Raw genomic sequence first — 227,835 nt, forward strand, 5'->3', positions numbered from 1 at the left:
GACCCAGTGCAACCAAATAAATAAATTAAAAAAAAATAGACTTTGTTTTTTGGAGCAGTTTTAGGTTCATAGCAAAACTGAGAGAAAGTTACCATGATTTCCCATATACCTCCTGTCCCCACACATGCGTAGCCTTCCTCATTATCAGTATCACCCAGCAGAGTGGTACATTTGTTACAACTGATTAACTACATTGACACATCATTATCATCCAAAGACCATAATTTACATTAGAGTTCCCACCTGGTGCTGTACAAATGTATAATAACATGCACCCACCATTATAGTACCATACAGAGTAATTTCACTGTCCTAAAAATCCTCTGTGCTTGACCTATTCATCCCCCTCTCTCTTCTCACTAACCTCTGGCAACCATTTATCTTTTTATTGTCTCCATAGTTTTGACTATTCCAGAGTGTCATATAGTTAGACTCCTACAGTATGTGACCTTTTTAGATTCATTTAGTAATGTGCATTTCAGGTTCCACCATGTCTTTTCATGGCTTGCTAGCTCATTTCTTTTTAGTGCTAAATAATATTCTATTGTATGGATGCACCACAGTTTTTATCTGTTCATCTGAAGGATATCTTGGTTACTTCTAAGTTTTGGCAATTATGATAAAAGGTACTATAAACATCCCTCTGCAGGTTTTTGTCTGGACATATGTTTACAGTTCCTTTGGATAAGTACCAAGGAGTGCAATTGCTGGATCATATGGTAAGAGTATATTTAGATCTGTACGAAACTGCCGAAGGGGTTGTACCATTTTGCATTCTCACCAGCAATGAATAAGAGTTCCTGTTGCTTCACATCCTTGCCAGTATTTGGTGTTATCAGTGTTCCGAATTTTCGCCGTTTTAATGGATGTGTAGTGTTATCTAATTGTTGTTTTAATTTGCATTTCCCTGATGACAAATGATGCATATCATCCTTTACTGTGTTTATTTCCCATCTTTATATCTTCTCTGGTGAGGTGTCTGTTAAAGTCTTTGGCCCTGCTGTAGACCGGATGTTTGCATACCCTCAAAATTCATATGTTGAAATCCTGCCCTCCAATGTGATGGCATTAGGAGGTGGGGGCCTTTGGATATGATTAGGTCATGAGGGCTCTGCCTTCATGAATGGTATTAGTGCCATTATAAAGAAGACCCGGAGAGCTCCCTCTCCCTTTCCACCATGTGAGGTTCCAGTGAGAAGATGGTTATCTACGAACCAGGAATCAGGTCCTTCCCAGAACCTGACCATAGTCGCATCCTGATCTTGGACTTCCAGCCGCCAGAACTGTGAGAAATAAATATCTGTTGTTTATAGACCACCCAATGTATGATCTGCTGTAGCAGCCAAAGTGGACTAAGACAGGACTGTATTTTAATCATGTTGTTTGTTTTCTTATTGTTGAGGGTTTTTAAAAATAAATTTATTATTTATTTTATTTTTGGCTGCATTGGGTATTTGTTGCTGCACGTGGGCTTTCTCTAGTTGCGGCGAGCGGGGGCTACTCTTCCTTGCGGTGCGTGGGCTTCTCATTGCGGTGGCTTCTCTTGCTGCGGAGCACGGGCTCTAGGCGCGCTGACTTCAGTAGTTGTGGCGTGCAGGCTCAGTAGTTGTGGCACATGGGCTTAGTTGCTCCACGGCATGTGGGATCTTCCCAGACCAAGGCTCGAACCCGCGTCCCCTGCATTGGCAGGCGGATTCTTAACCACTGCGCCTGGGAAGTCCCCAGGACTATATTTTAATCATGTTGTTTGTTTTCTTATTGTTGAGTTTTAAGAGTTCTTTGTATACATTGGATAACAGTCCTTTGTCGGATATGTACTTTGCAAATATTTTCTTCCAGTCTGTGTCTTGTCTTTTCATTCTCTTGGCAGTGTCTTTTACATAGAAGAAATTTTAAAATTTTAATTATGTCCAGCTTTTCAATTTTTTCTCTCATGGATTGTGCCTTTGGTGTCATATCTAAAGTCATTTAGAAACGTAAGACCATCTAGATTTTCTCCTATGTTATCTTCTTGGAGTTTTATACTTTTGCATTTTACATTGAGGTCAGTGATCCATTTTGAGTTAATTTTTGTGAAGGGTGTAAGGTTTGTGCCTTTTCCTTTCTTTCCTTTTTTTTTTTTTTTTGCACGTGGATGTCTAGTTCTATTTATTGAAGAGACTAGCTTCTATCCGTTGTTTTGCCTTTGTCCCTTTGTCAAAGATGAATTGACTACATTTATGTGGGTCTGTTTATGGGCTCTCTAGTCTGTTCCACTGATCTATTTGTCTATTCCTTCATCAATACCACACTGTCTTGTTTACTGTAGCTTTACAGTAAGTTGGGTAGTGTCAGTCCTCCAACTTTGTTTTTCTCCTTTAATAGTATGTTGGCTATTCTGATCTTTTCCTCTCCATAAAAACGTTAGAATCAGTTTGATGATATGCATTAAATAACTTGTTATTTATTTATTTATTTATTTTAAATTGTTTATTTATTTGGCTGCGTCGGGTCTTAGTTGCAGCATGCAGGATCTTCATTGCTGTGCGTGGGCTCTTGCTTGCAGTGCACGGGCTTCTCTCTAGTTGTGGCACGTGGGCTTAGTTGCCCTGTGGCACGTGGGATCTTAGTTCCCTGACCAAGGATTGGACTTGCGTCCCCTGCATTGGAAGGCGGATTCTTAACCACTGGACCACCAGGGAAGTCCCTAACTTGTTATTTAGTTGGAGAAATTTCTATTGGAGAAATATCTATTCAATTCCTTTGCCCATTTTTGAATTGGGTTGTTTAGTTTTTGTTGTTGTTGAGATTTAGGAGTTCTCTATATAGTCTGAATATTAATCCCTTATCAGATATATGATTTGCAAATGTTTTCTCCCATTCTGTGGGTTGCCTTTTTACTCTGTTGATAGTGGCTTTTGGTGCACAAAATGTTTAATTTTTGTAAAGTCCAATTTGTCTTTTTTTTCTTTTGTTGCCTGTGACTTTGGATATATCCAAGAAATCACTGCCAAATGCCATGTCATGAAAATTTTGCCCTATATTTTCTTCTAAGAGTTTTATAAAAAAAAAAAAAAAAAAAAAAAAGAGTTTTATAGTTTTAGGTCTTACACTTGTCTTTGATTCATTTTGTGTTAATTTTTAAAAATTGAAATGTTGTTGATGTACAATATTATGTTATCATTGTGTAATGCCCCTCTTTATCCCTGCTTTGTCTAAAATTAATACAGCTGCTACTACTTTCTTTTGATTAGTGTTAACATGGAATATCTTTCTCCATCCGCTTACTTTTAATCTATGTCTTCAGATTTAATGTGGGTTTCTTGTAGACAACATATAGTTGGGTCTTTTGTGAGCCACTCTGACAATGTCTGTCTTTTGATTGGTTCCTTTAGACCATATTTGTTACTGTTTTGTATTTATTGCCCTTCTTTTTTATTCCTGTTTTTATATTCCACTCTTTTTCTGCCTTTCATGGTTTTATTTTTTCAAATTAATTAATTAATTAATTAATTAATTTATGTTTGTCTACGTTGGGTCTCTGTTGCTGCACTTGGGCTTTCTCTAGTTGCGGCAAGCAGGGGCTACTCTTCATTGCGGTGCGCGGGCTTCTCATTGCGGTGGCTTCTCTTGTTGTGGAGCATGGGCTCTAGGTGTGTGGCTTCAGTAGTTGTGGCACTTGGGCTCAGTAGTTGTGGCTTGCAGGCTCTAGAGCACAGGCTCAGTAGTTGTGGTGCACGGGCTTCGTTGCTCCACGGCATGTGGGATCTTCCTGGACCAGAGCTCGAACCCACGTTCCCTGCAGTGGCAGGTGGATTCTTAACCACTGTGCCACCAGGGAAGTCCCTCATGGTTTTAACTGAGCATTTTATATGATTCCACTTTTTCTCCTTTCTTAGCATATCAGCTATACTTCTTTTTTTAGTTTTTTTAGTGGTTGCCCTAGAGTTTGTAATATACATTTACAACTAATCCAGGTCCACTTTCAAATAACAGTATACTACCTCATGGGTAATGAGTTTCTTACAATAGCAAAATAATCATAACTCTTCCCTCCTGTCCCTTTGCTGTCATTCATGTCACTTATATATAAATATACATTATATATGTATACATTGTTACTATTATTAATTTGAACAAACTGTTATCTACTAGATCAATTAAGAATAAGAAAACTGAAAGTTTTAATTTTACCTTCACTTATTCTTTCTTCGATATTCTTCCTTTCTTTATGTGGATCCAAGTTTCTGACCTATATTATTTTCCTTTTCTCTGAAGAACTTCTTTTAACATTTTTTAAAAGAAATGGCAGGTCTACTGGCAAAAAGTTCTCTCAGTTTTTGTCTGAGGAAGTCTTTATTTCTCTTACACTTTTGAAGGATAATTTTACAGAGTACAGAATTCTAGGTTGGTTTTTTTTTTTCTCTCAGCACTTTAAATATTTCACTCTACTTTCTTCTGTTGCTTGCATGGTTTCTGAGAAGTCAGATATAATTCTTATCTTTGTTTCTCTATAGGTAAGGTATTTTTTTCCTCTCTGGCTTAGGATCTCTAGTATTTTTCTTTATCTTTAATTTTCTGTAGTATGAAAATGATATGCCTGTGTATAGTTTTATTTTATTTATTATTTTTTTTTGGATTTATCCTGCTTGATGTTCTCTGAAATTCCTGAATCTGTGGTTTGGTATCTGACATTCATTTGGGAAAAGTCATTATTGTTTCAAATATTTCTTCTGTTCCTTTCTCTTTCTCCTTTTCCTGTTATTCCCATTATGTGTATGTTATAACTTTTATGGTTGTCCAACGGTCCTTGGGTAGTTTGTTTTGTTATTTTCCATCTTTGTTCTTTTTGCTTTTTCAGTTTTGGAGGTTTCCCTTGATGTCTCCTGAACCCCAGAGATTCTTTCCTCAGCTGTGTCATGTCTACTAATAAGCCTGTTCATTTACATTACAGTGTTTTTGAGCTCTAGCATTTCTTTTGGTTCTTTCTTAGGATTTCCTTCTCTCTGATTATTGCCCATCTGTTCTTGCATGCTGTCTACTTTATCCTTTAGAGCCCTTTTGGACATCATATTAGCATATTAATCATAGTTGTTTCAAATTCCTGGTCTGATCTTTCCAACATCCCTGCCAAGGTTGGTTCTGATGCTTGCTCTGTCTCTTCAAACTGTAGTGGGTTTTTTTTGTTTGTTTTGTTTTTGTTTTTTCCTTTTAGCATGTCTTGTCATTTTTTCTTGATAGCCAGGCATAATGTACTAGGTAAAAGGAACTGCTGTAAATCAGCCTTTAGTAATGTGATGATAAAGTGTGTGTGGGGGGGAAGCATTCTATAGTCCCATGATTAGGTCTCACTCTTTTAGTGAGCCTGTGCCTCTGGACTGTGAACTTCACATGTGTTTCTTTGTTTTTTTACCCCTCTAGGGTGGGACAGGATGGCTAGAATTGTCTGGAGTTGGGTACTTCCCTTCCTCAAGGTCAGTTAGGTTCTGATAAAACCCCAGCAGGTTAGGCTCTGGTTCAACATTTTCTCCTGAAGGCAGACCTTGTTAAGAACAGAATATTTGGCATATTTCAGAGTGGTTCCTTTTCCCCTCCCCTTACCAGAGCATGAGGGTTTTTTCTCTGATATTCACTGTGAGAACCAGGTAGAGCCCTTGGAAAATCTCCCATAAGTAGATCCTCCTATGACAGGGTCCCCCTAGAGATTTTAACTCGGAGTGTCCACTCTGAGCTGCAAGCAATTCATCAACTATAATTCAGGTTTCCCTACCCAGCACTGGTGCCCATGGACGTTTCAGCTTGTGGGTTTCTGCTTGGGTAGATCTGATTCTCTGTATTTGCCTGTCTTTCTCTCCAATTTGGGGCGTGGCAGTTTGCTGCCCTCACTTCTGTGACCTCACTGTCAAAGGTCCCTGGCCCTCTGTGACCTTCTGTCACTTGTGACCTCACTTCTCTTACACATCAAGAAGAGTTGCTGATTTTTCAGTTTGTTCACCTTTTTATTTGCTGTTAGGACAGACTAGCAACTTCCAAGCTTCTTATGTGCTGCACCCAAAGGACCATTATCATTTATCCAGATGACTTTAATCTTTCACCAGAGGATGTTCTACATTTACTGTTTGGGCTCCTGCACTAAGAAATTGATCACATGAAGTTAGGGATTGAGCTGGATTGGGGATAAGGTCCAGTTTTATGAATACTCTATCTACCTTTGTTTCATCCTCATTTCTCAGGCATGAGCCTTCTGGGCTTTTGAATGAGAGCCTAGACGTTCTCTGTCTCAACCTGTGGGCTGTGGGAGGTTTTATTCTGTCTTTTGGAGGTTTTGAGTTTAACTCTCCCACCTCCCGCCCCACATATCTTCAAAATCTGGCCCCTTTGTTTCAGGCAGGCCCTCTTTCTGTAATTGGACTTTGTCTCCTAAACAGCACGCAACTGCAGAAGATTTTGCTCCCTCCACCTTTTAGGGGCTTCCAGGGGCTTCCAGGAGCCTCCAGCTCCTCAAAAAAATCTTTGCTGGTTTCTCTTTCTCCCAGTAATGTTCCTTTGCCTGAGCTAAGCTTTTGTGTCCAGAATTGGCAAATGCCTCCAGAGAAAAATATTTGACCAGTGATCCTCAGCTTATTCAGGAATGAAAGCTCTTCTCTCTTTGGAATTTTAGTTCATCTCATTGAGTCATAGCTCTCTGCTGACTTTAAAAAAACAGTTCTTGCAATTTTTTGTTTTTCTTCTAATTTCTGCAGTGGGAGCATTGGTCTGCTGAAAACCTCTATATCCTGGTTAGAAACGGAAGTCTTTTGATCTTTTCTTAAATTCTGTATAATTTACTTTCATTATTTCTTCAAATATTTTCTCCTCTCCAACTTTGTTTCTCTTTCTGAAGTCTTATTATCTGGGTATTTTTACTTCTGCTTTAATACTCTGTAACTTATATTATTTCTTGTATATTTTCTGATTTTTTTTGAATCTTCCTTCTGGGAAAGTTATTCAATTTGGTCTTCCAGTTCACTAATATTTTCTTCAGCTGTATTCATTTTATTTATGCCATCTACCTGGACTGATCAGCACTTCTGGTTTTGAAGGGCTACTAAGAATTTATCAGACTGCTATATTCATTCATTCACGTATTCATCAAATATTCACTGAATGCCTATGTTATGCCAGGCTGGGTTCTAGGCATGGGAAATTCGATCACCAGCTCTACAAAGGAGGCTTACTAATTTAAACCTCTAGCTCAGATTCACACATGCAACAGCCTACTTGACATCAGAGGCATCTCAAACTCAACATGTCCAAAATTGAACCAGGGATCTTCCCCTAATCAGTATTCCCTTGGTGGCAAGTGGCAGAACTCCAAGTCAAACTGGTTTAAGCCGTAAAGCAAAATTATTGGCTTAGTTAACTGAAAAGTCCAGGGGTAGGATGACTTCAGGCCTGGCTGATTGATATTAGAGGCTCAATGATATTGACAAGACACAGTATCTGTTTTTCCATCTCTTGCTTCTGCTTTTTTTCTCTGCCGACTTACCTTGTGGGATCTTAGTTCCCCCGCCAGGGATTAAACCCAGGCCCTCGACAGTGAAAGCGCAGAGTCCTAACCACGGGACTGCCAGGGAATTCCCTCTGCTGACTTAACTTCTAGGCTTACCCTCCTCACATTAGGGTGAGATGGTCACCAGCACCAACAGGCTTACATGCTTCCAGCTCAGTGACTCCAGCAGACAGACAGAGATTCTGCTTTCCCAATAATTCCATCATCAACTCCAGGCTCGAGTCTTGCTGACTTTGCTTGGGTTTTGTGCCTTGCTATGAACCAGTCATTGTAATTTGGAGAAGGAATCTTTGGATGAGCCAGATCTAGGTCTTAGGCTGACTCCTGCAGCTGAGGTTATGTTCTGCTAGCTTTGCAACCCAGTGAAATAAAAAAGCCTCTTTCCTGAGCGCTCCATCAGATGTTTGAAGGGGGTTCTCATCTGCCTGGCTTAGGACTCATGGCCTTTTCCAAACCAATGTCTGTGTCCTATTGGTAGGCCTGGATCTGGAGTTGCCAGATTTAATGAATAAAAATATGAGACATTCAGTTACATTTGAATTTCAGATAAATAATAAATAAAATGTGAAGATCCATGTCCCAAGTAGGCATCCTGTACTTTATCTGGCAACATTACCTGGGTCATACACCAGTCCCACAATGTGGGGGATGAGATCAGCCACACCCAAACCACTTGGTTTAAGTTTGAGAAGCCCAATTCCAGAAGGAAAAATGGAGGTGCTGTTTCCAGAAAGAAGCATGGATGTGTACTGCACAAATGATAGTTGACCTTGATACTCTCTGTGCACACCCTGTTCATTGCGACCCATTAGCCCTTCCCCAGCTCCTTTATCCCTGCTGAGAGATATCCATTTGGTACAGGAAGTAGATAGCACTCCCTTGATTTTAGGAATATAGGCTCTGCCCTCACCCCCGGGGGATAAATTATGATTGCTCTAAACTACCAATGATAATCCTTTTCTTTTTTGCCAAATGACTGGTGTTAAAGAGAAAATTATTCATGACAATTGTTGACGATGATCAGGTAGACTTTATTCAAGGGGCTACTACAGTGAGGGTTTGTATTAGGGGAGGGAGATCTGGATCAACTTCGAACACAATAAGGAAAAGTGGGGATTTATAGCCAAGGAGCAGGGTGGGGGTCAGTGGATGGAAAATTACTAAATGGAAACCTCAGGGGTGAGGGCGGGATTGTGGCTAAACTGACCTAACAGAGTCTTGCTAAAACTGAACGATGCAGAGATGAATACAGAAGCCCAAAAGTCAGGGCATAGTTGAGAATAGAGTTCAAAGGAGCCTGACTGGAGTTTGTCAAGGAAGAATCTTTGTCACTGATACAAGTCTTCCTAGCTTCCTTTGTGTCCAGGTATGGTCATGCAGCCAGTTCTGGCCCATGAGAGGCAAGGGGAAATTTGCTGGGGAGTTTCTGGAGAGGATTTTGCTTCCCAGATAAAAAGACAGAGCCCCTGAAGGGAAGGACCTTGTGCCCCTGCACCCTACTTTTTACTTGGAACGCTGGTGTGAGCACATGATATATGGAGCTATGTCTGTCATGAGACAACAAACATAGGAGTAAAAAGCCAGCATGCAAAAAATGACGGGGCTGAAGAGTGGAAAGAATCTGAGAAAACTCTGGAAACTCCAACCTCTGGGCTTCATCTGTAAACAATAAACAGCCTTATCGTTTAGCCTCTGCCTTCTGGTACTTGCAGCCACATGCTCCCCAGTTCATCTGCTCCCTCCCCTGAGCCTGCTTTTCTCCCAATGTCCCACAGCTCAATAAATAACACCATCACCTTTCCTTTCATGCAAATCAAAACTTCAACGTCATCACTGGAGCCTCCCTCTCCTCCCCCTGTCCCTCCCCCATTTCTTTTGAACTTCCTCAGTGACTCTGGAATCTGCCTGCATTCTACATTTCCACGTCCACTGTCGTATTCCTAGCAGCTCCTCTTTTCTCTCCTGGTCCAGTTCAAAGGCTTTCTATCCATCTCCTGCCTCTACTCTTTGTTCCCCTGCAATATCTTTCCACAGTTATCTTTTCAAAATATAAATCTGATAATGTCAACCTCCCCCACAATGTTTAAACACCCTTCGGTTACCTCCTCTTACTCTTAGAAAAAAGACCAAAATCCTTAACAAAGCCTTTAAAACCCTGCATGCTTGGCCCTGCCTCAAGCCATATCTCATCCATGTCACTTTCCTCTTTATATGAGTCTGTTTCCTTCCACCACAGGACCTTTGCACATGCTGGAATGCCTAGAATGATCTTCCCCACCTCCACTCTCCTGACGCACTCCTGCTCTGCCTTCAGATCTTTCCTTTATCCTGGCTTTCTCAGGTGAGCCTTTTCCTGTCCACAGAGACCCTCTCCATTGCTCTCAAGACCTAGGAGATGTCCACAGGTATCTCTTCCCTGCCTCCCCTGGAATCCTGCCAGGATTCCCTTCAATTGCTGAGATCCTTCCCCCCTGGAACAATCCAGCTGCTTTGCTTCTGTGAACCCAGGCTTTCAAATCAATGACCTGCTAATTCTTCCATAGCAGTGAGAACAGAAGACAAATTAACATTTCAGTACATTATTTTGACATACAAATAAGAAGGTAATTACATTCTTGTGTTATCCTGACTGGGTTTTGCAGCAGACCACCATAGGTCCTTGAAATGCCTACAGGAAACCTAAAGTATGAGGACAATTGAACCAGGAGCAGGGGGAGAAATGCATTCCAGGTGCTGTATGTGTACAGCCTCCTCCTTGAGGGGTCCTGGAGTGCTAGTAGTTAGAGATGAGGATAAGGGGTAAGCTGGGCTGTGAAGGAATGGATTCTGATTCTGAGGGCAATGAGAAGCCAGAGTGCTTTAAGCGAGGGAGGTACTGCACCAGATTTGCTTTAGAAAGATCATTCTAGTGCTGTGTGGAGAATGGATTGCAGGGGACAAGACTGGGGCAGGGAGATAGAGGAGGAGGCTGATGCAGTGGTGCAGGAGAGATGATGGTGTGAAATTAATTAAGCAAGGAGGCCATTAGCCTGAGGGGGCTCTAATGCTACATCACCTATGGAAGCAAACCAAAATCTAAGCCTGTGAATATCTCAAGGTTATGAAAGCAAAATGTAAAGACAAACAACCACAAAGAGCCAACTAGGATTTAAGCTATAGCCAATCAATACATTCCTTCCAGTTTTTCCATATAAAAGTTTTCTTCAGCTCCCATCAACAGAGCACTTCTAACCACTTCCAGTTTGGCACTGCCTTATTTGAATTGATTTTTGCTCAAATAAATTCCCTAAAAATTTAGTATGCCTCAGTTTATCTTTTAACTGTTCTGGTGTCAGAAGTGGGATCCAAAGGAGATGCCAAATGGCCCACAGGAGCAACAAGCAACCAGGCAGAGGTACCCACGGGGCCCATTTAGCTCACTGCTTTCTTGCTACATCTGAAAGTTGGGTAAGTTCCTTTCATGTCTGAGGTTTGCAGGTTTTGTGTTTGAAAGAGCTCCCCGAATTTATTCGAGCATTCTTTCTCTGGACTGGGTCTGGGGGCCAGCTGACTTAAAAAAATCTGGACTGGGTCCAGGGTCAGATTAGGTCTGACTTAAGCTGGACTGGGTCTGTTAGGGGAAATACTGACTGAAATTGCCCTCCCTGGCCAGGCAACATAGTAACCACTTGCATGAGTTATTTTAAACAGGAGGTCCTGGTAAGGACCACAGAACTAACAAGCTGCCACCAACTGGAAGAATTCAGGAAAGGTCAAAAGGAGAGAGGAGACGCCAGTCCATTTCTCCTTCCAACCTCCCAGAATCCTTCTCACTGGAATCCATCTTGGCTGAGTGATATATGCACCACCAGGAAGGACCCTGAGTCAGAATGATTGGCCAGAGACAACCTGGAAACTAACCCCACTCCCATAAAACCCGAGACTGCAAGCCACGTGGCAAAGCAGTCCTCCTGGATTCCCTTACCCTCCTGCTCTCCACCCGGGTGCCCCTTCCCAATAATGTCTCCTGCTTTGTCAGCACGTGTGTCTCCTTGGACAATTCATTTCTGAATGTTAGACAAGAGCCCACTCTTGGGCCCTGGAAGGGGTCTCCCTTCCTGCAACAGGTCCAGTGTGAGGCCTCAGGTAATAAGGGGGAAAAAAAGAGAAAAATTGGTTCCCTGAGTCCAAAAAATCTGGGACTCCTCTGTCTGGGACCCTGGCTAACTATATGTGTAAAATTATGGGCCCAGAATCTGTGTTTTTCTGAACCAGTGGGTTAACCTTACCAAAGATAACCTTAAATTGCAGTGGTCACGGTAGGGAACTTTTAACCTAGACAAGCATATCTTTACAAGGTGCTCTAGAGAAAAAAAGGGTCCCAAATCTCCCCCAAACAATGGGGTGCTTTTTTTTTTTTTACTGGTATGCTGAAGCATCTTAGAAACTCAATGAATCGAAAATTGCTTCTTTAAAAGATTCTTTACAGAACACAAATGAAAAGTTTAAGCAACAAGTTGACAGTGAATCTAAAAAAATCTAAAAAGTGCACAATGACTAACTTGACTCCAACTGCTCCTTCCCTTAAACCTCCCCTCCCTAAATTTTCTGAACCTACCAATCCCTTTACACCTTTTATTTTATTTTAAAAATTTATTTATTTATTGGTTGTGCTGGGTCTTTGTTGCGGCAGGTGGGCTCCTTAGTTGCGGCTCATGGGCTCCTTAGTTGCGGCTCATGGGCTCCTTAGTTGAGGCATGTGAACTCTTAGTTGTGGCATGCAGGTAGGATCTAGTTCCCTGACCAGGGATCAAACCCAGGCCCCCTGCCTTGGGAGTGTGGAGTCTTCACCGCTGCTCTACCAGGGAAGTCCCACTCAATTGCCTTTTAAAGTGAGGCCCTCTGTTGAGCCTTGAATACTAAATGTAACCATCTTTTCTCATGGTCAAAGGCTGAATTAGGGCCATCATAAAAGGTTCTCCAAATCCTCAAGAGAATCCTCAAAATTTTTATGAGGAATTTAGAATTCTAATTGCAGCCTATGATATGGGCTCCCAGATTGCTGCCAGTTTATTCATATGACATTAGGACCTAGCAATGCCCAAAAATAAATGACTGAAGCCCAGTGGGAAGACCCCAAGAGTGATATTAAAGACCCCCATGCAGGGCTTCCCTGGTGGCGCAGTGGTTAAGAATCCGCCCGCCAACGCGAGGGACACAGGTTCAAGCCCTGGTCCGGGAAGATCCCACATGCCACGGAGCAACTAAGCCCGTGCGCCACAACTACTGAGCCTGCGCTCTAGAGCCCGCGAGCCACAACTACTGAGCCCGCGTGCCACAACTACCGAAGCCCGCGTGCCTAGAGCCCATGCTCCGCAACAAGAGAAGCCACCGCAATGAGAAGCCCACGCACCGCAACGAAGAGTAGCCCCCGCTCGACGCAACTAGAGAAAGCCCGCGCGCAGCAATGAAGACCCAGCACAGCCAAAAATAAAAATAAATAAAATAAATTAAAAAAAAAAAAGGACCCACATGCAAACTGCTCTGCCAGGGATGGCCCAAAAGGCTCTAGAAAAATAGCCCAAGACCTACGTGAAAAAATTTTTTTAAATTAATTAATTTATTTATGGCTGTGTTGGGTCTTTGCTGCTGCGCGCAGGCTTTCTCTAGTTGAGGCGACAGCGGGGGCTACTCTTTGTTGAGGTGCGCAGGCTTCTCATTGTGGTGGCGTCTCACATTGCAGAGCATGGGCTCTAGGCGTGCAGGCTCAGTAGTTGTGGCTCATGGGATCTAGAGCGCAGGCTCAGTAGTTGTGGCACACAGGCTTAGCTGCTCCACGGCATGTGGGATCTTTCCGGACCAGGGTTCGAACCTGTGTCCCCTGCATTGGCAGGTGGATTCTTAACCACTGAGCCACCAGGAAAGTACCTATTTGAAAGTATTGATAAGGTATTTCCTCAAAAGACTGACGGGTCTATCAGTCAATCTTGCAAACACCAAAAAAAGAATGAAGCAGTCTCAGATCATAAGACAAAATTGGAAGCCCTGTTTGTGAAATTCTGGGCTTGCTTTATTAAACGAAGGCTCAGAAAACACCTTCACTTCCTTATTCATTAGCAAGCTCTGGCTGAACTAAGTAGCCTAATAAAGAGACACAAGCTGTGCTGGGAAGCCACCTTTCTTGCTGAATTAATAGCCCTAGCTAAGCATTTTGAAAAAACCTTGGAGCAAGATGAAATTCAAAAAGCCAACCAATTTACGGCCCTGAAGTTACAATAGTTCCAAGGGCCAAGGGGACCTCCACGAACACATTTCAAGCCAGAACCCAGAGATTCTCCACTCAGGAATACTGTGCCCTGAAGTGTCTGCCTTTGCTGTAAACGAGTGGGGCACTGAAAAAAGCAATGCCCCCTGCTGAACCCATCGTTTAAGAGACCTCCACCTATTAGTCCAGACTGCCTTTCCACTGGGGGAAGTCAAAAAATTTGATTACTGAAATAATAAGCATTGATGGGGCTCTGAGGGATCCTTTGGTAAGTTGCTCCCCAGGATTCCTCTAAATGAGTAAAGGGAAACTAAGATAAACACTGCAGAATACGGCACAGTATTGGGGTTTACCATTGCCACTTTATCTATATTAAAACCGACTTTCACAAAACAGCAAATCCCTTGGAGTAAAGTATTTCCATACTGGGGGTTTCTAGCCAAAGGCAAAGGGTATTTGTGTCTAAACTAAACTAGCCCAGATGACACTAGGGCTATTTTTGGGAAACCATACTTTCCTTCTGTGTGACGTGGCCCCAGTAAGCCTGTTAGGATGAGAGTTGCATTCTAAAATAAAGAGTTACATAAAATTTAACTCAGAAGGAATTTCCTGACCCTCCTGAACCTGAGGTGTTCTGCTCTCTGCAAGCAGGAATTGATGAAATTGAGACTCTAAAGTATGAAAGCCCTTAACTCTCAGAAGTGCGTGAATGCCGGATTTCCCTGGTGGCCCAGTGGATGAGAATCCACCTGCCAGTGCAAGGGACACAGGTTCAAGCCCTGGTCCAGGAAGATCCCACATGCCGCAGAGCAGCTAAGCCCATGCGCCACAACTACTGAACCTGCATTCTAGAGCCCGCGAGCCACAACTACTGAAGCCCGCGTGCCTAGAGCCTGTGCTCCACAACAAGAGAAGCCATCGCAATGAGAAGCCTGTGCACCGCAACGAAGAGTAGGCCCCAACTCGCCGCAACTAGAGAAAGCCCACGCACAGCAACAAAGACCCAACACAGGCAAAAAAAAAAAAAAAAAAAAATTGCTTTGGCCATTCGGGGTCTTTTGTATTTCCATACAAATCGTAAAATTTTTTGTTCTAATTCTGTGAAAAATGCCATTGGTAACATGCTAGGGATTGCATTGAATCTGTAGATTGCTTTGGGTAGTATAGTCATTTTCACAATACTGATTCTTTTTTTTTTTTAATACTTATTTATTTATTTATTTGGTTGCACCGGGTCTTAGTTGCAGTAGGCAGGCTCCTTAGTTGCAGTAGGCGGGCTCCTTAGTTGCAGCATGTTTGCTCCTTAGTTGTGGCAGGTGGGCTCCTTTGTTGCGGCAGGCAGGCTCCTTAGTTGTGGCATGCAAACTCTTAGTTGCAGCATGCATGTGGGATCTAGTTCCCTCACCAGGGATGGAGCCTGGCCCCCCTGCATTGGGAGCGTGGAGTCTTATCCACTGGACCACCTGGGAAGTCCCACACAATATTGATTCTTCCAATCCAAGAACATGGTATATCTCTCCATCTGTTTGTATCATCGTTGATTTCTTTCATCAGTATCTTATAGTTTTCTGAGTACAGGTCTTTTGCCTCCTTAGGTAGGTTTATTCCTAGGTATTTTATTCTTTTTGTTGCAATGGTAAATGGGACTGTTTCCTTAATTTCTCCTTCTGATTTTTCATTTTTAGTGTATAGGAATGCAAGAGATTTCTGTGTATTAATCTTACATCCTGCAACTTTACCAAATTCACTGATTAGCTCTAGTAGTTTTCTGGTGGCATCTTTAGGATTTTCTATGTATAGTATCATGTCATCTGCAAGCAGTGACAGTTTTACTTCTTCTTTTCCAATTTGGGTTCCTTCTATTTCTTTTTGTTCTCTGATTGCCGTGGCTAGGACTTCCAAAACTATGCTGAATAATAGTGGCAAGAGTGGACATCCTTGTCTTGTTCCAATCTTAGAGGAAATGCTTTCAGTTTTTCACCATTGAGAATGATGTTTGCTGTGAGTTTGTTGTATATGGCCTTTATTATGTTGAGGTAGGTTCCCTCTATGCCCACTTTCTGCAGAGTTTTTTTTTTTTTATCATATATGGGTGTTGAATTTTGTCAAAAGCTTTTTCTGCATCTATTGAGATGATCGTATGGTTTTTTTTTTTTTTTTTTAATTTTTTTTTTTTTTTTAATTGTATAGCTACTTTATTTATTTATTTATTTATTTTTGGCTGTGTTGGGTCTTCGGTTCGTGCGAGGGCTTTCTCTAGTTGCGGCAAGTGGGGGCCACTCTTCATCGCGGTGCGGGGACCGCTCTTCATCGCGGTGCGCGGGCCTTTCACTATCGCGGCCCCTCCCGTTGCGGGGCACAGGCTCCAGACGCGCAGGCTCAGTAGTTGTGGCTCACGGGCCCAGCTGCTCCGTGGCATGTGGGATCTTCCCAGACCAGGGCTCGAACCCGTGTCCCCTGCATTAGCAGGCAGATTCTCAACCACTGCGCCACCAGGGAAGCCCGATCGTATGGTTTTTATTCTTTAATTTGTTAATATGTTGTATCACATTGATTGATTTGCTTATGTTGAAGAATCCTTGCATCCCTGAGATAAATCCCACTTGATCATGATGTATGATCCTTTTAATGTGTTGTTGGATTGTTTGCTAGTATTTCATTGAGGATGTTTGCTTCTATGTTCATCAGTGATATTGGTCTGTAATTTTCTTTTTTTGTGATATCTTTGTCTGGTTTTGGTATCCGGGTGATGGTGACCTCATAGACTGAGCTTGGGAGTGTTCCTCCCTTTGTAATTTTTTGGAACAGTTTGAGAAGGATGGGTGTTAGCTCTTGTCTAAATGTTTGCTAGAATTTGCCTGTGAAGCCGTCTGGTTCTGAACTTCTGTTTGTTGGAAGGTTTTTGTTTTTTTTTGGCTGCGTTGGGTCTTCATTGCTGTGCAAGGGCTTTCTCTAGTTGCGGTGAGTGGGGGCTATTCTTCTTTGTGATTCATGGGCTTCTCATTGTGGTGGCTTCTCTTGTTGCAAAGCACAGGCTCTAGGCACATGGGCTTCAGTAGTTGCAGCACGCGGGCTCAGTAGCTGTGGTGCATGGGCTTAGTTGCTCCGTGGCATGTGGGATCTTCCTGGATCAGGGTTCGAACCCCTGTTCCCTTCACTGGCAGGTGGATTCCTAACTGCTGTGCCACCAAGGAAGTCCCTGTTGGAAGATTTTTAATCACAGTTTCAATTGCATTACTTGTGATTGGTCTGTTCATATTTTCTATATCTTCCTGGTTCGGTCTTGGAAGGTTGTACTTTTCTAAGAATTTTTCCATTTCATATTAGGATATGACTTATACCTCATGCTGTTGAGAGTCTATTAAACTCCCATCAGACTCAACATTTTTCAGCAAGCTGACTAACATGAGATCCTTCTCCTTTCACTTTTTTTTTTTTTTTTTGGCCTAGCTGCGCGGCATGTGGGATTTTAGTTCCCTGACCAGGGATCAAACCCATCCCCCCTGAAGTGGAAGCGCAGAGTCTTAACCACTGGATCGCCAGGGAAGTCCCTCCTTTCACTTTCTAAACTCCATCTTTTTTTTTTTTTTCATTTTATAGTTTTATTTCATTCCCATATATGTGTGTGTATATATATACATATTTTTTTTACATCTTTATTGGAGTATAATTGCTTTACAATGTTGTGTTAGTTTCCACTGTACAACAAAGTGAATCAGCTATATGTATACATATATCCCCATATCTCCTCCCTCTTGAACCTCCCTCCCACCCTCCCTATCCCACCCCTCGATATCGTCACAAAGCATCAAGCTGTTCTCCCTGTGCTATACATCTAAGCTTCTTCTTGAGCGCTGCAACTTTCTCAACACTGCTGCCCTTGCAGACAATGGTACAGATCACTGTAACTGTGTAGACGTGGTGTCATGGTTATTGACCCCTTGCATTGACTTACAGGACACATCGTTAGAAAACCAAGATTTGATGCTCTTTGTCACTGGGTCCTATGCTAAGAATGCGGAAGGGAAAAATCAATCAGGATATGCTATGACAGCTCAATAGGAATTATTGGAAAGGTGAAGCCTTCCCCAGTTTAACTTTGCTCAACCAGCAGAACAATATGCTCTCACTCGGAGTTGTCAGCTATTCAAAGGAAAATCAGTAAACCTTTATACAGATAGTAAATATGCCTTTGGGGTGGTCCATGACTTTGGTATATTATGGAAACAGAGAGGTTCCTCACTGCTGGTGCAAGGCTGATCAAAAATGGGCCCCAGGGCTTTGCTGGTGGCGCAGTGGTTAAGAATCCGCCTGCCAATTCACAGGACACAGGTTCAAGCCCTGGTCCGGGAAGATCCCACATGCCGCGGAGCAACTAAGCCCATGTGCCACAACTACTGAGCCTGTGCTCTAGAGCCCGCGAGCCACAACTACTGAGCTTGTGTGCCACAACTACTGAAGCCTGCGCGCCTAGAGCCCGTGCTCCGCAACAAGAGAAGCCACGGCAGTAAGAAGCCTGTGCACTGCAACGAAGAGTAGCCCCTGCTCGCCGCAACTAGAGAAAGCCTGCACGCAGCAACAGAGACCCAACACAGCCAAAAATAAATAAATAAAATAAAAATCTTAAAAAAAAAAAAATGGGCCCCAAGTAGCACTCCCGCAGTGGTCCAGTAGTGAGGGCTCTGTGCTTCCACTGCAGGGGGTGCAGATTCTACCCCTGGTCGGGGAATTTCCACATGCTGCTCAGGGTGACCAAAAAAAAAACGAAAAAAACAAACCACGGCCCCAAGTAAATGAACAGCTCTCTGTCATTCTATTGTCTAACTGAATTGCAGTGATTAAAACTGAAGCTCATACTAGAAAGACAGAACCTGGGTATCCGGGAAATTCTCTAGCAGACTTCCATGCTAAATCAGCCAGCACTAAAACTGTACCAATACGCAACTTGAATGAACTCCATAAGATTGACTCTAACCAAATTATTTATGATAATTTATATAAAAGACAAAATCAGGCATCTGAGCTGGAGCAACAATGTTGGGACCAACAAGGGTGCAAATTTCCTATTAAACAATTCACTGGGGGCCAGGACAGTTGCCTGGTTCTTCCTGAATCCTTGAAAGTGCCATTACTAAAAGCTCTACATTCTGCAACTCATCGTGGCACAGATAAAATGATCCAAATTATGAAGAAGTATTGGTGGAATGACTACTCCAAGGTCACAAATTTAGTTTACCACCAATACCTGATTTGTCAAACCCATAACCCTGGAAAGACTATTAAGGTATTAGATGGAGCGTTCTCACCACCTACTGGGCAGGCCATGTGAACACTTACAGATGGATTTCATTCACTTGCCTCCCTCAATGGGTTACTGATATGTTCTTGTAATTGCTTGTATGTTCTCAGGATTGATTGAAGCCTTCCTATGCAGAAAGGCTGATGCCGCAACTGTGGCCGAGAAACTTTTAGAAAATATATTTCCTTCATGACGCTTCCCCAGAGAAATCTTCAATGATAGGGGAACTCATTTCACCAGACAAAAAATTAAACAAATAAAGCACTGTTGACTCAATGGCATTATCGTTGTCCTTAGTCAGCTGGTAAAGTTGAACAGACAAATGGTACCTTAAAACTAAAGCTAGCTAAATTAACAGAATCAACTGGACTGCCCTGGCCTAAAGTTCTACTATTCGTTTTAATGGTGATTAGATCAACACCTATGGGAAAGGATAAAGTAATACCTTATGAAATAGTGACAGGAAAACCTGTGCCCTTGGTGATAGAACCATATCTGTCTCCTGTACTCAAATTCTGATATGATTCAATATTGTAAAGCTTTAACATATTATGCCAAAGTGTATTTCCACCAGGTAAAAGAAGCTTTCCATGACCCTCCTACAGATTGTCGAGCCTTCTACAGCTTAGAACCCGGAGAGTGGGTCTTCTTCTCAGGAAACGACACCTGAGAAAGACTGCCCTTGAACCTCGTTAGAAGGGACCATTCAGGTTCTCCTCCCTACCCAGATGGCAGCCAAACTTCAGAGACTTGAACCTTGGGTCCACACCTCCCAGTTGTAAAGGGCTCCTCCAAACTCTTGGAACTGCATACTAGCCGGAAATCTAAAGTTAAAATTGGGAGATTCCTCCCCAGAAACAAATGACATCTTGAGGTGGACAGCTCTCTCAAGATCACAGATCAGGATCTTTATCTCCAGTATGAAATCTTTATCCCTTTCACCTACTTGCTATCTGCTTTTTCTCTTCATTAATGCATGGAAAGATAACACTATAATTAGGATTTCACAAACAATAGCTACTGCAGGAAACTTAACTAACTGCTGGATTTGTCATGCTAAACCAAAATCAGTACATGAAGGGAGAGACCCTTTAGTTTACCCTATAAGTAATTTCACTGAAATCCCAAATGCCACCGTGTGCCTGAATTGTTCGGCAGCTCCCTTTTATAAAGGTAAAAATACTAAATCTACATATCTCCATTCCTTGCTTCAATTTAATCCAACCCTGGGATGGGAAAATGAGATTCACTCAATATATATATATATAAAAAACACTGCAGAGCAGCCAATGTAAATCAGACCATTTATAGGCTTGCTGACAGGCCCATGTATTTAGGTGGTCTTTCAGCATGTTGGGTCTTGGTAGGATGGTGCTAACGCCTCTGTACCAGCCAATGAGCCCACAGATGCTAATACTCACGAGGGAGCCCTATGTGCACTTCCTGGCTATGGCTTTATATGTGGAAGTTTTGGTATTGGCCTCTATGCTTGAGCAACTCATTGTCTTGACAGCTGGAGGATGAAAGGGTACTGTGCTCTTTTTTTAAAAAAATATTTTATTTATTTTTATTTTTGGCTGCGTCAGGTCTTAGTTGCAGCATGCGGGATCTTCGTTGCGGTATGCGGGATCTTTCGTTGGGGCGCACGGGCTTCTCTCTAGCTGTGGTGCGCGGGCTTCTCTCTAGTTGTGGCATGTGGGTTTTCTAGTTGTGGCACGTGGGCTTAGTTGCCCCGCGGCATGTGGGATCTTAATTCCCTGACCAGGGATCAAACCTGCGTCCCCTGCATTAGAAGGCGGATTCTTTACCACTGGACCATCAGGGAAGTCCCAGGGCACTGTGCTCTTGATGCATTTAGTGTTCCATTGTCCCTTCATAATACCTCAGAAACTCAACGTTGGCCACTCCCTTGAATTTATACTATGGACCAAAAAGAAGTTTGTCAGCAGATGTTTACACCTCTGGATGGGCATCATTTGGATGGTCCCTTCTTCCTTGGCTTGGAGTTAGTACAAACAAACATATGTTTAGAAACTTATTAACTCTGGCAACCATAGCTGAGTCTACCGCTAAGGCCTTGGCTGCACAACAAAAGTACCTAGGCTCTCTAGCTAAGGTGGTTTTAGATAGTAAAATCGCTTTAGATTATTTGTTGGCTGAACAAGGGGTCTGTGCCATAGCTAACACCTCCTGCTGTACCTGAATCAACACCTCTGGTGTTGTAAAAACTCAAATACAAGAAATTAACAAACAAGCTACTTGGCTAAAACAGATCGGTACCACGTCAGGTACATTCCTTGATTTACTTGATACCAACTGGTTTGGTTCGTGGGGGCCCCGGCTAAGGAGTAGACTTCAGCCTTTTGGTATTATCCCCCAGTAGTCATCATCGCAGTCTCCCTGGTGGGCTGTGTTGCCTCAAAGATCTCAAATGCATGTGTGCAGCCATCAGCAGCAAATCAGATGGTCTCACTGTGCTTGGAGAAACAGAAACAAGATGTACAATGGAATAAACAGCAAAAGCAATTCTTCTATGGATCTGACATCATAACCTGATAAGAGCAATTTAACTCTCATAGTGACTGAGAATGGGGCTAACACTAAACTTTTGTTCATCCTCTGGATGATCAAAAGGGAGAATTGTTAAATTAAACAAAGAGACCATTAGACTGAGGTGGCTCTAGTGCCTTAGCACCTACGTAAGCAAACCAAAATGTTAACCTGTAAATACCTCGAGGTTATGAAAGCAAAACCTAACAACCAATCATTAACAGCCAAATAGCGTTTAAGCTATAGTCAATCAGTAATTTCCTTCCTTTGCTTCCACCTTTTCTCTATAAAAGTTTTTCCCCGGCTCCCATCTGTGGAGTGCTTCTAACCACTTCCCATTTGATGATGACCAATTTGGATGGATTTTTTCTCAAATAAATTCCTAAAATTTTAATGTGCCTCAGTATCTTTTTTTTTTTTAATTTTTATTCATTCATTTATTTATTTATTTTTGGCTTCATTGGGTGTTCGTTGCCACGCGTGGGCTTTCTCTAGTCGCGGCGAGCGGGGGCTACTCTTCGTTGCGGTGCGCGGGCTTCTCATTGCGGTGGCTTCTCTTGTTGCAGAGCACGGGCTCTAGGTGTGTGGCTTCAGTAGCTGTGGCACGTGGGCTCAGTAGTTGTGATTCGTGGGCTCTAGAGTGCAGGCTCAGTAGTTGTGGCGCATGGGCTTAGTTGCTCTGCGGCATGTGGGTTATTCCCGGACCAGGACTCGAACCCGCGTCACCTGCATTGGCAGGCGGACTCTTAACCGCTGCGCCACGAGGGAAGTCCCGCCTCAATACCTTTTAACAACAGGCTCTGAAAGTTCGGTCAGCAGGGGAGAGACGCTTAGGAGTTAGAATCTAAAGGCATTTGTGTGATTGGACATGGAATGTTGGGGACCATTCACATTCCCCAACATTATAAAACCGATAGGACCCCCCAAAGGATGTAAATGTCCCAATAGTTCAGGCGGCAGCTTCTATGTATCCCTGCCCTGCTGCCAGCTTTGCACACTGGGCGAGTCCTTGATTATAGAGAACATGACGTTTCAGGGCTGCTGTTTCATAGAACTTCCTGAAGGCCACATACAAGAAATAGTAATTGTGTATATATTGCATGAATAAGTGGGGAGATAATCAGAAAAGTGTTTGTCTTTCCCTAAGAATTGGGCAAATATAACCTAATGAAATACAATGACTGTTTTTAGTGAACAGTTAGGGGGAAGAAAGAAGACAGAGAAACAGGAAGGAGAAGACATGCCCAAGGGGCAGTGGGCACCGAGTGGCCAAGGGGGCAGAGGTGCCCACCCACTTGAAAGCCCCAGCAGCCTCCAAGTTGCTCCATCTCCCCCCAACTCTTCCTCTTTTTCTCATAACAGTATTTTATTGAATAACTTAAATCCTTCTGCATCTTACTTTTATCACTTTAATACACATAGCTCTACCTCATTCTTTCTTACTGCCATATAGTATTTATAGCATGAACATTCTCTGGCTTATTCAGCTCTTTCCCTGCTGAAGGACAGTGAGGTAATTCCTGGGTTGTCATTACCTGACATGCAAGGAACACCCTTTATCCATGTCTTCTTGTACATGTACGTTTCTCTAGTGTAGAATCTCTGGATCAGAGAGTACATGCATTTTGCAAATAAACTTTTTAAAATTTTGGAATAAATTTAGATTTATAGAAAAGTTGCAAAGAGTACTGAGAGTTCCCATATATCCCTCACCCAGTTTCCTCTAATGTTATCATCTTACATTATCACGGTACATTTGTCAAGACTAAGAAAACAACTTTTGCATATTACTGTGAACTAAACTCTAGACTTTATTTGGATTTCATTAGTTGTATTAGTCTGCTCAGGCTGCTATAATAGAATATCACAGACTGGGTGACTTAAACAACATAAATTTATTTTCTCACAGTTCTGAAGGCTGGAAGTTCAAGATCAAGGCGCCAACAGGGTTGTCTTATGAGGTCTCTCTCCTTGGCTTGCAGATGGTCACCTTCTCCCTGTGTCCTCACACGGCTTTTCTTCTGTGCACACCTGCATGGGGAGAGAGAGAGAGCTCTTTGGTATCTCTTCCTCTTAGAAGGACACTAGTGTTATGGAATTAGGACCCAATCCTTATGACCTCATTTAACCTTAATTACCACTCTAAAGGCCGTCTCCAAATACAGTCACATTGGGGCTTAAGTCTTCAACATATGAATTTAGGAGGGGAGACAATTCAGTCCATAACACTAGCTTTTCCACTAATGTCCTTTATCTGTTTCAGGATCCAGTCCAGGATACAACATTGCCTTTAGGAGTCTGTGCATTTTTAGATTTCAATAGATTTGGTTAAATTGCTTTCCGAAGTGGCCCTAGTGGGGCTTCCCTGGTGGCGCAGTGGTTAAGAATCCGCCTGCCAATGCAGGTGATGCGGGTTCGAGACCTGGTCCGGGAAGATTGCACATGCCGTGGAGCAACTAAGCCCGTGTGCCACAGCTACTGAGGCTGCCGTCTAGAGCCTGCGAGACACAACTACTGAGCCCGCGTGCCACAACTACTGAAGCCCCCACGCCTAGAGCCTGTGCTCTGCAACAGAGTAGCCCCCGCTTGCCACAACTAGAGAAATCCCACACCCGCACACAGCAGCGAAGACCCAGTGCAGCCAAAAATAAATAAATTAATTAATTAAAAAAACAAAAACAAATTGGCCCTAGTAGTTGACACATTCCCAGCTGTGTGTCCCCCTTTCCTCATACCCTCCCCATTCCTGATAGTATCAAACTTTAAAATCTTTGCCAATCAATTGGGTGACTGACAGTATCTTGCTGTTTAATCAGCAGTTTCCTGAATACAAGTAAAGCTGAGCTACGCTTTGCTGGCCACCTGTTGTTCCTGGACTATGAACTACTTATTCTTAGCCTTTGACCTTTTTTTTTTTTTTAAGTGTATGATGAGTTTTTCATATTGAATTGTAAGACCCTGTAACTTTGTGAGGGGAAGGGCTATGTCATAGTCACTGCTGGCACATAGTAGGTGCTTTCTGTTGCAAGAATCAGAGATTAATTTAAGGAAATGAAAAAGGGGATGTATCCCAGGGGACCCAAGTATGCGTGTAATGAGGCCTCTTCAGGGTTTGGAAGCAGGAAGGGCAGGCAGCATCTTTTCCCCTTTCCGCAGTCTGGGTCTCCTCACTCTGTTCCGCATAGTGGGAGAGGCCTGGTCCTGATCGATGCAGCTTCAGCCACCCACCCTCAGCCATCATCTAGCTGTCTATGAAATCCCAAAAAGTGTCAGGAGAGAGGATCTGATTGGCTTTGCATGGGTCAGGGTGACACTTCCACTGACAGTCACCTCTAGGCTCTTAAGCTGGAATGTATGGAGGAAAGGTGGCTGCTGGGGGCTCCCACTCTGGGTGGGGAGGGGTGAGCTGGGCAGAGAGCCAGAGGACAGCCAGCTCCTGCAGGACTGTGATGGATAGAATAGGAGCAATGACCCCCCAAATGTGCCTTGCCCCTGTATTACTGGTGTCTTGTTAGTAGCTGGAATGACTATATTCTCAACATGAGTGACTAGACATCTTGTTTCTGCCATTCAGCATCCCTTCTTTTGTTAACTTCATATGGTTTTTCCTTATAGCATCCACCCTTCTCAGTCCCCATGCTGACTCCTCCCGGAAAGGGCATCTGACCCCAGGTACAGGGAGGTGGCACGTCCCATGTGTTTGGCCACAGTGATGGGTTGAGGGATAAACATGTGATTAAGCATGTGATCCAATTCAGGCCAATGAGAGTTAGACATGGGATTTTGTTCACATTGCTGGAGAAAGGAAGATCTTTCTTTTCTGAGGGCCTCGAAGTGGCGAAGTAACAGGTCTGGAACTGCTAGGGGCCATCGTTTGAAAGACCTGTCCGAAAGGGAACCAGGGAAGCAGGGTAAGAACAAAGAGAGAGGGACTTCCCTGGTGGTCCAGTGGTTAAGACTCTGTGCTCCCAATGCAGGGGGCCCGGGTTAGATCCCTGGTCAGGGAACTAGATCCCACATGCCGCAACTAAGAACCCGCATGCCGCAACGAAGATCCTGCATGCTGCAACTAAAGATCCCGCATGGGCTTTCCTGGTGGCGCAGTGGTTGAGAATCTGCCTGCCAATGCAGGGGACACGGGTTCGAGCCCTGGTCTGGGAAGATCCCACATGCCATGGAGCAACTAGGCCCGTGAGCCACAATTACTGAGCCTGTGCGTCTGGAGCCTGTGCTCCGCAACAAGACAGGCCGCGATAGTGAGAGGCCTGCGCACCGCGATGAAGAGCGGCCCCCGCTTGCCGCAACTAGAGAAAGCCCTCGCACAGAAACGAAGACCCAACACAGCCAAAAATAAATAAATAAATTAATTAAAAAAAAAATGGACAAAGGATCTGAACAGAAGTTCCTCCAAAGATATCCAAATGGCCAATAAGCACAAGAAAAGATGCTCAACATCATCAGTCATTAGAGATGCAAGTCAAGCCGTAATGAGATACCATTTCACACCCACTAGGATGGCTATAATAAAAAAGATGGGCAATAGAAAATGTTGGTGAGGATGTGGAGAAATTGGAACATACATTGTTGTTGGAAATGTAAAATAGTGTAGCCACTTCCAAAAGCAGTTCAAAAACTTAAAACCCAGCAGCTCCGCTAAAAAATAAATAAATAAATAAATAAATAAATAAATAAAGATCCCGCATGCCGCAACTAAGACCCGGCGCAGCCAAATAAATAAATAAATGTTTTTTTTAAATAAAAAAATAAAAACAAAGAGGGGGAGAGACAGAGAGACACTAAGATCATGGTGACACTACTGAGCCTTGGGTCAAGTCACATCTGAAGACAGCTCTTCTGTGGTTTTCAGTCCCATGAACAAATACACCCTCTCCCCGCCTTAAAAAAAATACTGAACAAATTTAAGTTGTGTTTTCCATCATTTACCAATAAAAGTGTGCTGACTCATACTGAGACAGGATTAATGAAACATTAAGTAACCACTGGAATGTTCTGTGTTGGATGACAGGTTATAGAAAACGGACAAAGAAATCCCACATGTCTGATGTTGTTTTTTTTTTTTTTTTAAATCTTTTTTAAAAAAAATTTTATTTATTTATTTATTTATTTATTTATTTATTTATTTATGGCTGTGTTGGGTCTTCGTTTCTGTGCGAGGGCTTTCTCTAGTTGTGGCAAGTGGGGGCCACTCTTCAACGCGGTGCGCGGGCCTCTCACTATCGCGGCCCCTCTTGTTGTGGGGCACAGGCTCCAGACGCACAGGCTCAGTAATTGTGGCTCACGGGCCTAGTTGCTCCGCGGCATGTGGGATCTTCCCAGACCAGGGCTCGAACCCGTGTCCCCTGCATTGGCAGGCAGATTCTCAACCACTGCGCCACCAGGGAAGCCCTGTTTGTTTTTTATAAAGCAAGCATTTTATAAAGCAAATATTTATTTATTTTTGGCTGCATCGGGTCTTAGTTGCAGCACATGGGATCTTTCATTGTGGCGCAGGGGCTCTTCGTTGTAACGCGCAGGCTTCTCTCTAGTCGTGGCGTGTGGACTCAGTAGTTGTGGCGGGCTTAGTTGCCCTGTGGCACGTGGGATCTTAGTTCCCCGACCAGGGATCGAACCTGCATCACCTGTATTGGAAGGCGGATTCTTAGCCACTGGACCACCAGGGAAGTTTCCCACATGTCTGGTTTTGACACATTTAAAGAGGGACAGGGATGAAGGCCTTGCTGGTCAGTTACTTCTTATTTATTTATTTATTTATTTATTTATTTATTTAGTTTTTGGTTGCGTTCGGTCTTCGTTGCTGCATGCAGACTTTCTCTAGTTGCGGCGATCAGGGGCTACTGTTTGTGGCAGCATGTGGGCTTCTCATTGCGGTGGCTTCGCTTTGTTGTGGGGCACAGGCTCTAGGCACGTGGGCTGCAGTAGTTGTGGCTCGTGGGCTCTAGAGCTCAGGCTCAGTAGTTGTGGCGCTCAGGCTTAGTTGCTCTGCGGCATGTGGGATCTTCCCCGACCAGGGCTTGAACCCGTGTCCCCTGCATTGGCAGGCGGATTCTTAACCACTGTGCCACCAGGGAAGTCCCTCAGTTACTTCTTGTTCCCTGTTTCTGCTCATGGCCGGGTCAGGGAGTTGGACCGTTATGAGACTTGTCTCTCCTTAGTGGGGTGAAGTAGAGGGAAGACTAAAATCCTCAAATGTTTATAACAGATCAGGAGGGTAGGACACTGAGACCATCTTGAAGACATTCCCACAATGAGGAGCTGGGGACCCAGCAGCAGGCCAGCATCTGAGGCTGGTTCTGAGGACCTTTTGATGCATCTCTGGTTTTCTGCACTAGTGGGAACTCAAGCCACTTGAGCCATGGTCCTTAGAATTATTCTTCCTTTGGCACCAACAGGTAAGAACATGAATGCTATCCTGTATTTTCTGAGTGATCACGTCACCCCAATAAATAGTTATACAGCCTGGGCATGAAGAATGTTTCACTGGGGGTGGGGGGAGTGGGAGGTACAAACTATTGGGTGTAAGACAGGCTCAAGGAGGTATTGTATAACACAGGGAACATAGCCAATATTTTGTAATAACTATACATGGAAAGTAACCTTTAAACACTGTATAAAAACAAAAAAATTTTAAACTTAAAAACAAACAAATAAAAGAATGTTTCATTGGACCAGCTCCTCCAGAATCAGAATCAGAAATCAGAAGGTGAGACCTAGGGTTTTCATCTGTGAGTCAACCTCAGTGGTGATATCTGTAACAAACATTCAATAAACAAGAGTTGAATGAAAGAATGAATGAATAAATGAATGTGTTTGAGAATAAACTGTGTAGTGTGGGTAAGTACAAGAAACTTTGAAAGTTCCAGAATGATACGTATGGAGTAATTCCACTTAGTTAAAGCTTAAAAACATGTAAGTCATTGACTTATATTGTTTATGAATACGTGGGCAGTGAAAGTACTGGAACTTGTATGGGAAGGCTAAGCACCAGCTTCAGGAAGGGTGAACTTGGGGAGGGAGGGAAGGAGATGGAGCCGGAAGGCTTGCCTTGGAGCTTCAACTGTCTCTGTGATATTTTCTTTCTTAAAAAATGTTATGTAGCAGATACATCAAAATGTTTAGAGTTGTTAAAGCTGGGAGGTATGAGAATATGTACATAGGTACTTATATAATTTTTTTCTGTATGTTTGAAATATTTTATAATTAAAAAAAAGTGTTTTTAAGTGTCAGGGTTTTAGAGACCGGGAGGCTGGAGTTTAAGTCTTCTTTTCACCAATTACTAGCTGTGTTTTGGACAAGTTACTTCCTTTCCCACCTGTGACTCTCCCTCTTGGGATATGTCACATCCTCTTCACCTGCAATGAACACTCGGCTAAGTTAACATTGGGAAACAGCTTTTGCCAGTTTTCTCTTCTCTAAAAACAGAGACATCATTGGCTGTTTTATTTGCAAATTTGAGTGCCTGGGGTTGAAATTCCTCCCCTCTCTCTCCCCTCAACATGCACATATAAAGTTTGAAGTTTACCTTACACCTGGAGATAATCTTTTTTTTTTTTAAAGATTGATTGATTGATTGATTAATTGATTGATTGCTATGTTGGGTCTCCGTTTCTGTGCTAGGGCTTTCTCTAGTTGCGGCAAGCGGGGGCCACTCTTCATCGCGGTGCGCGGGCCTCTCACTGTCGCGGCCTCTCTTGTTGCGGAGCACAGGCTCCAGACGCGCAGGCTCAGTAGTTGTGGCTCACGGGCCTAGTTGCTCTGCGGCATGTGGGATCTTCCCAGACCAGGGCTTGAACCCGTGTCCCCTGCATTAGCAGGCAGATTCTCAACCACTGCGCCACCAGGGAAGCCCTGGAGATAATCTTTAGGTTTGAAATTCCTTTGGAGTTTTACAAGGGATGATTTAATGTACAGTCTACATGGAAAGTCCCTTTGACAGTCATAGGTTATATGACCCATTGACTTTTGTTCTTTGAAAGGGTTTAGGTCTGCCCTCTAGGGAACACTGAAAACCTACTTTTCTGAACCCGTTTTACAGTTCTGAGACATTTCGAAAAGTAGAATCTAGAATTTGTGGCAAATTTGGGTCTAGTAAGGTGGATGGTATTTACGGCCTGAAAAACTTCCTTTAGGAACGCTCTCCACAGTACCCCCTGCTAGTCACTAGGGAGGCCCTTCCTTCAACGGGACTCTAGAGGAGCCACTGAGGCCCTGGAAAGACACTCCGATTCTGCCCCGAGAGACTCTGGCTCTTGCAGGCTGGGACCAGCCACCCTAAGGAGCCTGTGGTGCTGCCGGCTGAGGACCACAGACGGTGGCCTAAGCATCTGTGTCAGAGAATGGAGGGGAAATGGCCTGGTGCAAAAACGAGGAGTTCTGGCTTCCATACAGGCTCCAAGGTCTCCACTTGTGACCTCATTCTGTCCCCGCCCGCAAATCTGTCTTTCTTTTTCTAACCCTGCCCTTCCAGTGCAGACACTGGGAGCTAGCCAGGCTTTTCTCTTGCCATCACATTCCATCAGTCACCACGTCCTGTAGGTTCTACCCTCTTAATATAGCTCAATCTAGGGCCACTGCTGGCATCTACAGGGCCTTTGTTAGAAATTAGTTAAAAGGGCCCTCTCTGGGGACTTCCCTGGTGGTCCAGTGGGTAAGACTTCACGCTCCCAATGCAGGGGGCTCGGGTTCCATCCCTGGTCGGGGAACTAGATCCCGCACGCATGCTGCAACTAAGAAGCCCACACGTCACAACTAAAGATCCCGCATGCCGCCACGAAGGATCCTTCATGCCACAAGGAAGATCCCGCGTGCCGCGACTAAGACCCAGCGCAGCCAAAATAAATAAATATTTTTAAAAATCACATTCATTTTAAAAAAGGTGCGGTGCTTCTCTGCGCTAGTGAAATAGGAAAAGACGCTCACTCTAGGTGGAGGCAGCTTTCAGGTACACGCTTGGCTAACAAATAGCTTGTGGGCGAGAAGAGGTGCACCTTCCTCCTGGCTCAGCTGGGGGCACAGGTGGCATTTCACACCCCCCACCAGTGTCTCTGTGTGCAATGAAGATGGCATCACAATGTGCTGGGACCCTGCTCAAATCTTTGGCTTCCTCTCCATCCACCCTGTAGCTGCTGCCTTACAGCCTTTCTGTGGCTGGCGTGGACGGCTCCAACTGCATCCAGTCTTTCTCTCTCTTCTCGCCCTCCTCCCTTGTGTTCTCAGGGCTGCCTGCTGACTGCCCTGCACATTGGCTCCAGGCACTCCCCAGGCCTCCGGGACAAACGCGGACTCTCAGCAAGGCACCCGAGACTCTTGTCCCTGCTCTTTCCATTTCCTTTTCTGCCTCTCCCACCGGAAATCTTCCTTCACCCCCGAGCTTCCCTGCCTCTATTTCTCATCCTGGCAATACCTCCTGGCCTTTCAAGACTTGGCTCAAGCCATACCTTCCCTAAGAAGTCTTCCCCAGTTGGTTGGGTAGCCTCTCCCCTGGCACTTGTCACCCTGTATTGCAATCAAGGCTGGCTAGACATTGGGCACCGGGAGCACAGTGCCTAGAGCCCTTGATAATCTTAGGGGCTCATGAAACTATTTTAACTTATTTAAAAATCAGAAGAAAAAAAGAACTTTAAGGGTCAAAGAAAATGTGTTATTTTTTCTCACACCAGAAAAAAAAATTGTAGGGCCCATAAAAATCCATTAAATCATTTTTCCTTTCCTTTTTCTTTTTTTTTTTTTAGAGGAAGATGCCCATGGAGGCAAAAGTACCTAGGATCCATGAAAAGTCTTAATGTGACCCTGACTGCCATTGTCCACCCAGTAGACTGAGAGTTCCTAGGAAGTGGGGAATGGAACCTCCCAGGGCTGTGCTATGTAATCTTTAAACCTCTGTATCCCCAGCCCAGTGCTACGTACTCAGGACTGGCTCAGTCAATGCTTTCTGAATAAGTGGATAAGTAAATGAATGAGTGGACTTGAGTGAGACTCTTGACTCTGAGTCTCTGTTTCTTCATCTGCAAAGCAAAGCTTCATCTTTGTAGGGTGGCTGTGAGGATCAGATGGTGAGTGGAAGATGCCTTGGACCTGTGGAGCTTGGAGCCGGTCCTGAAGCTACGCAGGATGTGAGCAAGGAGAGGAGCCAGAGGTTGTTAAAAATGGCTCTAGGTGGTGTCGATACCTTTCTGTTGGTAACAAGCAAAATTATCCTATTTATACACAGAGAAAAAGAACCGGAAGGACATTTATCAAAAGTGTCTCTCAGTGGCCAGCTCTGAACATGGGTTGTCTTTGTAATTGTTTAAAAAACATACTTAGGAGCATGTGAAGGCCAGGTCTGTGTCTTGTTTTCCTTTTGTGTCCCTGGCCGGGCGTAGGTGAAGGACATATGAATAAGGGAATCCCCCATCTCATGGTCCCATCTGGCACCACATCAGCACCAGGGCCCCTGGTGGGCACCCAAGTGGGTGGAGTGCAGCAAGGCCAGTAGTGGAGAGAGCAGAGCTGTAGAACGGAGACTCTGTTTACCCAGGGTGATGTCTCTCGCAGGCCATCATGGGGACTGAGGAAGAGATGGGACAACATCTCCAATGGGACAGTCACCTTTTAGACACTTCAAAAATTTTAGTTCCTGGTCCCTCTTCACGAACACTTAGGAAGCAGGCTTCCTGTGTTCCAAGTAATTTAATATTTCCCATGGCTCTCCAAAGACTGGAATCGTTTCCTTTTTATAAGCTGTGGGTGCTAAGTCAGAAACAGTATCAGACTCTAGCATCTTGCTCACTGCTGTCTGCCCAGCGCCTGGGAGCATGCTGGCACACAATAGGTGTAGAGTGAGCAAATGAATGTGTCAAGAGTGACTTCTTTAACGGGTTGCTGGGCACCTCCCCGAAAAAGAGAATAAAACCCACCTCTAAATAATGAGACCCTGTATGGCTTCCCGCACCCTGTAATTTGGATCTCTAGGAATCGCCTTTGTTGTGGGCGACCAACCACAGGTACAGAAAGCACCTGCTTCTCCAGCCGGTCCTCGAGGAAGGACCCCAGGCTGCCGTGCCCCTAGCTGCTTCTCCAGGTCCCTTCTCTCCGCTTCCTGGGACCTGGGGGTTCCGAGGCATCCCGGGGCTCGCAACCAGGGTCCGCCCCAGAGCTTCCCAGCCGTGGTGGCGCGGGTCCCCAGGTGCCCGACTCCCCGCCCAGGGTCAGCGTTCTTCCCCTCCTCGTGCGGGGCAGAGGGTCCGGGACCGCGTCTAGGGCCTCGTGTCGCACCCCCAGGCCTGCGGGGGCAGAAGCCTGAGTCACGGCGGCGCACGCCCTCCCCTCTCGGCTTCCATCCTGGGGCCACCTCCGCCCGGCAGCGTCGGGCCCCGGCGCAGCCCGCTCTCCGCGGTCTACTGCGCGCCCCCTCTCCTCCGCCTGAGTCTCCGCGGCCGCGGTCCCCGCCCCGGCCAGCTCCGGGGGAGCTTGGCCCGTCCGCCCTCCAGTGCTGAAGCCCGAGCTCCCAGCGCTCCCGGGCGGCTCCCGCGGGAGGGGGCGCGGCCGCCCCCGCGGCTCCACCCTCTCTGCGGGGACGCGGCCATCTGGGGCCCCTGCCAGTCGTGTCCGCTCTGGGGCCCGCGCCTAGCTCGCGCGGGAGGAGGCAGTCCCTGGCAGGGACCGGGGCCTCCCCACCGGGCGACCCCCTTGCCAGCGCCGGTGCGGGGAGCCGGGCGCTTAGATGCCCCGAGGGGGCAGTGGCTGTGAGCCGAGCTTGGGTGGAAACGCGTCGCAACGGACGCGGCGCCCCTGGCCGCCTCGGTGACCCTTCAGGAGCCGGGACCCGAGCCCCGGAGGCGGCGGCGCGGGCCCGCGAGGACGGCGAGGTCCGTGCTCCTAACGTCCGCGGCGGGCGAAGGCTGCGGAGCCTTGGTCGGGCTGGTCGCCTCCCGCCTCTCCCCCCAGCCCCCCGCGAGCTGGCAGGAGGAAATAGCGCGCGGCCCCTTTAAATTTACCCAGGAGCCCTTAAAGGAGCCCCAGGGGCCCCAGACAGGAATCCCCACCCCGGTCCAGCCCGCGCCGCCGAGCTAGCAGTCAGCCGTCCGTGCGGCCGGCCGCCCAGTGCATGCGCCCCGCGCTCCGGGGCCCCGCGCACCGAGCGCCGCGCGCGGGCCGCCGCCGGCCCCGCGGCCCCGCGCCCTGCCGCCCCGGGGCCCCGCTCCGCAGCGCAGCGCATGGAGCCTGGCGGGGACCACCGGAGCCGGAGCGGCGGCGGCAGGGGCGGCCCCGGGCCAGCAGCGGCCTCGGCACGGGGCCGACGGCTGCCGCCCGCCGGATCGAGCGGCGGCGCGGAGCCCGAGGAGGACGACGGCGGTAAGAGTTGGCTGGGGCCGGCGGCTCGGGCGGGGGCCCCGGCATGGGGGAGGGGAGGGCTGCGGCTCCGGGCTCCGGGCCCCTCTCCTCCGCCGAACAAAGGGGGGGACGCGGGCAGGGCGGCCGGGGGCGCCACCTGGCGGGCGCGGATGGCGACTGCAGGGCCAGCGGGGGAGCCCCCCGCCCAGCTCCCGGGGTTGGCCCGCGGGGCTCGGGCGGATCCCCTCCCCCTTAAAGGGCCCCGAGGCCCCCGCCTTGGAGGCCCAGCTGGAGGGGCCCCAGAGGGCCTGGCCTGGCGCCGCGGGGCTCGCGCTCTAGGCTCTTGGACTTGCGGCCCCCGCCCCTTTCTCTTTCAGACTCCCAGGTGGTCTCCCTTATCCGGCTGTCTCTTAAAAGTCTGCCCAGACCTTGGGTTCCTTTCCGGGCTTCCCACCAGAGGAACTGAGCTGGGACTTCGCTGTTTTAAGTTGGGCTGTCCTCTCCTCTGTGGCCTTGCTTAGAGAAAGGAACCCTTTTTCTTTTTTCCTACGTTCTCCCTGGGAAAGAGCACGGCTTGCGCCTCTTGGGGACCTACCAGTACCTTCCCCACGGCGGGCAGTTCTTAAAGGGATGGGCTCGCCCACAAAGGCATACACCCCCTCCTGTCCGCGCGTTACCCCCTCCCTTCTTTTCAGAAATTTTGCCACAATTTGTCAGCTATAGGGGGACCAGCCAGTCCTCTTAGTTTGCTCTCAAAGGAGACTGTTTTTCTTCATCCCTCTGCTTCAGGGTCAACGCCTTAAGACCCATGAAGCTTCTGTCCAGGCTAGGGAGACTCAGCCCTAATCCCCGAGCTCCCCTCCCAGAAATTCCCCATCCCCTTTTGTTTTTAAAGAATCCCAGCTCCTCCCCTTTTTTCGGCTCTTAAAGCGCCAGTCCACCTTAGACTAACAGATCCAGCGCTGGAAGGATGCTCAGAGACCAGCTAGCTATCCAGTGCCTTAGCAGACAAAGACGCTTAGGCCCAGAGAGCGGACATGACCTGTCAGAGGTCACAGAGCAAGTTACCAGTGAAGCCAGGAGTCGAACCCAGGTTTCTGACTCTGAAACTAGTGTTTTCTTTTTCTTTGGATCTACTTACACCAAAACCAAACAAAAACACAGTGATGACAGGAGCCCTCTCTGATCCTGCCTTTTGTTTCCCAGACCGGGGGATTCTTCACTGGGAGAATGACCACACCTGTCTATTCAGCCTATTTGTCCAGGAGACCCTTTTCTAAATAAAATAAGGTCCAAACTGTAGGGAAAGTGGGGGACTGCTCAGTGTCTCTATTTGGCAAAAGGGAACACCACTGGGTTGGTGGCCTCTCCACTGACTGCCCTCTGATTGCTGGGCAGTGGCCGGCTCCCGGCCAGAGCAAAAAATAAATCCCCAGAAAGACTTAATGGACTCCAGTGGGTGGTGGCCACTCCCTGCTGCAGAGTCTTCAGTAGCCACTCTGGTGGCCCTCCTGCTGTCATCCCCTTTCAGTCATCAGCTCTCCCAGACTCTAGGAAAGTCAGAGTCCTAAAAACTCCTTTCTCTGGAGGTGCTGACAGCTTTGTCATGGGGATCCCTCCTGTGGGTCTCTAAATTTGGGAAACTGACATTGCTTAGTGCCCCTTAAAATGGGATTCTCAGGAGGGTGTATTTGAGGCATTATTGGAAAAAGGGAGATCATCATCTTTGGGTGGGGCCCTCCTGGCTGGGGCCTTGGGCAGTGGGTCCTGTGTGCAGCCCTGGATGCAGACAGATGCCCCCTTTGTTCTTCTCACCCTGCTGCGGCTGTAACCGCCACGGCATACTGCTCTCCTGGCTGTACCCCTACAGCTCTCATCCAAAAAGGGTGCCTTGCAGAGCCTGCTGCCTCCTTGGCCTTCACCTTATTTTTTAAAAAGTCAGAGCTGTGCCCTGCATTCTTTTGTTCTTGATCCTCTCTTAAAGGGGTCTTGCTCTTTGTAAAGGACCAATGTTTTGACGCCCTGCTCTACCACCTCCCTTTTATTGCTGTTGCCATCCCTTTCCTGCCCCTGAATGACCTCTCTCCCACATCCCTTCTCTTGCAAAATCGAAGCCCTAGGTTCCTTCCCTGGAAATCGGAGATTGAAAAACTGTCTCCCTTTCCCCCTCTTCAGGGCAAGATCTTCAGCTGGAAGGGGGTGCCTTGGGGACCTGGGGGAGTGCCCCCCTGCCCTCCTCCAGGGCCAGGGGACCAGCATCCTCAGGCAGGAAATACTCAGACCACTGTGAGGCCCGGGCCTCGAGGCCTGGAAAGAGCCGCATCCCTGGCCGTGACCACCGGCGCTACTACCACGACCACTGGCGGCTGGAGTACCTGATGGACTTCAACCCTGCCCGTCACGGCATGGTGTGCATGGTGTGCGGCAGCTCCCTGGCCACTCTCAAGCTCAGCACCATCAAGCGACACATCCGCCAAAAGCACCCCTACTCCCTGCATTGGAGTCCCCGGGAGAAGGAAGTCATCAGCAACAGCTGGGATGCCCACTTGGGGCTGGGGGCCTGTGGAGAGGCTGAGGGCCTAGGGGCCCAGGGGGCTGAGGAGGAGGAGGAGGAGGAGGAGGAAGAGGAGGAGGAAGGGGCCGGCCTCCAGGCTTGCCCTCCCAAGGGCCCAGGTAATGTTGGACATGGGGAAGCAAGGGCCTGGGTGGTGGACGGGGCCAGGTGGGGACAGCCTGGGCTTCTTAGCCAACTAGCTGGTTTTCTGGAGCAAGTTATTGCTCCTTTTTGGAGTGAGGTCTGTTTATTGGACAATAGTGGGGGAGAGACAGTGGGATGAGGGGGTCTCCAGCGTCCCTGACAGCTTTGACGTTCTGTGGTTTTAGAAGGATCCAGGGAGTGGAGGCTGGGGAGAGAGGCAGGGGAAGGTCTGGGAGCAGAGGGTACTGGAAAGGTATGACTGACCGTGAAGTCTAGGGAAGGGGCTAGAATCTGGGTCTGGGAAGGAGTCGGGTGGGCTGAGGGTTTGTGTTCAGGAGGATTAGGAGGTGGCGGAGTTAAGACTTGAGGGGAGAGGAAGGGAAGGAAGGGTAAAGCTTAGGCAGAGGGCTCAGAGTCAGCGTGAGGGAGAGGCTTATGGATGGAGGACCTGGCTGCGGTGGCGGGGGCTCCCCCGGAGGGCCAGCATCTCAGTTCCTTCCCTTCCTCCAACCCTTTCAGGCAAAGCCCCAGCTGGTGGGGGCAGCCGGCGCCAGCGGCGAGGGGGCCCAGGGGCACCCCGGGCTCGGCGTCGGCGCCTGTCTGCCTCCCGGAGGGCTGGGGGCAGCAGGGGGCTGGGTGCCCGGCGCCTGGAGCGGAGGCTGAAGGAGTCCCTGCAGAACTGGTTCCGGGCAGAGTGTCTCATGGACTATGACCCGCGGGGGAACCGGCTGGTGTGCATGGCCTGTGGCCGGGCGCTACCCAGCTTGCACCTGGATGACATCCGTGCCCACGTGCTGGAGGTGCACCCCAGCTCCCTGGGGCTCAGCGGCCCCCAGCGCAGTGCCCTGCTGCAAGCCTGGGGTGGCCAGCCTGAGGCACTGTCTGAGCTCACCCAGCCCTCCCCACCAGGTGCGAGGCCCATCCTAGGGCCAGGACCCCTCCATATAAGGGCTGCAAAGTGAGGTCTGTGGCCAGAACCGGGAGGGACTCATTCCCCCCCCTACACACACACACACACACACACACACACACAACCGGGAGAACTCATTCCCCCCCCTACACACACACACACACACACACACAACCGGAGGACTCATTCCCCCCCCCCTACACACACACGCGCACACACACATTCTCCCTCTCTCTCCCTCTCTCTGGTTGGGGCCTCTAGCTTAGGGCTGGGGTGAGGAGCAAGGGACCCCCTCTGTGTGGGTAAGGGCAACCCAGCCAGCAGGCTGAGCCCCTCTCCCTCACCCATTCCCCAACAGACGATGACCTCGTCCCCCAGGACCTGACCAGAAAGAGCCGGGACTCGGCCCCCGCTGCTGGAGCCCCCTCCTCTCAGGATCTCAGGCCCCCAGACGTAAAGGAAGAGGCTGGCTGGGTCCCTGAGAGGCCCGGGCCGGCAGAGGAGGAGGAGCTGGAGGAGGGCGAGAGGGTGGGGATCCCGGGCCGGTCTCCGCGGGGCCGCGACCACCGCCGCCACTACCAGGAGCGCTGGCGGCTGGAGTACCTCATGGAGTTGGACGGCGGCCGGCGCGGCCTGGTGTGCATGGTGTGCGGGGGCGCGCTGGCCTCGCTCAAGATGAGCACCATCAAGCGGCACATCCGCCAGCGCCACCCGGGCTCCACGCGCCTCAGCGGGCCAGTCAGGGCCCTCATCGCCCAGGAGTGGAGCGAGAAGGCCGCCCACCTGCTGGCCTTGGGGCTGCCCTGCCCCGAGTCCCCCAGGGACCCTGCCGCCCCCAGCACAGCCGCAGCCTCCGAGGAGGGGGGAGGGGAAGAGGAGGAGGAGCCAGAGGAGGAGGAGGAGTGGTGGGGTGAGCTGGCGGAGGGCCAGAGCAGGTGGCGAGGGAGAGGGGCCAGGGTAGAAGGGGGTGGGGAGAGTGGAAGGTCGAAGGGGAGAGGGGAGGGTGGGACAGGGCAAAGGTGGGGGGTTACGAAGCCCAGACGCTCCAATGAGGTCCTTTGTTCCGTCCTAGGCGACGTCCCGCTTTCCCCTGGAGAACCGTCGGAGCGGCCCGCCGAGGAAGAGGAGGACGATGAGGACGGCCCAGAGCCCGGGGGACTCGCTTTCCCACCGCTGCCCCCGCCGCCACCTCCCCCGCCGCCGCCGCCCCCGCCCCGCAGCCGAGAACAGCGGCGGAACTACCAGCCGCGCTGGCGGGGCGAGTACCTGATGGACTACGACGGCAGCCGGCGCGGCCTGGTGTGCATGGTGTGCGGGGGCGCGCTGGCCACGCTCAAGGTCAGCACCATCAAGCGGCACATTCTGCAGGTGCACCCCTTCTCCATGGACTTCACGCCCGAGGAGCGCCAGACCATCCTGGAGGCCTACGAGGAGGCGGCACTACGCTGCTACGGCCACGAGGGCTTTGGACCGCCCGCCCCGGCGCCGCGCGACGGCGGCGCGGACCTCAAGGCGGGCGCCGTGTGTCGGGCGTAGAGGACTCGCACTCGAGGGGCCGTGCCCAGCTGGCTGTCCGGCTGGGAGCCCCAGCTTCCCGCGGCCCTGGCCGCTGCCTCTGCCCCCCGCTGGCCGGGCCGGGCGGAGATTCGGGATTGGGTGGGGGTCTCCGGCTTGCGCTGGGTTCCAGAGAGCTCCCCAGGCTAGTCGGGGCGCCGCAGGAATCGCGCTCTCTTCTCGGACCCGGAGCCCAGGCCCTCGCCGGTCAGGGCCCCACGTTTCTGAGAAGCCACAGCGTTTGCACGGAGAGCTTCCGGGCCCCGGCCGCACCCGCGAGGCGATCCTGTGCCAGGCCGGGACGGGGGCACCGACAGTCAGTATTAGGGCCCCAAGTAGGTGGGGGAGGCAGAAAGGACGCACCGACCCCTTTTCACGGCCGGGGGTCCAGCTCTCAGAGCTGCACGTCGGTAGGCACGGCTCCCGGGTCGGGGCGGCTGCTGCCCAGTCGTTACTGGCTTTCTCGACCGCTCCGGGGCCAGGACTGCGGACGAGGGCCTTCCTCGGGAGGAGAGGCAACGGGGCTGCGGAACCAGCCCGCGGTGAAGGCGCGTAGTACCGCGGGTGGTCGGGCGGGGCGGTGGCCCGGGGCGGGGGCGGAGCTGGGCCGGGCCCCGCCTTCTGTGCCTGCCTCCGGGGCGGGCTCTCCGGGGACCGCCCCACCCGCCTCCCCGGCCCCTACCACGGCCGCCCGCACCGAGATCTTGTAAAGGGATTAGCACTTTTTCCTTTGCTCCTCTCCTGCTCCGAGGGCCTCCGTTTACCCTGAGCTCAGTCAGGCGCTCGTGCTTCAGCGCCCGTCAGTCCGAGCCCGGGGCACTGGAGGTCCCGGCAGTTGGCGTTCTGTTCCTGTCCCCTTTTGTACGCGGTGGACGCACCACCCCCAGGGCCTGGGGCCGGGCCTCGGCCTTCGTTTCTCTTCCCCGCGGCAGCGCCAGGTCCTGAGGGGCCGGGAGTGGGCCCCAAGATCTCCCAGGCAGGTCCGAGAGGGATGTGTAGATTCATTCTCCTGTGGAGAACAGGTGGCCCCAAGATCAGGCCCTTTTTGCTCTTTGTATTTTATTTTGAAACTGTATTTAATGCTTTTATATGAGAGGGGGAGGGGCGGGAAGAGAGCTGTCCGTCACCCTTATGTGCAAATGTCTTATTTATTATGCGTGTATCAGAGATAAGCTGTGAGGTGGTGGAGGAAGGACCTAAAGGGAGGAGGTGCGAGGAGGCGCGGATGGGAGGACCTCAAACATCACAGACTAATGTGTGCCTCACCGGGCCCCTCCTCGGAGTCTCTGGTACCCACTGTCTGCTCTTCACATAGGCCAGTTCCTTTGGTCTTAAAGCCTGAGAGTGGGGAGGTCAGCGGGTTGGGACTTCAGGGCTGGGTCTGGAGGGGAAGGGGTCCTGGCACCTGGGGCCAGGAGCTGCCTCTGTGGGTGGGAAAGCAGACAGCAACGAAGCCCTTCCTCTCATCCGAGTGCCCCCAGGCCAGAGCCCAAGGTTCAAGTGCCTCAGGCCCAGTCCCTTTGACTCTTCCTGATTGGGAATTGAATTTTATACCACGGATTTTATAGCATTTTTATATAATTCAAGATTGTCTGAGTTGGAAGGACCTTGGAGATCTAGTACCTGCCCCCACCCCTTTCACAGATAGGTAAAATGAAGCCCTGAAACTGAAATTATCACACACCAGGCAGGAATAGTACTAGGACTAGAATAAAAATCTCAACTCCCAATTCGGTGTTCTTTGCACTACACTACACGGCCTCCCAATCTCTGGTAAGTTAAAATTTCTTTTACCGTTAGGCCTGCCGAAGGACGACCTGTGCTGGGTGCTGCAGGCCCCTCAGCGCAGTTGTGGCCTCCGGGGGATGGCAAAGAACAGCACACTTCCTTGTAACGAATGAGTATTCTACAGGGCAGGCTTGCCACCACTGGCTTCAGCTGGAGGGCACCAGCAGCAGCCTTCTCCATCAGAACTCCCGAAGCAGGGCTGACTGCCGCCCGGCCCAAAGCCTCTCTACTGGGCAAGGCTCTGGTGTTGTGTTGTTGATGCCACCAGGGGGGTTCAGGAGATACTGCATGGGCTGTCAGTTGACTGAAAAGTGAATTCCTAGAGTGTCTGAACCTCCAGGTTTGTTGAGACAGTATTAAAAGCTTCAGAACAGGGATTATGGATGGCACCAGGATGGATACTGCCATTCTTGTATTTTCCTTCATGCATGTTGTTTTCAGATCCAGAAGGAGTGTTTTGCCACTTGTGCTACTCTGCCTATTCAAAAACAGTAGGCAAACTGGGGCAATTATTATAGTCATCCAAGCCCTCTGCCGAAGTTCAGGTAAGCCAGGGCAGAGAGCAGGGTGGGAACGGTTTCTCCCCTTGATAGGGAGAGGACTTGGGAGGGCAGGAGTGGGTGTCTTTATTAAGCAGCAGCCCCAGGCACTCCACTGGTTCTCAGAAGTGGCCGCCAGAACAGCACCGTCCCATTAGGAAATTAGTAGAAAGGCAAATTCTTGGGCCCCACCTTGTAGATCAGAAACTGGGGTGGAGCCCAGCAGTCCGTTTTGAAAAGCCCTCCAGTGATCATGAGGCACGCTGAAGTTCTGAGCACCACTGATCTAGAAAGTGCCACTGTAGTGATGACTACTTTGCAGCTATAGCCTCATGAGTTAGGAGATGAGGTGGTCCCCATCTCTAGGTGCCTCCTCCTTGCCTTGGGAGTCTGACATGAACAGGTGAAGTTTCTTCATGAATTTTTTTGTTAATGGTATGCTTGCTATTACGGCCAATATGTAAATGTTACTCTGAATACATATTTATATACCATGTTAGTGATATTATTTGAACATTTGTATGCGTATTTGTGAAGTTGTTTGCATCAGTTATTTTTTAAAAATTTCAGCCTAAGTTTTCTAAGAGGTATGGTTGAATAAATTTTAAAAATCCAGCTTAAGGGTCATGGCAGCCTTAGTTTTGGGAAAGAGCTAATCCGACACAACAAGTTCTTTCAGCAAAAACCTGATGGAAAAGTTTCCATTTGCCATGGTGACTGACTCTCATTTTAAGTACATTGTGACTGAGTTATAGGCTGCTTCATGTTGCAGGTGGGGGAACCTTCCTAGGTTGGTGTAAACTGGGACAACAGACCCCTCTGGCCCCCTTCCACTCATCATCTTTCTCCTAAGGTCACCTCTTAGAGGGTCTCTTATTTTCTTTCAGAAACCAAATGCACAGTTTTGCTCTACTATGGAAATTCTACAGTCTTGGAAATCATTACCAGTATCAACTAGTCGCTTTTTAAAGCCTCAAAAGTGGAGTGGGGATGGGGGCCAGTGGAAGCCTTGTTTGGTTCTTACTTTACCCAAACTGTGTATAAAGAATAAAGTTAGCAGAATGACACCACAGTCACTGTGTTCTTTTTTTTATTATTATTTTTATTAATACCACATCAATTTGCAGTTTTACAGGAACCAAGATTCAAGCTCCTTAGGCGCTACTGTACTTTTATGTTGCACGCACATACACGCACACACAGTTTCATTAGTAATTTTTCACCTATAGATTTTTCTTAAAAAAACAAAAAATTCTTGTGTGGCACAAAGATCTGTCCAAATTAATCTAAACACAGCACTAACAAAACAAAGAGCTAGGTGTGGAGGCTTCCAGTGCAGAAAAAGGTCCTTTGGAGGGGAAGCCCAAAAAGATGATCAGTACACTTACTTCCTGGGAGGGCAAAGGATGGGGATGGAGAATGCATTCCCTACTATGACATGAAATCAGTTAAACATTTCAAAAGGAAAGGGGGCTAAGAAAATAAGAGAGTGGAGTAAGGCAAGGGTACCTTTTACCCATCTAAATTCCTAAGTAATTTCCTCAACAAAATAGAAGGAAAACTTCCTTCCACTACCTTCTACAGAGCTGCACTACTTTGGGACTGTCAAAGATTGTAGCCTTTAAAGTCACCAGTGCATATTCCCTCTGGATTATCACGACTATGAGTTACAACCTGAAGGAACTCACAGATGATTTTCTTTCAAATTTACTGAATTTTCATGTTGGAAAGGGAGGAAGACACTTATAAGTCTCCAATGGGAATCAAAGATTCCCAAACGCCCTCCATCTGATGTCAACCTGAACTGTTTTGTTGTCTTTTAATTGTGCACGGAGCCTGTCAACACAATCTGGCCCTGCCTGATCACCCTTACCTAAAGCTTCTTGGAAAACACTCTCAAAAGGAGCACCCTGTACCATGGTAGAGGTGCCAAGACATTTTATGTGCCTGAAAATGAAAGGAACCCTCAAACAACACACACCCAATAAGCTAGCCTCCAAGTTAAAACTCCATATGAATCACAAAATGCACTTCCTTACACTAATCTGTGATCTCTTAACCACAGACACAATCTCCTCTCAAGCCAGCTCAGCTTTGGTCCTTAGGGGAAAACGATGAGCACAGGTTAAAGATGTACCATGTGCAGGAGGAAAAGAGAAAACAGAAAAAAGGCCTTTGTGTTTCTGTAGTTCACCCCTTGAGAATGTCTCCCCACCACGGACTGAGACAGGATTACAATAACTCAATAACTGAGGAGCCCACATGCAGATTAGTTTTTTTCTCTAACAAGTTTACAGCAGTGTACAGCAGTTACAGACATTTATTTTATAATAAGAAAAGTACAACCATATTTATTAAACTTGAGGGGAGGAAAGAGGGAGGAAAGCCCATTCAGGAATAAGCTCTCAAACTAAAGCTCAGAACTGGTGTCCGAAAGAAATGACACAGACCCCACCGTCCCACATGGCGGAGCCTTTCTTTCCTCTCCTAAGGGTGCGCGGGAGTCGCAGCAGCACCCCTGTGCGCTCCTTCTCATCCTACTTTCCATTCTTGGTTATCGGATGGCATTCTGAGAATCAGGAATTATCACTATCAACTATAAGTTATTCATAGAGTTGAAAGTTATATCGTTAAATGAAGAAGAATAATATTAGGGGTAGCTGCTCACATTGTGGGGCAGGAAGATGGGATCACAGGGCTGCAAAAAACAAAATAAAACAAAACAAAACAACAACAACAACAAAAAAGAGGGAAAGAATCCCATTCTTGTCCCCAGATAATTTCTTCATAAGTTAATCATTATTTCTTAACTTAAAAATAAGGGCAAAACTATGATGGAAAGCTATGTAAGACTGACTAGTCCTTGAAATTTGAATAGAAGAACCCAAGAGATGTGTTTTATTTTCCATTTTCTCCTTTACCTCCAATCTTTCCCCTCCTTTCTAGCTACAGGTAAAGCTCCACCATCATTAAGGTATTGATTTATCCTATTAATTTGATTCTTTCTTTATTCTTTTGGGTTCTAAGATATCAGTTCTTTTTTAAGTCCAACAATTCTTGTTCTTGATACTGAGGGTAAAGGGAAAGGAGGGGAGAAAACACCAAATTTAAAAAAAAAAGCTTGGAATGCAGGCTCAAGCTGACACTGAGCACAGTTCCTTCATAGTACAAGTAACAACATTATAACTATTAAATGGTGTTTTAGTAACTGTTGCATTTCTGGTTTCCATGTACTTATTCTGCCTTTTTTTTTGCAACTCCAGGGAGTTTTGCTTGAATCCTATTGAGGAAAAGGAAAAAAAAAGGGTGAAAATATAGACATTAGTTCTACGTTTTTATTTTAACACTGATGCTAGAAGACACTCCTGGATTTACCGGAGCCATGTGAAAAACACTCCCATTTCCGCAGGGCTTCCTCCGGATGACAAGCGGCAGGGGCTGGGCCTGGCCTGGGATGAGCTGAGTGCACCGAGACCCGTCCCCCTGCCTGCTGCCGTGCCTGTTGCCTGTCCTCCTCTGCCTGAACCTCCCGGCTCCTCCACTGGGGCTTCCAGAGAAGAATGAGATGTATCTAGGCTTAATGCCTGCTGACTGTGCTCTACTTGATGGCAGTGCAAGAGCCCATTTCTCTTGGAATGCCAGGTTACCTACCCATTAGTGTCACAGAAGGAACCAGGAGTCAAGGGTCAAGGTCACATATAAAAAAACTACAGGAGCTGGCAATAGTTCCCCGCCCCTCACAGGACACTAAAGCTGTCCTTTATTTTGTGCACTGAGGTTACCCATCACTAAGGGTACCAAGGGACATTCACATCCCTCAGCTAATGTCAAAGCTACTCCCCACAAACGATACATCACACAGAGTGGGCCAAATCAGCTCACACTGCTAATCAAGACTTTAGGTTCAAAGCTAAGTTATGATCATCTTTTACAATAAGGAGTAAACAGCAACCATACACAAATTTGTCCTAACTGCCCTTGTCTGGCTTGAGCTCCAATGTCTACCTAAGAAAGCAAAAGAGTAGGTAAAGATCCTGGCATCAAGCCAGAGCTGTCTGGATATAGTCAAGATTTTCTCTTATCAAAGCTGGAAAAAGCACTAAAATTTGGGGTGTGAAAGGTGGGAGTGGGCACAAAGAGGATTTAAATGCTTGTGATGTTTTGTCTCTTAAAGAATATCTGAAGAAAATATGGAAAATATGGAAAAATATTAACATTTTAATTCAAAGTGCTGGGTTCCACAGTGTTTGTTACAAATAATTGAAAATAAAAAAGAGAAACAGTTCCGTGATATAGGGAGTCATAAAAATGTCTACCAACATTTTATTACTTGATTTAAATATTAAATTGGTTAAAACAGAAGGATTTGGTAGTCTTAGAAAAAAGAAGTAGCTTTGAACTTTAATACATTGATTTACTAAAATTTTTATTTCTGAAAAGGGAGGGAAGAGTTTGGCTTAAAATTGGTATTTGTGAAAATTGGGGACTTCCCTCTTGGTCCAGTGGCTAAGACTCCACGCTTCAACTGCAGCGGCTGTGGGTTTGATCCCTGGTCGGGGAACTAAGATCCCACATGCTGCGTGGCACGGCCAAAAAATAAACAAATAAAATAAAATAAAATTGATATTTGTGAAAATAAATGAAGGTGAGTATACAACCACAAACATTTAAAAACCGGTTCAAAAAGGCAGAGTGGTCCTAACTCCATTGATCCTTTTTAATCTAAGATACAAGGCATGATTTACAAAGAAGCAGATGAAATAATTTTTAGTAAAATCAAACTACTAACCAAGGTTTTCTCTTTCCCCAGGTTAAAAATTACTTTCTTTGGCATTAGCATTTTACACAGGAGACTAAAAAATAATTGGGGGAAGAAAAGCACATGTCATGATGAAATGTGGAATCTAAGCATACTCACTTTTCAACAATTGACTTGGTCTGATCACGGGCGATGCCAACATAGTGATCAATCTGGATCTTTAACGAAGAAAAGCGACTCAGTTGTGGCAACACACAGATTAACGATTTTCCTGAAGGTAATTTTTTTTGTCTAGTTTAACCATTTTAAAAAAACACTATGGAATATTCTGGAAAATGAAAATAGTGCCCAGTTTTAAAAAGTACTTGCTAAAAAGAAAAAAAAAAAAAGTACTTGCTAGGTATTTCCTTCAGAGACACTGGAGTATATAGCATTTTCTGAATACTAGAAACTGTGTGTCTAATCTATATTCTGTAATCAGAAATGTGTTTTGACTCCTGGGTGAGACTAATTCATTTAATATCAAAAAGCCATGGGCTTCCTTGGTGGCGCAGTGGTTGAGAATCTGCCTGCCAATGCAGGGGACACGGGTTCGAGCCCTGGTCTGGGAAGATCCCACATGCCGCGGAGCAGCTGGGCCCGTGAGCCACAATTACTGAGCCTGCGCGTCTGGAGCCTGTGCTCCGCAACAGGAGAGGCCGCGATGATGAGAGGCCCGTGCACCGCGATGAAGAGTGGTCCCCACTTGCCACAACTAGAGAAAGCCCTCGCACAGAAACGAAGACCCAACACAGTCATAAATAAATAAATAAAAGAACGTGAATTTCTTAAAAAAAAAAAAAAAAATCCATGAATAGGGCTTCCCTGGTGGCGCAGTGGTTAAGAATCCGCCTGCCAATGCAGGGGACATGGGTTCGAGCCCTGGTCCGGGAAGATCCCACATGCCGTGGAGCAACTAAGCCTGTGCGCCACAGCTACTGAGCCTGCCCTCTAGAGCCTGCGAGCTACAACTACTGAGCCCGTGTGCCCCAACTACTGAAGCTTGCGTGCCTGGAGCCTGTGCTCCGCAACAAGAGAAGACACCACAATGAGAAGCTCGTGCACCGCAACGAAGAGTAGCCCCCACTCGCCGCAACTAGAGAAAGCCCGGGCGCAGCAACAAAGACCCAACGCAGCCAAAACTAAATAAAATAAAGTAAATAAATTAAAAAAAAAAAGCCATGAATAAAAGTCTGCTGATGCATGACTTAATCTATCAAGAATAACCTCATAGCATCTAGTATACTCTGTATACACCACTCTACGATGCAAACATCTGTTCATACTGATGGATTCCCACAATAGCCTTAACAGTTCAAGCTTCTTTTTAGACACCAGCTTTTATTTAAGCATTTTTTCAGCTTATTTTTTTGAAACAGATCCATGTGATAAAAACTCAAAAGGTGGGGACTTCCCTGGTGGCGCAATGGATAAGACTCTGCGCTCCCAATGCAGGGGGCCTGGGTTCAATCCCTGGGTCCGGGAACTAGATCCCACGTGCATGCCGCAACTAAGAGTTCTCATGCCACAACTAAGGAGGCTGCCTGCTGCAACTGAGACCCAGCGCAACCAAATAAAAACAACAACAACAACAACAAAAAACTCAAAAGGGGGCTTCCCTGGTGGCGCAGTGGTTGAGAGTCTGCCTGCCAATGCAGGGCACACGGGTTCGAGCCCTGGTCTGGGAAGATCCCACATGCCGCAGAGCAACTAGGCCCGTGAGCCACAACTACTGAGCCTGCGCGTCTGGAGCCTGTGCTCCGCAACAAGAGAGGCCGCGATAGTGAGAGGCCCGCGCACCGCGATGAAGAGTGGCCCCCGCTTGCCACAACTGGAGAAAGCCCTCGCACAGAAACGAAGATCCAACACAGCCATACATACATACATAAAAAGAATGTAAGCAGACAAGAATAGCATTAAAAAATAAATAAAAAAAAAAAAAAAACAAAAAACTCAAAAGGCACACAGCAAGGTGTAAGTTCCCTTCCTGCTCTTATCTCTCCTAGACATTCAGCTTCTCTCCTTAAAGGAAACCACTATTACCAGTTTCTTACAGGTACCTGACTTATAAAATTAGACTGTAAAAATGGTTAGAAAAGGATTGCTCTGAACTTTCAATGCCTAAAAAATGAACTAAAATTAGTCGTACATCAACTGGCATATCTGATTAGAAACAGACAAATGCTTACCTTGTACTTCTCATAGACAACTGGAACACTGAAAATGAGCAGTTCAGCTGTAAGACAGAATCATGAGACATGGCAAGTGTAAATGTGAGATGGTCACAAAGTCTCAAGACACAAGTAACAGGAGCATTTTTCCTCATAAAATATAGGGAAACACAGATCTTCTTCAATATGAGAAATCCTGGCCAGAGCTCTCAATTAAGGACAGTTAGATAACAGGTACACAGGCTTCCTTCTTTGTACCACAAATAATTTCCAAATTATGAAAATGATTTCTACAAATAAGATCCCCATATTTAAACCAAATCTAGAAAACTCTCCTTTATTTCTAGCTGTCTGGATATTTCTTTATAGGTAGGACCATTTAATAAACCTGTGGCCATACACACAGATTCCTCTGAGGTCAAGGTCTCTATGGATGTTAAAGGCTGGGCCAATGTGGAAGGACTGGAGCCATGCTGAGAACTCTCTTTGCTCTTACTCTTACCAATTACTTCATAGAGCCTGGAGACGTTTTCCTTGCCATCTTACCAAGAATCAGAAGGGTGATCCCATTGAAAACGGCACCAACATAGGTCATCAGCCACATGAAGACAGCCAGCTGTGAAGGCCAACATCAGAGGGTTAAGCAGGAATAATCGTAATGCAAAATCCAGGTTAGTTGATGCCATTCTTCTCTAGCTAACTGAGTCTGCATAAATTTAGTGATGTATGCCATAAATAATTTCAAAATGAAGGTTACCTCATTTGTACTATACATTTGAGGGTGCATAAGAGAATTCTATAGTTCTCTCAGGCCCCCAAACAGACTGTAACTGCATTTCTGTCAATTATCAATACATTAGCCTTGTTCTGATGTTAGTTCTCCAGGCGCAGAGGTACCTCCTTTACTAACTCCTATCCCCATTTTTACAGGTTGATTGAGAAAAGCATACATTTGCTTTTGTCTGATAAAACCCTATTAACTGCTTTTCCTCTGAATTACAACCTAGTCCCTGGTTTTCCTCAGCCTCACCACCAAAAGCTGTAGAGGCAACTAACCTTCAAGGAGTCAACTAGATCTTCCACCAGAAAGAGACGAATAATGAGTTTCAGGGCCCTGTTGATGTGCACCATGGCAGCGTTCACGTAATTATGGAAAGCTTCTGAGGACAGAGTGATGTCTACATCCAGGTAGGCTCTTCCAGAAGAAGAAACAACAGTCACACATTTGACATGGCAGGAGAAGATCTCTTTCTGTTAGCACAGAAGTTCTTTAGAGTGTGAAATTCCCCCAGGGGTGTGTTTTAACAATCTGCAAAGGCATTTTTTGCTGCCATGGGGTGGGGTGGGGGCACCGCTGTCATTTAGTGGGCAGAGACAAAGCTGCCAGATGTCTGCAGTGTGGGAGTGTCATGCACAAAAAAGAACTGCCCTATGTCCTGCATAACTTTTACTGCCTCATAGGATATTCATGAAGGTGAACCTATTTATAATTATCAAGAGCCCAGAACATATAAAAGCAAAGTATTTTTTCCCACAGTTTTAACATATCCTGAATTGTCTAAAACTGTATTTTGTTTATGCTAAAACCTTACTAAGATTTTTTTCCATCATTTTAGAAAATCACACCTGTAAGGGAGATTATACATGTATGTGCAAGTCTTTATTATGGGGCTTTTTTTTGGTGTAGTTATGTCCAAGCAATTAAATATTGACTGGAATACATATTATTTTATTGTCAATGGCTCTCTATTTATCACTCTTTATAATAATGATCAATTTTTAAAATGTTGTTATAATGGTATATTATATGGTATATTATATAACATTATACTATATGGTATATTATCTATGAATTTCATTTCAAAATGATAAAGGAGGCGTTATAAAATATTTGTTAAAAAACCAAAAAGACCTGGGTTCTGTCCCCAGACGCATTACAGAATTGAGATATAACCATCTGCTCATAATCTGTTCATTCGCTCAGTACGTGCTGAGCGCCTACTGAGCACCAGACCCTCTGCTAGGTGTAGGGATATCAGGAAAGATAAAACTGCTTTTGCCTTAAAGAGCCGATAGTCTTGTGGGAAAAACAGAAGAGTAACAGACATGTTTTTCTTTCCTATTTATTAAGAAAATATTTACCAAATAGAAAAGTTATAAAAATTAGATGCTGTAATTAATACAACTTAGCAAAACACATTTTATAAATCCATAGCAGTGTCACGCAAAAGGGAAAAAAACCCCTGCTAACACATTGGAACTTGTGGCAAAACAGTAAAATTTATCCACCCAACCAACCAACAACTATTGATTTGTTAAAACTAATTTGCAAATAACTTTTTTAATGTCATATATAGTTTAAATTATTGCTTCTATTTTCACCAGGAGAAAATACAAGGACCAGAGCTGCAGCCAGACACCTATTCTGTCACAGTTCTGAGAGATCATAGAAGTGTTTCTTTATCCATGAGAAGGGGTTTTAAAAAACTGTCATTTTGAAAGTAAATTAAAAACAAACAAACAAAAAAAAACCTGTCATTTGCTGATGTTAAAGTTTTTATGGCCTAAGACTTTCAAGAGGAAAAGCGTGAGGAAAACATTTGTTAAAGTCATAGCACAGCAGGAAAGGTTAGCAACTGGATTCTAGAAATGCATGACCTACTGACTTAATCAAGACCTGCCCCTGGTATTAAGGAAACTAAAGGAGAGATAGGAAGGAAATCAGTAATAAAACCAAGAGTAAACACACTGAGTTCTGGTATCTCCAAGAATGCAGCCTCAACACCAAGATTTCAAGGCTGTTTTAAGAGTTAACTATGTGGCGGCTTAAACATGTACTTGGGACCCCATCTGAGTGCTGTCCTAGATGCTCTGCTTTCCCTACTGACCCTGCTCAGGAATTCAGACAGTCCTTTTTGGTGAGCCTCTAGTTGGTTAAAAGGTTCCTGGCTCCCAACTTGTTCACTTCATAAGGCGGTCTCAAGTTGATGTTTCATGCCACTGATCGGCTGCGTTAGGCCCTATAATTCTTAATTTTTAATCAGGTCTGATTTAGATCTGACCAGCCTCAGTGAATCCCTTCCCTAAATTGTAGAGTGTTACTTGTGATACTTCAACTCACTTGAACGGATGGCCTTCTTCTGACTTCTGTACAGCTTGGATGACAGACTTGTAGACCCTGAAGCTGATGGTGACAGACAGAAGAGCCAGGATGAGGTAAGAAACCACACTGATGACACTGAAAGCTGCCAGGGAGAGCAGCATGATCAGTGTGGTGCCAAAGACAAACCCAGTCTTCTTCACATCTCGCCAGAAAATTAAGTCGTGCACTGCCAAAAGAAAACGGAACATAAGTTATATGAACACCCATGAGCCACAAGGCCGGGACTGTTCTCCCTGGCTGCGTCCTGCACACTGGAGAAGCATTACACTAGCATGCAATCACAGGTGCACCCCCTCCTTAAGACAGTGATAAATGGAAATCAAATTACATCAGGGGTGATGATTCACACTGCCAAAGGTACCTCTGGTTTCTGGATAGGTTTACAGAAACTTAGAAACGGATTTTTTAGTCATGGCTACTGAAGTACGATGGGGTAAAATATCATTTACTTTAAATGTTTCAGTAGAGCAACTGTGGGAAAATCTTGCTAACTGTTGACTAAATTAAGCAAACCATGCTTATAAAAACATACCAAGTTCTGTTAGTGTTGGTTACAATGAAACACCAGTCTCTATGTTCATCTGAAGAGAACTCAAGGAAGGATTATGGGTAGGGGACCATATAATTACTAAACGATGATACTTTTGAAAATGAATGGGGACACTATTAATAACTGTTAGGAAATAGGTATAAACCAAGACTGTCTCAGGCAAGTGGGTCTTATGGTTGGGAAATCCAAACTGGAAAAAGCTAACTTCCTCTCCTTAAAGACACCTCAAAAACTCCGAGTGTGAGGGCTAGCAATTACCTCCAATCTAGCAACGACACAACATTTGAATTTCAATCCATGAAGTCTAACTTCAACACTAATAGCCCTATGCAAGTTTCTTCTGTGCTACTCTTTCCTTTTAAAGAAGAGTAAGGACTTTGGAATTGGAGAGACAGGAGTTTGAGTTCTGGTAATTTTTAGCCATGTTACCTTAATTAACCCTTCTAAACCTTTGTTTTCTCATTTATAAAATGAAGAAAGTGACATCTATTTCTTAGAGCTGTTTTAGGGAACATATAAAGCTAACGTATGCAGAACACTTATTAGCACCGTACACAACACATGGTAAACACTCAAATTTTAACTATAATCCATATATGTATGTCACAGTTCATACGACTACAAGAACCGTTTCAACACAGAATGCTTAGTAATGGACCAACAGATACCATGTGCCTCCTGATGTAATGCACTGAGAACAGCACATCACTTCAATGGTATTCTTGCCAAAGCATACCTGAATCTAATGAGAAAGCACCAGATAAAACCAGTTTGAGAAAAGTCTACAGAACAATTGACCAGTATTCTTCAAAAATATCAGTGGTATGAAAGACAAGAAAAAGCTGAAGAACTTTTTCATTTCAGATTAAAGGAGAGTAAAGAGACTTGACAACACATAAATGCAAAGTGTGATCACAGACTGGATAAGCGGGTGAAAACAGCTATAAAGATCATCGCTGGGACAAGTGAAAAAAATTGAATGTACACTATATAATTGATAAAAGTACTGTATCAATGTTGAATTTCCTAAATTCAATAAATATACTGTGGCTACGCAAAACAACTCCAAACAATTTCTGTTTGAAGGAAACATACTCCAAAATATTTAGGGGTAAAGGGGAAGGACGTTTGCAAGCACTTCTTAAATGGTTCAGGAAAAAACATGTTCTATAGAGAGAAGGAGGGAGTGATAAAGCAAAAGTGGTCAAATGTTAACAATTGGTGAACTAGAGCAAAGGTTATATGGGAGTTTTTTGTACTATGCTTACAATTCTTTAAGTTTGAAATATTTGAAAGAAGGACAGAAAGAGAAAAGCTTAGAGGATAAGGTTGGGCCTAGAGAGAAAAAGACCTTAACGTATTAGAGAAGGAAAAAGGCATAAAAACGTTAGCCTAAATGCAAATCTACCTTTGTGCAAATTAGAAAAAGCCACCCTTCCTCGTGAACTTTACTGCCATCTGCTGGAAAATTGTGACGAAACAGTCAAACCTACAATGATAACACATGTGACTGCTGCCCCCTATAGGTGTGCAGTATACAAACTGCGTAACAGTATGGAAGGCCCTGGGCTCAGCCTTAAAAACAACGGTAGAATTGTGGTCTGGGCTAGAAGCAGGAACACACTGATTAGAAGGGGGCTAACAGAGGGAAAGCTAGGAAAAGATGGTTCAGTACAACAAACCTCTGGGATGCTCTTTGTCCACAACTTCCCACAATTTGCTCCTTTACCCCATTCAGGTCCTGGTGCATGGGATACCGCCTCAGAGACTGCCCACCCTGTCTCACATCCTCTCCTTTCATCACTCTCTATCACCTCATTCTGCCTTATTTTTCTTCAGAGCACTTGTCACTTTATTTACTCATAGCAGGCTCTTCAGAGCTGTTGTTGAATACTTAAATATAAGCTAAACTAAGCTAATGACCAAGAGATGGCATAATCACAACTTTGTTTTCTGATAATCCCTCTCAATGTAGTCAAGTTTCTGCACCTAACTCCTACCAAGTACAGTGGACCAAGGATTCTGAGTACACAATATCAAAGAAAGGAAACAGGCATAGTCTGCAACCATTTTCCTCTCTGATCCTTGAGGGAGAGTTAGGAGGATGAAACACACGTAGGAAAAGCAAGAAAGGAGACAGATGCCAAAAGTTTAAAATGTGAAGCCACTAGACTTAGTGTTTATTTCATAACCAGGAAACCAGCAAGAGGTTGCAATGGTTCGATTCCATGAAATGTTCTTTTTCTCTTCTACTTTTATTCACCTGTTCTTACTACGTCAGTGTAAGACTTTTTAAAACAGGAAATTCCTTATTTTTAATGTGTTTTCTTTCCTTCCTTTCCCATCCTTCTCTCTTTCAGTAAGCTTTAATTTAGTGCCTACCACGTGCCAGGCAAGTGCTAGGAACTGGGAATACAACACAACAGTAAACAAAGCAAACAAGGTCCTTACTCACATTCCAGTGGGGAAGAGAAGCAATGAATAACAAACAAGATACATGTCACTTGTAACCGAGGCTGGTAAGAATATAAACCCATTGTGCTATGATGAGAGTAATGTGTGTGCACACATGCACTACTGTAGGTAGAGTGGTCAGGAAAAGCCTCTCTGCGGAGTTGACACTAAAGGTGAGACATGAAGGATAAGAAGCAGGCCATGCAAAAAGCCAGGGGAAGGGTATTCTAGGCTAGAAGATTCATGTGCACAGGCTCTTGGGGATGGTGGTGGTGGGCTTTGGCCTTCCTTAGGCGAGGGCAGAAGGCCAGTGTAGATGGTATGTAGTGAGTGAAGGGGAGAGCGGCGTGAAATAAGGCTGGAGAGACTGGCAGGGACTAGATCATGGAGTATTTTCACAGAGCAAAGTAAGGAGCTTGGACTTTTTACCTCAGGGGAAATGGGAAGTCACTAAAGAATGCCAAGCAGGGGAATAACATGATATATATATATATATTTTTAAAATTTATTTATTTTTGGCTGCACTGGGTCTTCGTTGCTGCACACGGACCTTCTCTAGTTGCGGCGAGCGGGGGCTACTCTTCCTTGTGGTGCGTGGGCTTCTCACTGTGGTGGCTTCTCTTGCTGTGGAGCACGGGCTCGGGCTCTAGGCGCGCGGGCTCAGCAGTTGTGGCTCGAGGGCTCTAGAGCACAGGCTCAGTAGTTGTGGCGCAGGGGCTTAGTTGCTCCACGGCATGTGGGATCTTCCCAGACCAGGGCTCGAACCCATGCCCCCTGCATTGGCAGGCGGATTCTTAACCACTGCGCCACCAGGGAAGTCCCAACATGATATATTTTAAAAAGAGGAACACTTTTACTGCTGTATAGAAAATGGATTGGGATGGGGCAGGAGTACAGACAGAGAGACTCCCTAGGAGGCTAACACAGGGCTTCAAATAAGAAATGATTGTCATTTAGATTAGGTCAGGATAGAGCAGAGTGGACAGGCTATATTTTGGAGGCAGAACAGACAGAACTTGGTGATGAACTGGATATGGGAGGTGATGGGGGAAAGAAATATGGATGAGACCTAGTTTTGGGGCCTGCGCAAATGGATGGATGTGGTGTCATTTACTGAGATGAGAAAGAGCAGAGTATAGGCCATGTTAGTTTTGGGATGGATGTCTAGAGACATCCATAAAGAAGGTGGTTAGATCTACCAGTGGGGAGCAAACAGGACAAGTCTGAGCTGGAGATACACATTTGGCAATCATCAGCACACAAATAATATTAAGAGTCATAGACTGCCGACTACGCCAAAAAAAAAAAAAAAAAAAAGGAAGTCACAGAAATGGAAGAGGAAGAGGTTATGTAGTACTGATAGGGAAGAAGGCTCAGTCTTAATTCTGAGGTACTCCAATATTTAGTAGCTGAATAAAAGTAGAAGAACTAGAGAAAGGAAACAGAGGAAATAACCAAGGAAGCAGGGGGTAACTAGGAGAGTATGGCATCATAGAAGCTGAGAAAGGAGTGCTTTGTGGAAACGGGCCAATTCTGCTGAGGTTGAATAAGGAAAAAAGTGATCATGGACTTAGCAATATGGAGATAGTTGGTGATCTGATCAAAGCTGTTCAGTGAACAGCTGGTGGGGGCTGAAGAGGAATCAGTGGTGAGACACGCAGGCGGTGTGAAAGAAAATGCCTAAGAAGTTTGGCTGTGAAGGGGAGTAGAGACATTCAGAGCCAAGGGATGGCTTAACAGATGGGAAACACTAAAGCACGCTTCTATGCAGTCACAAGCAAAGGGAGACTGAAGATAGGCAGTGAAGTCCCCGAGAAAGGAGGGATGGAGATCCAGAGCCCAGGTGAAGGGACTGATCCTTGTTAGGGTAACGTAGTGAAGAGGATGAAGAGACACAGACACAGGCCCATTCACGGATCTGAAGAATGGAAGAGGAGGGACTCCTGTCTGAATGTTTTTATTTTCTCAACAAAAGGGAGCTGAGGTCATCAGCTGGAAGAGGGCAGGGGGGTGAAGACGGTTTATGGAGAGAGAAAAAGATATGAAATGGTTGTTTCAGAAAATTGAGAAAGTGTCTTAAAACTCTTAGAAGAAAACACAGGAGCACATCTTTCTGATCTTGGATTAGGCAATGGTTCCTCAGATATGATACCAAAAGCACAAATGACAAAAGAAAAAATAAATTGGACTATATCAAAATTAAAAACCTTTGTGCTATAAGTAGTACCAAGAAAATGACAAGAAACCTCATAGAATGAGAGAATGTATTTGCAAATTACTTATCTGATAAGGTATTTGTGTCCAAAATATATATAAGAATAAAGAATTATAACTCAATAATAAAAAGAACAGTCTGAATGAAAAAAATAAAAAACATAATAAAAATGAGAAGACACAAGAGGGAGGGGATATGGGGATATAAGTATACATATAGCAGAAACAAACACAACAATGTAAAGCAATTATACTCCAATAAAGATGTTAAAAAAAAAGAGAGAAAGGATCCAAATAGACATTTCTCCAAAGATATACAAATGGCCAATAAGCACATAAAAAGAGGCTTAACATCATTAGTCATTAGGGAAATGCAAATCAAAACCACGGTGAACCCACTAGAATGGCTATAATAAAAAGTACAATAACAAATATTGGCAAGGATGTGGAGAAATTAGAAACCTCATGCATTCCTAGTGGGAATGAAAAATGGTGCAACCGCTTTGGAAAACAATTTAGCAGTTCCTCAAAAGTTAAACATAGAGTTATTATATGACCCAGGAGTTCCACTCTTAAGCAAATGGCCAAGAGAAATAAAAACATACAACACAAAAATCTGTGTACGCCCATGTTCACAGAAGCGTTATTCACAACAGGGAAAAAGTGGAAACAATCCAAACATCCATTAACTGATGAATGGACAAATAAAATGTAGTATATCCATACAATGCAATAGTTATTTGTCAATAAAAAGGAATAAAGTTCTGATGCTACATATTACAACACAGACAAAACGTGAAAGCATTAGGCCAAGTGTGAGACGCTGATTACAAAAGACCACATATTGTAAGATTCCATTTATATAAAACATCTAAAATATGCAAATCTGTAGAGGGCTCCCCTGGTGGTGCAGTGGTTGAGAATCTGCCTGCCAATGCAGGGGACACGGGTTCAAGCCCTGGTCTGGGAAGATCCCACATGCCGCGGAGCAACAAGGCCCGTGTGCCACAACTACTGAGCCTGCGCGTCTGGAGCCTGTTCTCCACAACAAGAGAGGCCGCGATAGTGAGAGGCCCGCGCACCGCGATGAAGAGTGGCCCCCACTTGCCGCAACTAGAGAAAGCCCTTGCACAGAAACGAAAACCCAACACAGCCATAAATAAAAAAGAAAAAAAAATCTGTAGAGAGAGAAAGTAGATGAGTGGTTGTTTAGGGCTGTGGTGGTGGTGATGGGAAATGGGGAGTGATTGCTAACAGGTATGGGGTTTCTTTTTTGTGGGGGGACTAAAATGTTCTAAAATTGGATAGTGGTGACGGCAGAAAACCATTTAGCTGTACACTTTAATGGATGAATTGTATAGTATGTGAATTATATCTCAATAAAGGTGTTAAGAAAACAAACAGACAAACCTGCAATTATAGCCAGGGATTTCAACACCTCTCTCAATAACTGGCAGAATAAGTAGACAGAAAATCAATAAGAATATAAGACTTGAACGCTATTAACCAATTTGACCTTCTTGACATTTGAAAGAACACTCCACACAATAACAGCAGAATATACATTCTTTTCAAATACATGTGGAACATTTACCAAGATAAACTAAATTCTGGGTCTTGAAAAGGATTCCAGATGCTTTCATGTTTTCTGACTATAATGTAATTACATTAGAAACAATAACAGAAAGATACTGGGAAAACCAATAATAAACTTTGTATAAACTAAATATGCTTCTAAACAACTCACAGACCAAAGAAAAAAATCAACAGGGAAATTACTGAGTATTCTGAACTGAATGAAAATCAAAATCAGTGGGATCCAGCCAAGTGCCTATATTAGAAAAGAAGATGAGAAATCAGTGATCTCAGTTTCAACCTTAAAAAACTAGAGAAAGAACAACTTGAACGCCAAGTAAACAGAAGGAAGGAAAGAGTAAAAACCAGAGCAGATCTCAATGAACGGATAACAGAAAAACAACAGAGAAAAATCAGTGAAACCAAAGTTGGTTCTTTGAGAATATCAATAAAATAGATAAAACTCTAGCTAGACTGATCAAAAAAAAGTGCATGAATACACAAATTGCCAATATCAGGAATCAGAGAGGTGACATCACTACAGATTCTAAAGACATTAAAAGGATAAGGAAATATTATGATCAATGTTATGCCAATAAACTAGACATGTTAGATGAAGAGGACACAGACTATCAAAGCTCACTCAAGAAATAGATAAACTGAATAGTCCCGTATCTATTACAGAAACAAAACTTATAGATAAAATACTTCCCATTCAGAAAACTCCAGGGGAATTCTACATCACTGGGGAATTCTGCCAAACACTGAACAAGAAATAATAGCAATTCTACACAATTCTTCCATGAAAATGAAGAGAAGGTAATGTTTACCAACACATTTTATAAGGCCAGCATTACCCTGATTCCAAAACTAGATGAAGACATTACAGGAAAAGAAAGCTATAGACCAATATTGCTCATGGACATAGATGCAAAAGTTCTTAACAAAAATTTAGCAAATGCAACCCAACAATATGTAAAAAGAGTATATCATGACCAAGTGTTTTTTTTGCAAAAATGCAAGACTGGTTTAGCATTCATAAATCAGTCAATATAATTCATCATATCAACAAACTAAAGAAGAAGAACCATATGATCATCTCAAAACATACGGAAAAACAAAATCCAATATCCCTTTCGATAAAACCTCTCCGCAAACTAGGTGATAGAAGGTAATCTCCTCAACTTGATAAAGGTATCTACAAGAAACGTAGAGCTAACATCATATTTAATAAAAGAAGGCAAGGATATTCTCTCTTACTACTTCTGTTGAACACTGTATTAGAGGTTTTAGCCAGTGCAGTAAATCAAGAAAAATAAATTAAAAGGCATCAAATTGGAAAGGAAGAAGTAAAACTGTCATTATTCACAGATGGCTTGACTGCCTATGTAGAAAATCTGACAGAATCTACAAAAAAGGTAATAAGTTTTAGCAAGGTTGCAGGACACAAAATTAACTATATTTCCATATATTAGTATTAACCAATAGGAAACTGAGCTAAAAACACCATTTAAAATAGCATGAAAATACGAAATACTTAGGCATAAATCTAACAAAAGATGTGTAAGACCTGTACACTGAAATCTATAAAATACTGCTAAGAGAAACAGATGAAGACCTAAATTAATGGAAAGCTATATTGTTTTCAGGGGTTAAAAGACTCAAAATTGCTAAGGTGTTAATTTATCTATAATTCTAAGTAATTCCAGTAGGCTTTTAAAAATAGAAATAGACAAACTGATTTTAAAATTCCTATGGAAATACGAAGGACCTAGAAGAGCCAAAACAACTGTGAAGAAGAACAAAGTTGAAGGACTAACACTGTCTGATTTCAAGGGTAATATAAAGCTACCATTATCAAGATGGTGTAGTATTGGCTTAAAGACAGGCAACAGAGCAATGACACTGTATACAAAGTCCACAAACAGGCCCACGCATATATGGACAAACTATTTTCTGACAAAGTTGCAAAGTCAATTCAGGGGAGAAATGAGAGTCTTCAACAAATGGTGCCAGAACAACAGAATATACATATGCAAAAATCCCCAAACTTTTATCAATACCTCACATGACATGTAAAAATTAACACACAAGAATCACAGACTTAAATGTAAACCTAGTACTATATAACTACTAGACGAAAACAAACAAAAATCTCTGTGACCTTGGAATTGGGAAAAATTTCTTATATACAACAATGAACATTTGATACATAACAGAAAAAACTGAAAAACTGTATTTCATCAAAATTAAAAACTTCTGCTCTTTTTGAAGGACATTGTTAAAAGAATAAAAAGATAAGCCACAGACTGGAGAAAGTATTTGCAAAGAATGTATCTGATAAACAACTTGTATCCAGAATGTGTATAAACATACACACACACCCGTTCTCAAAAACACAATAAAAACTAGTCAAAATTTGAACAGACTTTTCATCAAAGAAGATATATGGATAGCAAGTAAACACATGAATAGATGCTTACCACCATTAGTCATTAGGGAAATGCAAATTAAAACCACAATGAGCGCCTACTATGTACCTGGCACAATGTCTAGTGTTAAAAGACTGACCATACCAAATGTTGGTGAGGACATGGAAGAACCGCAACTCTCATACATGGCTGGCTGGAATATAAAATAATGCAAACCACTTTGGAAAAAAATTTGGCAGTTTCTTACAAAGTTAAATAAGACTATCCTATGATCCAGCCATTTCACTTGTATTTACCCGAGAAAAGAATACATTGTGTCCATATAAAGACATGAATGTTCATAGCAGCTTTATTTGTAAAATAAATAAGCAAAACTGAAAATTCAAAAATTCAGCAAAAACGGAAAATAACCCAAATGTCTGTCAACAAATGGTATATCCAATGGAAAACTACTCAGTAATACACTCATCAACATGGATGAATCTCAAAAAAAATTAGGTTGAGTTAAAGAAGCCAGATTAAAAAAACAGTACACATACTTTATGATTCCATATATATAAGATTCTAGAAAATGCAAACCAATCTAGTGACAGCAGGCAGATCAGCGGTTGTCTGACAGGAGGGAGAGATTAAAAAAGGGAGCAATGAAATTTTTGTGTGATGGAGATGTTCATCTTGATTGTGGTGATAGTTTCATGGGTGTATACATATGTCAAAACTTATCAAATTGTATATTTTAAATATATGCAATTTACTGCATAGCAATTATACCTCAATAAAGTTGTTTTTTAAAAAAAACGTAAATGACCACAAGGTAATATATATCATTTTTGGTCTTCAAGTGGTTATCCTAACAAATTAAAAACTTAACAATTATGCATGAGACAGAATCAGAGGAAAAGGAAGAATAATGTACAGTAAAACCTTTTTAATTTCAAGTCTTTTACTATGAATTCAGACTTCATGATAATCTAACCAGCCCAAGCTTAGCTCTGTATCGTCTATAAATGTCTGATAAATAACAGAACAGTTTCCCAACCCCTTAAACGACTCAGAAGTACTATTTATAAACAACAAACGTACACATACTTACAAAGATTAAATCTTACTTAAAAATTACTAACAAAGAAAACTTTACTCTAGAAATCTGGTTACTGTGTCAGAGATGAGCAACCTATGGTCCTGGATACTAAGGCAACATCAGAGATGATTATGAAAGGCATTAGTTAGATCCAGCTTTAGGTACAATTGTGAATTAAGCGATGTTTACTTTAGGGATTATTCCAGTTTTCTCTTTGGAGCCCCTTCATGCCTCCTGGCTTCCACTTGGCTCCAGATCCCGACTTGGTGACACGCTTTATCCCCAGCTTTAGAGTCAGTACGGCGAAGAACAAACTCTGCTCCAGACTGCCTGGGTTTGCATCCTCTTCCATTTACTAGCTGTGTGATTCTGAGCAAGACACTTAACCTCTCTGTGCCTTGGGTTCCTCATTTGCAAAATGGAATCATACAGTATCTGGTTTTTAGGGATGTTGCCTGCATTAAATGGGTTAATCTGTAGAAGTGCTCAGAACACTATTGATTAGGTAGTAATACAAATGTTAGCTATTATTATTATTCATTGACTGTCAATTCCTGCTACGATTAAAATGGAAAATTGAAGAACTAAAGTTAAAATCTGCTACAGAGAAGTAAAGTTTTTTTCCTTTCCTCTTTGTTGCTATGATACTAAGAAATTAAGATTGGAGGATTACTAGGGACCCTTTCAACCAAATCAGCTCCTTTCATCTATTTTACATACCAAGCTTCCACATAAAATTTCCAATGAAAAAGAAGTTGCACTGTCAGCACTATGATTAAATAAAGAGAAAGGCCTGTGAAAGGTCAAAGGGCGGCAGAGGGCCAGGAGGTAAATGCAATACGACAGGTGGGCCTACAGGGCAGGCTGGACCAGCACAGATTCAGGAGGTTTCAACATAGAGGTGGAAACCTAAAGCTAACACCTCAAACCCCATTTATTCTACCCTCCATGCAGTAACCCAAGACAGAGTTATGGAAACAGGGCTCACCACTCCTTCTCCCTCACCCTCCACATCCAAACACCGTGGCCTGACAAAGTCTACCTCCTTGAACCTATCCACAGGAAAAGAATATCTTAATTGAGAGCCAGTGGGCTAACAAACTGCCACTCTAGTACACTACCTGACAGACAGAATTAAGCTTTGGCTAGCCTCTTCCAAAGTCCTGAGTACTGACCCAAGCTAGTTCAATGGGTACTGGAAAAAAATGAAAGCCAAAAGTTCTCAGAAGTGCAAAGTCAGTGTTTTCCTTACTTTCCAGTTATAACTTGATCATTATTATCACATGACCTAAAATTTATTTTCATTTGAAAGACCCTTTTTTCTAGTTATGTTTCAATATGTTTAAAGTATTGTGCTGTACTAAGTATTTCTTAGAATCCATCAATATATAATACAGCTTTTTTGTATAAGTTTATATAAGTAAAGTCAATAATTTCTCAGTTACCTTAATTATTTTGCTAATGGCAGATAAAGCATCTGACAATGAATGTATGTATTCACCAAGAGTGTCTATATTGCTGGTAGAATTATGACTGATTCATTCCTTCCTTTTATTTTCCAAATCTTCTATAATGTGAGCATACTTTTTATTTTAAAAACTTTTAAGGATGTCTATCTCTTGCCCGTATTATTTAAAGATGCAGTACCATCCTTACACCAAAAGAGGGCACTAACACATCCAAAGGTAATCTCAAGGCAGAGGGGAAAAAATTGGTTCCTGCCAATTCAAAGAACAGCAGCACCATTGACTTTCATTCCTAAATTGGGGGAAATCTCTTGGTTTCATGACAACTTCAACCATTCCCAAAGCCATTCTCAAACTTTACTCTCCCAAGTATACACCTCAAAGGAAGAAAAGAAAGGCTGCTCAAATGCTTATTCTGAAAAGGAATAAATGTGCAAGAAATTTCAAGGTTTAGTAGTCTATCAGCTTTTTCATTTTCAAGAATAAATCACCAACTAAAGATCCATACAACATGTTCTATCTTCTGTGCACTAATTTTTCAAAATTTGTAAATATATATCTCTAAGATTTAAATGTAACTGAAAGAGCTAAAAGAAAAAAAAAAAAAAAAGGATTTATGACCACAAAAGGGAAACTGTTCAGTAATAAAAGGGCAAATGGAAATGGGCAGTTCAGTTTTTTATATGAATAATTACTGATGTAAAGAAAAGTATGCAGACATTTTCACATTGATTAATTCTTTTCTTTGGTCACTTTTGCATTAATAGCTCATAAGTGAAGCCACTTTTTGAGTTGCAAAAGACATTGTGGATAACGTGTTTATAAACTCAGATCCAAATTCTGTGGCTGCTGAAATGGGTTAATAGTCTGCTCTACTACAGATTTATGCTTACCAAAGACACTCCGCTCAAAATGGCACAGAAGGATCACTGACAGAATACAAAACTGTCACTGTCAAAGACAAACATACATGCTTTGGCCACGGATGCACCTGGCAGCAGGCCAAAGAAATTTGTAGGAACCCCTTTCAAGCTAGAATTCTTCTCAAAGACTGTCAAGAAAAAAGTTTTTCATTCATTAAAATAACCTAACAACCCCACTTGCTTTCAATTTCAGATTTTAAAAGCACAGGGCTTCCCTGGTGGCGCAGTGGTTGAGAGTCTGCATGCCAATGCAGGGGACACGGGTTCGAGCCCTGGTCTGGGAAGATCCCACATGCCGCGGAGCAACTAGGCCCGTGAGCCACAACTACTGAGCCTGCGCGTCTAGAGCCTGTGCTCTGCAACAACAGAGGCCACGATAGTGAGAGGCCCGCGCATCGCGATGAAGAGTGGCCCCCGCTTGCCACAACTAGAGAAAGCCCTCGCACAGAAACGAAGACCCACACAGCCAAAAATAAATAAATAAATAAATTTAAAAAAAAATCATTTCCCTATTTAAAAAAAAAAAGCACAGAAGACAAAATGGCCTTAACTACCCTTGCCCAACAGAATAACTAGGTGGATCTGAAAATGTGAACTTTAGAACTAAGTTATCTAAAGAATATGATTAAAGATAATAAATGCAGTGCTGAATCATGATGGAAAGGATAAAGGCACAAAACTCTGGCTTTAGTTTTCTATCCTTTTTTTTTCTTCTAGGTACAGTTGGTTATTTGCACATGTTTGACAACTACTTAATTCTCCAACTAAGAAAGTCTAGACTTAAGTCTGCAGAAGATAACCAGATCCAATCTAAAATTAAACAAAACACTAGTTAATTGCTAATAACTGTGAAAGCGCAAACTTAAAAAGTGATTTTATGCCCTTTGCACACATTTATTTCTAATTCAATCTTCCGATGCTAGTCTTGTTATTGGTAACATGACACTTCTATGGTTACAATACACTTGGACTTGTATGCTTCTTTGACAGTCTGTTAATGCAGATAAGTGACATGGTTTCAGACTATCATAATAAGTGATAAAATTATTTTCTTCTAAAAACAGCTCATAGTCTCTAAAATCTTTACCAATAATAAGCAAAAGAAAATTTAAAAATGAAGTATTAGGTAATATACAAACCCTTGACTTCTGAGATCTCATTCTATTTTCCTCGGAGCTCTACTGAGTGTTTCCCTCATGGAAAAAATGGGAATCTGGTCGGTAACTGGGACAGCTTTTCTCCACTCTGCCTTATTCCCCCCAACATTTAACTTCCTCCCAACATATAGCACATTGGAAATCGTTTAGAGTGAACACCCATATAATCACTACCTAGATTTTTATTCAATACTAGCAATGTCTTACTTTAATTTTTTTACTGTGGTAAATATACGTAACATAAAATTTACCATCTTAACCATTTTTAAGTATATAGTTCAGTGACGTTAAGTACATTCATTGTTGTGTAACCATCACCATGATCATTAATGTTTTACTATACTTATGTATCTGTTCCTCTCACCCACTAGCCCAATTTTTTAAAATATATTTCAAAGTAAATAACAAATATCAGGAAATCATCTTCAGCTTGCATATCATTAACAAAGTTCAATATTTACTGTTTTTCTTTTGATATAAGATTTACACACGATGAAATATATAATACATTCACTGAGTTTGGACACATGCACACACCTATGTAATGCTATCAAACTACAGAACATTATCATCACTCCAAAAAGTTTTCTCATGTTCTTTCCCAGCCAACACGCCAAGAAGTAGCCACTGCTCTGCTCTGGTTCTTTTCCCTACATAGAATAGTTTGCTTGTTCTACGATTTCATATAAATGGAATCATGCAGTATGAATCCTTTCTGTACTGCTGCTTCCACTATTCATAATTTCTGAGATTCATCCGTATTTGTTGCAAGTATCAAAAGATAACTAGCTATACCACAGGTTATCTACTCCTTTATCGATGAATAGCTTTGAGCTGTGATGAATAAAACTGCTATGGACATATACGAGTGTTTGTATGAATGTTTTCATTTCTCTGCAGTGGAGTTGCTAGGTCATGGGACACATGCATGTTTAGTTCTCTTAAGAAACTGGCCAACCTTTCTCCAAAATATCTGTACTATTTTGCATTCTTACCAATAGTTTGAGAGTTAGTTGTTGTCAGTCTTTAATTTTAGCCATTCAAGTGGATGTGTAGTGATAACATTTTTATTTTAATTACGTGAAGACTTGTGAAGTTGAACACATTTTCATTGGATTATTGGTTATTTGTATATCTTTTGTAAAGTGCCAGAATCTTTTCTGCCCAATTTCTTTTATTGTGTTGTCTGCACTTTTATTGTAGAAATGTAGTTTTAAATATTTCCTGGATACTAGTCCCTCATCAGACACATGTTTTGTAAATACTTTCTCCTAGTCAATGGCTTGCCTATTAGTGGTGTCTTTTAATGAGCAAGTTTTACTTCTGATGAAGTCTAACTCAGCGATCCTTTATTTTATGGCTAGTGCATTCTGTGACTTAAGAAACCTTTGTCTACCTCCAAGTCATGAAGATATTCTCCTACGCTTTCTTCTAAAAGTTTCATGATTTTAGTTTTTAATGTTCCATTTTAAGTTCATTTCTGCCTATCATATGCAGTAGGGATTGTGGTAGGCAGAATGCTAAGATGGCCCGAAGACTCTTACTCCTCAGTGTACATGCCTTATATAATACTTCCTCCTACCCCCAAATGTGAGCAGACCCTGTGAATATGATGGGATAGTCACTCTCGTGGTTAAGTTTCAGTTATATAAGATCCTGCAGCAGACTAGAGAGAAATTCTCCTGACAGCTTTGAAGAAGCAAGCTACCGTGTTGTGAGAGGGCCACAAGACCAGGATCTGAGTGCAGCCTCCTGGTGCTGAGCACGAGCCCCGCCCCACCGCCAGCAAGCTAGAAAAGAGGGATCCGGTCCTTCAACCTCCAGGAACTGAATTCTACCAACAATCAGTGAGCTTGGAAGAGAACCCTGAGCCTCAGATGAGATCCCAACCCTGGTTCACACCTGGTGATTTCAGAATCACACTTTATTTCAGTCTGGTGAGATCCTAAGCAGAGGATCCAGCTAACCTGTGCCTGGACTCCTGACCCTTGAAAACTGTGAGATAATAAAGTTGTGCTAAGTTGCCAAATTTTTGGCAATGTGTTATTTCTGGATTCTCTGTTTCTTTGATCTACTTCTTGCCTCTTTTGCAAGTTCCACAGTCTTTATTACTGGAGTTTTATAATGTCTTGGACTATTCCAAGCCCTCAATTTTGTCCTTTTTCAAGATTGCTTTGGATTTGCTAGGTCTGTGTACTTCCAAAGAAATTTTAGAATGAGCTTGTCAATTTCTATTGAAAAATTCTTCTAGGACTTTGAACTGTACTGAATCCATAGGTGAATTTGGGTAGGACTGACTTCTTTACGATATCGAGGTTTCCAATCCATGAACACAGCATGGTTCTCTTCTTAGACAATTCTTGAGCTTCTCTCTGCAGTTCTGTAATTTTCAGTATAGAGGTCTTACACATTTTTTCCTTTTGGTTAAATTTATTCCTATTTTATGCTTTGGTGCTACTGTAAATGGAACTTTAAAACTTTTTAATTTTCTGATTATTTGTTGCTAGTATATAACAAACGAAACTGAGTTTTGTGTATTAACCTAAAATCTTGTAAACTTGCTAAATTAAATTCACTTATTAGTCTTAGTAGTTGCTTTGTATCAATAGATTCCTTAGGATTTTCTATGTACACAATCACATAATTTGCAAATTAAGACAGCTTAACAACTTCTTTTCCAATAGTCATTCCTTTTATTTCTATTTTTTGTCTTAATTCAAAGGGGAGGACCTCCAGTATGATGTTGAATACAAATGGTGAGGGTGAGCATCTTTGCCTTGTATCCAATGTTACGGGAAAGTGTCCAATATTTTGGCATTAAGCATAATGTCAGCTATAGTTTTCAATAGATATCATTTATTAGACTGAGGAGATTACCTTCTATTCCTAGTTTGCTGAAAATTTTTGTCAGAAAAGGATGTTGAGCTTTTTCAAATACCTTTTCTGTATCTGACAGAGTGCTGGATTTGATTTGCTAACTTGTTTTTTTTGATTTGCTAATATTTTGTGAAGGATTTCTCATCTTATTATGTTCCATAGGGATACTAGTCTATAATTTTCTTTGTAGTGTCTTTCTCCAGTTTTGGTATTAATATACACATACTAGTCTATGAGTTGGAAAGTGTTCTCTCCTCCTTTTTCCTTAAATGCTTGAAAAAACTCCCCAGTAAAACCACTGGGCCTCGACTTTTTTTGGTGAGATTTTTAATAATGGATTTAATAGAAATTGTGTTAGCTTTGGTAAATTGTATTTTTCAAGGAATTTGTTTCATCTCAGTTGGCATAAAGTTGTTCATAATATTCTATTGTCCTTTTAATATCTGTAGGATCTGAAATAACCCCCTTTTCATGCTTAATATTGGTAATCTGCATTTGCTTTTTTTTTAATCAGTCAAGAAATCAATTTTGTTAATCTTTTTCAGGAACCAAATTTTGGCTTTGTTAATGTTTTTTATTCTTTTAATTTCTGCTCTTATCTTTATTCTTTCTTTCCTTCTACTTCCTTTGGATGTGCTTTGCTTTTTCCAGCTTAAGTTGAAACCTTAGATCACTGAATTTAGATATTTTTCTTTTCTAATACATGCACTTAGAACCATAAATTTCCCTTTCAGCACTACATTCCACAAGTTTGATATATTGTATTTTCACTGTCATTCAGTTTAAAACATTAAATTTTTTTTTCTCATGATTTCTTCTTTTGAGCTATAGCTTATATAAAAGTGACTTGCTTAATTTCCAAATATTTGGGAATTTTCCTAGATATCCTTATTTTCATTGTTTAAAGTTTTTATTTCATTATGGTCTGAGAACGTATTTTGTATGACCTTAATCTTTTAAATTTACTGAGTTGTTTTATGGCCTAGCATATTGTCTATACTGGTGAATGTATACCTTGTGCATCTGGAAAAGAATGTGTATTATGCCGCTGTAGGGCACAGTGTTCTGTAAGTATCATGCAGGCCAAAGTTGTTGATTGTGCTGTTCACATCTTTGTGTTTCTGTGTAGCTGGTTTATCAATTGCTGAGAAAGAGGTATTAAAACCAGTAATTATGATTAAAGAACTCCCTATTCCTCCCTTTAATTCTGTCAATTTTTGCTTCATTTATTTTTTTATTTTATTTATTTATTTATTTTTGGCTGCATTGGGTCTTCATTGCTGTGCACAGGCTTTCTCTAGTTGCGGCAAGCAGGGGCCACTCTTCGCTGTGGTGCATGGGCTTCACCCATGGAGGTGGCTTTTCCTTCACCTTCATGGAGGTGGCTTTTCCTATTGCAGAGCACAGGCTCTAGGTGCATGGGCTTCAATAGTTGTGGCACATGGGCTCAGTAGTTGTGGCTCACAGGCTCTAGAGCGCAGGCTCAGTAGTTGCGGCGCGTGGGCTTAGTTGCTCCGCGGCATGTGGGATCTTCCCGGACCAGGGCTCGAACCCGTGTCCCCTGCATTGGCAGGCAGATTCTTAACCACTGCGCCACCAGGGAAGTCCTGCCTCATTTATTTTGAAGCTGTTATTAGGCACATATACATTTATAACTGTCAAGACATCTTGATATCTTTTATCATGATAACACGTCACTTTTTACTTCTGGTAATACCCTTTGTCTTCTTATGCTTACTTTTGCATGGCATACATTTATATATTTCTTGGTATACCTTTTTCCATCCATTTCCTTTCAACTTGTGTCTTTACATTTAATACATATCTTTTATAGTTAGCATATAAGTAGGTCTTGCATTTTTATGCAGTCTGTCACTCTGATTGTAGTCTTCAGTCCACTAACATAGTGATTGCACCAAGTCTCCCACCTATTGGGAGACATACACCTTTGACTTTTCAATCTACTTAAAATATCGTACCACTTCATAAAAAATGTAGGAACCCTTGCTATAATATAGATTCACATACTCTTGTCTTTTGTTATAAACTGTCATATGAAATAAACATTATAATCTCTGCACACATTATAATTTCTCCTTTAAACAGTCTTACATATATTAAAGAAGAGGAAAAAAATAAGTCTTTTATATTTACTCAGCTATTTACCATTTTCAATGCTCTTCATTCTTTCCTGAAGGTCTAAGTTTCTATCTGGTATCAATTCCCTTCAATCTGAAGAACTTCTTTTACTGTTTCTCGTAGTACAGGTCTTCTAGTGATAGATTCTCTTAGTTTTCTTTTACCTAAAAATGTCTTTATTTTGCCTTCATTCTTGCAAGGCATTTTTGCTGAACAGAGATCCTGGTTGACTTTTTTCCCCATTTGGCACTTTGAAAGATGTTATTTCACTGTCTTCTGGCATCTGTGGTTAGTGGTAAGAAGTAAGCTCTAGTTATAACTGTCATTCCTTTATATGTGTCAGTTTTCTCCTTATCTTTCGTTTCAGCAATTTGACTAAGACATACTGGGAAGGAAAGGATTAACTTGGCAGTTCTGGAATGCTCAAACCCTGAACATGCCAAAGAAAGGTCTGTCTTCAGGACTGGCCTTTGCCTGGCTCCTGGGAGATGAACTCTGAGCCCTTGGCATATTCTGGCTGTAAGTGTTTTTGCATACCTGGGGCCTTGGGCCATGCTGTACCAGCATGACCACTTAAGTCTACCTGAACAATATGATTTATGGCAAACACCTGTTCTTGCTCTAGGTGGCTGGGGTCTGAGTAGCTGAGGTCAGTCATGGGGGTACTGCGTGCCACCCTGAACACCCAGGACTGGGTGAGCTTCCCTAGTTGGCAGCACTTTGCACATGCTGTCATGTGTCCTTGATGGGAGAATTAAGGACAGCTAGCTCTGTGCGACTCTACTGGACACCTGGAAGCTTGCACCTGGTTCCTCCTGGACTTTATCCCATGTGTCTTTCCCCTTTGTCAATTCTAATCTGTGTCCTTTTGCTGTATACAGTGAGTATAACAGCTTCTGAATCCTGGGAGTCCTTCTAGCAAATCATTGAGCCTGACAGTGGTCTTGGGAACCTCTGACACATGTACCAAGGTATGGTTTTCTTCATCCTTATCCTAGTAGGTGTTTGCTAAGCTTCTTTAATCAGTAAATATGTTTTTCATAAAATTTGAGGGGTTTTTTTCCTGCCATTTTATCTTCAAATATGTTCTTCTCCAGCCTCTCACTTTCCTCTCTTCTGGGATTCCAACTATACACGTTAGCTCTTATAATATTGTCCCAAAAGTCCCTGAAGCTTGGTAATATTTTTTTCTTTCTGTTCTTCAGGTTGGGTAGTTTTCTGTTCGTCTATCATCGAGTTCACTGACTCTTCTATCATCTCTGTTTTACTGTTAAGGCTACTCAGTGAATTTTAATTTTAGCTGCTGTATTACAGAATTCCACTTTGCTCTTTTTTGTTTCTATTTCTCAGTTGAGATTTCCTTTGTTTTCATTCAGTGCAAGAATATTTTTCTTTACTTCAACTGATCAGTTATAATAGCTGCCTTAAAACCTGTTTCTCAATTCTAACATATGAAGTTCGCTTCTGTTGGCTGTCTTTTTTCTTCAGACTAAGTTATATTTTCCTGGTTTTAAAAATGTTGTGTAGTTATAGATTATATCTTGGACATTGTGAATATTATGCTGTATAGCCTCTGGACTCTGTTATATTCCTCTGGAGAGTACCGATATTTCTGTTTCAGCATGCAATTAAATTTGGCTAGACCCAAACTGCAAACTCTCTGGGCAATCAATACCTCAAATTTTAGTTCAGTTCTTTTATCTTTGTGGTTCAGGGATTAAACAGAAGCTTATATAGAGAGCTTATACTCAGAATTTTAGGCTGTCACTCTCTAGATCTCTCCTTTCCAGGACTCCTCCTCCCCTCACTTTTCAGTGGTCGAATGGCTGTGGCTGACCTGAATTCTGTCCTCTGATAAGTTTTCTATTAAGTTTTAAACCAAGCTGCCAGGTGCCAACTTCAGCCTTCCCCTGGCTAAAAGCAGTAAAAATGGAAAATTAATTTCATGCTATCTCTTCCTGAAAGTGTCAGCCTTTTTTCAGACTCTGTCTGCGTTTGCTCATTTTCCAGTGTTTTCAGGTCTCCCTCACTGCCCCAACAATTTTATCTAGAGGACATAGTTACATGCAGAAAGATCAGGTCCAGTGAAATCCTACTTGGCCGTATTGCAAGAAAAGTCATCGTGACCTTGTTTTTAAAAATTTACTTCAGAATCACTGTGTGTAGGTATACAGATTCACTTTTAATGATACCAAAGTAGGTATTATTCTGAAAACCTTGTTTTCTAACTTGTTTTTTTCTACTTTAAGCATTCATCATGTAATAAAAACTCTGCTATATTCAATAATATTTTTATTAATAAATTATGAATATTTTCACATAACAGAAGAAACTTCAACTTTGACAGCAAATTGACAGTAACTAGAAAAATAATGCACATACCCAGAAGTGAAACTTGTAAGCAGTGGCACAACGACCTTAGAGAAATATGTGCATGTGTGTAAAAACAGGCAAGTACAAGGATGTTAACTTCAGCACTGTCTATAATAGTAAATAATGGAAAATAATCCAAATCTTAATTAAAAGGGAAATAACATAGTAATAAAATGGATTACTACACAGCTGTTAAATAGAATTATACATATCTCAACATGAAAAGTTACAAAAACCTAATGTTGAATGAAACAAGTTGCATAACAAAAATAATATAAGTAAAGCTTTAAAAGTACAAAACAATACCACACATGCACAAATTTAAAATGTAGTGGAAGGATGTTATCAGCTCCACTGACGGTAGTTACCCTCTGGGCAAGGGGAAGGAGTGGGTCATGTGGTAATCAAAGGGTCCTTTAGTTTGGAAGCAAATATTATCACTAACAATTAATAGAGTTAATTCTAAAATGTAGAAATATAAGTGTATGTCTTTTTGTACTTTTCTATATTTTTCCATTTCTTAAAAAAAAAAAAATGAAACACCAACCTATAACAATTCCAATGGCTATACAGTATTCGACTGCACAAATATAGTAAAAGATACTCAAACAATCTCTAATTGTTAAGATACTGAGATATCTGCCACTATCATAAACAGCCCTACAGAGAACATATTTGTAGTTGTTTTTGCACATAAATGCTTTTTTTTTTTAACTTAGAATACATACCTAGAAACAAAACTGCTAGGTCATTTCTAGTTCTTTGTTATATACTGTCATATATACCATAAAACAGCAAAAGAAAAATAAAATACCATTAATTTTTTCATTGTTTCTTTTGCCTATTTTCCCCAACAACTTTAGGCAGGACATAATTACAGAACTGGTTTTACTTTAGAAAGGAAGACTACTCAGATATACTACTTAGAACTAGACTCTGGTATATTTTTCTATAGTTTATATTTTAAAAGATTTATTCATGAAGACAATTTTAAAAGGTTTTCAATTCTGAAACCTTAAGGAAGACCTTTTAGCTTCTTGGTCTAATTATACTAGTCTTCGTTAATTATCATCTAAAAATATCTACTAATCACAGAATTTGGTCAGTGACAAATATCCTAAACTTCCATACCTTTTTACCTCCCACACTAGATGAAATAACTCAGTTGAGATTTACTGATAATTAGTACACAGTACTTTATTTACTACAGCACTATGAAGCAGGGCAAAATAACTACCACAATATTAACACAGGAAGATGCCAAACCAATCTGGCCAGTTGTCTAAGGTCACACTAAAGCAGGTATTTGCCAGAATTAGACTCTGGATTGTTGCCTAATTTCTATATGCCTCATCATTCAAAAGGATTACCTTTAAGAATTTTGACAACAACTCATGAAGAAAGCTAGACTATACCAGAGTCAGAGAATCATATTATTGAAATGATATTGATGATCACCTACTTCAACATCCTCACTTTACAACTGAGGTCCCAAAAGGTGATTAATGTAATTGTTTAAAGTCACACTTCTAGGCTCTGTAAAGCAACAATAATTCAGCTCTCTTTTATCCAAGTTCAACAATCTTCAATTACTAGAGTATAACAGCTATCCGTAACTGCCATTTCAAATTTTTGAGTTTATAAAAAAGCCTCGATGTTTTCACTGATAATTATTAACAATTCATTCACTAACAAATAATTATCCAGTACCTACTATATGCCAGGTCCTGTACTTGGTGCTAAATGAATATTCACTATATACTAGGCCCTGCATTACCTGCATTTTCACATGTAACCCTCTCACTATTATTATAATGTAAGCACCGTTATTATCTCTATTTTAAGGATTAAAATTTAGTAAAATTAAATAATCTGCCCATGGTCTTCAGTAAGGAAATGTCTTTATAAAAAGTAAACAGTGCCTTTCTGCTGCAGGCACTAAGGTTAGCAGCCATGGCTCTGCAGCAGCCCATGGCTATGGGCATCAAGGTGACCCAGAACGTGAGCAAGGAAGATGACCCACAGATGCCAGCAGGGCACCTTACCAACCAAAGCAAGTTAGTGAGGGACAAGCTCTGAGAGGCGTGGGGCTTCACTCCTTACAAGGAGTGGCCCTGCAGGAGGAGCTGGGCAGTGTTCTGGATACTATGAGGAGAGGAAAGTGGCTGCTAAGGACTGAGCCTCCCTCCTTACTCTGCATAATAAAACCTTTACAGAAAAAAAAAAAAGGTAAATGGTATAATCTCACTTATAAATTTATCCTAACAAAAATCTCATTTTTGTTTTAAATATTATAACTCTGCATATGATTTCATTTGAAAGAAGGGATCTATTGTTTAAAAAGTTTGGAAAATCAGAGTCCTACATAGCACCTAACACTGACCATACAGTAAATGCAGAACTTGGTATCAGATTAGAGGTTGGGGGTCACTTTTGGAGGGTTTTATATATCCTTTTTTTCATTACACTTTCTAAGACACCAGAACAGAGAGCATTTGAAATAATTTAACTGAAGGCCAACCGCTAGGAAAGTAATCACTCAAATAAATAGAAGACAAGGGGAAGGGCTTCTAGTACCATATACTGGGTTTTGGCCTAAAGCACGATAAACAAGGTCCAAAGTAGAAGAATGCATGAGTTCTCTTAAGTATTACTCACAAAGTTGTACTACGATACTGGTTACCTACTTTCAGAGCATAAAATCTCTGTGGTGTAAGATCAAATTAATTAAAAGTTTCATTTACTATCTTCCCAGCAGGGATTCCTTTATCTTTGATTGCTAAATAGATTTTCCAAGGCCCATAGCAAAAAACCCAAGTGCCAAGCAGTGCTACTATTACGGAGATTTAAAAATAAGCTTTGTAAATAAATAAGAGCCTAGCGATATTCTTAAAAGCAGCAATCTCCCCTAGGGCCAACGTATAAGGAAAGGAGAACCTTGAAAAAACTGGACCATAAAATTTTTTCTTTAGGAGAATATTAATTTTAACAAGTAGTCTACTGCTTTGGAAAATATTTGTATAAGAAAACCAAATCAAGCAACCATTAAAAAAAATCTACCTTTCCCCATTTTACTGTATATTTTTATTCTAGCTATAATTTTGGTGATATAAATCAGAGACTAAAAAAATAGCACTCTAAATAATCAATCATAGCAGAATTAACCACATGCAGTATTTCTAATGTAAACAGTTACCTGAGAATTCTGTCAGAAGTCTTGCTAGGACATCCTTGTTTACCAGTTCAGTCTTGCTAAGGCTGGAAGTGGTATCTACCCTAGTAGCTTCTTTGGTAATAGTGGGCTTCTTGGAAATCCCGAGATCAGATCCAGTCTTGACATCTTTGTGTTCTAGGACATCATAGGATCTCTGTGGCCAAGATTCTGGAGCAAATGTTAAAGTCTGCTTGAGTGTTTCTTCGGGATATTCTACTTTATCCTGTGCAGAAGCGGACTTCTCAACCTTCCTTTCACTCAATTCTCTCAGTGCTCTGATTGTGAGCTGTTCCTGCTCTAAGTCAAGAGATGCCACTGGGGTACCCTGGGTAGGGAAAACATCCAGAAGCTCACTCCTATCTGTTTCTTTGCTTTGTTCACTGTATTTGCCTTCTATGTTTTCAATTTCAGAACCACCTGACTCACTTTCATGTAAAACATCTACCGGAAGAGTTGTTTTAAAGTCCTTAGTTTTCTCTGATGTTGCTTCGAAGGTATTTCCTTCACCTTTACCTACTATTCCTTTCTCTCTGGTTTCTGTAAAGGCTGCTATCAGGTCCTCTGGGGAAGAATCATCTGTATCTTTAACACTTTTTTCATGCAATGACTCCAAATAGGCAGAGGTTGTCACATTTCGTGAGAATTCTGTCTTATCATTAAAAACCTTTGGAGATGCTTCTGAAGGAAGTTTGGGGTTCTCAGCTGCAACAAGCTTTTCAGGAGCAACTACACTCATACCATCTGACTGCTTCACATCTTCTGACGTGACGTTCATATTAGGTACTTGTGAACATTCTGCCTCACCAGCTGGACTCCTTCCAAGAACATCAGGCCAAACTTGTCGTGGCACAGAGTCACTGATGGACCCGTCAAAGTTTCCAGATGTTTTGTCTTCCCTACTACAATCAAGAATCTCTTCGATTGCTCTTTCATCTGTTTTTACAACAGCACTTGGGATGGAAACAGGTTTTTCGGCCTGAATTTTGTTGCTCTCAAATGAAGTATCTGCTGTGATGTCCTCTATCACCGTGTCATCAGACTCACCAGAACTACCAGCCTCTGTCACTTCTCCCAACACAGAGGTCTGCCAGTTCATTGCACCTTTCAGGTGGCCATCAGGTAAAACCACTTTCACTGTGGCCACTCCAGAACCAAGAGAGACACATTTCTCAAATGGAGATCCAGGTAACTCTGAAAGTGTGTCATCTCTTTTCTGCACATTGCCTCGCACACCTTTGATACTGATTTCCTGTGTAGAGTTGAGACGGTCTGGCATAGCATTTTCCTGTGGGAGAGATGTTTCTGCCCAATCACCTGTTGATTTAGGGATAGTAGTGCTCCCATTAATAGAACATACAGGAATTTTCTGATGAGTGTTACTTTTAAGACTTACAACTGGAATTTCTGAAATATATTCACCCATGTCAGGTCCTGCAGCTTTTGTGATGTAGTCAGATTTATCACTCTGCTGTTTTACTTGGGGAACCAAATCCCAAGTCAATATTTCATTAGTAAAGTTATGCATATCATTTACACATCTAGATACCTCCTCCAATGCTGCAGTTGTGTGTGAAAACTGCCTAGTGAGCAAGGCAGAAGCTGGGGAACGCCCTGTTTCTTTATTTCTCAGTGGAAATACTTTGTCATTAGACTCAGAAATGTCTGCAGGTGATTCTCTATCAGTGTGCACTGCCCAGCTACCAAAATCATTTATGTTTTCCTTATATGCGTCTTTAAATTCTCTGTCAAATGCTGCTTTGTCAATAATAACTTCAAATGGTGATTCAGGGGAATCCTTTTCCATAATACCACTTCCTGAAACTTCAGAGGGGGACAAGGAATACGTACAAATACCTTCTGCTTTATACTGCTCGGTGGGTGGCTTCTGGGCTGTTAGCAAAGTGAATTTGTCATCTGCATCCAAGGCAGTTCTATCTTCCCTACTTGGTACCTCATTTGGGTTCTTGGACTCTTGATCTTTATTTATCTGCTGTTGCATTTGACCAACTTCCTTTGAGAGAAAAGCAGGATGATCTGGGAAACTGTCTGGAATGGAAGGACGGTTACAGTGAACTCCTTCTGCAACAGAAACTGGGGAGTCTGCTATGTCTTTACTGGTCTCCTGAGGCTTTTCCATCTTTTTCACATCTAGAAGAGCCAAGCAGTCTTTTCTTTCTTTGGCTAAAATAGGCTGGCTGCCTAACACTTTGCTTGTTTCTCCATGTAGTATTGTAAGGTCAGTATTATATATTTCAGAAGATGAACAAAAGAAGGAAGTCATAATTTCTGAAGGTGGCTCATCAGAGCAAAGAGAGCTCAATCCCTCTATGGTCAGAATTTCAAAGAAAAAACAATTGTTTACCAGGTACAATTACACATTAGCTGGTCAGGCCAAGCAGCATGCTTTTTATTTTTAAATTCGTATATATACACACAGGATGTATATATACACACACATAGATATATAACAAAACAATGATCAACAGTTATCCTATAAGACATGCATAAAATTGTCAGCAGTGAAACAGAAAAGGCTTATCATGCCACAAATTGCAAAAGACAAAAAATTTTCAAGACAAAATACTTTTCAATTTACTTTTTCCCTTTAATGGTAAAGCATGAAGAAGGGTATAATAAGATGGATAATCTGGGGAAGTGTTTTTCCTTTGGTATTTGGTATAGCTATTCAACAGAAACAATGTAATCCATATAAAACAAACAACTTGATATTATGAAGTACTGATATGCTCTCATCTGTAGGGGGAACAATTCAGGACACACACCTTCTATAAAACCACTGTTAGAGTATGACAGTCTGAAAAGGAAAAAAAGAAGTGACCAGAGTTCCCCCCCACCCCCAGAGATATAGCAGACCCCTCCTAAGCCTAAAAATCAGACTAGAAGTAGTCTATTCCATCCACAGGGAAGATGGGCCTCAGGTACAGATGGCCTCAATGTCGTAAACTAAAGGGCACTGAAAAGGTTGGTCTGTTCCAAAATCTCTTGCACCACCTTGCCAATTCCAACAAAACTGAACTGTGTAAATTGGTTTCCTTTATGAAGAAGAGTAAACTTCAGAAATCCTTTTAAAGCAGAAAATATCTCCCTAAAAGCAATACAATAATTAAGTCTTAACAGTTTTTAATATCATAGTAGCCACTGATTCACCACACTGTTTTCCAACTAACCAATCTAGAAAGTTTTTACTGGGGAAAAGCTCAAAACAACTGTCCCAAGGGCAGGCACTATCTTTCTTACACACTGTTGTATCTCTGGAGTTGGAACAAAGTAGGTCCTAAATAAATAGTTCCAAATGAATGAATCAAAGATTCAGCTTGGTCAGATGAGACCTAAGTAGGCTCAGGACAGCAATGCCTTCCTTGAGTGTGAATGAGTATTTGGGAAGATGTGAAAGAGAAAAAGCTTTGGGATTATTTTTACTCAGCTTATGTTCTTTTTCAGTGAGAAGCTGAATAATAACCAGACAAAAGCAAAATTATGATTTATTCAAAACCATTTTATAAAGATGAAAAGAAATAATATCTTATTGCAAGAAATAAAATTCTACTATTATAAAAATGTTTCCAAATGCCAGATAAAGTTCCCCTATTTTAACACATCACTGAAATCTGATGTAATAGGATCTCTGACTTTTAGAACAGTGTAACTGTAATCATCGGAGGCGGGGGTGGCAGGGGAGGGAAAGTCTTTGTAAACTGAGGAAAAATAAAGTTTGGTGGTACAAACTGTACCAGTGAGACAGAAGTAAGCTGTAATTCATATTTAGTTCTAATGCAGTAAACGTGGCTTGCATCTATCACTGTATAGTATGGCTACTCAGCAAGATTGGATTAAGGATAAATGAAGCTCACCACTGTAGGTTAAAATGTTTTAAAAAACCTGAAATTTAAAGAACTATGGCCTACATTTAAATCAGAAATATTCCACAGGGCTTCCCTGGCGGCACAGGGGTTAAGAATCCGCCTGCCAATGCAGGGGACATGGGTTCAAGCCCTGGTCCAGGAAGGTCCCACATGCTGCGGAGCAACTAAGCCCGTGTGCCACAACTACTGAGCCTGCGCTCTAGAGCCCGCAAGCCACAACTACTGAACCCATGTGCCACAACTACTGAAGCCCGTGCACCTAGAGCCCATGCTCCACAACAAGAAGAAGCGACCGCAATGAGAAGCCTGTGGACCACAACTAAGAGTAGCCCCCGCTCACCGCAACTGGAGAAAGCCTGCGCACAGCAACAAAGACCCAACGCGGCCAAAATTTAAAAACAAACAAACAAATAGGAATGGAACCTTGACGTGAGCAAAACTGACTCCACTTCAGAGGGAAGGCTCAGCTTATGTTTTATAGAGACTGAGATTTCAGAAGATTTAGACCTGTCATTTTACAGAAACAACTGGACAAAATGAATTAGTAATAATGCATTAGTAATTACTGAGTGCCATTATCACGTGCCTGACACTGTTTTAGAAACTAGATTAAAAGCAGTGAACAACACAGAAAAAAATCCTTGCCTTTGTGGAGCTTACAATACAGAGCGGGAGACAGAAAATAAGCAAAATCAATAAGTAAAATGATGATGATGTGGAGGTGGATTCGATTAAATGAAAAAGACAGCAACCTACATTGAATGCTAGTGAAAGAATGCACACAGTACTACAAACCAAAAAAGCAAGGTAGGGAGTTCCCTGGCGGTCCAGTGGTTAGGACTTGGTGCTTTCACTGCCGTGGGCCCTGGTCAGGCAACTAAGATCCCGCAAGCCACACAGTGCGGCCAAAAAAAAAAAGCATGGTAGAAATGTTTTGCTTTGTCAGGACACAAACTTTTCCGTTTTCTAAGCCTTGTTTCTTTTCTAACTTCCTTGAACTCTTTTTTTTTTTTTTTAAGGATTTTTTTGATGTGGACCATTTAAAAAATCTTTATTGAATTTGTTACAATATTGCTTCTGTTTTATGTTTTGGTTTTTTGGCTGAGAGGTATGTGGGATCTTAGCTCCCCGACAAGGGATTGAACCCGCACCCCCTGCAATGAAAGGTGAAGTCTTAACCAATGGACCACCAGGGAAGTCCCTCCTTGAACTCTTAATACTCCAAAAGTTTCGAGTTAGGTATATAATAATCTGAGGTAAAGCTAGAAGATTAGGTTAGAAATCGTATTCTCAGAATAACAAGTTCTGTACTGAATGCCATGACTGCTTGACAGACTTCAAACATTTTACTGAAGATCTGTCAATATGATGTAACTATTATATATACAAAAGAACTTTAATCATGTTCCCTAACAATTTTGTGACCTAATACTTGCAGTGGATAGTGTTTTCAGGGCACAGGTTTAGGGGGTAAACAGAGTATGATGTCGCATTCATTCCTCAGTGATTGTTAGATGCAGATATTAGCTCTCATGATTGTCAATCAAGGTTTCCCACATGTAGCAAAATAAGTTAGCATCTTCATCTTTGTTTTAATTTTAATAATTATCTTGTTTAGAATTTCAGCAAATGGAAAGAAGTTTATTTGGCTAGTTGAAACCCTCACAAACTTGAACAGAGCTGACTTGTACAAAGACAATGGAAAAAACTGGTCTGGAAGTAAAGAACTTATAATGGCATGAAAACATTAAATAAAACAAAGACCAGAATCTAATAAGCCTTTAGAAACTAAGCTCCCATAAGTAAAGACTCTTCCAATTAGTCAGTATGACACTTTAATAGTCATTAGTGTTGTCAAAGTCAGTACCTGGCAAAACAGCAGAAAACTCCAGGGAGTTTGAAAGATGTTAGTTTTTAAAAATACTATACACTGCAAAACTGCCTGATGGAATAACTGGATTATCTTACATCTCAGAAAATGTCTACTACCTTTCCTTTTTCAAAACATCCAGTCCTTCACATGCACTGCAAGATATTTTCAACATTACTCAAAACAAATGTCTGTCAAAAATCTCATTATGAATATTTTCTAGATTAGTTATTTGCTATAATGCAATTTAATGTGCACATTCATTTTCAAAAAGTCTAATTACTTAAAAATATAGCATTATTCTAATTATACAAGCAAGAGTTACACATCTAATAGATTTGTCAAAAAGGGAATCAATATATGGTAAGAGATGAAAAATGTTATAACCCCGCAACGATCATGAGAATGTTCCCAAATGTATTCAGTACTGAGCTCCTTGCTTACTCAATTTCTTCTTAAACTCTAAATATTCAGAAGTCTCCATTTATGTATATTATCTTAAATAAGACTAGGAATTTAAGCTGGCAGTCATATTCTAAATTTCTAGACCACTCCCAAACCAAAAATTCCTATTAAAAGATGCAAAATCCAGTCTTCCCTGGTGGCGCAGTGGTTAAGAATCCGCCTGCCCACTATTTACAGTAGCCAGGTCATGGAAGCAACCTAAATGCCCATCAACAGATGAATGGATAAAGAAGCTGTGGTACATATATACAATGGAATATTACTCAGCCATAAAAAGGAACAAAATTGAGTCATTTGTTGAGACGTGGATGGATCTAGAGACTGTCATACAGAGTGAAGTAAGTCAGAAAGAGAAAAACAAATATCGTATATTAACACATGTATGTGGAACCTAGAAAAATGGTACAGATGAGCCGGTTTGCAGGGCAGAAGTTGAGACACAGATGTAGAGAACAGACATATGGACACCAAGGGGGGAAAACTGCGGTGGGGTGGGGATGGTGGTGTGCTGAATTGGGCGATTGGGATTGACATGTATACACTGATGTGTATAAAACTGATGACTAATAAGAACCTGCAGTATAAAAAAAAAACCAAACAAACAAAGCAACTTAAAAAAAAAAAAAAGAATCCGCCTGCCAATGCAGGGGACATGGGTTCAAGCGCTGGTCCGGGAAGATCCCACATGCCGCCGAGCAACTAAGCCCGTGCGCCACAACTACTGAGCCTGTGCTCTAGAGCCTGCGAGCCACAACTACTGAGCCTGTGTGCCACAACTACTGAAGCCCGCACGCCTAGAGCCCACGCTCTGCAACAAGAGAAGCCACTGCAATGAGAAGCCCACACACCACAACAAAGAGCACCCCCCGCCCCCCGCTCGCTGCAGCTAGAGAAAGCCCACACGCAGCAACGAAGACGCAATGCAGCCAAAAAAAAAAAAAAAACCAAACCAAAAAGATGCAAAATCCTTTCATCACACTTACTAATCGTGTGGCCTTAATCTCAGTTCCTTAATCTTAAAGTTGCTTAATCTCATCTGAAAATTGAAAATTGGGATACTAAAGCACCTAACTTGAGAACTGCTGTGAGGATTAAATGAGTTAATACATGTGAAGTGCTTAGAACAGGATCTGGCACTTAATAAATCTTCAAAGAATGTCCCCAAACACCATATTCTCCAAAAAGTATCTCCTAACATAGAGACTCCAGACCATATGCCTTTTTGTTTGGGGAGAGAAAAAAGGCATAGTGCCAAATCACAACCACCTTCACGTGGTATAAAATAAAGAAAATCCTCATTTAGCGTTTTAGACACTTCCCTCCAACCAGCCATAAATAAAAGGAAGTAATTTAAAGAGCTTTTATCTACTTCAAAATTTGGGGTGATGAAACTTCTGAATCATCTAGTACAAACCAAATGCCTATGACATTCCAAGAATTGTGCAAAGTACTATGTGGATAAAGACATTTAGTACAACCCAACATATAAAAAATTATAAGTCAATGCTGAAAGATAAAAGAACTTTTCCTTAACAAAATGTTTCAGCAAATGATCTTTACTATCATCAAAGTATATTTTAGTTCAACGTACAACTAGCTGAACAATTTAACAACCTCGTATAAAAATAGCCCTTGGCACCATCTTTTATAGTCCTTTTCAAACTTTAGAACAACTACTAGTACTTCATGGGCTCTATCTCTCTGACTGAGTAGGATGGAGCTCAGGAATCTGCATTACAAGTTTGCCAGTAATGAACCCTGCTTGGGAACCACAGCTTTACAGCGTTTTATTAGTTTTTGAGGGGTAGAAGAGCCAAGCTGTACTTCAGAACTTTAGCCCTGTAAAAATTCCACGGGCGGAGAGATTGACACTCTTCACTCTCACTCACCACAGATTCTCTTTGTCCAGGAGCACAACTTACAGGTTAGTAGGGCATGGGGCAGGGGTGATCCTTTTGTGCCTGCTTTAAATACTTCCATATACTAATTTTAAAGTACAGTAACTTGAGGGAATTCCCTGGCGGTCCAGTGGTTAAGACTCGGCACTTTCACTGCCGTGGGCCTGGGTTCCATCCCTGGTCGGGGAACTAAAATCCCACAAGCGTGGCAAAAAACAAACAAAACAAAACAAACAAAAAACACCCTTCTCTTTACTTTGTTTCTTATTCCCCAAACTGTCTTTTAGAAAAAGGTTTAGTACTTTTTTATTCAAGTGTTTTATAACTTAATAATGAAAACACAATGTGATCTAGAAACAAGTAAGCAATAATGAATGTTATATGAGACTTCTTCCTTAAAAGAGTGAATAACTTAGAATTATGCTATACTGGAGTTACCATTTGGTTACTACCCCCCCTCAGGAAATTCATTTCTTTTAACTCAAAGGATACCTGTAACAAGGAAAAAGCGTACACATCAGTGAAGAAAGGGTGCCAGCCTATAGTAAACCACTAAGTTACTTTTTCACGTACACACTATGCATATTCATACAAGGGAGGCTTGAAATAGTCAGGTATAGGTTTTTCTACACTTGAATTTTCTCATGTTCACAAAACAAGAGGGAAAGACAAATTATCGTGCAAAACAGTATCAGCAACTTTCAGCCAAAGCATCAAAATAGGAAGTTAGCCAGCAGACACTTTGCAGCCAAGCTAGATCCTAAACAAAAAGTCTCTTTTGTACAAAGAAAAATGTTTTGCTTTTGTTTAAAAAAAGGCTGTAACTGGCATATTTTTTCTCCTCAACGCTTGCCCCAAAGCTCAGTGCTTAACTTCCTATTCCAGATGCCTACTGCATTACTCAAACTGAACGCAAATATTCATTACTGCAAATGTACTTCCAATTCTACATGGTGGGTAGATCCTCTCTTTCTAATCTTATTTTCACCCACTTTTCTTCCAATGTTTTCTAAAGAAAACTGTAGTATTTTCCAGCCTCCACTTTTTATCAAAGATTTCAAAAGTAGAAACCAAATTTCAGTTTGATTTTGTGTCTGATGGAGTACATCCCCCAGATGATACTAAATTACATCACTAATAGCAATAATATGGTTAAAATAGTAATTTCTGCCTCTTCTGCTCTCATGATTTTAACATTAACCTCAAAATGACATCTCTAAAAATACCTGTAAACCCTAAAATACAACTAATATATCATCTTTACTGTAGGTAGTGGTTATGCGCATGGACGGTGGAGTCCTAGGTGTGTCACTTACTGCATGACCTTGAGCAAGTTATTTCACCATTTTAAACCCCAGTTTCCTCAATTAGTAAAAGAGGCAGTACCTTTCCTCCATAAAATTGGCTGTGAGGATTAAATGAGATGATTCACATAAAGTACTGAGCACAGTAAAAGCTCGGGAAAAAAAAAAATTGGCCACATACCACATCTATACCTCTGTTAATATCCTTATTTAACAGTACAGGAAAACATCATTAAAATTTACTCCCCTATTTTGAGATGCTTGGGCATTAAGCTGAAATTAAACTCTGCTTGATGAGAAAAAAGGACTCAATAAGCAAAAGACTGCAAAGCACCTACTCAGGAGTACAACTTATTTAAGAAGGAACTGATTATTCCATTGATATTCTCATCACAAATCTATTCGTTAGTTTTCAAAAAGCTTAATTTACTAGCTTAAGTAGCTATATACTTCAAGGTAGTACAATTTAATAAAGATTACATAATTTCCTTTTGAAAGATTTAACTGCCCTTTCTTCTCAGTCCAAATTAATGACAACTTTGGGAATTCCCTGGCAGTCCAGTGGTTAGGACTCAGCACTTTCACTGCGGTGGGCCTGGGTTCAATCCCTGGTTGGGGAATTTAAGATTCCACAAGCCGCAAGCTGTGGCCAAAAAAAAGACAACTTTTAGTACATGCATCTCCTTAAAGCCCAATAATGATAAGTATATATTTCAGGATTAAAAATGTCATTCTTAAATATGAAAATGTCCTATTTAATTACTGCTACATATTGCTTGATATGGTTTAGATATATAAAAGTAAGGCACAATCCTCCAAGGCTAAATGGCTAAGGGATATGGAAGCCAGAGACAGATTAGTTGGGTTAGTGCCAATGATGGACTCAAGGTACCTGCTGGTGACAGTCACTCTGAAAGGCCTGCGGTTGGGTGGAACTGGTCCTAGCTATTCTCTCCAGGGGTTTTAATCCAGTTAACCAAGTATACCAACAACTTCCTTTCCCTTAAGTTTTATTAAGGCAGACTAGAAGCTACCAGACTTGGCTACCTTAGAACACACCTAATCACCTGCCAAGGAGTGCCCTCAAAAAACTGAATAGGCTGATCTCTAGACCTGCCCATGAAGTAGAGCACCAACTGGGTTGCTTTTCCATTATGTTTTTTGCAGGAGAAAATGTTGGTAATAGTGGCTACACTGGAACACCTTCAGGGATATGACATTTTTAAATGCTTCTTTACCATGCAATACCCTTTTAACAATAACACTATCCTGAATCTGCACTGGTCAAAATAACTATAAGAAAAAGGAAGAATGACAAATCTATTTTAACAAACTCTCATACTCACTGAAACTGAAGACTACTTAAACATTTTTAATTACAAAAATCCTCTTTATTTACCTCCATTTTACCTGAGTGTATATGTAATTTCTCCTAACAGGGATTAAAGTAATTTTTTAAACTATGACACTTATCTTTCTCAACATTCTATACATTAGGTATGTTGTGCTTAGGTTGTACTGTTACACTATTTAGGATATTAATTATTCCCTTTCTGTATGAAAAAAGTGACTATGAAGAATGTATTTTAGAAGATCTGAAATACAACAGAGAAAATACAATTATTTGTTCTATTTACACTATGATATTTTTACTGATTTATCTTCCAGAGTAGAATAAATGTAATACCTATTTGCCTAAATTATTGAATTTCTCATGAGGAAAAAAAAGAACCCTTAGAAATATAAATCTGGTTGGGTTCCAGATGTCAAGGATCAATTTGTATGTTTGAGTTACTTTCTAACATTCACAAAATATCTTTTAATGTAAACAATTTTTTTTAATTTCAAAGGTCATGATTTGACCCAGAAGATATATATCCAAATTCACACAATGAGGCACATTATAAAAATGCTGGGGACTCTGAATGTTATCAGTCTGAATTAAAAGCAACAAATTATCTTATCTATCATGTTTCCTAAGAAGCAGAAACTCTGAAAAACATTTACTATGTTCATTTTATCCCATTTATGGTTTTATTCCTATAAAGTCAAAGTCTTCCCAACAAACCAGCACCCAGACTTTGCATTCCAGCTAGGACAATAAACTCTTTGCACAAGGCTTCTTAGACCTACCTAGTGAGTTTAATTACCTTTTTTCATATAATGCTTTTCCGCTGACCTATACTCGAGGAGGAGCACAACAGCACAAATGAAACAGCACTTTATTATTAGCGCAAATCAAAGAAGCACACTCTCTCTTCCAGGCTCTTGGCAGTGCTTCCCCTACAAACATAGAGTTAACGACTCTGATTCCCTTCCTCACTGGTTGACAGATTAAAAACAAACAACCCCCCCAAAACACCACAACTTAATCTCTAGGAAAACAAGCCCTGCTTGCCAAAAATTCAACCGACTTGTTCAATGTTCCTAGGCAATTTGGAATTGGCCTACCTCTTGGGATGAATCTCAGATAGGTTCACACTAAAGTATTCTAGCTAGGACACTGTATTAGTTCAGTGGAAGCACACTTTAAAAGTTTTTCCAAATCTACTACCTATCCAAACCAGTTACATAACCGCAAATCTATAGGTCAAATGCATTCTGGACGTGGTGTGTTTTCTTTTTTTTTTTTTTTTTTTAATGAGGATCTTGAATCAGATGCGTATGTTTGATTGATTGATTGATTGATTTTGGCTGTGTTGGGTCTTCGTTTCTGTGCGAGGGCTTTCTCCAGTTGTGGCAAGCGGGGGCCACTCTTCATCGCGATGCGCGGGCCTCTCTCGTTGCGGAGCACAGGCTCCAGACGCGCAGGCTCAGCAGTTGTGGCTCACGGGCCCAGCCGCTCTGCGGCATGTGGGATCTTCCCAGGCCAGGGCTCGAACCCGTGTCCCCTGCATTAGCAGGCAGATTCTCAACCACTGCGCCACCAGGGAAGCCCGTGGTGTGTTTTCTGAGCCACAATTCTATCTACTCCAAGTTCTGTGGGCAAGTTTTTAATTTTTAAGAAATACTCAAAACTACACCTAAAGCTTACGCTATGTTAAAGGGTCCACCTAGCCTCATTCTATTTTATTAAGCTTTACGGGAATTCCATTAGAAACTGCTAAATAGAAAGCACTGGCTTGGATTTGGTATTTATTTTTGGGGATTTGGGGGTAACAGAAAACCTGCGCCTCGTATCCCCAGTTACAGCCTCTTTCTCAACATTTTTCTTTTATTAATGCACACAAAAAATGACAGACTTGCCTTGTGAGGTCGAAAATAGAGATACAGGCTGAGAGGAAGAAACAAAGGAATCTGAAAGAAAATATACAGCGTGAGAATTTGACAACCTCACACAGGAATTTGAACTTTAACTTTCCTTTTTTTTTTTTTGGCCAAGCACCTTAATTTCACTGGGTTTAAGCAAGATGAGAAAACCCAAATCTATAATTCCAATTACTGTTTTCACTCACCTGGCAACAAAACCTTATTTCATTTTCAAGATGCATTTCTAAAAGGTAATCAATTCAAATTTTTTGGTCAAATATTCTCACCTGCAAAGGAAGAAAAGAGGAACCCCTAGCATTTTTAAACAAGTATAACCTCAAGAAAGATAATGCTTGCCTGCAACTTCATGTGGGAAAGGAAAAACAGGGATCTGTGTACTGATTTTGCTTGTAACCATTTTCAACTTCATTTTGAGGAGTCAGTCACAAATATGAGTACTAAACATTATAGTTGGCAAACATGTAAAATTGACCCTGAATACTTTTAATGATTAAATACTTTTAATCACAAGTAATCCACTGGGAAAATAGGACCAACATGGGAAATCTTCCATATCTTAAATTACACTTCTCTAAATTTGGCAACATATATCAAAATTTTAAATGCATAAACTTTCTCTGACACCTCCTGCACATATTCTTTAACTTAGCAGATATATTTGCATACATGTACAAAGACACGTATATAAGGATATTCATAAGAGCACTGGTTATAAATCTAGGAATAATCTAAACGGCCATCAATAGACGTCTACTTATATAGTTACATCCAAATAATGGAATACTTGCTGCTATGAAAAAGAATGAGGTACAGCTATATATGTTGATATATTAAATTAAAAACCAAAGTACTGGGTATTTCCCTGGTGGCTCAGTGGTTGAGAATCTGCCTGCCAATGCAGGGGACACGGGTTCGAGCCCTGGTCTGGGAGGATCCCGCATGCCGCGGAGCAGCTGGGCCCGTGAGCCACAACTACTGAGCCTGCGTGTCTGGAGTTTGCGTTCCGCAACAAGAGAGGCCACGATAGTGAGGCCCGCGCACCGCGATGAGGAGTGGCCCACGCTCGCCGCAACTAGAGAAAGCCCTCGCACAGAAACGAAGACCCAACACAGACAAAAATAAATAAATTAATTAAAAACAAAAAAACCCCAAAGTACTTTAGTGCATACCATGTGCCTCCATTTGTTAACTGGCAACAAAAGGGACTTTGAGGTCTGGGGCAGGAGGGAGATTTGCTTTTCACTACAACCTTTGGCCTTAAAAGAAAAATAATCAAACAGAATATAAATTGCCATTGGTAAAAATGGAAAAAAAATTAAAACAGCACGTGAAAAACAAAACCCTCCAAAAGTGCCCCTAAATATACTGATCTTCACTTAACGTCTTTTTTCTTGCAATTATAAAAATGTTTTCACAAATATTAGAAATACACTTAAAATGAGGAGATTGCTTTAAAGGACTGGGCCATCACTATATCTGTAAGTACTAATCTAAATACAACACAGGGAATATAGCCTATATTTTATAGTAACTATAAATGGAGTATAACCTGTAAAAATTGTGAACCACTGCATTGTGCATCTGTAATGTACATAATATTGAACATCAACTATACTTCAGTTAAAAAAAGCAAACTATTTAGTCAACAGACATGGAACATGTTAACACCAAGGCAGACTTTAGTGGACAAGAGGCAGTAATTCAGTAACTCAAGACCAGAATTTTAAAATTCACTACTTTTTAATTATCCTAAAATGAAGCATCACATTTACTCCTACAAATGAAAAACAGTTCGCCTTTCCTTGTTAAAGCAAGCATTTCTATCTATTTCTTTAATGTTTCCAGATGGGTTCATCTCTTTTCTTTTAAATTTATTTATTTATTTATGGCTGCATTGGGTCTTTGTTGCTGTGCGTGGGTTTTCTCTAGTTGCGGTGAGAGAGGGCTACTCTTTGTTGTGGCGCGCGGGCTTCTCACTGCAGTGGCTTCTCTTGTTGAGGAGCACGGGCTCTAGGCGGCCGGGCTTCAGTAGTTGTGGCACACCGGCTCTAGAGCGCAGGCTCCGTAGTTGTGGCGCACGGGGCTTAGTTGCTCCGCGGCATGTGGGATCTTCCTGGACCAGGGCTCGAACCCGTCTCCCCTGCATTGGCAGGCGGATTCTTAACCACTGCGCCACCAGGGAAGCCCCCCAGATGGGTTCACTTCTGTATGCAATTATCTGCAACATTAAATCTCTGCCAACTGAACAAATCTGAAAATCCAAATGCTAATAAATAAGCCTGATGACAAAAAAGATCCTATGAACTTTTCATCTCCACCTGACACCCCTCCTAATGGAAAATTTCGACATACAAAGTTTTATGCAATAGCATCTATTTTGATACAGAACACAGATAACCAGTAGTAGTTTGCAACAATATTGCATGAGGTCTTCTAACTTACAAAACCATGTTGTATTCATATGTCATATTTATGCTACAGGCAACTGAACCCAAAAAAGGCAACCTTAATGCTCAAATACTATTAATTAAATCAAACGTTATCTTCAAGTAGCTAGGTCTAGGCACTGTATTAGCACAGAGATGATGGTTGTGCACAAGCAACTGAAAAAGACAAACCAGTAAAACTGTATGCATTATGGGAATGCAGCAGAGGCAGAAGAGATGTTCATCAGGTGAACAAGACAGGGGAAGGCATTCTGGAGAGAAGGAACAACTGATCAGATTCCAAATGGCTTTAAATGTCATGTAATGAAATTTAGATTATATTATGTATAATGAGGCATCACTGAAGGTCAGGGATTCACAATATCACATGTATTTTAAAGAGAACTCTGGCAGCAGGGTAGAGTATGGACTTAAATGAAAAGCTACTACATAATCTTGGCAAGACATGAGGGCTTAACTAAGGCAGTGAGGATGGGAATAAGGGGATAGATACGACAGGACAGAATGGCCTGGACTTGGTCATTGGATGTTGGAGACTGGAGAAGCAAAAATCAAAGGACTGAAGGACTACATGAAATGCCACTTGGTTGGGGAATGTAACAGAGAAGAAATTCTTTATATTAATTTCCACTAAAAAATAAGTTGTCTAAGGCATATCAAAGAGGAAACTGTTTACCAATATAAATAGGCTCAGAGTTATAGATAAAGCAGCAAAAATCTCCACTCTGATGGAACTTATATTCTACCGTGGCAGACAGACAATATACAAAATAAATAAGTCAAATACCGTAAGATAGATTATGACAAGTGGTAAGAGAAATAAAGCAGGAAAGGCCTATAAGGTGTGTTTTCTCTTGTGCAAGTTAGATCAGGTGGCCAGGAAAAGACCTAAAGGAGGTGAGAGAGTGAAGAGCTGCAAGAATGTATGAGGGAAGAGCATTCTAGGTACAGTGAACAGCAAATAAGACTGCAGTAGAGAGGTATTCCTAGTGTGAAGAACAGCAAGATCAGTGTGGCTAAAGCTGGGTGAGCAAGGGGGAGGCTGGGACAAGATATTGTAGGGCTTCATAAGCCTTCTAAGGACTTCAGCATTTAATCTGAGTGGGATCAGAAGCTACTGGAGCATTTGCCAATGAGTGAAATAATCTGACTTATATTTTTCGCAGGCTTACACCGGCTGCTGTGCAGAGAAAAGACTGAAGAGAGCCAAGGGAGAAAGTCTGGAGACCACTTAGGAGACAACTGCCTCTACTGCTCTCCTGATCCAGGAGAGCTATGATAACAGCCTGGACCAGGGTGGTAGCACTGGAACTTGAGAAAACTAGTAGTCACTGAATATATTCTGAAGGCAGAATCAATAGGATTTGCTGATTGTTGTATGAAGGAAAGAGAGAAATCAAGGGCATTTAAAATGAGGAAGAGGGCTTCCCTGGTGGCGCAGTGGTTAAGAATCTGCCTGCCAATGCAGGGGACACGGGTTCGAGCCCTGGTCCAGGAAGATCCCACATGCCGTGGAGCAACTAAGTCCGTGCACCACAACTACTGAGCCTGCGCGCCACAACTACTGAGCCCGTATGCCACAACTACTGAAGCCCACGTGCCTAGAGCCTGTGCTCCACAATGAGAGAACCCACTGCAATGAGAAGCCCACGCACTGCAACGAAGAGTAGCCCCTGCTCGCCACAACTAGAGAAAGCCCGCACACAGCTACAAAGAAACCAATGCAGCCAAAAATAAATAAATTAATTAATTAAAAAAAATAAAATAAAATAAAATGAGGAAGAGAAGTAACCACTGGATTTAACAATGTGGAAAATAACTGGTGAACTTGACAAGAGATGTTTCTGTAGAACTTTGGAGCAAAAAGGCACCCGGCTTAGGAACCATGGGACCAGAAGTGACGGTTTCTAAGTTAACTGGACTCAGTTAACCAGTAACTGAATTGAAGAGGGTGACTGAACCATTTTTATCGCATGTTGTTTCAAATTTCAAAGAGAGGCAGTGTACATATTTGAAAGAACTGAGTTGGTCCTCAATCCCTGTTTTATCCTATCTTCAACTTCACAGACACAAACCTTTGGGCATATCACTTAATTTCTCTGATTCCTCATCTGTAAAGTGAGATTTATTTCACTACCCACCTCACAGATAAAAAATATAAGTCTTTCTCCTATTGAATACAGCCTCTTAGAGAGATGTTGTACGCACAGCACCTAACAAAGAGCTTTAATGTATGCTCAAACATTTGTTGAATTAAGTTAATGTATGGGCACAAATTAAACCATAAAGCAATACACAAAGGTAAGATATAAAAAATCAAATATTTCCACCTTTATGTAAAAAGAAGACAATGCTCACTGCTGAAATGCCTTCAGGTGGCTCTTTATTAATTTTGCTAAATATGTTTTTCAGAATACCCTTCAATATACCCTCAAGGGCAAACTGCCAGTGAGGAACAAGTCAAACAGCTCCTTTTGCCACTCCCCCACCCGCCTCCCCACTAGGTTATGATGATGTGCTTACAGGCAAAACTAAACCAGTAGATTGGAAAAAACAGATACGAATATTTCTTTTAAATTTAAAGAGACCATCACAAGAGGAGGCTAACTGGTAACAATTACCACCCCCACCCCACCAAAACGTAAAACAGAAATGCAAATCCTATACAGTATTTAAAGGGATTCTCTCTGGGAATTCCCTGGAGGTCCAGTGGTTAGGACTCGGCGCTTTCACTGCCGTGGCCCGGGTTCAGTCCCTTGTCGGGGAACTAAGATCCCACAAGCCGTGCAGTGCAGCCTCCCCCGCCGCCCCCACCAAAAAAAAAAGAAATAAAGGGATTCTCTCTGAAATTGCAGTATTACAGAGTAACATGTCATACTCTAATAACAGATGTTACTAGTCAGATATGCAGTAAAAGACTTCAATGATGTAATCACAAGCAATACTGATTACAGCTAAACTTATGTAGCATACGTACTTTTTCAAAACACCTATAACATGCCCAATGATCCAAATTAATTCTAGAATAGCTGTTATGAATAAACAGAATAAAAGCTGTCAGTCTCCTGCACAACTCCTGAATGTCTTAAATGATATGAACATAATATTGACTTGGTAGATTTTATTTTAAAAGTTTTACTATGAAATTTATATATTTTTCACAAGTCTGTACAGTTTAGGAGGCAGTTATAAATTCATCATTAACAATAAAGTTGAACACAAACTATAAGCTAGGTACACGCAACAAATATGCATAGCTAACCATTTATTTGGAGCTTTTGTAATTCTGCTCAGAATTACAAAAATGGTAAATTCTAGGTTTATGGCTAGTCTAAAGAGAAGTGCCCTCCTAAAGAACAAACAACCTCTTGGCTCACACAAAACTGGAAACCTTAACTTTCCCCTGGCCCTTCAGTGGCACGACACCAATTCCTTCACTGCCAAGCTTTGTTTACAAGTGCTTGTAACCTGCACAGGATTAAACAGGTGCCTCCTATATCAGGACCAGTATATAATTTCCTCACCACAGAATATAATAAAAGCAATAATATTAGTTTTATTTTGTTTTCAGACCATCACTAAAATAATAAAAATAAAAACACTGATGTTCTTACCAGCTACTACATAAACAATTCCCAAGAGATTTCAATTTAAGGAAGGTTTAAGTGTTAAATATATGTAGACTGGTTTGTTTGATCATAGTCGTTAAACTATTTGTGAATTGACTCTAAAAGAAAACAGCATTAAAAGAAATCTTCTATTCCTGGGGAATAAAAACCACCTTAGTCAGCAGGCATTTGTGAACCATACTGACATGACCATTCTTGCTGTCTCCTGTACTCTTGCTTCCACTGATAGGAGTTTCACAATGTATCATAACTATACTTATGGTCAGAATGCTGCAGAAAGTATTTAAGCATACTGATGCCAAGCGATCTATGAAACATCCTGGCTCCCTCCCAACGTCTTTAACAGATCAGGTGAGTGAAAGGAGTCGCAGCTCTTATTAATATGAGGGGTCAAAAGCTGAAACAACTGACTCGCTTTTAGAAAGCAGAAAAAGATATAAGAGCATTCTTTACTGGGAGGAAGATTAAATGATTTCTCACTTGTAATTCAACTGTTTTTTGTATCTATGTGTTTCAAACCTGCAAATAGATGTATCAAGTACTAGGTATCATTATTCAATCAAAGTTAGGATCTAAGGGCAGCAAAGCAAATTTGTCTAGGTCACACTCCTGAGGTTTAGGATGTGCACAAGGTCATACAATTAACGAGAGAGACAGAATTGAAATCTAGGTGTCTCTGGGGCTCAAGTCTGTGTGTTTATCACGATGTTATACTGTCACTGCTAATCTGACATGAATACAATACAGATGTCAGTGTTGAACAGGTGGTCAGAGTTCTTTTTTACTTAAGAGTTAAGACTGAAAATACAAGTTACATAATCATATGATTGATTGACGTGTTAGAACAAAGCGTAAAAATGATGCCTTAAAAAGTACACAGAACAACTCAGTTTCATGAGTGAAAAAGAAGTATTTAAAGCATTAAAATATTTTTTAGTTGTCCAAGCTGTTTTTGCTTTAAGCTAACTTCCACAAACAGACACAAGAAATGTAGCTTTATTTTGACACCATGATTTTCAGAGCAGTAATAAAGAACAGTCTCTAGCAAGTTATAGAATTTCAAAGGCTATAGACAACAAGCTATTAAAGCACTTTTAAACTTCAGACAATAGACAGGTATCTATACTTGATGTCTAATAAGGCAACCCTCATCCTGAAAAGAGCACTAATTATTTATGTATTTTCTACCTCAACCTCAAATTTCTGCCTTTGAAATCCTCGCTTTACTTCAAAGGCAGAAATCTGGGAAGCCAATCCTGGCCCCGACCTTCTCCAAGCGTACATCATTGCCAGCTGCACTAACACCCGATGCACTGGAAGAGAGAGTGCTATTGCTAATCACCTTTAGGTAGGAACTAAATCTCTAAAATTTGGACAGGTCAGTCAAGACACAATTGTCTCCTGCAGGCACCAAGTGACCACTTCCTCTTCTTTTTTTATTTTTTAAAGTCTCTAAAACCAAGAGGAGCTTGGTGAATGAAAGTGAAGCTAAAGGCTGACATCAACACTTACAGATTTTTAAAACAAGGTATATTTTTCAAGAATCCATTTTAAATGAGTCAAATTTTGGAATAACAGACTTCATCTCAATTTTCATGGTGCAAAAGCTTGAGACATTTCCTCTGAGAGATGGAGAAAGCATTCTGCAAGGAGGAAGAGCTTCTGCAATGAAATGATGACTATACACTGCAGTGTCTTAAGCTAAACTTTTCCAGTAGTGACCTGACAAATGAGGATCTTACACTGAACCCACTAAAACTGTATTAATGATTTTTACATAATATTAATACATATTTGCAGTGGGTAAGACTTTAAGGTGGAAAGAGTATCTAATTTATTTTTCAACTGTATCAAAAATTTAAAACAAAGAAAAATCAAAAGGTATGCACAAAAGGGCCAACGACCAAAGAGTAACCAATGACACATGATTAGAGCCAAAACACCAAGTTGTTAAATATATAAGGAAGCTGCTGTTCATCTGGACCTTTGCCCAGAACACAAAAATTTGGAGGAGAAACAGTGGTAGTTTAAAGGGGACAAGGGTTCTAAATTTGCTGCCTCATTCCTTTATCTGGACAGCTAATCTTGGCCTTGCAGAAGCTTCCTCTGATACTGTTTCGACTGAAATGGCCATAACCACACTGGAAAATCCAAATGAGTACCAAAGCTCTTACGTGGATATCCACTGTTCGAAAAACACGTAGAGAATATATTTAAGGCTAAGATCAATTTTGTTCTTTAGAACAATCAACCCAAGATTCTGGCAAAGGAGACGATGAAGCATTTTAAAACGTCTCAAAGTCCTTTAAGGTAACTAAATAAACAGCAAAATTATCTGTACTCTGCCAAGCTTATGGCCCTTCTTTTGACAAAAAGCTTTTTTTTGTCTTCTTCTTGGAAGACTGAGTTCCTTTAAGAACCACCACCTGCTCGTGGTGCTTTTTTTTTTTTTTCCCCTCAAGAAGGCATCTGCACTGCAGATCTCTGCACGAGGGGAGCTTGCCAGCCAGCTCCCACCACCAGGCAGACGCGTTATACAATGGAAACTGAAAGCGGCCTGCAGCTACCCTCCTAGTCTTTCACAGAGATGGGAGGAGAAGGGGGTTCAACCAGCCCCTGCTTTGTCTGACTTTTCTCCCCCTCCCCCTTGTCTGCGGGAAACACCCCCTTTTGTTATACTTCGATCAATAATAGCCGACAAAAAGCATGAAATTAAAATATGTTGATGGCTTGGCATGACTCTACCTATTATGTTCTAGAATATAAGCAGCTACCCTCGTGTCCCCACCCCCACGCCGCGCCAGTGAAGAGCAGGCTGTGTTGCAGATGCAGCCACGGATCCATCTTGGACCATCAGCAGCTCCCTCCCAAATCTTCCCTGAGCTATTCTCATCACGCCTCAGAAAAATCGGGCATTCGGTGTCTGACCACAAAAAATTAAAGGCAGATGAAAACAGTATAGAAAACGGCCTCAGTGTTTCCATTAAACTTCCTCATCTTTCCCACGGGCAACCAAAAAAAATCCATGCTTTTTGGAAGACTACGAATGGCTGATTATGTCAACACCTGTTTGCAAAACCTGCAATGCAACCCAACCCTTTCACCACCATCCCCTCAAAATCGTAAGGAGTCATTTCTCCTACCACCAACCTGCCCCAATCCGCTCAATCTCTCTAATCCTCCACTAAATCACCCCGGTTCAGAGGACGGCTCCCCCCGAACCCGTGTCTTTCCCCACCTGCCCAGTCTCGGCGTTAACGCCCACTCTCGAGAGTATCTCCCCTCCCCCAACCTGTTTTCCTCACACCCCGTTATTTCCTCACCGCCTGCAAGACCTGACGCTCCCCTCCCCCTTACCCCCTTTTCCAAACGCTCCTTCCCGGGGGCTGAAGCCTCCAGTACGCGAGGGTGATTTGCAGTCCCTGACCCCGAAGGACCCCCCCCTCCCGAGGTCGGGGTCCCCCGGCGCGCCTCACCAGCACAGGAGGAGCCGCAGCTCTTCGCCCCCAGGGCGGGGCAGGCTCCCGGGCTCCCGCCGCCGCCACCGGGCGCAGAGGACTCGGCCACGGAGGATGACGAGGAGACGGATGGGGACTGAGTGGCCGCCGACGGCTCCGCCATGGCTGCGCGAGCAAAGGCGGGAGAGGGGTGAATAGCGATGTGGGACGGGAGAGAGGGAGGGAAAGGAAAACAATCGGGCGGCTGGCTCTCCGAGGTCGCCTTGCCTCTCTGTGCTCCAAGGACAGAGTCCGACAGACAGACTGCCTTAGCCGAGCGCCGCGAGAGGGCGGAAGCGCGAACGCGCAGGCGCACAAAGGGCCCTCGGGCTGGTGGCGTGGGCGGGAGGCGGTCGAGTTGAGGCGCCCAGCGCAGGCGCAAGAACTGTCCCTCCGCGCTCTAGCAGGGAAGGAGGGGCAAAACCGGCTTTGCCCAGCGCCCGGGCCGGTGGCTGGGGTGGGCCGCGCCCCTCGGGGACCAGGCGCAAGGGGCGTGGCCAAGAATCAAGCCCCGCCCACCACTGCGGCCGAAGTGGGAGGGGGCCTGCGGCTTACTGTTGCTTCACGGCTCTTTTTGTGAATGTTTTAGCGTAGGCTGATTATGTGTTTTAACGATAGAAGTTTCTTTTTGCTTCCATTAGTGGAGAATATCTTTCCCACAGATTCCAGAGCCGATGTTTTTTGTCTGATGCGTTCCCACTCTTAACCCCAATGGTGAAAACCACAGTGTCGGCCCACTCTGCAAGGTGCTTTATGAATTTTTCTGGATGTGTCATAATATCTCATCACCATGAGGCAGAAATGGCACGATCTCCCATTTGGTAGGTGGAGAAAGATGCTGTACAGAGTGAAAAACTATAACTTATTCCAATCACATTGCAATGCAGCCGCAGAACCTGCTTCATGTTCTTATCTCTTTACTGTTCCGAAAGAGGTATCCACTTTGGGTCTTAAGGTTGTCCTTTCCTCTAAATAGACTAACAGATAGAGAAGACACATTCTGAATGAAAAAAAAGCTGAGCTAATGAAAAAGGAAGAGCCAGGAGACAACCTGGCTGTGGTTATGGAGGATGGTAAAATGAGGTACTAAAAATTGAGAATATGGCACAAAAGACACGTAATTGAATTTTATTCGTAGCCTAAAAGAGGTCCTTAGTGAAAACTGTATTTGAAACCAGATATCTAGCTTATACTGGATTTTGTTCACTTTTTGGCTTCTCTTTGGTCGGCTTGCAAAATTCAAAGCCTTCTCCCTACGTCTGGTCAAGTGATTTGAAATGTGCCTGATTCTTTTAAAAACGGAAATGTAAACTGGAAGTAATAAAGATGAAGACTGTAGGCTTTGTTATTACTAAAGCAGCAATCGATGACCAGAAGGGCAATTGCAGGATCAGCAGATCCTGTAAAGATGCAACCTCATGAAGGGGGACGTAGCCAGCCAAGCAGCCACAGAGAGGAAAAGTGATCTGACCAGAGGAAATCTAGAACAGTCAGTGGACTACATCTGTCCTTGACAGTTTTTAAGGGCAGGTAAAGCCCAGACAGGAAAAAAACTCCTGGCAGTTGAAACACTCTGAAAAAAGGCACAGAGAATATTTCCCAAAATAACTTTGTGGCAAATATCTAACTCTGGCACTTAACAGCGTCAGTTGATACTGCAGCAACCTGTCTCTTAGATGACAAAGAGAAATGCAATCCAATCTGATAACCAAGCCAGTTATCTACCCATTCTGATAAATGCATAAATTTTAAAAATTTACATTATTAGGTGCTGGATAAGGAAATGAATGAGGCTGGTCCCTAACTCTGACAGCAATTGCTAGGATCTGCAGACCCTGGCTGGAAAGGAATCTTGTTTCCATATCTAGAAAGAGAGAAAAGAAGATAAAAATCAAGACATTGGTGTGGTCTTGGTGGTCTCTTCAAACCCTTCAGATTTTTTACATAAGAGGCCTTTGTGCTAGATCCAATTCTTGAAGCTGCCTTTCCTTCCTGCTCTCATTTGCTGTACCAGTAAATTTCCCTGAGACTGACTCTTGCTTGGGATGTTATTTGTATACATGGTTTGTTCCACAGATGTTTACTGGTCACTTGCTGTGTGTATGACGGTATCCTGGGAAATTTGGAGGGATGCAAAAAATATGTTTATCCTGAGCTTACAAGCTAGTTGGGGCTTAGAACATACATAAAGTTAAAAAAATACAAATTAAATAGCAACCAAAAACAACCCCCAAACAACACAAAATTATAATGCTATGATTAGATGACAAGTGAATTGTATGAATTTAAGAGTATAGGGAATCACTATGGAGTTATAGTGACTTGGAGAGGTTTTATGAAGAAGCTAAGTCAGGAGTTTGGAGTGGTAAGGAGGTCATTAAAGGCAAGGGAGAATGGTGTGAAGCAAATGCATGGGCTGTTTTTGTGCAAGTATACAATAACACCTCCTTCTGGGCAGACCAGTCACAAAAAAGCACCCCTTCCTCCCAGCCCAGCCCATGATGCACGTCAATGCTGGCTAGACTAGCAGCACTTGGCCTAGATTTGATCCCATCTTGCCCCTCCCCTCCACAGGCTGCATTAGTGCAACACAACACAACACAGCCTTCTGTGGTGGCTGGAGGCCTAGAAGTGTGAGATGTTTTGGGTACGGTTAGCCCAGGTTGGCTAGAGCCAAGGGCTTGAATTAGGACAAGAGGGAGATAAAATGGGGAAGATGGGTTGGGGCCAGAGTGTGGAGAAGCAGTAACAGAGCCTTAAAGAACTGAGGGTTCATCCTAAGGCTAATGGGGATTCAGCATAAGTTTTCAGGCAGGGAAGGGCTCAGGTGGGATTGTTAAAGTGCTCACTGGAGTACAGCCATTTCTCAGGAGTTCTGAGCAATCTTTACTGCTGAGGCACTGAGCTGGGAAATCTTTCTTGCTCCTATCCTTATGGGACAGGTATTTACAAAGCTAATTTCCCACATCATTTTCTAGGCCATCTTATTACCCAGTTTATTTTTTTTTCTTGACTTTTAGAAAAAAAATTATTTAATTAAAAATTTTAATATAGTCACATGCCATATATGTGTTTATATTCAAAAGTATATATACTATAAAGTTTTATTCTATCACCAACCCCTCTCCACCCACTGGTCTCCCCCTCTACACTCACATAGGTAACTACTGTTAGGAGCTTTTTATGGCAAATGCACAGGTGAATATAGCAAATCTATATCCTTTTTTATTTTTTTTAATTTTTATTTTTGGCTGCGTTGGGTCTTTGTTGCTGTGCGCGGGCTTTCTCTAGTTGTGGAGAGTGGGGTCTACTCTTGGTTGTGGTGCGCAGGCTTCTCATTGCGGTGGCTTCTCTTGTTGCGGATCCCAGGCTCTAGGCGCGCGGGCTTCAGTAGTTGCGGCACGCGGGCTCAGTAGTTGTGGCTCACAGGCTCTAGAGCGCAGACTCAGTAGTTGTGGTGCACGGGCTTAGTTGCTCCGTGGCATGTGGGATCTTCCCAGACCAGGGCTCGAACCCATGTCCTCTGCATTGGCAGGCGGATTCTTAACCACTGTGCCACCAGGGAAGCCCTATACACCATTTTATACATGAGCAAAGTAAGGTATTTAAATGACACCCAGACTGGCCAGTAGTCCAGTCTGTCTTTTCTGAGTGCCCAGTCTGTTGCTTAAATGTGGATCCTGCAAGTAGGTGGTAGGAGAGGAGGCTGAGCTGTCAGCACAGTCAGTGAGTGACAATTATTTACTTGGCTGTTTACCCCAGGAGGCTGTGAGTCTCTGGAGGACAAGAATGTGTCTTATGCATTGTTGCAGCATTACTGCCTAGCACTGTGCCTGGCACGCAATAAACACCCTATTTTTGGAAAGCTGTGGATCCTGAGTCACAGTGGATATTACTGCAGAAAACAATTTTTCTATTTTTGTGCTTTGTAACGTAATTCAGTATCTCGAATATTTATGACTTTGTTTTGCTTTTCCAGAATGAATATGATTACCAATTTTTGAGCACTAATTAAGCATCAGTCATAATTGCCAAACACTTACATCTCATTTAACCTACAACTCTGTGACTTGAGTATTCAAATCATTTGGCAGATGATGATAAAACGAGTTCAAAGAGGTTAACTAACTCACCCAAGTTTGCCCAGCTAGTGAGCATAAGAGCTAGAATTCAGAGCCAGCTCAGTCTGACCACAAAGCCAGTGGCCGTGACCATTCAAACATGCCTACATGTCACCTACTCTGGAAAACCACAAGGAAAGCTCAGCCTCTGGTCATACCACATGACTCAATTCAGAGTGAAATGGTTGAAGGCAGGCTCAAATCAGTCTCATCAATTTTTAGCATTTTGAACTTCCACTGTTTTGATGACCCTGGATACTTGAGAAGGAAACAACAATAACAAAACAGGTTTCTTGTTTACAGGGGTTGTTTTCTAAGCTGTGACTAATCCTAAAGTGTACCTATAATTTGTAGTGTTGTTCTAAGTGCCCGAAACTTCTACAGTGTATGGGGAGGCTGATGTGCTGACACTGACCTTGATGTTATATTGAGAAAGACGCAATGTATTTTTTTAAACATTTATTTATTTTATTTATTTATTTTTGGCTGCATTGGGTCTTTGTTGCTGTGCGCGGGCTTTCTCTAGTCGCGGAGAGCAGGGGCTACTTTTTGTTGCGGTGCACAGACTTCTCATTGTGGTTGCTTCTCTTGCTGTGGAGCACGGGCTCTAGGCGCGCGGGCTTCAATCGTTGTGGCTCCCGGGTTTAACTGCTCTGCGGCATGTGGGATCTTCCCAGACCAGGGATTGAACCCATATCCCCTGCACTGGCAGGTGGATTCTTGTGGGATCTTCCCAGACCAGGGATTGAACCCATGTCCCTTGCACTGGCAGGTGGATTCTTTTTTTTTTTTTTTTTTTTGTTTTTACTTTTGGGTTTATTTATTTATTTATTTATTTATGGCTCTGTTGCGTCTTCGTTTCTGTGCGAGGGCTTTCTCCAGTTGGCGGCAAGTGGGGGCCACTCTTCATCGCGGTGCGCGGGCCTCTCACTATCGCGGCCTCTCTTGTTGCGGAGCACGGGCTCCAGACACGCAGGCTCAGTAGTTGTGGCTCACGGGCCTAGTTGCTCCGTGGCATGTGGGATCTTCCCAGACCAGGGCTCGAACCCGTGTCCCCTGCATTGGCAGGCAGATTCTTAACCACTGCGCCACCAGGGAAGCCCTGGCAGGTGGATTCTTAACCACTGCGTCACCAGGGAAGTCCCTAACGTATACCTTCTGTATTCTTCCATTCAAGAAATATTTGAGTTTCTACCATCTGCCTGGCACTGTCTGGGGGCACTGGAGATATAGCAGTGAATCAAAACAAAAATTCCTGTCCATTTGGAACTTATATTCTAGTGGGAAGAGACAAACAAAAATAAAAGTAAAACTTAAAGTTAGATGGTGAGAAGTCTTATGGAGAAGGATGGGGAAGGGGAATATAGAATGCTGGGAGGTATGCTCAATTTTAAATTCTTACACTGCATGTTGCAATTGTGACAAGTCATTAGCCTCTGGCCCCTTTCTCTTCTGAGCATGCCTCATAATGCCCTGGATTTGTGTCACATCCTGTAGGTCCTGCTTTCTGCACACCCAATGCGAAACCCCAGGAACCACTTGTCTTGAGGTTCTCATCTAGTTTCTTGCTGGCCAGAGTTAATTTAGATCTAACCTAGACTCAAATATAAAGTCTGGACGAGGGTATTCAAATAATCTTGAGAGTTTGCAGAGAATCAGAAGGTGCAGGGGAAAAGAAACCAAAACAGGACCTCTTCAGGTAAGATTAGGTAGAATTATCTTTACCTTTTCACTTCTGGCCTAATCATTCGGGGAGTGAAAAACAGCTCAAGGGCGTGGCAGGGCCTAGAGATAGCTGGAAGGAGGTTCTGGGTAGGTTATAATAGTTAAGGTAGAGGCAGAAGAAAGAAAGTGGAATAATTTGTCGAGTGAATGAGGCAATGGTGATGCCAAGAGGTGGTAGCAGTGGGGGGGAGGGAGATAGAGGCTTTAGCCTCTCATAAGCTCCACCAGCTATTTAGCCCCAAGACAACTGCCCCTACCCCAACGAATCCAAAATAACAATATTCTTCAATTGTGACAACTGAGATTTTCTCAATCACACGTGAAGCGTGAATAAAAGCATTTTTGGGGCTTCCCTGGTGGCGCAGTGGTTGAGAATCTGCCTGCCAATGCAGGGGACACGGGTTCGAGCCTTGGTCTGGGAAGATCCCACATGCCGCGGAGCAACTGGGCCCGTGAGCCACAACTACTGAGCCTGCGCGTCTGGAGCCTGTTCTCCACAACAAGAGAGGCCGCGACAGTGAGAGGCCCGCGCACCGCGATGAAGAGTGGCCCCCACTTGCCACAACTTGAGAAAGCCCACGCACAGAAACGAAGACCCAACACAGCCAAAAATAAAAAAAAATAAAAAAAAAAAAAGCATTTTTGGAGAACCCAGTTTTGTATTGATCTACCATACAGTTTAAGTAAGAGTGTGATTGCCAAAGCAGCTCCGAAACAAGCTCCTCTAAGCCGGAGATTTACAAAATATGGCCATGGCTTAGACCGGACAAAGCCAGTGGAAGGACTTTGCCTGGAAGTTCTTACGTTAGCTATTAGAGTGGCTATGGTGCGCCATCAGGCTTGGACAGGGACGGGAATATGGGGCGAAGTTGCTGATGGTGATAATGAAGTCACGACCTCCTCTCCTTGTGAAGTCAAAATCATTTAAAAGAACAGCGATGCTCACGTCACCCGGGGTTGAGGCCTCCCTTCGGTCCTTAGGGCAGAGTGCCGCCGACCTACGGCTCCGGCCAGCGTTAAACACCGAAACCGTCTCAAACGCGGCCGTCAAAGGTCTGAGGCCGGTTCCACCAACGCCTCCGCTGGGGGGCCTGGCCTCAAGGCTAAGTGAGGGCAGGGCGGGGATGACTGGGCGGCCCACCGCTCCCTGCACAGCCTGCTGGGAGTTGTAGTTCAGTCGTCGAAGAGCCGCGGCAATCCCCATCCCTCTCTTCCGCTTCCTCCCCGCCCGGATGAGTGCGCAGAATGGGAACCGTTGGAGGGTACCCAAAGAGCGTGGGACTACAATTCCCAACGGACGGTTGCCCCCAGGGCGCAGCCCCAGGTAGCCGGCAGCGGGTGTCGGACTCCGGCGCACGCGCACACGCGTCGGGCGGTGGCAGAATTCGGCGGCGTGCGCTTTCCCGCTCCAGCCCGCTCGGCGCTCCCTGCACCTTGGGGTGCCGGTTGATCCTCGCCAGTCCGCTGTTTACGCGCCGTCTCGTGGTTTCGCGCGCCTCTCCTTCCCCTAGTTTTTTGTAGAGCCCAGGCCACGCCCGTTTCCCGCCTCCAGGGCCTGGTTCGTTCCCGCCCCAGTCCGCCCCTGTCTGAGCCCCTGCTCCTTCTGCTGGAGGCGGAGGCTCCATGTTGTCCCCTCAGCGAGTGGTAGCGGCTGCATCGGGAGGAGCAGGTGAGGCGCGCTATTTCCCCCGAGCCCGCTCCGTGGCCACCCCCGCTGCCCTCCTTGCTATAGTTTCGAGGAGACCGGACGCCCGCGCCGCCGCCTTTCCTCGTCCCAGTGTTGGGACCGCGCGCCTCTCGCTGGGGTCCGTTGGCCGACGAATTCGGGTCCGGGGTCTGCTCGCAGGGCCGGACCAGTCAGACGCGGGCGGCGCCTTTCTCCGCTACCGGCTGGGAGCGGCCGCCTTCGGGGGTCGGGCCCTGGGCCCAGAGGAGGCCGTTAGTGCCCCTCGGGGCTGCCGCCGCCCATCTGGCCCTTCCCCTCCCGACCTGGGGCGGACCCCGAGGGTCGGTGGTCCTGGGGCGGCGTTTAAAGTCTGAGCTGGGCGCTCCGGGCTGCTGCCCTCTCCCTGCCTAGGGCGCTTCGCTCGCTCGCTGGCCGGGAAACCTCGGGCCGAGTGGCTCTGGCCGTATTAACGGGCCCAGGGAGTGGGGAAGGTAGATGCTTTATTGTTCAGCCTTTTAAAAAGCTCTAGAGGGCTGCGAAGCGTCTTTGAGTTGGAAGCTTTATTTTTATCCTAGAGACCTTGAGTTACAGGAGGTATTAGGGAAGTCGATTTTCAACCCGCACTTATCTCCGTAAAGGAGATAAAAGAATGTGGCCTAAATTGATTTTTAGGAAGTTCTTTTAGTACGTTTGGTACAGTACTTTGTTCGTTTGCTTTCTTGAAGACACAAAGCATAGTGAAAGTATTAAAGAAAAAACAAAAGTCACCATTAATTCATGGATTTTAATTTCATCTGTCATTCTACCTGACTTTATTCTTGTTTGCTGTGTGTGCTGTTGAAATGGCCGGAAGTTTTCACTTGTGAAATCTAAAGGCAAAAAAAAAAAAGAAGAAAAGAACATTGTTTGAAGACTCTTTTAATATAATCCTAGTCCTCAAATTTGAATACGAAGTTGGATGGAATATTTTGGGAAGGAGAGAAAACTAACGGACCAAAAACGTGGTTTCACATTTTGGCTGGCTTTTGGAGAAGCAAAACCTACGTAGTTTTAAACCGCGACAAGTATTCAGCATTGCAGTGTACTGAATTTCAAATTAGTGTTTTCTTTCAATCCCCACAGAAACCAGCTCATAGTATAGAAATCTCTGTTGCTGCTTTAACACCTGTAAAGAAAACGCTTGATTGAAAAAGACCTCTACCTAATGAAGCATTACACTAGTAGAGCAGGTTATTTTATTAGCTGTTGTTTACTGTCTTACTGGAGTAATCATAAAATTAAGAAAAGTAGTAAAAAGTAGAGGATAAATGTGATGTGTACTAGCATAATTGTCTTAGTTTTCACTAAATAGGACTTGTTTAGATTAGGCTTTTTTAGAATTGGTTTTCTATGGAGTAGCACATGCATTTTCATTTTTATGATTCCGAAGTCATAAAATAAAAGGTATACTCACACTGATTATTTAAAATGAAATAATAGGGAATTGTAAGAAGCAAGAAATATAAAGTCATCTCTACTTCCCCAGTTCCCCAGTGGTAGTCATTACTCATAGTTTGGTCATATATTCTAAGATTTCTTTCAAGTACCTTAGGGAACCCTAGGTTGTGTGAACTTGTTTAAAATTTACCCGCAGTGACTTGGCATGCCTGTTAAACTTTCTATGGCCTTGTGTCTTATACTGAGAAATTGTTTAACAAAACTACAGTTTAAAGTTAGTCTGAATTTTAGAACATTTTCCTAACTTATCTTTGAGATTCTAGGAGCATATTCTCTAAAAAAATATCAAGGGGGAAAAGTGAGGGGAAAGCTTTTAGTTAAACGAAATAAGTCTTTTAATTGCTGTAGAGCTGTGGTTCTCAGCCCTTCTGCTGCACATTAGAATAACTTGGGGTTTTTAAAACCTGCCAATGCTTGGGGCCCACTCACAGATTCTGATTTAATATATTGAGGGGCCAAGCAACAGTTTAAAAAAAAAAAAACCCAAAACCCAAGTAATTTAATTCCTATACTAATGTATACAAATTTCTCTATAGGTGGTTGCTTAATTTGAATTGATTTATTACTTTATAGGAAGTATAATTTGTAATATCAGTATTTTTGTATTGAGTTGATACTCTTCCATGCAAATATCTAAAGAATGCCTTTTATTGGTATGTGTTTTGATTGTTAGAATATGTTTTGATTGTTAGAATGTGTTACATATGTTTCACAGATAAAGTATCAATATATTACAAATTAGAAAATAGGTTTTAGTGGTATAGTAGGTGACTAAGCAAAGAAGTAGATTAACTCTTTTTATCTTGAAATGATAAGGACTCCAAATCAAATATTGCCAGTTAAGAAAGTCTTATTCAACTGGAATACAGGTAATTAAAACCTTCAGGTAACCAGATTGATTTTGGTGGTGTTCTTATTTTTAGGGTAAAGTCAAATAAGATGAATATTGAATTCATTCTATTCAAAAGATTTTTATCTTTTTAATAGAATAGCCTGGCATCTATTCTATTAAATGGCTGTATTAAATTAGATGCTTGTAGTATAGCCTGGCATCATTTTTAGATTCAGCCCAGTCTCTGCATTTCTGAATCTTTAATACTGTTTAGTCATAGTTGATCTTCATAAATCCATTAAGCACTACAGAATTCTAAATTGACAAAGAAAATGTGGTGTTTTTTTTTTTCAGTTTTATAAATATTTGTTAATATAATTTTTTTTAAAACATCTTTATTGAAGTATAATTGCCTTACAATGGTGTGTTAGCTTCTGCTTTATAACAAAGTGAATCAGTTATACATATACAATATGTTCCCATTTCTCTTCCCTCTTAGAAAATGTGGTTTTGTTCAGCATTCTGTGCTAAGGTACAAATTTCCCCTACTATTCTGTTAAGTTGCATTTAAATAGAATTTTCACTGAAACAACATTAAAAATATACGTGTATCTACCGGCATGCTTACTGCCTTGAGACAAAACAGTGTATAAAAGCACTCCCTCACCATCACCAAAAAAGAGCCACACCCAGCAGTTGTAGAGTTGGCTGAGGGCTTTAGTGTACTTAGCCTTACATATGATGATGTGTTTTCTTTGGCCTTTTCTGTGAATTAGGAACTTTAAAGACTGCCAGTAAGAACAAGGCATGAAAATGGTATGCTTCTGTTTTTGGGTGTGTTGCTTTTGCCCTTTAGAAAATGTGGTATTTCAAAAGGAGAGTGGAAAACTCAGGTCATAACTTTACCCTGAGTCATGCACGCTACTCAGTGAAATGTTTCTATAACTGTAGTTAGGATTTGCTTTTCAAAACTCTGTGGACAGTAAGGATGAGTACTGAGGCTGGCCCTACCCCCGTGGTTCTTAACCCAGGGCGATTTTGCCTGGTTGGGACACTTAGCAATGTCTGGAGACATTGCTGGGTCTCACAATCAGGAGGAAGCACTACTGGTATCCAGTGGGTAGAGGCCAGAGATGCAGCTAAATATCTTGCAGTGAATGGGGTAGCTCCCCACAACAAAGAGATATCCAGCCCCAAATATCCGTGGTGCTGAGGTTGAGAAACCCTGGTCTAAACTGTTGACTCGATCTACTAAATTCTGTCTGAATTATCTGAAATGGCAATTGTAATTGCTTCCAAATAACTAGTTTCATTGAATTTATCACTGTTCAGATGGTCTTCTCAAGCATTTGAGGGACATTTAAACTTTTTTCCCCATAATGCTTTTTCTGATAGAACTTATTTCTTAAAATTTACATTTTCCATAGGAGCAGGAAGGCCAACTATAATTCAGAAGTCTCATCTACTTTTATTTAGCCTGTGTAGCTACTTTTTTTTTTTTTTTCTTTCAGTCCTTTGAAAATTCAGAAATAATTCTAGGAAGAATCAGCGCTGTAATTTGCTCAGATCTCTACAAATTTGTCCCTATAATAATTAATTTCACTTGTTAGTCTTTCAGCCCTTCTGTTTGGGTTGTCTGTTTTTGTTTTAGTGCAGAGCTTCTCCGTTGAATCCAATGATACAACGATTGTTTGAATAGGCATACTTAAACCTATTGGTTAGTCTGGGTTAAGGTGTGTTGTGTCCAAAGTAAAGGATACGTCAGTACTTTAAAAGTAATTAGAAAAAATGTTGTAGCTTCCACATCAACTATTGGAGTCCTTTTTAATTATGCAGATATTTCAACATTTCTACATACTTCGAAATGATGGCTGATGCAGTATTGCTATGAGCTATTTACAGCACTAATCAGAATTGGCAGTATGATATAGTTCTACCACTCACTTTTTCTTTTTTTTTTTTTTTTTTTAAGGATTTTCTTATTTATTTATTTATTTATTTATTTTTGGCTGTGTTGGGTCTTCGGTTCGTGCGAGGGCTTTCTCCAGTTGCGGCAAGGGGGGGCCACTCTTCATCGCGGTGCGGGGACCGCTCTTCATCGCGGTGCGCGGGCCTTTCTCTATCGCGGCCCCTCCCGTCGCGGGGCACAGGCTCCAGACGCGCAGGCTCAGCAATTGTGGCTCACGGGCCCAGCTGCTCCGTGGCATGTGGGATCTTCCCAGACCAGGGCTCGAACCCGTGTCCCCTGCATTAGCAGGCAGATTCTCAACCACTGCGCCACCAGGGAAGCCCTCACTTTTTCTTTTTTAACTTAGGTTTTAAGTTCACTAAACTTAGGTTTTCCCTAAACTTAGGTTTTCCCTAAACTTAGGTTTTAAGTTCACTTAAATGTATACAGATGGTCGGGGAACTAGGATCCCACAAACTGCGTGGTGCGGCCAAAAATACAGATGATAGATGTGACTGTGGTCAGGCCATATCTTTGTATGTGTATAAAATGTCACATCTGGTATTCATGTAAATGAACATAATAGAGCATTACCTCTTCATATCGAACATTAACTGTTCATGTAAGTGAGCCTTACTGTTGTTGTCATCTCAGAATGCATATCTAGACCTTGGGAAATGATTGCTTCGCTAAAGGGAGAAGGCATATAAGGTTGCCACTTAAAGGTTTTTCTAGTACTGTCCCTGGAGGTTAGATCTCCAGAGTATAAGATTACTGAGACATGGGAGTAATTTCACTGCAAATGGAGTATCTCTCCCCCTTAAAAAACTCCTAAAACAAACCCCCAAGTCTTTGGTGGGGTCCTTGCTGAGCAAGTTGCTTTAATGTTTTTATCATCGTAAATTTTGATCTGTTCTTTAGCCAGGACTATACAATTTTAAATTAAGCCAAGGCATGAATACGTTACCCAGCAAGTTTGGCCAATTTAAATATTCAGGAAATTTTCAGTTGTTCAAGAGAGATTGAATTTTAGAGCTATAAAATGGCTTTACCTAACTGCCTGATTTTGTGGACGAAGCTGAGACACAGAGAAGTAAAGTGATTTACTCACGCTGTTACGGTTAGTACGAAACTGGGCCCAGAAATCTGGTCTTTCCTGATTGTTAGGGAAGGCCTTTCTCCTGTAGATACTCCTTCACTGTTAAAACAGTCTTTGCCAAACCAGGAGCTTAAGTCATAGAAGGAAGAAATGATAGGGTCTGGTGGTATGTTTCATATAGGAAGATGGAGTCAGGGAAGATGTGAAGGCTGAAAGGTGGAGATTTGAGAGAAGTGGAGCAGCTGAGAGGATTCATTTTGATGATACTAAATGTAGACTTATAGAATGTTAGAACTGAAAGGGTTGCTAGAGGTTAAATCTTGACTCATTTTACTGTTGAGACTGAAGACTAGACATGCCCAGAATCACACAGGTTGTTAGTGGTAGAACTGGAACAGGAACTTGTCTCCTGACTCTTTTTTTTTTTTTTTTTTGGCTGTGTTGGGTCTTCGTTTCTATGCGAGGGCTTTCTCTAGTTGCGGCAAGCGGGGGCCACTCTCCATTGCGGTGCGCGGGCCTCTCACTATCGTGGCCTCTCTTGCTGCGGAGCACAGGCTCCAGACGCGCAGGCTCAGTAGTTGTGGCCCACGGGCCTAGTTGTTCCGCGGCATGTGGGATCCTCCCAGACCAGGGCTCGAACCCGCGTCCCCCGCACAGGCAGGCAGATTCTCAACCACTGTGCCACCAGGGAAGCCCTCTCCTGACTCTTATACCCATATATTCCTCCGTAATACTCCTCCGAGAGTGAGCTGATGGTGGAATATCCAGGTGAATCTGTCCCTTAAGCAATTGCACATTTGGACCTAAGTGCAGGTTAGAAATTAATGAAGTTGCATCACCAAAATAGAGGGTGTAGTGAAACTATAAGAATAAAGAGCTTATTCAGGGAGAGGTTGAGAACTGCGGAAGGCTAAAGCAGGGCGTTGGTGGGTATCACAGGAGGCTGAAAAGGAGAACTGGTGAAAGGGGACGATAAAGAGGCTGGAAGAGAACTAGGAGTGGGCACTGTTGTGGAGTCCAAAAGTTTTAAGAAGTTTTAGAAGTGGTTGGCCAATGTGTTATATCACAGGTGCAGAGTTGAATGAGAATCAAGAAAGACCTATTGGATTTGGCAGGAGAGGTCATTGATGAACTAGAGAATGGTTTCAACAGAGAGACTGAGAGGAAAGTCAGATTGCAAGGTGATAAGAAGGGAATGGGTAGATAAGTGGATGAAGACACACTTTCAGGGAGGTTGACAAAGAAAGACTGGAAGGAGGAAGGGAAGAAACTGACTTTTATTGAGGTTCTTTACATGTACTGTAGGGTTTAGTGTTTACAGTACTAGAAAGCTATTATTCTATGGTAGATACTGGGGCTGAATGTGGTAGTTTCCCTACTCCCCAGGGGCTCCCAGGAGCTCATTACAATATTATTATGTTGTAATGAGTGGAATAATAGTAAAGGTTTAAGTGGAAATAGGAAAGTGGGTTCTTTTTATTGAGTCCCTAATATGTGTCAGACACTGTGCTTTGAGATGGGTATTAGATTTATAAATAAATGGAGCTACAAATGGTTAGAAATTTATCCACAGTCACATTGTGACTAAATGGTGGAGTTTTCCGTTTATTCCCCAACTGTTTATTGGATGTCTACTCTCTGTGGGCACTGTTCTGGTTCTTGGGGGATATAGCATTGAACAAAAGAGACAAAAATTTCTGCCTTCATGGAGCTTACATTCTAGAGGTGAGAAAGAAAGGATTTAAGCCCTGCCGTCTCTCTTGATCGCTTTTAGTGTACCGTGCAAAGTGATGGACTCTGAGAGGATGGGGCAGGCGATCAGGACAGAGGGAGGGTGAAGGTGATTGTTGAAGGATGAGCAAGTGTTTGCTGGAATCAAGTGGAAGAAACATTTCAGGCTGTGAGAACAAATGGTTGAATAGGCTGTATATTTGAAAATTTGGAATCAAGACAGGACAGGACGTGAATCCTAACTTTCTCCTAGGAGGAAGACCAATGAGTATAAATTTACCTGGGAGGATGAGGAGAATAAAGAATTAGAGGAACGAAGGCAGTAGGGCGAATGGTGAAAGGCTTTGACTTACAGGATGGAGATTTTTTAGCTTTCAGCCATCAATCCATAAAATGTTTTTGTAGTTTTTTAAAATAAATTTGTTTTATTTATTTTATTTTATTTATTTATTTTTGGCCGCGTTGGGTCTTTGTTGCTGCACGCGGGCTTTCTCTAGTTCCTGCGAGCGGGGGCTAATCTTGGTTGCAATGCGCGTGCTTCTCATTGTGTTGGCTTCTCGTTGCAGAGCATGGGCTCTAGGCGTGCGGGCTTCAGTAGTTGTGGCACGCGGGCTTAGTAGTTGTGGCTCGCAGGCTCTAGAGCATGGGCTCAGTAGTTGTGGCACACGGACTTAGTTGCTCCGCGGCATGTGGGATCTTCCTGGACCAGGGCTTGAACCCGTGTCCCCTGCATTGGCAGGCAGATTCTTAACCACTGTGCCACCAGGGAAGTCCTTGATTTTTTTTATGTAGTTGCTGTCATGATATGTTTATGTACTGTAATGAAGGCATTCATCCCTGAAGGATGAGGTAACATCCTTAAAGCAACACTCGGGGGTGTTGACTTGCGTGATCAACCTAACAGGCAGGAAAGGTTGGAAGGTGGCATGGCTAAAGGAGAGGGCCCTGAGGTTTTGATTAAGGGATCTATGAGATTGGGGGGCAGGTTGTCTGAGATGCGAGGATAAATCAACAAAGGAAATTTACATGATATCTAGAAAAGGGTGAGTGGAAATAAGATTTTTACTTGGATGATCAATAATATAGTTCTCTTGTCTTAGGAAGTGAGAGATAAAGATAGTGTGGTGAAAAATGAGCAGCTCTATTTGTTTAAATTAAATTATTCGTGATGTGTACAGTTTAAAATGATTTTTCCCTTAAGTGGATCCAAACCAAAGGAACAAGATCTTTTAAAATCCGGTGTGCCCAGTGTCGGAGAGAAATGCAGAATCACCCCAGCTCCCTCAACTAAATATAGCCTGGTTCTCTTCTTTTTCACTTTGCTATAGGCAGAAAGAGGAAGAGATGAGGGAAGGCTTTATCACTTTTTTTTTAAACTGTCCTTAGTGGTCTTCATCTTCTCTTGAAGTGCAATTCGTTGTCTATAACTGCATACATTTTTGTCATGTGATTATTCTATCTTGTTTGTAGCCCAGGTAACTTTATCTTCCATACCTGTTGCCCTGACAACATCACCTGCATCCTTAGGGTGGTAGCTTTCAACTATATTACGGTACATATCATTCATCCTTTTTACAGTTGTTTATTGTGTGCCTGCTTTGTATCAGTACATTCACACTGCTCAGTAAACTTTAATAGTGAAATAGATAAAATTGAAAGAGCCAGTACCATGAACTTAATTGTGAAGTCCTGGGGGACTATTGTATTGGTTACATCTCATAGAGCCTCCAAATAAGTGATTTAAACAAGGTAGACATTTTTCTTTCATATGAAAGTGAGCCAGCATGGCAGTTCTGCTTCACCAAGTCCTCAGCCCTACCTCTCTTGTTGCTCCAGTATTCCTAGGGTGTTGCCCTCATGTGCCTGGTCCAGGGTGACTCGCTCCCACTTTCACATACAGCCAGCAGGAAGGGGGAAGATGCATGATATGGAAGTTGCTATATCATTTCCAGTCAGAACTTAGTCACACAGTGATACCCTACATACAGGGTTGGGTTGGAAATGTGTTTCTTCTGAGCATTTATGTGCCCAGCTAAAAATATATTACCATAGCAGGAGGAGAAAATGAATATTGGGGGAGCAACCGGCCATCTCAGGGACTGTGGTATTGCTTTGAGTACTCCACAGTACTTAACCTTGTGGCTTATCCATAAGGTGTGAATAAACTGTTCTCATTTCTTCTTTGATATAAAAGACTGAAGGTCTTCAGGTCCTGGATTCACCTGCTTTTATGGCAATAAGAACTCTAAGAGATTATTTACAGAAATGTTTCCTTTTTATAATAGGAAATAATGGGAAAGAAAAGTATTAGTATATATGTATTATAATGCTAGAATGACATTGAATCAATGTTTATAAATTGTTTTCCAACAGTTTGCAAAAAATTAAAAAGTGGCAAGAACCCTTTTGTTGCTGTCTGATACAGTAAGTATAAAAAGCGAGCAGCGGGACTCCCCTGGTGGCGCAGTGGCTAAGAATCCGCCTGCCAGTGCAGGGGGCACGGGTTCGATCCCTGGTCTGGAGAGCTACCACATGCCGCAGAGCAACTAAGCCCATGCGCCACAACTACTGAGCCCACGTGCCATAACTACTGAAGCCTGCACACTGTAGGGCCTGCATGCCGCAACTACTGAGCCTGTGTGCTGCAGCTACTGAAGCCCGCGTGCCTAGAGCCTGTGCTCTGCAACAAGAGAAGCCACTGCAATGAGAAGCCCGCGCAGCGCAATGAAGAGTAGCCCCCGCTCGCCACAACTAGAGAAAGCCTATGGTCAGCAACGAAGACCCAATGCAGCCAAAAATAAATAAAAATAAAAAAATAAATAAAAATAAAAAGTGAGCAGCAATTCCCATACTTAAAGATTAGAGTCTGGCAGTCAAGCTGTTTTGTCGACTTTGCCTGCTGTGATCATTCAGCCTTCAGTGCTTCCCAGATGAAAGTGTTTCTGGGACCATGTGTATGATTTTGGCCAAATCTGCCTACCTGTTCTATGCTCAACTTAATATTTGTTCTTCAATTTACTTTATATTGATTAGTTTTTAAAACTTAGCCTCCTTCTAAGCAATAATCCATTAAAACATGGTTTTGTTTCCTAATGTTTAATAGTCATTAAAATACGTAATTATTAAAACAAGTGTCCTTTTAACTACCTAAAAACATCTCCTTTAGTACATACACTTAGGGAAGGGAAATAGTGCTTTGCCTCATTTCATAGGCCCCACTGCTGTTTTTTTGTAAACCTTCCATAAATCCACATAGCTAAGTGGCTCTGAATTTCAAAGAATTAATATCTTTGTGCTTTCAACTCTAGAAGAGAAACTACTGGTTAGTGCTTAATTTTGAACTAAAGAATTAATTGTCCCTAAGACCTTGACTAGGTTATTAAGAGTGATTTGCAAAACATAGCCACCTAAAGATCTTTTCATGCTTTTCTCCAGAGCCTGTTGGGAAAGATGCTTAACTTTTGTAAGCCTTAGTTTCTTTATTTTTCAAATGGGGCAGTATTATTTACCTTGTAGGGTTGTTCTGAGGATTAAGTAAAATGATGTATTTAAAAGACTTAGGGCCTTCCCCGGTGGTCCAGTGGTTAAGACTGCACTTCCCTTGCAGGGGCCGCGGGTTAGGGTTAGGGTTAGGGTTAGGGTTTCCCTGGTCAGGGAGCTGAGATCCCACAAGCCACGTGTTGCGGCCAAAAAAAACCCCAAAAAAGCACACTTAGCGGTGGCAGTCACCCTTTCTACTATTGGTGGACGTTTGGGTTATTTCTAGTTTTGGACCATTTTGAGTAAAGCTGATGTGAACATTCTTGTATATATGTCTTTTGGTGGATATACACATTTATTTCTCTTAGGTGTATACCTAGGAGTGGAATTGCTTTATCATAGTTATGTTTAGTTTTAGTGGATACTGCCTAACGGTTTTTTCTATTCCTATCAGGATGTATGAGAATTACAGTTTGTACCACAGTCTCTCCCACAGTTGATATTGTCAGTCTTTGAAATTTTAGCCACTCTGATGGGTGGGCAGTGGTATCTCATTATGGTTTTTTTTAAAGTAATTTATTTATTTATTTATGTTTGGCTGCATTGGGTCTTCGTTGCTGTGTGCGGGCTTTCTCTAGTTGTGGTGGGTGGGGGCTACTCGTTGTTGCTGTGCACGGGCTTCTCACTGCGGTGGCTTCTCTTGTTGCGGAGCACGGGCTCTAGGCGCGTGGGCTCAGTAGTTGTGGCTTGTGGGCTCTAGAGTGCAGGCTCAGTCATTGTGGCACACGGGCTTAGTTGCTCCGTGGCATGTGGGATCTTCCCGGACCAGGAATTGAACCCATGTCCCCTGCATTGGCAGGCAGATTCTTAACCACTATGCCACCAGGGAAGTCCTGGATGTCTTTTTTTTTTTTTTTTTTTTAAATCTCCTTTATTTGAACATGGAATTTTGTAGTTTTTTTTTTTTAATTTTATTTACTTATTTATTTATTTTTGGCTGTGTTGGGTCTTCGTTTGTGTGCGAGGGCTTTCTCCAGTTGCGGCGAGCGGAGGCCACTCTTCATCACGGTGCGCGGGCCTCTCACTATTGCGGCCTCTCTTGTTGCGGAGCACAGGCTCCAGACGCGCAGGCTCAGTAGTTGTGGCTCACGGGCCTAGTTGCTCCGCGGCATGTGGGATCTTCCCAGACCAGGGCTCAAACCCGTGTCCCCTGCATTGGCAGGCAGATTCTCAACCACTGCGCCGCCACCAGGGAAGCCCTGGATATCCTTTTTTAATGAAATGCTCGTTCATAATCTTTTACCCATTGCTATTTTTAAAGGTGAAATGGTTGTCTTCTTCTTTTCTTTTTCTATAATGATTCTGGATATGAGTCCTTTGGATTTAGGTGTTAGGAATATTTCCTCCTAGCCTGTGACTTGCATTTTTACTCCCTTAAGGATGTCTTTTAATGAACAAAAATTCTTAATTTTAATGAAGTCGAATTTGTCATTTTTTTCTTTTATGGTTGGTGCTTTGTTCCGTGTTTAAGAAGTTTTTACTCTTCCCATGTTAAAAAATACGTATTTTAAAAATATTTGAAACTAATTTTTTTTCTCTACAACAACATAGGTGATGCTATGGAGAGTGCAAAGCCTGGTCCAGTGCAGGTTGTTTTGGTTCAGAAAGACCAACATGCCTTTGAGCTAGAAGAGAAAGCCTTGGCCAGCATCCTCTTACAGGAACACATCCGAGACCTTGATGTGGTGGTGGTGTCAGTGGCTGGTGCCTTCCGAAAGGGCAAGTCCTTCTTTCTGGACTTTATGCTACGATACTTATATTTCCAGGTAAAGTAGAATTATTTCATTTCAAATTAGAAAGTGAGACTGTTATGTCCAAAAGAGCAAACTAAGCTCATGAATTATCCTTGATGTGTAAAGTTACTCGAAATTTTAGACTTAATGGAAATTTCTTATTTCTCCTATAGAAGGAAGGTGGCCGTTCAAATTGGTTGGGTGACCCAGAAGAACCGTTAACAGGGTTTTCATGGAGAGGGGGCTCTGACCCAGAAACCACTGGGATTCAGATCTGGAGTGAGGTTTTCACTGTGGAGAAGCCAGATGGGAAGAAGGTAAGGAAGAAAAAGACTTATAAACTAACAAACACAACAAAATGAGAACTTTAATGTGTAGCCTGATAATCCAATTAAAAATGATTTTTATCAGAATGATATAAGTGCACGTTTAAAACTAATTCATGAATATAGTTTAAAAGGTCAAAGAGTAACATTAAGGCTTCTAACGAAAAATAGCCGTCAGGTGCCCTAGTCCTCCGTCTGCTCATTTTCACTTCCCAGAGGCTAATGCTCTCAGCTGTTCAGATGTTACTTCTGTTCTTTACACTCTTACTCCTGTGAGCATTCACTCCCCCCACCCCTCCAGCTGTCAGCAGGGCATCTTACCCACCTCATCGAGCCTAGTAAGCTTCAGTTGTAGAGCTTCTCCCCAGGTTTCTTTGTAAGGGTCAGCAGGGGCAAGTCATGTGTCTCCTAAAGTGGAAGAGGGGATTTGGGGTTATGACTGTTTCTTCAACAGACTTTAACCCATTCCTTCTGTTTTTAGCCTCACCCTAAAGCATGCCTTCACAGCTGTTTGTGCCTCTCATTTTTGAGTCTTTCCAGGGCTTCAGGTTTCATATTCCCCTTCAGGTTGTTCAGCTTCAGCCGTTTCCTTGATGTTAAGTAATTAAATATCTTGAGAGCTGGACAGTTGATGCACGACTTTTTTTTTTTAATGTTTACTTATTTATTTATTTATTTGGCTGAGGTGGGTCTTAGTTGCGGCACGCAGGATCTTCATTGCTGTGTGCGGGATCTTTAGTTGCAGCATGCGGGATCTAGTTACCTGACCAGGGATCGAACCTGGGCCTCCTGCGTTGGGAGCTAGGAGTCCTAACCACTGGACCACCAGGGAAGTCCCTGATGCATGACTCTTGATCACTGTTTCCACAGCTTCTGTTTTTTTTCCTTATAAATTTCCTTATTTTTTTAATGTTTTCTTTGTTTCTCTTTTTTTTTTTTTAGTGAAGTTTCAGGAGAAAGGTATATTGGAAAACCCTCCTTTTTTTTTTTTAGCATAGATACACATGCAGAAATGCGTAGCAAAATGGGGAGATTATCACACATTTTTTTTTAAGAGAAGAGAATGTAGGAGAATAAGGAGTTTTTGGAATATAACATTAGAAACTTTTGCCTGGAAGAATCTTTAGATATTATTTTATCCAGCCTTTAATTTTTTAACAGCTTTACTGAAATTTAATTGATGTTCCATTTCTCCACTCCCAGCTTTTGTGCTTTTGTCACTGTTTTACTTTAATAACATTGTTTTTATTTTTGTTTAAATGGTCAGTTATCTTTTAAAGATATTTAAATAATAAGAAAAAAGCCATATATTTACCCATGCAGTTACCATTAACTGCTCTTCACTTTTTGTGTCCAGATTTTTATCTATTTTTTGTATTCATTTTTCCTTCAGCCTGAAGGACTTCTTTAATATTTCTTGTAGTGCTGCTCTTCTGGTGCAGAATTCTTCTAGCTTTCTTTCTATGTTTGAAAAGTATTTTGCCTTTGTTTTGAAAATATTTATGCTGGGTATAGAATTCTAGGCTGGCAGTTTTGTCTTTCAGTGCCTCAAAGATGTCACTCCCCTGCCTTTTTTTTTTTTTTTAAAGATTTAATTTAGGGCTTCTCTGGTGGCACAGTCGTTAAGAATCCGGCTGCCAATGCAGGGGACACGGGTTCAAAGCCTGGTCCAGGAAGATCCCACATGCCGTGGAGCAATGAAACCTGTGCACCACAACTATTGAGCCTGCGCTCTAGAGCCAGTGAGCCACAACTACTGAGCCCGTGTGCCACAGCTACTGAAGCCCGTGCGCCTAGAGCCTGTGCTCCGCAACAAGAGAAAGCCCACACGCAGCAACGAAGACCCAACGCAGCCAAAAAAAAAGATTTAATTTTATTTATTTTTTTGGCTGCATTGGGTCTTCGTTGCTGTGTGCGGGTTTTCTCTAGTTGCGGCGAGCGGGGGCTACTCTTCGTTGTGGTGCACGGGCTTCTCATTATGGTGGCTTCTCTTGTCGCGGAGCACAGGCTCTAGGCACGCAGGCTTCAGTAGTTGTGGCACATGGGCTCAGTAGTTGTGGCTTGCTGGCTTAGTTGCTCTACAGCATGTGGGATCTTCCCGGACCAGGGATCGAACCTGTGTCCCCTGCGTTGGCAGGCTGATTCTTATCCACTGTGCCACCAGGGAAGTCCCTCCCCTGCCTTTTTGCTGACATTACTTCTGCTGAGAAATTGCTGTTATCCTTATCATTGTTCTTGTGTGTCTAACGTGTCTTTTTGTCTAGTTGCTTTTATGGGGTTTTTGTAGTCTGACTGGAGGGAACAGGTGCTGTTCTTGGCCCTCTGTGAGCCTTAGGTAGTGTTCCCTCTAACCCTTTTGAATGGCTCTTTCTCCAGCCTCAGGTAATTTCCTTATTCACATGGGCTGGTCAGGACTCAGCTGAACACTTGATGGGTACCCTCTGTAGATCCCTGGTGTTCTTTGTCTCTGTAGCTCTCTTCTCAGGTGCTCTGCCTAAGAACTCCTGTTTCCTTGGTCTTCCTGACTCTCAGCTGTATTTCCTGACTCAGAATCTGGTGGCTCTGCCTGGGTTCCCCCTCCCTGTGCCTTGGCCAGTTAGCTGGGTCAACTGTAAAGCTCGCCTCATCTGTTTCCTTTCTTTCAAGGATCATTATCCTTTGTTACCCGATGTCCAATGTCTTGAAACTGTTGTTTCATATATTTTGTCTGTTATGTTTGGTTTTAGGTGGGAGGGTAGATCCAGTCTGTTATTCCATTTTGACTGGAAATGGAAGTCTGATCTTCATTTTAGAGATGCTGTAAAATGACCCAGTGAGTTAAGGGCCTGCTGTGGGTAACATAGCGACTCTTAGAGACGGCACCACAACAAGGCCCTATGACCTTCATTTCAGTTCTTGTTTTCTATATCATGTTCTGTTTCTACATTTCTGGTAATGTGTGGTAGGCATTTTTTAAAAAAATTTTTATTGCAGTATAGTTGCTTTACAATGTTGTGTTAGTTTCTGCTGTATAGTAAAGTGAATCAGTTATACATACATATGTCCACTCTTTTTTAGATTTCCTTTGCATTTAGGTCACCACAGATAGAGTTTCCTGTGCTAAACAGTAGGTTCTTATTAGTTATCTGTTTTATACATAGTAGTGTATATACGTCAATCCCAGTCTCCCAATTCGTCCCACCCCCCGGTAGATGCTTTCTTAATTTGTTTTTAGGAATAAATAATTATTGTTGACTATGTGATCCCTTTGTACAGAACTGGTGGGCCTCATTTTAATTTTGGGGGAATGTGGTGTATTAATTCTCCTTAAGAGTTTAGGAAATCTCTACAGTGTTAGTAGTAAGCAGGCTTTGCTTTTAGTTATCTGACATTTATAGTGCCCTCATTTTTTTATCTTGTTGAATTGACTCCTCTTTAGAGCTCCATGTTTATTGACATCATTTTGGTTTCCTGCCCTTTAAAAAAATTTAATAGACTTTATTTTTTAGAGTAATTTTAGGTTTATAGGAATACTGATCAGGAAGTGCAGAGTTCCCCCTTCCATTTTCTTCCTATTATTTACATCTTTTGTCAGTGTGATACATTTGTTATAATTAATGAACCAGTATTGATAGGTTGTCATTAACTAAAGCCCATGGTTTACATTAAGGTTCACTCTTTGTGTTGCACGTTCTGTGGGTTTTGATAAATGTATGATGATATGTAGCTACGATTACTGTATCAACAGAGGAAGTGCACTGCCCTAAAAATCCTCTGTGCTCCACCTGTTTGTTCCTCCTCCCCTCCCTGAAATCCTGGTAACCACTGATTGTTTTACTGTCCCCATAGTTTCGTCTTTTCCAGAATGTCATATAGTTGGAATCATATAGTATATAGCCTTTTCTGATTGGTTTCTTTCACTTAGCAATGTACATTTTTTTTTTTTAATTTTATTTATTTATTTATTTATTTTTGGCTGTGTTGGGTCTTCATTTCTGTGCGAGGGCTTTCTCTAGTTGTGGCAAGTGGGGGCCACTCTTCATCGCGGTGCGAGGGCCTCTCACTATCGCCGCCTCTCTTGTTGCAGAGCACAGGCTCCAGACGTGCAGGCTCAGTAATTGTGGCTCACGGGCCCAGTTGCTCCGCGGCATGTGGGATCTTCCCAGACCAGGGCTCGAACCCGTGTCCCCTGCATTGGCAGGCAGAATCTTAACCACTGCGCCACCAGGGAAGCCCAGCAATGTACATATTTTTATGGTTCCTCACATCTGTTTGTATTGATAGCTCATTTCTTATTTCTGAATAGTATTCCACTATATGGATGACCACAGTTTATCCACTCACCTACTGAATGACATCTTGTTTGCTTCCAAGTTTTGGTAATTATGAGTAGAGCTTCTGTAAATATTCATGGGCAGGTTATTGTGTGGACATAAGTTTCAACTCATTTGGGTAAATACCAAGAAGTGCAACTGTTGGATTGTATGGTAAGATTATGCTTAGTTTTGTAAGAAACTGCCAAACTGTCTTCCAAACTAGTTGTGCCATTTTGCATGCTCTCCAGCAATGAGTGAGAGGTCCTGATGTTTCATATTCTCGTTAGCATTTGGTATTGTCAATTTTCTGGTGTGTAGGGATACCTTGTTGTGTTTCTAATGTGTTTTAAAAAAAATTACGTTCAGACATCTAGCAGGATCAGGAGTGCTTTAAAAAAAATCAATATTCCTACACCAGAAACTAACACAACATTGTAAATTAACTATACTTCAATTTAAAAAAATTAATATTGGATAAATGCTGTACTCATAAGCAGTTCTTTAGAAGTTAGCCAAATAAAAGTTTAGCAAGATTGTCTTATTTTATACTTGGTGAGGTTTTAGCTTAGAGCTTGTCTAATTAGAAAGCCACCTACAAGTGGAATTACTGGGTCTGAGAATGCCCATTTCCTCTTTTTCTAGCTATTGCCAAATTGTTCTTGAAGGTAGTTATGGTATTTTACTATTCCACTACATGATATGAGAATACTATTTCCCCGAAATATGCAGCACTTTAATTATACTTATGACTCCCACTCCTCAAAGAGTTTCTCTTTAGTATGTCTTCTTTTTCCCTCTGTTTGGCCTCATTTTTCTCATTAGCAGATGCCATGATTTTCTCTTTTCATTGAGGTATAATTCACATACTATAAAATTCAACCTTTAAAATATATAATTCAGCAGTTTTTAGTACACTCACAAGGCTGCGCAGGTATCACCATCTAATTCCAGAACATTTTCATCACCCCCAAAAGAAACTCAGTCACTCCCCATTTCCGTCTTCTCCCAGCCCATGGCCACTGTCGACCTACTTTCCTCCTCCATGTTGGCTGTTTCCTACAGATGGAGTCACGTAACATATGGGTCGTTTGTGTAGCCGCTCGTACCCAGCCCAGTGCCCTCAAGGCCCATCCATGATGTAACACTAGTAATGACTAATGATGTTGAGAATCTTTTCACATAACCATTTGTATATTTTCTTGGGAAAAATGTCTGTTCAAATCAAATCCATTTTTTAATTGGGTTGTCTTTTTGTTGTTGAATTCTTTACGCATTCTGGATACTAGACCATCATCGGGTATGTGATTTGCAATTATTTGAAGTCCAGTTTGTGTATTTTTTTTTGGTTTATTGTGCTTTAGGTGTCATATATTAGAAACCATTGCCTAATCTGAGGTCATGAAGATTTACACCTATGCTTTCTTGTATGAGTTTTGTGGGTTTTGCTCTAATATTTTGGTCTTGATCTGTTTTAGTTAATTTTTGTATATGATGTGAGGTAGGGATCCAAAACCATTCTTTCACATGTGGAAATCCACTTGTTCCAGCCATGATTAGTCATTTTTTTTAAACCTTCAGTTTTATTTTTGTTTTTAATTAATTAATTTATTATTTATTTATTTTTGGCCGTATTGGGTCTTTGTTGCTGCGTGCGGGCTTTCTCTAGTTGCAGTGAGCAGGGGCTACTCTTCATTGCAGTGCGCGGGCTTCTCTTGTTGAGGAGCATGGGCTCTAGGCACGCAGGCTTCAGTAGTTGTGGCTCGCGGGCTCTAGAGCACAGGCTCAGTAGTTGTGGCCCACAGGCTTAGTTGCTCCGCGACATGTGGGATCTTCCCGGACCAGAGCTCAAACCCGTGTCCTCCTGCATTGGCAGGCAGATTCTTAACCACTGCGCCACCAGGGAAGTCCCCATGATTAGTCTTGATTGGTCGTTTAGTTTGACAGTATCCTCTTCACAAAACCGCTAAAGTATGGGTAGATGAAGTCTTTTTATCATTAGGTTTCAGTGTATTCAGGCTAGAAACTTCATTTCATTTGAATTGATCTTTTTTTTCTGAATAGTGCTTTCTTTTGGTTGAATTTATATCATATGTATTCAATCACAGTAGTGCGTTGGGTATATGAAAATCCATAAATATATGTTATTAATGGGCCCTGATATATAAACTATATAAAATGATTTATTATCATTTCTAAGAATAAAAATACTTTTCTAAAAAAAAATACTTTTCTAAGTAATAAAAATGTCATTTCTAAGAATAAAAATTTTGATTTGTATTTGTTATCATAAATCTTACTTAAAAATGTTTTTGACTATGGCATTTCTCTTCTTATATTCAATAGAGCTTCATAGAAAGCTTCCCTTCTGGCCTTTGCAATAATTTCGGTATTGGTAAAGAACTAGGCACTTGCTGATGAATTTACTTATTTTTCTGAACATGTTAAACCCTGTCCTCTTTTGGAACCAGTTATGCATGAGTTTGAAAAGTTTTATTTTTAAATTATATGATTGAAAATTATAGCAAGTTGTATAAGGATTATAAGGTACTATATCTTATTTAACATTTTGCATACATCTAACTTTTAAGGTGGGAACGTTCATTAAGGCTTCATGAAGCCAAATTACATAGAGTGAATGATAGCCTAGTTTCTCCTGCTTTCATTTGGCATCTGTGGTGTGGTCTCTCTTTCATAAAGATTGAAATAAATGTTCATTTTATTTTATCAAACAACCAGAAAACTCTAGAAATTTGAGAGAAGAATGCAGCTTTGCAGGTAAATGCCAAAAATATCCCACACCATATGTTTTATTTATTTATTTTTTGATTATGCCTAAGTTTAAACTAAGTCAATTAGTTAATTGACTTAGCCAATCCAAATGACTGGCTTCGAAAGTGAGCTAATTGACTTCAACATTTGGCTGTTTTGATTGTTAGGGTGATTTTCCCCTCTTTTCATATTGCTTTGTATACCTCTATTTTGTATCATATCACTGGGTAAGAGCAGATAATCTCCAGCAAAGTTCTCTGTTCAAAAATACAAGGCAGCTGAATACTTACATTTATTGAAAAAAATTCACGTATTAAGTGGACCTGCGCAGTTCAAACCCCTGTTGTTCAAGGGTCAACTGTAATTGTACTTTTCTGATAGAACCTACGAGCAGGTGCTTAAGCCTCATTTAAATATTACCTGTACTTTTCAATTTCTCCTTGCATGTCTTCCCTTCTCACTTTTACATATTTTGTTTGTGTTTCCTTTTTTTCATAGGTTGCAGTTGTTCTGATGGATACCCAGGGGGCATTTGACAGCCAGTCCACTGTGAAAGATTGTGCTACCATCTTTGCTCTAAGTACCATGACTAGTTCTGTTCAGGTAAGGCCATTTGACTAGGAAAAAAGTTTGTAGAAGAAATAAGATGAAGAGAATACATCTAGTTTCAGTTATTGTTCTGTTATCAGCATTCCTATGGTGATATGTAAATGTTCTTTTTAGACTACAGATATAAGTTAAGTTCTTACAAGCTTAAGAAGGAGCCTAAACTATTTTTCCATTTTGGTCATAAATATATGTAGTATATTCCAAGAAAAGTCTGAAAAGTGAAAATTGAAATTATATCATTTACATCATACAGGAAATGTAGATTTGGTAAAAATTGAAGAAAACTATATTTTAAAGTGTAAAGGAAAGATTATGTGATTTCAACATTATATGCATAGTTTTCCAAAAGACAGATGTTATTACTGTTTAAACAGACCTCATATTCTTATATGCAGATCTTTAATTGTACAAAGCTTCTGTTCAGTCCTTTAGGCTTATTTGGGATTCATTTGAAGTAAGCTAGAGTAGAATAAATCTGGACTTTTGTTTTCTAGATTTATAATTTGTCCCAGAACATTCAGGAAGATGATCTTCAACAGCTACAGGTATATATTTCTCATAAAAATGTTAATATATCATTTAAAAGTTTTAAGACTAAGATAAGTTTTACAACTGAGTAGTTTCAGCCAAAGATTGAAACTTGGAGGAAGACTTGGGGTTCATGGTAATCCTGCACTCTGTATCTGTGGCTGGAGTGGTCAGGGAAGGCCTTAGTGAGTTGAGCTAGGAACCAGAAGAAAGTGGGTGGGTCAGTCCTGCAGATATGTTGGGGGGAGGGGTGTGGGGAGTGGTGCAGGGGAGGGGACAGCAGGAAGAAAGACCCTGAGGTGGAGTGTGCTTGGCGGGATCCAGGAACAGCAAGGAGGCCAGTGGGTGGGGTTGGAGGGTGAGACAGGAGAAGGCCAAGTGATGAAGTCAGAGAGGCATTCAGCTTCCAGTGATGCCCTGCCTTTGTAAGGACTTGGGCTTTTCCTCTGGGTGAGATGGGAACCATGTTTTGATCAGAGGAGTGATATTATTTGACATATTATGAAAGGATCACCCTGGCTGTTGTGTTTAGAATAGATTTTTAGAGGCACAAGTGTGCATTCAGTGAGACTGGTTATGGAGCTATTGCAATAATTCAGGCGAGGTTAAATAAATTCATATTTATAAAATGCATAGGATCATGTGCCTGGAAAACAGTATGTGCTTAATAACTGCTAGCCATTATTTATACCTATCACTGCTACTGTTATTAGTCATTGTCTCCTCTTCTCCATAGTAGCAGTTCTTTTTTTTGGGCTGCTTTGGGTCTTCGTTGCTGCGCACGGGCTTTCTCTAGTTGCGGCGAGTGGGGGCTACTCTTCGTTGCAGTGCGCGGGCTTCTCATTGCGGTGGCTTCTCTTGTTGCAGAGCACGGGCTCTAGGCGTGCGGGCTTCAGTAGTTGTGGCACACAGGCTCAGTAGTTGTGGCGCACGGGCTCAGTTGCTCCACGGCATGTGGGATCTTCCCAGACCAGGGATTGAACCCGTGTCCCCTGCGTTGGCAGGCAGATTCTTAACCACTCTGCCACCAGGGAAGTCCCAATAGAGCAGTTCTTCTACATTTTTCTTGTAAAATCCTCTTCATTGAGTATTCCAGAGTTGGATGCAATTTGGCATGCTTCTCTAATTCTACTCCTCCCACCGGCATTCAAGAAACATATCAATACCAGAGTGGGGGTGTCTTTTATTATAGAAATTACCTTGAATTAGTTCTAATTTCTATTTCTTTAAAAAAAAAAAAGGAAATAATTCCTAAATTTTGGTTCTTAATGTTACTATTAGCAGTTACCTGTACTTCATAATTGGTGGTTCTATACCAATGCCATCGTTCAGTGGTTGAGAGCTGTTGCTCCATAGTACATATCCTTCAAGACTTGAGTTTGACACCTTTTCACCTGAAACTTATTCCTTTCTAAGCTCCTTTTTTTGGAGTGCCTAATTTGTGTGAGGCAGTGGACCAAGTGCTGTAGATACCATAGTATGTGAGGTAGACATGATTCTTTATGGATTTTGTAGTCCAGTCAGTGAGAGGGTACCTAAATGCTTAGGCATGGGTGATGTATTGGGACTACTGTCACAGAGTACCACGACCTTGGTGGCTTAAAACAGTAGAACTGTATCATCTCACAGTTGTGGAAGCTAGAAGTCGAAAATGAAGTGGTTGACAGGGCCACAGTCTCTGCGAGCCTGTGGGGAGAATCCTTTCTTGCCTCTTCCTGGCTTCTAGTGGTTTTTTGGCAATCTTTGGCATTCCTTGGCTTGCAGCTGTAACACTTCAGTTTCTGCCTCTGTCTTCATGTGGCTGTCTTCCCCCTGTGTCTGTGTGTCTTTGTCTTCCCGTTGCATTCTGTTCCCTGTGTTTCTGTTATGTCTTCTTATAAGGACACTAGTCATATTGGATTGTCTTACCCTAATGACCTTATCTTAACTTGAATAATCTGAGAAGACCCTTCCTCCAATAAGGTCACATTTCACAGGTACCAGGGATTAGGACTTCAACCTATTTTTTTGGGGGGTGGGCACAACTCCATAACAGGTGATAAGGATTATGATGCAGTTACGTAATTCTCCTTTGATACTATTCTCAAGAGCTCCACCATCCTCTGGTTCCTCAAACCCAAGATGTGTTTAAACATGTCTTTCCCATAATCATTTCAAAACTAAACATTCCTGATTCTGTTAATTATGTCCTACTGTAGGGGAGGAAAGAATCTTTACTCATCGTAGGTTCTTGGCTGAAGCAGGGATTGAATGGAAGTGCCTGCTTTGATGAAGAGGACTGGGACAGGTGTCAAAGTGCTTGATGAATGATAGGGAATGACCACATGGTTTGCAGATGGATGGCAATAAAGAATGGGGAAAGAGGTTATTCTACAGAATGGCGCAAATCCTAAAGGAGTAGGGCTTTTTACCAGAAGATGGAGGATGATGGTTGAGAAGTGATAAAGGGGAGCAGGGACGTCACCAACCCCACCTTTTGATCTGGAGACACATGGGATGTGAGAGAATAACAGCTGCTACTTCAGATATTTATGGGGAAAATTGTGCCCTCAGGTTTTGTTAAAGCAGGGAGGTAGAAGAAATTCTCAGAGAAGGAGCTGGAAATTTAGGAGAGTGTTCACTGTGGCTCTGAAGTTGCAGGAGAAACAGTGGAATTGTCTGAGGGTGGGGGAGGGGGGACCGGAGAATTAAGTGGCTGGTCGTGCCAGTGCCTTCGACTGTGAAGCCGGAGGGGGGATGTGACTAGGGTTAGGGCACTGGTCAGTGAGAACAGGGATGGTGGGTCGGATGGATTTTACGCCTATGGAGGGTGACCACTGGGCCTAATGGCCAGAGGCCTTGTCTCATTGGACAAGGCTGATTGATGGTAGATCTAGAAGTTGAATAAATATAAATTTTATGAAAGAGACAATAGTTTTCTTGTGTACCTGGAAATTCACAATAATCAACTGGTGAACTGTTTAGAACTAAAAAAAAAAATTCGGTACCAATCACAAAGTACAAATACAAAAATCTGTAGGCTTTCCTATCTACCAACATTAACCAGTTTAAAAATGTAATGGAAAACATTTGCTGTAGCAAAATATTAACAACTTGGAATAAATTTAAGGAGACCTGTATGAAGCACTTCAGTGTTGTATGAGGCATATAAAAGATTTAACCACATGCAGGAATACACCTTGTTTCTTCTGTAAATATCTATATTTCATATGTATCTTCTATATGTGGAGCTAACACGTTTATTGCTTACTCTGTACCAGACACTGCTGTGTATTTTATAAATGTTACCTCATATGAGACTGAGTGTTATAAAGTTGTTACTTCTTTCCCATTAAACAGAATCATAAAGGTATTCTTTTGGGAACTTGACAGAATTGTTCTGAGATTCATTTGGAAAGTTAAATTGTAAAACCGCCAAGAATATTACAAGGGGTGGGGGAAATAAGAGAAAACTGACTTAGGACATCTTATAAGGCTATAATTACTGCAACAGGGCACTGGTTCAGGGAAAAATAGATTAATGTGATATATACATATGATATAGTACATTTTCATATATTTCATTCTACTTAAGAATATATAATACATAAAGGATGGATCAGTCAGTAAATGATGTTAGGATAGTTGCCTGTGTATTTAGATACAATAGAAATTAGATGCCTACCTTGTGCTATATACGAAAATAAATTCCAGATGATTAAATATTTTGATGTAAAAAAAAACCATAAATAACTGGAAAAAATAGGCCAATATGCAATATTGAGGGAGAAATTTTTTTTTAAATAAATTTATTTATTTTTTGCTGCATTGGGTCTTCATTGCTGCACGCGGGCTTTCTCTAGTTGCGGTGAGCAGGGGCTATTGCGTGCGGTGCATGGGCTTCTCATTGCTGGGGCTTCTCTTGCTGCGGAGCACGGGCTCTAGGCACACGAGCTTCAGTAGTTGTGACTCGCGGGCTCTAGAGCTCAGGCTCAGTAATTGGGGCGCATGAGCTTAGTTGCTCCGCGGCATGTGGGATCTTCCTGGACCAGGGCTCAAACCTGTGTCCCCTGCATTGGCAGGCGGATTCTTAACCACTGCACCACCAGGGAAGCCCTGAGGGAGAAATTTTTAAAAAAATATTTATTTGCTTATTTATTTGGCTGCATCGGGTCTTAATTGTGGCACGTGGGATCTTTTGTTGTGGCACACGGGCCCTCTAGTTGTGGTGCGAGGGCTCCAGGGCGCATGGGCTTTGTGTTTTGTGGCACGTGGGGTCTCTAGTTTAGGCATGTGGGCTTAGTTGCCCCACGGCATGTGGGATCTTAGTTCCTTGACCAGGTATTGAACCCACATTCCCTGCAGTGGAAGGCAGATTCTTAACCACTGGAGCACCAGGGAAGTCCCGAGGGAGAATTTTTTAAGCAAGATGTCAAAGGAAGAAGACAAAAGAAAAAAAGTGGCTAGATTTGATTCCATGTAAATTACAAAAACAGGGTTCTGAACAGGAGTTCGTTACCTATTAAGTGCTGAGGGAGAGAGATGCCCAGGTATCAGAGGTCCCAGCCTGGGGGATTGGGAAAGGTTTCCTGGTGGAGATACTCCCTTCACTCTGTGCCTTCTTCATAGAGCCTAGAATTAAGCTCTCTAAATGGGTAAGATGATATCTATCATTGTAATACTTTTTCTCTTTTTAAAAGTTAATAATGTATAATATTACTTATGAAATTAGAAATATTATCCTTTCAAAAAATTGGGCACTTTGGATAAGGCTGAAGTCCCCCTCTCCCCCTTCCCAGAGGTAACCACTATGCCGATCAGTTTTGAATATATCTGTTCTATTCTTTTCCTGCGTTTCTGTAAACAGGTATGTATCCCTATAGGAAATATATGACATGTGACAACAAGCCCTTATCCAAACGCTTTGAGGCTACAGGTGTTTTGGAGTTCAAATTTTTTTGGATTTAAAATTTAAAAAATTTTTTTAAATTTACTTATTTTGCTGCACTGGGTCTTTGTTGTGGCGCTTGGGATCTTGGTTGTGGCATGCGGTGTCTTTAGTTGTGGCATGCGGTATCTTTAGTTGCAGCATGCGGTATCTTTAGTTGCAGCATGCGTGATCTTTAGTTGCAGCATGTGGGATCTTTTAGTTGTAGCATGTTTGCTCTTAGTTGCGGCATGCAGGATCTGGTTCCCTGACCAGGGATCGAATCCGGCCCCCCTGCACTGGGAGCACGGAGTCTTAACCGCAGGACCACCAGGGAAGTCTCGTTTTTGGATTTTAGATAGATAATATGGTGCATATATTATAGCATGATGTCTAGGATAGGAATGGGCATTTGGTTAATACCTTCTAATTAAACACATTAATATTTCTGCAGTGAAATGTGTGACTAATTATATGAAATAGGATAAATAAAACCTATTTAAAGCCTTACATCAGTTTAAGGCAGACTTTCCTCCAAATGAGTTTGCTGCTTAACTTGGGGGTTTAGAGCTTTTTGGATTTCAGAATTACAGATAGGAAATCATAGTTGTATATAGTTTTATAGTGTGTGTTTGTCTTTTTTTATATATAGTATTTTAATTTACTAGGTACTTTTTTTTTAAAATAAATTTATTTATTTTATTTATTTATTTTTGGCTGCATTGGGTCTTCGTTGCTGTGTGTGGGCTTTCTCTAGTTGTGGCGAGCGGGGGTTACTCTTCATTGCGGTGCATGGGCTTCTCATTGTAGTGGCTTCTCTTGTTGCAGAGCACGGGATCTAGGTGCACGGGCTTCAGTAGTTGTGGCGCATGGGCTCAGTAGTTGTGGCTCACAGGCTCTAGAGTGCAGGCTCAGTAGTTGTGGCGCACAGGCTTAGTTGCTCCGTGGCATGTGGGATCTTCCCGGACCAGGGATCGAACCCGTGTCCCCTGCATTGGCAGGCGGATTCTTAACTACTGTGCCGCCGGGGAAACCTGTACTTTTTTAAAAAAACATTTATTTTTAACATGGTGATCTGTATTCATAGTTTAAAAGTCAGTAGTCTTGCAGTGTTCATAATGAGCATCCTTTCTACGTCCCATTCCCTTTCTCCAGAGGCAGCCACTTGTACTCCTTTTGGCTGTGTCTTCTGCTATCTGTGTCTACAGTTTTAAAGAACGTGCTTATATTGTTCCTTCTGGATTTAAAAAACTTAAGTATTATTTCTTATATAAAATTAGGATTTCTCTCTCTTTACAACTCCTACCCCTCACTCAGTCTCCTTCCTCTCATCTTCCCAGTAGTTAACGTTGCAATTTTTGGTTAAAAAAGTATTTGTGGGCTTCCCTGGTGGCGCAGTGGTTAAGAATCCGCCTGCCAATGCAGGGGACACGGGTTCAAGCCCTGGTCTGGGAAGATCCCACATGCCATGGAGCAACTAAGCCTGTGCGCCACAGCTACTGAGCCTGTGCTCTAAGAGAGCCCACGAGCCACAACTACTGAGCCCACATGCCGCATCACTGAAGCCCCCGTGCTCTAGAGCCAGTGCTCCGCAGCAAGAGAAGCCACCAGAATGAGAAGCCCACGCACCGCAAAGAAGACCCAACACAGCCAAAAATAATAAATTAATTAAAATAAATAAATTAAAAAAAAAGTATTTGTATTTGCCTTATATGGATATATGTATATGTTCTTCATAACTGAGGTGTCTTATATCACTCTTTTCATTAGTTTAGTGTTCTGTGCTTATCAGTAATGTGTCTGCAAAGGAGAGACTCAAAAAATGTCTCAGTCTGATCTTAATACTTTAGGTTCTGTTTTATTTTTCCTTGGGGAGGCATGACTTCTTGGCCTGTGTTTTCTTCCTTTAGTCTGGAGTGCTTCTTTTAGACCTGGGGCATAGCCGTCATCCTAGTAATTTATTTATGTATTTATTTATTTATTACAATTATTTGTTTATTTGTTTATTTGTTTATTTATTTTGGCTGCGCCAGGTCTTAGTTGTGGTACGCGGGATCTTTGTTGCGGCATGTGGACTTCTTAGTTGCGGCATGCAGAAACTTAGTTGCAGCTTGTGGACTTCTTAGTTGCGTAATGTGAACTCTTAGTTGTGGCACGCATGTGGGATCTAGTTCCCCGACCAGGGATTGAACATGGGTCCCCTGCATTGGGAGCATGGAGTCTTACCCACTGGACCACCAGGGAAGTCCCTATTTTCTTTTTTTTAATAAAAAATTATTTTTATTATTTTTGTGTGTGTGTGATAAAAACTTTTAAAACTCTTAGCAACTTTCAAGTATACAGTACAGTATTATTAACTACAGTTGACCCTTGAACAACATGGAGGGTTAATCTGCATATAACTTGGCATATTACCCTTAAGTTTCATCCATGTTGCCACAGATGACAAGGTTTCCTTCTTTTTAAAGACTGAAAAAAATTCCCTTGTGGTATATATAACCCATTATGTATATATATAATATACATAACATTCTTCTTATCTGTTCTTCCATTGACAGACACTTAGACTGTTAGATTGTTTCTGTATTTTAGCTATTGTGAATAATGCTGCTATGAACATGGGAGTGCTGATATCTCTTTGAAATAATGGTTTTGTTTCCTTTGAATATATACCAAGAAGTTGGATTGCTGGATCATATGGTAGTTCTATTTTTAATTTCTTGAGGAACCTCCATAATGTTTTCTGTAGTGGCTGCACTAATTTACATTCCCACCAAGAGTGGACAAGGGCTCCCTTTTCTCCACATCCTCTCCAACACTTGTCTTTTTGATAATAGCCATTCTGACTGGTGTGAAGTGATAGCTCATTGTGGGTTTGATTTGCATTTCCCTGATGATTAATTATGTTGAGCACCTTTTCATGTGTCTCTTGGCTACATGTATGTCTTCTTTGGGAAAAGGTCTATTCATATCCTCTGCCTGTTTTTTAATTAGATTTTTTTTTTTTTGGCTGTTGTGTTACATAAGTTCTTTATATATTTTGAATATTAACCTCTTATCTGACATATGATTTGGGAATGGGAAATATTTTCTCCCATTTGGTACATTGCCTTTTCATTTTGTTGATGGTTTCTTTTGCTGTGCAGAAGCTATTTAGTTCGATGTAGTTCACTTGTTTATTTTTGCTTTTGTTGCCTTTGCTTTTGGTGTCAAATCCAAAGATCATTGCCAATACCTATGTCAAGGAGCTTACCACCTATGTTTTCTTCTAGGAGTTTTATGGTCTCAGGTTTTACATTCAAGTCTTTGATCCATTTTGAGTGAATTTTTGTGTATGGTGTAATATAGTAGTCTAGTTACATTCTTTTGCATGTAGCTGTCCAGTTTTCTCAACACCATTTATTGAAGAGACTCTCCTTTCCCCATTGTGTATTCTTGTCCCCCTTTTCCAAAATTAATTGACCATATATATGAGGGTTTATTTCCGGGCTCTCTGTTCTGTTCCATTGATCTGTGTGTCTGTTTTTATATCAGTACCGTACTGTTTTGATTACTATAGTTTTGTAATATAGTTTGAAATCAGGGCTGGGCAATTTCTTTTCAATTCCTTTCTCAGTTGGATCCCATTTAATCTTTGGTTTATTCTGTCCATCATTGTATGCATTCTCCAGTAGCTTCCTGAGAAAGGCTGCATAGGAGATAACATTTTTGAGGTCTAATAAGTCTGAGCATGTGTTAATTTTATCCTGGAATTATAGGAAATAATTTTGTTTTAGAATTGAAGGCATCGTTTCATTACTTTCCAGCTTCCAGTGTCTGAGCTGAAGTCCCACATCATCTGATTCCTTTGTATGTGACCTTTTTGTTTCTCTCTGAAGCTTTTAAGATCTTCTGTTTCTTGGCATGAATTTTCATGGTTATGTACCTTAGTGTGGGCTTTTTCTTCATTCTTGGTACACTTATGTCCTCAGAAAAATAAGATGTTGCAACTGTTACAACCAAGAAATAACAGGATGCTGGTATAAAGCAACCTTCAGAAAACCAGAGGGCTTCCCTGGTGGCGCAGTGGTTGAGAATCTGCCTGCCAATGCAGGGGACACGGGTACGAGCCCTGGTCTGGGAAGATCCCACATGCCACGGAGCAACTAGGCCCGTGAGCCACAACTACTGAGCCTGTGCGTCTGGAGCCTGTGCTCTGCAACAAGAGAGGCCGCGATAGTGAGAGGCCCACGCACCGTGATGAAGAGTGGCCCCCGCTTGCCGCAACTAGAGAAAGCCCTTGCACAGAAACGAAGACCCAACACAGCCAAAAATATAAATAAATAAATTAATTAATTAAAAAAAAAACAAAAAAACCCAGAAAGAACTCCTGGAAATTACAACTATGACAGCAAAAATGGAAAATTCAGTACAGGGGGAGTTAAAAGGTAAATTGGAGAAAATTTTCCTAACAGGTTGACTAAAAAGACAGAGAGTAGAAATCAGTAGCAGGGGGGCAGTGGAGCATCCAGAGAAGAGAAGAGGAGAGGAGAGAGATAGAGGGGGGAGGAGAGAGAAGGGAAAGGGGTGGAAGAGAGGAGAGGGAGGGGTGGAGGAGAGGGAAAACGGAGGGCACCAAAAAATAGGAAAATTTGAGGATCAATTCAGGAGAGGTTTAACATGTTGGTAATCGATATTAGTAAAACAGAACACAGAAAATGGAGGGAAAGAAATTATAAAAGGATTAAGATGATGTTCTAGAATTGAAAGACATGAGTTTTTTGTCTTCCCTGCTATAAGCTTTTCTCAAAGGTGTGGTGGTCCCTGGTCATCTGTATTTAAGAGTGAGCCACTTGGGCTTCCCAGGTGGCGCAGTGGTTGAGAAACTGCCTGCCAATGCAGGAAACACGGGTTCGAGCCCTGGTCTGGGAAGATCCCACATGCCGCGGAGCGGCTAGGCCCGTGAGCCACAATTGCTGAGCCTGCGCGTCTGGAGCCTGTGCTCCGCAACAAGAGAGGCTGCGACAGTGAGAGGCCCGCGCACCGCGATGAAGAGTGGCCCCCACTTGCCGCAAATGGAGAAAGCCCTCACACAGAAACGAAGACCCAACACAGCCATAAAAAAAAAAAAAAAAAAAAAAAGAGTGAGCCACTAAAATACCAACTGGGAGCTTTTGGTAAGAGAGTGGGCCTTTTGTACTGGTTTGGATCGCCAGTGAGATCATTGGGCAAGATTATTTAGTTATTTTGTTGCAGCCGCTAAATGTCAGTATTTGCAGACTATTATTCTTGGGTTGTCAGTTTCTCCAGAGGCATCTTTGAACTCCTGCCTGGGTAGGTGAAGCTTGCTGTAGCTCCAGCAGGGTGAGAGGCCCAAGGAGTCTCACTGTGGGGCGTGTAGACTTGACTTAAGTACCTGTTGCCAGTAAGGTAGGGGACTTACTCCCTTCTTCAGCTGAGCTTGGTTTCAAAGTCTAAATTCTTTTTGGTTCACTTCCCATCTTCTGTGGGGGCAGGAAGGGGATTGAAGCAGGGGGAGGGAGCAGGATCTGGGAGTGTCGGTGATCTCTCCAAAGACTTCCAGCCATTTCCTTAGCTGTCAGCCCAGCTCCCTCACGCCCTCCTTCAGGGTGACTGGTGCTTCTAATTTCTGAGCCTTTCAGGGATTCTGCTGAGAGACTCTGCTTGTTCCTTTCTGGCCCCTGCCTCAGATTTCTTAGCAGGGCGGAGAAAGCCAAAACCCGAGACAGTTCTCATTTGTTTTCCTTCCAGCGTGTTTGTGACAACTCCTCTTTTTCATATCATTTCTGATCCTCTCTGTCCTGTGAGTTTACAATTTTTTTTTTGAGTTTACAATTTTTTTTTTAAAAGATTACTGCTTTATATCTTTTTTTTAAATTTAATTAATTTATTTATTTACTTATGGCTGTGTTGGGTCTTCGTTTCTGTGTGAGGGCTTTCTCTAGTTGTGGCAAGCGGGGGCCACTCTTCATCGCAGTGCGTGGGCCTCTCACTATCGTGGCCTCTCTTGTTGTGGAGCACAGGCTCCAGACGCGCAGGCTCAGTAATTGTGGCTCACGGGCCCAGTTGCTCCGTGGCATGTGGGATCTTCCCAGACCACGGCCCAAACCCGTGTCCCCTGCATTGGCAGTCAGACTCTCAACCACTGCGCCACCAGGGAAGCCCCGAGTTTACAATTTTTAAACTTCGTTTTGCTTTACTTTTTAGTGAAGCTTCATGAAGAAATAGAGGTAAATGTATGTGTAAACCCTGACTTTAAAGAATTCATTCATTGGGTCATTTGAATGGCATGCATCCTACAGGCCCAGTACATGCTACTGTTGCTGCTGGAGGTCCCGTAGTGCACAGAACAGACAAACGTCCTTGCCCTCACAAAGTTTAAATGCTAGTAGTGAAGACAGACACTAATCAAGATAAATAAAGGTATATTATGTTAGGTAGTGAGACAGGTGAAGGAGAAAAATTTCACAAGGGCATGGGGTAGGAAATATTATGTGGAAAACTGTAATCTTTTTAGGTAGATGGCCATGGGAGGCTTCATTGAGAAGGAGTCGTTGGAGTAAATACCTGAAGAGGTGAGGGAGCTGATTGTGCAGATGTTTGGGGGAAGAACAGTGCAGGCAGAAGGAGGAGTGAAAACAAAGGCCCTAAGGCAGCAGTGTGCCCTGCAGGTTAGATGAACATCAAGGAGGGCCAGTGTGGCTGGATCACACTGTAGGGACTGGCTTTTATCCTGAATGAGGTCGGAGGGTTTTGAGCAGAGGTATGATGTGGTCTGACTAACCTTGTGTAATGACAGAGCCACTGTGGCCGCTGTAGTGAGAAGAGTCTGTGGGGGGCAAGGGCTGACGCGGGAGAAGCTATTGCAATATTGTAAGCCACATGGAAGTTGTGAGTGGTTGGATTTTGGGTTTGCTAATGAATTGGGATAAGAAATGTGAGAGAGAGGAATAGTCAAGATTATTTTAAGGTTCATGACTCCTGCGGGCTTTTGAAACTGTAGAATTTTGGTCTCATATAAGTACTGTTCAGTCTGTTAAATGAATTATTTGCTATAGAATAGCCATAGAAATACTTTATGTAATGTTGCCTTACAAACCATAACTCTTCTTTTTTAAAGCTCTTCACAGAATATGGTCGTCTGGCGATGGATGAAATTTTCCAAAAACCCTTCCAGGTAGAATATTAACTATAAATTTAAGTCATATCTTTGTTTTAGTTCAGAGATGAGCAAACTACAATCCACAGGCCAGATCTGGCCAGCTGCCTGCTTTCATATGACCTGTGAGTTAGGAATGTTCTTTTTTACATTTTTAAATGGTTGAAAAAAATCGAAAGAGGAATAATATTTCATGACATGTGTAAATTATTTGAAATTTAAATGTCAGTGTCCACAGTGAAAGTTTTATTGGAACACAGCTACACTCATTTGTGTTGTCCATGGCTGCTTCTTGCTACAGCAGCCTGAAATATTTACTCTGTGGCCCTTTACAGAAAGTTTGCTGACCCCTGCTTTAGCTAATTGTTTTATGAGGGTAAGAATGCATAGTAACCTCAGTAAGATTAGAGGATCTCTAAGTATTATTGTTTTAGTTTTCTTTTCCTTTCTGATGTTAAAAGTAGATATCATTTTATGAGTAGCTAGTGCCATATGTTTTTCTTGTGCTCCACCACATTCCTCATACTTGTGTTTCGAGCAGAGCCCTGAATTTAACATTTTCTCATCAGTCTCTTCCTAATTATTAACCCATGAGAACAAAAATATCAGATGGGATATTGACCTCACATATGGTTTATACATGTTCTGCTAGTGTTTATAAGGTTTCTAAGACATTACAGAGTTGATAAATCCTTTAGCACATTTTCTTGCCCCCTTTGAAGAAGCTGGCATTATGCAAAGAAGTATTTGAATGGTTATTTTGAAAATACATTTATGCAGTATTATAATACATTCTGCTGTCTTTCTAAATAGACACTGATGTTTCTGGTTCGAGACTGGAGTTTCCCTTATGAATACAACTATGGACTACAGGGAGGAATGTCGTTTTTGGAAAAGCGTCTACAGGTAAATAGAAATATAATCTTCTGAGGAATTACCTAAAGTAGTGATAACTTTCTCATTTGCCTTTAGCTATTGTATTTAAAGCACATCATGGAAAATTACCCTGTGTGTTGAACACTCCGGAATATTAGCACACAATAATATTATTCATGGTAAGATTAGAGAACCCATGTATATAACTCACAGGGATTGGAGAGCAGAGCCCCGTGCAAAAGCCCAAGCTTTGATTGCAATTTCCGTTTCACATTTTACACGTGGGTCCATATGTGCCTTTTGTTTCTGGTGTGGATACAAACAGGCTTCAAAACACAGAAGTCGGGATTCCCTGGTGGCACAGTGGTTGAGAATCGCCTGCCAGTGCAGGGGACACAGGTTCGATCCCTGGTCCGGGAAGATCCCGCATGCCACGGAGCAGCTAAGCTTGTGCACCACAACTACTAAGCCTGCGCTTAGAGCCTACGAGCCACAACTAGTGAGCCCACGTGCCACAACTACTGAAGCTCGCGCTCCTAGAGCCCATGCTCTGCAACAAGAGAAGCCCGGGAACTGCAACGAAGAGTAACCCCCACTCGCAGCAACCAGAGAAAAAGCCTGCGCTCAGCAACGAAGACCCAACGCAGCCAGAAACAATAAATAAATAAAATAAAAATAATAAAATAAATAAATTTATTAAAAAAACAAAAACAAAAAAAAAACACAGGAGGCCTCTGTCAATCACTGCTAATTGGTTAGACCCTGCTTCATGCCCACAAACCTTCCCTTATTCTTCCTAAGTCTTGTGCAATACTCTTTTTTAAGAAACTCTTTAGTTGCTGTTCTTTGATAGCTCTAGGAGCCAAGCCATGGTTAATCGATTTTACGCATTTATTGCTTCTTAGGGTTCTGAGTTTTCTCACTGGATAACACCTAGGCCACTACGATCCATTAGAATTGGGAAGTTTTTCCTTTGTCATATACTAGTGGTTGCTGGTGAGGAAAATCAAATGGTCTTTTGTAAATTGTCGGCCTTTATTGGCAGGTGAAAGAACATCAACATGAAGAAATTCAGAATGTCCGAAATCACATTCACTCATGTTTCTCCAGTGTCACCTGTTTTCTGCTACCGCATCCAGGGCTCCAGGTCGCCACAAGCCCTGACTTTGATGGCAAAGTGAAAGGTGTGTTTCAAATGATGTTATTTTATGTTGGGAATTAAATAGCGACCAGAAAATATCAATTGTGAATAGTAAATGCTAAGAGAAATAGTATGTTCTCTTAGAAAGAACAGTATTTAGAATCTAGTTCAGTTTTTGCTCCTGCCTTACTGTGACCATAGTTTCTCCATCTGAAATGGTTGTGGTAATACCCATTAATGATCTTTCTAAGAGAGATGTTATGATTACTGGTTTACAAGAGATAAAAGTGCTAAAAAAGGGAAAACTTATCATTAGCTCATTTTTATGATGTAAAATTAAATTCCCAAAGGTAGCATGATGCACGGCATGGCTATTGTTTTCATCTTATTTGTGATTATAGCAAAACTTGATGCTGGGTCATGAGTTAATATCAGGAAGTGCTGACTAGATGGTAGCTTAGAGAAAATCAGAGGTGGGACACTTGGGTACCATTACCTTATTTTTGTTCCTTTTTCACTGAGACCTTGAGTCATTTAATGGCTAGTCCTCAGTTTACACATGTGTTAAACTAAGTGCTTTTGTTTATAAACTTATCTGAGCTTCTTAGGTTCCGAGTAAAGTAGAAATAATAATAGCTGCCGTTTTTAGAGGCCAGCTGTGTTCCCAACTGTCAGTCTCTCCAGGCTGCTATGACAAAATACCATTGACTGGGTAGTTTATAAGCAACAGAAATTCATTTCTCACAGTTCTGGAGGCTGGAAATCCAAGATCCGAGTGCCAGCATGGTTGGGTGAGGGTTCTCTTTCTGGTCTCAAGAGTTCTGATTGTAGGATCTCTTTCATAGGAACACTAATCCCATTCTTGAGGGCTTCACCTTCGTGACCTAATCACCTCCCAAAGGCCCCACCTACTAATACCATCACCTTTAGGGGTTAGGATTTCAACCATATGAGTTTTAGGGGCACACAGACATTCAGACAATAGCACCGGCACTGTGCTCGTTACTTTTATACTTTATGTTCCCAGTAATTCCATGGAGTTGGTATTTCCTTTATCCTAAAAATGAAGAAGCTGGCTTAGGAAAGTTAAGCAACTTGCTCAAAGTACTCAGCTAGTAAGTAGTGGGGCAGAGATTCACATCCCCGTCCTTCTTGCCTCAAAGCCTTACTGTGCTAAACTAGAAGTTCTGTTACATTGGGGAAGTCATTTAGAGGATATATACTGATTAGTTAGTAGGAGAACTTGCCTTTTGAAGTGGGAATTTTTCATAGCCTCATATTAAACGTAAAATGCATCTTTTTCAGTTTATTTGGCTCAGTTGATTCAAGAAAGTTAATATGCTTGTCCAACCTAAGATTTACATTCCAGCTGGTCTTAATATTGCAAAAGAAACCGAGTTTGAGAGACTTACCTTTACCTTCTATTTGTCACCTGTGTGATATTTTTATGTGTTTGGCAGCACAGCCTATTGGTTGGCAATTCAGAAATCCAAGGTTGGGGCCTGGCTTTGGAGAGAAATCTGCTTAGGCAACACTTTGTGAGTTAGGTAGGAGAGAAAGTTGAGTGTGTAGGTGATGTGTTCTTTTAGGGTTATAACGTTCCATTATTAGATATACTTTTACCAAACCTAAGCTCTGGTTTGTTCATCACTGGTAGAGAAGATGTCCAGTGGAATTCTTTTTTTTTTTTAAGTACTTGATTTTCATTTGAATTAAAAAAAATTCATTCATTCATTCATTCATGCTGCACCAGGTCTTAGTTGCAGCATGCGAACTCTGGTTGTGGCATGCATGCGAGATCTAGTTCCCCAACCAGGGATCGAACCTGGGTCTCCTGCATTGGGAGTGCAGAGTCTTACCCATTGGGCCACCAGGGAAGGCCCCCAGTGGAATTCTTAACTGAGGATGTTTAGGAGAGGGTGGGTTAGAATGACTCTTCATGCCTTTCCTCTTGTCTTAGGGTGGTCTCAGGTTATCGGGCATAAACATGCAGAATGACATTCCTCTGTATTATTAAACATTTAAATATTTCAGAACATTCTTTTTTTTTCTTTTTTTAAAAAATTTATTTATTTGTGGCTGTGTTGGGTCTTCGTTGCTGTGCGTGGGCTTTCTCTAGTTGCGGGGAGCGTGGGCTACTCTTTGTTGTGGTGCATGGGCTTCTCATTGTGGTGGCTTCTCTTGTTGCAGAGCACAGGCTCTAGGCGCGCAGGCTTCAGTAGTTGCGGCACGCAGGCTCAGTAGTTGTGGCTCACAGGCTCTAGGGTGCAGGCTCAGTAGTCGTGGCACATGGGTTTACTTGCTCCGCGGCATGTGGGATCTTCCCTGACCAGGGATTGAACTTGTGTCCCCTGCGTTGGCATGCAGATTCTCAACCACTGAGCCACCAGGGAAGCCCCCAGAACATTCTGTTTTAAAATTCATTTTTATCATGGTATTCCAGGAAATAGGAAGAGCTTTTTAAAGTTCTGTAACCCTGACTTTTGAAATTTTGTATTGCAATACAATATGTAATGCATATTGTAATACAATATGCATATTGTATTAGTTTCTTAGGAGTTCTGTAACAAAGTGCCACAAACGGGGTGGCTTAAGAAAAGAAATTCATTCCCTAACAGCTCAGGAGACCAGAATTCCGAAAATAAGGTGTTGGCAGGGTAGATTCCTTCTGGAGGCTCTGAGGGAGAATCTGTCCTGTGTTTCTCTTGGTGGTTTCTGGCAATCCTTGGCATTCCTTGGCTTTTAGTTTCAGCATTCTGATTTCTGTCTCTGTGGTCACATGGCCACCTTCTCTCTGTGTTCTCTCTTCTTACAAGGACACTGCTCTTTGAATTTAGGTCCCACCCATATCCAGTATGATCTCAACTTAACTAATTACATCTGTAAAGACTCTATTTTTAAATAAGGCCCCATTCTGAGATTCCAGTGGACATGCATTTTAGGGGGGGGGACACTGCTCAACCCCATACACATATTTACAGATATGAAGGGTTTATCACTAAATATTAAGTGTGCTAAGTTTCATATTTTATTTATAAAATACGAAATAAATTCTATATAAGCAAACTTTAGTCTCATAATTATGTACTATTTGCTTCCCCAATGCATGATTGAACTATAAAACACATTTATAGGGTTAAAAATTTTCCTTTGCTACATGAAAAGGCAAGTCCCAAAGGAAGAAATACAAATGGTTAAGACATATTCATGAAAATATGTGTTGCATAACAGTAATCAAGAAAGTACAAATGTATTGGTACACAGTCTTTATGTGACAGTATCAACATTTTAAATGTTCACGTCTTTTTTTTTTTTTTTAAAATAATTAATTAATTAATTAATTAATTTAGTTTTGGCTGTGTTGGGTCTTCGTTTCTGTGCGAGGGCTTTCTCTAGTTGCAGCAAGTGGGGGCCACTCTTCATCACGGTGCACGGGCCTCTCACTGTCGCGGCCTCTCTTGTTGCGGAGCACAGGCTCCAGACGTGCAGGCTCAGTAGTTGTGGCTCACGGGCCTAGTTGCTCCACGGCATGTGGGATCTTCCCAGACCAGGGCTCGAACCCGTGTCCCCTGCATTAGCAGGCAGATTCTCAACCACTGCGCCACCAGGGAAGCCCTGTTCACGTCTTTTGATCCACTATTTCACTTTTAGGAGATTACCCTAAGGGACTGTCCATATGTAAGTAGATAAAAATATGTGGACAAGAATAATACTACTGTGGCATTATTATTATAATAATGAATAATTGGAAACAACCCAAATATGTATTTTTGAGGAATTGGTTAAATTATGGTACATCACACAAAGGAATGAAAAGAAGTCATTTAAAAGATAAGATAGATAAATGGATCTATCTGTATTTACATAGAAAGATATTCATGATATGTTATTAAATGTAAAAAGATTGCAGAGTAGCATATATTGTAAGATCCTAAAAATAAGTACATATAAGGATGTTTTTAAAAGGAAAGATTTGAAAAATAAAAATTTCCTTTTTTATTTCACTTTAAAAATATGTTAATATTAGTTTGCCCTGGGACTTCCCTGGCGGTACAGTGGTTGAGAATCTGCCTTCCAATGCAGGGGATGCGGGTTCGATCCCTGGTCGGGGAACTAAGATCGCACATGCTGCGGGGCAACTAAGCCCCTGTGCCCCAGCTACTGAGCCTGCGCGCCACAACTAGGGAGCCCATGCGCTGCAGTGAAAGATCCCGTATGCTGCAGCGAAGATCCTGTGTGCTGCAACTAAGACCTGAGTAGCCAAATAAATAAATAAATAGTAAATAAATTAAAAAAAAAAAAAACACCTTAGAAAAAAAAATACTAGTTTGCCCTTGTGTGTCTATTTAGGGAACTATAGTCATTAGGAGGATTGTTCATGAAGAATTCTTCTTAGCTCTGCAAACATGTATGTACTTTTTAGCTTTGGAGTTGGGTAGTTTGTAATTTTAGGGAACCTTTTAAACAAGATATTGAAGGGTTTTGAGTGAAGAGTAAATTTAGGATGCTATATTGCAAATAGTAAGGTGACTTGTGAATATTTGGCAAGTGCTTGATTGAGAACCACATAAACTTCATTGTGGGGGGGATCTTTAAGTAGAGCTGATACATTTCTCAGAGTTAGAAAAATACCTAGACATTTCAATATATTTTCTCAAGTATATTCTTGTACAATGACTTGGTTGAGGTTCTGCAGCCCCGCCCCATATAACCTGGGCAAGACACCATTAGCCAGAGAATGTTTACGGTTAATCCAGAAGAGGATCTTCATGTAGTTTCTGTAGGACATTTAAATTTATTAAGAACTACATTCTGAAGCTATTTTCTGCAAATGTTCCCCTAAGTACTTTAGGGATTGTTTTAGTGGTTTTATTTTATTTTTTTTAAAAAAGAATAACCATTTATTCAGAGGTGAACACCTGCCAGACAGTTTTGGTATAATCAGTGCTGAGCTGCTGTTCCTACAATAGTTAGCTAGGAGATGAGCTCATATTTGAGACTCCTTTTCATCCGACACAGGACGACTGTCTTCACCATAAAGAAAACTGTCTTCCTTTTTACTAGGGCAGAGAGACCTAATACAGTAACTACTGAATTGTTTAGAAATTAAACAAGAGATTGTAGGGAGCAGTCTTCTTGGATGCCATGAGATACTGAGATTGTCTCAGTCGTGAGAGGGTTCTTGTCTGTTCTGAGTCTAAAACTCATATTTTGGTACAGCCTTCATAGAAACATTAATAGCTGAGGGTCTATGAAATCTGGGTAAAAACATGGATAATACAGTCTGTGGTGTCTAGATCCTGCTGCGTCTTTTGTGAAATAATTGCTGAAGCTCTCATTCTTTCAGTGTGATGAACGTTGAAACCATAAAAAAAAATTTTTTTTCTGAATAGGTAATGCACTCACATGTTTAAAATCCCAGAAAAGATTAGGAAGTAAGTATTTAGTGAAAAGTCTCTCTTCCATTTTTGTAGGCTTCCAGAGTTTCTTTTAGTATATGCAAAGCAAATATAAATATACACGGGATAGCATTTTATGTACCCTATGTGTTTTTCACTCCAAGGTTATAAAGAATTTGTCCCACTTTTTTTTCTTGAAATTTTGCGGTTCCATTTTTCACATTATAATTTATGATCCAGTTTGGATCCAGCTTATTTTCTGATGGGCACCTATTTGTCTCAACACTATTTGTTGAATAGTCCAACTTTCCCCCACTGGTTGAAATGTCACCTTTACCAAATGTTAAGCTACTAATCAATGTGTAATATAGGGATCAATCCCTTTTTAAAGTTGATATAGGCCATATTTTGGCGCCATCCTGAAAAGACTATAGAATTAAGAGTATTTAGATGGAGATTGGTACCCATTTACTTAGGTAGGACATTGAAAAACTTAAAAAATTTTTTGATGTCAAAGAGATCTTATGATTGATTAGTTATTTAAGATGGGGTGGAAATCAGTGATTAGAAGTATATGTTACTATTTAGAGAAAAATCTTGTGTAGATTTCAATTTAGGAGCCATAAATAAATTCTAATTATAAAATTTAAAGCATGGGGGAAAAGTAAATTTTATTAGACCTCTGGAATTGGGGAAGGACTCATTAAAATTAGAAAGAATAAAAGAAATTATCAAGGAAAAGTGCTGTAGTTTTGAATACATAATAATTAATCTTATGCATATTTACAAAAAGGCAAATGAACTGGAAAAAATATTTTAGTTATCATGGTACACATAAGGATAACATATTTATTTACTTGCTGAAGAGTGACTGTATTCTAAGATAAGGCCCTAATAAATAGTTCACTGAAAAGGAAATCAGCTGATGAACAAATATGGGAGAAAGTTTGGCCTAACTAGTAATAAAAGAAATAAAAGCAAATTAAAATAATGACCTACCATTAAATTTTTAAATATGCTATTAGATATCCAAAAGAAAGCATAAGTATTACATGTAAGAAAGGATACACGTAATGTATATATGTAAGGTATGAAACATCACTTAATGAACATCATCAACCCACTACCCAACTTACTATCTAGAACTAGAATTGGCAAACTTTTTCTGTAATGGACTAAACAGTAAATATTTTAGACTTTGTGGGCCTTACAACTACTCAGCTCTGCTGTTGTAGCAAGAAAGCAGCCATAGACAATTGTATTAATGAATGTACATGGTTGTATTCCAATAAAACTTTCTTTACAAATATAGTTAGCAGGTCGTATTTGGCCCAAGGGCTGTAGCTTTCCAGAACTACAGAACATTACAAGTACTATTTTCTATACCTGTATGCTTCTTCCCATCTCCCTGCCTCTCCACAGAAATAACCACTATTGTAAATTTTGCTTTTTCTGTCCTTGAATTAAAAAAAAGTTATTACTTGTGTTTGGTTCACTTAACAGTCTATTGCTAAGTTTCTTTAATTTTGAACTTTATAAAAATATAATATGTGACCAACTTGAATTTTTACTGAGCATTTTATTTTTAAGGTTATCTGTATTATTGCATGTAGTTGTATTTCATTCAGTTTCATTGTAGTATAATAGTGCCTTCTGTGAATATAACAGTTTATTCTCAATGGTTTTCTCCAGTTTTTTTGCTGTTATGAACAGCACTGCTATGAACATTCTTGTATGTGTGGATATATGGGAATTTCCCAAGGGTATGTGCTTAAAAGCGGGATTGATGGATATTGGAATATGTAATATAGCTTCACCTTTACTAGATAATGCCAAATTGTTTTCCAAAGTTCTTGTTCCAGTTTATAGTCCCTTCATCAGTGTATATAAAAATTCCCATTGATCCATATCCTTGGCAGCACTTGGTATTATCAGACATCTTAGTTTTGCTAAATTAGTGATATAAAATATCTCATTGTGATCTTAAATTGCATTTCCCTGATTACTAATGGAATTGAATATCTTTTCATGTATTTATTTCCATTCATGTTTCCTTTCCTTTGAAATTCCTGTTGTCCAGTTTTAATTGGGTTGTCTTTCTCTGCACTGTAAAGATCCTGTATGTCTACTTTAAGATATGAGAGCCTTGGGCTTCCCTGGTGGCACAGTGGTTAAGAATCCACCTGCCAATGCAGGGGACACGGGTTCGAGCCCTGGTCCGGGAAGATCCCACATGCCGCGGAGCAACTAATCCCGTGTGCCACAACTACTGAGCCTGCGCTCTAGATCCCGCGAGCCACAACTACTGAGCCTGTGAGCCACAACTACTGAAGCCCGCACCTAGAGCCTGTGCTCTGCAACAAGAGAAGCCACCGCAATGAGAAGCCCACGTAACATAACGAAGAGTAGCCCCCACTCTCTGCAACTAGAGGAAGCCCGTGCCCAGCAATGAACATCCAATGCAGCCTAAAATAAATAAATGAAATAAGTAAATTTATTAAAAAAAAAAAAAAGATATGAGCCTTGTTGGTTATGCATTTTCTGGTCACAAATGCTTGTTGGTCTTGCCTTTTCTTTTTTTAGTAGTAGGGTCTTAGTTTTAATGTGGTCGAATTCATTCACCTTTGATTTTATGTAGTACTTTTTAAGTCTTGTTTTAGAAAATCCTTTCCTTTCTCTACACACACACACATGCATACAAACACTCTTAAATTTTGTCTTTCATATTTGTGTTTAGTCGACTGGGAATTAATTTTTGTGTATGTGAGGTGGAGATCCGTTTTCTATTTTTGTACATAGATGCCAATACTTTTGACATCATTGATTGAATACTCTGTTTTCCCGTTGTTTGCAATTTCTGTTATGTTTAAAAAAATCCTTTTATAAATGCATGGGTCAGATTCTAGGCTCTTAATTCTGTCCCACTGGTCATTTTGTCCAGCTCTGTGCCATTACTACATTATCATAATTACTGTTATTTTATAATAAGAGTTGATATCTGGTAGAACGATTCCCTCCCTTTTTTACCTGTAGTCATCTTCAGGAGTGTCTTAATTATGCTTTAGTCTTTGCTCTTCTGTGTAAGTTTTGGAATCAGTTCATCAAGTTTATTAATGTCTCTGTTTGGTTTTTGATTGGAATTGCATTGGATCTATAAATTGGTCTGATGGGGATTGGCATGTATTTATGACAATGGGAAGGTATTCTTATCCTGAACAGAGTAATCTCTCTCCATTTATTTAGGTTTTTTAGTTTCTTTATGAAGAATATAAAAACTTGATTAAGGTCTTATACATGTTTTGTTAGATTTATTTTAGAAGTTTCCTTAGAAGTTAAAAATCTTAAAAATTATTTTTCCTAATTATGCTGGTATGTTGAAATGCATTTGATTTTTCTATATGATAAATTCAGCCATCTTGCTAAACTCTCATTATTGCTAGTAATATATCTGTAAATAATAGGTATTATCTACGTAATTTATGGAGAATGGAGTTTTTGCTTTTTTCCGCATCGGATTTTATATTTTTTAATTTTGTTCTACACTTGTAGGTCTAGGACTCCAGTACAGTGTTGAATAGAAGCAATGATAATAGGCATCTTCATCTTGTTTCTGATTTTAAAGGGAATGCTTCTAACATTTTACCATTATTGTTTGCAGTAGGTTTTTAGTATATATCCATTTTAGACTAAGGAAGTTCCCTTCCATTCCCATTTTGCCAACAATATTTTAAAAATTATATATTGGTATTGTATTTTGTCACATGTTTCTTCGGCATTTATTGAAATGAGCATGTGGTTTTTCTGCTTTAGTCTGTTAATGTGGTGAATGATACAGATGTTTCTAATGCTAAACTAAACCACTTTTGCGTTTCTGGGGTAAATGGGTCCTGATATATTATCTTTTTTCTTTCTTTTTAAAATAAGTATCTGTCGCTGGATTTGATTTCCTAATAATTTGCATGGAGTTTTGGTATCTAAGTTTATGAGCAAGATTGGTCTATAATTTTCTGGTCACAAATGCTGTTGTCTGGTTTTGGCATACTGGTCTCACCCTTTCTCCTCACCCTGTTTTCTGGAAGAGTTCACATCACATTAAGGTGTTTAAAAGTGGTAGAAGAAACCTCTGAATCTCCTCAGGTCTGTGTGTGTGTGTGAATATTTTTCACTGTTGATTCAGTTAAACTCATTATCTTCAGTTTTAGTCATTAGTTTTTTAGTTTTCTTTCCGTTTTTAATATAAGATTATTTATTTACGTATTGATTGATTGATTGATTGATTGCTGTGTTGGGTCTTCATTGCTGTGCGTGGGCTTTCTCTAGTTGCAGTGAGCGGGGGCTACTCTGTTCGTTGCGGTGCGCAGGCTTCTCATTGTGGTGGCTTCTCTTGTGGAGCACGGGCTCTAGGTGCGTGGGCCCAGTAGTTGTGGCTTGTGGGCTCTATTGCACAGGCTCAGTAGCTGTGGTGCACGGGCTTATTTGCTCTGCGGCATGTGGAATCATCCGGGACCAGGGCTCAAACCCGTGTCCCCTGCATTGGCAGGCGGATTCTTAACCACTGTGCCACCAGGGAAGTCCCAATGTAAGATTTTAAGGCTGTCAATTTCTCTTAGTGCAGTTTAGATGGTTGTGTTAGGAGACATTTTCATTATCATTCACTTCTAAATATGAAGTATTTGATTTCTTTTATGGTTTCTTTGACCTATGTGTTATTTAGAAGTATGATTTTTAACTTCCAAATGTTATGTGAATTAAAAAACTTTAAATTTAATTCTCTGCTACTTAAGCTTTTGGTGATGCGTTTATTGACACATTTTATCGAATACTTTGATAGTGTTTGAATGCTATGGCACTGAGTCTTAAACATTTGCTGATATGTATTTTATGACCTAGACTTTTTATACATGTTCCATATGTGCTTGAGCACAGTGGACATTTTGTTTAATTTTGGGGTATAAGGTTCATTTTTATCTCTAAATCATACTTCTTAATTATGTCATTTTAAAAATCTTCACTAATTTTTGTCTCCTTGAGTATCAATAACATATATGTATTGATGTTCCACTGTTTTGGTGGATTTGTCAGTGCTCCCTTTTGTTCTGTCACATATTTTGAGGCTATTTTAATAAAGTTTTGAATTGATACATCTTTTTGGTAAATTGAGGCAATATATAGTAGCCCTCTTTATCCCTAATACCATTTTTTGTTGTTGTTTGAGCATTTTTATCTGTATTAATAAGGCGATTCTAGCTTTGTTTTCCTTAGTATTTGTCTGTATATCTTTTTCTGTCATGTTCAACCTCTCTGTGACTGTATGTTTTAGGTGTGTGTGTCTCTTGTAAACAGCATATACGTGGATTTAACAAAAATGCAATTTGATAACCTCTGTTTTTTTAATTGGTGGGTTTAGTCCATTTTCTGATTTCTGAAATATTTGGTTTTAGAGCTACCATCTTGCCTTTTGATTTCTATTAGTTTTACTCTTTCTATGCTTTTTTCCCCCTCCTATTTGTCTTTTTAAAACAAATTGTGTTAGTTTTCTTATTCCAGTCCCCTCCTCTTATAGAAGTTATACCACCTATAAAAATTCTTTCAGTTGTTACCCTTGAAACTTTACCACATGTACTTATTTAAAATGTAAAGAAATAACTTAATCTCCTTCCTGAACAATACAGAGCTTCAGAACAGATTACCTGATTACCTTCCTCCCAACTAGTGTTTCAGTTCTGTTTTCTTTTTAACCTCATCAATTAACTGTCATTATTACTATATAAGATAATATTTGTTTAGCTTTTCTTACATTTTTAAAGAATTTCTTTGTTCACTTTCTTGTCCTGCACACCTTCCTTCTGGAAACATTTTCCTTCTTTCAGAAGGTTTTTGCCGTGTGGCAGTTTTACTGTTATATGTGTATTTCTTTCTATTTAACCTGCTTGTTATATGCTGTGGTTTCTGAAGCTGTGGATTCATGTACTTCATCAGTTCTAGAGAGTTCTCAACCATCATCCCTTCTCTTATTGCCTCTGATTCACTCTCCTTCATCTCCCAGGACTCCTGTTAGACATATATTAAATAATCTTATTCTGTCTTCCATATCTTAATTTTCTTCCTTATTTCCCATCATCTATCTCTCTGTGCTGCTCTTTGGTACATTATTCAGATCTCTTTTCCTCCAGAGGAGATCTGTGTTTGCTCCTTTGGGGAGCTAGGGGCTTACCCACCTGGGACCATTCCAGCCCCATTTCATGATCCAACTTAATTTAGGAGTCATTTTTGCCCAAAGTTTGTCACCGCATTGCAGTGAATGGCCTCAAATGATCCACAGCTTCACATGTACTTAGCTCAGTGCTCTGGTTTCAGCTCACTGCCCACCTGCTCAGCCCCTTGCAGCTCTCTTTTATTTCGAAGTCTACACTGTAACGGAATATACTGTGTGCAGGATCTTGTTAGGAAGAAGGTCCCTTCAGATTCTCTAGTCTTTAGTACTGTCAGAAGCAGAAGCTGCAAGATAGGGACTTCCCTGGTGGCGCAGTGGTTAAGAATCCGCCTGCCAATGCAGGGGACATGGGTTCAAGCCCTGGTCCGGGAAGATCCCACATGCCGTGGAGCAACTAAGCCAGTGCGCCACAGCTACTGAGCCCGCATGCCACAACTACTGAAGCCCGTGTGCCTAGAGCCCGTGCTCCACAACAAGAGAAGCCACCGCAATGCGAAGCCTGCGTACCACAACGAAGAGTAGCCCCTGCTTGCCTCAACTAGAGAAAGCCCAGGCAGCAATGAAGACCCAATGCAGCCAAAACATAAATAAATTAAAAACAAAACAAAACAAAACTGCAAGATACTATTTTTCACCAATCAAGTCAGTAAAAGTTTTAAAAACAATAAAAATCTCGGTGTGTTCAGAGTAGTAAACAAGTCTTCTCCTACATTGGTGGTAGGGGTATAAATGGGTACAATCTTCTACAGAAGCAGTTTAGCAATATATAAGAGCCTTAAAAAGGAAGGGGATATTTTAAATGTTAATTGTGATTGTCTGATGGTGGGCTTTATGTATGGTTGTTTTTTTAAAAATAGTTTTGAATGTTTTCCAGGAGTCTACATTGTTGTCACATACCTAGTAATTTCTCTTAGTTGACCCTATAATCTAAGGAGGTAAAAGTAACCTGAAGTTTTTTCTATGGAGATTTTTATGGTGATATTTGTAGTTGGAAAAATTTATAAACCACTTTTGTTTTATTCACTATGCTATCCCCAACTCTTACAGCAATGCCTGCCACAATAGGGTGCCCCAAAACTGTTGAATGAATAAATAAGAATGTCTCAATTTTGTAAATTTGGGTTATGGACTGTTGAAAGAGTTCCTATCTTGATGTGGGGTCCCATCTACTTTCTTTTCAGTTGATAGTCTGATTAGTTGGGAACCTAGGAAGAAGTTGGACCATATAAATCAGATTCCTTGCATTTTCATAGTTGGGCCAGCGAATTCTCACTTTTAGGAAAGAGCTCTATTTAATGGTTCTCCTGAACCCTCTGTGAGAACTTTGTAGAAGCTGTCACCTTCCCTGAGATAGTAGCCTTTGCCCTTTGGGGTGGCCCAGAGGGCCTCTCTGAGGAGATAATAGAAAATACATATCATGGGGTCCAGGTGCTTTTACTTCCTTTAACATTAGAAAATGAACAAAAATAAAGCACGTGGATGAATAGTGAAATCTAATGGATTTAAGGGGGAGGGTGAGGGTACAGCAAAGGCCTGGCTTGGGAGAACCTGAGGGGTTGATACTTGATTTTCTTGAAGACCTGTTAATGAAATTCTTTAAAAAGTGAAATTTCTTGAAAGTCTAGGGAGGAGACTTAATCTCTCAGAATGGAAAGCAGGGTAGGGATATTCTGCATATTCTATTCTGGACTAGAGAGGACTTAATACTGCAGAAGGGCGGGAGACAATACAGGTACATGAGAACAGAAACCCGTTAGCAATCTGGTCATTGTCAGAAAGTGTCAGACTCACAGTCTGGGACCCCCGCCCCTGTCTTTCAGCTAGCAAACGTTAGAACAACTAGATAGAGTGTGAAGATTGTGCGTTATGCTCCCCTTGGTTGGGTAAATCTGTTGGGCTTATTGTTTCCTTTTTCTTGGTCCTGTGAACAGATATTGCCAGTGAATTCAAAGAGCAGTTACAGACACTGATACCATATGTATTAAACCCAGCTAACTTAATGGAAAAGGAGATCAATGGCTCAAAAGTCACCTGTCGGGGGCTATTGGAATATTTTAAGGTAAATGTGGGTTTTAATTATTAAAATGTTTGACTTTTGGTTAAACTGATCTAGGTTATAAACTAACTTGGTTTCAATATTTTAAAGCCTGGGGGAAAGTTTCAAGGGGGAGATGGTGAGAGGCGTTTTGAGAGACTCCAGTGTCCTCCCAGGAGTGGGCCACTGGGTGGCAGTATCGGTCTAAGAACCAAATGGATGTTGTTTGCACTCTCTTAGAGGAGTAATTACTGTGGCTAAAGGAAGATTGTTCCTCAAGGAAGATGGTGTGGACAGGAGGTGGTTAGGAAGTTGCTGTGAGTAGGAGGAGACGGCACCTAGATGTGACACGACTACCTCAAGGCGGATGGTCACTCTGCCCACAGGTAGTGGTGAGGCCAGTGTGCATGGGGAGCCTGGTGGGAGTCCTAGACTTGTGCTGCTTTGAGAACATTTTCAGTTAACTAAAAAATGCTAACATGCACTCAGAGGTGTGCTGTGTTTTTGCTAATTCCTGGGTGTTGATCTAGGTCTTTAGGAAAATGCAATTGTATGGTCACTGTTTCTAAAAATTAAAGTCCAGTTAAATATGACAGAATGCCATTTTTCATAATTGTTTTTATGTTTATATTCTAAGGCATATATTAAAATTTACCAAGGAGAAGATCTGCCTCACCCCAAATCCATGCTTCAGGTAAGCAGTTCTTTGGCATCCTAAATGATAGCCTCTAATTACTTGAGTTGACCCGTATACAGTAAGCAGAGTCCTTTAAGAAGAGAATGCTGTTGTTCCCCCCCCTTTTTATTATGCTGAGGTCCGTTCATGTTTAGCACATTTTCCAGCAGTGTGACTCCCTTCCGGTTTTCTTGTGTGTATTCATGCTGGTGAAGTTAGAACAGAATGGCTTCTTGCTGGGCCTGGTCTTCCCCCAAAACATACTGTGGAAAACAGTGTTTTATTATTCCCAGGTTAAACATACCCAGTTCTGTTAGACAAATCATTTCCTGTTACCTGTTGTCTCTTTTCATAGAACATGTCCGATGTATCTAAATATTTCCTGTTTACTAATCAGGTTTTTAATTTGCAAATAGTTTTATTTCCAACATTTTGATGTTTCCAAGATGTCATTTTGTTAAAACATATAATTTCTGACTTTCATGTGCTGAAGATAAGGCCATTTATTGCCAAATCTTTATTTCTTTTTATTTATTTATTTATTTAAGTACTTTTGGCCGCGTTGGGTCTTTGTTGCTGCACGCGGGTTTTCTCTAGTTGTTGCGGCGAGCGGGGGCTACTCTTCATTGCGGTGCACGGGCTCCTCATTGCAGTGGCTTCTCTTGTTGTGCAGCACAGGCTCTAGGCACGTGGGCTACAGTAGTTGTGGTGCATGGGCTCAGTAGTTGTGGCTCATGGGCTCTAGAGCGCAGGCTCAGTAGTTGTGGCGCATGGACTTAGTTGCTCTGTGGCATGTGCGATCTTCCCGCACCAGGGATCAAACCCGTGTCCCCTGCATTGGCAGGTGGATTCTTAACCACTGCGCCACCAGGGAAGCCCCAAATGTTTATTTCTTTAGTAGGATAACATTTTCACAAAGGGAGCTAGAGATTGGGATTGATGTTGTAAAGATAAATTTTTCCTCTTCTTTTCTGTGTTACATCTATTTTTTAACACATAAAATCGAAGCAAAGGAAATACTTTCAGAGGTTTAATTTTATGATAAAGATTCTTATGTATGAGAACATTTTTTGGCAGAAAATTTGGCAGAAAAGATGTATTTTAATTCATAAATTGGACTATATGGAAAGCTGAAAAACAGAAGAATAATAAAGAAGGGGGAATGGGGAATAGGGTGAGAGAAAATTTTTACTTGGTTATTTGTGGAGGAATATTAAAAGAGAAAGGATTTACGGTTTATGCTTTCATTTCTTAAAAGGCCACTGCTGAAGCCAACAATTTAGCAGCTGCAGCCTCTGCCAAGGACATGTACTATAACAACATGGAAGAGGTAGGTGTGCTGGGCAGTTGTCTTATTCTGAAATATCTATAACTGGGCATGTTGCTGACTTCAGGAGTCCAAACTTGATCCCGTTTAGTGTATCTTATGATGATGAGGCAACATTCAGGTCTTCCTGCTTATTGGGGCCTTTTAATTATGGCCCTTTCTAAGCAAGGCTTTCTTACAGTGTCACTGCTCTCACTAATCAGTATCACCCTGGTTACTAAGTGTGCTTTTCTGAGGAATTGAAGCCAGACCTCTATTGGTCTTGGTCATCATTTTAAAGTTAATTTCTAATATCTTAAAATATTCTAAGCTTTTCAGTGTTTTCACTTGTTTTATTTGGCATTTGTTTTTGAAGGGTTCTTCACCCTTCACATTGTGTCTTTATTCTTTTTAGGTTTCTGGGGGCGACAAACCTTATTTGTCTCCAGACATTCTAGAGGAGAAGCACTGTGAATTCAAAGAACTTGCTCTGGACCATTTTAAGAAGATAAAAAAGATGGGTGGGAAGGATTTTAGCCTTCGTTACCAGCAGGAGCTGGAGGAGGAGATCAAGGAGCTCTATGAGAACTTCTGCAAGCACAATGGTAGCAAGAATGTCTTCAGCACCTTCCGAACCCCTGCAGTGCTCTTCACAGGCATTGTGGCTTTGTACATAGCCTCAGGCCTCACTGGCTTTATTGGTCTCGAGGTGGTGGCCCAGCTGTTCAACTGTATGGTTGGACTGCTGTTAATAGCGCTTCTCACCTGGGGGTACATCAGGTACTCTGGTCAGTATCGTGAGCTGGGCGGTGCTATCGATTCTGGTGCAGCATATGTATTAGAGCAGGTGAGTGGTGCCAGCTGAGCAGGCTGACGGTTGGTACTGGACAGATATTTGTGCTTTTATTGTAAAGTATCTCCATTTGGGAGAGTTCAATAGTGAAAGAAGGCATGAGAAACTTCCCCTGGCCATTTTTTTTTTTTCTAATAGGCCTTACGTTTTATTATCCTTCTTTAGGATATTAATGTTTATTTGTAATATTTTGTTTCCATGCTTAAAAACTGCTCTTTAATGCAAAAAAATTTCCAACTTACATATGTTGTGTTCTTCATGGGAAACTTTTAACTGCGTGTTCATCAGACATAATTCCTGTGTGAGTCTCTCCCCCATCCAAGGTTAGTTTGCTTCACTGAAAGTCACAAGCTATGAAAAATATGAACTTAACAAACTGTTCTATTTTGAGACCTACTAATGGATGGCATGTCTTTCACGTAAATCATTCAGTAAGCCAGTGGCTTTTGACATTGACATGATCTCTAGGTTTATAGATCCTTGAGACTCGGCTTTCTCTTTCTGAGTAGCAGGAACATATCAGTTAAGTTAGAAGCTTGTGGTAAAGCCAGGAGAGCTGCCCACCCCATTCCAGTAAGGTAGCAAAGGCTCAGCTGACGGACTCTCTGGGGAGTTAGCAGCTGCCACAGGCTCCCCGACCCCTGCATTTTCATTCCCTTATTTTCTATAACATACTAACAATGTAGACAGAGATTTTCGAAAGTTTGTCTCCAATGGCTTACTCTTTTGATGCTGTGCTGTATTTTATTAACTGACATGTTGAATAAATGGACTTTTGCAGGCCACTTCTCACGTTGGTAATTCCACTCAGGCTGCTGTGAGGGACGCAGTTGTTGGGAGGCCATCCTCGGATAAAAAAGCTCAGTAGCATCTTAACAAGAGGATCCAACAAGACCCCGGCCAGCCCCTTCTGATTTCTGGGCTTCTGCCACGGCCACAGGTCCAGGTCCCAAGGAACGCAGACCTGGGACCATCTGGGAAGAGCTGAAACACGGCACTAATAAATGAACAGACCTTTCCTGTGGTTTCAAATTCTGAAACACACTTCCATTTCTCTTGGAAGCATTTCTTTTCCTTGCTGGTGTAGATCCAAGCCTATGTCTGTCTTCTTATTACTCTCTGCTTTGTGCACTTTATGGGGAAAAAGCTAAAAGAAAAAATGGAAATGCGGTTTTGTCCTTTACGTGCCATTTAGTGCCTTTTAAGGTTGAATCCATGCTTTTGAGGACACAGTAGGGAGGGGATTGAGGATAACCACGTGAAAGATGCTGTTTTGGTGAATTATCAGTTCTTTTGTCCCTTACTCTTTTGAAAAGGATTTTTTTTTTTTAAAGTTTACAAAACTTGCAAAAGCTTCAGAACTAAAGACTGACTAAAAATGATGCCATTACACTTTTAAGGTCTTACAATATTAGAGAATTGTTTTTGCCACATAGTATGGAAAAATTATATCGTATTTAACTCTACCGTACACTGAAATTTAAGGTCTGTTTCCTGACAGTCTGGCAGTTTTGTTAGAACATACTCTGTTTTTTTTTTTTTCTTTTTTTGCCTTCATTCATTCCTATAGCTTCTTTCTAGAAAAGAGAAACGTGGCTTGAGAAACCAGAGCAGCTTGTAATAAAAGGAATGAGCTTTCATACTTTAAGAAAAAAGCTTGAGTTTAAATGAACCATGTGACCTCTGATAAGTCATTTGAACTTGTGCCTTGGTCAGATTCACTGATTGTAGGTTTATATACATATATGTATTATACATAACTCACACACAATTGTCATTTGAGAGTTTTTGTTTTTTAGAGTTGTGTATGAGAACAGATCTTTATCAAGGATTAGAGGAAAGACATTTACCAAACATACTGCCTTTAACTGACATCCTATTTCATGTGGTTTAGCAGTAAATCAGGTCTTTATCCACAATGTTTATTTGCATTCTCCTATTCACTGTCTAATATTTTTAATAATGGAGCTAAAACTGTCAGTTTTATTTAGTGAATCATCCCTTATTTAACTTTATACATGACTAGTCTGGTAGCTTTAAAATAGCTTTGGCTTAGTAAGGACCGAAGTCCCACCCAAATATGGACATAAAATATCTACAAGTATCTAAGAATTCTTCATTTACCTTGATCATGTGATAAAAAATTTTATCAGTTGCCTTTTCCTTTGGTTTTATAATGGTGAATTGTTGTGGATTTTAAAACTTCATAAAACTTGCCTGCAGGTATTTATATAAACATTCAGGTATGTGAGCCTTAATTCTTAAGATAATTTAACTTTTGCTGTGGGAGGGAGGGAGGTAGGGAGGTTTAGGCAAATTCTGAGTGTAAATTCTTTATACACAAAGTATGAATGGAAGGTAGAAAAAGTCTCTTCTAGAATGTAATCTCTTTGTCAAAGAATATTTCTCTTGACTGTTTTAACACTTTACCACTCAAGTATTTTTACAAGTTATGAATTAATTCCAAGTGTTTTATGTATTTTTTCATATTTACATACCATCTTGCCCTGAAGTTCTTGCTATTTTATTCAACCGTGGTTAAATTTTAGAAAAATTCCAGCTTGTCCTAAAAACTGTTTACTTGCATATCAGTGATACTTAGCTTTATTATCAATAAATTAAAAGCTTAGTTTTAAAATTTTGGTGCATTTTCAGGTGGCCTCTCATCTTCCTGAAGGTTGATACTTATTTGCTAAAGGCCTTACAGATGTTGAGATACTTAGCTTTTAATGCATTTGTATAAGCACATTTATAGATTTCAGAAATATTGTCTAGAATTATCCTACTTTTAATGGTGAGAAAAGGATGCTGTGTTTAAATTTTATTTTAATACTAAAATATTAGATTTTTTAAAATAAAAAATATATGATGTATGATTTAATGAAATCTTAGAATTTAGTTACTGTTTAAATCTACCATTTCTGTTTTGATCTTAAAGGAATAACTTTGTTTAATTACCCTGGGGAACCCTTATTTTTTTGTCTTTATCAGTTAACTTATTCTGCCTCTGGAAATTGTTTATAAAATTTTCTCAGTGAGGATTTTTATGAGTTTCCTTTGGCCTCATTTTTTTTTTAACAGAAAATTGATGATTTTATGTCAGCTTTTCCAATAAAAGGTACATTCTCATTGCTGGCTATAAATAGTCCTAGGGAGGTTTATAACCAGGTTGAAAAGAATGTCTTTTACCCCATATCTCCCCTCAGCCATTAGTTTGTGGGTCAGGGACATTACTTAGGACTAAGTTTTTGCTTGGTGTTTGTTCCTCTGCCACTCCTGCCTTCCCATGCAAGCATTTTTAATTTGCACATTCCAAACAGTATATGGGGCACATTCCTATTAACATATAAAAGGTTTTCAGAATTTTCTATGAAAATACTTCATTTTAGGAGAGGTTACATATTGTTAAGTTTTTTGTTTTCTTAATACTTCCAGTTAGCTTCTAAGTAAAAATAATAGAATCAAAATTTCGATTGTTTCACTGAGGTGTGTAGACAAAATGAGGGAAAGCGATCATGTATGGTGATAAAACATCCTTAGAGTCATAACCTTATTTTAGCAGTATACCAACAGATCTGTTTGTCCCGCAGAGGTTTATATAGTAAGAGCTACTTCATACTTGGTAGAGTTGCCTGTGAGTATTGTTTTTGTTTTACCTGGTTTTTCTTTTTTTTTTCTCTTTCATGAAGTAAAATGCTTTATGCGAACAAACAGACAAACTGCCTTGTACTGGCAGTGCGTTTCTTTAACAGGTCATACCCAGCGTTCCACCTGGCTTATGAAAATGGTGTCTTGGATAGGGTGAGTTTGGATGAGTGTGTACGTATGCATGAGTTACAGAGAAATTAAGTAGTTGATTTAAGTCCAGGCAAAAGTGATTAAAAAAGTTTTACTTTTCCCTAGAGTATTTTTTAAAAAAATAATGTAACTTATATGGACATCTTCATAGAACTATTGAAATGTAATTTAGGATTATTTAGGACGGCTGCCATCTAAGGTCGCAAACATGAGCTGCATCATTCTGGCTTACCTTTAGATCCAACAAAATTTCAGTCAAGAATAAGGGCATAATGAAGACAAGCTTCAGTTACTAAAACACAAACTGTTTGTGTAGGTGGTGTTTTAAAATGACATTCAAAAGCCCATTTGTAAGAGACCATTTTGCATTTGAATTGTTTTCCTTCTGTTAAGTCCTGTTGTAGCTATGTTTTGGATAGTGGTTCTCGTCTATCTTGAAGTGCATAAAACTTACCCCTGGGAGGCATATTTTAAAAAATTCAAATTCCCAGCTTTATACCCAGGGATTGCCTCAGTGGGTCTGGGTCTGGGTTGTGGCCCTGGAATCACCACTTTTAAAAACAGCATCACAGGTGGTTCAGAGACCACAGCGAGAGAGACTGCTCAGAGGGATGGGAAAGTGCAATTCAGTATTGTCTGGAGGCAAGTGGATGGCTTTAGGTTCAGAATAGGTGGTCTACTGCCAGATACAATCACTGAGAGTTTACAGCCTTTAGTCTAGAGGATTATCTAAGTTCTGTGAAAATGTTTTTCTAGATTAGGAAGCCCTAGTGCCTTCTCTGAGAAATGAATGTACAAGTATCCTATTTACTAACGGGTGTAATTAGGGTTAAAAAAAAAACTATTTTGAAAGTTGTTTTTCTTTTAAAAAGCAAAATTCAGCACTGTGACTTGAACCTCTAAATCTTTTATGCACAGAAAACCTTAAGCCTAAGTAAAAATGAACAAAAAGGAAGGAGAAGATCCTAACTCTGAAAATTAGCCACAAAATAGGCCTTACCAGGGACTTTCAAGATAGATCTAAGGGCAGAAAGATTTTAGAAGAAATTTTTCTTCCTGGGAAAGGAATTTCAGGCACCAGAACTAAAATTTAAATGTAGTGTTTTATGACCAAGGGAAGGTTGCATTTGATTCCCAAAGTTTCCAATTTAGATGAATAAATGCTATCATGGACTTAAGCCTTAAAGGAGTTAATATTAATTTTGAGCATATATAGAATTTCCTCTCCGATTTCTTTTTCTTCAAAAAAAAAATGATTTGTTCAAAGCACTTTCTTTCTCCTAGACCCTTTTTGAATGGCTTTAAAATTTAATATACTTTTTAAAAAGTGCAATGGATTAGATTATGCTATTAGTGTATTAAAAGCATGTTTCTGTTTCTTAGTTTTAAGGTCATTTAATGGAATAAAGATCACAGCACCATGTTACTTGTGTTTCTTCTTTCTCTGTTCTTTAACATGGGAGGATCTGTGAAGTACATTTGGGCTTGGCAAAGCAAATAGGATCTCTAAGGGGATGAAAACTTGGGTCAAAGGCGGCAGTGGTAACGTGGTTTGAGTCAGCTTTCTCTGTCCTGCAAAACAATACTGAACTAGTATCTTACTAGCATAATGCTGGAGCAAGCTGTGCTGTTGGAGGTATTGGGTGAAATGGAGCTAACTGGTTAATGGTTCCTTGTTGGGAGTGGGGTGAGGTAAAGAGAAAGCTCTACTGAAAGCTTTCCCTTTCACTGACGACCTTGGAGGCAGTGGGGAAGTTGGTTTGAACTTCTCAAATATTGACTAATCACTTTACATACCCAATTTAGCCCTACAATAAAAAGATTTATTTCCTAGTTTGAAACATACACTGGGTGGGGTCAGTAGCCTCCATCCATCCATTCATCCATCCATCCATCCATCCATCCATCCATCCATCCATCCATCCATCCCTGATCTTACCAGGCTGGGTGTTGCACTGAGTTCATCGCAGTTTAGTAGGGAAGGGGCAAACTCACAAGTAGGTGTGATACGAAGAGTATGGGGAGTGATGATTCCTCCATCAGGCTGGGGGGAAGGAAGGACCAGGGTGGGGACAGTGGTCATGTGTGTGTGGGGAGACGTCAAGCAAACTGTGGCTTGTCTTCGGTGCATTGGCATTGTTGCCTTTGATGACCATAAACAGTTTGCCAAAGATAAGTCCAACTCTAACTAGCTTAATAACTAAAAAAAAAAAAAAAAAAAATTGTAATTAGGAAAAAGTTTCTTATAATTGGCTGTCTAGAAGTTAAGCTAGCATGAGGCCCTGGAAGGACTCAAATGTCAACAGGACTATTATCTCCTGTATGCAGTGGCTGTGTTATTTGCTCTTGCGGATAGACCTCCTCCGTGCTGCTGGGGAGGGCAGGAACAAATGGCTCCAGGATGGCATCATCTCTCTTTTAAGTCCCCAGAGGAAGGAGGCTCTTTGACCCACTGCCTATTCAAAAATGTGTATTTTATATGTATATACACACCTCCATCCTAGAGAAAGATACTGACTGGTCTGGCTTGGGTCATACGCTCCTTCCAGGGCCACTGCCTACCCTGAGGGCTGGGGCATGATAACCAGCCATATGTAGGTCACATGTGTCCCTACTCAGGGTGATGGGGGTACTGTGATTGGCGGCTCCACCAGAACCACATGGAGTCACCGGATGAGAGACTGCTGGACAAAAACGAATGTCCACTGCAGTTTTCAGTTCCCCAGACTGGCCTTTTAACAAGCATAGTGGAATGAGAGCCTGCAGCATCTCGGGAATGTGCTTTTAAGGGGAAATAGACGTGATACTGCGCATTTATGCAGTGGAAGCTCTTCAGGGCCTCTCAAGAGGGGTTTATTCTCACCCCTTCAGTAGGGCTTGAGGGGTTGCAGAGAGAGGCAATTCACAAGGAAGTTATACTTCACCTTCCTTTCATAAAAGCCTGATTTTTCCAGCCAGGATGAACTGTCAAAATTGGCATATTCTCAAAGCCTGCCCAGAGTGGCCTGGATACATGTAAAAAGCCTGCATTCACTTGGCTGATGGAGCACCTTTCCCCTGAGGGATGCTCCAGGTTTGAGTTGCTGTTAAGCGTCAGAGCGCTCATGTTATCATGAAATGCTCCTGCTATGGATTCTGCTCCCTTAGATGCGGTTTGCTGCCCACTCTTCCTCCCCCGCCCCCTTTCCTCTTGGCCTGGCCTTGCTTCTCAGACCAGCCCCCCACCGGCTCAGAATCCCCACAGGGTCTCTTAGGCCTGCTCGGCATTTAGCCTCGTGCCATTTCCTCCCACTTTCTCAGTTACTTCTTCCTCAGAGGCAGCACGACAATGGATCTCCTGGAGGAGAACCGTCAGAAGGCAGAGAATGGAGAGATTGCAAAGAATTAAAAATTAATATTTTCCACCTGTCACAAGAAGAGGACCGGGGCTCCACAGCTGGTTGCAGAAAAGACTGGAGGCTTCGTGGGCAGATAGCAGTTTGATCCTGGCTGTTTTGATCTTGGCTCTCCACCCAAATCGTTGTTTTGGACTTGGAATGGGGCTTAAGGGCAGACTGTCTTGCTGGGGATGGTGGTGGCATCACATGGTATCTTCTCTTGGGGATTTTCTTACAGAGCTCCACTTTTGAGAGCTGTGTGAAAGGTCAAAATCACTTCCTTGACATCCCCGCCCCTCAACGTTCTTTTTATTTTGTTTTTCCTGGCAGAGCAACAGGAAAAAAAAAGGAAGGGAGGGAGGAAGGAAGGAAGGAAGGAAGGAAGGAAGAATAAGTAAAGGAAGTGACATCTGGGCAATACTGAAAGCAGAGAGTAAGAAGAGGCAGAATCAGTGTGGTTCCTCAAAACCGAACCTTTCCATCCTGGGTTTGACTGCCTTACAGGTAGTCTCTTGCTCAATACACATAACAATTTGTTGAGTGAGTAGTAATGCATATAAAGCTCTGGTGTTTATTTACAGTGCCTCTGACTCTACTTGCTGGGAAGCTGGTGAATAACGTGATTGATGAGCATTTCCTTCTTCCTGTTAACAACAGCCAACGGGTCCAGAGTGAGAACTTGACCCGAGCCAGACATCGGGCTCCCACTTTATAAGCCTCATTTCATCTGTTGCTTTCCCTTTGGGAAATGTATTTTTTTAATATTATCTTATATATTGTACAATATCATCACCACTCCACTGACAGATGAACAAACAGGCTGAGAGAGGGAAGGGTGCCCTGGACCCTGTAGGTAGCCAGGGACAGGATTTGGCCCACGCGTCCTGATTCCAAGCTCAGTGCCGGCGGGAGGGGGCAGGAAAATAGAGATGAACAGGAGCTGCTTCTACCCTTGCGGAGTCACAGACCAGTGCACAGGAAGGGCCTGTCTTTGGTCACTCGTTCACTCCTTGATTCATTGATCCATTCATTCATTCATGAAATACCTACTGTGTGCCAGGTGGGCGCCAGGTTTTGGGGCTATCTAATGGCTTAAGACCCAATAGTTAAAAGTACTTTCTCTCTGGTATGCCCTTGCCTTTAAATGGCTTTAAAGCTTAATATACAGTAGTCCCCCCTTTTCCTAGGGGGATACGTTCCAAGGCCCCCAGCAGATGCCTGAAACCGCAGGAAGTACGCAACCGTTAAGATAGTCCCCGCTTATCCACGGTGTTGTCTTCCTGTTTGTTACCCAGCGGACTGCAGAGAAAGAAACCGCGGATAACGGGGGCCTATTGTAGTTTTAAACTACAGTATAAGCCCACTTGAGTGGAGGAAATAAGCAGATTGATGACACGCCAGTGTGATGTGTATACAAGAACTTAAGTTGAGCGGGCCGCAGCGCGTGCGTAGCCGAGGGGAGGAGGCGGTGGCCCTGCGCTGGGTTCTGGAGGCGCCTCTGCGCAGGGGAGGGTGTGCTGAGAGGTTTCGGGGTGAGCGGGGAGCGTCCTGGTCTGTCTGCCCCAGAGGCGGGAGCAGGCTGTCACTGTCGCCGGGGCAGGGAGCTCTGCGAGGCTCTAATTAGTCAGTCTCACGGGGAGGGGCCGGGTGACCTCACGCTGGCCTGGACTCTGCGGCCATTTAGCCGGTTCCCTTTGCAGTGGAGGCCGCGCTGCATTCCAAGTCCTCGAGGTGGGTGGAGCGGTACTTCCCGGAGCTTAAGGAAGGGTGAGACGCTTGGGGTGGCTCTCAGGTGTTCCAGGCTGTGTGGGGGATGGAGAGCTTGGGTGAGGCGGGAGTAAACAAGTTAGGGAGCAGCTGAGGGCAGCGGCCGGGGAGGGAGGGCCGGGCGCGAGGGCGGCCCCGCTGACTCTCTGGGGGCGCAGCGCGCCCTGGTAGGTGACACGGCGGCTCGCGCTCCCCGCCGCTGCGCCGCCCGGCTCTCCGGTATCAGGTGTACCTCCCTGCCCCCTGCAAGGGATTCATCCGTTCACGGCCAAGTGCAGGGGCAGGGAGGGGGCGGGCGAGGAATTGGCAGGGAGTGAGCCCGTTGTTCTCGGAGGGGTTAGAGACCAACCGGGCACGGTCTCCATCACCAGAAGCCACAGTCCCCTGGGGTCTTGGGGACGCTGTTTCCTGCTACTGACCATGAATCCCTGCTCCCCCGCTGCCTCAGGCGTTTACGCAGCTGATAAAGCCAACTCCAGCGTGAAATTGAGGGCCTTCATTACCGAAGAAGATGCGCGCCCCAATGGTAAGTTGCTTGGGGGGGGGCGCGAGTGGGCTGGGAGTGGGAGCCGTGTTTCGGTGGGTCTGAGTCATCGCTTCAGAGAGAGGGTCCTTGAGGATGTGGCCTCCAGATGTGGATGCCCCACTGGCCGGTGGGCATCAGGTGTGAGATACGCGTCGGTGGATATCCGTTGGAGTTGTCTCAGTGTGAGTACTTGCGTGGGTGGGTTGGGAGGCCGCCCTGCCTGAAACAGGCCCCCAGGAGCGGGGAGGCAGCAAGCAGAGATTTGCCCCACCAAGGTCCTGTGCTGCCTTCCCGAGTCAGACCAGAACACCTGGATGGGCTCCTGGGGCTGATTGTCTGGGGCTGCACCTGCTGCCCCCGCGCCTGGGTCTGGCAACAGGTGCTTCTTCTGGCCTCAGCTGATGCACCTCATGACCAGCCCTGTCAGCAAGTTCCCAACTCTCACTTTTCCTATGGTTCAGAAATCATAAAGGGGCTTAGCAAATGCTTCCTTTCAGCCTAGCTGGACCTGCTCCAGAGAGGTTCTGAGCCCGGCTTTTGAGGTAGTCTCCCCCCGGGATTGTGTTCCTGCTGAGCACCTAGCTGTGGCACTTTGACCAAGTTTCAAATCCACTCTGTTCCCCAGAGTGAGGATTATATGACTTAATACTTATGAAGTGCTCAGAACAGTGCTTCACACACATATTATGTGCTCAACTGTAATTCATTGTTGTTATTATGATTATGATTATGTTGTTATTATGATTATGATTTAATCCATGTAAAGGGCTTAGCACAGTGCCTGGTATTAGGGTGTACCTGGAATATTTGATGTCTGGAGCGGTCATTTGAAAACATCCTCTCCTTTATCTAGCAACATTATTTTCAGTGATAATCATGAAATGAATAGTAATAATGGCCAGAAAAGAAACACAGTCAAGTTTCTTCTGTTGACCTTTGTATATGAAATCATGCCAGTGAAAAAATAAAAACTGAAAAATAAAGTAGGTGTTATAGAGAAAAATAGAAGTAATGGGTTAATAATTTTTAATTGCATTAGTTTATTTTTGAAGAAAACGTATTCTTACATATAGGTTGGTCACAGTAGTGAATAATAATGCCATTACAGTTTCTGTTTTGGAACTTTAATTTCTGAAAAGTTGTCCTTGACTTTGACAAAATTGATCTTCTTTGCATATTCATGTTCAACACTCAGTAGAGCTTGATTTGTCCATTTATCTTTATTCACAGTTGAAGAACACTTTTTAAATTTACTAAAAATTTTTTTTATTGAAGTATAGTTGATTCACAATGTTGTGTTACTTTCTGCTGTACAGCAAAGTGAATCAGTTATACATATACATATATCCACTGTTTAGATTCTTTTCCTATATAGGTCATTACAGAGTATTGAGTATAGTTCCCTGTGCTATACGGTAGGTCCTTATTAGTTATCTATTTTATATATAGTAGTGTGTATATGTCGAGAAGACACTTTTTATTAATTTTAATTTCAAAAGCTTCTCTCATATGAAACAACAGATATGCAAATTGGAAAAACCTTAAACATTAGGATAAGTTTGTCAGAAATTCATAAAAATCCCATTTCATAATAAATTGGAGAAATTGCAACACTGCCTATGTCTTAAAAAATTAATTCTAGTGGCTTCTATTTTTTATTTTTATTTATTTTTGCTGATCTCTAGATATCTCTCTCTTTTTTTTTTTTTGGCCGCACCACATGGCTTATGGGATCTTAGTTCCCAGACCAGGGATTGGACTGGGTCCTCGGCAGTGCGAGTGTGGAGTCCCAATCACTGGACCACCAGGGATTCCCGATTTTTTATTTTTATTTTTAAAATTTATTTTATTGGAGTATAGTTGACTACAATGTGTGAATTTCTGTTGTACAGCACAGTGATTCAGTTATACACATATATACATTCTTTTTCATGTTCTTTTCCATTATAGTTTATCACAGGATGTTGAATATAGTTCCCTGTGCTATACAGTAGGACATTTGTTGTAATTAAATGGCTTTAATTTTTTTATTTTGATTTTTTATTATTATTTTTTAAAACATTTATTTATTTATTTGGCTATGCCGGGTCTTAGTTGCCACGTGCAGGCTCTTAGTTGCGGCATGCGGGATCTAGTTCCCTGACCAGGGGTCTAACCCGGGCCCCCTGCATCGGAAGCGTGGAGTCTTAACCGTGGACCAGCAGGGAAGTCCTCATTCTAGTGGCTTTTAAATATATCCACATTTAAAACATTTTCACTGAAACATATTCAACAGAAAATTCATTGTAAGCTTTTATCTTATTTGGCAAAATTCTCCCCAGTTTTTCTTCCTTGGCAAAAATCAGAGAAAATGGCTGAATGATGGTGAACTTTGACATTTATTTAATCCATTGCTTTAGAATGAGAGTCTAGTTCTTGGTGAAAATGATCCAGACCTCCAAACACTTCTCTTTCAAACACTTTTCTTCTGGCGCTGGGAGAGCAGACTCTTGTCTTCTGTTTAAACACAGGAAAATGTAGGACCACAGGGGTTGGCGGCCCAGACTGTGCTGAAAGTGAACTTGAACCATTCTGAGCCATTCAGAACTTACTGTTGGAACAGACACATGTAGCTGAGTCTGTGTGTGTTGGAGGTTGACCATATAGCTGGGTGTTCTCTGATTAAACTTCCACAGAGAAGACTGAAAGAATAAGAAATGAAAGTGTGCTAATTTAAAGCTCACATATATATTATTATTATTATTTTTAAAATAAATTTATTTACTTATTTATTTATGGCTGTGTTGGGTCTTTGTTGCTGCGTGCGGCTTTCTGTAATTGCGTTGAGTGGGGGCTACTCTTCGCTGCGGTGCGCGGGCTTCTCATTGCGGTGGCTTCTCTTGTTGCAGAGCACGGGCTCTAGGCGTGCGGGCTTCAGTAGTTGTGGCACGTGGGCTCAGTAGTTGTGGCACGCGGACTTCAGTAGTTGTGACTCGTGGGCTCTAGAGCGCAGTCTCAGTAGTTGTGGTGCACGGGCTTAGTTGCTCCGCGGCATGTGGGATCTTCCTGGACCAGGGCTTGAACCCGTGTCCCCTGCATTGGCAAGCAGATTCTTAACCATTGTGCCACCAGGGAAGTCCCTATATTATTAACTCTCAACAGGAATTGCATGAGTTAGAACTTAGACCAATATCACTGATATTGTTTAAAAGTGTTGGCACATGGTGATAATAAACAGCAGACTGATTTCTGGTGTGTCTTATGGTTTTAAAATTCTCTATGGACAACTCTCCCCTATTTGTCTGCACCCAGAGGATTCGGCTCTCACTTTCCCACTCTGGGTGTGCCACTCCCTGGCTCTTAGGGCTTGACAAATGTTAGTTGTTGTTAAAGCAGCTGCCTGGACCTCCCTGGGACGGAGAGGCTGTGTTGTCTACCATATGGGCCCACGTTTCTCCGAGCCCTTTAGTCCAGCCCTGAGTCCTCCTGGTCAGGGCCAGCGCTGACCATTTCCCTCCCCTCTGTGTTCTAAATTTACTTAGAATTCGTGGGCCAGGAGCTTTGCCTTCCCTTCTCCACCCACCCTGCCCTTAAACCTGTGGCTTGTTGAGCAGCGGCTGCTGGGGACGTGAAGCTCCAAAGGGCATCTGAGGCTCCAGATATGCAGAAATCGATGGGCCTGCTCTGGTCTCTGACTCTAGACTCGCTTATTGACTTCTTTATGACCCTCTAGGTTTGCCGGATGATCTGACAGATCTCTGTGGGGTTAGTTAAGGTGCAAAAGGGAGGGGGTGGGGCCAGAGGCTGGGAGGGGCTTGAGGAGAAAGCAGTGTGTCCCTCTTGCCCACAAACCTCTGCTGAGAATGTTGTATGTGCCTGGCTGGTTGCTCAGTCCAGCTGGAGAGCTGGGCAGGGAAACTGATCATTCCTTCCCAGGGGCTCAGCCCAACAATTATCGTCATCGGATAAACAGGGCTGCGGCTGATAAACACTCTCTGCCCTGGAGTCTGGGGGAGGCACTGAGGAGGTGGTGACGTGAGGGGTGAGTAGGAATCTGGCAGTGAACAGTCAGGGGCATTTCAGGACTAGAACACAGTGATGTGGAGGCAAAGCTCACCATGGAGATGCTGATCAGATGTCAGTAGCTTCGTGTGAATTACCGGCTGCGTGAAAAGAACTTGGCCTTTGGATGCAGGAAGACCTGCAGTGTAATCCTGGCATTGCTTCTCAGGGAGTTCTCTTGGGCAAGTTACTTCCTACCTCTGAGCTGTTTTCTGGTCAGTAAAATGGGCTGCTGTAAGGATTCCAGGTAACTTGTGAAAACCCCAAGGAGTGCATGGTGACAGCGGTGGTGGTTCCCACATGAGTTCAGGGGGAATCCTGGTTCCCGTGGGGTGAGGTTCAACATGTAGAACAGGTCTGAGGCTTGGAGGTCAAGAGCCTGGGAGGGCAAATGAGTTTTGCCTCCTTTTTCCAGGATACACATGACCTTTGGGTTGCTGTGGCTGGACCTGGTACCCACTGGAGCTGCCACTGTCCCTCTCCCAGAGGCTGGCAAGGGAAGAGGTGATGTGTCAGCCCAACCCCTCCTCTACCTTCTCACTGGGCCCGAGGTTGGGGAGTCTGCCCCCCACCTCGAGTTCCCCGGACCCACACAGCCTGGGGCACAGTGTCTCAACCCTCTAATAAGCGTTAAGGGGTTTTGCAGCTTTTCACCCCCATTATCTCACTTATTCCTCACACAAACTCTGCTGGATGGATCTTAATGGCGCTGTTTTACCAGAGAAGCTCAGAGAGGTTAAATGATTCTTGAAGGTCACACAGCAATAGAGCAGAGGGGCCTCACGTGCAGGGGGCCTGGGCCCTGCTTCTGACAACACAGCCTCAGATAGACAGGATTGATGGTGGGCTCTTCGGGGGTTTCTTTTCTTCTTAAAGCCTTGGCATCAAAACTCCCAACTCTCTGCTGGAAAAGTCCCTTTTCAGCACCCTCCCTGGACTTCAGGTTTTTGAATTACATGCTTGTAGATGCTTTCCCCAGAGTATCAGAAATGAAGTGGGTGAGGTGGGGGATTTCCACACTCACCACAGCATGTGATTTGGGAACAAGAACTTGCTCTCAGGCTGGGTTTCACAACCTCCATAGTGTCTCCAGCTACTCCTGGAGCTGCCTCTGACCTTTCCAAATCCAAAATAATAAAAGCACCCCCAAGAACAGTGGCAGCAAATACTGCCATTTACCTGTGTGCCAGGTAGTATTTGCTGAGTGTTTTATAGGTACAAATTTATTTGATCCTCGGGACAACCTCATGAATCAGGTGCTATAATTATCCTCATTTTAGAGCTGAGAAAACTGAGGCTGGGAGAAGTTGGGTAACATGCCCAAGGCTATCCAGCTAGTTAAGTAGCAGAGCCAGAATTTGAACCCAGGCTGTCTGGCTTCAGAGCCCCACGGCTGTAATCAGTATGCAGTTTCTGAAAACCAAATGCATCCTAATTTAAATGCAGAGCAGTAACGCTCATTAGCCTACTTTCTGTATTTTTTGTATGCCTGAAATATTTCATTAAAATAAAAAAATTGCAAACTTCTGATGAGGAGGCTAAATGGAGCTGTGTGTAGGCAGATTGGAATGCTTCCTTAGTGGCCTTGAATGAAAGAAAAACATTCTAGGGACTTCCCTCGTGGTCTAGTGGGTAGGACTCCACGCTCCCAGTGCAGGAGTCGGGGTTTGATCCCTGGTCAGGGAACTAGATCCCACATGCATGCCACAACTAAGAGTCCACATGCTGAAACTAAAGAGTCTGCATTGCCGCAACGAAGATCCCATGCGCCGCAACTAAGTCCCGGTGCAGCCAAAATAAATACATAAATAAATATTTTAAAAAATAAATAAGTAAAATTAACTAAAAATATAGGTACCCCATTCAAAGTAAAATTTAAAAAAAATAAAGAAAAACATTCTTTTTGTTTTGTTTCAACCCTTGGGTTGAAAATTCTTCTGGAAGTGCCCTTACTTTTCCATCTGGTCCTGTCCATTGCCCACGGCTGAGGGTCTCACACTGGCTCAGAGTTGCAGGAGTGAATGTGGATTAACATGCAGGGGCAGATGGTGAAATCTGCCAGAAGGCTGGCAGATTCTCCTTGTGCTGGGGACCAGGCTGTGGTTCAAGTTCCTGCTTTGCTACTTTCGGGCTGACCCTGGATAAGTGACCTCATTCCCTTAGCGTCAGTTTCCCCACCTGCAAAGTGAGGTATGACTGCCCCTCTCTGCCTAACCCGTCTCTCCTGTGGTTCTCTGGGCTGCACAGTAGAATCACCTGGAAGCTTACAAAACTGCCAGGCCTGGGTTCCACCCCAGGGATCCTGCTTCTGACCCAACCGCAAGATCACCTGGAGACGCCTGCACCGCTGTGCTTTTGCTCCTGTCTGCCCCGTCTCCATATTTCCCCTTTCCGGCCGCTTCCTCCCCACTGCCTCCTCTGATTGCAGGAGAGTGTGAGGGTTAAGAGTGAAGGATTGCAAAGCACCGAGCTGATCTCCCTGTGCTATGCGGCTGCTTCCCACTAGCTATTTTAACATTTGGTATTGTATGTATGTTCATGCCACTGTCTCACTTCGTCCCAGCTTACCCTTCCCCCTCCCCATGTCCTAAAGTCCATTCTCTACGTCTGGGTCTTTATTCCTGTCCTGCCCTTAGGTTCTTCAGAAATTTTTTTTTTTTTTTTTAGATTCCATATATATGGAAAAAAAAAAAAGAGTGACGGATTTGGGGGAATTCCCTGGTGGTCCAGTGGTTAAGACTCCACGCTTCCACTGCAGGGGGCACGGTTTGGATCCCAGGTAGGAGAACTTACATCCCACACGCTTCGGGGTGTGGCCAAACAAAACAAAACAAAACAAAACAAAACAAAAGTGCAGGATTTGGGTTTGAATTCTGTGTCTACCATGTACACGCTCCCTGTCATCTTTTAAGACTTCAGCAAAATCTCAGCTGCTCCCTTTTCTAGGAGGAGGTCCTCTCCTAGTCTCTCTTATACCCATTTCAGCCGGCTTTTGCCTCCAACTCCCAACAGGAGCTGTTCTCCTAAAGATCGACAGTGACCCTCACCCCAGACCCCTCTTCTGACCTCCAGACTCGCGCATGCAGCTGCCTCCCTGCCTCTCCAGGTGGCTACCTGGTGGCTATTTCAACACAGCGTGCCCTCCGTGTCTGCAGCCTGCCCATTCAGCCTCCCCGAAACCTTGAAGTCACGTTTCACTCCTCTTTCCTTCACACCTTACCTCATTGCAACAGCAAATCCTGTTGGCTCTGCCTTCAAAGAAATCCAGAATGCATTACTTCTCATCCCCTGCTCCCCCCATCTTGTCTGAGCCATCAGCTTCTCTCTCCATCCTCCAACCTCCATCCTCCCCTCCTCCACTCCCCACTCCACTCCAGCCACACTGGCCTCCGGGCTGTTCCCCTAACATACTCCTACCTGGGGCCTTTGCTCAGGCTGTCCCCTCGGCCTGGGTCTTCTCAACATCTGCAGGGCCCACTCTCTGCCTTCCCTGACCCCCTTTTACTATTGCAATCCCCTCCCCCTTCCCATCCCACTCCAGCCCCTTAACCCTGCCCTACCTTTTCTTTCTTTCTTTTTGTTTTTATTTGGTATCTCTTCTACTATTCTGTATGATTTACTCATTTACTAAGGCTTTAAAGAAATTGAAAAAAAATTTCTGTCTCTCTCCTTGATGCTGAACAAAAGCTCCGTGAAGTCAGGTATCTCGGCTTTTGTTCATAGGCGTAGCCCAGGTGCCCGGCTCTGTGAACATCTGTAGAATGAATGAGCAAATGAAAGAGTTCCTTGACCCTCTCAGGCAGAGGTGGGTATCCCCAAAGTGAAGGGATTCTCAAGGAGTGTCGTTGACCAGTTACACTGTTTCCCTGGGGTGGGGGAGGGTGTTTGCTAAGGGCAGGATGATTCTGCATGCATGCCACAACCTCCCCTCCTGTAATTTGTGTGGAGTAGGTGGACATATTTGTGATAAAGCAAATTCAGTAGCATAACAGTAGATGTAGGTGGTGGGGTATACAGATGTTTACTGAAAAATGCTTTCAATTTTGAACATTTGAAAATTCAAACTAATGTTTGAATAATTTTCATAACAGTGTTGCAAAGCATGTTATAAACTTTTCTGCTCATTGCAGAAAAGCTGGAAAATGCAGAAAAATAGAAGGAAGCAAAATAATCACAATAACCACACTTAGCCCCAGCCCCTGGCGGGAATCTCTGTTAGGATGTTAGTATACATCTTTCTAGTTTTTTGTTGTGTGTATTTGTTTTGTTACATAATAGTAATTGTATGGATTACCCCAGATTGAACACACTGGTGTTTGTCAAGCCTTACATTGTTTTCTGATTCTAAAACAAATATATATGTATTTACACATTTGGAAAACTAGAACAGAATTAAAAAGAAAATTAATACCCCAAGTTTCACCACCTAGTAATAAACACTGTTTACGTTTTGGTGTATTTCCACAGTTTTCAAAAAAAAATGTGTTGGTTATCTTTTTTGAACAAAGTTTAAAAAAAATACCGTTTTGTGTAAAGCTTTTTTTATTTTTACTTAAAAAAAATTGAGTTATCGTTGATTGGAAAGCTTTTTTACTTACCATTATATTATGGACATTTCTTGTCCTTAAGTATTCTTTTAAATATAACTTTTAAAACATAACTGTATATTAGTATATAATTATGGCAATATTTAACTAATCTCTTTATGTAGGATATTTAGGTATCTAATTTTTTGCCATTAGATGTGACTTTGTGACATCTTTTGTAGGTATTTCAGATTATTTCCTTAAGATCTGGTCTATAAATAGAAATTGGGTCAAAGGATATGAATATTTTTAAGGTTAGTGATACAGATTGCCAAATTGACCTTCAGAAAAGTTGTATTTATTTATACTCCTACCAGCAGTGACTGAGGGTGCCTGTTTACCTGCATCTTTTCCTATATTTAATATTAGTATTTTAATCTTCCCCCAAACCAGTTTTTAATTTAATTTGATTACTAGTGAGATAGAATGTATTTTCTTGTATTAGTGGTAATATGTATTTCTCCTTTTAAAATTATTTATTATACCCTTTCTCCATTTTTTTCTATTTTGGTGTTTACATTTTTTATTGATTCATAAAAACTCTTTATGTATTAAAGCTGTCATTTTCTTCCAGTTGGTCTGGCTCTTTTGGTTATAAGTAACCAGCAGCCCACTTAAGCTAGCTCAAGTGAAAAAAGTTTATTCTAAGGACACATGTGGAGCGGTAAGGGGATTCTCTTGAAAATCTAAGTATAGGAGCTGTATTAAGGCTGGGCCTCCCAGGGGCTGGGAGGCAGTTCAGGATCATGGTGATTCCAGGCACTCAGCAGCTGGAGTTTGTGCATCTCTCCTCTAGTGCTCCACCACTGGTGTGACTCAGCTAGCTGTTCTTGATGTGCCTGCTTCCTTCTCTCCCACTGTCAACAGGGGTCTTCTACTTGGTCAGAGTGGGTGTGAGAACTCCAACCCTTGGTTTGGCCTGTGATTCATTGGGGTCTCCCTTGCCTCCTCTTTGTCATGACTTTTCAATTTTAGCCTCTCTGCCAAAAGCTATTTTCTTTTTCATTACTTGGTTCAGATTTTTGAGAGAGAGAGAGAGAGAAAATTTGGTTGGCCCAGGTCCACTTATCATGGAGGATCATAGGATGGTGACCTGCTTGGGAACCGTGCCTTTTTCTAGTCCAGCTGATGGAGGCTGGGATGAAGTGGTCACATGATATAAAATATGGCTGCCTGGGCAGTCGGGATTGTGGGTGGTCGTTTTCTCTTAAAAGGGAGTATGAACGTAACAGGCAATGATAGAAACTTTTAATAAGAACTGTAACATTTTTCAATTGTAAAAACTCTCAATCTTTTACTTTATGCCTTTTTCTTTGGACTTTATCTTTAGAATTTCTTCCTCTATTCTAAGATCTGAAACATGTCCATCTATATTATTTTAAATTTTATTTTATGCTTTTATGTGTTACATTTAAGTGTTAATGATTTTTAAGCATCATTAACATGGTAATATTTACAGGCTCCAGATGGGAGATGGTTTCAAGAGGTTTTGGTGACAGATAACATCCACCTTTTTCAATTAAAAAACTGCAAGTTCATCAATATGAAGGATGTTTTCCCATCTAAAACTCTTTTAATAAAAGTTTTTATTATAAAAATAATTCACATTGGTAAGAAAATAATAAAATAATATAGCAAAATATAAAAGTCTCTGAATCCCAACCCCCACTGTATATAATACACAACAGTTTGGTGTATTTTCCTCAGCTCATACATAGTGTATAATACATTTTGCATGTGAATGTATAACAATGTTTTTTAAGCAAAAATGGGATAATGTTTTCCAACTTACTTGTTTTGATTATTTCTATGTCTGCTTATGTAAATCCAACTTGTTCTCTCTATTGGCTGTTTGTACATATAAATATAACATAATTTAGTTGGTCCTTATTAATGGTCGTTTAGGTGGTTTTTCCAGTGTGAATTGCAGAGGCCAGATATTGTTCTCCATTTGCTTGCTAAGGAAAATGGCTGTTACACAGCTCTTTGTAAACCGTGCTTTTGTGGAGAGGATAAAGACTTTTTGTTCTGAAATCCTGTGGGTGCAGGGTCTCAGCTTTGCCACTGTCATTGGCTGTGTTGTGTGGGAGAGCCCTGGTTACTGTGCTCTGGAGAGTTTCTGGCTTCCTGCTGGCTCACCTTGTTCCTGGGGGAAGAACCACCTGACAACAGGGTACAACTAGGTTTCTGGGACTGGGGATCAAGCTGAGTGAGAGAGGGATCACTGTTGATCCAAACTGAAGGGCCAGAGAGTGAATATTTTACTATCTCTGGTCTCTGTTGCAACTACTCTACTGCTGTAGAGAGAAAGCAGCCTCGGCCACAAGGTAAATGATGGGGGTGGCTTTGTGCCAATAAAGCTTTATAGATACTGAAGTTTGAATTTCATATAATTTCATGTGTCACAAAATATTCTTCTTCTTTTGACTTTTCCCCCAACCACTGAAAAATGTAAAGATCATTCTTTGCCTGCATACAAAAATAAGCAGAGGCACAAATTTGGCCCAAGGACTTTTGTTCTCATATTTCTAATTTTATAACATGCTTTCTTGAGTTCTTAATTTTGATTCAGCTCAGTTGGCTGTGTGTATCATTAAGCAGTTGTTTCTCCAATTAGAGTTTAGTGAAAGGGTGTGAAATATTTATATCCCTGTTCACGGCACCCTGTCCTCAGTGGTCCCTGCAAGACCCCTTGTCTTCTGTTTTTTTTTTTAAGTTCCCTTTTATCATCATTCCTCTCCCTCTCCATCTTACCAATGGCTAGGTAGCATCGTAATATATTTAATATGTATTCTTTAGATTCTTTTGTTGTTGTTTTAAAAATTTTTGGGGGGGTATGGTTCTGGTAAGATATGTATTATTGGTTTGTGTGTGGGTATCTTTAATATGTATAAGTGGTATTTTGCGGAGCTCAATCTCATTTTTTCACTCAGCACTGTATCTAAAAGATTATCCACATGGTCATGTGAACATTGAGTCCTTGCTTCTAACTAGTGCACAGGGCTCTGTGGGCGAGTCCAGCACCTTTCACTTCATTTTTTAAAAGAAGTTTCCTTGAGTGGTGTCATGTTTTAAGCTAGTGCATATTTGGAAATATGTGCCTTTTGCCCTTACAAGGCACAGCCAACATGACTGAGTATTAAAAAAAAATCACAGCCTTTTTGCTTTCAAATTGTGGATATCCATTTTTTTTAAGTTAAAATTTTTTATTTATTAAAAAAATTAGTGTTTAAAAAAGTTAAGGTCTAATTTACTCTTTTAGTGTTCAGTTCGATGAGTTCTGATTAACATGGACAACTGAGTAACCATTCACCGCCATCAAATACAGGACAGTACATAAAGTTTAATTGCTCTGAAATTTCCTCATTCCCCTTTCTTGTCAACCCCTCTCCTGACTCCTAGCCCCTGACAATCACTGATTACTTTACTGTCCTATGGTGATGCCTATTCTGGAATGACATGTAAGTGGAATCACACAGTATGTAGATTATTGGTATGGCTTCTTTCACTTAGCATCAGTATTTAGTGTTATAAAGTCTGAGTTTCTTTGTAGATATTTTTGTCACTGTGTGTGTGTGTGTGTGTGTGTGTGTGTGTGTGTGTGTGTGTGTATATATATATATATATATATATATATATATATATTTATTTATTTATTTATTTTTGCAAGCATGTTTCTCTGTATATCAATATCTTTCATTGATACCTGTCTGGAATACAGTGAGCTCCTGAGCTCCTTGGGTCTGTGTACCTACTGGCTGCTTATTACTTGACGTCATATTACTGATGTCCCAACTGTCTCCTTTTCTAATCAGTAGCCTCCCTGAGGGCTGGGTCTCTGCCTTGCTTTTATGTCCTGGCTTATTCATGGAAATGTCCAGTTAAATTGCCCTTTGGGGATCCTTGAAGACCCCATAACTCTCACCAAACAATTAATATATACTTTTTCTTTTATTCTGGAAAACAAATGGGATTCATCAATTGTGACCATTGTCCAGTGTTCTGAAAGCTTCCCAGTAAGTTCTGGGCGCCTTCTTCTGGGAAGATAAATTATAATCACTGCAATAAGACAATATGATTTATCTGTAAAATTCCTGTGAAAAGATTTTTTTCCTACCACATGGGATGTTTGTTTGCAGTTTTATTGTTTCTATAAGTAGAAATGAACTGTCATTGACCCTGCTTCCTAGCCATTATAGAGTTGTGATTGGCTCTTCCACTGCCCATCATTCTTATCCCAGGGGAGGCCATACAAGGGGGAGTCCATGCTCCCCCCTCATCTTTGATGGAATCTCTCAGTCAGGCCCACAGAGTTTGGCAGTGGGATGTGGGCAAACCCCTATGGGTCTGTCCCCTAAGAGCAAGCAGGTGAGCAGGAAAGGACAGAGGGCTGGAACGACCACCGATGAGCTCTGTCTCCAGGTGTTCTAAAGAGATTTAAGGTTGGTTTGGACCACAGAAGCTCATCAGCCCTGATCCTGGTCCAGGTCAGAGTGTCCCTACCCGCAGTACTTAGCCCAGTGTCTGGCACTGGGACCTCAATAGGTTGAATGAAAGTGTTCTTGAACCTCCCCAGGTTTTCTCAGGCTCTGGGCTGCTGTGCTCCCCTAACAGGGCGGGGCTCCGAGGAGCATTTCGGCATCCTTCCCACCTTCCCCTGCACACACGCGCACACCCTCACTCCCACACATGCTCACTGTGATATAATGAGAAATGGATATTTAGTCTTGGTCCCGGGTTCCTGCCACAGAGCTCCTAAAACCCGAGTAATTTCCTGAGCAGTAGAGGTGAGAGGAATGTCTTTCGTCATTCAGAATAAGCCCCTTTCAACCGATCGGGTGATCAGAGGGCTGGAGGTTGCATTAATCACCAGTGGCCAATGATTTAATCAATCGTGCCTACATAATGAAGCCTCCATAAAACCCCTAACCTAGGCTGTTGGTGAAAGCACGGGGGTGCTGGAGAGTGCCGGTCCCCAGAGGGGTAATGGAAGCTCTGTGCCCCTCCCGCCACAGCTTGCCCTCTGCATTTCTGGCTATTCCTGTGTTGTATATTTTCTAGTAACTGGTAATCTAGCAAGTAAACTGTTTTCCTGAGTTCTATGAGGTGTTCCAGCAAAGTACTGAACCCAAGGAGGGGGCTGTGGGAGCCCCCAATTTACAGCCGGTTGTTCAGAACACAGCTAACAACCTGCAACTTGCAGTTGGCGTCTAAAGTGTGTGTGGGGGCCTCAGTCTTCTGGGACTAAGCCTGTGGGTCTGTGCTAACTCCGGGCCGTTAGTGTCAGAACTGAGGTAAACTGTGGGTGCCGGTCAGCGTGCACTGAGGATTGAATCGCTTAGCGTGGAAAACCCACACATCCAGTGTCAGGAGTACTGGTGCGGGCACAGTGCAGGGGAGAGTTTTCCTTTGCTTGTCACACACACACACACACACACACATACACCCCAACACGCACACACACACTGACAAACACTGACACACACACATACACCCTCTTATCCTTGGGATGAGCAGTCAGGGGGACATTACTGCCAGAGGTTGACACCAGTTCTCTGCCAGGCCCTGGGCCAGGTCGGGGAGTGTCTGTGTGACACCCCCCAATTTGACCCCCCTGGCAGAGTCTCCAGATGCACAGCTCTAATCAAATAACCTGTGGTGTTGCCTGACGGTCAGTGTGGTGGTCAAGACGCTGGGCCTGGGAATCAGGCAGCCTAGCGTTGAGTCCTGGCCACGTCACTCAGGGGCTGTGTGGCTTTGAGAACATTCCTTTGCATCTCTGAGCCTTGATATCCTCGTTCATAACATGGGGTTCCCAGCAGTGCCCACCTCATAGGAGGGTTGTGTGCATTTATTGAGCTACGCCTGTAAGACACTTAGCAGAGTGCTTGGCTCTGAGTAAGAGTTCAATAAATAATACTCCTAGAAAGAGGAACAATAAGGCAGAAACCCCAGCTAATGAAGCCCTTTAGGCATGCACTTTGCAGGTTGTAATGACAGATGGGCAGGCCCGTAGTCCCTGCAGGTCTGGGACACAGGCTTGTGAAGTCGGACTGGCATTGGACTGGCTGGGCGGGGCTCAGGAGGAAACCCTGGAGAGCTGTTAGCTGGAGGCCGCGGAGCTGCACCCTCCTAGCTGAGCCCTGCCCCTGTTTCCAAGCACTCGTATCACCTGAAACAGTCCTCTTCTTGGTCTTGCAGCCAGAGCCCCAGCCTGGAGACCTGATCGAGATTTTCCGCCCTTTCTACAGACACTGGGCCGTCTACGTTGGCGATGGATATGTGATCCACCTGGCCCCCCCAAGTAAGGGTGCCCAGGGCTCCACTGTGCTGGCGCTGGGAGCAGAGGGAGATGGGGGAGCTGGGGTTCACAGGGGACCCCAACATTCTTCTTTCGCCCCCAACTGGCGGTTGGTTCCTGGGTGCTACAAGAAGACAGCTCGGTGTGGGGCAGTGGTTTTCAGACTCTGCACCTTGGAACACCAGGGCCATGCAGAGAGACTGAGGTGGGCTTCCAAGGGGGCAGTTCTGCTTTTCATGTATTTTATGTATTATGACTTTGTATAAAACACATTCGATCCTGAAGTGCAGATCTCCTGGGAAGAGCACTGGTGTTTGGGCAGCAGACTTGGCTGTGAATCCATTTTCACTCTCCGGCCTTGGTTTCCTCATTTGTAAACTGACGTTAAGAATCCTTAATGTGGAGGATTATTGGGAGAATTCCCCACCCATTTTCTCAAACGTTTTACTTAAACTGAGGTATAACCGAAATACAGTAAAGGGCACAATATCGTCAAGTGTATAGTCAGTGAATTAAAAAAATGTATCCATCCATGTGACAATGATCGGATCAAGATCTAGAACATTTCCACTCCCCGAAAAGACCCCCTCGTGCCTCTTCAATATGCTCTCTCCCTCCCTAGAGGCAACCACTCTTCTAGGTTCTCCTGCCGTAGGTTAGCTGTGCTTGTTGTAGAACTTCAGAGCAGAGGAATCACACAGCCTGTGCTCTTTTGTGTCCGGCTCTTTCCCTGGGCCCGTGAGGTCATCTGTGTTGTTCTTACTTTTCCACTGCTGCGTGTCCTTGGTTATATGGACATCGCCCAGTTTGTTATCTGTTCTTCTGCTGATGGGCATCAGATGCTTCCATTAGTGGGCTGCTCTGTGTGCAGCTGCTGTGGACATTCTTGGATGTGTCTTTTGCTGACCAAGAATGGCAGCAAAATGAATGACCTCACCCTGTATTTATAGAGAAATCAGACGTAACCAGGGTAGATGTCACCATCCCCACCCCTAATCAACCAAACCACCAACATCTAGAACCACATAATCTGCCTTTTCTTCTGTTACAGTGCAAATGTGCCCCTGCCCTTATTTTAAAAGCCAGCCTTTAGGTGTGGGCCCTGGACCCCCTTCTCTTACTTTCACAAGCACTGTGCCCTCAAATTAATAATAATTCTGTATTATTCCTATTGGCCTAGAAACCACTGGAATATCTCCCACTGATAAAACAAACAAACACCCCTTCGACCTCACATCCTCTCTAGCTAACTTCCCATGGAGCAGATCTCTTGTCTGCCGTGGCCCCTGCTGGTTCCTCACTTCCCATCCTCTCCTCTGTTCCCTCCACCAGGGAGTATTTACCCCCTTCCTGGAGCAGCTCTTATCAAGGCTACATCAATACAATCAATATCCTGGTCATGGCTTACTTGGCTTCTCTGCAGCATTTAACACGAGTGGCCTCTCTCTTTTCTTCACCTGGCGCTGCCTTTCTTCCTTTCCCACTGGGCCCTTCCTTCTTGGCCTCCTGTGTGTGTGGGGGCTCCTCCTCTCCCATACCCCTAATCCTTCCTCCTCCCTCATCCGGTCCCCTGGCTTCTAACACCTTCTATTTGTCAGTGTCTCCCTTAGACCATTACCTTAACTTGATTTTAACCCTGCTCAGCTTCAGACGTGTGTAACCTCTTGACGACTTGGCATCTTCACTTGGGTGTCTAGTTGGCATGTTGAACTTGACACACCCCAAATGGAGGGCTCCAGTGGACAATACCATGCGGTTGCTTAGGCCAAAAGTCTAGGCATCATCCTCGATCCTTTTCACCCCACGTCTAATCCATCAGGAAATCCTATTGGCTTTACCTCCAAACCAGACCGCCAATCTGATCACTTCTCAGCATGTCCACTGCTGTGCCCTGGGGTAAGCTACCATCCTCTCTCACCTGATGCTACTGCAGCTTCTGGTTGGTCTCTCTGCCTCTTGTCTACTTACGGTCAGTCCTTCCTTCACTGGGCAGCCAGCGTGATCATTCCAAAGTATAAATCTGATTATGTCACTCGTCTTCTTTTAATTTCGACTGGCTTTTCCATCACACGTAGAATAAGTTTCAGATCTGTGCTGTGGCTTGTGAGCCTGGCGTGGTCTGGCCTCTGCCTGCCTCTCTGGCCTTCCTGAAGCTTCCTCTTCTCTCCTCCTGGGTCTCTAGACTTCAGCCACATTGGCCTCCTTGCAGCCTCAAGCATGCCACGTGCCTTTCTTCTCGAGGTCCTTGCCTTTGCTCTACCTTCTGCTTGTGACGCTCTTTCCTGGCTCTCAGCACAGCGGCCTCCTCTTCATCATTCAAGTCTCAGTTCAAATGCCTGTTTCTGGGCGTGGCCCTCCCCACCCCGAGTGAGAGCAGCCTCCCCTGGTCATCCTCTCCTATGTGACTTCACTTAATCTTCTCCATAGCATTTCCAGTACCTGAAAGTGTGTTATTTTTTCTATTTGTTCCTTGTCAGTGTCCTTTCACTAGAGTGTAAACTAGTTGAGGGCAGGTGCGCTGTCTAGTCCATGTCTGTGTTCAGCACCTTGGACAAGGCCTGGCACGTAGTAGGGCCTCAGGATTGCTTGACTGCGCTGAGTGGGTGTAACTGCTGGACAGGAGGCAGGGAACGGCATGACAGGGGATCTGGGTGGACAAGTGTGACACCCTTCATTGGGTGAGTGATGCTCCTTAGAGGGAAATATGCTTCTATCTGCATCTTCTCACTCGAGCTTCACAGGAACCCCGTGAAATAGGTGAGGCAAGGAGGACTGACCTCCTGCTACTGAGAAAACGGTGGAAATTAGAGTTGGAAGGAAGCTTAGAGAACAACCCAATACTAATGAGAGCGGACACTTGCTGGGCACTCACCGTGTGCCAGGCACTGGTGGAGGCACCTTACCTAGTCAGTTTCTTTAATCCTTGCAGCTCCCCGTCCAGTACTGTAGGCACAGGTAGAACTGACGCTATTCTACAAGGAATTGTGGACTCAGAGAAATTGAGTCACTTGTCCAAGGTCACATAGCAGGAAAGTCGTGGAGGTGGCACTCATACCCTGGCTATCTGACTCTCTATTCCCTGCCCTTACACATGCTGCTATACTGTCAAGTCTGAGGTTTCCCAAAATTTAGTCACTGATTGCTTGCCATATCCTTGTGTCCTCTCTCCAATTATTTAATTGGTATTTTCTTTAATAGACTAACTTTAAAAAATAAAATAATTCTTTTAAAAGGAACTTTAAATTCCTATATTGATGTGTGTCCGTGAATCCACCTTAGCTGGTATTTGTGGATTCCCAGTGTTGGCTCAGCAAAGTTAAGTGACGTGTCAAGACCATTCAGTGATGGAGCCAGAATCAGATCCCAGAGCTTCTGACTGTCAGCCTGTGCACTCACTCACCAGGGTGGCACCCAGGGTGTGAAGTGTAAGGAAGCCCTCACTCTTAGGTGTTGACTCTGAACTTGCATCCCTGAGAGTTGGTACCTCCTGAAATTCTGTGCTCCAGGCACGTTGCTTGCCTCGCCCCAGTCCCAGCCCTGCCACCCACGCGCCTAGGGGCTGAAGGTGGATGGGTCTCAGGAGCTCCCCTGATCCAATCACCACACTGAGCCTTTCCACAAACTCGGGGCTCAAACACAGCACCGTCTTTTATTTACTTTACTGAATCCTCAAGCACCTCATGCCCTATTAGTAGCAAGTCTGAATTCTTCTGATTTTCTAAAATCTCAGGATTATGCTCAGGGCAGAGGGGTTTAGTCCTCTTTGGAAAGCCTAGCAGAACAGGACCTGGCCTCTGGTCAGACCCTCTTGCCATTGCTTGTTGCTGTCACATGGTGTCACAGCGGAAGATGGGTCCTGCCCAGTGTAATAGGATGTTTCCCCTGCTGAGAAGAGCCCTGGGGGTTCCCAATCGATCGCGGCAGGGCCACAGAGGCTCTTAGAGGAACAGTGAGCCTCCTCTGCGATGTTCCCTGGGGTCCACCTCTGTAGTGCAAGCCCACCTCTTCAGCCATCATACCAAAAGCTTGCCCCTCCCCACACGGTGTAGGCTGGCTGCCTCAGGAGCTATGCCCAATCTCTGTGCTGGCATCAGCTTTCCCTCCCATCTATTCTGGTCCTTCCACTGAGCCAAAATCCCTTGCTTCAAGGCAGTTTCATTGCTGGAAATTTGTTGCCTCTTCCAGCCCCTCCCCGTGGACCTCCCTGGTGTCACACCTGTGGGAGCAGCTGTGGGGTTTTGGTCCCTTTGCTCCAAGAAGGATGGGATCCACTTCTGCAAATGCATCTACCTTTTCTGCAGTAATCAGCTTTGTATGTGTCAAGGAAGTGTAGCATTTTTAGGATCACAAAAAGTTCACACTCTATTCCTCCCAGGAGGTGGGTGTGCTCAGGGCCCATATTTGCACAAACAAGAGGGTGTACGAGGCCAGCTTCTCTAGGTTAAAAATAATCACAACAAATCATGGAACTTTACTCCTCCTCATTTCAGATAAGGAAACCAAGGCCTAGAGACCATAAGCGCCTTATTCATAGCCACACAGCTGTGGCCCTTTCACATCTGCTCATCCCCTTGTGGATGTGGTGGATGCCAGGCTTGGGGCTGCTCTGAGCCCCTGTGGGCCGGCTCAGGACCAGTCCCGCTGTTTCTCATCCTGAATCCATAGGTGAAATCGCGGGAGCTGGTATGGCCAGTGCCATGTCTGCGCTGGCCGACAAGGCCATAGTGAAGAAGGATCGGCTGTGCGACGTGGCCGGGAGAGACCGGTACCAGGTCAACAATAAGCACGATGGCAAGTACGCGCCGTTGCCTCCCAACAAAATTGTCCAGCGGGCGGAGGAGCTGGTGGGCCAGGAAGTTCTCTACAAGCTGACCAGCGAGAACTGCGAGCACTTCGTCAACGAGCTGCGCTACGGGGTCCCCCGCAGTGACCAGGTGCGTCCTCAGTGTGTCCCCATCCCTGGGAACCAGACCATTTCCTCAGCTGACCTGGGCATCCGTGTGGGCTGGGCTGGGCTGGAGACAGGGGCACAAACAAGACAGAATAACAGAGGCAGAACCCTGCCCTCAAGGATGTCACAATTGGGGTGGGGAGGAGGGTGGGGAGATGGGCACCGCGGACCAGTGTGGTCGGGGGATGATGGCCGAGGGTGTGAGCACAGCCTTCACTGTCAGCCTGGTGCCCAGCCCTCCCTGGCTGCCTGGCCCTGAGATGTACCCTTCCCACAACCTCAGAGGCAGGTTTTACTATCCCGCTTTACAGATGTGGAAACTGAGGCTCACAGCACTTGTTGATGGCCATTCATTTCATCAAACAAATCTGTGTTGTCTCTTTTCCTGAGAGTTGTCTCCAACTGTGCTGATAAGTAGCAGAGGGGGGATCTGAAGCCCAGGTCTGCTGGGACTTATAAAAAGCCCTGTGCTTAGCCCTGCCTTAAGCCAAGGGGCAGTCCAGGAGGCCCCAGGCGATGCAGGTGTGTTTATTTACTTAGTTGATTTTGGCCATGACCACTCTCTTCTTTGAATTGCTTTTTCACCTGGGTAACTAAATTCCTTCCCATTTTCTCTCACTTTCTGCTCTCCTTTCCTGGCCCTTTCCTGCAGCCCCCTCATTTGTGTGTGTGTGTGTGTGTGAGAAATTGTTTGGAAAAGTTCTTGGATGCCTGTTGATGTAAAAGAGTATGATTTTTTTTTTTCTTTCAGTAAAGGATGAGTTTAAGATCCATCAGGTTGTTGATTTTCAGTACTTTTTAATTTTTTGAGATCTGGTCTCTTCTTCCTTGGTCATTGTGGTGGTCAAGGGCATGGCCTGGCAGACAGATTGATTCATGTTCTCTAAACCCTGGTAAAGTACAAGTGATAATACTGATCTAGGAGGGTTACTGTGTGAATTAAATAAGAGCATCCTTAGGCTAGCAGAGTGGCAACTCAGAAAATACACTTAATAAATTGTAGTAGTTGAAGTAGTCATAATGGTCCTCATCTTCATTCTTTTTCTTGGTTCACCCAGTGTCTTGTCCACTGGCCTGTCTGGGCCACAGTGACTTGCTGGGGAGGCATCTACCAACACCCCCTACAAGGATCATGCTCAGCCTTCCTCATACTGCTGATAATCAGCTATGTTTACTACACTGACCTGCATGTTGGTTAGTTCATCCTATGCTCTGTGATGATACAGTAGATATCTTCCAATGGGTATTCTCTTATTTTTTTTCTTCAATCACTCATGTTATTATTATTCAATAAACATGCATGTAAATATATAAAAATGTATATAAGTACATGTATATTTGATACATATATTTACATATACATATATGTACATACATACAATAAATATGTGTGTGTGTGTGTATATATATATATGAATGTGAAAGATGATTAATACAAAAATTGACTAGTAGCAAGTACACACCTAGCTAGGGAAGGATAGGGCAATACTGCCAATGTTTGGTGAAGAGTCCCAGAATCTCTGGGTCACAGTCTAGTTTCAATTTCCCTGACAGTTTATAAGAGGCTCCTTCTGGGAAAGTCAGTGGGCGGGTCCATGAGAGGAACCTCATGACTCAGATTACAAGTGTGAGGCAACCAGAAGGAATCTGGGTGATGATGACACTCAACATATTTATCTAGGGGGGATAATGGCCTTCAAAACATTTGTTTTGAGTCACATTTGATGCATACTGTCATCCTGGTATCTCTCTTTACTAGCATCCTTTAGAGATGCCCTTCAGTTCTCTCCTGTATTAATGCTTTTATCCTCTGCAACTCACATCTTTCTCTTTCTTGGATTACTCTCTTGTTTTGGTGGAATACCACCTCTAATAGATTCTGAGAAAGGATGCATTTTAAAAAGACTGTTTATGCCTGAAAATGTCTTCATTTTATCCTCGTATTTGATTGATAGTTTGGCTGGGTATGGAATTCTAGGCTGAAAAGAATTTTTTAAAAAATGTGAAGGTATTGCTCCATTGTCATCTAGTTTATGCTATTGTTTATGAGAAGTCTGAATTGGTTCTGATTTTTGATCCTTAGTATGTGATCAATTTTATCTTTCTGGAAGCTTATAGAATCTTCTCTTTATCTTCAGTGTTCTGAGATTTCACTATGATAAACCTTGTGTGGATCTGTTTTCATGAATTGTGCTGGGCACTTGATGACACTTTTCAATGTGGAAACCCTATTCCTTCAATTCTGGGAAATTTTCCATTTTCTCTTCTCTCATTCGGGAACACTGATTATTCAGAGGTTGTACCCCTAGACTGCTCCTCTGATTTTCTTTTCTTCTCTCTCCTGTTTTCCAATTATTTATCTTTTTCAATGAGAAAACTAACACTTATTGGTAGATCTGGGTACAGTAGAAGTTTTTTAAAAAGCAGCAGTGATGATATCGGCATAAAACAGAGAAACATATGCTAAATAAATCTGATTTCATGGGTGATCCTGCATAACAGTTGAGGTGTTGATTACACCTGTCTTCTACTTCAGGTAAATGTCCACCCTGCTATGCAGCAATAAACTCCAAATAGAGATTACTATACAAATTTGGGAAGTATAAGATACCAAATTCAGGGTGCTATTTTAAGAAGATTTGGTAGATTTATAAAATATCTCCAAATCATCTCATTTTTAGTTATCCTTTAGTGATTATTAATAGACTAAAGAAGAGAGTCACAAGTTAATATAAGTAGAACATTTCTTCACAAAATTGTTACATAATTTAGTAAAATACATATGTCAGTATGCACAAATAATTTTTTTTTAAACATCTTTATTGGAGTATAATTGCTTTACAATGGTGTGTTAGTTTCTGCTTTATAACAAAGTGAATCAGTTATACATACACATATGTTCCCATATCTCTTCCCTCTTGTGTCTCCCTCCTTCCCACCCTCCCTATCCCACCCCTATAGGTGGTCACAAAGCACCGAGCTGATCTCCCTGTGCTATGCGGCTGCTTCCCACTAACTATCTATTTTACATTTGGTAGTGTATATATGTCCATGCCACTCTCTCACCCTGTCACATCTTACCCTTCCCCCTCCCCATATCCTCAAGTCCATTCCCTAGTAGGTCTGTGTCTTTATTCCCATCTTGCCACTAGGTTCTTCATGACCTTTTTTTTTTTTTCCTTAGATTCCATATATATGTGTTAGCATACTGTATTTGTTTTTCTCTTTCTGACTTACTTCACTCTGTATGACAGACTCTAACTCCATCCACCTCACTACAAATACCTCCATTTCGTTTCTTTTTATGGCTGAGTAATATTCCACTGTATGTATGTGCCACATCTTCTTTATCCATTCATCTGATGATGGACACTTAGGTTGCTTCCATGTCCTGGCTATTGTAAATAGAGCTGCAATGAACATTTTGGTACATGACTCTTTTTGACCTATGGTTTTCTCAGGGTATATGCCCAGTAGTGGGATTGCTGGGTCGTATGGTAGTTCTATTTTTAGTTTTTTAAGGAACCTCCATACTGTTCTCCATAGTGGCTGTATCAATTTACATTCCCACCAACAGTGCAAGAGGGTTCCCTTTTCTCCACACCCTCTTCAGCATTTATTGTTTCTAGATTTTTTTTTTAAGAGATTGGAGTTTATTTATTTATTTATGGCTGTGTTGGGTCTTCGTTTCTGTGTGAGGGCTTTCTCTAGTTGCGGCAAGCGGGGGCCACTCCTCATCGCGGTGTGCGGGCCTCTCACCATTGCGGCCTCTCTTGTTGCAGAGCACAGGCTCCAGACGCGCAGGCTCAGCAGTTGTGGCTCACGGGGCTTAGTTGCTCCGCGGCATGTGGGATCCTCCCAGACCAGGGCTCGAACCCGTGTCCTCTGCATTGGCAGGCAGATTCTCAACCACTGCACCACCAGGGAAGCCCTGTTTCTAGATTTTTTGATAATGGCCATTCTGACCGGTGTGAGATGATACGTCATTGTAGTTTTGATTTGCATTTCTCTAATGATTAATGATGTTGAGCATTCTTTCATGTGTTTGTTGGCAATCTGTATATCTTCTTTGGAGAAATGTCTATTTAGGTCTTCTGCCCATTTTTGGATTGGGTTGTTTGTTTTTTTGTTACTGAGCTCCATGAGCTGCTTGTAAATCTTGGAGATTAATCCTTTGTCAGTTGCTTCATTTGCAAATATTTTCTCCCATTCTGAGGGTTGTCTTTTGGTCTTGTTTATGGTTTCCTTTGCTGAGCAAAAGCTTTTAAGTTTCATTAGGTCCCATTTGTTTATTTGTGTTTTTATTTCCATTTCTCTAGGAGCTGGGTCAAAAAGGATCTTGCTGTGATGTATGTCATAGAGTGTTCTGCCTATGTTTTCCTCTAAGAGTTTGATAGTGTCTGGCCTTACATTTAGGTCTTTAATCCATTTTGCACAAATAATATTTAGAGCATTTAAATACAATTCCAAACCTTGAGATACTGAAAGAACCAAGAAATATTTTTTATCATTTCCTCTTTCTACAAGCACCTTCCTGCAAAATGAAACAATACAAATTGGACACATCCCATTCTCTTCCTGAGGCTTTAGCCCGATGCACCAGCCAGCCACCTGAAAGAGGCAAAACCATGACAACACAACAATGATAAAAAAAAAAAAAAAAAAAAAAAAAAAAAAAAAAAAACAATGATAAAACAGCATCAACAATTCTACTGGACCCCCTCACAGAACATGAAACCAGAACATACTACAAAACAAAAGAGGTGCCATTTATACTGTTTCCAAAGATTTCCTCTTTCATTTCTTGGCCTAGATGAGGGCTTCTCGGCCTCAGCACTATTGACATTTCGGGTCATCAACAATGAAGATAAGTCTTCATTGTTATGACTTGCCCTGTGTATTGCAGGATGTTTACTAGCATCCATGGCCTCTCCCAACTAGATGCCAGTAGCACCCTCCGCCCCCAGGTGTAAGAACCAAAATGTCTGTAGATATTGCCAAATTTCCCCCAGAGGGCAAGCCTGTACCCCCTTGGGAAGTACTGGCCGAGGTGAGTAATGATCATAATACACGGCGTGGCCAAATTAAAATGTAGCTTCTGCACTTCTCCCATCTCACTAGAGAGGGTGGATTTAGTGGGTGCTGGACAAGGTCCAGCAGTACTTTTTTTTGTAAGAGCCATCAAAGCAGCAGCTCTCTTTTTCACTTAACTCATGAGGATATTTTTCTGTGTGAAAAGGATCTTATTGGTCATTATGTTTATTTGTGTTCAGCTCTTTGAAGCAGACTAGATTTTCCTTCAACGGACTGTATGTGACTCATCTAAGTTTCCAGTTAGAAAGGGAAACAATGGATTTAAACTAAAATGTTGTTTGTGCTTTCCATGCCTAAGAGTATTCTAATCAAGATGGTCCTATTTTCCACCTACCTACTTAAAAATACTCAGGCTTCAAAAAATGTATACTTAGTAAGCTCTTGTACTGAATAGTACTCTAGCAAAAAGCAACTAGGAGCTACACTCATGCTGAAGTCTACTCTGTGTCAGATAAAATTTTAAGATAAATAGAAATTGAAGATGTGGCCAATGGTATTGTGTATATTACATAAACCTGGATAAATTACAGGGTATTATTTAAAAATTACTGTAAATATTAAAGCCAACTTTCTGTACACATATTTTATAACCATTGTTATTTTATAACCTCTCATAGTCTGAATTCAGTTGCTTTCTGAATAATATTACTCTTCTTATATCCACTTAGAACATTGCTGAAAGTGAAAAAAGCACATTAGAATTGTCTTTTTTCCCGGAAACAATTCCAGGGCTTAACTCATAGTAGACGTGTAGCATAAACAGCGAATTGTCCGCAGTCTGATAGGATTACTGTTTGCCCACTTTAAAGAAAAGATAACAAGGGGCAGTTTTTCTCTTTCATAATATTCTGATTGAAGACCTCTGGTGCACACCATGTAGCCCATTTTCTTGATCAGAACTGTTGTAATTTCAGCACAGTGGCCGGGGTGGACCCAGCAGCCTTACAACAAGAAAATCATCAATGGCATCTGCAGGTAGCTCTGTCTCTCCTGGGAAGATCATTCTTTCCGTAAAATCTGCACTCTCAGGACTAACTAAATACTACTTTCTTGTATTCAGTTACACACTTTGACTCTGTACAAAGCATGATCACAAACAATGAGGCTATTGTTGTTTTCCTTGACAAAGTACCTTTTGTATGAACCGGCTCCATCAGCATTTCTCCTCACACTATGAGGTTCTGTAAAGAACTGGGGGCTTATTGTTCCTACTCCATTATCTGCAAACCATTTCTCCCACCTTGACACATAGCTTAGCAAGGAAAACACTGGGTACAAGTGGTTTTATGCAGGCTCCCTAGCAAGAACCCAACAGGACCACGGTTGCTGCAAAGCCAAGCCTAATTACCTTTAATTTAACAGGAAGGTCTAAAGACTGACCGGCAGTCAAACCTTAGGTCAGTAGCTTCATTCAAACTTTTGTTGACATGTGTTCTGGGTACCTTGTGATGTTAGTTACACTGGTGTATTTCCTGGCATTTCACACAGCTATGCTGGACACGTTTATGGCTCAGATAAGCCTGGGCAGTGCCAACATATATTTTTTTTAACCACTGAAGTTTTTCAAAGTCTTCTCTATGGTGGGCATGTGGGAATTTTTCGGCCACAACATACACAACCTAGGCAAGCTCTGTGCTTAGGGTACCAAGGGCAGAGTTGGCGGTGTCACGTAAGGATGTGGGTTTGGGGTACCAAGTCCACATTTTCATCCTTTTTATTACTGGGATTTTTAGTACACTGTCTCATTGGACTTCTTGGCGTAAAATCATTAAGAATCTTTTCCTTTGCAGTTCTTAGTTCTGCTTAAATGCTTGGCTTGGTTTTAGGGTGAGATTTCTTGATCCATGTTCATGATACCGTTAGTGGGAAAAAGTACAGTTTTCATGATTTCGGGCATTGTGCCTTCACTGCATTTATTGTTCTCTAGGTCCTAGTGGAATTATGCCTAAAACAAATGCCTTATTTTACTTTTAGTTGGATTTAGGAAAGAGTGAAATTTGATACATGTTCAATTTTTACCCTGAAACTTACTCTTACTTTTGCAACAGTTTTTTTTTTCTAGTACAAACAATACAAGTCAGATATCTTAATAATTTAAAGTATAACATTACTACTCTTCATAGTTGAGTCATTTAAGAACATGCAAAGAGCACCTCTGTGCCTGGCAGGACCGGGTGCTGGGGATACAGTGAAGATGAAGGCAAGTGAGGGTTTTGCTCTGATGGAGGTCACAGTTTATTGAGGATTCAATAGCAATGACTCTTCAACTTCACACTTACTTCGAGAGCTCCCTGTTGGCCAGCCAGGATTTCAGCCATCTGGCTTCATCTCCCTGTCCTTTTCACAGCCACCCTCTGGGGATGTGTGCTTTAAGTACTCACAGGGTGAAGTGAGTTTCCCTCTTCAGACCTGTGTATGTCATTGGCCAGCTGGCCCCATCCACCACTCCTTCCCCATCCTGCCCTCTTCTCCCCATTTCCCTGCCAATATTAGTTGACTCCTGAGTTTGTCAAGAAGGCCAAGGGGCACAGGAGGCTCCCTGAGCTGGATGTTCTTGTTGAATGTATGGCGTGTACTCCGATTCCTGACACACAACCTCATCCACCCTCCTCTCTCTTCCAGGTCAGAGATGCCATCAAGGTAGCTGGCATCGCAGGAGTGGGCCTGGCAGCCATGGGCCTCATTGGAATCATGTTCTCAAGAAACAAGAAACAAAAGCAATGACTTGAAGGGACTCTCTTGTCAGCAGTGAATTTATACATTAAGGGGGCCTTCTTTGCTAGAGGGTTTGAGGTTTGGTTTGTGGATTTATTCTGTTTTACAATAAGGCTTATTTTCACAGAATAAAATAAAGCCCAATGAAGGAGGATTTTATTGGGGGAAATGCAGCAAGAACTGCCTGGCGTGAAGTCTGTTGAGGGTGCAGCTGCGCTCTGTTCCTGCTGATGCCATGTTGTTCTCTGCCTCTTTGGTGATTTTTTCTCACTTTCTATTTGTGGGCTGCATTCTTTACGTGCAGGAAACAAAGTCCAACTCCGGTTATCTCAAGTAATGGGGGTTTCTAGTGGTGAGGATACAGGTGGGCAGCAAGGGAGACAGACAAACCCGATTGATATGCAAGAACAGGGACCACTGCACACCCAGGACCTTTGGCCTGGAGCTAGACCCAGGCTGGCTTCCAGGACTCAGTAGTGGAGTCTATGTCTGCGGGGTTCAAACCTCAGCCATAAGGAAAGACTATATGCTCTTGCCAATCTTGTTAAAACCTCCTTTATCTCCCTCTGATCTCCACAGCTTTTCTCAGCCTTATCACTTCCACCCCGAAGCACTCCTGCGTCCTCTCCACTTGGGCTGTCACGACACCCCTCCCCCCCTCCCCCCCACCGCCAAGTCTCTGATCCCACACCCGCTCCTGCGGCTTCTCTCCCCACATCTGCTCAGTTTCATCCCTCCCCGTGGCCTGCGAGGTGCTCCCAGCGCAAGCTCCTGGGAGAGAATCTGATTGGCTCAGCTCACCACACTTAACTCAGCCTACTGATTGATTGGCTGCCATTGGGTCAGGTGGCCCCACTAGGCCAATCAGCTCTGCCCAGTGGGGCCAGGTCACCTGGTACAAGGTTGCCTCGGGGCTTTCGGGCTGGGGGTGTGGCTGGTCCCATGACTGATGTAGGTGCTGCTGAGCCCTCGGGGGAGGGTCTGGGGGAGAAGGCACGACCCTTCGTGGTTGGTCGCTTGAGGTTTCCTGCTGCTGCTCGCTGGGCTTGGCAGGTGTTCAAAGTGACCATTTTCCTGAAAGGGGCTTTTGTGGGTTCCTCAGAAGTACCCTGCTGGGGCCGATTGTCCTTCCCTCCACAGGGCAAGTCTTCTCCTCTGTCTGCTTGCGAATGTTTCCTTCGTCAGCCCTGGTTGTCTGGGGACCATCAGTCTTTTGGAATCCTGGACAGGACTTACAAATGGCTCCTGGCCAGCTCCCTCCTGCTTGGCCCACACCTGGTCCAGGATAAGCTTGTGCCCGTTCATGTCCCAGTGTTGATGTAAGAGTAGTGTCTCCCAGTGTAGTTTTCTTTCTTTTTGTTTCTGTTCTATTGATGTCACATGTCGTGCCAGTTCTCAAGCTCCCCAAACCCAAGGGACACAGGCCCAAATTAAAGGGTGGGTTTCTTGAAGCCCCCTCTGTCACATGGCATAAGGTGATGCAGAGGCGTGGAGCATAAACCTCCAAATTAATTATCGAGTAAAAAAGAATGAAGTAGAATAAACACAAGAAAGCAAAACTAAAACACCCAGTTCAATTAAAAAATAAACATTACATACAGAAAGTGGGGTGTGTAGAAATGACCAGAGAAGACGGAAGAACTAATTCCAAATATATTGGTAATGACCATAAGTATATATGGACTAAATTTGCCAAGTATAAGACAAACATTATGCTGGATTAGACAACTAATCCAGGGAATACTGTCTACAGCAGATCCAATTGAAATATAAGGACACAAAGACTGAAGTTAAAAAGATGGACATTGTGCATGATAACTCATCTGATGTCTTTAAAACATTAATGTTATCAAGGAGAAAAATTGGCGGTGTGTATAAACTGTCCTAGACTGAAAGACATGTTGGAGACAAAACAACTAAGTGTGAAAAACAACTATAAAAGCAATTCGGGATAATAGGGAAAATTTGAATATGGACTGGGTATTTAAGAATATTAAGAGGGCTTCCCTGGTGGCACTGTGGTTGAGAGTCTGCCTGCCAATGCAGGGGACACGGGTTTGAGCCCTGGTCTGGGAAGATCCCACATGCCGCGGAGCAACTAGGCCCGTGAGCCACAATTACTGAGCCTGCGCATCTGGAGCCTGTGCTCCGCAACAAGAGAGGCCGCGATAGTGAGAGGCCCGCGCACCGCGATGAAGAGTGGCCCCCGCTTGCCACAACTGGAGAAAGCCCTCGCACAGAAACGAAGACCCAACACAGCCATAAATAAATAAATTAATTAATTAATTAAAAAAAAAAGAATATTAAGAAATTATGAATCTTATGAAGTGTGAAAATGGTATGAGATTTATGTACAACACATGACCTTATTACAAAATAGATGCAGATACAGCAAATATGACAAAACAAGTTTTTAACCTATGCATCGGGTATATGGGTAACCACTGTACTAGTCTTTCTAGTACTTTTTGTATATTAAAATTTTTACCTAGTAAGCATCTTAAAAGTATCTGAAATTTGAACTTGAAAATTTAAATAAAATGAAACTTTTGAAATTATTTCAATAAATTATATAATAATTTTTTTAATTAAAAGAAGATATACTAGGCAAATACTAACTAAAAACTGGTTAATTAGTTAATACGAATTAACTAAAAGCTGGTATATCTATATCAATATCAGACAATATAGGCTTTAAACCAAAAATGATAACTAGACAGAAAAAAGATAAAAGGTGTGGCATAATAAGAAATACATTTGGTCTTTATCCTTGGTTCTTGGCCAGAGCTCCTAAAACCCTTGGAATATCCTGAGTGATAGGCATGTCTTTTCCTGTTCCTAAGGAGCCCCTTTTGATCAACCTGAGTTTGTCCTAATGAGTTGACTTAGGGTGGGGACACTAAGATAACCTTAAGGTGGGGCTGGTCATCAGAAAGACCAAGTGATTAGAGGGTTGGAACTTTCAGGCTACTGATCTCTAAGAAGGGGAGGTGAGGGGTGGGCAAGCTGAAGATTAAGCTCTATAAAAACTCTTGATCAAGGAGACTTGATGAGCTTCCTGATGGTGAACATATCGAGGTATCAGGAGAGTGGCTGCCTGAAGAGGGCATGGAAGCTCCTTGCCCACACACCTTGCCCTATGCATCTCTTCCATTTGGTTGTTCCTGAGTTCCGTACATTATAATAAACCGGTGAGCATAATTAAAGTGCCTTCCTGAGTTCTGTGTGCTGTTCTAGCAAATTATTGAACCTCAGGAAGAGTTGTGGGAACCCCTGATTTTTAGCCCATTGACAGAAGTACAGGTGGCCTGGGTCTTGCGAATGGTGAAAGGTGTCTAAAGGGGAAGGAGGGCAGTCTTAGGGGACCGAGCGCTTAAGCTCTGAGGTCTGTGCCAGCTCCCAGTGGTTAGTGTCAAAACTGAACTGAATTGTTGAACACCCAGTTGGTATCTGGGAAATCAGAGAATTAGTTGCTGGTGTTGAAAAAGGCTCCAAAAAAGTTTCTGAAAAAAGTTTCAACTCACTAGGAAGGTATAATACTTCTAAAATTGTTTGCACCTAATAAAAGTCCTAAAATAGATACTGAAAATTTTGGCCTATTGCAAGGAGATGATGACAAATTCCCCATGATAGTGGGAGATCTAAATACACCTCTCTCTGGAACTGATAAATCAAGGAGACACAAAAGATACAGCAATTTTGAAAAACCAACGAGCTGATTTAATGAACACATATAGTACAATTGTCGAATATAGATTCTTTCTGACCACACACAAAGGAATGCTCATGAAAACTGACCACGCCCTTGGCCTTGAAGCAAGTCGCAACAAATTTCAAGGGGCTGGTAACATAGAGATCATCTTTTCTAACCATAATGAAATTAAGTTAGAAATCAATAAGAGAGCGATAGCTAGAAAAACTCTATCCTTTTAGAAATTTTAGAACACATTGTTAGATCAATTATGAGTCAAAGAAGAAAACATGATGGAAACTAGAAAATATTTAGAACTGGATAACAAAAATACTAGAGGTCAGTACTTGGGTCATTCCGGTAAAGGGATACCTAGAAAGAAATGTGTAGCATGAATGCTTACATTAAGAAAGAAAAAGGTACAAATTAATGAGTTAATCATCCAATTGAAGAAGATAGAAGTCATACAGATGGCCAATAGGTACATGAAAAGATACTCAACAGGAATAATCATCAGGGAAATGCAAATCAAACCTACAATGAGATATCACCTCATGGCTATTATCAAAAAGACAAGAAATGACCAGTGTTGGTGAGGATGTGGAGAAAAGACAAGCCCTGTCCACTGTTGGTGGGAATGTAAAGTGGTGCAGCCACTATGGAAAACAGCATGAAGTTTCCTCAAAAAATTAAAAATAGAATTACCATACGATCCAGCAATCCCCCTTCTGGATATTTATCCAAAGAAAAGGAAAACATAACTTGAAAAGATATGTGCACCCCCATGTTTGTCACAGCATTATTTAAACAGCCAAGATATGGAAACAAGCCAAGTGTCCATCAATGGATAAATGGATAAGGAAATTGTGCTATACATATAGAACGGAATATTATTCAGTCATAAGAATGAAATCTTGCCATTTGCGACAACACGAATGGACCTTGAAGGCATTAGGCTAAGCGAAATAAGTCAGACAGAGAAATACAAATACTGTATTATCTTACTTATACATGGAATCTTTCAAAAAAATCATGCTTATAGATATGGAGAACAGATTGGTGGTTGCCAGAGCTGGGGGTTGGGGGTGGGTGAAATGGGTGAAGGGGGTCAAAAAGTACAAGCTTCCAGTTATAAGATAAATAAGTCATGGGGATGTAATGTACCACATGGTGACTATAGTTAATAATACTGTATTGCATATTTGAAAGTTTCTAGGAGAATAGATCTTAAAAGTGCTCATCACAAGAAAAAAATTTTTTGTAACTATGTATGATGACAGATGTTAACTAGACTTGTGGTGATCATTTTGCAATATATGCAAATATCAAATTATTATGTTGTGCTTCTGAAACTAAGAGAATGTTGTATGTCAATTATACAAAAAAAAAAAGAGAAAGAGACAAAAGGAAAAAAAATAGGAAGAAAGTAAAAAGATATGAACCTAAAGAAATGAATCAAAATAAGCATATAAAAGAGAATACACAAGTTAATGTTTTAGGAATTAAAAGGGGGATATAACTACAGATGCTAAGGAGATCAAAAAACAAGAAATCAATAAATAACTTCATGACAATAAATTGGAAAATTTGGATGGAATTAATACATTCTAAGGAAAACATGTTATCAAAATTGAACCAAGAATAAGTAAAAAAATCTAAGTAGTCCTATTACCATTAAAGGGATTAAATCAGTATTTAAAATTTGTCCCACAAAGAAATGGCATTCCTGGATGGTTTTACAGAGGAGTTTCCCCAAATATTCAAGCAATACATGAATGAGATCTCTCTGGAGAAAATATCGAAGGACTTTGCATGGCTAGGAAACCTCAATATCATAAATATGTCAGTTTCTTTCCAAATTCATCTCTAGATTCAGTGCAATTCCAAACCAAATTCCAACAGGGTCTTTCCTGAAATTTGCAACCAGATTCTAAAATGGACCTGGAAAAAGTAAAGAGGCAAGGTTAGCTTTGTCATTACCAAGAAGGAACACCAGGCAGGTAGACTTGCACTATCAAATATCGATTTATTATAAATTATTATTGTGATCAAAATAGTGCATTTTTGGTGCAGGGATAGTTAGGCTGACTAATGGAATGGAGTAGAACCTCTGAAACAGACCCCACAAATCTATGAAACCTTAATTTACAACAAAGGTGACACTGCAGATCAGTGGGGAAGGATGAACTATTCAGGGTTGGCAAACAGTTTTTGTGAAGGGCCAGGGAGTAAATATCGGTAGGCCTCAAAGCGATGCAACTACTCAACTCTGCTGTTGTAGCAGGAAAGCCGCCATAGTCAATTCACGTCTATGTACTGTAATACATGGGTGTGTATCTAATAAAACTGTATTTGTAAAAGAATAAAAACATTATCTATGTACACTGAGATTTAAATTTCATGTACTTTTCATGGGTCATGAAATATTAACTTCTGATTTTTTTCAACCATCTAAAAATGCAAAACTCAGTCTTAGCTACTGGGCTGTATGAAAACAGGGAAAGGGCTGGATCTGACCTGTGGGCCATAGTTTGCTGATCCTCAACCAATAAACGGTACTCAAAAAACTGCATAATCATATGGACTTTGCGCTGTACAGAAAAAGTCAGTTTGGGGAGGATTTCAGACTTAAATGTGAAAGGCAATATATAAGTTGCAGCTCTCCAGACAAACAGAACCAATAGGATATAGATAGATAGATAGATAGATAGATAGATAGATAGATGGATGGATGGATGGATGGATGGAAGATATAGATAGATGATAGCTAGCTAGCTAGATAGATAGATGCAAGAGGAGATTTATTATAGGAAATGGTTCACATGGCTATGGAGGCTGAGAAATCCCACCATCTGCTATTTGCAAGCACAGAACAGAAAGCTCGTGATGTAATTCAGTCCAAGTCTGAAGGTCGGAGAACCAAGGGAGCTGATGGTCTAAGTCCCAGTGAAGGCCTGAGCACATGGAGGGTAGGGCGCTGGTGTAAGTCCTGGGTTCTAAAGGTCAGAGAACCAGGAACTCTGATATCTGAGAGCAGGAAAAGATGGACCTCTCAGCTCAAGGAGAGAGACTGTCCTTCCTCCACCTTCTTTGTTCTATTCAGGCCTTCAGCGGATGGGTTGATGCTCACTGTCAACCTAAATAAAACTAGGAGGCCATATTCAGGCAGAAAGCAGTTATTTGGGATCAAAGAACTGCAATGCAGGGCACACAGATTTGGATAGCAACCTAAACAGTGTCCTACCAGGGAGTTAATGTCATGGGTTTTTAAAGGCAAAGAAGGAAGGTTTGCATTGCAAAGAATTTTAATTGGAGCTGGACGCAGAAGCTAGTCTTGGTTGAACAGGATTGCTAAGGCTATCACTAGAGCGAGGTAATAACCCGTTGCTATGACAAGTTGCAAGTGTTTTTGCAGAATCCTTGGAATATTTGTGGTTTCACCCAATTCAAAAGTTCAGGTTCTGCTCAGGGAGGATGTGGGTAAAGTCCACCTCCTTAATGGCCTCCTGGTTCCATTTAAAAACCCCTTGACATAAGTGACCCCATTTTATTTCACATTTCACACCACCCACATTGGTGAGAGCTGATCTTTACTCAGTCTACTAATTCAAATGCTTAATCTCGTTTAGACTCACCCTTACAGACACACCCAGAAATAATGATTTATCAGCTATCTGAGCATACCTTGGCCCAGTCAAGTTGACTCAAAATTCACCATCACAGGCAAAAGTACAAAATTTTTAGAAGGAAATACAGGAGAACACTTTTATGACCGTTCTGTAGTTCATAAGCACAAAATAATACAGAATAAAAAAGTAAAGCACCAAAAGGTAAATTTGATTCCATCAAATAAGAATAATAAAGTAAATGAAAAGATAGGCAACACTTGGGAGAAGATACCTGTAACACAAAAACTGACAAAGGATTAGTATATATAAAGAACTCATACAGATCAGTAAGGAAAAGAGGGCTTCCCTGGTGGTGCAGTGGTTAAGAATCTGCCTGCCAATGCAGGGGACACGGGTTCGATCCCTGGTCTGGGAAGATCCCACATGCCGCGGAGCAACGAAGCCCGTGAGCCACAACTACGGAGCCTGCACTCTAGAGCCCACAAGGCTCAGCTACTGAGCCTGCGTGCCACAACTACTGAAGCCCGCATGCCTAGAGCCCGTGCTCTGCAACAAGAGAGGCCACCACAATAAGCCCGCGCACCGCAACGAAGAGCAGCCCCTGCTCGCTGCAACTAGAGAAAGCCCGCGGGGAGCAACGAAACGCAGCCAAAAATAAATAAATAAATAAATCTATAAATAAAAATAAATAAATAAGGAAAAGACAACCCAACAGAAAGGTGGACAAATATATGAACAGGCTTTCCACAGAGGAGAGAATACAAATGTCCAATAAACACATGACAAAATGGGGCACTTCATAAGTAATTATAGAAATGTGAATTAAAAGATCCTAATCTATAGCTACCATGCTGACAAATATTTAAATATTGAGCAGTTACATCTCTGGTATTCTGCTGGTAGGAAGCTTAATTTTCCATTCTTTTTCTAATAAAGCTGAAGGTCATACCCTACAACCCACTAACTCTGGTCTGTGCTCCTTTAGTGAGTGATAACTTCTATTTAGTGGGTCACAGTCAATATTTTAAAAATCATTCAGTGAAACACAATGATAGAGAATAGGATTTGTCAGAGTGAATTTCATCTTGTTTTTTGGCAAATTTTTTGGTAAGACTTTTACTTGTATACATCAATATCCTGATGCATTGTAAAGTGTATTTCTCACAGTGAGTCTTGGTCAAAAAGGTTTGAAAGCCTCTGCTTAGAGAAGAGCCGCCCAGTGCTCCAGGAGGCTTGCATGAGGACGCTCCTGGCAGTTTTGTCAGCAACAGTGAACACGCCCAATGTCCATTGACCCGAGACAGGATGATTAGCTGTGCTGCATTCTACAAAGGGAATACTGTGAACGTGAATGAACAATGGCTACAATCCGTCAGCATGGAACCTAATCGTGAGCAAAAATAATCAAGTTGTAGAATGTATGATGTTTGATTCTGTTTTTACCAAATTAAAAAAATATTGTTAAGGGATACCTTTTTATTTGTAAAAACTTTAAAAAAGCAATACATTAATAGGCACAAAATTCAGGAGAGTGGCTACAACAGTACTAGGAGGGAGAGTAATTGGGTTAATTTTTTTATAACAGCTTTATTAAAATAGAATTCACATACCATCCACTTCACCCATTTAAAGTCTATAATTCGGTGGTTTTTGGTATATTCACAGAGCTGTGAAACAATCACCACAATCAATTTTAGAACACTTTCACCACTTCAAAAAGAAGCTCCATACCCTTTAGCTATCACCTCCGAGCACTGCCTGTGCCTCTAGTCTTAAACAATCATAAATCTACTTTTTGTCTCTATATATTTGTCCATTCTGGGCATTACATTAAAATAGAATCTTAAAATAGGTAGCATTTGTGACCGGTTTCTTTCACCAGCATGCTTTTAAGTTTCCTCCCTGTTGTAGCATGAATTATTACTTCCTTCTTCTTTATGGCCAAGTAATATTCCATTGTATGGATATATACCCATTTAAAAAAATATTTATTTATTTATTTGGCTGCACTGGGTCTTAGTTGTGGCACGTGGGATCTCCGTTGCTGTGCGCGAGACCTTTTTCGTTGCAGCCTGCGGGCTCTTAATTGTGGCATGCAGGATCTAGTTCCCTGACCAGGGATCGAACCTAGGTCCCCTGCATTGGGAGCATGGAGTCTTAACCACTGGACCACCAGGGAAGTCCCTACCCATGTTTTTTTTTTTTTTTTTTTTAAATGGAATATTTTTTTTTTAAATTTTATATATTTTATTTATTTTTATATTTATGGCTGTGTTGGGTCTTCGTTTCTGTGCGAGGGCTTTCTCCATTTGCGGCAAGTGGGGGCCACTCTTCATCGCGGTGCGCGGGCCTCTCACTGTCGCGGCCCCTCTTGTTGCGGAGCACAGGCTCCAGACGCGCAGGCTCAGCAATTGTGGCTCACGGGCCCAGTCGCTCCGCGGCATGTGGGATCCTCCCAGACCAGGGCTCGAACCCGTGTCCCCTGCATTGGCAGGCAGACTCCCAACCACTGCGCCACCTGGGAAGCCCCCTACCCATGTTTTTTATCCATTCATCAGTATCCTTCCACCATTTGGCAATTATGAATAATGCTGCTGTGAACATTTGTGTACAGACTTTTTTGTGTCATGGGGCTTATTTAAGATATTGGTGATTTTCTATTTCTTCAACTGGGTGTTGGTGCATGGGTATTTTATTGTTATTTCTTATGTCTTACACTTATGACTGTTCTTTTATACAGATATAAGATTTAAGAAAACTCATTAAAAAGTATATGTAGGGCTTCCCTGGTGGTGCAGTGGTTGGGAGTCTGCCTGCCAATGCAGGGGACACGGGTTCGAGCCCTGGTCTGGGAAGATCCCACATGCCGCGGAGCAACGAGGCCCGTGAGCCACAACTGCTGAGCCTGCGCGTCTGGAGCCTGTGCTCCGCAATGAGAGGCCGCAATGGTGAGAGGCCCGCGCACCGCGATGAGGAGTGGCCCCTGCTTGCCGCAACTAGGGAAAGCCCTTGCACAGAAGTGAAGACCCAACACAGCCAAAAATAAATAAATAAATAAATAAATAGAAAACAAACAAACAAAACATTAAAAAAAAAAAAAGTATATGTAGTCTAAGATATTCCAGGAAGGATATCAGAAATTGATAAGGTTGGGCTTCCCTGGTGGCGCAGTGGTTAAGAATCCGCCTGCCAATGCAGGGGACACGGGTTCGAGCCATGGTCCGGGAAGATCCCACATGCTGTGGAGCAACTAAGTCCATGTGCCACAACTACTGAGCCTGCGCTATATAGAGCCTGCAAGCCACAACTACTGAAGCCCACATGCCACAACTACTGAAGCCCGCACGCCTAGAACCCGTGCTCCACAACAAGAGAAGCCACCACAATGAGAAGCCCGTGCACCACAGTGAAGAGTAGCCCCCACTCGCCGCAACTAGAGAAAGCTCGCGCTCAGCAACGAAGACCCAACGCAGCCAAATATAAATAAATAAAATAAATAAAGTTATAAAAAAAAGAAAGAAATTGATAAGGTTTCCTCTAGGTAGGGGACCTGGGTGGCTAGGGGATGGGGGTGGGGAGTATAGAGGCTTATCTTTCATTTTATATCGTTTTATAAATTTAAAAAATTACATATACATAAACACAAACACAGTTAAGACCAAAAAGGTATGTCTTCCAGGCTGTGGTCCTGCTTGCCAGCAGGCTGGTGTGTGGCCTGCCCCTGCCCCACTCTCTGCACAGTTGGGGGGCACTTTGGCCTCTTTCCTGCCCAGCAGCTTCATGGACAGTACAGGGACAAGCAGAATCCCCAGCCCGCCAGCCCTGGCTTTGATGACTGTCATATGGCACTTGGGTCTGATTTTCTGACACCCTGAACAGACTGGATTAGGTGAGAAGCCACAAGCCGCAGCATGGGGACAGTGACGTTTCTTCCTGTTGCCACCACGCACGACTGCGTTACTCACTATGCTGGCCGCACCTGAAGCTCCTTTAGCTGACAGGGCACAGCGAGCCCTCCTGCTCAGGGAAACAGGGTTGTGACGTCATGGCAAGGGGACGGCACTGATTGGATGAAGCAAGATCACATGACTCCAGGCTGGCCACTCAAAAGGTGTCCAGCGTCCCCACGTGGGGGCTGGCCCAAAGGGCTCTGGCCAACGGTCCGGGAGGTAATTAGCTAAGCCAACCCCGCTATCTCCTTCCAGAATGGAGGATGAGAGATACTTCCAAGATTGTCCCCTGAAACCAGAGGAGAATGGAGTGGAGATCCTGAGAGGGGCTGCGTCTCCTCGGGAACACGACCACGTGGGCTGTGAGAGCAGATGGTCTGCAGAGAGGGGCGGATCGTCAGTCGTTGTCCAGTCGCATTCCAGTCTACCTGTATCCTGACAGTAAAGCCCCCCTTTTTGCTGAAAGCCTGAAGGATGTAGGTTACTGGTCCTTGCTTCCCCCCCACGTGCCCCACAGTGAGGATGCTAAGGGCCCCCAATCCCACCCACCCCTGCCCAGTTTGCGCAGGATGTAACAGCCCATAGGTGCATGTCGTATGAGAGGTACTTATTGGAGGCTTTGGGTAAGATAGCGTTCTGGTGCCTAAAAGGGCAGCCCCTCCATCCCCAGGCAGTCGTGGATTTGGGGTTCCCCTTTGGTCTAGAATAGGTATCTGAACTGTGAGCCGCAGGGAGAAAGGGGAGTGATCCCCTGCCATACTGGTGGCTGCGCGGCTCATTCTCTTTCCGTGTGTGGCGGGGCAGGGTGCCTCTGATGACTTGCTTTGCCTTGTTCCATCGGCTTTGAGGCTGGTGGAGAGCAGTCCCAGTTTTCGGGTCTCCCTGGGGCTCCTCCTCCTTGGTGAAACTCCTCCCCTCGGGCTCTGCCACTCCGCCCTGCCTGGCCCCGCCCCCCCCCGGGCTTGGCTCGTTGCCCTCCTCCCCGCTCCACTCTGCCCTGAGACTTGGTGAGTGTTGACCGTGACCCTGACCTCAGCTACCACCAGCTCCTTCTGAACCTACCTCTCAAACTCCGATGGCTCTTCTTCCAGGCCTGCTTGTCGACCCGGCCTGTACCCTGCCCTGCTTCAAGAGAGAGGAGTTTTCACGTGAACTTTGATTCACGTTTCTAAATATTTGTATGCTTGGGCAGCATGAGAGGGAAAACCAAACTCTTAAAGCGATAAAGGCTGGGCATCCAGGCGGCAACACACAGACACCATCTTGACAGAAGGATGGCCTCTGTCAGCCCAAACTTACAATAAGCTTTTATTTTGAAAATAGCTCTGTTGGTGGTGATTGTGTGGGGTTTCCTTGTTGGTCTGCAGCTCTGGCACAGAGGGGCGCGGGCACAAGCTGAGGCCTGCGGGGCCGGGTGGGGGGAGGAGCGCTCCTCTGGGCCGTCCTGAGGGGGCAGGAGTGGTGGGCTCGGGGAGGGCAGCCTCTGCCCAGTGCCCAGGCCCACCTCCTCCGTCTCACTGTCCTCGTCGGTGCGACCAGGGAAATGGTTCACAGTGGTGGGCCCTGGGGGGGCCGCCAGAAGGCGTCCTTGTCTCCCTCTCATCTCCAAACATCGCCGCCCCTTTGCTTTTCCCTCCATCCCTTCATCCTCCTTCCACATGCTCCTTCTTCCTTGTGGCTCAAAACTAGCCACACTTCCTGAGTGCTCACTGCAGCCTGCAGCACGAGAAAGGCTTTTCTCGAATCTGTGCAATGACCCTGTGAAGCAGGCATAATTACCCCCAGGTGTGCACTGAGGGCACCGATGCTCCGGTAAAGGGACTTCCCCAAGAGGCGGAGCAGGGATCTGAATTTACGGGAGTCTGACTCCAAAGCCCTACCTTAAAAACAATCAATTTCTTTAATTCCACAAGAAATATGTGAATACATTTTCCTTGTTAACAACAGGAACAACGCAACCCAACCCAACTCAACCCAAATCAAAACTGCTGGCATTAAGGCTACACGCTCCTTCCTCCTTTACACAGCCTGGTGTGTGTCCTTCCAGATAATTTTTCTGCTCATTTGCATACATAGGTAGGGCTCCCTTTTCAGCGCTGTTTTGTGACTGCATTTTCTTGTAGTTTTTAATTTGGTTCCCTGAGTATAGTTCATTTAGGAAATGCTTGAATCTTTTCCTTTGTTTACCAGTTTTTCAAATGACATGGTGAGTCTTTTGCACCCTCCAAAGGTGACAAATTTTTAAAAAATATCATGATGAGCACACAGATTTCAATTACTGGATTTTTTCCATCTACGTGTAGTTATTCTTTTTGATGTTCAAATTGTCCCATCTTGGGCCAAGTTGAGTCATGACTTCTGTAGTCAAAGGCTTTGCTCTCAACCATGTCTCCTCTCTGCCCCCCCCGCGGCAGCTCAGCCCCCCGCTCGGGTGCGGTTGGCTCAGCTGAGTCATGGGGAGGTGGGGTGCTGGCTGGCCTCAGAGTGTGCCTGAAATAGAACTCCTGCGTCAAGGGCGTATCTCGCATTCTGAGTGTGACCAGGGCCACCTACCTCCTGCTCCTGTAAACTCCAGAAGGGCGCTGCCCCACTGCCAACTCTAACCGCACTGTGATCCCCAGCCCAGATCTTGGCCTGGAGCCCAGACCTGAGCTGCCCCAGGACTGCCTGGGATGTTCTGGGATCGTTAAGGGCATAACGTTGGAAACGTTCAGACCTAGGTTTCAGTCTTGCTCTTCCACTCACTAGGTAAGGATCTTTGGCAAGTTACCTTACCTCCCTGGGACTCAGTCTCCTCATCTGTCAAGTGGGGCAGTGGCAGTTCTTACTCCAAGGAGTGATGGATAAAGTGGGTCAAGTGTTGAGCACTGCGTCTGACACGTTGAGCTGTTCAATTCGGAGCTCCATCCCTCACGAGAGACACACGGGCCTGGGTACAAGGTGGGTGGCCCTTTACGAGACATTTTAGACCTCCTGGGAGTCAGAGATTCACTCGCTGACACACACATGCTCTGTGCATACAATGCACTCACACCCAGCTTGTGTACATCACTCTGACCCACTCCCATGCTGCACGCCCACCCATACCACCTCCTGGACCCCCGTCCTTCTCTTCTTTGTCCTCTGAAGAGCTCCTTTCCAGCCCAGCCATCTCAGGAAAGAGAGTGGCTTCTCCCCAGTGCGAGAAGAGCTCCCTGCCCCATCTCCTACAGATGATGAACACAGGGAGCCTGCAGGCTGGACTGGGGCTCCTTGAGGGTCAGGTTCTAGAATGTTCCCTGCGAGGGCTCACCTCTCCCTGTCTCTGGTTTTCCTGTCTCATGCCAAGCTGAGACTGAGACTTGGAGACCGGTTGGGGATTTCTGCTTTTGGTGGTGAGCCCTGGGCCTTGTCTTTGGGATGCGGCTATGTGGTCCATCTGGCTCCCTCAGGTGAGGACACGTGCTCTGTTTAAGCACCAGCGTTGAGGTGAAGAGTGGGAACGGCTGTATGATCGTGTGCGTGCTCTCACTTCAGTGCCCGGCACAACGGGCACTCAACCGCTGTTTCCTGAATGCATCGTGCTCTCCCCTGCAGGGTGTACCAACGGCTAGTCTTCGTTAGCAGTGAGTTCGTGGAGAGACTGTTGACCTTCATTCCATCAGAGAGTGGGGTTCAGTTCCAGGCAACCCGCTGTACCTGGGAAGCACCCCTTCATGGGTCCAATCTCCTACGTATTAGCTGCTCTGGAGGGACAAACCAGAGTGAGGAACAGCTATTTCCTTTAAATAGTTTACAACTGGCTGCACAGCGTAAGGGAAGGCGCGTGGGCCTCCCAACTAGAAGAACCAGTTTGGAATCCCGGGTCTTCTGCTCACTGACTGTGCCACTTGCACAGGCGACTCCCCCTCGCTAGTTCAGCTGCACACTCTGCAGAGCAGGTAAGAATCCCTACCTCCCGGGCCGTGCAAGGAGCGATTGAAGGAGGGCCCGGGGAGGCGCTGGTGCAGCGCTGGGCCAGGTGCTGGACCAGCCCCCTTTCCTTCAGGGACATCACAGCATTAACGAAGATGCCCCACCCGGGAAACCACTCGATAGCAGGGAGCTGGCCAAATAAAATAGATACCTGCATTTAACGGCACGTTATGTAACTATTAAAACAGCTGTACAGCAGGTGTGTGTACACATGTATGCATATGTGTAAATATGTAGGCTTATTTTCAAATCCATTTTTAAAAATTAGGCTTATTGAGGAACAATTTACAAACAGTAAAATTTAACCTTTTTAGTATACAGTTCTTTGACTTTTGGCAGACACATATAGTCGTGTAACCATCACCACAATATAGATAGAGGAGAGTTCCCTCACCCCTAAAGTTCCCCCACGTCCCTTTGTTGTCAACCAACCCCTAAGCCCCAGCTCCTGTGATCTTTTTTCTGTCCCTATAGTTTTGCCTTTTCCAGAATGTCATATAAACGGAATCATACAGAAGGTTGCCTTTTGTGTCTGGTTTCTTTAACTTACTTAGCAGAATGCGTTTGAGGTTCATTTATATTGTAGCAAAATACAGTAGTGACAGGGCTTTGTTCCTTTTCACTGCTGAGTGGTATCCCGTTGGTTGCACGCCCCACCCTTTGTTATTCACCACCTGAAGGACGTTTGCGTGGTTTTTGATTTTTGACAATAATGATTACAGCCACTACAGATGTTCCCATTCAGGTTTGTTTTGTATGCATGAACATAGAGTTTAATTTCTTTTGGGTAAACACCTAGGAGTAGGATTGTGGGGTCATATGGGAGGTGAATGTTTATCATGAGAAATTGCCCAGCTGTTGTCCAAGTACCTCACAGCAATGTAGGAGAGGTCGCCCTCTACCCAGGAAAGGAAGATGCCCATCTCAGAGCTGAGAGGCAGAAAAGGGAAAATGAACCCAGGAGAGACTCGGGGTTGGGGGATCCCCGGGAGCGGAGATGGAGGAGACAATGTATTTTTCTCATGCAAAAGAATACATTCTTGGCGACATAGTTTCATGCCTATGTTTATCTTGTTTCCTCCACCCACCCCTTCTCGTTAATGATCTGCAGCCCGGCAAAGCTTGGTGCTGCCCCTCCTGGTTTTGACTCAGAAGAGGGTTTCTCTGCCCCCATCCCTGCTCCTACAGCTGGATTGAGCCGGGGCAGAGACTTTTAAAAATGCCCTTTTGCAAAGAAAATCAAACCGGTGAACTAAAGTTTAAACACACACACACAAGTGAATTTAGAAGCTGGTCATTAGATGAACCGGCTGTTCAGAGATTGGCATTACACCACAGGCTTCCTGTGAGCCCTGCTGCTTCCAGCAGGTCCATCGGCCCCTCCCTGAGGGTTCCAGGTGCCATCACCTGGCCTTCTCGTTCCAGCTTCCCGGAAGCCTGGGTGAGGCAGGAGGCCAGGGCCCCCTTTAGAGGCGAAGCAGAGAATTTAGAGCTGGGAGAACGTGGACAACACCAGGCCCAATCCCTTCAATTTATACATGATAAAAGCAGGTGAGAAGAGGAGGGACTTGCTTGAGGCCACACAGAGAATGAGCCCCCTGGAACGTCAGCAGACAGTGGCTGGGCATCCTGGGCTGGGGTGGAGACAGAGGCATAAGCAAGGCTAAGTAGCAGAGACAGAACCCCTGCCTTCGATGTCACGGTCGAAGGGGACGGGGGTAGGGAGACGGGCTCTGCAGACCCAGTGCGGTTAGGTGGCGTGGCCAAGGGTGTGAGCATGGCCATGATGCTCAGTCCGGTTGGCGAGCCCTCTTTGGTCACCAGGCCCTGAGACAGGCCCTTCCCGCAGCCCCAGAGGCAGGTTTTACTATCCTCACTTTACAGATGGAGAATCGGAGGCTCACAGCACTGAAGCAGCTTGGCCACACTCATTCAACAATTAGGTGCTGAGTCTCTAGACCATGACAGCCATGGTGCAGAGGTGGGATTGGAACCCAGGTGGGTTCTGCTCCAAAGGCCCTGATCAAGGAAGGCTTCACAGGACACCTTGACACCTGAGCTGAGTCTGATTTAATTCTTTTGGTTAATCTGAAACTGGAAAATGAGCTGGGGCTTACTGGCAAACAGGGGTGATAGGACTATAGACAGAAAGAACAAACAGTGTGAGCCAGGAGGAGGAAAAAGCCTGGGTCATGTCAGGGGCAGGCAAACTCTTCCCGTAAAAGGCCACATAGTCAATATTTCAGGCTTCATGGCCCAGATGGTCTCTGTCTCTACCGTTGTAGCTTTGTAGCCTCCAGAGCAGCCATATGTAGTGGAGTGAACGAGGCTGTGTTCCAATGAAGTGTTTTTTACAAAAACAAGTGGTGGGCTCGATTTGACCCACATGCCATAGTTTGCCGACTCCTGGTCTAAAATAATAAGAAAAACCACATACCCCTGCATACGTTTTTAGGTGACGTCAAACATTTAGAAAATCGTAAATACAAGAGCATTACAAGGATGACATTTTGGTATATTGTACGTTGCATACAGGCTTTATGTATATATTTTCTTCACATCCTTGGAGTCGCATATGTAGCTCATTCAATCAATGAAAAATGTCTGCTACGGAATCTAAATAGCCAGGCCAGGCTTTACTGTCAAGCCGATCAGCCACATCAGAGTTGATTTCTTTTTTTAAGCATAACTTTTTTTTTAATAGTTTTTTATTTATTTATTTTAATTTTTTTTGGTTGCGTTGAGTCTTCGTTTCTGTGCGAGGGCTTTCTCTAGTTGTGGCAAGCGGGGGCCACTCTTCATCGCGGTGCGTGGGCCTCTCGCTATCGTGGCCTCTCGTTGCGGAGCACAGGCTCCAGATGCGCAGGCTCAGTAGTTGTGGTGCACGGGCCTAGTTGCTCCGCGGCATGTGGGATCTTCCCAAACCAGGGCTTGAACCCGTGTCCCCTGCATTGGCAGGCAGATTCTCAACCACTGTGCCACCAGGGAAGCCCAGAGTTGATTTCTTTTAGAATAAAAGCTGACACTTTTTCAACTCAAAGAAACAACATGTTAAAGTGCATTTCCATGACAACCATCTCACTTCAGAATTCTAACCTAAAGCAGTAGAGAGATAAGCAGGGAGCCTCCTTAGAGGTGGGTTTGTGGTTATGTATTTGTTCCAGAAGTCCTGTCTGCTTGGAAGCTATACATTAATCTCCCTACTGGCGTCCAGGCATGCTTACACCTTAGGGCATGCACTGTAGTTTCAGGATGGTGAAGATGAAGCTCTTCTTTTGTAAGGTAGGAGGAGGGCTCTGGTGAAAGGGGAGGTGGGCAAGGAGAATGCCTACCTTCTGGAAATGAGGACCCAGGAGGGAGCCCAGGCTGTTCACTGAGGCCCTGTTCCTGACTCTGGGGCGCAGTGGGAACTGCTCTGTGGTGCCCGGCAATGACCTTGCTGATGAGGTCTCCCTCCTTCGAGCTGAGGAGGGTAGACCTCTCTCTAGCCGGGATGGGTAACCGGCTGTGGAGTGGAGGCACCTGCCTTAAAAGCATATCCAAAGGCTGTGCTGAAGCCCCAGGATCAATGTGGGAGACCCCAACTTTGAAAGAGCGGTTGGCCCTCTTTGTGCTTCTGAGGGGTTAGGACTCAAGATTGCAGGAGGGACTGTGGGTGTGTGTGGTCCCTTCATCTTTTTAGTTTTCCCTGGCCCTGGCACCTCTCTTTCTGAACTCTTTCAACTGAAGGTAACTCACTAACTTGCCTTTCTTTCTCCCTCTTACCTCTTCCTTCTCTTCAGACTGTTTCTCTAGAAAGAAAAACACCTCCTCTGTCTCTTTCTCTCTCTCTGTAAGAACGTGGGCTTCTGAGAACAGCAGAACTCGAGGCACAGAACAAACACAGTCAGACTTTTGCACCAAGAGACCATCAGACTCCAGCAGGGCTTCTGGCAACATGAGGCCATGTCCCCAGGATGACCCCCTTAGGCACCTGCCTGAAAAGGCTCAAGGCTGCCAGGACCTGAAGCCATCCCTTTGAATGTGATCACCAGGACGGGGCCCGTGTCTCCAAGTCTCTGTGGGGGGATAGAAGCCCAGCTTCCAATCCTGCCAGATGGCCCACCCCTGCCCACGTCACTGTGTCGGTGAGCACGGCGCAGCTGGGCTGAGTACACTGGCCCTCAGGGGTCATCCTCCTGTCTCTACCGCATCATTATGTGTTTTCAGAGTACCCATGTCTTTTTCCAGTACCGTTTTCCTATCAGCGCTGTTGGGGCTTGAGGTGCACTGCCCCCAAATATACCACAATGGCATATTGCTTATTTCGAATTAAAGTTAGTTAAGAAATGGCCAAGGGGCTTCCCTGGTGGCACAATGGTTGAGAGTCTGCCTGCCAATGCAGGGGACACGGGTTCGAGCCCTGGTCTGGGAGGATCCCACATGCCGCGGAGCAACTGGGCCCGTGAGCCACAATTACTGAGCCTGCACGTCTGGAGCCTGTGCTCCGCAACAAGAGAGGCCGCGATAGTGAGAGGCCCGCGCACCGCGATGAAGAGTGGCCCCCGCTTGCCACAACTAGAGAAAGCCCTCGCACAGAAACGAAGACCCAACACAGCCATAAATAAAATAAATAAATAAAAAAAAAAAAAAGAAAAAAGAAATGGCCAGTGCGAGAGGGATGTTCTGACCCTCTTTTTGTCTCCCTGAAAGCAGGAAATAACACCTCTCACGTGAAAGGGGCACTCCCTGCATCTGGAGCTAGAAGGACACCCTTATTGCCAGAGACAGGGAATTCGCGGGCAGAAACCTATATAAACACACATTGTTACTTCTTTAGTTTACTAACCCAGGCCCAAGCTCTGCTTAGATTCCTCCCTAACTGAACAGCAAAACCTAAGTTTTTTTGTCCTGTCAATTTCTCACAAATTTATTGTTCCTTTGTCTAAAAAAGTGTCAAAGCAGCCTGCTTTGGCCACTTCTTCGGTCCCATTTCCACGAGGCCTCCGTGTGCACGCATTAAGATTTCTTTTTCTCCGGGAGTCTGTCTTGAGTCAATTGTATTATTAGTTCAGCCACAAGAATTCAAGAGGGATAGACGGGGGCAGGCATTTCTCCCTCCCCGACAGCATACAAGCCGGGTAATCTTATCTCATAAACGCAGAGCCTCAGTACTACTGAGTCAAGACATTTGTTCAGCAGATGAATCACGAGCCTACTATGTGCCTGGCGGTGGCTGAGCACCTGGGACAGAGAACAATCCAGGCGAGCCCCCTGCCCTCAAGCTCTGGGTAGTCAGAGGTCCCAGGGCTGGTTTCCCGCACTCTACACTGGCTTCCAGGCTCCCAGTTGGTCAGGCCTGACCTACATCATCTGGGCACCCACCCCCTGTGGATGTGTTGTACCCACAGGGCTACTGAGTTTCCCTTCCCTGCACTCCATACCTACAGCTCCTCCTCCCACTCATTCTTTCCCCACCAGCCACCTTCTCCCCTCTTTTGTGGGTGGCCTGCCCTCTTTGGATGGCCCCTTCCCTGCCAATATTTGTTTCCTCTGTGGTTGCTCTGAAGAGGACAAGGGCCAGATGGGTCTTTCCGGAGCTGAAGGTTCTTGGCATACATATCCATGGTCGGACTGGTGAGTGTGACCTCCCCTTCTCCTCTGCTGCAGGTCACTCATGTGGTCATGACTGTAGGCGGGACAGTAGGTGCCTGGCCGCCAGCTCATTGGGATCCTGCCAGCCAGAAGCAAGCAGGAAAAGCAGTTAAGTTCAAGGAATTGTCCTGGCAGCAGCCATTTAATATAGAGGAATCTTACTTAGCCAGCAGGCATGGAGTTTGCTTTATTAATTTCACTATTTCGTCATCCTTTAGGTTTTAAAAAGAATTTTTTTTTTTTTTTGGCAGTACCGTGAGGCATCCGGCATCTTAGTTCCCTGACCATGAATGGAACCTGTGGCCCATGCAGTGGAAGCTCGAAGTCTTAACCACTGTACCACCAGAGAAGTCCTTAGGCTTATTTTAATAGAGCTAAATAAAAGCACAGGAAGCGTTTTTTGGGGAAATGCAGACTAGCGTGAATTCTATTAAAGACACAGTTCAGCTCTGTCATGGACTGAATGTGTCCCCCCATAATACATGTTGAAGCTCCAGCCTCCAATGTGATGGGATTTGGAGATGGGCTTTGGCAGGTAATTACATTTAGATGAAGTCATGAGGTTGGACCCCCCCATGATGGGATTAGTGCCCTTATAAGAAGAAGAGAGACCAGAGCTCTCTCTTTCCCTCTCCTCCTTGTGAGGACACAGTGAGAAGGCAGCCGTCTGCTAGCCAGGAAGAGGGTTTTCACAGGAACTGAATCCGGGAGCACCTTGATCTTCAACTTCCCAGCTTTCAGCACTGTGAGAAATAAATGTCTGTTGTTTAAGCCACCCAGTCTGTGGTGTGTTGTTATGGTACCAGAGCTGACTAATACGGGCTCCTTTCCCGCTACACTGAGGTGCATCTGGGTTGTTCACTGCTATTCTCAGGTTTCCTCTTGGAGGGCTGTGTTCTTTTTATGGTGTGAGGGTACAGGAGGGGCAGGGGAGACACACCTGTGATGGAAAAGAACCAGAACCATCTGCCTGCCAGAGCCCGGGACCTCAGCAGCTGGAATTGTGCTGAAGATTCTCAACCACGAACGTGACTCAGCCACCAGTGACTGCTGGCTCCCAGTTCCTCCGGTAACTCCCTGTTTCTCTGGATTCCAGGAACCGTTAGCGTCATGACCTCCCTCTGCTCTCCACATCTTTCCTGTGCCTTGTTACTTTCACGTCCCCGCTCCTGCTCCTCTCCACGTGGGTTAGCCGTCTTCCCCCAAGGTCTGATTGCGCATGCCCTCTTGTGGCTACTCTTCCTGCATCCACTCACTTCCATCTCTCAAGCTGCCTGCGGCTCCCAGTGCAAGTTCCCGAGAGAGAATCTGATTGGTTCAGCTCGCCACATCCTAGCCCCGCCCACCTATTGGCTGTCCTTGGGTCAGGTGATCCCACTAGGCCAATCAGCTCTGCGGGACGCAGCATGATCACATAGTTCAAACCTGACAGGAGAGGCAGTTTCACTCGGAGGGATTTGTGGGTGAGACAAGCTTGATTGGTTCAGGGCACCCAGGGGAGGGGGCAGGGCCAGCACCAAGCTTTGGCCCCTGGAAAGCTGCTGAGGTCCTGGGTCTTGTCCCAGGGGACATTCATTGACTGGCATTAGAGACTGCAGCTCACATCTCTCATAAGATCTGATTCTCCAGTCTACCACTACTATTTGGAAAAGAAAATCTTTGAATCCAAACTTTTCGTTTATTTTTTTCATGTCTCAAATGCCTGTTTCTTTAGAAGCCATCAGGAGCAGTGAGAGAGAAGACAGCTCTGTCCCCTCCACCTCCACCCCTCACCAGGCCAGGTGTCCTGTCTGCGCTGAGGGCCCGCAAGGTGAAGAGGAAGAGCTCCAGCACCTGTGAGGGGCCCACTGTGGGTGCAGAACCGGTTCCCTGAGCAAATCCAGCTGAGCTATCAGCTCAGGCACAGCTCTTGGGCTTCTGTTTGGTCAATAGTGGAAACCACTGGAACGTTCCCATGAGCTCATGTTAGATACTCTCCCAAGCCTCCCCCTCAGGTTATGATGAAAGCAAATCTCAGACCAAATTCCGTCGCACACCTAGGCATTTATTAAACATGTGTTCACCAAAGAGGCGCTGAGCCGTCCGTCCAGCCTGTTCTGAACGCAGAATGAAGACACAGCCCTCGTCCTTTCAGGGGCTGTGAACACACCTTGCATGACAGGCTCACTCAAGGCAGGATTCTGGTGCCCAGATAGCATCAGGCAACCAGAATCCAATCCAGAGCCCGGCACAGGCACGCTGGGGATCAAGCTCCAGGTGACCTGCCAGCTGTCCCACAGTCCCCAGAGTGGGGACGGACATGCTGTCTTACAAAAGTGACAGAATGACGTCAGAAGGGCAACCCTAGTCATACCATGCAGGCCCCAAGGTTCCTATTTCTCCAGCACCAATCACCATGGTCTTAAACTTTTCTTGATGTGAAAATCAGGCTGTGGAAGATATGCACTTGAAAGCAAGTTATAGTCTTAAAAACAAGTTTTGCTGAGACCAAGGACTGTCCAGAGATAGCTCAGACATTTTATGAATTTATTATGAAAAAATAAAGTATGCTTTTTATTACTTATATGTACATATATACTTTTCACATTTTAATGGAATCCAGTTCATGGAAGTCAGTCCAGAGGGCAGGGCCCTGGAACCAGCCCAGCATATTTTTAAGCTTCACAGCAACACACATCTGGTAGATGGTAACCTGTATAATGATGGCTTCAATTTTTAAAATTTTCATATCAAAATTTTCCTCACAATTGCAGAGAATAGTTGTGTTTTTAATGTATTGGTTAGTAAATTTATTAATAAAGGAAACAACTGTTTATTGAGCACCTATAGTAGGCTAGACATTGTGACTGATGCTGGGGTCTGATGGTAACAAGCTTAGACAGTCCCAGCTCTTGGGACCCCTGCAGTTGTAGCGGGGAGTGGGATATTAGTAAAATAACCGCATGGATCAATGTTCAATTGTAACTGTGAGAATCCCCACAAAGGGCAGATACATGGACACTTGAGACTCTTAATGGGGACGTGACCTGGTCGTGCAGACCAAGCACACACTGTCCATGACTCTGGAACCATAGATCCTGGACCGGAAATGAGGTCTGGGGAGGGGAGCCTTAGACTGTAAGAAGCGAGAAGGCCTCCTCCTCTCTCTCCTTCGTCTGGTTATTGGGCCTGGGCTCTGCCTAGAGCAGCAGGGCCCGCTGAGCCAAAGGGAGCCCTGAAGCAAGGTAGGCACGGACCTTTCTGGAACCCCCAAATGGAGGCTGACATTTCAGCCTGGGGATCTGAGCAGGGCCCCATTTGATAAGCAGCAATTGTAAGTGACTCTCCTTGTTCTTCAACCTTCTTATAGCCCTGAGCTTCCAGAGGAGTCTTGGGAATTGTTCCCGCCTGGTCTCCACTGCACTGGGGGATCAAGGGACCCACCAGCTTTTGCAGGCTTGGGAAGGTAGAGCCCAGGGAAGGGTGATGTCCCTAATCCTCAAGCTAGAGTGGTAGTGGCTGTGGTGACACCATGGAGGATGGCCAGATAGAGTGGCCATTCAGGAGGGTCCCTGGTGGCAGAGGCCACTGAGGAAGCAGGAGCACATGGGGATCGGGCCCTTCTGAGACCACACCCAGCACATGCCGGGAATTACCAGAGGAATAGTCTGAGGCAGCTAATTAAAAAAAACAAAAAAAACCCAAAACAACTTTATTTTGTAAGAGCAGTTTAGATTCACAGCAAAACTGAGAAGAAGGTACAGAGATTTCCGTTCATCCCCTATCCACGCCCACAGCATGCAGAGCCTCCCCCGTTATCAGCATGCCAGGCCAGAATGGTACATTTGGTTACAACTGATGAACCTACACAGACACAGCATAAACACCCAGAGTCCATAGTTTACCTTACGGGTCACTCTTGGTGTTGTACGTTCTACGGATTTGGACACGTATAATGACATGTATCTTCCATTATAGTATCATACAGAGTAGTTTCACTGACCTAACAATTGAGGTGGCTAATTTTCAGCATTTAACCCAGGGGCAGCTGAGCCATGGGCAGTTTGGGCATAGAAAGATAGTGTCATTCCATCTGGTAGTCCCAGAGGGGTGAGGACTAGATCTCAGGCAGGATCCCATGTGCTCGGCCCTCCCTCCCCGCATCTCCAGCATCCAGTGAGGGCCCTGGCTTGGAACAGGAGCAAAGCAATTGTGCAAGCAGGAGGGCTGGAGGCTGAAGGGGCCAAGACTCCTGCCCAGTTCCTCTGCTCTCTCACCCCAAGGCGCCCCGTCAGCCAGGGCCGGGCCAGAGACGGTCCTCATCGGAGAACATGTAAGGACTATTCACTCCATCCCTAGATGGCCCCAGATGTCTAAGACCATGGCCAGGGCACTGACAACAGCAGCCAGTGGAAAGGCAAGACTTCAGCTGTGTCTCTACTTGGAAAGGAAATGGGGCAGGATGTAGGCACAGAGCAGCACAGAGAAAGGCTAGATGCCGCACCCACCCCCCTTCCTGTGAAATCTGAGACACCTCTCCCCAGAACTGGTTGATTTTCAGTAATGGCAGGAGTCTGGCTTGTTCCTTCCCAGCTGCACACCAGGAAAGGAGCCCGCCGCCTGCTGAAACTCCTCTCGTTCAGAAACATTGGGCTACTTGGGAGGGGAGATTTCAGAGTCAGAATACTGAAATGCAAATGCGCTTTCCAGGGCAGGACAAATGCCTTGGGGGATGAAGGAGGCACCAAACTCCAGCCAGTGGCTGAGGCAGAATAGGTGGGATGAGCTCACTCCCCAAGTCCCAGGGTTCCCCCCTCACCCCCCGACCCAACCCCCCAGCTTCTCCCCCACGTCGCCCACAGCACCCGCTGTTCCTCCCCGCGGAGGTCCCTGCCCCTCACGGCGCTGGATGCAGAGAGGACACTATTTCTCTGCCCAAAGACCTCACGGTCCTACAGGAAAAGGGACTTTCAAATACCAAATATATTTTCCCATGAAAGCCTTCTCAAGACAGGCTCTGGCAGCCAGACTGAGGCCTTAATACGAGCGGAGCTGCCCTCTCACCACAGAGGCAGTGATGGGAGCTTTCAGGGCACTTACCGAAGCCATCTGGAAGCCAGGGCTGTGTCTGGAGCTGCTCCTGAACCCAGTTTTATGTTAAAGTTAAGAATGTTGCTTTCATTTTCCTTCTGACACTGTTGAAAAGCTTTCAACACTAAACTTTTTTTTTTAAGGGAGACTAAAGATTTGCTTTAATTGGAAAGGTCAATAGTTACCTACATCAAAACATGGAATCACCGAGGCTTTAAAGCCACCTGAAAGCAGTCAGAGTAGGAGGGAGACCTTATAATCTGCTCCTGCTTGAGAAAACCAAGGTCTCTTTCAACAAAAACCTGGACAACTATTCCTACTCCAGGAAGGGGGGCATTTAGAGGCACAGAGGTGCCAACCCCTAGTGCACTTACCTAGGCCATCATAAAAACTCCAGGAAATATTGGGTCAGAAGCCATGGGGCAGGCCAGATGGGGTGCTGCACTCCACAGGGCAAGCCTTCAGGAGGTGGGTGCCTTGGAGCATGTGGGTCCCAGGAGTTCATTGCCCCTGTAGGACACATTTGGCTGCAAGAAGTAGAACTTAACTAAAAGGGGTTTTGACAGCCTAGATAGTCACTGTCTCCGTAACAAAAAGACAGAGGCAGGTGACTCAGATTCAGTTCAGCAGCTCACCAAGGCCACCAAGGACCCAATCATTTTACAAATCTGAGGAAAAATGTAAATTCAAAGTTTGCAAAGTTCAACAAATCCCAAGCAGGATAAAAATGAAGAAAATCACAGAAAGGCACAGCATAACCAAATTGTTGAAAAGCAATGTTAAAAAGTCTTAGAATCAGCTAGAGAAAAAAGACACATTAAATACAGTAGAACAGTTTATCACCAGAAACAGAATAAGCCAGAAGACAATTAAACATCTGTACAGTGATGAAAAATAAAATGAGAAATCAGAGTATGTATCCAGCTAAAATATTTTTCAAGAGCAAAAGTGAAAGAAAAATGGATTCTGATAAATAACACTTAGGAGAATTCACTGCCAGCACTCTTGCACTATAAGAAATATATTTCCTCTTTCACCTCAATCAGTTTTCACCTCATGTATTTGAAGCTCTGTTGTTTGGTACATTCATATTTGCGATTGCTAAGTATTCTTGGTGGATTGACCCCTGTATTATTATAAAATGTTCCTCTCTGTCCCTGGTCATTTTCTTTGCTCTGAAGCCTACTTTTTCTGATATTATTATGGTCTCACTGCTCTCTTCTGAGTAATGTTTGTGTGTGTATATTTTTCTCTTTGTTTACTTTTGACCTACACATATCATTATATCAATACTTGACATGAGTTTCTTGTAGACAACATGCTTTTTTTAAATCCATCCTATCGATCTCTCTTTTAATTGATTTATTAAACTATTTGTATTTTATGTAATTGTTGATATGTTAAGGGCATCGGTCTGCCATTACACTGCTTTGAACACTTTCTTTGTTCCTTCTGTTTTTGTTCTTCTGCTTCACTTTTCTTGCCTTTCTATGTCTTACCTGAACATTTTTAGAATTCTATTATCTATAGTGCTTTTGTAGATTTTTTTGGTGGTTGCTCTAGGTATTATATTATAGTTATAATTGATGAACCCACATTGACACATCATTATCACCTGAAATCTATAGTTTACATTCACATTCACTCTTCCAAGGGACATTTTTATGCAGTTTTGGGGGCCTCTTTCTCTGCAGTTCCCTGTTCTCTGGTACCCTGCTCCTTGAATCCCAGTGGTCTTAGAAAAATCCCTGAACTCTGATCTGCTTCCTGCCCTTAATGAGACTGTCAGTCTATGTCTGACGCTGTTTACCTGCACCAAGGTACCTGAGGTACCCTCAGGTATAAGTCTGGGCACATGTGAGCCTTGCCTCCATCACATCCCTTCTGTCAAGGATCTTTGTCGCTGTCCAGTGGCTACAAACCCTTTTGAAAATAGTTCAGAGATTCACAGGAAGTTGCAAAGATAATACAGAGAAGTCCTATTATCTTCAGCCAGTTTCCCCCAATAGTTACATTGAACAAAACTATAGTACAATATCAGAACCAGGAAATTGTCATTGGTACAAGTGTGTGTACAGTTTTATGTCATTTTATCACATGTATAGATTCATGTAACCACCATAACCATCAGGAGACAGACAATTCCATTACAACAAAGCTCTCCCTCAAGCTACCTCTATATAATCACAGCTCTTCCTCTCCCTCCTACCATTGCTAACCCCTGGAAAATGCTCATCTGTCCTTTACAATTTTGTCTTTCTTGAGAATGATGTATAAATAAGATCACACATGTGAAGTTTTGAGATTGGCTTTTTTCACTCAACATATTTCCCTCGATATCCATCCAAGCTGTTGCCTGCATCAACAGTTTGTTCCTTTTTTATTGCTGAGTAATATTCCTCGATATGGATATATCACTGTTCGTTTAACAGTTCACTTGTTGTAGGATAATTTTAGTTGTTTTTAGTTTTTGGCTATTACAAATAAAGCTGCCATGAACAATTGTGTCCAGGTATTTATGTGAACATAAATTTAATTTCCTGCTTCTGTGTGTGATGGGCCAACTGCATACTGTGGTCCCCTTCTCAGGCTTTGGAGTTTTTTGTTTTTTGTTTTAAATATTGGCTATATTCCCCGTGTTGTACAGTATATCCTTGTAGCTTATTTTATACCTAATAATTTGTACCTCTTAATCCCAGGGCTTTTTTTTTTTTTAAATTAATTAATTAATTAATTAAATTTTGGCTGTGTTGGGTCTTTGTTTCTGTGTGAGGGCTTTCTCTAGTTGCGGCGAGCAGGGGCCACTCTTCATCGCGGTGCACGGGCCTCTCACTATCGTGGCCTCTCTTGTTGCGGAGCACAGGCTCCAGACGTGCAAGCTCAGTAGTTGTGGCTCACGGGCTTAGCTGCTCCGTGGCATGTGGGATCTTCCCAGACCAGGGCTCGAACCCGTGTCCCCTGCATTAGCAGGCAGATTCTCAACCACTGTGCCACCAGGGAAGTCCTGGCTTTGGAGTTTTGATCCAAGTTTGGTCAGTGAATCATAGCCTGAGCAGTGCAGATGGAACCAAGAATGAGGTGCTGGAGTCCATCTAGAAGGCCGGGCAAGAGAGCACACTCAGCCTGGGCTCCGTGATGTTTACACTGTGTCCTCTTGATTGATAAGGGAAAATCCATAGTGGATTGGCTCCCTCACTTCCCTTTGCTGGTCTTGGGAAGAGTGGGCACCAGCTGCTATTTTGAAAACTTGTATAAAGATTCTGTTATTATTTAAGAGCCTCTTTTCCCTGGGGGACCATGAGGTCTCTGCAGAGTGGATATCTCCTTTCTGTGACCGCAGACTACACGTCTGGCACTTGGGGAGGGGGAGGCACTGTGAGTGATACATGCGGGGACCTGGTCCTTGTTCTAGAAGCTGTGTCTGTCTGGGTCTTGGGGCCCAGCTTGCTCACACCCAGTTTACAGAGGAGCCTCGATACTGAGTCTATGGGGGAAACCTTGGGTCTCTGGGAGGTGAACTAATCCCTGTCTTGCCTCCCTCTGCTGCTGGTGAGGGTTTCGACCCTTCTCAGCCCCCAAACAGCACCTCTGTCCCCCCTCTTCCTTTCACAGTCTTTTCCTCCCAGTTCAAGACCATTCTAGTTTAAGCTGTGCAATATCCAGCAGCCTTGATTTTCTGTGTGATTGAAGTTCTAGGCGGGGTTGGATTCAGCTCAGTGGTGTGCAGCTGAAAAAGATAAGCTGTGTTTATACATTTATTCCAGGAAACGGAACAATTCCAGGAAGGCATGTATCATAATCTTAAAAAAAGGAGGTTGTCTGGCCTCGTTCCAGAAGGGAACTTCCCCACCCCTAGTGACGATCCCCTGTTTCTTCATCCAGATGGGGGCCAAGTGTAGACTTCAGCTCAGCACTGCTATTGACAGTGCCCTGGCCATGGTCTTAGACATCTGGGGACATTTAGGGATGGAGTGAATAGTCCCTACATGTTCTGCGGATGGAGACCATCTCTGGCCCTGCCCTGGCTGACAGGGTGCCTTGGGATGAGAGAGCAGAGGAGCTGCACAGGAGTCCTGGCCCCGCAGAGCCCCCAGCCCTCCTGCTTGCACAATTGCTTTGCTCCTGTCCCAAGCCAAGCCCCTCACTGGATGCTGGAGCTGCAGAGAGGGAGGGACGAGCACACAGAATCCTGCCTGAATGGAGCTCCAAGCCCAGAGGGGTGCAGACAGGAACAGGGAATCACAGCACGACACAACCAGGGGGGAGATGGGGAGGTCCTGGGCGCCTGGGGACCCAGAGGGTGGCAGCTGACCAGGCTGGGGCCTGCACGGCAGCTTCTCAGATGTGGGGTGTCTGATGGGGGAGAAGAGGAAGGGGGGTATGGGGCAGGGTGTGGGGTCAGAGAGAACTGGATGTGCACAGGAGCAGAGGCAACAACAAGCAGTGGGTCAGGGAAAGGGCAAGTCATCCAGTCAGCCTGGGTGGAGCAGGGAGGGCGAGGAGAGGTGAGGAGGGCAGGTCAGGAAGGGCTGTGAGCTGCCCAAAGGACCTGCCCTGTGCTCTGAGATCAGAGGAAGGTCACGGGCAGACGTGCCCTTAGGAGGCAGGTCACAGAGGGTCTTGGGGAGACTGGATGTGGAGTGATGGGAGCAGGAGGTGGGGGGGGCAGTCAGGGGGCCGAGGGGGTCACAGAGGCAGGGACGGGGCTGCCCTGGACCAAGTCAGTGGATGGGAGACGGATGAGGCAGTGAATTCAGGAGAAACTTCCAGGATTGGCATTGACTGGACTTCGTGATTGGATGCAGGTGGCAGGAGTTGGGGTGAAGGAGGGGCAGAGGGAAAGGATGTGCTAGGGAGATGGAAGACTTAGGATGGTCCTCTTTTGGGACTGGGAAACCTGGAGGAGGGGTTGGAAGGGGGGATGTCATTCCCCAGATCAGGAATGTAGAGGGAGTAGAAAGAGTATTAGTTCTGGCAGCCGGGGTGCCCTGGGGTGGGGAATGGGGAAAGAAAGTTTAAGAAAGTCAGGACCATGGGGTGCCTAGTGAGAGACGTGGGCAGAGGAAAGACCCAGCTCGAGCTCTTCACACAAGTGAACTTGAGCAAGTCATCGCCCTCGAGGGCCGCATGGCAGGTGTCCACCCCACTGCAGACAGCTGTGTGATCCCACAAGGTCCTGGTCCCTGGCCGAATTGCCTGTTGGGTCACATTAAGATCCCTTTAACTTGCATCTTCAGGACATCAGCTCTGAGAGAAGGGCATCCTGAGGCCAGGAGGGGATCTAAGTGGGGGACTCAGTGTGACTCTGAACACCACGAGCAGGGGTTGCTGGGCTTGAGGGTCAGTGTGCAAGAAGGGCAGGGACTCAAGACTGACTGCTCAGTGTCGTCCTGGGTGGGCCTGGTTCTTGGACATGTTGGAAAGATGCTGTACATACCGTGTCATGAGTACGCATGTGCAGAAACACATCCACACAGCCCTGTGTATGTGAAGGCACATCTGAATGAACGTGTACTCAGCCAGCACAGTCCCTGGACCCTCCCTCCTTTCCCATGTCTCGGTGGGGGGTGGTGGTGGTGAGGGTGCCGGCCGAGACAACTGCTTGCACCTTCAGAGTTTCCCACCAGTTGATGAAGCTGAAGCATCCCCCCTTACCCCCAAAGAAGCCACTCTCTGGGCGGTGGGGCTCAGGTTCATGTACATCTGGCTGTTTTAGGGCAGGCAGGCCAAACACTATACCTGGAGACCTGGTTGAGATTTTTCAAAGTGGCTATGAGATGAGAACGTGATCCATCTGGCCCCCGCAAGCAGGGAAGGATTTTCTGTCTAAATATCATCCCTTGAGTTTGGAAGCATGAACATGTGCACACTGAATTGTGTTCTTTCCCACTGAGCACCTTGAGTTCTTTGGACATATTGTAAAAGACTCCGAAACTTTATTCTCTATAGGATGGAATTTGTTGTACATTGATTGAGTTGCACTTTTTGGTAAACCCTCTCACGTGTCCCCAGAGGAACTTGTTTGCAAAAGATCCACACAGCGTCAGTCTGGCTCCAAGGAGAGGGCAGGGCCTTCAGAACTTGCAAGTCCTGCTTCCAAATCCTGGCTCCACCATATCTCAGCAGAGTCCTTGGGTGCTACTCCATCTCCCTGAGGCTCAAGAGACAACTTCTTAAGGGGAGATGATAATACTTGTCATCCTTTGGGATAGGGGAGGGATGAAACGAGACAGCAAGCTCTAGAGCGCAGGCTCAGTAGTTGTGGCGCAAGGGATTAGTTGCTCCGCGGCATGTGGGATCTTCCTGGACCAGGGCTCGAACCTGTGTCTCCTGCATTGGCGGGTGGATTCTTAAACACTGCGCTACCAGGGAAGTCCCAAGAGAGTAGATCTTATAAGTTCTTATAAGTTCTCATCACAAGAAACAAATTGTAACTATGTATGGGGGTGGGTGTTAACTAGACTTATTGTGGGGATCATTTCACAATATATACATATATTGAATCATTATGTTGTACACCTGAAACTAATATCATGTTATATGTCAATTATATCTCAATACAATTTTTTAAAAAAAGTTAAGTATGTATATTATTATTCCTAGAGGTAGCACTAAAATATGCAAAGAGATATAGTAAAAAAAGACAATAGGTTAATTAAAATTGGATGCCAAAAATGTTCACATAATCCAAAAAAAGGCAGGAAAGGGAAAAACAGAGGACTGAAAAACAGTGGGAACAAATAGAAAACAAACAATAAAATGGTACACCTAAATCCAAACCTATCAATGACTACTTTAAATGTAAATGGTCTAAACACACCAATTAAAAGAAAGATATTGTCAGAATGGATTAAAAAAACAAACCAACCAACAAACAAAAACTAAAACCATGACCCAACTATGTGCTATATACACAAAACTCAGTTCAAGTGTAATGATACAGATAGGTTAAAAGTAAAACGGTGCTCTGTGATGATCTAGATGGCTGGGATGGTGGGTGGGGTGGGAGGGAGGTCCAAGAAGGAGGGGATATATGTATACATATAGCTGATCCACAAACAGCAGAAACTAACACAACATTGTAAAGCAATTATACTCCAATTAAAAAAAAAAAGAAGTAAAAGGATGCCAAAAAGATACAACATACACACACTAATCAAAGAAAGCTGGAGGGCTTCCCTGGTGGAGCAGGGGTTGAGAATCCGCTTGCTAATGCAGGGGACATGGGTTCGAGCCCTGGTCTGGGAAGATCCCACATGCCGCGGAGCAACTAGGCCCGTGAGCCACAACTACTGAGCCTGCGCGTCTGGAGCCTGTGCTCTGCAACAAGAGAGACCACGATAATGAGAGGCCCGCGCACCACGATGAAGAGTGGTCCCCGCTTGCCGCGACTAGAGAAAGCCCTCGCACAGAAACAAAGACCCAACACAGCCAAAAATAAATAATAAATAAATAATAATTAAAAAAAAA

General features: G+C 43.0%; 4 protein-coding genes across 11 annotated transcripts; 3 read left to right on the plus strand and 1 right to left on the minus strand.

Moving 5' to 3' along the window:
- The first annotated feature begins 33,067 nt into the window (after positions 1-33,067).
- ZFTA (zinc finger translocation associated) lies at positions 33,068-42,512 on the plus strand. Its single transcript, XM_057552391.1, has 5 exons — positions 33,068-33,978; positions 36,133-36,630; positions 37,175-37,564; positions 37,924-38,475; positions 38,638-42,512. Exons 1-5 carry the CDS (start codon positions 33,840-33,842, stop codon positions 39,099-39,101), a joined length of 2,043 nt encoding a protein of 680 aa, XP_057408374.1. The 5' UTR covers positions 33,068-33,839; the 3' UTR covers positions 39,102-42,512.
- Positions 42,513-42,527: 15 nt separating this feature from the next.
- On the minus strand, positions 42,528-98,628 carry RTN3 (reticulon 3). 6 transcript variants are annotated; one of them, XM_028164554.2, is made up of 10 exons: positions 98,277-98,567; positions 88,701-88,751; positions 77,888-78,358; positions 76,016-77,347; positions 51,537-51,744; positions 49,472-49,610; positions 48,962-49,031; positions 48,434-48,480; positions 46,365-46,423; positions 42,528-44,726 (listed from the first exon to the last, which is right to left on the minus strand). In XM_028164554.2, exons 1-10 carry the CDS (start codon positions 98,419-98,421, stop codon positions 44,681-44,683), a joined length of 2,568 nt encoding a protein of 855 aa, XP_028020355.2. In that variant the 5' UTR covers positions 98,422-98,567; the 3' UTR covers positions 42,528-44,680. The 6 variants fall into 6 exon arrangements, with proteins under 6 accessions (XP_028020355.2, XP_028020354.2, XP_007174419.2 ...); XM_028164553.2 differs by having other exon boundaries at positions 76,016-78,358; positions 98,277-98,628; XM_007174357.3 differs by lacking the exon at positions 77,888-78,358.
- Positions 98,629-105,490: 6,862 nt separating this feature from the next.
- On the plus strand, positions 105,491-161,794 carry ATL3 (atlastin GTPase 3). The gene is made up of 13 exons (XM_007174359.3): positions 105,491-105,812; positions 118,008-118,222; positions 118,363-118,506; positions 126,078-126,182; positions 126,683-126,733; positions 138,743-138,799; positions 139,595-139,687; positions 140,703-140,841; positions 154,343-154,470; positions 155,084-155,140; positions 156,381-156,452; positions 156,844-157,275; positions 158,063-161,794. Exons 1-13 carry the CDS (start codon positions 105,767-105,769, stop codon positions 158,147-158,149), a joined length of 1,626 nt encoding a protein of 541 aa, XP_007174421.2. The 5' UTR covers positions 105,491-105,766; the 3' UTR covers positions 158,150-161,794.
- A 4,233-nt stretch (positions 161,795-166,027) lies between these two features.
- On the plus strand, positions 166,028-194,610 carry LOC103016116 (phospholipase A and acyltransferase 3). 3 transcript variants are annotated; one of them, XM_007174361.3, is made up of 5 exons: positions 166,028-166,187; positions 166,672-166,749; positions 181,578-181,680; positions 186,343-186,611; positions 194,345-194,610. In XM_007174361.3, the coding sequence occupies exons 2-5, from the start codon at positions 166,735-166,737 to the stop codon at positions 194,444-194,446; spliced, it is 489 nt and encodes a 162-aa protein (XP_007174423.1). In that variant the 5' UTR covers positions 166,028-166,187; positions 166,672-166,734; the 3' UTR covers positions 194,447-194,610. The 3 variants fall into 3 exon arrangements, with proteins under 3 accessions (XP_007174423.1, XP_007174422.1, XP_007174424.1); XM_007174360.3 differs by having other exon boundaries at positions 166,069-166,223; XM_007174362.2 differs by lacking the exon at positions 166,028-166,187 and adding an exon at positions 166,428-166,449.
- Positions 194,611-227,835: the final 33,225 nt, after the last annotated feature.

Source organism: Balaenoptera acutorostrata, chromosome 9 (assembly GCF_949987535.1).
Source record: "Balaenoptera acutorostrata chromosome 9, mBalAcu1.1, whole genome shotgun sequence".
Lineage (NCBI taxonomy): Eukaryota > Metazoa > Chordata > Mammalia > Artiodactyla > Balaenopteridae > Balaenoptera > Balaenoptera acutorostrata.

Excerpts from the sequence above, each read along its gene's own strand:
- RTN3 (XM_028164553.2), bottom strand. The coding sequence starts at position 98,421 with ATGGCGGAGCCGTCGGCGGCCACTCAGTCCCCATCCGTCTCCTCGTCA. Across the intron at positions 78,359-88,700 it reads TCTATTTTCGACCTCACAAG|AGGGATTGAGCTCTCTTTGC; the intron begins GCAAGTCTGTCA and ends TTCTGACCATAG. Across the intron at positions 49,611-51,536 it reads GAAGAAGGCCATCCGTTCAA|AGCCTACCTGGATGTAGACA; the intron begins GTGAGTTGAAGT and ends TTCTTCTGGAAG.
- ZFTA (XM_057552391.1), top strand. The coding sequence starts at position 33,840 with ATGGAGCCTGGCGGGGACCACCGGAGCCGGAGCGGCGGCGGCAGGGGC. Across the intron at positions 37,565-37,923 it reads CACCCAGCCCTCCCCACCAG|ACGATGACCTCGTCCCCCAG; the intron begins GTGCGAGGCCCA and ends ATTCCCCAACAG. Across the intron at positions 38,476-38,637 it reads GGAGGAGGAGGAGTGGTGGG|GCGACGTCCCGCTTTCCCCT; the intron begins GTGAGCTGGCGG and ends GTTCCGTCCTAG.
- LOC103016116 (XM_007174361.3), top strand. Across the intron at positions 181,681-186,342 it reads GATCCACCTGGCCCCCCCAA|GTGAAATCGCGGGAGCTGGT; the intron begins GTAAGGGTGCCC and ends CTGAATCCATAG. Across the intron at positions 186,612-194,344 it reads GGGTCCCCCGCAGTGACCAG|GTCAGAGATGCCATCAAGGT; the intron begins GTGCGTCCTCAG and ends TCTCTCTTCCAG.
- ATL3 (XM_007174359.3), top strand. The coding sequence starts at position 105,767 with ATGTTGTCCCCTCAGCGAGTGGTAGCGGCTGCATCGGGAGGAGCAG. Across the intron at positions 126,183-126,682 it reads CCATGACTAGTTCTGTTCAG|ATTTATAATTTGTCCCAGAA; the intron begins GTAAGGCCATTT and ends TTTGTTTTCTAG. Across the intron at positions 140,842-154,342 it reads CTTTGATGGCAAAGTGAAAG|ATATTGCCAGTGAATTCAAA; the intron begins GTGTGTTTCAAA and ends TCCTGTGAACAG.